The sequence below is a fragment of the Harpia harpyja genome, chromosome 1 (assembly GCF_026419915.1).
Source record: "Harpia harpyja isolate bHarHar1 chromosome 1, bHarHar1 primary haplotype, whole genome shotgun sequence".
NCBI lineage: Eukaryota > Metazoa > Chordata > Aves > Accipitriformes > Accipitridae > Harpia > Harpia harpyja.
The window spans coordinates 69,333,926-69,576,968 of record NC_068940.1 but is presented as its reverse complement, the minus strand read 5'-3'; the positions used below and the strand labels follow the sequence as shown (position 1 = coordinate 69,576,968).

General features: G+C 39.5%; 4 protein-coding genes across 15 annotated transcripts; 1 reads left to right on the top strand and 3 right to left on the bottom strand.

The window, feature by feature from the left end:
* Positions 1–2,803: 2,803 nt before the first annotated feature.
* Positions 2,804–6,983, bottom strand: DPH3 (diphthamide biosynthesis 3). The gene is made up of 3 exons (XM_052798878.1): positions 6,810–6,983; positions 6,590–6,664; positions 2,804–6,097 (listed from the first exon to the last, which is right to left on the bottom strand). Exons 1-3 carry the CDS (start codon positions 6,915–6,917, stop codon positions 6,032–6,034), a joined length of 249 nt encoding a protein of 82 aa, XP_052654838.1. The 5' UTR covers positions 6,918–6,983; the 3' UTR covers positions 2,804–6,031.
* A 28-nt stretch (positions 6,984–7,011) lies between these two features.
* Positions 7,012–27,706, top strand: OXNAD1 (oxidoreductase NAD binding domain containing 1). 10 transcript variants are annotated; one of them, XM_052798798.1, is made up of 9 exons: positions 7,013–7,047; positions 7,726–7,806; positions 11,360–11,522; positions 11,796–11,859; positions 15,911–16,017; positions 19,545–19,686; positions 22,921–23,163; positions 26,000–26,108; positions 27,335–27,706. In XM_052798798.1, exons 3-9 carry the CDS (start codon positions 11,392–11,394, stop codon positions 27,487–27,489), a joined length of 951 nt encoding a protein of 316 aa, XP_052654758.1. In that variant the 5' UTR covers positions 7,013–7,047; positions 7,726–7,806; positions 11,360–11,391; the 3' UTR covers positions 27,490–27,706. The 10 variants fall into 10 exon arrangements, with proteins under 10 accessions (XP_052654830.1, XP_052654758.1, XP_052654766.1 ...); XM_052798813.1 differs by having other exon boundaries at positions 7,030–7,073; XM_052798854.1 differs by lacking the exon at positions 7,013–7,047 and having other exon boundaries at positions 7,324–7,806; positions 22,921–22,957; positions 23,066–23,163.
* A 5,393-nt stretch (positions 27,707–33,099) lies between these two features.
* RFTN1 (raftlin, lipid raft linker 1) lies at positions 33,100–129,563 on the bottom strand. Of its 3 annotated transcripts, none has more exons than XM_052798722.1 (10): positions 129,546–129,563; positions 118,372–118,527; positions 90,062–90,248; positions 78,095–78,203; positions 64,757–65,180; positions 60,488–60,691; positions 51,308–51,423; positions 40,428–40,531; positions 38,926–39,007; positions 33,100–35,540 (listed from the first exon to the last, which is right to left on the bottom strand). In XM_052798722.1, the coding sequence occupies exons 2-10, from the start codon at positions 118,514–118,516 to the stop codon at positions 35,103–35,105; spliced, it is 1,809 nt and encodes a 602-aa protein (XP_052654682.1). In that variant the 5' UTR covers positions 118,517–118,527; positions 129,546–129,563; the 3' UTR covers positions 33,100–35,102. The 3 variants fall into 3 exon arrangements, with proteins under 3 accessions (XP_052654682.1, XP_052654698.1, XP_052654692.1); XM_052798738.1 differs by lacking the exon at positions 129,546–129,563 and adding an exon at positions 128,931–129,100; XM_052798732.1 differs by lacking the exon at positions 129,546–129,563 and adding an exon at positions 128,228–128,453.
* A 21,104-nt stretch (positions 129,564–150,667) lies between these two features.
* On the bottom strand, positions 150,668–168,686 carry DAZL (deleted in azoospermia like). The gene is made up of 11 exons (XM_052774762.1): positions 168,681–168,686; positions 163,664–163,798; positions 163,295–163,386; positions 161,876–161,927; positions 158,268–158,334; positions 157,830–157,963; positions 156,339–156,416; positions 154,819–154,869; positions 152,289–152,393; positions 151,472–151,570; positions 150,668–150,721 (listed from the first exon to the last, which is right to left on the bottom strand). Exons 1-11 carry the CDS (start codon positions 168,684–168,686, stop codon positions 150,668–150,670), a joined length of 873 nt encoding a protein of 290 aa, XP_052630722.1.
* Positions 168,687–243,043: the final 74,357 nt, after the last annotated feature.

The following is a 243,043-nucleotide window of genomic DNA, read 5'->3' as shown; positions in this document are numbered from 1 at the left end:
TAATTAAATGAAGCTTTAATCTTAAAATCTGTCACAAGCTACAAAATCAGTTCTAATCTCTTTTATGGAGTGATGCAAATTGATAAATTTATGCCACAGTATACAAAACTCAGTTGGAGCTCACCAGCCTCGCTATTGTCTGAAAGATAAAATAAATACCAGAAGCTGTTTGCATTGGCTTTGCACAGGTACATAGTTTCCACAGAAAGAAGCAACAGGCCTACAATCAGAGATATGCAGAAACGAGAACTGTTAAGCAGTATCTATTTCAATGTATTTTAAAAAAAAACCCAAAACAAACCACCTCCCTTGAAAAACTTAATTTTTTCCTAGGGAGTGTGAAATAGTTATATTCTTCCTAAGATTATACCAGAAACTTGTATTTTGTGTAAACACCGTCGGACTATGCAAAAAAGATCATGCTCAGAAACATTGCAGCTATTTAGTGTTCTGGTAGACTGGAATAACTTTTACTTGAAATAATGAACGTGTCAAAAAAGCTGTTTTCTGACTTGTCCAGAAGGACTACAACTGAGACCAAAGTAAAAACATTCGCCACAGAGCAGAAAGAGCCTGAAAAGGGCACTGAAGGAGTGACTTATGGGTCATTGTATTGCCAGCTCCTGTTGATTTTACCCTGAGTCTTGTGATAGTTAGATCTTTCCCTATAACAACAGCTTTGGCACTCAAACAACACGATAAGGGTCTTAGCTTTCACTTAAAAATAAAAAATGACCACCACACAACAAAAAAGTAAATCTTGGTAGCAAAATGAAAACATGATACCCAAAAGCTTCAATATGAAAGAATGAATTTAAAATACTGTTTTAATACTACAATTTTAAGACAAACTTAGGATCTTCAGGGGCCCAACTCATAAATTTTGAAACCTTGGTTTCAGCAACATCAATGAGCTGACTGAAAATCTGTCAGGGAAGTGACTCTGAGAAGAAAATGGGATGCTCAAACTTACACTGTAATTATCACACAACTGAAAATATGGAAAAAGAGTAAAAAGAAAAGATGCTTAGTTAACACTATATATATATGGGGCAAATACTCATCAATTAATTACTACTTTGTGAATGCAAATTAAATTACTTTTCCACTAGAAGGAAGAGAGCAGGCATAAGATGTAATACTCATGAGTTAGTCTATTTGCTTCTTTTGGAAATGTTTCACAACAATGACCTGTTACTTGGGGGTCCCAAAAGTTTCCTTCTCAATTACACAGCTGCCAACACCAATATCACATATTTTGAATTATTCCCTTAGATCACCATATACTGGCAGAGCTCCTCCCTCCTCTATGGAGAGGAAAGACAATGCCAAGAATGAGGGTGGACGTTGAAAGCAAAGACCGAGGGCTCATGGTGCTATTCCGGCCTCAAGAGCACATTGGTGGACACTGGGATCAAACTTTTGGCTCAAAAAAAAAATCATCCACACAGGTAGAGCTCTAAAGAACTCTCTCAGAGCCCCACTTCCTGCTTCACCTGGTTAAAGGGCTAGATTTGCACATTGCAGCACATAACCTAATGCAGAAAATACCAATTTGTCGTTCAGCTGGTTGTTTGAGAGAGAGAATTCTTACAGTAGCTATGGTGACTGCCTGCCCAGCTGGGCGATGGCACTGCCGGATAGGGCAGCTCTGCTGCTGACCTTCGCACACCACCTAGCCTTTGGAGCAAGCTCCTCTTGGCTGGCTGTGCTCAGTGGTGAGGTAAATGGCATGGCAATGATCTTCCACAACACGATGGGAAGCCTGTGCTGGACTGGTGAGCTGCCAAGAATTTTGGAGAGGTGGCCTGGTATGCAAACAGATCAAAAACAGTGACAGCAAGGGGTGGGAAGGAGTGATGACAGGTTGCTTAAGCTTTTACCCTTTTGGTTAGTCCCTTCTGACCCACTTCCTCCCTGACCGCAGGTGACACTGTGACAGCTGTTTTCCAGCTTGGCACAGCTTCTGTCAGTTGTTGCCTCTGTAACTCAAAAAGTCTGACCAGTTTCAGGGCTGATGAGCCCAGCATCCACAGTTACACAGGATCCTCTGGATCCTCCCCATCTCCTCCATGCCACGGCTACTATGGAGAGACATTAAGATATTAGCATTTTAGGTTACCATGAAGCAGAATCAAAGCTATATCTGAAAGCAATCCACAAGGAACTGTGCTAGGAGAAAATCATGGCAAACATTCATTACTATGCTAAATATCTCGATAAATCCTATTTGTAAAAACATTTCAAGAAGTTTTCACTGTAACGAATACTTATCGCTACAGTTAGCCTGATCTGAATGTTAAACTGGAATAGAGGAGAGAGAGAAATGGGGCATGCAGAAACTGTTTTTCTTAGTGACAATACATAGTTGTCAGTTCACTTTCTTAACTGAAATTTTGACAGTTTATTTGAAATTAATCGGTATCTACTTCTTGGTAGATTGCCTTGGTAATCTATGTAATGATCTTTATTAAACCGATGTTCTGCAAAGGAAGTCTTTTTTTTTGACTGGTGCTGAGAATCAAAATTAAAAATCATGACGGAAGGAAGAAATGTCAAGGTATTTACATAAGGGTCCTTTAGGACATTACCATTTCCCCAATATACAGACAAATGGAACAAATGCAACAGCTGAAATTGGTGGCCTAATGACCTCAGCTCTTGGAGGTCCAGGGTCTCCGTCATGGACTTCTAGAGCAACTATTCAAGACTAATCGTGTATGCCACTGATATACAGGCACAATGAGCCAAAAGTACATGACCTTCTCAGCAAGTTTCTTTGAAATGCAAACAAGAATCTGACTGCTCAGAGAAGCTAAGCCTCTTTAGTTTAATGAAGAGCAAATTATCTTCCATTTCTTCCCATAAAATTATGGCAACAGACCGTATTGCCTGTTTTCAATATCATACAGTTTAGTGGTGTTTAACAGCGTTAGCAATTTCAGAGCTTGAATATCTGACATTGATCATAAATTGTTCCACCCTCTCTAATCTCTAGTGATTATGACTTATTCTATTAACGTTCACATGATGCTGTTTTCATCACACTGGACTCCTCTGTGCAGTCAAGGACCTAATCAAACACATAATCAGTCAATCTGCTTGTCAGATACAAACAGCAAGGAAAAGACTTCGTGTCCTACACAATTGCCTTTTTAGAAGACAAGTGAACCATTGGTTTCTAAGAACATGTAATACACAAGTAATGCATAAGGAGCCTGCATGCTGCACAAGAGCCTGTGATGCTCTGAAGAAACCTCGTGACTGAATTCCTGAAGAGGAACATTTCTGATGGGTTACTCAGATTGCCCTGACTGGTGTTTTGGAATTACACAGTATGGAAGAATTTTAGAAAAGCTGACTGCAATCACTGGAGTCAAAAGCTTCTTAGAAGTTAACAAAACACAAAAGTGGGCAGCTCTTTGCCGTTAGCATCACTGAGCTTTCATGAAGGATGAACTCCGTTGCTACAGAACTCCACTCCTCTCTGCACAGCAGAAGGAAAAGCAACAAAACAGCTCAACAGTTTTTAAACATCTCTTTCAGATTCCCAAAAGGCAACAGAAAAAGAGATACATGACATCCATCCTTGTTTTGCCTCCTTTTTTGGGGGACAGCAATTACAGTCTTGAGATCCTCAAGACACTGCAATGAGACTGAGTTGAGAGCAAGTAGGCAAATGTGGCCACATCCTTTTCTGACGAAGTCAGCCACAACAATTTACTGTTGTTATGCTGTAAAAAATCTCCAGAAAAGTAAACATAATGCATACTTCATTAAAGCTTTGATATATGCTATGTAACCAAATAATTTTAACATGCATATAAATTGCATTATACAACTTGGATCCTATTCATACTTGGTAAGAATATGCTTATCATGAAACCTTAAACACTGACAGTCGCAACTGATGTAATGAAGTAATTAATTTTGCTAAAATTACTGTTAAAAAAGCCATTACCTGTATTTTAGATGAGTGGGGAACACTACAGAGAATCACTTCAAAGCTTCTATCAGCACATGCCAAGTAAAATTCAACGGATAAACACTTTTTACAACCATGTAGGAATTCAACCACATGGAGTATAAATAATTCTCTACATAAGCCTCATAGAAGTCTTTATGACAGTACCTCATCTTTATTATAAAATGACATCTGGTCAAATTACTTCTGTAAAATCTAGGCACCTTTAGAGATGCTACACCTGGCAATTTACTTTGATGTAATTACATCAGAGTATACATTCCCTGGTGCGCCATTTGAAACTTCCTCTACTTAGTTTTATGTAGACTACTTGTGGAAAAATCCTTAAGATTTTTATGCACTAGAAATTTGAATAGGAACTTAAACAGGGTTCCTGTAAATTTGCTTTATAGCATCTATTGATAGACTGAAACGCTTTTTATGAACTAACCTGAAGAAATTCCAGTATCATTACCACAGCAGCAGCAACTCAACATATCTGGAAATCGTTGTGGCTGGTGCACAAACAGAATAAGCAATGGCCCATTATAACCACTGGTGGAGTCTTAAATATCTTTATTTAAATAGTCAAAATAAATATTCGGTAAGATTTAGCTAACCAAAGTACCACAGCTTTTTTTTTTTTTTGAAGCACAGATATCAAAGTAACATGAGTGCCACCTTCTGGTTTAGACATGAAAACACTTTGGGTTGTACATACTGCATTCAAAATTTCTAACTGAAGGGTGTAGTTTTCCTTTTTCTTTTCTTTTTTGTTTTTAAATAATTAGAATGTTCATCTTCAACATTCACAGAATGTTGTAAGAACAAAAATAGTTAAACACAAGAATCCAGTAAGACTTGCCTATCTTCAGTGCCTGGAGCAAAATATCTATATAAATGCTACACAAGTATTTTTGCCCCAGTTTAACTTCACAGACATCAAATTCTACTAAAACACATGAATGACTATATTTTAAAGTAAGTATTTAAATGCAGTGGCTTGTAATACAAGAAGTAGTCCTGGAATCAATGTACTTTGGAGCATATTCTTCCAACTCTTTTCTACCCTAAAAAATCCCTTGTTATTGAGAGAGATGTGTGCATCCCCTATCCAGGAAGTGACAGAATCTAACAAAGGAAGGCTGAGAAATTCAGCAAACGTACTACTACAAGTGGCACAAAGAACTGCAGCCCATTTTATATTTGCTGCAACAGTCAAATCACAAAGTTTTTGAGAAAATATGGGTAAATTACAATCCATTTCGAGTTCAAGTCCATTTGCATATTACTAGCTTTGCGGGGATAAAAAAAGTTTGACTCTGTTTGTTTCATTTCACACAACACCCACAAAAGTATATCACTATTATGTCAGAGTCATTTGATAACAGCTACCAAAGCTGTTTCAAAGCAACTGCAATTTAAGAAACAAATTTGCGCCAACACAGGTGTTGTCCCCAGTGCAGATATAAATACAACTGCACCTTCTTTGTGCTTACAGTAGTAAAAACAATTTACCAACAGCATTGGTTCTGGGTCTTATATTTCCCCATATTCAGTATGGGCTGGAAGTACACAAGCCCACATCCTAGGTGATACCACGCTGTGTCAAAACTGTAATTCTGTATGGCATCGTGTCCTATGGACTTCTAAATTTTGACTCCCAACATTTCAGCTCTCTATGCCATTTCACACTGCTATATGCCCACACGAAGCCTGCTTTTCTCCACAGGCTAAGAAGCCACTGCTAGATAAGTGGTGTAATTTCACAACTTCGCACAGTTCTTCTGTATATTGACTTGCTGTCAGTTAGGCTCATAATTCTCAAAACTTCTGAAATACATATGGCAACTTATATATTTTTCTAAAATGCATAACCCTTTTGAACAAAAGCCATTCATGTGTTTGATGTCTCAGCAAATTCTCATTCAAATTATGAAGGCAGCCAGTAATCGTACTTGTATCTCACAGCAGCGAGCACTTCCAGGAGGAGGACCATGTCTCTTTCCGCAGGTGCCATCCCCATACTTTCTTATTCTAAAGCAGCAACAGTTCATGAGGTATTCATCAGCACTTAATCAATTCCTTGTTTGTCAAAGGTTCTGCAATGACTTCATCACGCATGAACTGCTCCTGAAGACAACAAGTAGAGTTGATTTTCATTAATTTGGGATCTCCCTCAAAAACCACCACATAACCATTTTGTTTTCTAGCCTGGGGTATAACGGGTATGAATCTGTCTCCCGAAACGTGAAAGCCATAACATGCCTACTAGATAAGAAAAACTACTAGGCTAGCTGACAGGGCCACTAGAGTCATAGATAGATCTTAACACCAGTGAGATTGCTTTGTCTGTGTTCCACCCCACGCTCACCAAGCCGGCATGTTTTAAACCCCAAACACGGAAAGAGAAGGAGACCAGAAAAACGAGAGTTGAGGCAGGAGCCGTAGTCACAAGCAAAAGGACCGCTAGCCCACACAAGCCTACCCACGATAACCAGGGGCTTTTAAAAGCTGCCACCGCGCCCTCCTCAGGGGATGGCGAACGGGAACTCGACTTGGCCGACCCGGCGCGGGGGGAAGCAGGCCGCAACCGTGTCCGACAGCCCCTTCCCCCCCACCCACCTGGTCGTAAATGACGCGCAGGATCAGGGAGCAGCTGGGGCAGGTGGCCACGTCCTCGCCGTTCTCCAGGTCCTCCTGCAAAAGCCCCGGGAAAGCAGTCACCGATCCGCCGCCTGCCCGACCCACAGACACCCGCGGCCGGCGGAGGCGGGACCGCGGCCTAACGCTGTTCCCCCACCTCCCCGCCACCGCCGCCTCGCCCCAGCCCGCCTGCCGTTACCCGCGTGATGAGGAAGCGGTCCCCGCAGGGGCACGGGTAGCTGTAGGTCTCGGTCTCCTCGTCGTACTCGAAGTCCTCGATCTCCACCTCGTCGTGGAAGACAGACATGGCGGCGGGGGCAGAAACGGGACGAGGCGGAAAGGACGCAGAGGCGCACGCGCGGCGGCCGCGCGCGCGCACCCCCTGTCGCGTGACGGGGCGGGCCGCGGGCGTCTGTCGTCACGTGATGCGGCGCCGGGTAAGGGTGACGCGGCGGGGACCGAGGTGGGTGGGTGGAGAGTGGGGCGCGCGCCTCGGGGGCCGTTGGATAGCGGCGGGTGACGGCCGGCGCGTGAGAAGGTGTGGGGCCGCGGTCCGCCTCCCCCGTCCTCCTCACAGGGTTGCCCCGCACGTCGGTGGGACGCGGTGGCCCGGGCCCCCGCGCCGGCCGCTGCTCTCCGCTCCTCGGCCCTGCCGGTTCCCCGTCCTGGCCGCCCTCCTGCCTGGCCGGCGGCGCGGAGCAGTGGTCCCTAGTGGCTGAGGGGGGGGACGGCAGGGCACTGCCGCGACCTTGTCCATCCCCTCCCGCCGGGCCCAGGCGGGCAGGGGCGGCAGCAGTCCAGCCTCCTTAATGCTGCCCCGATTCGGCCAGGCGTAGGCTTCTCCCGTGCTTCACGCAGGCACCCGCACACACACCGTGTGCTCCTTAGCCCTAGGTCAAGGGGAAAAGCGTTTTTCGGTGGTGACTTTTGCAGGAGGGACGGTTTGTCTAGAGGGGTATCTCTTACCCATCTGTACGCATGCTTTTGGTACAAGATTTCCTGTCCTGCTCGCTTAAGTATCCTGCTTCCCCCTCAAGACTCTCTTGCATTAACTTACATAGTAAATTGCTCTTCAGTGTGGTACAGGTTAACTAAAAGTAACTGTCTCCCTTCAGCTACTGATGTAGGACCGAGGTAAAGAAGAGATGCCGTCATAGATCTCAAGCAATATTAACCCAGGGCTGGTGGGTCGGAGGGTAAGGAGAATGAATGAATCACTTGATTTTAATTTTAAGTGCAGAGAGGAAGGAGTCGTATACAAAAGTAGCACTCGTTTCTCTCCGTGGAGCAAAGGAAGAAAGGGAGTATTTGGAGTGGCTATTTCTGTAAGGGCTTGGGTAAGAAGAGAGAAAAAATAAAGGGAGAACATCCCACCAGACAGGAGCTTGGGAGGCTGAAGCACTGCACTTCTTGGAGGGCAGGGAATTGCCAAAGAGCTGGATGAGCCAAGAAAGTCACAGAGATGACAGACGGGGGAGAGGCTGTTCACAGGTTTGTAAAGTCATGACTCAGACTTGTATATGGTAGAGGAGAACCAGGACTCATTAAAAGAGATTTGGGAATTTATTAGTTACAGGGTAAAAATTACAACTGATTTTTATTGTGATTTTCAGATTGGAAAGTGATTGATGACAGTGTAAATGGAACAAATATCTTGAACTACCATTCAAGAGTTATTTTTAGTTTAGGGAAGAGTCTCGCTCTGAAAATAGTCTGTGTCAATAGGATCTTTCAGTTCTGACTTCAAAGTTGTAGCTGCTACAATAAAATAAGGCTGACATTTATTTTGTTTTCAGTATTATGTATTGATACTGAACTTTCGGTTGGTTGGTTGGTTTTTTACATTTTCATATGTAGAACTGAACGTATTTGCTTCCTAAAGTGGTAGCAGTGAAAATGAGAATGAGGCCGGCTTTAAGTGACTGTCAACCTTAGCAGCAGAATTAAACCAAATACATAAAATAAACAATCGAGAATCTTCCTATTGAATTTTAAAGTTAGGCCACATATTATACCAGCAGATCTTGCTGTGTTTAGTAGCAATTAATTGCAGAAAGGGTTTTGAAGGATATGAGGTGATTTAAAAACCATACAAAACCCCAATAATTAAGTCTTTATTCTCAGTTCTTGGCCTCTGAAGCAAAGTGTTGGACTTTATGTGGTTCATTTTGATGTTGTGGTGATTTAATTAAAGTCACAGATGTTGGCATAAACAGCTTACATAAGAATGTCCACTTTCAAACATCCTTTGTTTTTACTTTGAATTGGTTAATGCGGTAGAGTGAAAAGCTTGAAAACATGAATCAAAAAGCAAGAAGCCTAAAAAAAGGAGATGTAGATGGATATAACCAAGATATGCTATCTAAAGGACTCCAGATCATAAAATGATCTCATGAATTTGAGTAACTCAGTGATTTTTGAGCACTCTGGTTTCACAGACAGGTAGAGGAATGTCACTTCTTCATTAGATGTGTACTTTGTCTTGCTAAAATATTTTAAGATTGTTAATACTTTTGTTATCAATAGCTTCTACACATTTGCATGTAGAAAGTGCTAAAGTATTTTGTTTAAATAGAGTATTCGGTATATGCTGTGGCAAAAAAAAAAGTGATTTTGCTCACTGGTGGTAGAAGAGTTTTAAATAATTCTGCTTTGAAAAGTTGCAAGCTGCTGTGGAATTAAATGCTAAAAAGTTATTAAAAATTATGGACAGTTAAAAGCTGCAGGATGTATTTCTCATGCTTGAAAGTGGGCATTTTGAGTAGTTACAGTAAATGTATTTTGTTTCTGAGCAGCCAGATTTATGAAAGCTCTGCCTCCCATTTGTACAAGATTACAAACAGGACAAATTACGAAGTGACCAGCCAATGCAGCTGTTAGTGAAAGCCTAGAGAGTATAGGCCCATTTAGTTAAACAAGCTGGATCGTTGCCATTTCAAAGGATTCAAAATGAAAAACAAAACCATTTTGAAAATAAATTACATGCTTTAAAAGAATGCAGGAAAAGAGATTTAAATGGAAGTAAAAGATTAAGAAGGCTTTAAAGAAGCAATGGACTGCATCATAGAAATAATTAATTTGATAGGTGATGATAATTATGCTAATCCATTTTAGGAAAAACAAAGGCAGATTTACAAGCAATGAGAAATGTCTCTTGGCTCTCTATGAACCTGTTCCTACACTTGTATATGAAGGGTATTTCTGACTTACTTTTAATATTGTACATGTCAGTTTATCTTTCTCTGTCATAGCTCCATTTTGAGTATGCAGTTTTGAATCTTTACACCATGTTTCCACTGTAGTGCATATAAGTGTCTGCTACTTGCTTAACTGTTTAGAGATGTAAGTATTATTATGTAGGAAATATGGAAGTATAAGGGATTTACATGTTTTTAAATAAACCTATAAACAAACAGTTTATTTAGTGTTTATAAAATTTTCCAACCAGAATGCTGTCTTTATCAATAGAAAGGGAATGCATATTCAGTGTTTGATCTTCTTTCAAACATAAATATTGTTTGAGCATTTAGAATCACAGATACGTTGGCTGGAAGGGACTTCTGAGGGTCATCTAGTCAAAGCTCCTGCTCGGAACAGGACAGTTGCTAGCACTGGATTAAGCCAGTCCCGGGTATAGACCTTTGTACTTCAAGTTCACAAGGTTTCTGTTTTACAGTCCTGCAGTTTCTCAGTGTCCCTTTGAACTGAAGCTCTACCATTCAACATGTCAACCATCCCTCTAATTTAGTATCATCCGCAAGTTTGCTGATGGTACATTCTGTGTCATCATCCAAATTACTCATAAATTTACTGAACTATATCAGCCCCAGTATCAACCCCAGGGTACTCCTACTGTTACTAGCCAGCAACTGAAGCAATTTGAAGCCATCAAGTCTTCAACTGTCTGCCGAGCCAGTCTTCAACCACTCCCAACAGTCCATCTGGCCTTAGGTTCCTAATGTGTATGCTATGGCAGATGTTGTCAGAAGCCACAGGACAGTCAAGGTGTATTTTATCCGCTTCTGTCCCCTTAGCTGCATGACCAGACATTTCATCATAGTAGGTGTTCAGATTTATCAAACATAATTTGCCCTTGGCAAATCTGTGTTGAATCTCCCTGATTAGTTTCTTAGCTTTCACACAGCTAAGGGGACAAGCTCTGAGCATTCTTCCAGAGACTGGGTGGTGCTGACTGGACATAGGCACTGCTTCTTGCCTCTCTTAAAAATGACCACGCATTAGCTTTTTTTCCAGTCAATTGGAGACTTTCTCAGGTAACTGATTTTCATAGGTAATAAACAGTTGCCTCACAAGCATGTCAGCTGTGTCTCTTAGCAGCCTTGAGTGTAACCCATCTGGCTCTGTGCATTTGAATACATCCAGCTTCTCTAAGCAGTTGCTGGCCCCACTCCTTAGCCCTCTCCTTCCCAAACGCTACTGGTCCAAGCAGAGGTCTGGGTGCAGGCTTTGCCTCTGAAGACTGAGGGGAAAAAAACGTGTTGAGTACTTCAGCCTTTTCTATATCATCTGTGGCAAGGTTGTCTTTCCCTTGAATCGATGGATGCACATCTTCACTTAACTTCTTTATGATACTTCCATATTTTTAAAATTCCTTCTTGTTACCCTATATGTCTATTGCTAGTTTTAGCTCCAGTTGAGCCTTTGTGATTTAATGGAAATAAAGGGTGAAAACAAGCCATGTCAAATGATGAGTATTTTATTTAACAGATATTTATATGGATTTTTCAGGAGCTGGTGATTCTGAAGACTGCCAAGTCATCATGGCTCATGCTACTATTTATGTGGGGTTTACTGTTCCTCAGTTACTGAGAGGTGCTAGCAGAATTTTTCCCACTCATTCTGCATTGGTGGTGATGAGGCACTCTGTTTTTTGTTACTGCACAGTAAACAGGTAGGTTATCCACCTACAAAAATTTATTTATTTATGTATTTATTTTAAAGAGAATGTCATGGTAACACTTCACTGTGTCAAAATGAAGCTGACAAATTATTACAGACCTGTAAATACTTATTTAACTCCCAGTTGTATAATTATATTTAATTCGTATTTAGACTTAGTCTGGATTACACTGGTAAATTGTTATGTTAATAGAAATTCCCATCAGTAAGGGACAGTAGCACAGCTGTCAAAATGACTCTTATCTTTGTTCGCTTTTTGTTGCAGCACAATAAAATCAAAAAGGAAAATGGATCATCTGGAGAGAACAGCAAATAATTTTCGCCAGGAGGTTAGTGTTCTGTTCTTCAGGATATAAGTACTTTTTTGTGTGTGTGAAGAAACTGGATAATTGTATTTCATTCTTAGGCTTCATTTTGTCTTCTACTGGAGTCTGTTTTACTTCTTTTTCTCCTCATTTTTCATATTTGATATTGATATTTGATAAGTGTATTTTGTGGTCAATGTGTGAAATGTAATGAATGTCCTGGTTTTGGCTGGGATAGAGTTAATTTTCTTCCTAGTAGCTGGTATAGTGCTATGTTTTGAGTTCAGTATGAGAAGAATGTTGATAACACACTGATGTTTTCAGTTGTTGCTAAGTAGTGTTTAGTCTAAAGTCAAAGATTTTTCAGCTTCTCATGCCCAGCCAGCGAGAAAGCTGGAGGGGCACAAGAAGTTGGCACAGGACACAGCCAGGGCAGCTGACCCAAACTGGCCAAAGGGGTATTCCATACCATGTGACATCATGCCCAATATATAAACTGGGTGGAGTTGGCCTGGGGGGGATCGCTGCTCGGGACCTAACTGGACAGTGGTCAGCGAGTGGTGAGCAATTGCATTGTGCATCACTTGTTTTGTACATTCCAATCCTTTTATTATTATTATTGTCATATTATTATTATCATTATTAGTTTCTTCCTTTCTGTTCTATTAAACTGTTCTTATCTCAACCCATGAGTTTTACGTCCCCCCCCGATTTTCTCCCCCATCCCACTGGGGGGGGGGGGAATGAGTGAGCGGCTGCGTGGTGCTTAGTTGCTGGCTGGGGTTAAACCTTGACAATGAGTTATAAAAATTATTGATGACGTGATGCTGTTTACTTTATGTTGGACAAGAAATTTAATAGAATTCTGGTCAAGTATGGATTATGAGAAGTAATGAAAGCACACCGATACCTGTCATCTCTACACAGCCTTCTCAGAATTTTATGGATATCTACAGTTCTGGTTCAAATTTGATATAAAAAAAAAAGTGGAAAATGTCCTTTTATAACATGAGAGGTAAGATAAAGTGTAGACATTTTGAAGGGAGAGATGATAGGCAGTTGTAAAAAGGATCTTAGTTCGTATCTATTTTAATTCACAAGTACAAGGAAGATAGAGCATTGTTCTCCATCAAAATTCAGAAATGCTTATTCTGGATCTCAGTTTTGTGCAGTAAGCATTCTTTTTCATAATGTTCGGAAGTGAACATACTCTTGTATTTCATGTAGGTATTTTCTTTCTGCAATTAGCTAAAGTAGATGTTTTGAAATTTTTAAATACTGGCGGAATATGACTTCAATTCTCAAAAATGTTTCAGTAGTGAAACAATTCTGCATTTTTCTTAGACTTTTCAGGAGAAGTAGGGCACTTCTTTGACTGAAAAATCCCATCTTTAATTCCCAAGAGTTGGGAAATTATACCTGATTTTTCTCCATGTTTAGTTAGCTTCTCTCAGTCTTGAGTAGACATGCATGAAAGGCCAGTCTTGCACGTGTCACACAGCAGGACAAACTATATTCTCAGACACACTACACAGATGTTAATATGCATGTGCATACATAATTAAGTCCTTCTCTGCTAGGTTTTCCCCTCACTACAGTTGAGAATAAGTCACAGGCCAAGTGAATTCTTCTTGAAAGGAAGCTGGGTGGTGGGGATATATAGGTAACCCCAAAACTGAAGATTCAGCACTTAATGACATAGGCTGTAGACGGATGAGACAAATGCAGCCTCGTTCTGCCAAGGTGTGAGCCAGCTTTGGGAGCCATGTGTCTCAGAGTTGTGCCTCAGCTACTCACACCTAATGTCAGCTCTTACTTGCGTACACATTAGCATTGCTTGTGGACATACAGCTGCTTGGGTGGATCCAATTTATGCCAAATTAACTCAGTAGATGGAGAAAATGAGTGTAGAGGCAGGTAGGGTCAGATGTGCATTCTTGTTTGCTTCTGACATGGAAAAAATGATTGCACTTTTGAGTCTTGCAACCATTTTTTTATCTTGGATATTTCTGATTGCATGGCTTGCTTACTTATTCTGCTCAACATAAATGCTGGGTAGCTGGAAAATATGTGTAAAATGGATCCTTATGAGATGTTGGAGACTCTGAGGTGGTACAGGGAACTCTTCCTGAGGAAGAGACGGAATCTGTATAGCATAGGTGAAAGAGCAGGGCTCAGTTCTTGCTACCACAAATTCTCTGCATATCAGAGGATTATGCTGTTTCTTTTTTTAATGCTTGATTTATTCTTTGTTACTTTATTTCTGACCACTTTAAAATCAGTTTATTTTAAATCCTCTGCTTGGTTTTAAATTCCATGTAATCAGCAGTTGGCTTCCCTCAGTCTGTATTGCCTTATTTGGCCATTTCAGTCCTGTAGAAAGATGAAAGAATCATAGGTCTGTGTTGCATTAGGCTGCACGCCACACAATATCGCCTGTTGAAGAGTGGTAATGGGAAGGACCAGGGCAAGAAAAAGTGCCTAACACTTTCTTGAAATACAACAGCAAAGTCTGGAGTCCTGTGTCCTCCTCCCTCTCACTGCAGCCTTGTTCTGGGCCAGCTGGATACTCTTGTGATGGTTCAAAATACTGGGTGAATGTCTTTGATCACCCTGACTTAAATTCAGTTTTTGTAATAACTTTATACTGATTAAGAATTACATTTCCAGTGCTCTGTCAGATGTATCAGCCAAAGAATAAATTAGGGAGTGTACTGAAGAGTAAAGAAGGGAATGAAAAAGATCCAAACTTAATGTCCATTTCCTGGACTTAAGGTTTCTCCATCAGAACAACCATTTAAGTCATGTGTCTGACATTTCTCTTGTTAACTTAGAGTGATTGTGTTCCCCATTTAACACTGTCTGCTAAAGTGGAAAAGAAATGTATGCTACTTTATTTTAAATTGGCAAATGTCCTGCTGTTTAATGGGACAGTGGACGTGTTCAGATGTTGCTTTATGAATAAATTAATTTCCTGCCATGTGTTTTAAATTAGAGCATAGTTGGTTAAAGTTTAATTTTTTTTTTTTATCTGTTTGATCTTATACAAATGAGAAATGGTAGAGTTCTGGTGGCATTATTAGTATTTCCTAGTGTGGTAAATGACATCAGCATTTTTTAACAGAGTAAAATCTGTATATTTGCCTGTGTAGAAAAAATTTAGGACATTACTTTCTTTGTAGAGGAAAATGGTTAATAATTATAACTCAAAAATACCTGAAGAGGGAGGGGAGGGGAGGGGACAAAAATCCATGTTGTACTGATGGGCATCAAAGAGTTTAAGTGGGGAGCCCCTCCCCGATGCTCCTGATGCAAAATCTGCTTTTCATTTAGAAAAGCATTATTTTTCATATTTATTTTTTTTTAAATCTCTTTAAAGGCAGTATCAACTATGGCTCTTACATCCTCTTCCATCTGGTTGCCAAACAAAAACTCTTCTCTTAACTAGCAATGAATGCTTGTGTTGCAGTTTCCTTATGTTCGTAGATCACATACGTGGTCAAATGGGTATGTGTGTAAACGCAGTAAGACAAGGCTTATTGTTTTTCTTGCATTAATGCATTATGCATTTATGCATACTCTGCCAGTAATGCATTTAATTACTTAAATAAAACTAGATACAGATCCAGAATTCTCCTTGGGACTTCCGTAGCAGCTGATCTTTTAAGTTTCCTTTGTCAGTCTTTATAGCAGAGGTGTTTTTATTTTGTTGCTGGAAGATACAGGAATCTGCTTTGTAGATGTCAGAATCTGTGAAGTGGTAACTAGCAATCACTTCTCTTTATCGTTATGGTCTTTTCAAGTGAAATAAAATAAGTTTGTCTACAATCTTAGAATAACCCTGACAAAAGTGACAGACATGGTGGACTATCAGTAGAAAACTATTTCTCCATTCAGTAACTATGTAAGTGAATCCATTTTTGTTTCTCTACCCCAGTGAAAAAATATTGGTGCTTTAGATAATGAAATGCCACAGAAAACATGCGAAGTGATAGATATCTCACACACAGATTCTTGAGTACTTTTGCTGCAAATGATATCTACGTAACACAATGGCTTATTTTCCTTTTGTTAGGTAATTTCACAAGCAAAAGTGTGTGGAATCACCAATGAGTCGGAGACAGTCAAAAGGCTTCGTTTGGCTATTGCAAATAAAGATTTTACTTTCAAAGCAGGACAGTGGTAAGATCTTCTGATATTTGAGGGGAAAATTACTAGCAGAAGTCCACTATAACAAAATGTTAAAAGGCCCTTGATACTTGAGCCTTGGAAAAAATTGTTAATTTACGTAATACGATATTTTATTGTTGGGTGTTCTGTCAAATAGCTGATATTTGGCATAATTTTAAAATAGCCATTATTAAGTATGCTAATACTAATTTTAAAAGGACAAAAATGGATATTCTTTAAATGTTCAGTTTGATTATTTCAGTATTTTCCTCTGTTTTATGTATATTACATTGTTTCTTCAAGAGTGCTTTGAAGTACACTGCACTTTATTCTGCAAGCTGCCTTTACTGTCTTTATTTACTAGCTATTTTTACAGCAGAGCTGAGACTGCTGATTACTTAGTTTTGGTTTATAATTGAATCAGAAATGCCTGTTAGCTTTTATTTCTTCCCCTAGAAGTTTCCACTCTGAAAATTAAGCCTGTTAGATCAGATTAATATATAGATAGGCAAACTTCAAAATAAAAAAACTTGAATTATTAAGCCTTTGAAATTATTAGCTGTTTGTTTAAGCAACCTTACAGCTTTTTTCCCAAGGAAGTAGTGGATTTTCATGTTTGTCTTCCTTCCTCGTTAAAAATACTCCCACTCAATCGCTTTTTTTTTTCTCTTAGAAATTAATTTAAAACTATAAGTAGTTGCTTTTGGCATTGGACACTTAAATGTTCTTAAACTTTTTATTGGCTTAGGCCATCTGAAAGTGGTTTTGCTGGAATCAAAGTATAGCTGCTAGGATATTAACAGCATATGTTACTCATGTAGTGTTAATATGCTGGCTTTTAAATTTAGAACCAGAACACAAGATGTTGATTGCAATAATTTGTGGAGTAATTTGCTGCAGTTTTTGCACATGTGCAGTGACTCATTTTAAATTCTTGCTTGCCAGTACTTGGAAAGTACATTTACCCTCCAAAAATGTTTTAGAAATTATGCTGAAAACTGAAAGCTTTAATTATAATTACTCTTTTTCATTTTCTTCTTCCTTGAAAGTATTCTAATGCTATTGTGAGGTATACAACTTTTCTATCCTTGTAGCTATAAACTATGGTTGCATTTTTTGATGAGCAGTACAAAACACCAGGCCACAATTTCCTGAGTAGAAAAGGCTAACTTGTTAGAATTTGCTATAGTAAGATATTACAGCCAAAGATTGCCATTAAAATGTATATATTTTTTGAAAGTGTTCTAATTATCAAGTTTTTCAGAAGCAAAAGTGAATTTGTTTTGCAACCATGTTGGCAGATACTGGTCTTTATCTGACTTCAAGTAATAATGAAGAGACTTGTTGCTCTTACCCGTTTTGATTTACTAAAACATGCATTGAGGTATATGCATGTTATAAATACTTTGAAGAAGTAGCTTTATGGTTTTACTGTTTCTGATCTCTTCCTCCAGCAATTGCTAATTGTTTCTTAAAGATTGGGCTTAGGTAGCCTTTAAAAGGAGGGAGATGAAAAACCACTGTAAGATCTCTGTTTTACATCTTTTTGCTCCTCTCCTTGTTGTGGGTTTATATAGGTTTTGTTTTTTTCTTTTTTTCCTTACAACTACTCCTTTTGCTTAAGCTGTCACAGATAGCATTTCTTCAGGAGTCCTCTTATCCTTCCTACACACAGCTAAGATTAGACAACCCATTAGAAATACAAGCTAGTCCACTGTAATATAGTACACTATGCCCTGAAATATCTCATAATTATGTAATTGGAAAAGAAATACTAACATAGAAAGAAATGCACGCTTACATTAGTACATTAGAAGGGTGAAAACTACATTTGATTTAGGTTGTACAGCAACGTTTGGTTTTGTATGAATGTTTCCCCACCAGGTGCGAATAATATTTCCCTTGTATGTCAAGCAGAACATTTTGACTTGAATGGAAATTGTTACTTTACAACATAAATGTAATTTTTTTTTCGTTAACTTAAGTAGTAAGATTATTTTCCACCAGAGGGTGGTAAAGAGCTTTAGTAGCATCTTGAGGTTTTCTTTGCTACAATAAATGCTGCAATACAAGAGTTGTCCTTTCTAATCTCTTAGATCCTTACTGCCAGGAAAGCTGAGCCCCATGGTCAGTGGGGCTGCAGAAGATGAGGACAGCGAAATAAGCCTTCTCAACTTTTTTTGGTTGTTGACCTTTTATTTGCAGTCAGATACCTTTATACACCATCAAGTTTATTAGCATAAAGTTAAAACTTGTATCGCTATAGTATTGTATATATCACGCTTTGTGCATTCTTTGAGAGAAAGAGAGGATATTTTTCATCGAAGGTTGAAGCTTTGTGGGGAGTCAGCAGGCAAGATTTTTTCTTTAAAAAGTGGTGAACTATCCAAAGTGCTTCTCTCCTCCCTCAAGAATTTGTGATCTCTGTGAAGAATACAGCCTTGCTGTTTAAAGGAAGTATCTGTGCAGTGGAAGCCAGTCTGTATTTCTTGTTGCATTCTCATTTAACTAATACTGAGCCAGCCTAACTCAGGCTCGAATTGACTAATGATTCTCTAGTACTTGGCATTGCTTACCAGTGTGGTTGTTTCCTAAGAAGTGGAGCAGCACGATTAGTTTTAAACATTAGTTTTCTTTTGAAATATAGGGATTTTGTTATGTGTTGTAGAAAACTGAAATATTTAAAGATTTGTGCAACACAGAGGAGTTTAAATGTTAGATTATAAACCAGCTTCTAACCTTTTCTGATACTATTTGGAATATCAAAGCCTTACTTTTATGAAAATGAATTATAGCTCATGTGTAGTAATGGCTTGCTTTCCATACTCTCTAATTGCTGGTGTTGCAAAAGCTTAGGCATATGTTACCTTCTAATCTGTGGAAACGCATGTGTGGTTTACTTTAAAAAAAAATTGTAGTCATTTATTCCAGTTTCATTTCCTATCAACTAGAAAGAGATATCTGCCACGAGAGGGCACTGCAGTTCAAGAGGTAAAGCGATTCTGCTTCTAGTCACTGAGCTTTCACTGGAGAAATTTTTTACAGACTGTGGTTTTACTTCAGGTATTTCATCTTCCTAAGAAAAGAAAGCGTTTAATCGAAAATCATTTCCCTATAATTAGTTTCCCAATCTTCTTATGTTTGAAAATTGAAGACCCCATCAAAGGGACCAAAAAGAGTGGGATTTAAGCCACTCTATCAGACCATATTGTGGTTTTGGCTTAATACGCAAATGATTTATTTAAACACTTAGAATTCTAGTCTATTGTAATACGTGGCATCTAATGCTAAAAGCAGAATGGTTTAAAAACCTGATAGTTTAACAAAGGTGATGACATGTTTCTAGATGAAAATAATTTTAAGGAAGTGGCATTACTCAAGATTAAGTCCTTTTTTGGAAAAGTTATGTTAGGGAAATGAAGATGTCTTTGTAAAGGAAGGATAATTGAAACAAAGGCAGCCACTTTGTTTTGGTTATTGTTTTCCATGTTTGGGGTTGTTGGCTTTTTTTTAAACTTTTGTTTCTGCTCTATTTTTAGGGTTGATTTCTTTATTCCCGGGGTATCTGTAGTTGGGGGATTCTCAATATGCTCAAGCCCTGGCCTGTTGGAACGAGAAGGAGTATTAGAGCTGGCAGTAAAGCACACTGTTCATCCTCCTGCTCACTGGATTCACACTGAGGTAAATGAGATTAACTGTGAGATTTGGCTTTTTATTTTTCCTCCTTTTTTTTTTTTTTTTTGGAGGGGGTGATGTGTGTGATTTCAGACTACTTTTTGCTATTGAGTGCAAAACTACTGTTGACTTGTTCAACCATTTTTAATGCAATGTAAATCTTTAAAACCTTTTGTTCAGTAAGGGTTAGAAATTGGATGTTTATGTGGTAATATGGTTATTGTGATCTTTTCACTCCACTTGTGCTTGGTGGACTTACAATGATGTTGTACTTGGTGCATATAAGGGTTCTCACGCCTTTGGAATTAATGAACTGAAAAATGTTGAAAAACCTCTGTTCTAACTTGTGTCCCTGAGAACAGGTTGTGTTACATGTTACAAAGTTACATCTGATAATTTGCCATCATTCTTGGCCATTTCTGCAAACAGAAACTGGGAAGCATTGTCAGATAAATATAAATTATTAAGGGGTAGCAAAGGGAGATATTTAGCTCAGTTATTCTGAAATGATAAAACAACAGAATACTTTAGAATTTTGATAGTATTCTTTTAAATATGCAATATTTTTGTAATATTGACATAACCCAAGGCTTGGGTTTTGCTATGTTAAAAGTAAAGTCTGACACTTTGGCCTCTTGCAGTGTTTTGTTCTTCCATTTACCCCATTTAGTTATAGTCAGAAAAGTCCTGTTTCTGCTGCTGATCATATTTCATAGATGATCTGTCCTATCAACTTCTGTTCTTTTCACACCCCTCTGTGATCTGTCCTATTTACTGTTCTCTGCCTGCATTTGTATTTCCTAAATGTGGCTGTGAAGTTTAAATTGACGGATTCTTCTGGGTTTACAAATACTGCAGTTTTGTTCAATGGCCAATGAGTTACAGTAAAGATTGATGCAAATATACTAGAATTGAGAATATGCAAAGTGCTGGTAATCTAGTAGTTAGCATGTGACGATCCACAGTATTTTAACTGGTGTCATATCAAGTTATCTCCACTGGAACATAAACAAAATAACCTTTTTGAAATGTTGTGTAGAACTTGTAGTGCACGTGCCAGCAGACTGCATAATGCCTAAGAGGATCTGTTTTTTGGTATTGCTCTTTAAAGAATATGAAGACCTAACTTCATAATTCCCAGTCTCTGGAGACTCTTTTAGGATTTTGGATGTCATAAATCAGTTTGCTGTTGCTGAGTTTTCTGGCTGAATTTATAGGAAAATCTTTAGTTAGTGGGTAAGCTAGGTCAAACTTGATGCTGTGGAGGAACCTCCAGGGTGTATATGGACTCTTTTAGCTAAACAAAAGTGCATGCTTTTCCTTAGGAAAGAAGAAGAAAAAAATAGCAACCTAGAATTTGAAAAGGTGGTATATATGGTGAAAAAAATCTGGTACTTAATTGTTTAAAAGTTACTTCTAAGGGAAGTTGATATCTCGGGGTAAAAGATGTTATGGGAATAGTTAGTACTAATTTACTCACTGTATCTGGGTTTTTTTAGAGGTTTTTTTTCTAATGTTATTATATATAAAATCATAATTTTAGCAGAGTACCTTATAGCTTTAGGAAAATACAGCCTTGTCTTTAGAAAAATGTACATGTAATGTATTGATTGCTTCACTTTTCTGCCTAAGCTGTTTCAATGCCATATTTACAAACTAGGTTAAAGGACAACACTTTCTCACCGTATTACTCCAGAATTTTACTGGTTTTTTGTGAATACTGGCTTACTGTTACCATTGGCATGACTAAAGTACTGAAACGTGGGTGACTGCTGGTTAAGAGAGATTTTTCCTGTGTCCTATGTCCAATCTTGATGAGATATAGCTGGTTAAGGAGGCAGATTAGACAATAATGAGATTATTTCTCCCTAAAAATGCTTATTTCCACAAAGGGTACCGTAATCTTTTGTCCTCCTTCTGCCACATGAATCTGGAACACTTCTGGATTCATGCATCTCTAAAACAGAGCAAATCATGATGGGAAAGTCTGGCAGTGCACATTGAAGAAGGAGAGAGAAGTTAGTTTCAGATAAGGAATGCTGATTGTCTTACACTATAATTGAGAGATAATACTTTATGCAATAATTAAGAAAGGCAAGAAACTTTTTTTTTTAATGGTCATGCTCACTAATTTAGGAACCTCTGTGTTCTGTGCAGTACCTGCATCCAAGGGCTTCCTTCTTCCTCCTGGTGGAATTGTTATGTGTTTAGACCTTTGTTTACTATACAGTTGTCATTAATGGAAATCCTTTTGTTTTGATTACTGTTTCCTGATATCAAGGAGGAAGTGTTTTTATTCTGTGACTAACTGCTAATTTTTCAGCAGTTCTTGTAGCTTTCCTTTTTTTTTTCTCCTCCTTTCCCACCTTACTTGGTTTCCCTATGCTCTTTTGTTTTATTTTTTAAACCCTCTATATGGCCTGAAATGAGTTCTGTTTTCTGTTCCTGTTTGTTCTGTTAGCTTGCAGTGATGTGGAAGAACTCACCTGACTTCTCTGTACTGCAGTTTCATCCTTCATACTGGGATGCAGTGCTGGTTTACCAAGAAGATACTGACCCAAATGTTTTTTTTTGTTGTAGCTTTAGTTTTCCATGTATCAAAAAAAACATGCTTTGGCAAATTTCGCTAAGAAATAATTTCTTACGTACAAGTGGAGAGGAAGAGAGGTTTTCCCCTGATTTTTCTTCTTCTACAACTCTGAAGTTGCAAATGCAGAAGTGGTTCTGCAAGAAATATTCTTGTGGATACTTGCTTCACTTCTGGGTGTTTTTTATTTTTTAGGAATGGGGATGGAAAAACCTTCTGCGTCTGTGCAACTCATTCTGACTTCCTTCTGTGACCTCATAGCAAGGCCTTTTTTGACATGAGACTGGGTTTGGGTAAAAGTGTGATCTCGCATGTTAACCTCAGGTTTTCACAACCACATACTGCTGTTGAAAAACTCTTGCATGAATCATCCCTCTTCAACTCTTATGGGGGTGGGAAGGGGGAGTCACCATCCTGCCTTATCAGAAGACTGAAACTTCTGAAAGTAGAAGTAGATCCCTAGAGACACTGAAATAGATTACGTCAGATAGCTGGAAACTGTGTGTTTATTTTAAAGTACTTCAGTTTTCCCTCACTGGTCAATAAAAATAAAAAATCACAGCCCAGCAAGTCTTGTGACTGTGGTGCAAGAATAATAATATTTCAACTTTTGCTTTCAGTTTTGAAATTAAGTATCTTCTTTTCCATCCTAGTGTACTCTTGACTCAGAAGTGGCTCTGCGAGTGGGAGGTGATTTCTTCTTTGATCCTCAGCCTGGTGACTCCCCTGTAAAACTAGTGCTGATAGCAGGGGGTGTTGGAATTAACCCATTGTTTTCTATACTGCTGCATATAGTAGACCTTCATGGATACCAAGAGGGTAAAGGAAACGGATACAAAATGGGAACAGTGAAGCTGTACTACAGTGCAAAAAATACAAGTGAACTCTTATTTAAGGTAAATAAAAAGTTTTTTAAAAAAATAGATCTCAGATATTCAGCTCTCAGTGTGTGTATCATTCTGTTGCCAAATTCCAGAGAGTCCCTCTGTGTAAGATGCTGTACAGAGACAAAAGTAACTTCCTGCTTCAAATCCATGTGTGTTTTGTTAATTACTTATGCCAGTGTACAAATTAAGGTTGTTACTGGACATACCTGGTCTCATTGACTTCACTGATAAGTCAATTAGCCCTAAATGTCTACATTTTACTATAATTTCATAAGAGCATCATAGTACACTAAAGATTATATATACTATAATACGTATGTGTATGTACACACCAATATTATGCATAATGCTATATGCTATAATATAATTGTAACCACACAGTCTCAGTATAGATTGTATTAAATTTAAAGACTAGCAAGAGCAATTATATCCAAAGGAAACTTTCTAAAAACAATAGGGGAGCTTTATTGGTAATGCATTAGTTATTATTGGGTACTAGTATATGAATGAAGTATTTATAGCCACTTGAAAAATTGTTTGTATAGTACTTCATCAACATTTACTTACCAGTTAAAGATCGGTTGTCACACTCAGCCATTAAGGGTCACTGATAAGATTTTAGGGTCAAATTAGTGCAGCTTCTGTAAAGAAGCATCCCTAATGATTTAGGTTTCTTTGAAATATTGAAAGCTTTTGATTGTAAGATAAAAGTGAAAATCTATCATGATTCCAGCAATTGTGTATAGGATCCATCACTAGTTTTAATTCTGTACTTCTACCATATTTCTAGATACGAAGAGGTTTGCTTTCTTTGAGAAGTCTTTTGTTTGTTGCTAGCAGCGGAATAATAAACTGGAACCTATCTACTCTTCCATTTGGCCAACTACTAATCTCCCAGTCTGTTCTAAGCATACTCAGTTTTTTTCAGTGCAGGAGCTAGCATTTCCCAAGTTTCACTTCAGCAGTGTTACAACAGCAGAGATTTTGCATTACAGCTTCTGGGACAGAAGAGAACACAATGAAATGTCACAGCGCTTAAAATATATCCTTCCCTTCATTCTTCATATGTCCCTCAAATCCAGAACACATATATGAAAATTCTTTACTTCTGTGCAGAGGATTGAGGAAATAGGATCACTAGAGTCTTCATGCTGTTTTGAGATACATCTGTACAAATCTCCATGAGGAACTGCTAGGTTGTCGCTAATGGTCTGGAGGACCTGTTTCCTGAAGAAGCAGCTGTGTATAGGCTGACAGGGATGAAGGGTGACGCTAATGTAATTGTTCTAATACTCATGTTGGATGTGCTTTCATTTCATAGGCAGATGCACTACTTTTGAAAGTCTTGGTATTTAAAATAGTAGAAGCATACAGTGTTAGAATTACAAAAGCTGCTGTACTAACTTTGCTACTTCAAGATGTCAGTTAGCTGGGTTTTCCTGATTTCATGAGGAGTGAATGTGACGCTTATTTCCTTATCGTGGCTGGGACACTGGGGATAGGTCTTTTCCCTTAGGTCTATATTGCTCATCTGTCTGTTTCATTTTGCACACTAACTCACTAAGCTGCAAAGAGCCTGCTGAGCTGTTAAAATTCTCCTTCATTCAGTTAAAAAGAGCCTGTCTCTTGCGTTAGGGTACTAGAAAACAGTACTTTGGTGGTCGATGTCACATGTGTGATATTTGCTACTTTCTGTCCATGTCACTGAATTACAGCATGATAGGTTACAAGTAGGTGTTGTGAATGACTGCAGGATTATTTAAGCTGGAGAAGTCCTACCTTAGGCATGCCTTCTGGCTTGGTCCTAGGACTTCAACTCAACAGGACATGATTAGTTTCAAAAGTGCTATCAAATTGTATGTGGTTCCACATAAAGGGGACAGAAGTTTAGAGTCACACCCAGAACAGTGAAAGCAGGCCAACATTAGAGGTGCTAGTGGAACAGTGTACAGCAGTGTCTGTCTGTGCTGCTCTTTGTCCATGTCTTTTTAGGGAATTGGAAACAGATTTGTCTATAAAGTAGAATCTATCTGGTGTTTTTTGTTAAGCAACCCATGGCAGACTGTTCAGTGTAGTAACTAGTTAGTAAGCAAACACATAACAAAACAAGCTAATTTACCTATTCACAGAGTAGAAATTATTTTTATTTCAGAATATTTTAAGAAAGAATTTCCAGTGTCCGTTCCAGCAGTGAAAATCCCAAATAGTGCAGAATCTAGACAGTAACTAATTTAGTTTCAGAACTAACTACAGCATCTGACTGACAGATTTGGGGGTTTTTTTACTATGATTTGAACTGAACCGCTGGGGTTTTGGTGGTAACTATCACAGCTGTGACTTAGGGAACTGAAAATTACAGAATTTCTACTCTGGTAAAAATAGCATTAGTGTTACACTGTAGTTGGTTTCACTTGGAGAACATGAGAGAGTAAAGGGTCTAGTAATCTTACCAGATAAAGCAGATGAGACTCAAAAAGTTCCTAACAAATGGTAAATGCATACTGCAGGGGTTTTTTTTAAATGGAAAACCACTATGGAAGTGGAAGGAGGAAATCAGGAAAGGACGTAACTGGTTCTTAGGTCCAAATCTTACAACTTGCAACCTATTGTAAAAAAGGAGAAAAAAAGCACTAACAACATTGCTGGTAGTGTACTCACATTCCAGATTCGGAAACTGTGTTTACGTGTGCAGGTCAGCCCTGTGAAATCAAGCCCATCAAGTTCTCAGTGCTGAAATGCAAGAGTCTTGGTACTCGGTAGTAATCTCTGGTGTTGCGGGACTGTATGCATACATCTGTTTTGACTTAATGGCCTGTGGTATAAGCAAGTGTGTTTAACATTACAGAAAAATATTCTCGGTTTGATGAATGCATTTCCTGGAAAGATCACATGTCATTTCCATGTTACCCAACAGAGTTCACAGATCTGTAAAGAACTTCAGCCACATGTTACAGGTAAATATAATGGCAATGTACAGAGATGATATCTAAAGTTTAAGTTCAATTACATCCTAGAGGATGAAGTTATATGCATAATTTAGTATTTTTACATTTAAAGATTCAAAATGAGATGTGAGTTAAACCTAAATTATTTCACTGTACATATTACACTTTGGAGAAAAATTTTCCCTTTGTAGCTTTTGTTTTTGTTTCCAGTAAACCTCCTCTGTTAATTCTAAACTTTATACTGGTATTTCCCACTGCAAACTTTATTCCAGAACCTATTAAGCAAAGTAGTTACTTTTCTTAAGGTGGGATTGATGCCTGTAGGAGATAATTCATCATGTTTCCATTTCTCTTGTATTTGTATTTGTCGTGGTTTAACCCCAGCCAGCAGCTAAACACCACGCAGCCGCTCACTCACTCCCCCCTACCCACTGGGATGGGGGAGAAAATTGGGAAAAGAAGCAAAACCCGTGGGTTGAGATAAGAACGGTTTAATAGAACAGAAAAGAAGAAACTAATAATGATAATGATAACAATAAAATGACAACAGTAATAATGAAAGGATTGGAATGTACAAATGATGCGCAGTGCAATTGCTCACCACCCGCCGACCAACACCCAGCCAGTCCCTCAGCGGCGATTCCCCGCCCCCACTTCCCCGTTCCTATACTAGATGGGACGTCACATGGTATGGAATACACCGTTGGCCAGTTTGGGTCAGGTGCCCTGGCTGTGTCCTGTGCCAACTTCTTGTGCCCCTCCAGCTTTCTCACTGGCTGGGCATGAGAAGCTGAAAAATCCTTGACTTTAGTCTAAACACTACTGAGCAACAACTGAAAACATCAGTGTTCCTGACATTCTTTGCATACTGAACTCAAAACATAGCACTGTACCAGCTACTAGGAAGACAATTAACTCTACCCCAGCTGAAACCAGGACAGTATTAGAGATACTTACCTATTTTTTTCATCTGAATGTGGGATTTTTAGTTGTACGTAAGCCATGGTCCTCTTCAGTGACTAACATCCTGTGCATTCCAACTGGAAGTACTGATCTAAATCCCCAGCAGAACAAATGGTTTTGCAAGCCTCAAATCTTGATACTTACTATCCTTAAACAGGCCTGGCATTTTTGAGAAATGAGTGCTTGAAATACCTTTTAACCAGTCATTCTTTTTTAGATTAGTTCATGATTAATATTTCTGTTCTCATTTCTTACTTTTTTTTCTTTGTCAGAGGGAAGAATATCTGAAAAGGATCTAGAAAAACATGTATCTAAGGATACTTTATGGTACATCTGTGGTCCACCTCCAATGATAGAATCTATATCCAAACTACTGTCTAACATTGGTGTTCCCAGAAACTGTGTTTTCTTTGAGAAATGGTGGTAGTGACACCCGCTGAACAGAAAATGTATTACTTGTTTCCAGTATATTTTGATAAGCTAAAATGTACAGAAATGGACTATGAATTATTTGGAAGATTTTATTTCATACATGAAGATGTCCTCAATCATGATAGTGTTCCTTTAACTATAATACACCTGTAATACGGTGCTGCTGCTTTTGGGGAAAAAAAGTGATTTTTATATTAAAGACATTAACTTTTCTGTTTTTTTGATGGTTTGCCTACTTCTTATGGGTAGCAGTATATTTTCATTTTATACACTTGTTTTGTTAGTCAGCTTTTGAAAGACTTTCAGTGCCTGATTCAGCAGTTGTAGAGAATTAGTTGTGCAGCAATGCCAGGTCAGTTTATAATAAATAATAATTCAGGCCACAACTTCTGAATCTGCTCCAAATTATTGTGCTAATGAGTCAACACACTGCCTTCCCCAGTTCTGTATAATAAATTAATATTTTTATAGAAGTAGAGTTGCTGTGAGGTGACTTCCTTCTCTTGCAACTTCTTGTTAAAAGAAAAAAAAACTTTTATGTGGTTTAAGTCAACTGTGTTGACAGTAAAAGACATTTTTTCATAATCATATTTAGACCTGAGTTAAAAGTATCGAGTGTAAAAGTGTTTAGAATCTGTCAGCCTCTGACAGAGCTGTACAGAGCTATTCACATGAACCTGTATCCCTTGCTGGTGCTGAGATAGTCCACCCAGCTTGTGCTTGCACGTGCCACGTCCTCCAAAGCAGCACTGGCCAGCAATAGCTGAGCCAGGAAATTGCCGTGATCCTGCTGCAGTTCAGAGTTTAGAAGGCTCCAGGATGCACCAGTTCTGCTTGGTTTGAAAAAAATCTCTGGAAAGTTTGCTCTTTTAAGGTATGCGGGTAGCTCTAGGTGTAATGGCTGACACCTAAGCTCTTCTTGAATGAAGCTTCTTCCCCCAACTTGTAGAAAAACTCATCACAGAAATGATGAGACTAACAAAAAGCCATTATGAGTTCATTAATTATCTATATAGACAGTTCAAGTCCTTAGGTGGTGGAGATTCCCATTGTACATTTGAAGACCTCAGTAAGGAACATTTAAATCACTAAAAATACTAAATTATTTTTGAATTATTAAAAAAGTTAAACACATAAGACCTCCTCTTTGTTAGTGGTTCTTTTCCTTAACTGTTTCAGACAATAGTCAAACAGGTAATGCAGCAAGTTTCTTGCCATCAGCATCCATCTGCTCTGCCTTAAACAGAGGTTACAAAGATACCGATCCCATCACCCAATTTCCAGCCTGCAGCAGTACTGTTGGTGTGAAGCACTTCATTTTTCAAGCATAACTTCCCAGTGCTTGGCCAAAAAGGCCTCCAGCCCAGCTGTAGTGCTCTCCCAAGAAATCATTTCAGCTTCAGTATGCCGAGTTTAGCCTCCAGTTGTAACCTTTGTATCAGAGTCTCTGATGTATTTTACAGCTTGTAGGATACCTGCTGCCGCATCCACGTTCACCTCATCTTACAAAAACCAGTGAGACAGCCTAACTAGGAAACTACAAGCCCTTGCTTGTGCCCAGCACAAGAATCCTGCTGTAATTGTTGGAGAAGTTGACTGAACAACTGAAACTATCCTAGTGCTTTCTGAGCATCAAAGAGAAAGATCCATGCTTACTGCTGCTCAGAACAAACAGAACTTAAGGAAACAGGCTGTATTTTCTGTCAGGAAGATGTGACTCTGAGTGATGGACCTTAAAGAGTTGCCTTTTAGGGAAAGTACTGTGAGGAGGGTTTGCCCGTAAGTTTTCATCTTCTGGTGCCTGCAGCCTCATCCACTTAGGTTTGTGCTTCTGTACCGTGCACAGGCTAACATTACTTGCCTCCTCAGCAGTCACTGCAGACCCAGAGGGGATGTCTCATCAAATTCCCTCCTACTCAAATGAGAGGAAGATTCTTTCTGAGTACCCCTATTTCAGGAATGGTTCCTCGTTTGTTCACTCTAGAATGTAAATAGGACAGCATGCTTGTCACAGAAAATAAAACCAAGGGGGTTTTGTGTTCACAAAGATCGCAATTGACATGTCGGAGCTTGATGCTTGAAGGAAGCAGGGTGGTTTTTTTCCTAGAAACGTGCAATACATTGCTATCAGGAAGTACCGGTGCCCTAAAATAAAAACCACGCACTAGGCTCGTGTATGTTTTAACAGTGTAATGATAAAAAGATTCTGAAAAGCTTTTAAATGTTGTTTTTCTTGTGACTTTTAAATCATTAAGTGGATTATAAACTGGTTTACCCTTTTTTCCCTTTAATGCACAGGCTTTCTTCAGCCCACATGACATCTCTTTCACAAACCACTCCTCAGACTTGCACCAAAATGTCCATTTTAACAAAAGGCATTTCAAAACCCTTTGCTTCTGTAATCATCCTCTTTTCTCTCTAACCTCTTTCTGTCATTCCCTGTTACACTCAGATTGAGTGCTATAGGGCAAGGACACATCTCTCTTAATTGTATGGGCTCACCCGCCTTGAAGAGTAGTAGTAAACACACATGCACACACACCACACACCCCCACCCACATACACTCTGCACCAAAAGATAGAGGAGAAAAAAATTTCATACCTCCCCACCCCCAAATACCAGTAGCCTCAGTTACTGTTAACAAGAAGTTCTTTCTTACCTTGAGCTGTTATCCTGCCAAAGGGCAGAGAACACCTTCATTCCATAATGCAGGTAATAGTCATAAATGCCATTTCTGAGCCAAGAAGCCAGGGAAGTTGCTAGCATCCCCGTCCTCCATAGCCTTTTCCTGTTGACACTTAAGAATCTTTTGGAAGTCTCTTCTTTCTAGAGTTTAGCGGTCTTGTTGTGAAACATCAGTTTCACCTTAAAGTCTGTTACTGAATCTGACTCCACCATACATGAAGAGAAAAAAAAAATCCCAGGAAAATTAACCTATATAAACATGCTCTACAAATAAATAAATGCGCTATTAGCCTACACTGGTGGGAACAGAGAGCAACTCCTGCTGTTCAGCAGCTACAGCGTTGGAGAAATATTCTCATCACATTGTCAAATCATAACATGTAATCTTAGAAAATGTTTACTCCTCTTAGACTTGTGTCATCAGCTAAGGAGCAGCTTAAGGAGAAAAAGTTGACTGATACTTTTTTTTTTTGCACAACAGAATATGAGGAGTGAGATACAAGTCCATCTATACATTTATATTTAAACTTAGTGAGATGGTTTTTGTGAGTTACCTGATGTTACAGCCTTATTGGACTGAGTCGTCTTCTTCCTGTGACATTTATTTTACCAGTTTGCTGTGTGCTCATCTGGTACAATGAATATGAAGGATTCCTATAGGCTTTGCATTAATTAACTGAAAAAAAGAGTGGCTATTCAGTTATTACATCATTTTAGTTAGTAGGGTGCTTTTAGAGTGAATAACAGAAGGCACTTCTTAAATTGACAAGCCTTCCCCCCCCCCTTCAGCGTATAGGTGAGGTACTGATTAGAGTCGACTGCCACATTCAGCACCACCAGGCATCGTTGTGATGGAGGCTGATGGAGGCTTTGGCAAGGATCGCCTTTTAAAGCCAGAAGCAGATCTCCACCAACAGCCTTGGAGACATATGAATTGCATCTACAACTCTTAATTCATAGGTGCGTTGGTATTGTTAGCCAGCATTCCTCATACTTTTGAGACGCATTTATCAGCAAGAAATTAGTGTCTGCTGTTCTTATACTCCTCAGTTCTGGGAGGATGAAATTCCTGCATGAAAAGCTGATTGTGCTTTATTTCTGCCCTATAATTGGCTCCCTGAGGCAAATGTACAGAGTCACAGCAACTACAAAGAAAAAGCAGGGTATCCCAATGCAAAGCCCTTCCCCTGCTCACCTCAGAAACTGAGGCTGATAGAGAAGCCAAATTAGGGAAAAAAAAGTATATTGTTTTGTTCTTAGCTTCATTTCCATGCATATGTTAAAGCTACTTTGAGCTATTTCAGTTACACCATTTTCAAGTGCACAGATCCAATAATCAAAGAAATTATGCAAGATGAAGTGCCAGTCAAATCGTTTGTGCATTTAACCCCTCCTAAACTCTGCATAAACTTATTTTTATGATGCTTCAACATTTTGGACTTCCCACCCATCTTAGTTCTACCCTTCTGCCCCTGCCCCCCACTGTTCATTTCAATATAAAACCCCTTTTCCATCCTTCATTTAATTCAGCTACTCCTCTTTGCCACCTTCATTCAGCCTTTGACATGTCTTCACTTGTCTGAGCTGGATTTTCTCCTTTGAACTCATTCCATTTAACAATTGTCACCTTGTTCAGGTGACCACTTCCTCTAAACACCAGCATGTGTTAACTCCTCCTGACAGAGTAGCTCGCGTCTTCCTCCCTCAAAGGCAGGCAGCTCTCAGGGCTGGTCCACACACGTGAGTTTTGTTGGTCTATCAAGGAGGTGTTCATGTTAAAATACACCAAAGTGCCACTTGCGTGTGCTGTCGTGCTTCACTGTGCCCAGCCAGCATCGGTAACACGTGGCAGTGCAACCCGTCAACTCCTTCCCTAGGCATGCCGGCAATACTCACTGGTGTCTCCTTCCCTTACAAGAGAGGCATGGTAAGATCAGTTTGCATCCTTACTGGGAGAGTCTGCCTAGTTTGGGGGGAAAAAAATAGGTTGGGCTTAAGATGGTGGCTCTCTGTGGGAAAGGAAAGGGCCTGGCTTCTCTCTCCGCCTTCTGCTGGGGGTGACAAACCCTGCTATGGAGCTGGGGCTTCTCTGGGTGAGAAGTCAGTATGGAGTCCTGCCCCTCCCTGCCCCCCTGCCGAGCTGAAGATGGAGGCTGTAGCTCTGCAGCCAACCTCCCCTTTCAGCTTCTCCCACATACGATCTCTCCACTGTTGGCATATTTCCCTGCATTGGTCAGGTTTTCAGATGCAGGAGTTAAGCTCTGGCCTAGCCCTTTCTCATCTCCATTCAGGCTTCAAATAAGGTGATGACTGCTTGCTTTTACTTCCTTGGCCTCTCTGGTGGTCTTGCTTTTTCAAGCCCCAAATGGCAAAAAGGCAGCTGAGATAAAACACACGTTAACAGCTGCGGAGCCTTGCTGCTGTGCCCCAAGCCTGCCTTCCCCAGCCCTCATGCCATCTGTAACATCCACCTACGAGGTGATGTAAGCTCTCTCGGTTTACTTGAGACAGGGACACGGTGAAAGCACACGCACGACTCCAGACAGCTGAACTAACTCAGAGTAATTCAAAGTCACAAGTTGGAACTGATTATGTGACTACAAACCCAAAACCATTTGTCCCTTTTAAACTGAAAACCCATGAAAGTTCTCTTCAAATCTTCCCAACCCTAAGCCACTCAGGCACTTACTGGAACAAAGTTTTAAATCAAGCTTTCACTTAAACACGTGCAACTTCCTCATAGACCCCTACATGCTCCGTCAGACTGGTGACGTAAAACCAAGTAGCCAGTTCTCTAGCACTAGTAACTACTGCTAATTCAGTAGTAAGGTGCTTCCCTTCATCACCACTTAAGAGACCCTGAGTTCCTCCTTTTGGGGACAAATTATTGGCAGTTGTGCAAGTACCACAAATAAGAAATCTCCTCATGACCTTTATTTTTCTTTAGTTTTGTAAGCAGTTGGGATCCAGTAAACAAGGTCAAATTGCAATCCAATAAACACTTTCTATTCCAAAGTATCATCTGGACAGTTCTTTCTACTGCAACACTTTCTACTAGTAAAATGTTCATTAAATACAGTATATTTTTAAACAAGATTAATACAAAGCTAGTCCTTGAAATAGAAACCGTCAGAAGGATCTTATGCTAATAAAATCTGCAAACAGGTACTTAAAACTGTACAGAGCAGAGACCTTGTAATTAAATAGAACAACTGAAACAACCTAATTTTGACGCTATTGGAACTTCAGTCTAATTTCAAGAAACAGAATGAAATAATTGAAAAATACCACCAGAAACTGAAGTTACTTATATGCCTGTGGTTAAACCACTGAATTAAAAATAAAAACTCTTTAATCAATGAAAAAAATACCACCGTGCTTTGTATGTGTGAAATCGAATGGTTTAAACTTGAGTGCTGTTGCCCCAATTAGATGAATATTCAAAGTGGTATGATTTTTCCCTTCTCTGCAATGTTCTGCCAACTGTGTAATTTTTAGGCATGGAAGATGCTTTTGAACCACTCTAGGTGCACATTCGATACAGACCATAGTTCTTTGTACAGCATTTTGATTTAAAGACTAAGGAAAATTATCAGGCACAAATCAGTCAAGGGAAAAACCAGCAAATCACTTACAGAGCTCTTGCTTTAGAAAAACAAAAAGCAGGGGAATTTAGAATGTATTTCTCATCTTGTTCCCACATTACCTGACCACTTCTAAATAGGGATGATGGTGGTTAAGAAGAGAGAAACAACTACTTCCTACATTTTTAAGAACACTGAAGTACTTGGAGAACATTGGCACAGAAACTATATTACACATGTACATTCACTTGTAAATATTTTAATGTAGCTCCAAACATAAAAATGTTGGTAATTTTATAGAACTCCATTAGGTATCAGTCCCAAAATATGGTTACTTGTATAAAAAAAACCCCTCTGTTAAGGTATCTGCATTTTGTAAGGTCATTTAGTGACATTTGTTGGCCACCAACCCCTGCTATTTGTGTACAATTTCACTTCTTCCCCACAACATATTTTGTAACAGTGAGGAAGTGGTGCAAAATCACCTGCAAGGGTCAGGAGGTAACATCTAATTCCAATTTTAGTGAAGATAGCCACTGAAAGACGTACATTTTACCTGCCTTTTTTTCCCCTGTTTTTCTATCTTCTGAACCCCCCACAACTACTGAGAAACTGTTGTTGGCAAAGAGAACGTAAACACAGGTGAATAGGAAGTTGCATTTGATATTGGAATCATCTGCCTCACAGAAATTTACCATGGGGTTTGTTTACCCAGTGTGCCTAAAGTAGGCAAACAATTTGCTTATTGCTTAAAGATCTGCAAGAGTTAATAAAATTCAGAAGACAGTATCATCAGTAAGTATGCAATTTGAGATAAATACAGATAACAGCCATCTTACCTAAGCTTTCCAATTTCAGCCTGTTTAAGCCCAAATACCATTTTCGTGACACTAAAGCGTAATGACAAAATAACATATGGCACAATAACTTCTCCAGCAAAGTTAGGTGGATAAGAAAGTATTATAGAGTAAAATCTGACCACATGGAATGTTTGCCCTGACCTAGATATAAACCTAGCTTGCTAAGGTTGGTCACAGAAAAACCTGAGTGTGTTTTCTGTCCCTACTTTTAAATTTAAAGTGTAGCTCCAGGAGATAGCATAGGGCATTTCCCACTCTGTAAAGTAGACAGAATTCTGCAATTAACTTCTGTGGGTTAAGAAGCCCGGGCCCTGTAGTTACTTAAAATATCAAGATACCAGTGTGCTAGGAAGCAAAGTAAGTACAATGCCAAAGAAATGCTGAATTGAGCAATGGAGTTAGCGATGATGATTAGCAAAATCTGTTCTTTTGTCTTGGCAAAGTATAGGCAACTCACAGGATTCTTGAAAGGTAGGTCTTATTCACAGGAGCAGTCCATATCCAGCCCTGCCCCATTGCTGCCATTGCAGTCGTCCGATACTGGAGCACAGTCTCCCCCCTCTGTTACCTGATCCACACAGCAGCCAGACGTACTCTGGCTGAGGCAGACCTGCATGTCGTTGTCATCAGTATTGTAACTGGCAGGACATGTTTCTTCTGACGCCCCGTCGTGATGGGTACCTCTGTCGTTGGTCCCTGCTACCTCATCTCCCAAGTCTATGACATCATCCAGCTGCTCTTCTGGATCAGGCTTGGCTACTGTTGAGATCTGTGCTTCTAAGTTCCTTGTGTTCTCTGTGACTTCGAATTCCTGCTTCTCCTCTGCCATTTGCTTCTCCCTAGTACTTAATTTAGTCTTCATGGATTTCTTCATATGTTTGTTGTGCATGTCTTCTTTGGAGAACCTCCAGTGAAACTACAAGTAAGAGATCCAAATGTTAAAGACCATTAGAGACAATCTCACATGGACAGTTGCTTTCCTGAGTAGAAATGTTTTTATTATTTAGTTTTAATTCAAAGACTAGTTTGACCAAAAAGACCTAAGATTAAAAAAATGGCATAACTAAATCAGAAGACTTAAGATCATTTGAGCCTACACGTACGTATCTGTTAGACAGAGAGGAGACTGTGGTGCATTGTACTTCTGCTGTTTCACGTCTAGTGGGTTCCTCTCCGCATGCTGTGTCACTGTTGAGGCCTATAGCAACCTGGCAGACAACCTGCACTGTGTGTGAAGCAAGAACATGCAAAGCTGCACAAGTGCAGACAGATGAAGCAATCCTATGGCATTATTCCAATGTTTTTCACCAGGTTAGCAGCAGAACTAACACTATACCCAAGACTATACCCAAACAGTGAAATAGTCTGAACCATTTGTATGAATGTTTTTTGATGAGAAAGCATGAGGCTGCCTCTTGCAGCACTCACCAAAAGACTTACCACAGCCACCATTTCAGAAGAACTGTTTTAACTACTATTAAAAAAAAAAAAAAAAAAAAGGAACTAGCAGTACCTTGAAATACTGACTCGACAGGTATAACATATATAAAGGCTGACAAATATGCCACTAATGTATCTGCTTCATTTGTCAAAAAATAAATGGACCTTCCCAAGGAAAGCCAGACCATGTTCCATGGCACTGCTGAGCCATCCTACACGTTTGCTAAGTACATGTAAATGTACGCAACCATTTTGTCAGCAGTGCCCATGCTGATAGAAACTCAGGGATGGGTTAGGAGGCAATGCTTGATGGCACAAATAATCTCACTGGGACAATTCAGCGGATTCAGCTGTGGTCCATAAGCCATTCTCTCCAGTGCAACCAGGTCTGTGCTGAGGTTGGTCAAAAGAAGGACTCATATTCATAAATTTTTGATCTAGCTATGTATTCCTTAATCAAAAAGCCATTCAAAACCTATTAAGTTTATTAGATTACAAAGATGGAGTAATGCTCTTTCCTTCTGCTAGCCAGAACTTAATGTAAAAAGAAAAGGAAAACAAAAAAAAGAAACTGGCCTTCACAAGATTCTTCTTGGGTTTACTTAGAGGAAGCTATCTTTCACTTAAACATCATTACAGTTTAGAGAAAGAGGAAAGATAACATCTCAGTTCTAGAGCTCAACTGTTTAAAATTCAGAGACACCTGAATTTTTTTTTTTTGATTTGCCGAAGTGCTGGGCACCCACAGCTCCCCTTTAACTCACAGCTCTCTTTGACAGAAGGTAAGATCAGGGCCCTAAATGTGATAAAGATCAAACTGTAGAAGGCTCTGTGTGTACGTGCAAATGTATGTATACTTAGTCAGGTATTTATATTGTATTTCACAAAAATGCATACAGCACTTTTGTATAAAGTGAATGAACACCATTACCTCATCGCTGACTGAATATTGCACTAATAAGAGTACTTCTGTCTTACTGAAGAGAAAAATAAGTTGTACTCCTCCTTGCATGTTTCCTTTTCTGTTCCTCTGGCTAAACTGAACAGCCGTTGGTTGCTGCGCCTAGGTAGGATCGATCAGTTTCCAACACTGCAATGTCCTTTTTTCATCTTATCAGCCTACTTCCCTCCTCCAAGAGTTTATCTGTAAATATTTTAGACATGCCATATCACAAGTTAGCAAAACGCTGAGAGCCTGTGACATTGTATGTGCAGAATATTCAGCAACTCAATCAAATGCTAGGTTTGGCATCTTTGATGTGACTCACAACAATAACTTACAGACGTTGAACCAGTCTTACATTTCTTTATATAACTATAATCAATGTACCCCATTTTTCCTTGACCTTTGGTATGAAAATGTGCTGCAGTGATATTTGCCCTCAAATATGTCTGTATATTTAATGCTGCCAACAACTAAATCCTTTGTTTTGTCAACCAGACACTGTTAAATAAGTTTTTATATTCCCAAATGAAAAAATTTAAACAAAGTTTTGAGTCATCTGGATGGTATGCATTTGTTATTATAATAGAAGAAATCAGTATCATACTAATTTCTCTATTTGAAGACACACAATTGCTTCTAGGTTCCCATCCTTTCCATTAAAACCACACAAAGTGGTAGGAAAAGAATGACCAAATACAGGCACTCCAACCCTCATCCCAAGATCCCTTTAATCACCTGAAAACAAAAAGGAAAAACAAGAAAGATGGGCTTTGTAACACATTCACAGAACACTCTGGGCTCCAGCTTCACTAATGAGAGAGGGTAAATCCTAAATCATGCTCCCAGCGGTTCTTTCCTAACTTCAGTCAGTTCAAACATTCTCCTGATCTCCACTGTATCTAAAAGATGACTTTCACAGAACCTGGCTCCAAACCAGTGAGGGCTTTATAGATGAAAACTATCTGTAGTTACCCAAAATGTTGGGTAAAATGCTCCTAGTGCTCAGCTGTGCTTAGCATTTCCGATCTCCTACTCCAGCTCAGTTTCTGCAGGCCCTCAAGCGCACCACTCCTTCAGGTGACATTTGGCTAGCCAGCACTCACATAAGTGCACAGAGCTAGAATAAAAACAAGCCTGTATTAATCCGCAACTTTCTCATCATGTGGTTTCAGAGATCCTTTCCCTACTTCACCTGGCTTTTCTGATCCCTCTGCATACTGCAAGGGCAAGGCAAATTCAAGTACTATAGGAAGGTCAGCACTTCCCCAGTTTCCAGTTTAAACCAGTCCTTTTATTTCCCTCTCAGCTGTATGGCATGACAGGTTTGGGCAGGGGTTCCCACAGCTACACGTTTAAAAAATGGAAATGGCAATACATACATGTATCCACATACATGCATCATTAGCTGTCAGCTACGTTCTTGGACAATTTAGCTGGATTTGGGGGGCTTTCTTTGTTAAATTCTAGCAGAATTCATTAACAGTCACACAATAGAAACACTAGCCAGGATCAGGCCTGTGCCATGCTAGGCTCCATCAATACACGTAGCAAGAAAGAGACCAATTTAAATAGAAAAGACATGCAGTAGGTGAGAGAAAATTGTACTGGTTCCACCTTGCAGGCAGTGAACGTGAGCAGAGAATTCTAGGTCACGTATGGAGGTTTATGGCCCAGCTGTAAAGAGAAATCTACATCTCTTCTGCTGCCCTGAGTTCAACAGAGAATGAAATATAAGAGCTTTCACATCATTTAAGCATTTTTTGTTTCTCTCATTTGAATAGTTCAGTTCCTTGTGTCTTGCTACAGTAGCACAGAAACACTGAACAGGCCATTTTTACTTCTATGGGAAATCAATTACAATATTAAAATACCTCCAACAAAAAACAAAAAACCCCAGGAACTCAAGGTTATTTACCTTAGATTCTTTCTTCTTTGCTTTCTGGGGCAAAGAAGGTCTCTGAAGAAATACAATTTGCTTTGTAGATAAATTCCCCTCCCTGAAAAGAAACAAATGCACACTCCTGAGAATGAATTAAATTCACATCCAGCATCATTCAAAGTGAAAATCCATCTCAGTCACTTACTTCTGCAGGTCAAAACAACAAACTGAAGAATGACCTAAACATTGCCTGTCCCCTGTGTCTTTGAGCAGCCTGGTATTTTGGGGGAAAAAAGCGCAACTGTTCAGCCTGATAGAGCCTGTCAGCCTGTGACATACTTTTGCTGAATGTTTTAGCATTAGTGTGTAAACACAGAATAAATTGTTTGGAGCAAAAAGCAAGAAACCCGAGCCCCATGATGCCTGTGTGTAGCACCATCTCAGCAACACCGGAGTGCTCTCTCCCTCCTTCCCTCCCTCCTGGGGCACCCATCTGGAATGGGGCTGGGTGCTCCGCACAGGTCTGTAGCACAGTAGGAGGCACAAGCAAATGCCACCAGTGGTTACATTGGGTGGGTGCCCTCCTGCACTGTCAACGTGACTGGTGTTACTGAAGTTATAAATGGGATACAGAAAGCTAGAAGAGAAAGAAAACCATGTATACCTTTAAGAGACAGGGCTTACAAATCATAATTGTGATTTTCTATTCATTCCTATATTTATACATGAAAAACTTAAATATCGTTTTTCTCCCAGCACAGATGGCCTTTACTTTTTAGGTTTTTATGTGTAGGAGTAGTCTTCATCTGGATCTCATAAAGAACTGGGTGTATTTTCACTCTTTTAAGATAAAAAATCACGACTGATTATATTGGTGTATATATATAAATATATTCCTCACCAGTGAAAATTCAGAAAGTGCCATCTTCATGATTAACAAGTGGGATGATTGTTTTTCACCACAGTTATGAAGAGTATTTTTAAGTGACTTGCATTTATAGTTAAAAACTCAGACTATTAATAATAGCAAAGTAGACCGCAGAATGATTATACATGCAAACAAGGCTACTAGAGTAATGATACACCAATCTCACATGGTTCTTCTCAGCTAGACTGTGTGTATCAGCAGCATTAGACAGACATCGATTAAGAATCGATGCTTTTCTTCAGGCAGGCAACATGTCACTCCAAACGTTATCACAGGTTTTGTCTCTGCTCTAAGAGTTGCTACTAGGAAATCCAGAGTGGGACTTTTACAGTCAAGGAGTTTACAGATAGGCAGAGACAATACCCAGAAAATTCATGCAGAAACCGCACTGCCACCTTGCAGTATTTTTCCCACCAGACACATGCTTCCTGCCCCATGTGGCTTGTGATGCTCAGAAAACCCAGAGAACAGCTGCAGCAGGGCTTGCAAGGGCAGCTACTGCGCGCATGCAAGGAAAACCACGCTAACTGCAAGGAGAATTGCTTGTATGGACTGCAGTGCTCGTACAGCAACTTCCCTGGCCAAAAGGCAGCACCCACCTCCTACCTACCTATTTGTCTTTACAATCGGAGTAGGAAGCACGCATGTCAGCTGCCAGCCGTACACGGCAAGGGAATTCAGCAGCGGAACGTAATCCGTCTGCACTTCAACTCCCTAGGAAAGAACAATCAACAGTTAGCATTATCAACTGGAGTGTGACATTCAGTCTGACAAAAAAAAAACCCCAAAACAACAAGAAAAAATACATGTGTGGGTGCTCTGGGAGGGAGAATGGGTTTTTGTACCGAAGCAGGTCATTTTGTATGTTCAGCTAGGCAGGAAGGAAAATGTTAGAAAATATGAGACACAGGACCTATCATCCTGTACATCACAAACTGTTAAATGAGTGTTTAAAATGGTAGACATATGTGATCTTGTTTTTACACTGCCTGAGTCATCCATGTAGCTTTAGATGATTCCAGATCTGAACAGGACAAATTAATTGTATTTTACCAATTATCTCCTCCCAAGCAAAAAGATATATTCAAGTAGTTGAAAAATGACAACATTGCTTTGCCTGGATTCTGCACTTGTCTAGGCTTGAGTAAATCCTGAAGATTTGTACTGAAATCAGTCAGGTTACTCTGCCATGATGGATCAAGAGCAATATAGCCAACAACGACATAAATAGAATATAAGTACAGATCTATTCCTTTTATCACCCCCAAATACGCATTGCTTCCTTGTTATTTTGAATCAGGAAATCTGTGGGCGAGACCAAAAGCATTGCCTTTCAGTGCAGAAGTCTGGCTCCAGCTGCAGATCTACCCAGCAGAGCCTTGCTAATTCTCTTTCTACCAAATGGTAGACCCTGTAATTCACACAGAAAGAACCACTGGTGATTTCAACAAAGATTGCTCCAGTGAGGTGTCTAATTGCCAAGACTTCCAGTAATTTAACAAATAGATGCTAAAGCATATTTACTAGTTTTTAATTTTAATAAACACAAAGCAGGCAAATGGTAACTACTAGTCTCTACAAATATAACTACATTCAATTGGAATAACAATTAAATTTGCCAAAAAGCTCAGGCACTTACACTGATTTCATGTGCACGCAAGGAGTTTTAACTGCCAATTCTCAACACTGGGTAAGGCACAATAGTTTTGCAGCTCAAAAAAATCCATTTATTCCACCGTAATAAAATAGTCATTTGATCAGAACTAATCCAAATCCTGCTGTAGTTATTTCAAGGTATTTTAGTGAATTCCAATCTCAGCTATTCCTTTCTTCTAAAGAATGTAATTTAGGTCACTTGATATCTTCATAACTCAATGACTGCCTGACTATACCTATTAAAAACCTGATCATGACCACAAATGCAAATAGCTGAAGAAGCTGTATCACTCCTGCTTAAAAAGGAGAATGTTTAAAAACTCTACTCCAGAAGGTGCATGCAAGAGAACACTCTACTAATGTTACTTCTGATTTCTGTACAGAGGCTTTCAGGGACTTACAGAGATACTGCTACTTTACAACATCACCATGTACGGACCAGAATTGCTAACTCCAGGAGAGGAATGAGTTGCCCTGCAAGAGGGAAGCAATACCACATGGCCTTTGACTCATGTCCTCTGAAGGGATCAGGACTTACCCTACATCTGTGATCGTGGTAGATTCAGAGTCTCCTCAGACTCCCATTTCCCTCTAAGATGGGTATTTCCACCCTCTTTCCAGTTTTTAAAATCAAAGGTAATGCAAAAATTATGAGGTATCTAGATGCCTTTAAGAGCTAATGTCTCAAGAAAACACATTAATAACACATTGAGATTTATGAGATTGGTCAACAAAGCCTTCCAAAACTAAAGACAAAAATATGCAACATAAGCATTAAGAATAAGGTCAGAGCATCCACCATGGCAAGCCCGCAATGAGGTGCCTGGAAGAACACATAAAAGGATGACCAAAACATTCCCTCCATCAAACAGCATTTGTAGAAGAAAAAACAGAAGGAGCTCACTCATTTAGAGGGTGGAAGACTAGCAGGTCAGGAAAGACTGGCACAGCAGACCTTGTTTGTGCCCCAAGCAACATCTTACATTTCAAGGAGGATTTCTATTTTGAATTCATTGCCTAAGGTTGGCGATTAGCAAGGAGAACCTTCTCCTTGCATCAGGATGTGCAGCAAACGTCAAAAATCAGAGGGAGATTATGGCAATGAGGAAGGACATCAATACCATGCAGAGCTCATTTGGCTGCTGCAGAAGCCAAATTGCTTCAGGGATGCGCCGTCAATCCTGCCACAGCCCACTGTCCCTGCAGGCTCTGAGTGGCAAAACAAGGCCGGCTTTGGACCTGTCTGACTTGTCAGGATTAAGCAACATCTGCAGCAGATGATGTTGTATTTCACAATACCAATAGTGCAGAAAGGAAAAGAGCAGGTAAGCACATGTAAAAGTGTAAAGTTACCGGAAAATAAATTTAAGATTAATTTAAAGTCAGTTAGGTTTAAATAATTTTTTTTTTTTTAAATCTGGAAATGTAAAAAACTCTGTTGAAAGACTGCTGTACAACTATTACAAAAAGGTAACCTCTTATTTTTCATATGTGCTGGTACCTGACACCACAATCTGCATGTTAGGCTGTTTGGAGGAAGGAAGCATATACATTATACAGAGGTGCACACTTCCTCTGAGCTCCACATGCTCTTTAAGAAGCTCTCTCCAACTCTGCAGGATGCCTTGCTGGAGTCAGACACCGCACCTCTTCCCCAGGTCCGTGGGGGAATAAACTACTACTAATAATTGGCTGCGTTTGAAGATGATAGACAAGAGAAAGGAGTCACTCCTGAATAAACAGGTGTAATTCATATGGGCTTCAAGCTCCTTACTTGCAAATACAGATAATTGAAGCTTTCTTTAAGACCACAAGAAATTATTTCTCCCTCCCCCCTCCTGAATCATCAGTTGTAATCCTATCCCACGACTGGAATTTGTGTGCCAGCAGGAGTCATGGTTATACGGGCCTTTAATTGGTGTCATATTAAATGCTTTCCAAAGCAAAAATGCTTCTAAACAAAGAATACACTGGGGTACGGGTGCAGAGGAAAAGAGTCATCTTGTATTCATTTTATATTTAATACAATAATTAAATTATTTTATCTACTATTATTTGAGACAATGGAAATTAAATTTCAAACATACATAAGATGAAATTGCAATGCTCTTTCTAGCTAGCAAATATTGGATTTGAACACCAGCAGAAGTAGAAAGTGTGTGCCAGAGCTCTTCTGAAAAAGAAGTGTTCAAATAATGTGTCTCAAACTGGAAGACATTTCATTCAGTGAAAGGGTGGAAAATTTTAATTAACTTGCTTCCCACTCTCCTGTGGATGATAAGTAATCTCTGATCACACCTTGAGTGTCAAGAAGCCAGAGCATATTAAGCTAGGTTTTTTCCCTTGACTTGCATCACATGAAAAGAATTCATTTTATTTATAGTTGTACTGTTTGTTTTCAGCATTTTCTCCTTTCACAGTTGCTTCTGCTCATTAGAAGAAAAAAAATGATTAAAAAATGATAATGATAATATCTAGGGCAAGCCACACAAACAACTGCATTAACAATTTTTCTTTTGCCCCCCTACTGCGGCAATTTTAACCACAGCAAGATAATAAACAAGACAACTATTAAGCTCCTGTGAGACAGAAAGAAGTTCTTTAGAAATCATTCTTTCCTGGGTTAAGTGAATGTGATTTAGTCACAAGGCAGCTATAGATTGTGACTATTTAATATTTTTTTCCAACATGGATTAAAGAGTGGAAGATTGAAAATCCCATTAAATAAATCTTAATAAAAGCTTTATCGGCAAATCTTAACAGACTGCATACTAAGATCTACAGACAGATGGCGAAGAGGATGGGAAGTAAAAAACACGAGTCGCTTTGAAAGTGTAACCTACTGTTTGTTGGGGAAAACTGGCAGTGCATTCAAACCCAGCTCCTTACAAAAAATAGAGGGGAGAGCCCACGAGGAAAGCAACGTGCACCCCCAGCCAGGGATGGTTACCAGTCCCCACCACTGCCAAAGCCAGAGCTTTCTCTCCTAGGGCACTGAAGGGAGGAAGTGGTGATGGCAGAACTCGCACCTTAGTGGAAAAGAAGGAAAATAAAACGAGATAAATTGAATATATGGGCTGTGCAAGAATGACCCGATAAAAGTGTGCAGCAAGTGTTTTATGTTTGCAGTAACACAGCCAACAAGGAGACTAAATCCAAGCTATAAATTTGTGAATTATTTGCCTTTTTCCTTTTCAGACTTCTTCCAAAAGGTAATTTCTGCTAACAATATAACATTATCGATCCATTAAAAACATTTATTGGAAGCAAAAGGGAACTTTCACAAGTGTTGCAGCAATAAAAGTTGGACTATGCTCTTCTAGTATTGAGCTGCTCCTAAATTTCCATGTGCAATACACCACAGCACCTTGCTAGCAGACACTTGCTACACATCCGTTAGCTGTATAGCAGAGGGGTGTGCGACAGCTCCTGTGCTCTTAGAAACCACCAGTGGCTTTTGGCAGCAGATGGGTCCCTGACCAGCACAGACTAGCTGCCGAAGTGGGACTTCAGCAGAAAGTTAATAGAAAAAAAAGTAATAACTAAATCCAGAGACAGGCTTTTTGCTCACTATTCTGGGCATATGTAATTTAGAGTTATTTATGATTACTTAATATATGTGAATTCATGCACTGTGAAATATTTTTGAGACTATAAGGCTCTAACACTATATGGGGTAGCATCCTGCTAAGACAGTTTTTTCTGCGATTCAGATGTATCCAGTCACAATTTCAATACACACATAGGCTGCTGAGTAGCATTCACATCTGTCTCCATGTCTAGGGTGAAACGAAAACCAACCAAAAAACACTCCAGTGCCTGCAAAGCCCACTTCTCTCAGTGACTTCTGCAGATGCAAATCCTGCTTTCTAGCATGTGTATAAGCTAACAAAAATGTTTGAGTGCTCCTGATATTGCCTGCACCTGTAACACAGAAGCACATTTGCATAGCAACACAATTTTGCATTTATAGAAGCACAGGATAGGTAGCAAAAGGTCCACAAGGTGAACGTGTTGACACAGAGGGTTATCCGCAAAGGAAGCACAGAAGCACCTTATGAAATGTGTTAAACTTACCATTGCACAGGCAATGTACACATGATTGGGCAACTCCATGTAATTGGCCACTGAGCACAAGAAATAAATGTGATCTAGCAATCCATCCAAGTACGTTTTCTTAAATAACTCTGGCATTTTTAGTTTTGCAATTCCTGCAAGACATGTGTGCTGTACCTTAAGGTGAGCACTGATTTTACTGTTTGTCCATCAACTGGTTTTGGGAAAAAACCCAACATAGAAAAACACTACCTGAGAAATTGTATACTCCAGGGTGCCTTAGCACACACAGCTTAATCATCTCCATGCAGCTTCCCCAACATAAGTTCCTTTGGTTATAATTTATTCTCAAACAAAATTTGGCTTTTGCAAAAAGGCTTTGTGCACCACTCCACCATTACGGAACTAGTATCTATTTCCACGCGAGAAACACAGCTGAAGCACAGACCCTCTACTACCACCGGTTCAGATGGCAGGAAAGCAAATGTTGGCACTGCCCTTCACTTACATGCAGGCTGTGTATGCGATTTATGGGGTCCCAACACCTGCTTCTCGTGCTCCTCAAAATGATGAGGCCCCTCCCAAACCTGCCAGACAGGAGCATAGGGTCAAAGAGGTGCATTAGCCAGGGCCCTACTGCCTGGCTAAAGGTGACCTGCTGGGGAAAAGAAACGTGACTTGTGCCCTGTGTGTTTTCTTAGACAATATAAGAGGACTGAAATACTTTTTCTCAGCTTGTTCTTAAGTGGAAAGTTCAGATCTGGCATGCTCACGTTTTCCTGAAAGATTTGACAGGTGAGCAGAGAACTAATTCTTATCACTGATCTTGTCACAAACCTGTGACAGATAGGAAGCGTTTTTTTTTTTATTCATACTGTTTTAAATCCTGTGCTTTTCTGCCTGTTTACTTCAAGTGCCCTTTACTCATGTGGAAGAACTGTTTGCCATGTTAAGATGTTCAATACTGCCAGCGCCACAAGAATGTATCAGGGAAGTTCCAAGTTTGTATTGCTAGATTTCATTACTAAATTTATCAACAAAACCAAAGAAAGATTAGCCTGTGGATTTTAATCCTGTATTGAGCATATGTCTACTGAGTTCAGTAGACAAATATATACGTATATATGCTGCTTTCATATCTCACATAAAAAAATGAAACAAGAATTATAAAACCTTTTGAAGATAACAGGCTCCTGAAGGTTTTTGTTCAGCTTTTCTTAAAAAGCAACAAAGGGCAAATGCTGAAATATTATGCCCAAACAACATATATGTCCTCTGGGTGGTAAAGAGGGTCACGCACACAACTGCTTTTCATGGTCATCACCATCAGCTCCTTTGCTGACCTGGTCATGCATTTCTCCCATGGCCAGAGACAGCAGAACATAGCTTAACTGACATAGGACCTAAATCAGATTTACAGACAAATCAAATCCTCATTTCCAGAGAATTTGTTTCAAGGCTTACATTAAGGCAACTTGCAACCTAGGCTCAGCAGAGATAATTTTTTTAATCTTTTGGTATGTCGCAGTTTAAAAGGTTTACCATGTCTACAGCAGACAGTGACCCCATTTGATTCTGCCAGGGAAATGGCAACGCCATGATGTATTTGAGATTTTAATTCATGTCAGTACACCAAAGATATGGTATAGCAAAAAATATAAAGTGATGAATCACCAGCTGAAGATTTTTAATGAGAAAATACCTGTAAATTAAGAACAATATTTTCAAAATGAACAAGGCTTCAGAAGCAGAACAATGCAGATATCTAAAATAAATTTTAAAGACAGTATTAGCTATTTTGTTTTGGGTAATGGGGAAGAGAAGGTGACAGATTAGAGTTGGGGAGAGGGAAATCATGCAGGCTGTGATTAATCAGAACTGTCTACCCACATTTGCCTACACAAGCAGAATTAAAACCATCAAACAAGTTTTAGGGCTAGATCTCAGAGGCTGTGGTGGAAATAATATGTGCTGACATTTTCAGAGTTAAAGTGATAAGGATGAGACCAGCATTTTGTCATTAGAAGTCCTGTGGTCATTTGCAGAGAATGCCACAGCTCTACTTTGAGAAGAAAGAGTTAAATTACTCAGAGCTATTACATCCTGTCTGCTGCTTGGCTGGGACCACATACTGTGACAGCTGCAAGCTTTACATCCTCTATAAACTGACATTTTACACACACACAGAGTGCATCACGCTGTTCAACTTGTTTTCTCTATTAGCCTTAGCAATTAAAAAGGCAGCACTTTCTCTGCTAAGCGGTATGCCAAACCCTCTCTTTTGCCTTTATGGTTAAACAGCAAAACTTTACCATTTCATTTAGAAAGGTTCTTTTTTCATTACTAAGGGCATTGATACATGCTACATGTCTTCCTTTTTAAAACAGCTTTCTTTTGTTGTGGCTGGGATTCCTTTGTTTGTTTCTTCTTCTTAATTAGGATACAGCACAATAAATTTACATTCAGTTAAGACCACATCTGAACTCATAGCTCACCCAGATAATCGAATCTGATACAAATTTAAAATAAGGATCCATTATACTCATTTATGTCATGCTGCCCATCAGGGCTTCTTCCACAGCCTTGGTACAAATGAAAACAACAAATGGAAAATGTTAATCTAGATCAGAGCTGAACCTATACAAAAAAAATAAGAAAGTCTACATTATTGAGTCATTCCACTGCTCCATAATTATCTCTGTGATAATTTCACTTTGAAGTACTCATAACAGAAACAAAGCCTTTACTGACTTTCGGACATCATCTGTCACTACTGAATTCCATCTCCTTCCCTCTACATCCCCCATTTTACAGTCCCTTCCTCTGCCACTGCATTATTCCACACTTATGGTAAATAAAGCTGAATTCAAACAGGGTTTAATGAAGAGGCAACTTAGTCTTCTGGGTACAACACTGGGCAAGTGCCTACAGATCCTCCGGCTTCCAGTCTTTCTTTCATTCACTTGATGACTTTACCTACCTATGCCTATTATGTCTCAGAAAGCATGAGACATGAAATATCCAGGCAGTTATTTAACTGTCAGGAGAAGAAAACAGATGTGGTCAGCTCTGCTCTTCTTCTAAATGGGTAAGACCCATGGCTTAAGAGTTCCCCAACGCCTCAACCTCCTTTCTTCAGCAGGCTATTTCTTCTCCATATTCTTCCACTTTCACATTGGTGGGTAACACATTCTTAATGTCCCCAAAAGAGGGGCACTTGATCTCAGAAGAGCAAAATTGCCAGGGAACACCCAGCAGCCAATTTTTAAATTACAGCAGAGAATAATCTGATCACACCGACAAGCTGCGTATATGCTATCAGTCGGTTTCTGAAATTGGACATACCAAATCTTATGTCTGGAACAAGAGATTCTCCACATTAGCCCTCACACAGACATGGTGTGCAGCAGTACAGCATCTCTTGACACACCAGATGGTATTGGGAGGTTGATTCCTTAAACTGTTGACCAGCTGTGTCTCCAGCATGGAATTGCTAGAATTGCAGGCAAATGATACTCCACCTACCAGGGCTCTAATGCTTCAAGGGGCCCTGCTAGAAGATACTCTCCTGCTGTGTCCTAGTGTTTTGGTCACCACTCTGCCATCACAGGATCCCCATTATCAGATGCTGTCCTTGTCATGTAGCTTGAGATAAACTTCCTTGTGTCCTCACAGAGCAAACTAAGAGGTGCGTAGGGGCCATTATGCATAACTTTGTTGCAGCATCCTAGTGACAGAGAGAACCTTTCACTGCTTGTCTAAGAGCCGAAGTGGTTCAGACCAAGAATCCATTTAACTCAGAAAGCTGTCTCTAACATAGCTATAAGTGACAGCTAAGGAAGAATAATATATATTCAGGGCAAGCATGTAGGATACCTGCCCCAAATATTTTGTGTACTTCCTCTCAGCATGTCTGGTTTAGTTTCTACTGAAAGGAATTGAGTTTGTCCAATATGAGACCATTCTGTGATGTGAGGTGAGGCATATTAAGTGGGGAGGATCAAGGGGTTCACTTCAAAAACACACTCCTGATCTGAATTAAAATGCTTGTATAAACACAGAGATAGATAAGTTAGAGGAAAAAACAACATTGCTTTCACCCAAACCCATCTAAGCTTCTTGAATGCACAGCATTCTCCAGAAAGGAGTTCCACAGATCTGCTGCCTGCTGCATAAAGAATTACCTGAACTATCTCCTTTTTGTTTGCTTTGCACCTGGCCCCAACTAGTGCCATTTGACAGTCCTTAGTTCTTAAACTGGAAGAGGTGGCAAACAATCAATCCCTAATTACATGCCTCCCGTGATTTAGGAGACCTCTACCTACACCATTCCCTACAACTCTTCTCTGTTCCAGGCTGAAAGGACACACCATGTAAGGTCTTCCTAACATGGAAGCTGTCTGTATCATTGATCATCCTCACTGCTCTTCTCTGAACAATTACAGTGATAACATAACCTTCTGAAATAAGGTGCTGTCAAACCACGGCTTATACAGTAGTATGTAGTAGTACATGCTTGCTGTTTCACCCTCTATTCCTTTCCTAACAGTTTGTAACATATGGTTAACATTAATGCTTCTTAACATTTGCCTTCTTGATCAGCACTGACCTAATGCACTCATGGAACCATCTGTCATTATACCAAAACCTTGCTCCTGAGTGGCAACACCACAATTTGACCCTAAAAATGAACAAGAACTTACAGTCAAGTTGTAATAACTGGAATAACATTAAATGTAATATAGGAATTGTTTGTTCAGATGCATATTAGCACAAGAAAAACTGCCATTAACGCATTACTCTGTTCTTCAAGAAGTTTCTAGCCATTATTATATGGCCATTTCTTGCTACACTACAAAGTCATCATTTAATAACCAAACTCTTAATCCTAGTCTGGAATTTTATACCTTTGGTCTAGCATCTGTCCCTTTTTCCCTTAATCCATCCTTTTGGCATGTGTGTGCCTTGCTTGTCTTTCTTAGGATTTTACACCATTTACAATATATTCCAAGTGAAAAGATCAGGTATTGCCTTTATAGATACATAACGTCTTCTGGCAGACAAGTAATCAAATAAAAAAACCCCAAACCTTCCAAGAGTTACACAACGGTATCTTCTTTTCCCCCATGATCTTTCTGCTTCAAGTCACAAAGAATTTTAAGCCCAGCTTTTCAAATACCTACCTGTGTATCAAATTTGCTGTGGAAGATCAGTACCAACTGATCTGATCTAAACAGTGTTTCTACTGATGTGAGTGTGCACTTAGATCAGTAAAAAGCCAATCTATAACACACGTGGTTTGTTTATAGGGACCTATCCAGAATATACAGTTCTTTCAGCATATGAAGGACTTCAGACAGAAGCAAATGCAGTTATCTGCATTCCTACTGCAGCTAGGCCTACCTAAAGGGCCGCCGCCTTTAGAATTGCGATGCTACAGTGACTTGTGTGATCATGTTGCCCTGACAACCAATGGAGATCCTCTTTACAGTTAATCTAGCAGACATCTGTATTTTTGGGACAGACAGCCCTGAGTTTCACTGCTCATCATCATTCACATTTCCTATCCCCCCAGTAAAGCACAGAGATTATAAAAATCAAAAGTGCATCATACAAACCTAGAGTGTGGTTAACTGGCATTACTGTTATGTTGCATTCCTTTACCTCAGTTGCCTGTCTGGTACTGTTGAAGCACAGATCAGTACGTGAGAGTCTGCCTCACAGTCTTGGAGTATTTTGATTTACAAAAAAATCAAAGAAGAAAAACTGCACACATACCTTCAGGACAGTCCACTGCTCTACAACAATTGCATCATAGCCCTGCACGGTTTTACTGTCTTCCACAGCAACATCTTCAAAGAGAAAAACTCCATACATTGTCCCATGCAAAGAATCTGTGAAAACACAGGGTTACCTGTAAGCTTTATGGAAGATACCCCATGTGTAGTGAGGCATTTGAATTTATTAATAACAAATTCTTCCAAGGATGTTAATAAAAAAGTGCATAGACCTTCCTCTGATAGTCCAGCTCTATTAAATGAATGAGACTAATATCTCTAGCAGTTTTTAAGAGCAATCCTACTCTCTAATAGCAAACCTTAGTGTCCACTCTGTTATTCCAGAGTTTGTCCTCAAAAACCACAGCTCTCCCATTCTGAGCAGGCAAAATCAATTCAGTCCTTAGTTCAGCAGTACTGCTCATTTACTTGAAGTTATACACACACTTTTGGGGCTAAAGACTACGTATTATGTCAACTTTTCAAGGGCTTTTGAAGGTACACTGACATTAATGACTATACCCATTCATTCACACAAGTCAGAACCCTACGTATGGATCATCCATTGCAGTTACAGTGATCTACGTGGACTAACGATGATCTGGCATATCTGAACGGTGTGAAAGAAAAGATACATTCATAACTATTTAATCAATTTATGAAGGCATTTTGACCATCTGGCTTAGTGGCTCGCTATTCTCATTTGTATTCCCAGCATGTTCAGCCTTTTTTCAGACAACACATACTATTAAAGTCACTTGAGCAGCACTTTCTCCTTCAACTTAGCCGTATGCTCCATAATCAGCAATCACTCTCACATGCAAGAACTCAAGTTTTGTCAGCTCCGTGACAGAACAGAATCAGAATAACTGAAAAAAAATTACTCACCTTTCTTCGCTAAAATAAGCTAAATGATGAAGCGATAGAATTATATTTTGAAAAACTGTAAATAAGCGGTACTGTACTCTTTACGAACACAGAAAACTCCTCTCACATTGTCACAAAGCGTGTTTTTCAGCCTTTCTAGTTTAAATAATACATTTACCCCGTGTGACTGATTATAAAGACCTTGCTCAGTCCCTCCCCAAGTGTTGTGTTTTGCATGATAGTTTCTTAACATTTTTAGGAAAGCTATGTTCATTGCACTGGTATGATTTATGTTTTTAAAATGCAACCACACATGCCAAACCAACAGATTCCTGAACTGACAGGAGAGTCTTCTGGATAAGTCTGCTTAGCTGTTTCATCAGGTCCTCCTGCTTTCCCTGGTTGATGTTATGAGGTCAAGCAATGCCAGTGGGAAGGCATCGCTGCCTCCAAGGGAAAAGGTGTATCAAACTCAGAACCAACTTTCACAAAGGAGGCAGTGAAGAAGATTAAGAGGCTTCTCCCCTCTTGCAGACACACTCTCGGTCAACAGCTTCCGATGTCATTATATGATCTAAATTCAATTTATTATCTGGAAATAATAAATTTGTTGTGGGCTTTGCCAACAACAAACCGGACTCCTACAGCTGGAGGCTTATGTCTGCAAACACTGTAGCAAGACTGTTGCTGAAGGTGTCAAGCATTTGCATACCCCCTTTCTTCTATTTGCACAGTCCACTACTCTCTCTTGCTGCAGTTTCCATCAAGTCATTAAGTTGTAAGTGAGCAGATGCAAATACTTGTATCTAAACTAACACAGTGTGGTTTTTTTTTTAGTTTGGTTGTGACGGAAGAAAGTTGTAAACCACTTACTAGGGACTCTCCTTGGGATTCTGTTGGGAGACTCGAAGTAGAAAAATACACTATCTACTTTCACACTGACTGTCTCCCCAGGCATGTTTCCTGTAAATCCATTCAGAACAAGAGAGAAGATGACTCCTCACCACTACAGCAAGCCAGTAGTACACATTGCTCCAGGATGACCTGGACTACAAAGCAGTAACTCCTGTCATCTAGATAGATTTCTCATCCAAGTGAGAACAGACATTTTTGTTGTGAAATAACAGGCCAGATCACTAAGTAGCTGGGTTATAGGTTAGAAAACATAGGGAGAACAAGCTTGCCACATACAAATGGGTACAAGACTTAATTATCATATTTCATTCAGAAATGGCACTTTGTTAGACCCTACATTTCAAAGCAGGAATCAACTCAACTTCTGTGCAATACATCACGTTCCAACACCCAAACCCATATGAAAATCTATTTTAGGATGCACAATGTACAAATAACCCTTTAATTTTCCAAAGCAAGGATGACAGGACAGCACCTAAGGCTGAAAGCAGAAACCCATAGATCCCTACTAGACACAGACATCCAGATCTTGCCAGGAAGCTTTATACAGTGTCGGTGTACTGCTCCTGTACTGTGAATTCTCTTAATAAAATTCAGTGTCACACTGTTGGCACAACTGCAGCTTCTGCTCGCCCCACGCATTTGCCAGCTAATTAATAAGCGATCAAAACACAATCAGCATGCGTGTGTTTACACTCACTCATAAATCATCCTTTATGTTTCACTCTGCTGTGCATTCCACTCACGCAGTTCACAGCTTCCACGTATGTGAACATTATGGCACATATGTAATGTTTTAGAAACTAATAGCTGAGCTTGTGAGACCCTACAGGCAGCAGATAAACTTGGCAGTGTTAGATTTACGGTTGGACTTGATGATCTTAAAGGTCTTTTCCAACCTAAATGATTCTATGATTCTGTGACTTCGCTTCCTGTTGGATGTACAATAATTACTGTTGAATGCTACATCCAGTCAATCCTAAGATCCATTAATTTTTTGGCCAGGAGAGAAACCTATAGAAAATGAGAAAACTGGAAGGGGAAAAATTATGAGGGAGAGACAGCTGCTGCATACTGGTGTCTGTTCAACAAAGTGATGCTGGTGAAAAACTCTGTAAGAGAAACTGGTTGATGACGCTTATTAAGATTTTCCCTCTTAACCATAACCAACCTCCTCTCTACCTGTCATGCCACAACATTTAAACTTTCATGCCATGAACGCATGTCTGCCAATTCTCGCACCGTGGCCATACATCTTCCCTTTTACAGGTCATTTACTACTCTTCCAGCAAAAAGGGAGAGGTAAAGGAAAGAATAACTGGATCATTAATTCCTTCACATGTGAAGCATTTGGGATGCTGAGAATAATTGTAGGAAAGGAGAAAGCAGCAAAAAGAGAGTTAACGGGTCATATTTTGGAGAAAAGGCACACGTAACCCATGCTATGGTGTCAGGATCAGCAAGAATTTCAGGGAAACTCTTACACACGTGTGGAAGGACAAGGAGATGGACAGATGCTCTGAGTCTACCTGCAATAACTTTAGCACACAGATGCTCTAGCTCTAAGAGCAACTTAATTCTCCAGTCACATGTTCTACAGCTGGCCCACTAGGTGAGATTCACATAATCTAACATTAGATATTTATGATATAGAGGTCTACAGCTGAGTTAGTCATCCAAGGCTCTCTTTACAATTGATGGAGAGAAATAACCATTATTTCATTCAGGACCCAGTTTCATAGAAACATAGAATAATTCAGGTGGATGGGGACCTGAGGAGGTCTCCAGTCCAATCTCCTGCTCAAAGAAGCTTCAATACAAGTGCAGACAAAATTGTTCCGGGCTTTATCTAGTTGCATCTTGAAAATCTCCAAGGATGGAGACTGCACAACTTCCTGGGCAGCCTCTTCCACAGTGTAACTGTTTTCATGATGAAAAAGTTTTTCTTTATATCCAGCCAGGACCTCTCTTGTTTTAGTTTATGTACATTTTTTCTCATCCTCCTACCATACACCTCAGTCAAAAGCCTGGATCCATCTTCTTGATAGTCTCCTCCTAGGCATTGCCAGGCACTGTTAGGTCCTCCAAAGCTGTCCCTTCTCCAGGCTGAACCAACCTAGCTCCTTCAGCCTTTCCTCACAGGGTAAGTGCTCCAGCCACTAACTATTTTGTTGGCCCTCTGCTAAACTAGCTGCAGTTTGTCAACATCTTCCTTGCCCCCTTTGGGGGAGGGCCCAAAACTGGACACAGTATGTGGTCTAGATGCAATCTAATGAGCACCAGTTAGAGGAAGATAATCACTGTCTTTCATCTACTGGCTATATTCTTGTCATTACAACCTGCTATGCTGTTGCCTTCTCTACTGCCAGGGCATACTGCTGGTTCATATTCAGCTTGCTGCCTACTAATATCCCCCAGGACCTTTTCAACAGAGCTGCTACCCAGCCAGGCAGTCCTCTGCCTGGATTAGTGAAAAGGCCTCTCCATTCCCAGAGGCAGGGGATTTGTCCTCATGGAATTTCAAAAAGCGCCTGCTGGTATGTTCTTCCAGCCTGCCCAGGTCCCTCTGGACAGCAGCCCAGTTCTGAAGCACATCAACGGCACCCCTGAGTATGGTATCAACTGCAAATTTGACAAAAGCAAGCCCCGTTGCCTCCTCTGCATCATTGATAAAGTTGTTAAACACAACAGGTCCCAGGATAGATCTCTGTGGTACTCCACTTCGTTACTCCAGGTAAAGTGTGACCTATTAACCATGACCCTCTGAGCCTAGCCATGCAACCAGTTTTTTACCTGTCTAGTTGTCATCCAATCTATCCATCTAACTTGGATACAAAAATATTGTGGGAGCCACTGTCAAACTTCCTTGATGAATTCACCTAAAATGACATCTACTGCTTTCTCTTCATCTACAGTCATTTCATCACAGAAGACAATCAGTTTTGTGAAGTATGATTTACTCTTGTTAAATCCATGCTGACTGTTCCCAATCACTTTCTTCTCCTTCATGTGTCCAGAAATGTGTTCCAAGAAGACTAACTCAATGATTTACCTGGGAATGAAGTGACGCTGGCCACCCTGTATGTCCCTGGATTGTCCTTTTGGCCTTTTTTTAAAGATGGGTACAACCTTTGCCTTTCTCATGTGTTGGAAACCTCCTCTGACCTTTCAAAGATGACTAAGAGTGGCCTTGTTATGACATTAACCAGCTCTCTCAGCACCCTTAGATGTATACCATTTGGTCTTAGGAACTGAAGCAATCCCTGTCTTGATCTTCACCCACTGCTGCTAGTCCTGCACCTCATTGAACCTTGCCTCTAAGCTCAGAGGCCTGGAAGACTGTGTCAGTGAAGACTAAGGCAAAGGAGGCACTGAGTATCTCAGTCTTATCTAGTTCCACTGTCACTAAATCACCCACGCCAGTCTATCTTAATCTTTTACGTATCTGATGTAGGATGAGGTGGATCACAACACAAATCCTACTGACCATATTGGTCTAGGCCTAGATCTCCATTGATCATAATGGCACTTTTGAGTGACAACTCATCTGCAGATACCTGCAGGGCAGATGCCTACATTTATTCAGCTGAATCTTACCTAACTTGTCTACAAAGATCAGCCATCTAAAGCTTTAGATGGTGAGTTGGTCTTTCCAGTTTCCACTGTTTCTCATGCAAGGTATTTCCTGATTCTGATGCAGTTGTATTCTCTTTTGGTAATCTCTTGTTTAATAAGATTTAGCTCCTGGAACTTAGCCTACATTAAAAATGTCTTTAATAATTCCAAATGTTAGTTCATTTGCAATAGGGCAGTAAGGAATGCCAATAAAACAAACCATTTTGACTTTGCTGTTTGTGGTATCATTTCCCAATCTCTACTCTTGAACTGACATAACTTCGCTCTTTCTTAAAGAAAAGGCTCCGAGCGTAAAGGTTACAATCACTATCCTTCCTCTGAAAATCTTCCATTACCAGTGCATTTTTTATTAAGGTATCCTACTGTGCACAAAAAGCTATTTTCACAGGGTTGTATAAATATTTGATGTAGCTCAGTTGACAAAAAGCTATTTTGATGTTCTTGCTTCTGATTTACAAGAAGTATATCGGAAAAGATTTCTTACTTTACCATGACAGCTTTCCTAGTGGGCAACAATCTTCCCCTCATTGTCTTTGAACTACAAATGCCCCTTATCTAGGAAACTAACCTTTAGGCTGCTGTTGCTCTCAATGAGGAAAACTAGCTATCTGTGGCTTTATGTGGCATGTGACTTGAATTTTGGCCTTTGCTTCATATTTATATTCCTCCCTTCTCCTGACTCTTTTCACCTTCAGTACACACAGAGAAAATAATTCCATATGGATGATAAAAATCCCAGCCACTGCAGTGGATAAGGTGACTGTAATTGGCCAAATCTGGTTCATCTTTGTCAGAGGCAGTGTGAATATAACACAGACAATCAATCTGACCCTCTAAAAACCTGCCTACTTTCCTCTTCCAAGCAACTCACATTTTGTTTCATTTGCCTTGTCTTTAAGTATTGCCAATGTTTTCTGGTTGGTTGGCTGGCTTTTTCTAAGTTTGAAAGGCAGGAAATCCACAGACAGAATGGTGAAACAAATACAAGAATGCCAGGCATTTAAAGACCTGCAGTTCAAAACAGCTAATGACAGCAGGCTTGTGATTACTCTCCTAAGGCATCAAAATATAATCTTAGCTTTGACTCTTCCTCCCTTCTCACTCTCACCTTCTCACACTGCTGATTGGAGACTTGCTGTTATAGGAAAGGAGGAGACCCCACCTGTTACATCCTTCCCATTTGCAATGGTATTAATCTGTAGCTTGCTGCTACAGGCTCCACTTCTCACTAGAAGAGGGCAAGGGTGAAGTCCTATGATCACTTTAGATCACTAGGCAGGATCAGTTTACACCTGGGACTACAGGCACAATTAGCAATGACATGAGTTGGATGAAAAATACCAGCAAGTAACCGAACCCCAAATTCACATAACTGTTGTTTGTCAACATCAGAACATTTAAGGACCAAGCAAGCTGCTGTTTCTAACTTACTAGCAAAATCTGAACACATTTAATATATGGTGTAACGCTGCGTGGTGTACATATGGTAATTTGCAATTGAGTTATATTTCTGTTTATAATTATCTGGTACAAAAAAGCAAAAAGAAACAATTGTTATCAGTGAACTCTAAAACTCTTTTAAAGACCAATTATTAAACTGTTGGCAGAAGGAAGGAACAGATTTATGACTACTGACAATCTGGAAATCTTCACTTCATTGGGCATTCCAAGGACAAGGGGGAAAAGAAGATGACAATGACCCTGCTTTTAAGTCTAATAAGCAAAATAATGAATTTGTACTTTAAGCAAAAGAGAAAAACAGCCCCCAGAACAAAGAAATGTGATATAACCAATTAAAGAAAGTATGCTAATATTACCTTAATTTGGAAGAGGATTAATCAGTGAATAAGGAGACCAGCTATGAAGAGCTGGACAGGCTGCCATAAAAGGCTAGAAAAAAGTAAGGAGCTGAGAAGCCCTCCACCCCCTCTTTCCTCCCTCCTCCCTACCCTGGGTTGTTTCATACTGGCTGGCATATGAGTGAAAAAGCTGTTCCATTTCTCTGCAGCATAGGAAAATTTTAGGATCTAAATCATAAACACTTAACTGCAACTGATAGCAACTTACAGATGTTCTTAGCAAATGTTCTTCTAATAGCATGGGCATGTTCATAGTGTTTTAATGTAACTGTTCTAATTAATGTACTTTTAGAAACCTTAACTCTGTGCTTTTGACCTCTAAACCTGTTCTTCCTGTAACTGTAAAATGTTAATAAAAATGTTTATTAACTGTTCATCTTCAATCTCTAATCTAACTTAATCCTGAATCTGTCCACTTTTACATAATTTGTTGTCCTCTTTGCATTGAAACTTTACTGTCATCATTCAAACCTACTTTATCTATGTCTGCAGGCAGTTATCCAGTACTCCTCACTCTGGTATTCAAGTACATGAACTTCCCCCAGGCCTCTGTTATGTAAATGAACTTCAGAAGTTTAAATAACAGAAAAAATGCTGGTTTTAAAGCATTTTATAGTGCACTGATAAGCAGTTTTTATTAAAAAAAACACTGAGTCTGACAGAGCCAATTAGGTTTGCCTCTATGAATTCCAATTTATACACATAAAGTAAATGACCATTTGTTTTTAAGCAAGTTAACTAGCAATTACAAGGCTTTCCAGGAGGTTGTGTGAAAGCATTCCATCAGCTGAACTTTAGACCTTCCTTTTTTGCTACTTTCTTGCAAAATGAAAAATTAGGATTGCCTGTTAATTTCCTGATTGACTTTTACCAGAACCAACTCGTATTACTGTGTTTTATCATGGGTCCTGGAACTCTGAACAGCAGCAAAATGGGAAGAAGATGCTCTGGAAGCAGTTCCCCTATAATTTTGAGGCACAAACCCACTAATCTCAGTAGCAGTGCCCAATCTATGGGTTACCGCATTACTTTTGAAGAATGCAAAACAAACCAAAATTAGATGAAAGATTCAGCCATAAGCACTTTAACCATAAAGTATACTAGTCACATAATTTTCCAGTAAAATTAATCTGGCTGTAACTTCAACATTTTTATGTTCAAGTACTTCCCTTGGATTGTTCTCATGATCCCTTGGTTATATCTCTCAGACCCCTACTATGCACCAAAGCCTTTATTCGTACAGCAGGCTTGTCTTCAAAGCCATGGTGGCCATGGCTGTAGTACAGACTGACTACAGTTATTATCAGTGCCACATTTTCACAACATGCAAAAATCTGGGGTTTATTCTTCTCAATTTAAGACCAACATTTATCCATCACTTGTATGAACACACTAGCTAGGATAGAACAAACACAGAAGACCATTTTGTACAACATTGTGCCATCAAGGTGGAAAGGGTCTCTGCAAGAACTGGGAGTAACTGACTACGTGTTGGCCAGATGAAACTGGAGGGTCCTTACACTGATCTGCAATCAGACCCAGATGCAATTTGTGTCCGGACAGCTAAGAAGAAAGCCACTCTTCCATTTATGTCATCTGCTTTACAATCTTAATAGTTTAATTCATTTTACTTGGTACTGTTTATTAACTCTGCATATTTCTGCAATTACAGGATCATCTCTAGTATGTTTATAAAATACAATACATAATCTGTTTTCCTTATTCAAATGCCAAAATATTTCCTGTGCTTTCATTCCATTTCACTGAAATAGGCTGATCTAAACGAAATCTGCCCTAAGCGTATATTAAAGCACCTCCCAAATGTCTTCTTTTCAAAGATAATGACTTCTATTAGAGGAGAAAGGAAAATAATCACAGCATAATGCTTTCTGTAATTTCCATACCATTTACCATTCCAGGGCCGAAGATGGCATTTACCAATGAGCCTCCTTTCCTGAAGTGATCTGTCATGTGCTCCAGCCAATTTGCTTCTAAGCTGCTGACAGTCTGCCCATTCCTGGAGATCCTCATAGGGATAGTCACTGTATAATACCGGCTGCATCTTTGTGGGGTTTTTGGCTTGTTGAAGAGAGCGAAGATCTCTGCTTCTACCAAAAAGTAAAAAAATGGAGTAATGCAACAACCATTTCATGATATTTCAGCTAAAACAATGTATAACCCACTGTTTGCCCTTGCCTGATTTCACTGTGCAACTGCAAAATATACTTTGGGATGTGGTTATCTCTTTAATACATTTCTGCAGTGTCCAACACAGTAGGGTCCCAAAACCCAATACAATATTTTGATTGCTGTTATGGTATTTGTTACTAATTGTGGATTGACTGTTAATAATAAAACATTTAAAGACAGTAATACCTGAGTACTAATGGACAACCCCCTTGCTGGAGTTAACAGTGTAAACTACGATAGGAAAACACGCTCCACAAACTGCTTTAAGTACTGTAGCAGTCAAAAAATCACTAAAAATTAATGCACAGAGTACCTTTATTTTTCTACTGAATGAATTGTTTAAAGAACTGTGACACTGAGGACAGTGCAAATACAAAATCTGACTGCAAATTTAGGAGAAACTGCATTCCGTAGACAATGGCCATTAAACTAAAGTATTAAATAACTTGGTTTTGATAATACAATGGCATAGAACCAGCCAAGTACTAGTCTCATCTGAAGAAAATGCAATGAAGCATTACTGTAGAGACTATGCTAGTTGGTTAGTTGATTTACTCTGGGTCTGAGCCAAGGTGAGACATGTGAGACAACACAACAGTACATGAATTTTAAATGTGGAATTGTGAAGGGTCTTACATATGAGAACATTTTCTAGACTCTGCTCCATATCTCCTCTACTATATCATAGGAGCAGTTAATGTAGGCTTACCATCGCAAGAAAGTAATTGTTGACAGCAAAGCTGAGCTTTCACAGCCCTAAAACTGGAAGCAAGTTTAAGTGCAGATAGACCTTCCAAATTCTCAGAAGGGTACAACCATCAATAGAATTACCAATAAAAAATGTTTGGACATTAATACTTTACTTATTAATGGACAGGGAAATCAATGGTAAAATTTCTATTGACCTCCAAATGCCAAAAATTCTCCCCCCAAAAATTAATATAAAAGGTAAAGACATTATATGAAATTCATTCATTCAATAAGCTCCTCTTGATTCCAAGTTATTATATTCCAATCTCAAGTATTAAAGTAAAGAAGGAGATGCCACGAGAAATGTTAAGGTTGCTCTCTAACAAACGTTACTGAGCAAGAAGTAGTGTGTAAATTGAAAAAAATATTAGAAGGGAGATGCTCAGAGACAGGCTGGCAGCACTTGGAGAGCAGGAAGCTCATGATACAACCAAACATGAAAAAGAGACCTAATGATCTCAAGACATGAACCATGATTCAAATAGAGTAGAAAAGAATAAACTGTTAACCTGAATCCTCTTGCTGTTTACCACTTGTTTAGAAAGAATAGAAGTATGATAATCCTAACTCAGAAGAGCATACACAGAAAACTTCTATGATCGTTTTGATTCTGACCCCCAAAATAGACTCATGTTGGAAACTGAGATCTTTTTGGTGTATATGATGACATTATATTAATTAACAATAGCAAATCATGGAACTGGAAAACCATAGGGAGATGATAATTTGGATTTGACACTGGGCTGTTGACAACATGCATTTAAAGTGTGTGGGAGTCTTTCAGTGGTTGACTTGGTTTGTCACCATTATTGAGTGTATAGTACACCATTCCTAACCACTGTTCAAGTCACTGTTGACAATAGTTTTCATGAGCAATCCTGACCGCTCAAGCATGGACAAAGACACCTTCAGTTTGGTTCTAGGTAACACAGCACTTTCGGATGTACCATTGGAATACCTTTGCCTTGTTCACAGGCAAATCATTTTCAACACTGCTTTGAAGAGCCCTTTAATAAAAGGGAAGGGGAATGAGCACTACAAAATATTCAGAAAAAAAATGAAGAAGCATAAAAATAACACTTGAATAGTATAAAACCTAAAATAAAGAACAAAATTAAGATTCCACAAATAGTAAGAAATATTACATAGTTTTTTCCTGAAGTTTTATATAAGGAAGAAGGAGTTCAAGAGTGGTACCTTCCTATGGAATAAGTAGGCTAACTGGAAAAAAAAAACCACCTGATGCTTTCTGTCTTCATGTTCCAAGGAAGGATGGAGAACTGGTGCCAAAGACTGAAATACATTTTCCGTAGGAGGAAAAAGGAGTGCTGTAATAACAAAAATTCATACAAGAGTAATAAAGAAATCAGCAATGTTGTACAGACAATAGATTTGGGAAAAATCCTACTATAGGTGAACTGTCACATAAAACTGCCTTCTCAGACCTTCAGTCTTGGAAAGTATTTGCATAACTCACCAATTAAAAAAAACTGTAAGAAATAGAAAAAGCCAAAAAGCATTCAGAGAACGAAAGATAAATAAGGAAACTAAAGGCTTTTTTAAAATAAAACCTCTTATCTGGCAAATCAGCAGCTGTAATAAAATCCTGGGGTGTTACAGATGGAAGTTGGGAAGACTGGAGGTGATCAGCTTCACATTATGCAGAAATACCAAGAACATGGTTACTTGTAGCAAAAGATTTCCACTGTTCAGTATGGAGAAGAATAGCATGAAAAAGATGATAAAACTTGCTAGGTTAACTCTCTTAAAGACAGTGTATATGAAAAGAGAAAGAACTGGTCTGATTAGACTTGGAGATAACTAATCTAGAACTGCAAAACTGAGAGGTTTTATAATGTGTAAGATTCTAGTGTAAACCAGAACAAACTATTCAAATAATAGCTATGCTTTGACCAAATCTGGCTGCCTCTTTGCCCAACAAAAACTGAAGAAAGTATGGTGAAAGGTTGCTAGAGTGTGATCCAAATCTGATGGCAAAAAGCTAATTACACCAAAATGCAATGGAAACCAAGACAATAGTCCAAAGATGGTACAATGCAAAGTCATTTTCAGTCCTCCGTACAAAATCCCCAAAGGGGTAGGATTGTTTGACTGAATCTATGTAAGACAAAGAATAAGGATAAATTAAAGTCAAGGACAGTACCAGGTGAAAGGAATGTAGACGGAATTTCCTTACATAGATTTGTAGCTTGTAAGGAAAGTAAGCAAAGTGGTAAGAAAAATGAGTGTAAACACTGTTTTCTAGGATTTAAGCAAATATAGGAAAGAAAAATATTTTGGGGTTTAAACTGGAAATGGGGTAAGAATATTTTTTTCTGATGATTTTTCCTTTTCTAAATTACTCTGGTCTACATCCTATTTCGAATTACAATTCCTACTACTGAAGTTACCTCTGAGCAACAAACACCGTAAGGAGGGTATTTTGAGACCTCATCTGAGACTTGTGTTTTATGATGGCATAAAATGACATTTAGAAGTGGAAAGCACACCTGAGGAGAAATATGTCAAAGAAATGAAAGAAAGAAAATTGGCGTATGAAGAATAATCTTACAAAAATATGAGAATTGGAAGGCAAATTATTAGGAGCATCATTACCAAGAGGACCTGAGCCATTAACAAAATAACTGCTGCTTTCCAGTAATTACAACTCTGACTGTACCATTGACCCCAGCCTGACTACAGGATACTAGGAGACTTCAGAGTCCAGATCACATATATTCTTGCTGTTCCTGATGTGGTTTAATTTCAGCTATCTGTTCACCTGCTACAAAGGGGCTAACTGTGATAAGGCTTTGTGACTTATTCCTTCTATTGCTGCAAAACCTTGTCAGGCAGATTAGCAGGCTTTTTATTCAAATGGACAAAATAGATACAAAGATCAAGAGCTCTCAGGGTATCACAACAAATACAGAAAAGAACCAATTCAGCTGAACAGCAGACAAAAATAAGTCTTTACACTCAAGCATACAAATGGGCCATAACAAAATTGCACCTGCTTATATCATCTCTTCATTTGACATCTGATTTAGCTTAGTCATTGTGAACTGTGTAACCATGTTGAAATCAGGTTAAGTGGCTCATTTGGTGCACCTTTTCTTCACTATTACAGTGGTAAGGTCCTCCCTGCATCCCCACCCCTCAAAGAAGCTGGGAACATAATTGAGGCAATTTTAACTTGGCTTTTATGTATGAGAGGTCACTACAATACTTACTGCCAGTAAGTGGTTTTAAGCATTGTGCTGGTGTTTCATTCTCTGCAAGTCCATTTGGCTTGTCTGCTGCTTCTCTTACACTTGGGTTCGCATGTTGAAACTGTTCTTCATTTCCCTTCGCAGACTTGAGGTTCAGCTCTTCAGTAGCCTGTCCTTCACCTCTCCAGCCCTCCCTGGATGTGGCACATTGGTCAGCACTTTCTTCACTCGGTGCTGGAGTATTACATCCATTAATGCCATCTATTTTTTCGCCATCCAGTGAAGCATGATCCTCAGGGTAATTTGAAACATTTTTATTATCTCTTGACTGCACAGAGTTGTTACTGGCGGGTGTCAGGGAGGCGTTGACAAGACAGTTCTTTTGGGAATGGTACTGAGGTATAATTCCAACAAATTTCAAGCCTTGACTTGCAGCATCTTGAATCTACAAGTTGAAGAAGATTAGATTTTTAACTGTCAAGCTGTCTTAGCTAAATAGAAATGCAGAAAATAACACCCTTCAAGGCAGCTAGCATGTCATTTTGCTACTTTTGTCCACTACCACAAGAAATTGTCGTGTTACATTTACATAAAAAGTTACATTCTAGAGAAGCAGGATGGAAAGTTCCCTAAATTGTCTGAAATAATGTGAGAGTGCAGAAAAAAAAGAAAAAAGGAAAAAAAAGAGAGAGAGAAAATGCTTACATATTTCTTCACAAGGGATAAAGAATCTGTTTGAAAAGTTTATTTATGCTAAATTACCAGAAGTGGTATTACTCACAAAAGCTTATAGTATCAACCTTATGAATCCAGGGACTTAGTATTACATCTTCTGCTGTATTACATGTGTGTTTATGACACTTATGCAAGGAAAAGGTTATTAATTCTCTGTTATATGCACCATTATAACAACAGTTGTTGTTTGTCTTATTTTGGATTGAGACACAAATGGCAAACTTTCACATCATAAAAAAGCTATTTTAATACATCACTTTTGGGAAGGTACAGAACTTGGAATAGAAAAAGGCATTGTGAGATGAGCTAAGAAGAAGAAAAATGGAAACAAAGGGGCACTATTATTTTTAGGTAAAGGAGGAAAATGAAGGAATCAAATCACAAAAGATTGTAAGAAAAAAGCATTGGGCTGGTATTAATGACAATTAGATAAAGCCAGAATTAAATAAGGAAGGATTGAGACAAATCAAAAAGAGAAATCTCTTTTAGGCAGACTCAGCACTACGGATGCACCATCCATTCGAGTCACCAGCCTCATACCCCTCAAACCCAGGAGAAGCTGCAGTGAGAGCCAGACTTCTATGAAAACATACGAGTGTCTGCTGATTCATTTATCAAAATCACCCACTGAAAGAATGTATACTCTTCATATAATATAAACTCTAAACACACATAAATATTTCAAAACGAAATTCCTTGAGAATGGAGAAATAATTTCACTTTCTCTGCATACCATGTAATTCCAGAGAGTTAAAGTGTCTGAATAACGCTCCGAGGCTCAATTTAGTATGAACTTACATGAAACAGTTCAGGCTTTTTTTTTTTTTTTAATTTAAGAGGAAGCTCACTTCTGCATCTTTCCTACCCAGAATTTATTTTTCTTTAAATGAATCATCTACTTCCTGGTAACATGTTACTATTCTGAACACACAAACCTACAGATGATACCTGATCAACAACAAGAACTTCCTCTTTCAAACCACTATTATATTTTCCATGTTAAATTAACTCTTGATTTGTGATCACAGGAACTTAAACAGAGGTCTCCAGGAAACAAAGCAATGGTCTTCACAGGTGTTTAGCCTGGCAAACATGGGATGCTGACTTAACTAAAGATCATTGCTAAAGAGGACAACAACCTCCAAATAAAAATACTACTAGCAGTATCCTGATCAAATGAGTACCTCTCTACAAAGAAAGTTAGCATGTAATTAGCTTGCTCAGAAAGGTTTAAGTGAATGTCAATGATAGATGCATTCATATTATGCTTAATGGTCCTGACCCCGTTTTAACTTTACAAATATTTTTTTATACAGTCAACGACAGAGTTACAAATTCAGTTCATCTCTTATCACTAAGCTACAGACACACCACTATATTTGTTTAGTAGGTTGCAGGGCAGCTAATTATAGAAATTTAACTAGTATGCAATTGTTAAAGAGTTTGAGGATAGTACAGACGTGGTCCTGGTCAATAGAGACTGCTTGTCAATCTATACCAGACTCTCCCACACCGTGATTTGGATGAGGACAGCTTTCACAGCTAATGTAGCTATGTTTTACAGTCTTGGCTCACTCAGAAAAAACGTGTTTGTTCTAAGGAATACCTGATCCTGAGGTTTTTGTTCTGAGGCTCTTGTTCTCAGAATGGAAAGAGGAGGAACTAAGGACTGAAAGATAGTCTAAGCCATGTTAGCCTAACAGTTTAGCAGAAAGACTGGAAAAAGAGACTGTATCTTCAAGGCCCTTTCCCAACAAGTTAATCGGTAGTATACAGCATAAAAAATCTTATTTAAACCTGTATTTCAAATTTTCCCAATTACATAAAGGAGAACCAAGCATCTCATTATTTTCAGTAAAGCCAATTTAGCAGGAAATGTTACATTAACAGTGCAATGTAAGCTGCAGAACGGCGAAGTGATATATCAGCAGACGCAAACAAGTCTTTCCTTCCAACTTTTCACAAAACCATGAAGAGGCTAGCTCTCATCATAAATAAAGTATGAACATCTTCAAACTACAAAACAAAAGCAATTTGATTTTTCAGCATCCTGTTGAGAGCTTACATAGTAGAAAATTTTAGTTGCCTTCACATCCAGAATGAATTATGCCATCCAATATACATTCACATTTCCTGTTTGCTGTATTTGAAATATTGAATATTTGAATTATAAAGAGAAAACCCCAGACTTAAACAAGCCCAAACCTTGGTACCTAGACAGGTTGTGCCCAGGAGCTACACAGGATAGAAGGGCTGTTTCTACTAGCCACCTGTGGTTTTTGGACCCTTCGAGGCATCCTGCGCTGGTATACACAGACGGATGTGTCTGTTCCAGCCTTTTGGAAAAATATCTTAGCAGATGAGGTATTGGGAATCAGTAAGAGGGCAACACATGGGAGAAAGCAGGGGTAAAGCTGAACTGAATAGGAAGAACATGATGCTACTCTGACAGGGTCACCCAGAACATATTCCAGATCAGATAAATACTACAATTACTTGTCTTTATGTGTCAGTTTAGAGTACTAATAAAGAGTACTAACAAAGGTCCTTGTCATACTACGTTATATGACTAAATGAGAGGAAAAAGCATAAAAAGCAGAACAACTGTATCTCCACCACTTACCACATCAGAAAAAAAGCTAGATTAAAAATGCCCTTACATTAGGTGATCCATAATAATTTCAGTTGTTTTACTGACCTTTTTTGTATTTTAAATATGCTACATACCTCCTCTTTACATCTTACAAAATTTTTAAAAGGGAAATTCCAACAAAATTTAAAATAAAAAAAAATTCTTTGGTTCTTTTCCCAGCTAGGAACAGAAACATTTTTATTGCCTCATAAAGTGCTCCTTGGATAATATTAACCACAAATACAAGAACAGGTCTCCATCACAGAAGATGTTATTGTTCAACAACAGAAGCAGAACTTAACTCATTTCTTTCAATCTGGACAACCCCCCAAGTGGGTACATCCAAATACATTTATAACTGGCTTGCAACAAATTGGATTTACACCAGTTTAAAAATAGAACCTGCTTAAAGAAGGGCTGAAATTTCATGTGTACAGAGGGCCAAGGCAGTTAAAGAATTCAATGTCATTCCTATAATTTGCCTGATTAGAAACCTGGCATTTTCCCTTAGGGGAAAAAATGACAGATTTAGCCTTTGCTATCTGTGAAATAAATATCAAGTCTCCCACTAACTCTAGCAGAAATAGGAACAAGCACCATGTCCAGCACCAATGTCATTACCTCAATTGAATTTTAGCTGGGGCACTTAATATTCTTATCATTTGTGAAGTGTTATTGTTTATTTCAGAACCGACCAACCGCTATTTTTATACTGCATTTGGAAAAAAGGAACCATCAGCAGCACAAAGCAGTGTCACTAAACATTATGTTGATGTAGCAAATTTATGTCCCATCTTTTTAAATACTCTGGTTCTCTTGAAGGCTCCCTACCTAATTAGGAAATGGCTGACAGTCTAATTTAAAGATCTGTAAAACCACACCTGGCAACAGTATGGCTGAACGATGAAATCCTCTTTTCTAGAAGCTCCTTGTTTTTAAACTATAGGCCCCACAGCCATGAAAGAAGTGCAGAGATTCCAGGTTGAAAGCTCATTTTGAACAGCCACATACAGGTTTTCTTTTCAAATCTATTTAGAATAAAGACACTTGGCAAGTTCATTGTACAGTACACATATTGTTTGTGATTCTGCACTTCTTGTTGCATTATCAGCTCTGTAATAATCTCCTATTCATAGCGAGCATGATGGTACTACTTATAAATACAGAAGCTCAGGGATATAGATCCCATGCTGAACAGAATCATATATTTTTGTCAGCTTCAGTAATTGCTTACAGGTAGATTCTGTACATTTCTCCCTTGGGATGGCACACACCAAATCAAACACTTCCCACAAGCTGAGGATAGTATTCCACCCACATCAATAAACGTGGGAAATAATGCACAATTTAATAAAGCAATTTAATAAAGAGGATCTCTCTCTTGGTTAAGGATTTTCAAACAAATGATTTAATAAGACAAGCGTTAGTAATTTGTCTTAACTCTTAAAAACCAGGAGCTGGACATTTTTGGGATGCGTCCAGAGGAAAAGCAGTTTTACTAATGTCATCAGGGCACTCCAGTTTATAGCAGTCCTAAATGGTCTCAAGGCTTACACTTCCGGATGATCTAGAAAAAAACACCTTCAAAACCTAGGCATTAGGACTGAACATTTCATTAACAGGTTTGCTATATGGCTCATGATATAACAATGTACTGAAAGACTGTCATAGCAACCCAGTAAAGGGTACTGCTGCTAATATAAAAACAGACAACAGAAACAATTTACAAAGAGCACACATAGCAAAAATGTGCTTGGAGAAAGGACAACATTCTCTAGGAGCAATGAACTGATTTTCCGATGGTCAGATGCATTTAGTTAGCTCTGCAGTGAACTAAGGGAAAGACTGCTACTTAATCCTACTGATGGCCAAACAGATGGCCTTTGAAACAATAGCTGGTTAATTTTGCTCAGAGCTATCTATTTAAACCAAGCATAAACTGTCTTAGCCAAGAAAAGAAATGCTTGTCTGTCTGTCTGTTTATTTGGTTGTTTTTAAAAAAACAATGTTAGAGGCATTAGATCTCATAATGTGCACCAGAAACAAGATCACTGTATTTTTCTACCTTCTTTTTAGGATTCAAGCAAATCTCCTTGGACAACAGGCATAGCACCAGGGATCTTCATGCAAAGAACATGATCTTGTGGTTTGAGGAGAACGCTATGTACTGCATGCCAGGAGTTGGAACTGGAAAAGGATGTTCAAGACTACATTCCTCCAACTATGTCCTCCTTTATTAATATTTAGTAGTACATGTTTCATCACAAATACTGCATATCCCACTTCTAATTTGTTCATTTCTGAAAACAGATGTTTAAAATTAAGACAGGCTTTTAATTTGCCTCTGATACTTTCTGTAGGTCTCACATGCTCCTTCCTGAGAAGACAGCAACAGTCATCCAGAGTTTACTGCTTATTTTAAAACCAACTAAGCTTAGCTAATGTTCTGAAGGAGGGGCTTAGTTCTTTCTAAACAACTCAAAACTTTTGCGACTTTGGCATTTTTGCCCCTCTAATACTACGTTACAGAAAAAGATAATTCTACTAATCCAACAGCAAAGCAGCAACTGCTAATCATTTCTCTGTCCTGTCACTCTGAAACTCTGTTTCATTACTTGCAGATTTCCAAACCATGCAACCTTTCTGACTAGGATGCTCTGTCAATTAAGCTTGTGCTTCCCATGCATTTTTAAGCTTTTCCAGTTTACACTCACCAATTCTGAATCTGAGATAGATAGTTCATGTTCATATAAACATAAGTAAATATAAACACAGCTTTTAGAAAGTCAAATCCCAGTCTGCATTCAGGCTTTCAAATTACCAAGTATTTTCATTGTCAATTACATCAAAATAGGTCATCAGGGATAAAACACTGGAGGGATGCCTTGAAAAATGTTACCATAATCCCAAACCAAAGAGTCATCCTTTAAACAGTGTTGTTGGCAGTGTTTATATTGATACTTGCAATGAAAACCTCGACCAGAGTTTTACCGTTCAGGAGCTTTAAATAAGACTATTAGAATGAAGTTGACAGATCCAAGAGAAGATAATAGAGTCCAAAAACAAACCTAAAAGCTAAAAACTAACCAGTTTCTTGAAGAAATAAGATGTATGCTGCCTTTCCAACTTTGCAGTAAACAGCCCATTCAACAGAACCATTGACTCGACACTTTAAGCTCTCGTTGCATTTGCGGTAGAGCATAACAAGGTACTGAACAGGGAAAAGAAAGCAAGCTTTGCAGTTTTACAACATGCTGATTGGTAGTAGCCTCTGCCAAAGGGAACTGAAAGCTACAAACAGAACAGGGAGAAATGTAGTGAAGCAAGTAGCTACTGCAACTTAAGCGCTATGCTGAATAAAACAGAAGATAGGCTATTAAGACAGTGCTGCCAAGAGATACTAAGTTACAGCAAGATGTATGTCTCCTGCTATTGGAGCCAAGGCAGGGATGAGAGTAACAACTTGAAATTCCTCTTCAGCTTGTGTTAGCTGTACATTCATTGCTGAGAACAATATAACCATACTAAACATTTGCTCCTTTCAGCATATCTCTCTAGATGACGGTTCTTGAAACCACACTGTCTCATCCTCTGTGGTCTTGAGTGCTAGGATTCTGCTCAAATTATTATTTTAGCATCTGTTCCTTCACAGAGCTGGTAAAGGGTGAACGTCGTTGGACGTAGGCCACACAGGTTCAGTGATTGCGGTACCTGCTCAAAAGCCATGTAATGTAACTGCATCCTCCCATCCTTGCCCTAAACACTGAAAAGAAATCCTGAATTTAACTACATCATTTTACTCCCTAAAAATTGTTTTAGACCTGCTACGGAGCAGCCCGTTATGCTCACTCAACCCAAATACTTGATATACACTGTCAAAAAGAAGGCTGTAGAAACTCTGTCCCAAGTGCTTGCTCTAGAGAAGAGGCATTTTCAAAATGCAGACCATGTCTTGTGCATGAATCTTTTGAGAGAAACTCCTACACTAATGGGTGAACATAAGTAAGGGGAAAATAAAGATTTATAGAGATGGATGGTTGAGTATTGTATCTAACATCCATTTTAGCTGGATGAACACAATTCAGTGTTCTTCGCAGAACATGAGAAAACAGTCACTTTTTTGTGATCAACTAGCCCTAATGTGATTCAAAACTGGGACACTGGATTAGTCCATCTCTGTCCTAAGCAATGAAAACAAAAACCCAAAAGGTTCAGGGCAACAGGAATATTTTAATAATTAAGAATTCAGTCTCAAACTTACAGACTTTACATTTAATTTGCAGGGAACACTTTCTTTTATCTTTATATAAACCAAAGAGTGTTTCTTTAAAATCACATTGTTTCATCAAGCCATCTATTACTTGTAGCCAAAATTACAATTTGAACAATTTGCCCATATTTTATTTTAGCACAGTATAAAAAATTATCGTATTTAGTGTTATTAAAAAAAAGTTATTTTTCCCACCAGACAGAAGTGGGATCATTAAAAACATCAACTACATACTTTATAACATCTATTTTTATCTTGGTCAAGAGGATGACTCTGAAAGCTGCTGGGGGCAAAGGATTATAAAAGCACAACCAGGCTCCTGGGAGAGTCCTGAAAATAGTTTTGCAATGTTCATGGAAGATATATATCAACACCACTCTTACAGGGCTTAGTCAAAAGAACACAAGTTGAAAGAAGCTTAACCAGGAACAGATGTTTCCCTTCACACCAGGCTGTTTAAAACATAGTATATGCTCTTTTTACCATCTCTTGTTATATATACACTTACAAAACGTTAACAAAATGCACTTTAATAAATATTATCACAGCAGATTACAAACAGCTGAACCATTGATGTTGAGTTTCAACTTCTGCTTCACAACCATATCTACTTTTAAGATCCAAATACTTAAAAATAAAACAGGGGCTCTGTTTGCACTAAAACCATGCAGAAAACAAAGCAGTCAGCTAAGTGCCCAGCAACGGTTTTCATTACAATGTGCTAAAGAAATAAATGTTGTATTGTTCTTTTGTAAATACCCTGGAGGGTGAAGGTTTTGGGGTGGGATTTTTTGGGTTTGTTTTAAGGATGGAAATGGTTTTAGAAGAGGTTGAGATCACATCTACATAAGTAATCCTAGGTAATAAACAGTACTCTAGAGGGGTCATTTTCTAGCCACAGAAGTAAATTTGAACTGCTTATGCATTTGAAGAACAATCCTCTGAGCAATATTAAAGATTCAATTTTTCCCCTCTTCTATCCTTTACTGCTACCTGCTCTGACTGTATACCCTGCAGGAAATTTCTGAGCAGGCCAGCTAAAACATATCTAAAGTAAAGAATAATGCTTAGGATTACAATAACCATCTAAGGAACCCTGGCACCAACAGAGCAATCAAGAGACTTCACAGAAGAGATCCTTGTAAGACTGCAGCAACAGAGTCAAGAAATCCACCGTGGGCATGCAGCAGTTTCTTACCCAACCACTCAGCCAGTCTCCTGCCTGCCACTCCCTCCAAAGGAGCGAGGGCAGATAACAGGCAGGAGGATTGAACCCCTCCAGGACATGTCTTGCCTTTCAGGAATACACTAAGTTCAACTACAGTTTAAACTAGTTGGTAGTAATGTGTATTACCTTCCAGTGCATAAACTAACACTTGAAACATACTAATTCCTCATGCCAGTTCTATTCCTGATAACATTTTCTTTTTTAAAAGACATTTAGAAAAATTCCAGTAAATACCACTTGATACCATATATTCCATAAAACTGGCAAAAGGGCTCAAATATGGTAGATCCTTTCAGCAATGTAGGATGTGAGTTCTTCATGCAAGTGTTAGTATTGTATGGCCTTTCTTTCAAAATAGTCCAATTCCCCACACAACTTGCTTTTGTACCAGTGAGAACTGGTGGTCACTGTTTCACATGCCAACTCTAGAACAAGTACGTGGGTGGCAGAGTCCTTGCAATGTGTTTTGTTGGCATATTGCTCCCTGGGGTCCTGCTCACTTAAGTCTGAGAGGTACCATCATTTCCTTGGCCCAGCAATGCTATTACTAGAAAATAAATGTCAACAAACTTACGGGCAAAGTCACTACATCCGCAGGAGTCAAGATTATTTCTAGGGTACTTTGGACTACCGAAGTTGTTCAGAGGACCACTTAAGGCAGTGACATGTTACTGGCAGCTTTTGAGCTAGTGCTGGCAATGGCATTTGTATGCTTACTGAACTTCACCAAGACTATGAACAGAGGGAATGAGCAGACTTGACAAACATTGTCTCATACATCAGGTTTCATCGCAAGATAAGCATTACATAGGTGTTTCAAGATGGCAGTAGTGTTCCAAGCTGAACTGGTCCACTTCTGAAAATGCAAACCCAATTATTCATCTGTATGGCCTTAGGTATGTTGGAAGAAATTAGACTCATTTCTGAGTCAAGTAAGGACAGACCAGCAGGGAAGGGTCCTTGTCTAGTCAAAAACACAAAAGGAAGAGGCCTGCATTTGGATTTCAGTTAAGCCGCAGCATTTTTAAACCACACTTTTCCATGCTTATTATGCTTCCCCAGGGAAGGATAATCAGTCTGCAGGGACAAGAAATATGAAACTTGCAATGGGGTCAAACTGAAAAAAACTTAGCATGCAAGAATTTCCTTCTGACAGGACATTATTAAGCAGGCAACCAAGGATACAAAGATGTGCTTCCTAAATTTTAAAAAGTCAGAACTGGGAAGAAATGGTACAGAAATTATCCTCCATTTCCTGATCTTTTACCAGCACTGCAAAGATGTGAATATAGGAGTAAAACCTTCTGCCTGTTACAGTTCTTCTAGAGCATGTAACTCTGATGTGGAAAACAAAGGTCATGAGAAACATATTTGGCATTCATATATGACTGCGTATCCAAAATAACTCTTTTCTTGGGATGTCAGCCTAGCTTCTCCTTCCCTTACTTGTCTCACCAGATTCAGGAGAACACTCTCAGATGAAAAAAACGGTAACAGGATACACAGAAATAACGAGCAAGTAAGGAAGTAATTAAAGGCTACCCTATTTTACATGAGACACAAGTCAAAGTGTTACAAAACCCAGTATCTTAGAAGTAACATCTCTTGACTTGCAACAACTTCAGAATGATCTGAGCCACAGTGATCAGAAGTTCAGAAGTTAGCTTTGCTCATTAAAAAGCAGGTGAGCAAATCTTTAATCTCTGTTTTGCCTGAGAGTTAAAGACAGGAGTGCTAATACCAATACAGCAGTAAAGTACATACACAACAGTTAAGTTACTTCTTTCATTGCCCAGGAATTACATGACAAAGACACCAGGGGACTCTTTGAGCTCTTTAGGACAGGTTGAGCCGCACTAGATCCACATTGATATGAAAGAACAAACAGAACATGGTGATTTTAAGGTACGGGAAGAGTGTATCCTATGCAATGTTATGTCCCCAATACTTAAGTGTCTCCTGCCTTCCATGGCTCTTACTGTGGTCAGAAACCGCAGTAGTGGCAAAAACATACAGAAGAGAGGGGAGAATTGGGACAGAGTCCTGAAGTGCAGAAGGATCTCAGCAACAGAACACAGGTTTGACCAGAGAGTCTTCTTTGGCATTTCTTAAATGTTTTATAGTCAACATTGTACTGAGGCACTTTGTTTCAGCGAGCCAGAAGCATTCTCCAGGTGAAATAACATCATTGTTTCTACTTCATTACTCTTAAACATTTATATGGCATTATAGAAGAAGAAAAAATATATTATCTATGCTGTATGCCATTGCAAAATTGTTTTCTGTTTGCCAGGAGCAAGCAGTTAATATTCTATATGGCATACATTTTCAATGCAACAAGAAGTCAATTGAGAAAAGAAGTTACTAAAATTGCATCCTTCTTCAAACTCCATGTAAACAATGCTTGCTCAGCAGTGCATAATAAAATTAATAAAATTTTCTTAGGGTAGAGGAATTTTTTCTAGTAAATTCAAAGTTAGATAAAATTTTGACTTGTTATTTTGTTTTGAAAGTATGTCTGCTCTATTTGGTATCTTTTTTTTTTAATATAGTAATTTGCAATGCAGTAAGATGGTAAACCTGTGCTACAAGCCTCTGCTATGAAAAACTCTGTGATCAAGGATCTGCCTGTTCAATTACAACACACTATTAACTTCAATTGTATTCCACAGTTTGAGAAGAATTATAGGGTTGGGTTTTTTTGAAAGTAAGCAACTGCTGTCTCTAGTGCTTTTTGTTACTACTTTCTTTGAAGAATGTCCTTTATTTTTCATTTATTTTGTCTGTAAACGTCTGTTTTATATGCCCTTAAAAGCAATGGACATTTTTGTTGCTCAGACAAATTAGTTAATATGACTATTAATTCCTACTCCCAAACAAGTCCTGTTTCCTGAGCTAGATTTACATAAAAGTGTTGAGACTTTCACAATGTGTTTAATCAGATATAGACAGTGACACAGCACACATTTGACAGCAACAGCTTCAAAGAACTTCAAATTTCTCTACATCAAATAACATCTGAGGATGAGCGACATACTCAGCCTACAGAGAAACAGTAAATATACATTTTAGCTATTAAAATTTAAATTATTATCTTTCAAAAGGCATCTTCGTAACCTCATAATCAAATGGCTTCTACCAACAGAAACATTTCCATGTCTAGAAAAGCATTCTAAAGAGTCTCAGAATTGGATATTTATGGAAATAAGATGACTCCTGGATTGTCATTTTGTTTTCATGTTAGCCATACTCTTTCTGAAGTTACAAATGCAAAGATATTTTCTGTTGCAATGATGTAAAATTTTGCTACCAGTTGTGACAGATAAGCCTATATTTCTACTCTGACTCAAAGAACTGAAGAACAAAATCAAACATGTTGAAACTGATACATAATAACTACACCAGTTTTGCCTAAGTGTGAATATATTGAAATAATCCAAGATAGCGTCAGAATGGTAGTGCAATAGCACAATAAAACCTAAAGAAAAATTCGGACTCAAACTTTTGAATATTATTAAGCGTTCAGAAAACTTCAGTTTGTTCTGATATCAAAATCTATATATCTCTGAATATGATGACGATGATCAGATAGTCATAGCTGCATTATGTTTAACCCAGTTTTTACAGTTCATAGCAAAAAGGAGATTGAATATGAGTGTAGCCTGTCAAGCTGAGTCCTGATCAAGCTCATACAGCCTGTGCTGAAATTTGTTCTACAAAATTTTCTTAACTATTACCACTGCAATATCCATTAAAGCTAGGGGAGTATGCCTACTCAAACTATTCTTACACCATGTGGCTAAGTAAATATAGTATTTAATGCTAGTTTTTACAACATGCAATAGGACATAACAGATGCTGCAAAATCTGAAACATGTACAATGAATCTATCTTCACTAAAATGGACATAAACTCGTAATTTCCAGTCTGGCAGAATATTGTAGCATCAAAATAATTTTAAAAAGAAGTCAACAAATAAAGAATTGCACGGGTCTCTTCAAATTCCCCAGTACATACAAAAGTTTACTGAAAGCAACACTATTCCGGATGACAAAGGGATTTAGGTTACCAGTACCTTCTCTAACTGCTAACATCATGTGATACTGAAACAAAACTTAAATAATCTGGGGGGATTCCAGCCTTTTAGCTACAGTACTATCCAACAGGGTATTTTGACAAAAAAATGGAAATTACACGTATTGTTTCAACTTAAAACGTTTACACCATTATATGACTGTCTTCTACAGTGGTAACTTGGTATCATCTGTGAGAGGGCACATTTTTCATAATAATATGATGAAACTTGTTTCTCTCAATAAGTATAATTGCCCTTCAGATACTTAAAATTACAAAACACCAAATTCTAATGCAGGGTTTCAACAGCACAAAATATTCCTATTGTCAGACTGACACAACTAGAAGCAGTAATTGTGTCAAATTGTGCAAATAAAAGCATATTGTGTTTTGGTTTTTCCCCCTTTTTTTTTTACTCACTTTCTTAATAAAATCAGGTATCTCCTTTTTGTCTGAAAGTTGGTTTACAGAGGAACAGCACTCTACCTCCAAGACATATCCTTCACCGTGGACGTCACCTTTTGGAGACCTAAAGAGGCAGACAGAAAAAAAGAATCAGTTTCTGTTGTTAACATTGGATATCCAGACATCCTCTTTATGAATATTTCCCATGCAGAGCTAACCTTCGGACAAAACTTCGGTTCCAATACACTCACTCCATTGAGCTCGACACAGTTCCAATACATTCACTCCATTGCGCTTGACACAGTTCTGACAAGCAGCAGCTACAGCATCTCACCTATTTGCTACGGAAGGAAATCACACCAATGACTGTGGATGGTGGAATGCCTCAGGGACTTCCAAATTTCTTTATCTGTCCAAGAAACACTTTGTCAGCCTGGCATCTATGGCCAACGCCAAGGAGATGCACAGGTGATGTAACTCAGAATACAGAGAAAGCAGGTGCCAGTGCAATGGGCTGACAGATGCTCTGGGCCCCACAGGGCAGCCTGATGTAGGGTGTGTTTCATGGACAGTAGTTAAAGGAATCCCTTCTCTTATCTACCACCATTCTAAGTCAACATTTAAAAATCAGGGGCTAATCAAAGTAGTCTATCTTTCAGTCTTACCCTATGCACTGCTGTTGAGAAACGTAAAGGTATGTGTGAAATCCCTGCTCGTTCAGAAGACACTAACTCCTGAAATAATTCAAAGCGTACGGCATCTGCCATATACATAATATCTAAATCAGTGAATGATGAATAAATCAGTGCTGTGGAAACATGATATTGGTCAAAATATGCCAAGGGAAAGTTTGGAAGTTATCCTGAATGATCTTGAGAAACAGCCTGTAGGCGTGCACTGCAAAGCAGTGCTACTGAAGGCAGTTTTCATCTCCTCCGGACTCCCATGAGAGGAAACTGATATACCTGATCAACAGAGGGAATCTAGAGAATCATTTGTTTTATCAGTTCTTTAGGAGAACACATGGAGCAATGTACAAAAATAAAAGCTAGCCTATAATTCTTGGGATTAGTAACAAAGTAATTATCTTAACAACCCCATACGGTGAATCAAAAGATCTAGTTTGAAGTAAAGAACTAACCCTGGCCAGCAGTCGCTTGACCTACAGGACAGGAAGAAAGGTGCAGAAGTTTGAACCGAGAGTGCTGAGGAAGCAGCGAAAAAACAAAACAAGGGCTTTGCAGGCTTGCCATGCTTGCCAAAGCAAGTCTGTGTAAAAGCCCTGTTGTGGGGACTGAGATTGTATGACACGTAAAACACGCTTCAGCTACAGATGGTCCCAGGGGCTTTCTCGAGATGCTAACTGTTGCTCAGAGCCATGAGATGCGTAGGCTGCTGACTGCAAACTGGCAGTGTGTTTCCTAGGCAATACTGCAGAGATTTTCTGAAGTATCACATGACATAATATTTTGTATTTGATCCCCCCACTTTCACACAGGCTATACTTTCATTTCATTTCTCTTATCTCATTTATACATGGGACAGGCAGTACCAGATTGTGAATTGTTTGGCAACACTTTAAGTCCATTCCCTTGTTGCTTTTCTCCTTCTTCCTAGGTTCTTCTCCTAACTTGTGGTCCCATTCTGTTCTGATTCTGGACAAAAATTTTAACATGGGTGTCCATGGCAACTGTCCAAACATCTTTAAAGGATTTACAGAAATCATTATTGGGGAACTAAAAATGTTCCACCACTACTCCTCTGAAACAGGCATTACATGTCCCCCCATTTTTGGGGGACAACGTTAAGCCTCTACAAATGTGAGGAGCAAACGTCTCCACCAGTTCCCTCGCTGGGACAACCCACTGCACTCATCACAGCCCCCTTCCAGCCTGGCTGAGGAAGCCATACTCCCAGCCCACAGACTTTGAAATAATACAGCTCAAATTCAAAGTTAAGATATCAAATCCCAGAAATTAAGTATGTGCCATGCTATTTTTGTGCCCACTCTTTCACCAAGGCCTGTTCCTTAGACAGTGATCAGATCCCCATGCAAAGTGCTGCTGTAAATACTTGCTGTGACAAACATAAAAACTTACTATTCTAATTGCTCTGAAAGAACGAGAAAGACTGTATTTTCATGTTTAAACCCACCGGCTACCTGTAAAAACAAATTCTTTTCAAATTGTATTGATAAGGTTTATACACAGGTATAAGGAAGAGGGAAGTTTGCCCTTGAATCACTTTCTCCTAATCTCTCTCCTCACCCTCAACAGCTCCATGGACTCTGATTTTGTGCAGTTTTTGGAGGACCTACTTGCAACTTCTTTGAAAGGAGTACAAGTTATCTGAGATACAGATTATATCCATAAAAATATAGTGATTCTTACTGCAACTGCTTAAAATGATCCGTTTATTTTTCCTCCTTTAACAAGGACTTACTTTGAAATACACTTGCTGCTTGTAAATATTTAAGTGAACAGGAGACAGTGAATTCTTGCTCTAAAAGTCTGGGGGCTACCTCTGCACTAGGGCTCATGAAAGAAATTGCATCAAATACCATTGCACTCTGTTAGGAACATTATTTTACAGAACACGTGTAACAGATCCTGCTAAAGGCCATAAAACCTTTACTTAAAATCTTCTAACAGAAGTACTCTATATTACCAAAAAGTATTTTCCTATGCCTTCAAGTAAAATATGTCCATGTATGTTACAGGCAAGCCTTTGTCTATACTGGTAGTTTTCACCTTTTTAGGAAACATTTAAGAGCCCATTATTCTGTCAAAAACAAACAAACAAAACAAAAGCCGTAGCTTTTCACATGAAAATAATAAACAGCTGTGGATTTCACAGACCACAAAAATAATTTTCTGAGCGAATCCAGGTGGGCAAGAAATTATTTCCAGCCTCTGTACAATAAATAATGAATTTCATAGATGAATCACAAAGTATTTCATAAATATCATTAAAGTCTCTCATTAAACTCTTTGAGAATTATTAGTATAGAGAAGTAGCTAAATATAGGTACAGGTAAATTCTATACTGAACAGAAATTATTATATTTTTGGTTTTATTCATTTAATGGGACTACTTTTAGAACCACTTTCATTAGAGACTATGAATTAGGACCCCCAAAATACACCCGTCTATCAAGATCACAGAAGTCAGAGCAAAAGTCAAAAGCAGAGCTCAAGTCGCCTAACTTCAGTCTTGTCCCTGCACTTCCATCCCCCTGTTCTCCTCTGAAGAAGGACTGATGTCAATCATTTGAGAAATAACCCAATAACCATTACTCTGGAGTCTCTTACCAGTTTTATAGCAAAGGAAGTTACTGGGAGTCCATTCGTAAACTATTTCTCAACAGAAAGCAAAAGAGAAAGAGAAATGCTGAGATCAGTTTAGTCAAAAAAAATGTGTAAGCCCCAACAGTTTGAAAGATCTTCCTTTTCTTCTGGATGTACAGTCAGCAATTTCTTCTTCTCTCTTCCTCTTCCTCCTCTTCCTCCTAGGTTGGAAAACTGAATCTTCTTCCCTTCATTGTCTTCAACCATTCAAGGGGTTTTTTATTACTTTTGTTCCTCTAATAAAAAATCCCTGGGTTAATTAAAAATGGCCCAGCCCTGAAAGAAGCACACCTGGATACAGTAAGGCTGTACTCTTCTCGGAGATAAACCAGAGAAGTTGGTACACTCCAACTCCTTATAACGCCCTGTACTCACTATAACGCATTTTGTGATACCTGAGAGGGAACAGAAGCGACAGTGTGAACAATGCCACCACTTCGCCTGCAGTGGGGAAGGGCAGTGTCCTGCCCAACACCCCAGGAGAGGGTAACCACTGATTAATCATGGAGACTGGCAGAAAATTTCACTGTATTTCATACACCCTGGGCTTTCATTTGTTTTCCTGCCTTTGCTTTATATCTCATTGTTTATCTTTACCGATTTTCCTGAGGAAGGATTTTTCTGTCACTGTAGGTACTCTCAGTGACCACCATGGACAACCTTAACCAGGAGGTGGCAAATAGCTGAGAGGGAATTTCAGTCTACCTGGCGCTGTGCAGAGGGAAGGCATTTGCAGGCACGTCGGGGCTGGAAGTAGAAGGTACCCTCAAGTGTTACTGATACAGAAACGGCTGAGGACCACGGTCTTAAAAAGAGTGGTGTATTAAATCCTAAATAGGACCTCTAGTGCCACTAAAGAAAAAGAAAATATATAGAATAAATAAGATTTTCACTTATAATTGGAAGTTCACTGGCCAAAAATATTTTACGATGGTTGTTTCAGTAGGCTGTCATTTCCTGTACAGCTGTTTGCAGTTAAGCGCCATTTCATGGTAGATAAACCATTACCAGCTGTAGAATACCACTAACTTACGCAGTAACTATTAAAGCTGACAACTCGGTGTCTGTTACAAACTGAATTTCCAATCCTTTTCAGATACAAGAAGGAAATGAGGGAGCCAACATTTGGTCCTAATCTTCCTGAAGTTCTCCATGCCCATGAATTCAGAAAGCTGAAAGCACTCTTGTAAGCTGTGCAGACACTCTAAAAATATTTGATTAAGATGATGCTAGGAATATAAGTGCAGTTTTGAGATTTTGCCGTACATAGGAATAGCTCTACAGTTCAAAATATAACTGTACATTTATAACAAATTGATCTACATTACAAAAAAATAAAATCACATCAAGGTGATTAATATGAGGAGTTGGTATCTGTACAATTCCAGGTTAAAAATCTAGCAAAACTAGAGTATCTGAAAACCAAGAAGGCACCAATTAAAAACCCATAGGTTTTATAATGCCCACCCAACAAACACACCACTTTTTTATAAAAATAAAAGCAGGTATATTGTATCATAACAACTTCAACTCTAACCCACGTGACACTGTTTTAACTTTATTATCTAAACATTTTCTTTACTAGGAATTTTCTTATACAGGAAACCTTATCACTGGAATATATATTACTTGTTAGTAAAATTTATAAACTTATTTTAATGACAGCATATAGAGTTTCTTGAGAAAATTTCAGGCATGTATGGATACATAGGCATCTTTAACACGCAGTGTTTATTATTTTGAGAACACAGATGAAAGAACATTTATTTTGGGTCAATGTTAAAAGTTGCTGTGAGGAAATATGTATTTCTTTGAACCTGAAACAAATAACAAGCTTTAAAAACTCAAGCCATTGTCCCTTGAGCTAAAGGAAGATAACTGTTGACTCTTGGGTGTGGAATAAATATTATTTTTTCAGCCAGCTGAAATCAGACTGCTGAGAGCAACAACACACACTGCATTTGCGCACAAAACGTGTCTGATCCTAAAGCTCATGAAGACGAAGTCAGACATTTGCCATCTTCAGGTCTAAAACCTACATGAAAACCAAACTGATACATACACACACACACGTGCATTTACATTTAAATTAAAAATATATTGTACCAATGCAAAATTATCTACTTTCACCAATTCAAGCAAGGACAGAAGCACTAGAAGAGATCACTGATACTTTTTGTCAGACTGTATCATTGTGAAACACCTTCAACTGGAGTTCCTGTATTTCTGCAGAGATCCTTTGTAGCACATTTCAGGGCCTATGAAGGAGTAGAGGCTTGGGAATAGTCACTGTGGATGTAGCAAGGGTAAATCATAGTTGACTATCCTAATTGCCTCTGATGTTAAAATGAGTGGATTTGTGGACAAGTGGAAGGAGGGCAGTGGCTGTCATTGATGGCAATTTTAGCAAGAGGTTTGGCACTGACTCCCACACTGTTCTTGTATGCAAGTTAGGGTACTCCAGTCTGGAAAACTAGATGAGTAAAAACCAGTTCCATGGTTAACAGTGATGTCCTGTCTGGAGGCCAGTGACTAGCTGAGTCCCCACCCAGGGGTCTGCAGCCTGGGATCTGTCATGTTTAACATCTTCATCGATGACATGGAGGAGTGGACAAGGTATGCTATTGTCAAGTTTGCAAATGACATCAGAGCGGGGGATGCAGCTGATGTAGCAGAGTGCGTGCTCCATGAAAGCTCCAGACCACTGTGCGTGTTTTATACAGTGATGTGCGACTGAAGGTCAACTGTGGCATGAAAAATTTTCACATGGAAAATGAAGAAACATCCACAGAAACTCAAAGACAGGCTTTCCAGTCAGAGGCACTAGTCATGGCTCAAGGCTCTATCCACTGAATTCTACACAAAGTCAGAAAAAGAATTCCCTGTTTCATGTGCCTATCAAAAAAGCTTGAGAAGAAGAAAAGCTTTTTAGGGCTAGAAGGTGTCTCAAACAGCTAAGAATCAGAAATTTGATTAATTGTCTGGATGTTTTTAGAAACATCCTCCTTTGCCTTCGGAAGGCAAATGTGCAAATCTAAATGCCAGAGGACCAAACCAAGACTTCACAAAGCACAACGCTTCCAGAAGGATCCCACGCCGAAGCAGTTGGATGGCCCCCAAGATGGCCGTGACTCCATGCGAAAGCCCGCACTGGAGCAGCCTTTTCCTGAAGGACTGCAGCCCGTGGAAGGGACCCACGCTGGAGCAGTTTGTGAAGGACTGCAGCCCGTGGGAAGGACTCACGCCGGAGAAGTTCGTGGAGAGCTGTCTCCCATGGCAGGGACCCCACGCTGGAGCAGGGGAAGAGTGAGGAGTCCTACCCCTGAGGAGGAAGGAGCGGCAGAGACAATGTGTGCAGGTGGGCATCTGCTCCCCCGCTCACCTCCATGGGCTGCAGGGGGGACAGCCTGCCATCTCACCATGGACTGCAGGGGCATCCCCTCCTCCCCCGCTCCTCCTCCCCTCCTTCTTCACTGACCTTGGTATCTGCATAGGTGTTCCTCTCACATCCCACTCCCCTCTCCGATGCAGGTTTTCCCTCCTTAAATATATTTTCCCAGAGGCACTACCACCATCGCTGGTGGGCTCGGCCTTGGCCAGAGGCGGGTCCGACTTGGAGCCAGGGAAACTTTGAACAGGTTCTCAGGGGAGACACCCCTGCAGCCTCTCCCCCACTACCAAACCCCCTCCCCAAACCCAATACAAAATGACACAGAGGACACAAAAATTTAGCTTTATCTCAGAATATACCATTAATTGAATCACTTGGAATTAACGTTGCATACCAGCAAAAAAAAAAGAAACTGTAAAAATCCTGGTTTACTATTAAACTCTTGAACTCAGTCTGTCAAATTCCTTTGCAGATAAATAGAATTATTTTTGGCCAAGTGATGAAAGTTTGCATTTCATCAGGATTAATGGATATAGGGAAATCATAGAAATAGAATCAAAACTGTCTCATCAAGTGAATCACTGGAACACCTGACACCTCATTATTTTACAGAAAGGGAAAACAGCTGCAAAATTGTTTGAGGTAAACATAGAAGTCTAGTCTAAAAAAAATTATTCTTAAATTATACTACTTAGTCTACTTCTGCACAGCAATGTTTCCCTGCTGACTGCTTTATTGATTGGAGGCAAAACCTGTAGAAGGGTATGTCCTAAGACATAGATGGAACAATGGAGAGAAAGACCTCTCTGGAATTCAATTTACATCCCCTGCTTCACTCTACTGTGGTGAAATGGAGCATCTGCAAACACGTCAAAACTACTGTAAGCAGACAGTTTATGAGCCCAGACCATGTATCTTTCCTAATGGAAGAGAATGGAGCTTGATTTCTCGTGCACGGTATTTAGAAAGGGAAATTAAAACATTTTAATTGATATTGAATTTTGAAACTTTAAGATACCAGATAGGGTGTGACATTACAGGGAGCTTAGAATAAATTAAAGCAGCTCTGTGCTATGGGTTTGTTACAATTTTGTTCAGGGTCTGACTGCGATTTCTTTGCAGGGAACAGGTTATCTGCAACAACCACAAGCTGTCCAAAATATAGTAACATACACAAATCACCTAAAGAGAGATTGTTATATTAAAAACTTGTGAGTATGGAAATAAATAGGCAAAGAGAGAAAGGTTATTACACACACTAGGAACTAACAATCTCTGTTCCTCGAGGGAATGTAAGCAATATACATGCTACTCTCCTTATCTCAGTTAGACAGAACCTCACAAATGCATGGACCTTCCCCGTCCCTTTCACCAGGAGAGATAGGCTGTCACACGTTCGCACTTTCCAGGGTACCACCATATATCCCTTTTCCTGAGATTCTTGTCTTCAAGTGTAAATCAGCGTGAATCAACTTTTCCCAAGTGTGAATCAATGCGAACGAGCAGGCCAGGGGCTATACTTCACACCTGGAGCATTCCCTACATTCAGCAAAAAAACCTGTAAAAACCTGGGCTTGAAGATTTTTCTTTGCGTATTTTTTTACAAGATGCCTTCTCCGAGAAACCCAAGTATCTCAGAACTCAGCACAGACAGTAAAACAGTCAATTGCTTTTTAATTAAGAAGTCCACTGAAATTTAGAGGGAGAACGAGAGAGAAAGTATTCACAGGTGTATTGAAGTTACTATTCCTTAGCCAACTCTATTCTATTCAACTTCCAAACCACTTCCAGTCACCTTGTTAGCGTGCACAATGCAATTAGGTGCCACAGAAATATTTAAATGTGTTATATTAAGTTTAATGAGAGCAATAGCAGAGTCCTTCAGCTGCTTGGTAGACTACCTTCATGTCCAGTGCCTCTAAAGAATTAAACACTCCTATATTTACTTAATTTACTTTAATTGCACATGACATTTTTTGCAGTGCAAACAATTCTATTGTCGATTTTAAAAAAAATAAATCCGTCCTCTACTTTCATATTCTCCCTAACATTTTCAAGGGACAAACCTTGCTTTTCAACATTTACAGCTTCCATATATGTTAGGAATGCGTTTCCTCAAATGTCCTGGAGCAGCAATGACTCCTACTTCCTTATTTACCAGAAATTATTAGATAGCTAAGATAACAAAGCCACAGAGATACCAGTACAGATTAAACACAAAACTATCATAGTGACCTTAAAAGTCACCTTAAATGTACAATGACATTGCAAATTCACACTGAGTATTTTAAAACTCCAGGACAATGGCAAAATAGGAGGAATAACACTAATAGGTACTTTTTCCATGAGTTTTAATGCATATCATGTCTAAGCACTACCTTTTCCATTTTATTCTTGAACAAATTAAGGCACTGCAAATCCCAGCGATAGCAGCAGCATGTAGTTCCTGACACACATCATCTGCTGCAGCTAGTATAGCCTCTTCCTACCTTTGGACTGGCAGTGCTACAAAACTAAGCCCTCAAAATGTGAGTCAACAGTATTCATTTTAAAACATAAAACTGAAATATAAAAGTGCAACACTGATTAAAGACTAATTCAGGTGTTCAGTTCTGTCTCTGTATACACAGAATTGACATTACCAAAAAGGTACTAATACAACAATTTCATTTCTGTTCCATTCAGGCAACAAAAATAGCAAGGTGAAAAACCGCACCTGGTATCTGCCAGATAACTGTCAGATGAAGCATATAGCATTGAAACCATCCGTGAAACACCTGCAGTTAAGAAAGGAGCTACAGCCTCAGGTGTTTTGCAGAAAGTGCCCAGGAAGCCCAAGGGTGGGCCCCACACCAAGGTACAGAGCTTTTTATGACTCCTTGGCTCCCCATGAATGCCTGGCACCACCGTTACAGAAAACAGCAGGAGACCCCTTTGTACTTAGAGTATAAATGATGTTACTAGTGATCCTACAACTGTAGCTGGACTACTTATACTCCTAAAATCTTATGACAGAAATAAACGCTCATCTGATCAACAAATATCCTAAGCAGACCTTAACTTATACCCAAGAGTTCAACTGCTTTATACAGAGACAGCCTACAGATGCCAGAGACCTGATAGTCCTCAGTGAAAAAAGTATCATTTATTCTTTATCAGCAGCATAATGAGAAAGGTTAATTAAAAAAATGAACAGTATGTCCTTTTTTTCCCCTACTGTCATGTATTTCTTCCCCCCAGCTGTTGGTGGAATGGGATAAACTCATGGTTCAAATACAGCTGGTCTCTATGCAGGCCATAATCATCTGAAATCTGTGCAACACCCACCTCTCTTCATTGCACTTGGCAATGCAAACATTCGTTGCACCCACACACTATGGAAGCAGCTTCTCGCGTACTCTCGGCCAAACTCGGGAACATTTAAACTACATGAAACACCAAACTGATGTCATTTCCCTTTCTGGTACTTGCCTGTTTTTTCCCACTGCACCAAGTCTCTTCCACTTCCCTAGGCAGTCAGAAATTACAGATAAGGGAATGCAAAGAAATGGAGTGTGAACGTAAGAGGAAATATAATTGGTTCAAGGCTCTCTACTGTCTTCAATTTTGTACAGTCATTTACAGCTGTCTAAAGCGTGTGAAACACTGGCACCCAAGTGAGTGAGTAGGCAATTAAGATTTTGTCCTCTTTCACAATCATTCTGCACAGATGTAAACTAGTGGATACGTTACGAGACAGCAGTGACACACTGAGCGCTCTGGCTTGAAGACCGTACCGGTCTGCTGAGAAGGATGCTGTTTTTCTGTGACGTGTCTTCACAGCTCAGTCCTGGAAGATGCTGAACCCTTGGACCCCAATCCCGCAGAAGTGCTTAAGAGCTTACTTAACATTGCAAACTTATGCCTGTAAATACTTTCATTATTTGCAGCAGGGTATTTTGTAGGCAGGGAAAGCAAGGCCCCAAAACCAGGCAAGCTCAGCCCAATTTTACTCAAAAAGTCCACTGTTCAGCCAAACATTTTATGTTTTCACCATAAAACCGGAAAGTCTTTAAACAATAGTATCAGGCAAGCCAGCATGAAGTTCTGTATTAATAAAACTAAAATCAAGTCAAGAAAAATTGAGAGTTATTTTAGAAGCTAAAACTGCCTGCAACATCTAATGCCTACATAGATTTGCTAATGAAATGCAAAACTTTTTCCTTAGGTCACAGACTGAACTTCGACCCTGTCCGTAATTGCTACCGATTGATTACCAGGTGGTTTTACTTTAGTTTTAAAGAAGTGTCTAAAACAGTTACCTCCTTTCCTTCAAGCATCAGCATGAAGAGAAGGACTAGGATTGACAAATGGAGGTTTAATTATCCCCCAGCCTTCAATGTAGGTCACTATAAGAAGGGGTGGACTGGGGAATGCAACTAATGTAGGAAAACTGTATGGAATGGCTACAACAAACATAGGTAGCTGCAGAGTTGTGGGTGGTCAGATAACGTTAAATTATGTTTTAAATCATTACCTAAAAATCATAAATATATGTTTATAAATATTCATATTTTAATTTTCTTCTAGGCTATTTAGCAGCACATTCTATTGATTTTTTTTAAATCAGATTAAAACATAAAAGAACAGCATTCCTGTTTGTTTATTCATCTTCAGACTTTGATTATTTAAAATATTCTTAATATGTTTTAAGAGACTGAACAAAGCAGGAGAGTCATCTTTCTATTTAAGGAGTTTGCACTGACTGAAAAATTAAAAGAACTTGTATTGTTTAGAGGAAAGAAGGGCCTAAAGTCTACACATAAATTTAAGAAGTATGCATTAGTACTGCAGTTCTCAAATTAATTGCATTAACTGTAACAGTCTAAACACAAAGTATGCCTTTTCTAAGCAAACATTTCTTCTGTCTTAATTTAATCTAATAAATTCTTAAAGGGTACCAACAGGTCCATCCTCACAAATTGTCAGGCATAGGGCTTGTTTGTTTGCCTCTCATGACAACACATCCCAAAATACAGAGCATATTTCAACTTGTTATTCTCCGAGTCGTCTGCCAAACTGCAGATGAATTGTAAACATGAAGAACATGTTAAGCCTATTCAAGCCCACCAGAAAAAAAAATAAAAAAAAAAAAAAAAATCAAGTCTTGCACAGTAAACTCTGCTATAATTTCCTGATGTAGGTCAAAACTCAGCAGGAAATCACATTGTCTATTTTTATCCCAGTTCACTGGAAGTGCTTTACCTTTCTGTTTTCTTGATAAGCACAGCCCTGAAGATTTGTTCCTGGGGAGTTTTCTCTTTTTCATCAGTTGGTTGCACGAAAGGGTGGACAGCAGCCAAGACAAAGCCCTGCTGGTACAATTCTTGCAGCTGAGCTGGAAGATCACGCAAGGAGGAGAGCTTGATTGCAGATGATCCTGGCAACTCAGCTGGAAACAAAAAGAAATTGGTCAATAATCCTACACCGGACTATCATGTTTTTTTAAATCCAGTCTCTTCAGAGTCAAGCAAGCTTCACACTGATCTACAGTATTAACACAAAAAGTGACCTTTCCTGAAGACCATTTTGTATTTCAGCTTTTAAGCAGGCTGTCTAGGCGAAGGACTTGTATCACATAAGAGACTGGTGCAATTAAACAAGAAGTCAGACACATTAAAATGCCAAATTCACTACATAGTCTGGCAGAGATGAAGTGGAGGATTTAATAAAAACAAGGCAGTTGGTCAAAAGATATTCTAAGTTTTAGTAGTCACCACAGTAATACAAGTTGAGGAGAGAGAGACATGAGTCAAAAATATAAAACAAGAGAAAGGGGATAGTCAATGAAGGTAGAACATGTCAAATTCAAAAGCAATAAACAGAAGCATCCATCTACACAAAAGCTGGATTATCAGACTAAGAGATCACTGATGCAAAATGCTGTTGAGACGAAATATCTACCAATATGTCTAAAGAGTACTCTGTAGGTATACTGATAACAAGAACGCTAAGAAGAGCAATGCATACCTGTAGTGATGAGAAACCTTTTAGAATAGATACTAAACCTTATACGTCATGGTTTAAGCAAACCTATACACATTAGAGATGAGGATGAGACCTAGTGCATAAAAATAATCCTTCCCCAATCTGCTTACTGTGGGGTTTTATGCCTTCCTGTGAAGCATTTGGTGCTGACTCCTGTCAGACACTCAACATACACACAGATACTGCAGTCAGTACAGCAATCATCCTTATATTTCGTTGGAGTCTTGTGGGCTTCAAAAGAAAATCCCATAAATCACCTAAAACAACATTCCATTCTCTTTCTCTCTCTGTCAGTAATTTTTCATATGTTTTTCATATCTTATGTGAAAAGACATCTTTCTTTCCTGACCTTTGCCTCTTCATTTCCATCTCTCTTGGGGGATATTTATTATTTCATCCCTAACCATGCCAGAGTGTATAGGGTGGTGAAGTGCTAGATGGTTCCCCCTCCCACTAAAACCAATAGGGACGGGATGTTGTAAGAAACACGGCGGAGGTTCACAGCACCTTGTGGTCCTTCTTTAAAAAAAAGCACTGGAGAACAGTTTGTATGAAAGATGCCAGCTATGCAAAATAAGGTTTCATTGCACTGCTTTTTTCATCAAACTGTGTGGCTACCCTTTATGAATAATGAAAGAGGTTATCAAAAAACTAATAAATATTCAAAACCAATAATACAGAGGAATAATTTAAATAATAATAATAGAATAGCTGTGCTTGGTATGCTTTTTCTTCATATAAGACCATGTTCCAGAAGAGGATAATGGAACTTTTTGACCAAGAACTGTAAGATGCATAATTTTTATTATTTTTGCAAATAAAATGAGAAATCCAAGGAACGTGTACATTGACAGACAATAAGGCTTTACCTTCTACAACAGCATACAGATCACTTCAGAGTCATAAAAAGAGATGGCACAATGAATAATAAAACCGACTGTTACTTACTGGACCCTACTGGGGATCAAAATGGGGAAATCCAGGTTTTAGAACTACTTTTTCCCTCTTGTGGCTCAGAGACTCAAAAAATTTTAGACTACGCTGCAAATAATTTAATTAATTAAAAGATTATGAAAACTGAAATACCTTTTTAAATGAGGGGTTTACTTGAATACAATGGAATGACTAAACACTATTCAGTAATGTTAATTCTGGCAATGGTGCTCCAGTTTTTAACAATCATCTATGAATACTGATGCTTGCCTTGCATACGTACCTAGTATATGGATCCTTCCAAGGATGCCTTGGTAAAACTAGTAGAAAGTCTAGTCATTAACATGGGAGAGTGATTCCTTCCTCCTAAAAGCTTAACATGAGGGGAAAGTGTGAAAACACATGTAACTGGAGCCTTGGGATGTACACTTGATGGCTAAAAAAGAAAGGTAATAGAAAACAGAGCTGGGAGGGATCATCCAGCTAGTCTACCCTATTACCTAGAAGCAGGATCAGTTCTAGTTTAGCTATTTCTCACAGTATTTCTCATTTATTTTTAAAAACCTTTACTATTGGAGATTTCACAAGACCCCTAAGTCATGTATCAGTACTTCTCTATTCTTACCTTTCAAAACCTTTTCCTAGCACCTGGTCTAAATTTCCCCCTCTGAAATTCAAGATTGCTACCTCCTCACTAGAATATTTCTTTCCTGCATCAGCATTTTACAATTCCTAATACCTGTCACGCCTTTATGTTACCTTCTTTAGGCTGCATAAACTTAGTTCTTTCAGTGTTACCTGTTCCCTTGTGTTTTCTAGATTTCTAAATAATTTTTGATGGTTCTCTCCTGATTATCTTCAATTGCTCCACATCTTTCTTCAAGTATAGTACCTAAGCCTCACCACAGTGATCCAGCACAAGCCTCATCACTGCTCTGCAGAATGGAAAAGCTCTTTCACGCTTATAATGCATCCCATGTCAGTGTCCTGATTTCAGCTGGGATAGAGTTAATTGTCTTCCTAGTAGCTGGTATAGTGTTATGTTTTGAATTCAGTATGAGAAGAATGTTGATAAGACACTGATGTTTTCAGCTGTTGCTGAGTAGTGTTTAGACTAAGTCAAGGATTTTTCAGCTGCTGATGCCCAGCCAGCAAGAAGGCTGGAGGGGCTCAAGAAGTTGGGAGGGGACACAGCCAGGGCACCTGACCCAAAGTGGCCAGCGGGGTATTCCATACCATGTGACATCATGCCCAGTATATAAACTGGGGGGAGTGGGGCTGGGGGGAATTGCTGCTCGAGGACTAGCTGGGCGTCGGTCAGCTGGTGGTGAGCAATTGCACTGTGCATCATTTGTATATTCCAATCCTTTTATTTTTATTATTGTCATTTTATTATTGTTATTATTATCATTATTAGTTTCTTCTTTTCTGTTCTATTGAACTGTTCTTATCTCAACCCACGAGTTTTACTTTTTTTTTTCCCAGTTCTCTCCCCCATCCCACTGGGTGGGGGGGGGGCAGTGAGTGAGCAGCTGCATGGTGCTTAGTTGCTGGCTGGGGTTAAACCATGACAGTCAGTTTAGATCATTTGAGGAACAAAAAAGGAAATTCTTTTCCCCACAACTAACAGTGGCCAAATGACCCTGCCCTTAGTGAATTGTAGAATGTTTTTCTTTAAGTTTTCAAGAGTTATTCTGGATTCTGACCCCCATAGCGCAAATGGCACTTCTCAGATCTGTAAACCTCAATAAATATACTCAGCAGTCTATTGTTGGAATAGTTAATGAAAATGGTGAACTTTAACAGACTCTGGACAGAAGCATTTTAAGTCTTACGGTTAATACATCTTTTCAGTCTGATGATGAACTACTGCTAATTTCTCCTGGGACTAGAGATCCTTCAAAACGAAAAACCAGTTCCTGTTACACAGCTGATGCCCACAAGGTCTCCACGAGTTTCCTGGGTCTACAGACCTGTGCTGTGCATTCTTATTACCCTCCCACAGACAGACTGGTTTGTGTGATGCAGATTCCTCCCCAGAAATCCCTGCTACTCATCATCCTCTGGATATTTTATAAGTTATTTGTTCCAGTATCTTTCTGGGCATTAAGTTAGGCTAACAATACAGTTCACTTTAAAAGCAGGTTGAAAAAGGACATCACCTTTTCCTGGAGAGTCACATGCATCCTTCAACAGTCTTCAAATTTAAGATTTCAATTATTTCTTCAGCTAATTCCTCTAAGGCGCATACCTGTAGGTTCAACCTACTTGAAAACACCTAATTTATGAAACCAGCTGTCGATCTAGTCTTTCCTTACTTTACCTTAGAAAAATGCTAACCTTTTCAGAAAACCTTACAGAATAAAATCCATTAAAACTTTTTGGTTTAGTTGTTAAAGAGAATTCTAATCATGCCACTTTCAAAAGAAAAAGGAAGACCAAAATTGTGTACAACAGGGACTTGTCTCAGGTAAAAGAGCAAATGAAAAACCAAATAAAATCTTGTGTAATTCCAGTGTTTATTATAGGCCTCTATTTTGCCAAAAGATAAAGCTGAATTCTTTTAGCAGCCTCCATGTTGCTCTTGAAATGCATTTAGCTCTAAGTTTTATATTCTACTCCATGTTTCCTTATTTATTGTTGCACTTCACAACTTGACCTCAAAAGATTCCTTTGTTTATTCTGTCTACATCTAGACGAGTGTGTATGAAACTTGTAAATGACAGATGCTGTGTTCTTCAATTTTGCTAAGGCTGAAAGTGGAAATAGAAGCGCTGGCTGCTTTTAGAATGGATTACCAGCCAAATTAGTTTGTTGCCTGACTGATAATTGAAGGTGAAAACACTTCCAGTAATGCTCAGATACATACAGAAAACTACAGCTTAGAGATCCTTCAAAAAGAAAAGAAAGTTTGCGTTACACAACTGATACCCATAAGGTGACTTTCCTGGGTCTAGGGCCTTGTGTATTCTTTGCTGCTAAGGGAAAAACCTGACCAAACACTCACACTGTCCCCATCTTGCCACAGAAAAATCAATAAAAGGATTGAGTTGACATAAAAATCTACAGGTTGAGTCATGTATATTTGAAAGGAGTCACCTCTGCAGCTCCAAAAAACAGTTTATGGGAAACAGATGAAGGTGGTGCAGTCTGCCACAGGGATCCTGAGGGAATGAGAGCAGGGTAAGAAATATGGTTGGGGACACAGGTACTGAGGAGAACTGATTCCTCCTTCTGTGTTAAGGAGCTCCTCTTTCCTGCCCGATGGATCATCCAGGGCTGCTACCACAGAGATCAAGGAGCCACTGATCAGCTTGAAACCAAAGCATCTCATATGACCTCTGACAATTGCGCCATGGTCCATGCTAAAGAGGTAGATGTATCCTGATCAAATATTAAGAGAAAAGACAGTTACAGCAACTGTCTACGAGTAGGCTAATTTTTCTATATTAAAACAATAGATTTGAGTACCTTTGAGATGCTATAATCCAACACTTTCAAATAAGAAAGGTATATTATGCTTTATAAAATAAAGAATGGATTCATCTATTAGCCTGTGCTTAATAACGACAATCAACTACACTACATCTTTATATAATATATATACTCAACAGAATCAGATGCTTTTAACTCTATTCTATTTGATAAGCAGCACTTTTTACTTCCTGCTAGTTATGTTTATGACAAAGCTAAAACAAACTTTATTGGTTTTTAATTTCTTTCTACTTGAATGATAGCTATGCTCCAGGAAAAATAAAAAGTTAAATGCCAAAATGGCATTTATTTAATTTCTCTTTACTGCAATGGTCAAATTCAGGGTCAAATTTAGGTCTTAGTTTCTCGGTGCTTATCCTTAATAGTTTATTTAAAAGGACAAGCAAGTTCTACTCTAAATTTCTACTCTCAATTTCTATTATCCTGTGTTAGATGTTTGCTTACTCCAACAAAACAAATTAAATGTTGGTATTTTTCAGTCTTCATTTTAACACGTTTTCCTGATTAAGCTTTTATGCTCTTATTCCAGTCACAGCTGTTAAAGACTGATGGAGGCCTTAATGGCAGTTCACATTACACATGAAAATGTTCCACAAAAATATTGGACTCCTTTTAACTAGGTTCCGTTTCCTTTTAGAGTTTTTACATTCACCTGCATTTTCAAAGTAATGTTCAAAGCCTTTTGCATTAAACCAATCAAAGATCAAATTGGTGTGTACATAGATCGTACACACTCTCTGTCTATACTGGTGTCGTGGTTTCAGCCCAGCCGGTAACAAAGGACCACGCAGCCACTCGCTCACTCCTCCCGCCCCCCCTCCGGTGGGATAGGGAGGAGACGGAGGAGAGAAAAGAAAAAAAAAACCTGGAACCTCGAGGGTTGAGATAAGGGCAGTTTACTGGGACAACACAAAAAAAGGTTACAACAACAACAACGGTACTAATGAAAGAATATACAAAAAAACGAGTGATGCACAGTGCAACTGCTCACCACCCGGAACCCGACGCTCCGCCACCGAAAGTCGAGAGAGCTCCCCCCGGCCCGCTCCCCATTTATATACTGAGCGTGGTGTCACATGGTATGGAATAGCTCCTTGGCTAGTTCAGGTCGGCTGCCCCGGCTATGCCCCCCCACCTCCCAGGTTCCTGTAAAAATTAACTCTATCCCAGCTGAACCCAGGACAACTGGGTACAGAATAAAGCACTTTGCACCAGTACATGCCCAAAATGTGGTGTATAACGGGGTCTGAAACAAAAAAAAGGAAGACTGGCAAACCAACAGACCCACACTATTAATTGATGCAGCAACTCAGTTCCCTGGTAGCTGCAAACACAACACTATTTCATAGAATCATAGAATAGTTTGGGCTGGAAGGGACCTTTAAAGGTCATCTAGTCCAACCCCCCTGCAGTGAGCAGGGACATCTTCAACTAGATCGGGTTGCTCAGAGCCCTGTCCAACCTGACCTTGAATGTTTCCAGGCATGGGGCATCCACCACCTCTCTGGTCAACCTGTTCCACTGTTTCACCACCCTCATTACAAAAAATTTCTTCCTTACATCTAGTCTAAATCTGCCCTCTTTTAGTTTAAAACCATTACCCCTTGTCCTATTGCTACAGGCCCTGCTAAAAAGTTTGTCCCCATCTTTCTTACAAGCCCCCTTTAAGTGCTGAAAAGCCCCAATAAGCTCTCCCCAGAGCCTTCTCTTCTCCAGGCTGAACAATGCCAATTCTCTCAGCCTTTCCTCACAGGAGAGGCATTCCATCCCTCTCATCATTTTTGTGGCCCTCCTCTGGACCCGCTCCAACAGGTCCATGTCTTTCCTGTGCTGAGGGCTCCACAGCTGGACACAGTACTGCAGGTGGGGTCTCACCAGAGCAGAGGGGCAGGACCACCTCCCTCGACCTGCTGGCCACGCTGCTTTTGATGCAGCCCAGGATATGGTTGGCCTTCTGGGCTCGTGAGTGCACACTGCTGGCTCATGTCCAGCTTTTCATCCACCAGTACCCCCAAGTCCTTCTCAGCAGAGCTGCTCTCAATCCCTTCATCCCCCAGCCTGTATTGATACTGGGGGTTGCCCTGACCCAGGTGCAGGACCTCACACTTGGCCTCGTTGAACCTCATGAAGTTCACATGGGCCCACTTCTTGATCTTGTCCAGGTCCTTCTGGATGGTATCCCATCCCTCAGGCATGTCAACTGCCCCACTCAGCTTGGTGTTGTCTGCAAACTTGCTGAGGGTGCACTCAATCCCACTATGTCATTTGATCAGGCTTAACACACATCAGCAGGCTCAGACCCTTCAAGAAATACAACTGTAACTGTTTTCTTTTCCAAAGTGCAGGATGAGGCCATTCCCCAGACCATGGTTGTTCCTGTGAGCCATTCCCATTTGAGGTACCCAGAGCCAGTGAGCTACTCATGCTCCTCCTCATGCCTCCTCCTTCCAGCACCGCAAACCTTGCAGGCCCTTCTGCAAAGCTACAGCTGCTCCAGGTGACTCATGGAAAGGATGATGTCCTCGCATCTCCTACCCAGGGGAGCTCAGGGCTTATGGAGCCCTCCTCAGAAGAGGGAGATGGCTGACAGAAGGGCTGCAAGGGCAACCACAGCACAGCTCTCCCTCTCCCCACTGCTGGCTCAAAGGCAGGCAGTCGCCCCTGCACAGGGTTGCGCCCGTGAGCTAGAAAGGAGCAAACATTCAGGCACGCTACGCACTTTGTCACTCCTACTTGCCACTTCCACACAGCTCCCTACCCAGCATGAATTTTTTGCTGCTGCCTTTCTAAAGCACCCAGATCTCCCTCCTGCACTCTGCAGAGCATGTAGAAGACCACCTGAAAGAATATGAATAGTGGCCAGGCGTTAGCGTCTACAGTCCTTAACAGATCTAGCAACGAGCATGTCAGATGAAAACAAGGTACAAGCAAAATTATGGTCATATGGTAATACAGTCATTACCCCAACACCATCCACTGACATCCTGCAGGGCTTTATAATAGAACTGGCTATTTACCTCCTGCCTTTAGTGACCACCTCGTGGAAAATGGCATTAGCTTGCTCTGTTGTGCCTCACACATCCCACCAAGGTGGTTGTAATTGCATGTCTGCTGGCAGGAAACTAAATAGCAACAACAAATGGAGACAATAATGTGGGAAGAAAGTATATCACCGAGCACGTGTGTGAACAAACGCATAAATCTGGCCCAAGTCCACAAAATTTCCCATGCTTTCACACAGGGCACTTCCCAAGCATGTTTATGATTGTTTATAACAGTTCTGATCATTTTGCAGAATACCAAAGTAAGCACACTTCCTGTATTTAGTATGAAGATTGCTGTTTCTTAATTTAATTCCTTTCCAGCAACTTTAATTTAATTTGAAGAAATCAAATCTACAGCAGACTAAGTTCTAGTAGAGCAAAACATTGCCTTTGCATTAGGGCCAGTCAAAAAATTTAACTAGAAAATTTACCATCAGAAGATGCAGTCTCACCTACATTAAAATATTTCGTAGGAACATGTCAAACGCAACAAAGTTTTTCATTTGGATAATGTTCAGATGGTTAAATAAAAGTAATGCATTAATGTTTTATGTGATCAAAGTGGTTAAACAAGCAGCATATTTTCAGTGGTTCTTTGAATTTCCATTCCTGTTGAAACTTCTGAATTACCTGTATTACTGGAATTGTGATTTCTTGTTGGAAGGCATAACTGCAGTGACAGAAGGCAAGCACTCACAACAATTAGGATACACAAACCAACCAGTGCCGCTCCAAGCAGATAGTTTCTGCAAGCTGAACTCTCACTGCTAAATGAAGAACCGTCCTGTCAGGTCTCTTTCTGATTTGCCAAAGTCCTCCAGTTTACCTGTGCAGGCCCCTTCAAAAAGTTCCAAATTATGCAAATTTATTCATTTTATGGTATACTTTGCTAGATGAGAAAAATCGCCTCTGAAATGGGATTTGTAGCATTTCTAAGCTTTCCAAATCACTATATCCTATTGTCAATAAAAAGCTGCATGTGCTGACTCTTCAAGGAGTTAAAAAGCAGAAATAGCAATCTACATATTTCTATCCAAACCAACTGAGAACAACCTTGAGATTACTGGTTTTATTCTTAATCAAGAACAGATGAACAAAGTAGGTTGCATGCATCATATTAGGAATTTTTTTCTATATTCACGAGATAGTTAATAAGTATAAATCTGATAGAAGCCTAGTTTCCAAACTGAAAAATGTCAAGAGGATTTCAAAACTTTTAAGGAAAAGGGAGGAGAAAGAAGTCAACAGTAGTAACTGTGGCTGAATACATGCACCATGATCTCATGTACGTTTTTCATGATACACTGAAAACTGTGATTAAAATCAAAGACTTGGTGCGACTCAGACAAACAAGAAGATAAAACTGCCATTGAAGTATTACAATAAAGGTGGGGTTTTTCCCCAATTCACAAGATAATTGCTGTAAGTGCATATCAAAAGTGCATATCAGCCCAGGAGAAATAACTGGAAATTAGAGAGAATGTTTAAACGTTTGCATTTTATAAATTCAGCCTTCAACACAAAGATCTAAATTCACTAACATATCCAATAACCTCAGGAAGAAAGGTTTGGATTTGTCAAGATGGCTCTTACTCCCCAAGCCAACCTGTGCAACAGAGAACTGATAGTCTCCAGGGAAACCAAAATCCTCTTGGCAGGTCATGCCTGTGTATATTTTATACATAACACTTTGTATTATATATACAGAAAAGGACAGATAGCTTTATAAATGCTTGAAGGCTGTACTCAAATGTTACCTGCTGGTTTCTGTTTCTTTTCACTTTAAATCTCCAGTGTTTCACATGCATTTTCCCCTTCTGTTGTAATAGGTGTTATCACTGTTTCTTGTAAAATCTTATTTAGGATGATACTGTGTGCCAAGTTAGTTTGATTTTTTTAAAAGCTAGAAATAGATTTTTTTCCAATCCTGTCACTAAAGTCCATATATTACCCTATTTCAAATGTTCTCATTTCCTGACTGCATCAACCAATAACATTCCCTTTCTTCACAAGGCAGTGGTCCATACTAAACACTTAATATTTTAAATTAGAATAAGTAAAGTATCATAGTGACTTTCATCTTTTTATCTTTTTCCTGGCTTGAAATATTTTATTTTTCAGATAGAGAGAAGACATTTTCAAATTATGCGTGTTTTTCATTTGGAAGATAAAAGTGTAACTTTTCAGTGTTCTTTTGGTGCTCCTTTAAATCAAATTCCCCTATTTGGGAAACCCTGTAATTTTTCATAAATGTCTGTTAAATTGTTTTCAGCTTTACTGGCAAAACTAAATAAACATTAAAGCAGCCAAAAATATAACATGCATTGTATAACTAAGCAAGCAGTGTTACTTCAAGGTATATTCTCAATTAGATTTTGGCCCCAGGTTTGATTATGTTTGGAAAAAGGAATTTGGGTAGGAGAATGCTACATGATTAAATTCAATATAAAGAGGAGATATTCAGGGGCAGGTAAATTAAATTCAGAGGAAAGGAAGATCTAATGCATTTGCATTTTTTTTAAACACATTACCCTGTAGTGATCCTAAGACAAACACTTCCATGGGCACCTATACAAGACCCAGAACACAAAACAGCTGTTAGATTACAAACAGAAACAAAACCGATCCACCTAACTCCATCGAACTTTCCAGGAAAACTCCAAATTTTAAAAAGGAACAAAAAGGAAACTAGATCTGTCTTCATTTCCAATCCTTAGGCCTGCTTGGAGAACTCCAATGAAAAACCAAATGCAGAACATTCTCCAGGAAGTATTTACCATTCCTCTCAGCTCTCCTCCCCCACACTTCTACTTTTTGTTCAACTGCATTGATAATGGCAACATATTCCCATCACTGCAAACTGTAAGAATACCTCTGTTAGGGTATGTGCATTTCATGTGAAGAGTCTGTGTCTGTACACAAGCAGGATTTAAATTTTACCGTCACAGCAGACCTCATATCACCCTCACACGTTTTGCGCTCAGTGCCACCATTGAGCTGTACTTGGGAGATCTCAGCTACCCCATAGCATCGAAGGGAGCAACCCAGTTGTAACTAAAGGTTTTCTGATATTAGCAGCAAAACAGGCTTGAAGAGGAAGATCTTGTGATCCAAATCCTCACTGTTTAAAATTATCACAGGAAACCCTCTCTCCGATGACATACTTAACGTGCGAAGATTTGTGTGGGAATGTATGAAAATACAGGGTGGCAGTAATCCCTATCAAGCAATTTCCCCAATGGTTTAATTTGGCGTGTGGAAGAGCCATGTATTACCCCACCTATGATTTTTAGAATGACCACATAAACTGATTCTGGAAGATATAAAGCTAGAACCGCCAAATGGATCAGCTACTTTGCAACGAATTAGGCAATTGCATCCTTCAGAAATGAGGTAACGGAGAGTTACAGCTATACCAAAGAGGACCTACTTTGCAATCAATACGTTATTGGATTTGCCAGCTCTATTGGTACACAAAGGCGGCTAAAGATCTGATTAAACTCAGTACTAGATAAAACACTTTTGGCTGACTTTTTGCTACCTGTATCACTATATATAGTGCTATTATACAAACTCCTACGCAAGTTTTTTTCCATTAGCATAGGTAATGAAGAGTAATTCCCACTGATGAGGCTTTTGTTCTCCAACCTCACTGCTCCTATTCTCAAATTTCCCTTCTCTTTTCTTCCCACCCCTTGGATTCCTCAAATTGATGAGAAACAGCGATTCTGTGGCTATGTTGGAGCGATGCACTGGTTCGCTGGCCAGCGAGCTGTCACCGAGAGTGTGCATGGCTTGGTTCTCCTCACCTTTTTCCCTGATCAATACAGGTCTCTGTCTTCTACCCAACTGCCAGCTTCCACAAAATTAGGAGCAGCCCAATTGTCTTTAAAATTTTCTAGAAAATTGGTTTGAAATTGTGCAGTTATAATTATTTGGAGGAATGAGACAGGCAGACTGTGAGCCTTTTTTAACTCTCGTTTCCCTAGGAAACCGGTTCAGAAACAAAACAGAAAAACCCAGCGCACTACCACCTTCAAACCCTCTGAAAAAAAAATCCTTCAAAAATAAGGACCTGAAAAGAAAATCCTGCAAAAGGTATTACGGGATATTGCCTTCTGTAACACCTCTAACAGCATATTTAACAGCAATAAGGCTTTCACAGAATATTGAAAACTACTAGCAAGCAATAGTTCACCACTGGCACCTAAAAGAAGTATGTCACTGCCAAATACACCACATCACTTCAACTTGGCAAGAACACTTGATAGAAAGCCAAAGAGTAGTGGAAAAGGCTGTTAAAAGTTAACAAAGCACTTCCCAAAAGTACTGTTTTGTTTTTTTAAGCAAGTCTGCTAGCGCATGGGTGATGGATTTACTAAAGAAAAAAGTTTTTCTTGGCAAAAAAACCCTGCTTTTTTTGCTTAGAGCAAATTTTCCTGTCACTCTCCAGAATTTGAACTCTTACTCTCTCGTTTCAGAAAAATGTGGCCAGTTTCTGTTTTCAAGTGAAGAATTCCCACACAGTAATATTGATAGCATGCAAATCTATTGTTTAATATGGGTCATGGGAAAATGGCCACAAATTCATGCATCATTAGAATGGAATGACCAAAGCTAAATTATAACAATTCTTTTTATTATTTTGCAATAAAATGTTTGTTGTTGCTATTTTGTTTGCAAAGAGTAGCAGAGTATTTCTCCATATGTTTATGAGAAGGCATCATTTTACCTTTATTTCTCAGTGTAGTTCCGTCAGAGAAAGTGCTGCATCTAAAACATTTATTGGAAATGAAAAGGCAGAAGAAGCAGAGACACCTTACCTTCAAAGCTGCCAAAGAATGAGTTAATGAAGTTATTATAATCTAATCCCAAAGTAGTAAGTATATGCAATAAGGATGTAACAGATGTCCTGTCCAACAGGGACAGAATTCTTTCATGGTATGAAGGTGGTAATTAAAAAGCATTATGCAGACAATCTTAAGATCTAAGACCTTCCTTACCCCCTGGATAGGATCCCTTTTGGGTTAGTGACATCAAAAAATTAGTTTCATAAATGCACATTCTTACTGATTAAATAATAAAATACAGAAGCAAATAAGCAGGTCAATTTTTCAGTTCCCTTTACACAGAATACAAAATAAACTTTATAGGTGGCACACTGGTCTATGACGATGCATGTTCACAGCCAGCGCACAACAACAGAACTGTTCACTATTACTCTTGTCAGCCACTGGTAGCACAGGCAATACCTCAGGAGCAAACATGTGAAAGCATGCAAAGCACTGTGCCTCTATGCCTTGGCTAATACTGTTTTCTCACTGTTCCTAATAAGGCAACCCAAAGAGAGGTCACAAGCAGCCTCACATGGCTCTAACTTGTAATCATATGACAGCCCACGTTCAAGACGCTTTCACTTCTCTCCATCCCTAAGTGTATTCTGCAAAACAGAGAATCATTTCTAAGTCCTTTTAGGTCAAGAAGGGTCAGACCTACTACTGGCTAATAATGAAATATCACTGATAAAATAGTCTGAGTTTTCACCAATGGTTCTGCAAGGGTTCCCTGGAAGTATCTGTTGATGAGCAGACCAATTTTTCCCCAAAATATACAATAATAAAAAAACTAAACAAACAACAAAGCCGACAAGTAGTGCAAGAGTGCAGCTTGAAAACAAAAAAACTTGTTCATATATTCAGTGAACATGTGGTGAAGAACAATGAAAATAATCCCACAGAATATGTACAATTTTATCTATTTGATCATTTGAAAGGCTTCATCAAGGCATTCAACCCAGCTGGAAAAATCGGGTAGAAGAAGGACTGCAGAGAAAGACAGATGCTGCATCTCAGCTGAGCATTCCTAAGTAAATAAACAACAAAACCAAACCAAAACAAAAAAGCGATTCTGACACAGTTCCAAACTTTATGAGACAATAACTTAACAAAAGACCATTTATTCTGTCACTCTCTTTTTGTTCCTTTGTTTTGTGATTTGAGATAAAAGTAGATGCTAATTTTTTTTGCTTACTAATAATCTGTACAATAATTGCTAGTGAATTAAGCCATGCAATTTGGCACTATTTGTCAATTCTTATACCAGTTGTTATTAAGAAATTCAGGAAACAATTGTTCAAATAAAAGAACACCAATAGAGGGCTTAGCAACCGAGGAACTACAGTAGTGGACTGCTGTTTATATATATTTCACCAGTAACCATGTCTTAGCTTATCTCTAACTTTCTCAAAATTCCATCTATTTATTTGTAAACCTCATACTCCATTCTCTTTCAGATTTAAGGCCTTTTATCAATTCATTTGGAAACGCATGGCATCTTTAGGACTTCTCACATCCTTGGTGTCTTTAATTTTTTATGTGCCACATAGTACACAAAAGCCTCTGTATTCTCAGACTGAGATGAACTCTTTCAACTGATGACTGTTAAACAGAGACAGGCAATATTTTTGCAGTTCTTAACTCACCTGATGACTGTCAAGCTTGTCTTTCGTGTGTTGATCAAGAGCTGCAGCTCACAGCAAAGGCTTAATGAGATTCTCTTCCCCTTGAAAGGACTATTTCTTTCAAGAAGAATCTGTAGCTAATCACTGCAAGTCTCAAGTTGAGAGGATGATTATTTGGGGGGAGAAGGAAAGGAAGGAAGCTGAGAGTTCTTTATGATTTCAGCTCCATTTATATGAAATAAGCAGGTTTTGCAAAAACCAATTGGCTGGAAAGCCTTAAACTTGCCATTCCTGTACAAGACCTTATCACAATGCATGCGTTACTATTTACCAGTAAGAGTCATACCACTTAGCTACAGCAGCTGAGTAAGCATCGGACTCAGCTGAAATTTCTCATATGCCACCTCATATCTGGGAAACCCCCGACACTGCTGCTGATCCTAAGTTTATCATATAGCACAGTGTGTCAAAAGTAACAAATCATCTGCAAAAGCATGACTGCACACAAACCAAGAGTTTGCTGGGTGTGCAAGTTATATCACAGAAAGCAAGCTGCAATTTCATGCAGTAATTATGTCACCTGGACTCCTCATAAGTCCAGGATATCACATATTTGTATGACTGCAGTAAGATGAAACCAAGTCACTGAGACTTGTGTTTAGTGTTTAAGATACAGGGCAAAAATATACAACACATGCCAGTGTTTTGCCAGGATACCTGAAGAAGTGCCAAAGGAGCTAGCTTGGGAACTGGAAGCAAGACTAGCAATGCAGCACTAAACTGAGGCCTAATGCAAAAAGGTGCATTATGTCAGGTGCAATTTCAGATGTTTGCTTGGCAGTACATTTACATGTTGTACAGACAGAACACTTATTAGGCTACCTATCACCTGTGCACATACACACAAGCACTGAAAAACAAAACAGAAACAAAGGTCTCATGAAGATGATGCACTATCACAGACGTAGGATCAATGCCTCTATACGAAGTAAAGTTAAAGAAAATGCAGGTCAGACATTCGTACACAAAACCCATGCAAATGCCATAGGGTGACTAACCTGAAGAACAGTTAACATTTGAGACACAACCATTAAGGTTTGCAAACTACATTATTTTGTTGAGTACAACATTCATAACCTTAATTTAAATTGCAGTCACAATTATGCTTGTTGCTAAAGAAACAATTCTACCTATTTACAGAACTGGGCAAAGAAAATGAGAAATCCTGCAGTTTCCATGCACAATAGACATGATAGATTTAAACTACCTAAATGTTCTCAGGTTATTCTTCAGACAAAATTTAAATCAAATGCTGACCTTTCCTAGAAATGATAGCATTTTAAGGTTTAAAGTAACCTTTCCCTGTTCAGTAATGAAATAAGTCTAACATACTCAGGGGAAGTTTTTCATGTCACTTTCAGATTGAAAAAACAAAACAAGTTGTCATGAAAGACCCAAAATGGATCTGAATCCAGAAATCTAAGTTGTCTTCTTCAGTACAAGACCATGTGCCTGCCCGTGCACAATACCATGGGTGTTATTCAGGCAGAACTCGATAGCAAATCTTGTCAGAATGACAGCTGCAGTCCCTGCCGGGCTTCATTGATATCAACACAACAAAAAGGCATCCCTCTGGCAATGGAAAGCTCCCAAAACACTGAAAACTCATGCAATGCCACGTCTTCTCTTCCTGCTTAACAAGTCAAATGATATCTGTCCCTCCATTTTTACTATCACCCATCACCCTCAAGGTTTTTCAGTTTGTGTGTTCAGCTCCTCCTTTCCCTATTTTATCTGCTCTACTTTCTGTTGATGCCCCTTCCTTTCTGAAGACCTTGTCTCCTCTTCCCATCGTGCATGAGTGCCCACATCTATCCTGGCAACAAAGTGAGCAGAGCATATGAAGTGTCACACTAACACAGCCCTCTTAGGCTTCCAGACACAGAGAGATGCTGCTATGAAGCCCCTTCCCTGTCCAAACACAGGGGAAGACAGCAGCTAACATCACAACAATGGCACTACACACAATGTTTGGAGTCTCCATGCTCATGACCTACAACAGCACAGGTCCAGGCCAGGGTGGTTCTGCCTCTCTGGAAGACATAGAAATAGGTGGCAGAGACTGTCGGGGCAATCCCCTTCCCTTCCCTTCTGCACTCATGAAAAGTCACCTGGTCACATACTCCCTTAGGGGAGCGGCAGCAGCAACATGGTCCTGCTCCTGGAACTCCTCTCAGCTGTGTGTGTGATCCTCTGCAGAGAGCCCACAGCATGGATGAGTCACTTTGTATTGGGGGTGGGGTGGGGGTGGGGTGGGGTGTGTGCCTGCACGTGCATGCGTATGTTAGTTATTCAATGGAAGGATGTTGGGTACAGACTTGCTTTTATTGCCCATTTTAGCATGGAGCCTGCAGACAGGGTGCATACCTCTCATGCTCTCCCCATGACTGTAGGTGCAGCGCCAGATGCCCAAGCTGGGTTCTGCTGTCTAGTTTTTCCTCCAGTTAATCCTCTGGACATGTTGGTCCACTGGGGAATGTTTCTGGTGTAGGCCATATCAGCACCCCATCATCCTTTTTACCTATCTTTGTCCCTGCTCCAGAAGTTCCAGATCCCACTTTCCCTCCTTTGCTTTTCACTTCCTTATAACTTTTGGGCCATGTTGGTCTTCTCTGAGAATAAAGCGGGCAAAGGTGTTGCTTGAACTCTTTTTTTGATCCACTGCTCTTTAGCTGCAGCTGTGCCTTCCACTCCACTTTTTCAGAGGAGAAGCCTAAAGCACCCACATTTTCTGGGGTGCAGCAACAGGAAAGCTATGGCAGGGAGCCTGGGCTAGGGATGTTATAGCTCATCACAAGGCTGACAGACATCTTGATTGCTGCATTTTTTGTGGGAAAGAACGTGGAGGCAGTTTCTAGGATTGAAGGATTCTGGCTATGAAGACCCTTTGGAGCTTCATATGAGCTGACATGTCAGCTGAGTGCTGACAGCCTATCAAGCAGCTGACAGGGCATGGTCCTGCTCTAAACAGGGTGCTTCAGCCAAAAGCCTAGGAAAAGGACTGGCAGGCCATTTCCTCTGCAAGCTGAAAGGAAAGCAGGGAAGGAACAGATGCTTCCCAGGGAGAGATGCATGTTTCATTGTTGAGAATAGGGGAGAGCTGATTTCCATACTGCAGGACTCAATCAGCCTGTACTACTCCCCTTCCTTGTCCTTAAAAGTCTCTCCTCTCCAAGCCAGGGGAGCAGGAAGACAGACTTTATCACTCTTCCCTTTGTCAGTTCTCCATCCTTTGTCACTTCTCGGAAGAGCAGGGCCCAAGATTTACCCTCACCTCTCCTTTTTCCTGCATGGTGTGCTGCTGCTACTTTTCAGCTCTGCTTTTCCTTAGCGAACAACTCAGTCCTAAGTCTGTTAGGTTTCCTGAGGGCCATTGAGCCAGCAGCCAAAGGCATCTGCCGAGAGGAAGATAAAGTCAAAATGGGCATCGAGAGACAGGGAAGAGACAAAGTAACTATGCCCACCTAAAAGGGATAAATGGTCAAATGCCACCAGGTAAATAGTGATCTCCTCACTTCTAGACACTCAGCTTTGCTGTGCCTCTCTGCAAGGGCAGTGTTTGGAACAGTGTTTGGAGGGTGGCATTGCAGACCTCGATCATGACTTTACCCACTGCAGATTTGCCCTCCCTCCCCAAACCAGTTAGCCACTGACCAATAGGTACTGCAATCATGGGACTCCATAGGGCAACAGCTACACCTGTGAGAGCAGGTTTGGACTCCCAAAATTTCATCCAGTGATGGCAAAGTCATGGCAGTAGCTTGTAACAGCAGCAAGTTCCAATCCACCACACCATCCTCAGTGCAGAGAGGCAACCACCAGCCCTACCAGTCCAACCTTGTGTCCCACACCCACAGTACCCTCCAGTGGATGTTAGGGCACTGCACACAGAAGAGTGAAAACTCAGGGAAGTAAAGCACAGTCCACACCTTCCTCCTCAGACAAAAGTAGGGAGGGAACAGGAGGGAGTCAGCTGGTCTGGAGCGTGCTCAACACAGTAGCTGCCACAGCTGCAGGAGGACGCTCGTGGTTTTTGCCAGTGGCAAAAAAGTCAGGAGAAGTTGTGAGACAGTAGGTACAATGGTAGCATGTATGAAAAAACAGGAACAGAAAACAAATCTGGAACAGAAGTAGAGCAGAAATTAGAATTGTTTCTGCATGTGAAATCTCTTTACAAGTGTCACTGGCAAAGGCAATGACAAGCTACAGTCATCTGCATGAGACAGACATTGGGACAAAATGGCACCTCCTAGAGTGGCCCCCAGAAGGGCTTGCAAGCCAAAAAGCAAACACTTTTCAGATACCTTTCCTTCAGGCTGCTTTGAAACAAATGCAGTGGGACGTTCAGTACACAGGAGGACATGAATTTTGCATCCAAAGTAAAACCCTCAAAATGCATTTAATGCAGTGTAAACTCAGCAGAAGCAACTGCTCCAACCTGACTGTCTACTCCTCTTGCACCCCACTACTGGCTTAAGATAAGCACAGCCTGATACCAGCCAGTGCTGAGCTACACAGACCCTTGGGTCTGACCCACCAAGACACTGCTATGGGTTATGTGAAATAGCTAAATGTCCATGCTGTTTCCATCACAATAGAGACTCTTTATTCTTCATGTAGGAAGACAGAAAAAGAAATGCAAACAGAAAAAATCCCGCACAATCAAGGTACATCTACTCAGCGTTTTCTTTTCAGCATGATCAAGAAAAGTGACTTCTCACAGTCAAGAGCAGCTCACACCAACAATTCCTGTTGTCTCTCAGAGGGGCTATCCTCCACTCAGGATTAACCATTTCTAAACCTTTCATTTGCATGAGATTTTAGCCAAACACCACCACTTCTGCATAAATTATTAAGAACTCCATTAAAATATTGCATAGATTTTGTATATCATCTTTTATCTGGCTGATGTTAAGGAATTTGTAGTAACAAGTCATAAAAAGACTAAACAGATTACTACAGAGATAACTCCCATAATAAAACCATGAAGCATTTATTATTCAAAGTTACAAGCCTTATACAAAGTTACAAGATTTATTATTCAAAGTTCCAGTTAAGCACAGGGGAAGTTTTGTTTCTGAGAAAACAGGATTGGGCCCCTGTGGCTCAAAGAATTTCACCATTCCCTCAGAAATGCCTGTCTACCAGCCTTGCAGACTGCCAAGTCCAGCTCCTTGGCTCTTGAACAGCATCAGGAGGATGAAAACCACATACAGATTAGAAAAATGTGCAAAGCCAGAGGCAAAGAAAAAGACAGGGCCACTCAGAAAGATCATCTCCAATTCCTGAGTTGCTGATAGAAAGAAAAAGTTTCTTGGAAGTTCAGAGCTCTTTTTAGACAGATCTGTAACTATTTTTCCATGATGCGAGTGAATTACAACATTCGTGTATGTGTGATGTACGGTATGCATCTCTTGCAAGAATTCAATAACTACATTAATAAGAATCTTCAGCTAACACAGTAGATATAATCAATGACTGCATGCTAAGAATGGAGTATTACAGCTACCCATTCTTCAGTCTAAGAATGGGTGCAGACTAGGAAAGTTAGCACAAACATGACTATTGCAGCACCTGTATTTTTTCACAGTGTGGAACATGCATAAATAGAAAACATCCTGCAGATGTTCCTTCCCTCCCTAGTCCATTTTTCATTGGCACACACCCATTGCCCAACTACATATGCAAAATCCATGTAGAAAAAGTGGCTATTACATTGCTAGATGTATCTGGGGTGAGATTCCATAAAAGCATCTAAAAGAATACTATGTTCTCAGCCACAAGTTGAAAATACAGTTCCAAAACACATAATACGTGTGCTCTTTAACATATTTGAGACTTCTAATACACATACCATATTGTATCTAAGCTTTCACCTAGCCTATAATGTATCATTCTAACACAACATAGCAGTGCCACAGTTCAGTTGGATCTTGAGAAGACAGGCAATACCAGCATTTTTTTTTTTCCATTTGAAAGTACATGAAAGGTACAGATTTTTTGCAGGTATGTAACTGTTAAGATATGGGTTAGGAAATTTAATTCATAATATTAACCAGCTTCTTGCTTTAGATTCAGTGAGAAGGGTGCTTTGAAGGCCATGATCTAGGTGCCGGAGCACTGGACTGCCCAGGTCTTATTCCCATTTCTGTCAGAGTCATCACAGGACTTTAGATAAAACTCTTTGTACTTTCTGTTGTAGTACAATTAAGTGTAGCCATAAAGCAAAATGTAAAAGACTGAATGTTCATATCCTCATGAGTTACCCCTCTCAATAATATAAATGCATATAGAATACATACGTGTATGTATTACACACATTATTGATGTACAGATACAGATATGCTTAAACATATAGAAGAAAGAATGTGTCCATACAGTCTACCATAACAAGGAACTAGATACAATAATTATGGAAAGCAAAGCTTCTATTTAGAAACCAGAATATGTCTCACAGATTTTACTGGAGTTATTCACCCTTATTAAAAAGGCAACCATGGTAAAGAGGTTCAAATTATTCCTAACAATTCTTTAAAGCAATTACATTTATGATGTAATTTATTGCATTTATTAAACTACTAACATATGGAATGCTCCTTCTATGTCAAATCGCAAGTTTCCTAAGACACCCAAGTAAGTTTTATAAACTACTACCACATGAACGTTTCATTTTGCTGCGACTTACAGTGGCAAGTCCTGAAGGGTTACATATTACTACAGACTGTAATTCACTTGAAAGAGAATACCAAGAGAAGCCAAAAAATTTCATTTCTTCACATTTGCATTAATGGAGAGGACTGAAGCCCAGATCCAGCAAACCCCTTATTTCAATTCTTTTTATCATGTGCATATAATCAAACTAAGTTGAATGGGATATGCACATGGACAAAGCTTAAACGAAGGGGAAGCATTAGCAGAATCTCGGCTACACAGAAGTAATCCATTGGCCTCTTCTGCTCATCATCAGTGCTCTGAACCTGTTACATATTAATCTCCCCTGAAGAAATGTTTTAGTCTGTTGTAGACCATCTATACACAGTCTGGTTCAAGCTATCACATCACATTAATAACCTAACAATATTTTGCCATGCTAATTTTATTTCATCACTCCTGAGGACAAAATGGTGGTAACAGATCTGGTCAACTTCAAGTACAAAACTCGAATGCTAACTTCATTTATGTTGTATTGCTTACAGAAATGAAAACAGGAAATTAAATAACTTCACCAATGGGGAAACAATTGCTTTTACTAGTCTTAAATCAAATAATAACACCTGCAAATGCAGGGTTGCAGGGTTTGTTCTTTTTTCAGGTGTACAGCCACTTGCTCAGAGAAGGGGGGGGTGGGGGAGTGTTTGGTTTCGATGTTTGGGGTTTTTTTTCTTTTAGCGAATGGTGAAGAGAAACAGAAAGCAGAAGCCAGTCACAAATAACTGCTTAATGTAATATACAAATTACCAATAGGAAGAGATGGTAAGCACCAAAGTCAACAACAAGTATTACATTCTGTAGCAAACAGAATTTCCTGGTAAAAAATGCATACATATTCTATAGGAAAAATGCCTTCTCTACCCTCAACCTGCACACTTTCCAGTGCATGACACTTCCAAGTTCCAATTAGACTTCCTCTTTCCCCCCCTCTGAGGGGAAAACTGAGGGGGTTTTATTAATTTAAGGCTATACACAATGGAAATTTAATCCCAAATTAAGAATATGTCCATACTGAAATGTTTCTTTAACTATTGATTGTAATATAATAACTATGTCTTTTATAAAGGTTCATTAACACATTATTTGTGTCTTGTATTAGAAAAAAAGCAATAAAAATTAATCGAAAGCCCAGCCATAGCAGTTTTAATAAGACTGCAATAAATGTTTTTTGAGCAGCATAACTGGTTCCAAAACATTATCGTATAGTATCCAGAAGCTTGTCAGAACTTGAAAGATAGATACACTTTCAAATTTTACATATATATATATACATACATATAAATATACATACACATACATATAAAAAATGCCTCAAATCAGAAGGTTTTATGTGTGTAGTAACTTTGTTATATTAGGAGTATTGTCAAGTAAAATACATTGTCCTTAAACAGCAACACTTATAATACTCAAGAAAAAAATACGGTGGAAATGCTGGAATGTAACTAATAACTTTTAATTTTTAAATAATTTTCTTCATTTTGAATTTTTTTGCTAAAGAGACAAATTCTTGACCGCAAGGATAAAAACCATATGCGCTTGTATTCACTTTATAACTTATGAACTTCTTTGGGACATGTGAAGTATTGCTATTTTTCATTCCGTCAGTCAAAACATCTGGATTTTAGTGGTTTTATGGCACAAACGGCTTGTTCAGAGTATAGCCTTTCCCCATTTAAAAAAATTTATACCCCCATTTCTTTCTCATCACATGGCTAGCATATGTTTCATGCCAACTTTATTCAAGGCCAAAACCTGTCGTAACTCATCAGGCCAATGAATTACTATAGGAATGTAAAGCAAGCAAAAAAAGATCCAATCAAGTCAGTAAAAAAAAAAAAATCCCCTAAATACCAAAAAACTCTACACTATTCTGAGAAGGGAAGAGGTAAATAACTATCAGATTCTCGGTTTCTCTCAGAAGGTCATCATAACTGAAGAGGTAGAAGGAGGACGAAGAGGGAGGGCTCAGTTTCTGTAAAACCTGCCATTTCAAGTGAAGTTTTCCAAAATAAGTAGATCAGATAAGAGCAGGGAAGGAATGCAGATTATTGAAATATTTCTCTTTCAAATGAAATAACAAAACAAAACAAACCAGCTTGCCCCATGGAGTCACTGTTGAAAACATGGTTGCTTTAAATTAAGGCTATTCCATTTATCAGCACATGTCCTCCTTGGGTTCACTCACCGTTTACCTCTTATTTCCAATAAAACTTGGAGATAAGAGAGATACAAGATGATCATTATTCAGCTCTTTTTATTTATATGGAGAAGGATGCAAATAAACAACAATTTTTTACTTTTGGGCAGGTGATACAATCTTTTCAGGTTTTTTTCCAGTAAAGGCCTGAAATACATACACATAGACCCTAATTTGTCTCTTCCAGCTTTGTAGCAAAAGGTTTGCTGCAACACTAATCTAATGCTACTGCCTTTTACTATCCTCAAATTTTTTATTGTTATAAAATTCAATCATTGCCACTTAGCATTAGTATTGTCTCAAAGTCAGTGAGAAGGCAACCAACTGAGCAACTCTGAAGTGAGGATTAGCCAGCAGAGGGCTAGAAGAACATTCGAACTGCAGATAAAGCTATTGAGAGTAAGTTGTTAAAGTGTACACCCTCTCCAAGGCATTACCTGCACCCATTGCATGCCACCATTGGTAGTGGCAGGTCTCTGAGACAGAATCACTTGGGGCAACAGCAGAAGAAACGACCAGGGGTAGAAACTTGTCAGAAGAAACCAGATGAAGATGGAGATGACACAGGACTGGACTGTACAGTGACAGATGAGCCTGACTCAGTGAAGGAATGAGCCTTACAAGATGACAGTGAGGTGGGTAGAGTTCAGGAGCTGGATGAGCACACCAGGAATGAAGCTACATGTTATAGTTGGGGCAACCTAGTAGCTCACTGCTGCTGACAGGGGGAAGATCCTGCTCTTCCTCTGCACCTCCTCTGGCACCTTGCTGACCCAGCAATGAGCCATCCAATTTACAAACCTATTAATGTCTTCTTGACAAGTATGTGATGATTTTATCAATTTAATTTGGGTGAAATCTGGTGTGATTTCACCTGAGGGAGTGCAGCAGCCCACAAGCTTTGGATAGTACAGATGACTAAAGAACAGAACAAAAGATGACACTGTCAAGGGACAACACTGAAGACAGACTGTGATTTCTTGGAAGAGGCCACCTTAGCAGAAACAAGAAAGGTAAGGCTAAATAAGCAGACATTATAGAGCCAACAAGTCAAAATGAGCATATCCACCTCAAGGTTTTCAAATGCCTTAGCAAAGTGCTCCTTATTCCTCAAGTGCCAATCTACACTAGATGATAACCCTTCACTACTATCAATTATCACACTTGCTCAAGAAGTAAAGGACAGTGGTAAATCTAACCGTTTTAATTCTGAAGAACCATGCAGATTACCAGTGTTGTGGCACACAATGGAAACTGATGGGTTCTTCATAGCCTGCTTTCCTTGAAAGCGTGGGAAATCTTTGTCTAGACACTTTACTTCCAAGGACATCAACCCTGTAACATTGGGAAATGTCAGAATGAAGTTTACACTTGCAACCTTAATCCTGTCTTTTGCATCTATGCATTATTTATACAGTACTTAAATAAGTGATCAAACACTATTTTCCATTGGACATCTGCATCAGTGCAGAGCAAGGCTCAAGTTCAGGAATGAGTAAAAATGTGTAATAAAGGAGCGTATTTCCTTACATTCCTTCAGCTGCCTATGTCAGAAGGTAAACAGTAACCAAAGACAGCAAGCAAGCAAGGTAAGTTTCTGGCTAACATAGCAGAGAAATGACCAGCAGGACAGTATTTTATCCCTGTTTTCAACAGAGTGATGCTAAGGGAATGAGTTCATAACAGTGTGAGCTGATTTAAAGAAGGTCCTATTTCTTTTCCTGACTGCATACTCCCACCACATCTACCAGCTCCAGCATCTTCAGACCCTTCCACAAGACACTGATCTGGCAGAGGATAACCAAACAAAAAGACTGCATAGTGTTCTGCCAGATCCGTGAGTTAAATCAATTCACAGAGCTGACAGAAGGTCAGAGAGGGGAGCAATATCTCCCCACACATACCTGCAGAAAACTTAGGCCCACCTAGCTGCCTGTGATACTGCAGTTAAAACGTAGACCACATTCTGGAAGTGATCTCTGATTATCTGGATATCAGATTTGAGAATACATGCAGTTCCAAACTGCAAATACGACCAGCATCCACCTTTACGTCTAAAGTCAACAAGAGCTGCTTTTGGAACACATGAAGTAATGCTAAGGACTTGGAAAACTTCTGGCAGTAATCTGTGTATTAGCTCCCACTTGCAACATGGAGATAATCACATCCTTCTTACCATTAAGATTAAATGCTCATGAGAGATACAGTTACCAGAGCAGCAAACATTATAGAAAAGCCCCAGAGAAAAATGAGTACCTGTCTCCAGAGCAAGGCTCACTAATGTTGTAAATGAGGCCTAGAATAAGGATACAATAAAGCACTCTGCAACCACTCATAATTTAGCATGGTTTATTCTAAAAAACTAATGAAGCAGAAAACCTGTGAAAACAATGTCAGGATGTATATACACACTGAAAGGGCTAAAGTAGATTCACAGAAGACAGACTTCAAATCCAAATGTTCTTTTTACACGGCTGTGAGCATTTAATTTTTAGAAGCCTCTGAATCCACACAGGCATAGCTGAAACATTCATCATTAACTCTGGTTCCTGCAGAGGTTATTTCTGAGCAAAAATATAAATGAACCAGTGATGCTGTCACCATTGAGAAAAACCTGGAATGTCGTAACACTAGGTAATGCAATGTGAGCCTTCATACAGCCAATGACATGAATAGGGAGGGAGCTGCATAACCACAAGCTGTTGCCCTGCCAATCCTCAGAGCACATATTTGTGAGTGATACTAAGGAAAAAGAGCAGGAAGAACAGCTCCATCCCCTCCTCATTTGCCTATCCACTGGCATCTTCAGAGACTGGAGTGATGGGGATACAACATGCCAAAGCAGACCTCAATGGGAGCTGGACAGCTTACACTCTTTTGGCGAGCCAAAGAATTTGATAAAAGTACTTCAATTACAGTCTCTTTAAAACCACGCCTCCTAAAATCATAATAAAGCAGCCTATGAGTAAGAAAAACGTACAAGTATGCTTTACAACAAACCCATCCATTTAATCAGACTTGGAAAGTCTGGGTTTAATTTTTTGCTCTGTGCCAGACATCCTATGTGCCTGAGGCAAGTCACATTGCTATCGCATGTACTGATTCTTCCTCCATACAGTGACAAAGATGAGACTCATGAGGTATCGTGAGAATGCACACGCTAAAGCTTGTGAGGCAGTCAGACAAAACAGTGATGAGCATCCCAGAAAAGCCCACAGAAGTGTGTCCTCAATATTAATTCATTTTCGCTAATGACACAATGTGCAGCACATCTCAGTAAAAGCTGTCAAACTATCAAACGACATAAACAGTTCACTTCAAAATAAAAATACATAAACGTAGAAACAACTGCAATACATAAACATGAAAAAAATTCCTCTCATTTGTTTGGTGCTCTCAATAACTGCAGTGCATCCCAGTTAGTGTAACGAAAACCATAAGAATCCATCAGTGCGGGAGATAGGCACTAAGAAAAGTCTGTGAAGACAAAACTTCTTAGCTCCCACATTGCATACAAAAGCGCACTCCTGTCCAACCGCCTATTCCAATCCTCCACCTTTTTCCAAATTCAAGTTCACTTGCAGCAAATTTTAAAAAACAACAAATTCATATTACTCTGGGATGAACATACTGAACTGCACTAGAGGTGTCACATCAAGCGACGTACCAGCAGCTCTTTGTCTCACACAGTGAGAGACATACCGCTTTGGCTTTTCCTTTGACCTGACTTGCAAAACAAGAGAAGCAGCAGCACACCACAGGGCAAAAGCATAGAGGCTCTAGCTGGCATCCTGCCAACTAGCTGTAACAGATTTTGGTACTGTGTTGTTTTATATATAGCAAGAAGCAGGTCCCAGCCTTCTGCTCAAGCTTCAGATTTCCAAATGGTGTGAGGAGTAATTGCTTGGAGAACAGGCTAATTTTGAAGTGAAAGAGGGCACAGGCGATGGTGTGAGCAATACTGGCAGAGATGCTTGATGTCAATCAGGAAGGAAAGAAATGGAATATCTGTGGATTGTCATGTGAATTAAAAGCAAGACTATTTCAAACAGCAGAAAACAACAAAGGTAAAAATTGCATGAGACTAGACCTTTACCCCTTTGATGCATTAGGTCTTCAGTGTCTCCCACTACCCTGTTTCCACCCACATGAGTGCACCTGTAAGTATTTGTAACCACGTAGGAGTTACGTAAGCTACGTTAGCAAAACTGAAAACACTAACTTCAACCTCTGAAAATACTCCTGAGGGAGCACAGGGAGCAGAAGGGGAGTAAGAAAAAAGAGCAGTAAAGTATATAACCTGGCAGACCCAAATTGCTTTACCATACGAAACTTGGATAAAATGCAAATTAAGGAAACAATCATCCATATTAAAGTAGCACACAAAAAAAAAAAAGTAGGGGGGTAAAGGAACCTAAAATCTGATAGCCTATAACCAGCTCTAAGGTTAAAAATTTACAGAAAATTCTCAATCAGATCTCTGCACATAAGCATTATGACTGAAGGCATTTACTTAAAGAAACCAAAGACATTTTAAAAACTAAACTGCTATTCAAAAAACATTATGGAGCAATTAACATGTTAATTTGAATAGAAAAAAAATCTAAAAAAAACATTGTGTACTTACTATCATTTAGTGTCGTGAAGTCCAGGAATTGATATTCATAGCAAACATCTATCTTGGTTTCTACCTGTGGCCTCTTCAAAGTTGAATAGATATTACCAGGTCGTTTTTCATCATGCTTCTCTAGTTTGTTCAATCCACAACCCATTTCAGCAGCTCCTGATACAAAGAGGGAGGGAAAGGGAAAAGGGAAAATGTATCAACACCTTTCCTTTTGTTTTTTTCTTTCTGGTTTCATGCACCACACTACTGCATTATGGTGATTTTTAGTTTTTAAATACAAGCTGCCTACAAACTATATGAAATAGTGTAATTAAATAAATGCTCAGATAGTAACTGAAGTATACACTACACATATCAACCCTCAGGCATGCTATTATTTTATTGGAAAATTGACAGTTTAATGCATGTATTTTGCATCTTTCAAATGTATTCAATAGTATACTCTGGAAGACACATTTTCCATTATAAAAAGGGGCTGAAAATGCAAAATAACTTGCTAATATAAGGGTTGACAACTTAATAACAATTTCTATACATGCAGTTACTATGAGAGCAGATAGTATTATCTTTTACACAGATCTCTGTAACACTCAAATTAATATCTAGACTTGTAATTCAATAGAAAAAGCAGGTTTGCAGAGAACTACCAGCATTTAGAAGACTACCTCACTTCCTTCCACCTCATTTTTTCAGGTAAACCACAGGAAATAGTGGCACTTTATAGAAGCCATCTTCAAATCAGAAGAGGCACATGGCCACAGAACTGGACTAGATAAATCTAATTCTCTTTAATAATCTGCCAGCCCACAACATTTTAAAGGATTACTCCTTACAACCATTTCTGCTACACAGTAAATGTTTCTCAATATCCTGCACATTATGGCTCATCTGAGTATGAAAGGATAGAAGAATTGCTCCGTGAAAATACGCAGATGATCCAAATCCTCTCGTTCCTCTTCAACAATGCTGGTCGGACTGAGGCAAATTGTTTCAACCAGCAGTGAGTATGAAAAGATAAAGACACACCAGCTAGGCACCTCAGGTTTTTCATTACAGCCCACCCAATATTCTCTTCCGCAGAGAAACTCATGCTTTGGGGATGGGGAGGGAAATGCAGAATAAACACTCAGTGACGAAGAGGAGCTCCCACAGGCCACCCCAGACACTTTGAGGCATGGGATCCTTCAGTGTAAACGTGCTGCATGAAGCATCACAAAGATCAGTGTTTCAGCCTCCCTGCAACCTCTGACAGATAGCAACAAGCACCTGAAAAACTTCAGTCACAGACTAGGGCCGCCTTTACCTTGACAGTTAATAAATATAAAGTGGAGAATGAAAAACCAGTTCAGGCTCCCTATCTCCAAAGAGATGCTTGTACGCTTATGCCACAGCTCCATCCCCCAAATGGCTAGAAAGCCGGTCAAATTTCCAGTCCCAATGTATTTGGAATCTGCTTGTAGAAATTTATTTATACTTACATTGTGCTTTAACTTTTATTTTTGTCCCTCCTTTGTATTTCCTTGTGAAATCATTTTTATGATTAGTTACCAAATCCCTTCCCATATTTTGCTACGACAAATGTGCTCAAGTCCTTTCCAGCCACTTAGAAGACAGGATCTCTGCTCCCTTCATCACCTCACTCACTCTCATATGCATCACTCCTGTTTTCATTTTTCTATGTGAACACAGGTGACCATATGCTCAAAATGAGATATTAACAAGGCCTATTAAAATAACATTGATGCTTCCCTGTCTCTACTACAAATAACATGCTTACTGCACCCAAATCATCATTGACAGATAAATCACATTCACAGTTTACCACCAGCTTCCTAGTAGACAAAGAACCCATTTCTCTTTATTTTTATCCAACACAGCTAATTGAGGAGTTTCCAACTCATCCCCTATAACTTTGCTCTATTCCTTTGCATTTCTACTACTCAGTAATAAAATCATCCCATTCTCCTGCACCCCTGAAGAGCTGGAAGTCTTTCCATGCTCAGCAATGCTGCCCACCTTCACACCATTTGCAGACTCCGTAAGCGCACACCTACATCTTATTGCAAAGTCACTAATAAATACATCAAAATAGGACTGACCAACACATCAAACCTTAAAAAAATACCACAGTAAGTATTTGATCACACAGGAACTGGAAGCAGAAAAAACATTTGCTAGAAAGACCTGCAACATCAAGAAAAATGGATGATGTGTCATACATGTTCCTGAACTTTAAATATTTGGTGGATTCATCCAACAGAAAACAACCTTCCCTGCTTATTTTGAGAGAAAATTAAAAACTACTTTATTTTAACAATTTCTATAAATGAAAGCTAGGTTTGGGGATTTTTTTTTTTTCTTTTGGCATTTAAGGTTAAAAATCCTCAGGATCTTTTTCTCTTCCCAAAGTGATACTTTCTACTTTTTTTTTTTTTTTGTAATGACAACTACTACCATTAAGTAAAGAAAAGGATTATTCTTTCATATATACAGCTGCTTCTTTCTTTTGCCTGTGCAATACGATTAGCTTAAGTCTAAAATGTTATTTATTTTAACATACAAATGTATATTGTATATCAATGTGCATAACAAGATACTATATGTATTTCCACAGACTGTAATGAAACACATCTAGCAGCATAGTTGTGCTTTAATATTGTAGAGTGAGGAATTAAGATAGCAATAAGTGTTAGCAAGTGTATCAAATTTCCTGTTTCAGCAATGGCCCAGTAATTCTTACACATCATAAGTATACAGTACAGCATTTTGCAAGGAAAAAAATTCCATTTCAGAGGTCATTAAGCCGCAGTGCCTGCAACCCTTAGTTACAAAAAGAGTCTGAAATCCACAGGACTCTTCAGACAGTGATGGCTGCAGAAGGAGGCCTTGGGGACCCAGTATTTCACATCACAGAGACTTTTGCATTCTTTCCTAAATTGGGGTGAAAGTGCTAGAAAATACAAGCCTGCTCCTCCAGCAGCAGCCACACTCTCCTGTGCTTCTCTAGCAAACATTTCCTCAGCCCTTTTGAGAAAACCAGTCCATCCTCATCGCCCATGCAAGTAGTGATCTCTGCAAACTGCCAACCCACAAGTCATTCAGCACAGAGATACCTGCCCACTTGGGACTCGACTGAAAACATACATTTTTTGTATTAATTCACTGAGTTTCTGCTTACCAGAAGACTGATTTTCACCTTCCTGCTGCTTAGCTAAAACTTCAGTTAGTATCCTTGAGGATAAATACTTCCCCATATTTTGTTAAGCATAGACAACTATATTTATGTTACTAAAGCACACATACAGAAAAGGATGTTTTCACTTGAATAAAAATGAGGTATCTGTAGAAAAAATAAGTTTCACAACATCTCAATCTTTTCCACAGTAATTAGGATGCAAGTGCTGCAGCAGTAGAAAATAAATCTTAAGAAATAAAGTTCCTACTTTAATACAAGAATCTAAGTATTAAAAAAATTCCAGAGTTGTATTAATTCTTAAAGTTTTCTCAAAGATACTGATGATGTGTGTATGACAAGTAATCACTGAATCACCAAATTCTGCTCAATGTTATCCCACAAACTTCCTATTGGGACAGCTTGCTTTATAACCTTCCAAAGACTTTTAACGTTAGTTATTACCCTCTTCCTTCCTTTCCTTTGCAGCAGAGTTAGTGCTGTTCAGTCTTTCCACCCTTGTCTGAAAACATCTCCTTGCTTTTCAGTTACAAATCTAGTTGTCAACAGGACATTATACACCTTCTTAATTTTCTACATTGAAGTTCTCAGACAGTGCTGTAAGAAATGTTCATCACTGATGCATTCAAAGTAATCTAAACCCACTTCAATCCCCTTTTTCAGCAGGTATATTGTTTTGCTATAAAGGATGCTTAAGGCTACTGTACTACATACATTTATCCTGGCTTTCTATATCCGCATGTGAATTCCACTTTTTCTTATTCAGTATTAAAACAAAATATTATCATTAATATTCACTTTTTAGTAAATTAAAAACAATTCTTCAAAAACACTGCCAAATTTTGAAATATTTTTTGCTTTACAGTAGGTTCTAAGACAAACTTTTTCATTAATGTAAAAATTATCAACTCGCTAGTTCCTCCATACTTACAAGAAATACGTTGAGTGAGAGAAAAAGTAACATCTAACACCTAATGAAGAATATTAACCACTAAAATTAAGATTTAGCTATGGGCTCTTACAGCTAGACATGCTGGAAAAACTAACTCTGTCCACAAACTCACTTAGATTGAGAATTAATCTTACATGTGCCCTATGATCTTGATAATCTCTAAAATTGTTCTTGTGTTCAGCCACATGATGATAAAACTAGAACTGAAACCCAGATCTAACAACAGATTGCGTTTTTTTTAGTCTGTATCTCATTTTAATTTTGCGAAACATCAAAAATGGAAGCTGTGATGAGTTGCAGAACAACAGGAAAGCCTACAGTCAATTAATTCCTAAGTTCGTCTTGTGAATGACAGCAAAGGCCCCCATTGGTTAAGAAACAAGCAGCTTGCTTCTTTAAACTGAGTTCAAAAATTTAATCCAGGATTTGTACGTCCCAAGCAAATGCCCAACTTGCAAGCCACAGAATAAGCTTCTTGCTGCCACCTCCTCTTCCCCATTACTGTCCTTCATCATGTATTTTTGGAGAGCGTCTGGAGGAATGGGACAGAAACCCACCCCAGCATGGCAAATGACCTGCCCCTGAACACTCCTTCCCAATGCAAGTTTTATTGAAACTGGTACCATTCTTTGCCATGAGAAAAAAAATCTACAATGAATTGTACTCAGCAAGAGAAAAAAAACAGTATTTCCACTTTTAAGCACCTCTGTGATCCATGAAAACAACTGTACCTTGAATAAAACATAGTAATTTTTATAGCTCTCAGAGATCTGCCAAGTTTTCAACTCATCATCTCTGAACCTAAGCTTTGTTAAAACACCCTCGCCAGCTTGGGTTTGCTTTCTCATTTTACCAGCTTGTGTTCAAAATAGATGAAATACAACAAGTTCAGAATTAGCAAAGAAGAACAAGAAGCATAAAATAATATCATGTAGCTAACAACTTATTTTTGTCAATAGTGGTTGAGGCCCCAGGATTCCTTTTCAGCAGGAAAAGAGCACAAAGAAGAGAAGAAAAAAACCCTTGCCTTCTATCTGATTTTCTGTTTGGGGTTTTGGGGGGAACAAATGGAGGTAATTTTCTGATGCATCGCCCCCTCCTTTCATAGAACTCCATAACAATTTATCTCCAAGGAATAATAATGAAAATTACACTGAAACATAGCAGAGCCACATGGCTACTGGAAGCTTGAATAGATAACCAGACTAAGTAATTTAAGGGATGTTTATCAACTAAGTATATATTGGCTAAACAGTTTATTTCAACTATATCAATATTACAGAAAGCATTACATCAATGACTACCTACAGGGATGATTTGAAAAGAATCGCTAAACAATTCTTTTAAACACTTATAATATTGGAGTCAACTTCTAAGTATATACCATTAGACTGAATATTCTAATACACATGTAAGTGCACTACACTGCCACCTGAAAGAGAAACAAGGTAATTTTAATACTTACAATGGCATCCAAAGAAAACGTACAGGCAAATTATGCTACTGCCAGCTTGTTTTTAAGTGCAATTACTGAGAACATGCTTGCTTCCATTATCACATTTAAAATATTTATTGTCCAGAACTAGTGACCTCATTTTTTAAGTTTTATCATGAATTAATTTATTTTTTAAAATACGTATCGTAAGTTACTGCTAAAGTTCCTTTCACAAAATTATGGAATACAGTGTTCTTACTGATGAGTGCAGCAGCTGGGAAACAAGATAACTGCAATGTATTAATAGCTTTTCTCTCTTGATTTTGGTTAAGTCCTTTCATCCTGGTTCTTCCTTCCATGGGTAATACTTAGCTACCTCACAGGGATGCTAGAAGGCTTTTACAAATAATTACAGGACTTCACATTTGTTGTGCAGTAATGAGACATGCTTATTTTCTTAAACGCTGACTCCTGCAATCCTGACCTTTCCTTTTTCAAAATAATAAGCACTTCATGCTCAGCTCAGTTCACTTGCTGGCATGTGGTCACTTAATTCTTGCATCCTTCCCAGTCTACAAAACACCAGTGTTTAGCCCCCCATTCAGCTCTAAACAAACCCTGAGAGAGTGTGCAAATTATGGTTGAGTCCCCTTCCTAGCATAGGTAAAGCAATGAAGCAGAAGAGGAGTAACAAGGCAAAAAAACATCAGGCAGGGAAGCATAACTGAAGCAGAGGATTAAAAACACCAGACCTGACAAACTGCGTATACAGGTAAACAAAGAAAGGAGACTAGTACGCTAGGATGACCCTTTATACGTTCCCAGAATAGAGCCACACTCCTGACATATCCCCATTTTTCCCTCTCTGGCTTACCACTGTTTAGGTTTTTTGTGAGATTACACTCATTAAGAGGAAAATTCTGTACCAAGAGATACCTGCTTGGTCCTTTTTGAAGAGTATTACCATACAGGTAACTATGTAAACATATATTCAGTAAACACTGCAATAATTTTTATTTGTGGGGAAGACCAGTTGTTTAAGTAACTAACGTTTATCAAGTAATTTAAAAGATTCTCAAAGACTTATTTTGCAAATACAAAGAACAATTACCATAAATCAGTCCTATCTATTGCTGTATGTCACAACTGACCAATTTTTTCACCATATACTTACCAATTTGACTAGCACTATCAGGATTTTAGACTTGCAGCTGATAACTAAATCTCTGCTTATAGAAAGGCTGGTGAAAGAATAATCCCAGATTTATTCTTGATGATTGATTTTATTTAAATTAAACAGTAGAGACACCAAAGTAAATCTGCAGTTAAAGGTTTTCAGTTTCAAAAGGGAAATCTCAAAAACTAGGGGAACTCATTAGTGAGATGAACAGGAATGAAAATTTGGAGGACCTGAGCATAGGGGAGGTCTGGAACATGTTTAAACTACAATATGAATATCTGCAGAATTTGTAACCCAAGGAAGTGACAAGAGAATTCATAAGAAGGTTTCCAGACCCAGTGAGATGAATTACCTAATAAAGAAGGAAAGGTAGAATAAGCAGAGACCTTTCAAAGGACAGGAAAAAAAGCTCAGCAGAGGAAACTACAGTCTCGGAACAAGAAACACCAGCATCAAGTGAAATGTGCCAGAAGTCAAGCCCAGCTAGAGGCCAAAGATACTACAACTAAACGGAAGCAGAGTGCAAATCAGGAGAACTAATGTGGGCTCATACCAAGAACTCAGCAAGACCTGTCATGATGAACTGCACATCCAATTGCTCGAATTAAAAAACAAACTATTGCACCAGCTTTGGTACCATCTCCCTGGGAGACAAGAAAATGTATTGCCTACATGAAAAAAAGGAGGAAAACATAAAATTTGTCCAATTAAGACAATTGCTAGTCTAGCCTGAAGAGTTTGCTAAGCTTTAGGAAGCTTTAATAAGAAAACAAAATAATACACAGATAAATATGATACGGATTTAGCAAAGTCAGAACAGACTGATAGGGCTTAATCACAAGTCATGGAGGAAGCACAGCCCTACTATGCAGCACATCAAATAACACACCACCATGATAACGTGATTTCAGCAAAGTATTATTAGATGCTATTATTTTTATTACAGTGCACACAACACTAATCTCTGGCTCAACTCTGCTGCCCTGCATAACACACACTTACTTTCCTCTGCACTGTCCCTGGGTCTGCAGGTCATCCGGCTACCTCTGCAGGCTCCCTGCCCATAACCAGGGGCTGCCACCAGCTGCGCTTAACCCTCTCTAGGGAAACAAAGCTGTTTTGTGTGTGTGTGCATGTGGACGAGAGGGTGGGAGGATGAAAAGCAAACAGGATCAGAGAGAACTAGTGGAGGAGTAAGGCAAGTGTTGTGCTGGTGTTGGGGAGCAATCTGAGGAACAGGTTGGTAGGATACCCTTGCTTCTTACCCCACCCACATCACCCTATAACGCTCATCCAAAAGATTTATTGCTGAGTGATACCATGATGCTGTCTTTCAGTACAGCAAAAGATTCAGATGGTACCACATATTTCTGCAAACTACTTTTAGGCAGGGTATTTCTGGTGGAGATAACAAAGTGTTAATGTCACTGGACAAAGCACAGGTAAAATTTCTCCTGAAATACCGTGGCTGCAAATGTTCAAGCAAGATGCCTCCACGTGAAGACAGGAGACTACCGAGATGCTAAGAAGGACTAGAGAACTACTCTCAAGAACTTAAGGGGAAACTATAGCAGCTAACATTTATTGTCTAGCAAATTAAAGACTGAATGGACCTGAAAAAAGCATGCATAGGAATGCTATATATGAATCTATGAATCCAACTTTCCTTTAAAGTTAAGCCCACACCACTCTGAACCCAAAGAAAACAGGCGTGAAAAACAGACGCATATTGCAATGTATGCACAGTAGCTTCAAGGACAGCCAGTAAAACCATGGCAAAACACAAAGCTAGACAGAGTTGTCAGTCCTATGCTTACTGTCTTTTGCTACTTTGCCATGGAGTAAAACCCTGGCCAACTGATTTGGGGTAAAAGTAAAGTGGACCACTGGAGCCAGGCGTGAAGCTGTGGGATCTCACATGAAGTTGGGGGATGGAATAGTAGTTAAGTGATTTTTTTTCTTTATTTATTTATTTAAAATACAGACTTCATCGATCTTTATTTTCATTCTTCAAAAGGCTGTGGCTCCAGCTTTTCAGCTTTTTCACCACAGATTCTAAGGCCACTTCATTATACCCAATACGGTATCTGCATTTCCCAATACCACAGCTCAGAACTCCCCTAGGTATTTAATCACAGCTGTATATACTCATTTCGTGCTACATTCTTGCTCTCAGACCAGGGGAATGCCAGTGTTCAAGCTGTGGAAAGCCCCTTGCCTAATGTAACTAACTTGAGGTTAAGTTAGATTCCTAAAATAACCCTTCATTCTGAGACTTTTTTTTTTCACAGAAAAAACAGAAATTAAATACACAAATGTGACCACTCGTATTGTGAAAAAGAGGGTTATTGCCAGTAACTTGTTATTCAACACCAGAGGCTGAAATGGTTTGGATTCATTAAAAATAAAACATAAAAGCAGATGTACAAAAAGATTTCCCCTTATAAAGTAGAGATCAGCTATCACTTGACAATGTTAGTTATTCTCCTACTAAAAAAAAAAACCCACCCAAACCATAATCTGTTTTTTACAGGAATAAAAACAGAAGTGGTATACAATCATACCATAGCTTCCAAACTTTGCCTGAAAACATTAAAGAACGTTTTGTCAGGTGTAGTTAAATTTTTATTATTGTACATCCAACAGTCACCTCAGCACAACCGCCAGCCCTACCAGGACCCTAAGACGACTCCAGCACTGCTCCCTGTCCTGCCACACAGCAGCCTCTGGTTCAGCTTGTGCCCCCGGTCCGAGCTGGCAGCGCTCTGGGTGCAAAGCACGCTCAATCGTAACGGAGAACAAATGTCTCCCATTAGTTACCTGACCGAGTTGGAAGTATCACGGAAGAGCTGTAAAAGTCCACCCAACTAAATTCCCCGTTTCCAGAAATACACAGGCTGCGAGAATTAGCTGCTCTGACAAGAATTTCGATAAACCAGAGAGGAGACATATTTCACACTCAGATACACAACTGCTGATCCATCGTCACACTACCTCTCCTTATGTTGTAGTAAAAATGTGCTGAAACAGTATCGCGGACTTAAAAAGACAAGATCCAGCCCAGCCTTTGAAAATAACAACTGTAAAGTCACAAACCCCAGCTAGCCACACGATGGCACGTCGCGGTACCGCCGCTTCCAGGTGCCCGGCATGTGACGAGCGGCGCGCCGCGGCGCCGCGCCGGGCCGGGCGGGCGGGCACCCGCCCCGGCTCCTCTCAGAGCTCTCCTCCTTTCCCGGCTCTGCCTCACCGCGGCGTCGGCTGGACGCGAAGAACCGCGCTGGCTGGAAGCGATTTTCAGCGAAGCCGCCTCCGGTCCCCGCAAGCGCCCCGGCCGCAGAAAGCCGCGGCGGAGCCCGTGGGGGTCTCCTCAGCGCCTGACAGGACGGCGCCGCCCGCCGGCCCCGCCGCCTTCCCGGGCCTAACGGCCAGCGCGGGCGAGCTCCGCACCGGCCCCTCGGCAAACGGCAGGACCGAAGCGGGCGGCACCCTTCGGAGCAGCGGTTTACCAGCGCTGCACAAACCGAAATCCGCTCGGGGAGAGGGCGGGAGGGAGGGAGGGGGTGCCTCCCCCGGCGCCAGCCTCGAGCAGCCCCTCCGAAGCCGGGCACGCCGGCCAGCCCGGGCCCCGCTCCGAACTTCAGGGGCCAGAGGATCAAGACGAGTCAGAGACCCGGAGCCGCTCTCCCCGCTCTGCCGCGCCGACCCTGCCCAGCGGCAACCCCCGATCGGCCCCGGACACCCCCTCCCGCCCCCTCGCCAAGTTTGCTCGCCGGGCCGGGCGGCTGCGCGGCGGTACCTGGGACAGGCGGCGGGCGAAGCGCAGCCCGGCGGTGCTGAAGGATGCCCGGCGGGCGGAGACGGCCGGCCCCACTGACAGCGCTTCCTCCTCCTCCTCCGGCTGCCGCCCGTGCCCGCCCGCCGCGCTCGGGGGCCGCTCCCCTCCCCGGCTCCGCGACAGGGAGGTGCCGGGGCAGCGCCGCGCCGCCACACGGCCCCGCCGCCCGGCAGAAAGTTTGTGCCGCGCAGCCCGGGGGCGTCGGCCCGGCGCGGGAGGCGCCTCCGCGGGGCCGCGCCGGGCAGCTCCGCTCCGCGCCGCGCCGAGCCCCGCCGCCCTGGGGCCGCGGCCACTTCCTCTTCCTCCGAGCTGCCGGGCCGAGCCCCGCGCCCAGCGAGAGCCGCGCCGAGGCAGGCAGAAGGGCAGCGGCGCTTCCCGCCGGCTCCACCGACGCGGCCCGAAGGTGGACTGCTCCGCCCGCCGGCCAGGGCTGGAAGTCCCTCACGCACCGCCCGCCTCACCCCCCACCCGCGGCCCCAGCGGGACCCTGTGCCGGGGCTTTGCTCCCTTCCCCTCCGCCCCAGGCCCGGGCGGACCCTGCCCCGGTGGTTTCGGTCCCACACCGTCGAGTCAGACCTGGGCTCGCCGCAGTAGAACCGCTCTCCTTACACCCAGAGCATGAACATCTCCTTTCGGTGTGCCTGTTCTCTCATCCTCCCTCAGATGGTGGCGAGCCCTCCCTTCTCCAGGTCACACAAGTTCAGCTCCCTCAGCCTCTCCTTGCAGGACGTGTGCTCCAGCCCTGGCCTTCGTGGCCCTCCACTGAGCCTGTCCCAGCTTTTTAACAACTTCCTTGTTGCAGGATTGGGAGGGGGGGAATGACACACCTGGACACAGTATGTGGTCTAGAAGAGCCCTAATGAGTGCCAAATAGAAGAGGATAATCATTTTTTCCAAGCTACTGGCATGCTGCTGTTATCTTTGTTGGCTATGGTCAGCTTGCTGCCTACTAACATGCCCACAGCCTTTGCAACAGAGCTGCTACCCAGGCGGGCAGTCACCAACCTGGATCTGTGCAAGGTGCCATCCCTTCCCAGAGGCAGAACGTTTGTCCTTGTTAAATTTCAAAAAGTTCATATTGGCCTGTTCTTGAGCCTGCCCAGGTCCTTCTGGACAGCAGCCCAGCCCTGAAGCTTGTCAATGGCACCCCCAGTATGCGGTCACGTGCAAACATGGCAACAGTGGATCCTGTCATCTCCTCCAGGTCCTTGAAAAAGATATTAAAATACAACAGGCCTCTGCTTGCTACTGCCCTCCAGGCAAAGTGCAACCCATTAAACTGCAACTGTCCGAGCCCAACCACCCAAGGAGCTTTTTACCCACCTAGCTGTCCACCCACCTAGACTACAGAATCCTAAGCACATACAAAAATAGCACGGGAGCCAGTGCCAAGCACCTTACTAAAGTTGCCATGGCATCCACTACCATTCCCATGCCTACAAATGCAGCCATTTTATCATAGAATGCAAACGGTGAGGCATGGTGGCACCCTTTCCAGACACATGAAACACACAAAAGCAAGTCTGTTCCAAGGGGACTCCATGATTTTCCCAGGGACTGGTTTTCTCACGGTTCCCCAAATTGTCCTTCTGGCCTTTTCTGATAATGGGTGCAACATTTGCCTCGCTTTAGTTGTTGTGCACCCTCTTACCCCACTCTAAAAAGTACATAGGGCAGCTGCTCTCAAGGCATCAGCCGGCTCTTCCCAGCACCCTCAGACACAGCCCAGCTGGTCTCAACTTTGTTCAGGTCAAGTTCTCAGAAGAGTCCCTGTCTTGATCCTCATCCGTTGCTGGTAGTTCTTCACTTGCTCAAACCTTGCCTCCAAGCACACAGGTCAGGAAGATTGAGGCAAAGGCAGCTCTGACTACATCGGCCTTACCTGTGCTCACATTCAACAGGCAGCCTACATGTTCCTTATTCAGCCTCCTACTGTTAACATAGTTTTTTTGAGAGCAATGTGAGATTCCACAAGCCCTTGTGTGCGTCAACACCATCCCTACGTGCCTCGGCAACATTTCTAACAACTTTCACCACAACCTGTTCTTGCTTCCACCATGATAGTTTTGCAAGGAAGTTCAGTCAGATGTTCCCTGTTTAGCCTAGCTGGTGTCCCAATTCATCAATTTGTTTTCCTATTTGGATATGCCACTCTTGCATAGGGAAAAGGTTCCCCTAAAAACCCACCAGCTTTCCTATGCTCCCTTCACCTTTCAGAGCTGCCTCCCATGGCATCCTATTTACCAGTTGCCCAAGTTTGCTCTCTGACATCCAAGGACTTGCCTTCCTCACTCCCTTCAGGATCCTGAGATCCACTGTATGATCATGACTACAGCCAGGGTTGCTATTACCACATTCCTAAACAATTCTTCCTTGTTAGTGGACATCCATTTGTGCAACACCCCTGGTTGGCCCATTCAGTATATCTACCAAGAAAGCTTCCTGAAATATGCTGGATTGCTTTCATTCCACCATGTTACCCTTCCAGCTGTCAGGGAGATTAACTCCTCTCCAAGAATCAGGATCTGTGACCCATAGATGTCGTTGAGTTGCTAATTTAATCAACCTTCACCATGAGTAGCTGGTCTGTAATCCACGAACACGTCACCCTCAGTAGCCTCTCCTTTGATGCTTAGCGTTCTCAACCAGCCTGTTATCCATCCAAGAGCTCCATACATTCGAGCTGCTCTTTTTACAGAGAGGGCAACCCTCCACCCTCATCTTCCTTGTCTCTCCAGAAAAACGTGTATCCATCCCAAATGTCATGCTTGTGGACCAAGTCTGGAACTTTGCTTGCCACCTTCATTGTACTTCCCCTTACTAGGCCAGAAACCTGTTCAGCAGCTCCTAAAACACCTTGATAAATACTGAAACTGCTTGAAGCCCTTGCGCCCAGCAGACACAATAACATTTGCTACACTTTGTCCACTTCAGAATCTCTCTCCCTACTGTGTAGGCGCATAAGCCAAATTAAATTATGTAAAAATATATAAGCAAACACTACATTAGCACCTCAATTCCTTCCTAGCTGCAGAGTATTTCTGTATTTAAGGCTGGTATTGTGATGGATGAAATCTATTTGAAAGTAGTCCCTCCACTTTTCCCTCAAGTGCCATCATGGAACAAGAAAATTTCCCCGAAGTGGCCTCTGTCCACATTCAAGTCCTCTTAAAGTGCAACTATCAGCATTAACTAGTAGTCGGTAGCCAAAAGCATAACATCAAAACATTGGAAGTGGGGAAATGAAGTTACTTCTTTACCATTGCTGAACTATGAAGCAAACACTAGCAATGAATTCTGTGTGGGAACTTTACTCATCTCTTTCTATTTCCTTCTGTGTGTTTTGGTTTTTTCCTCTCCATTTCTTTTAATTATTTACACAGTCTTTCCTCTTTCCTTGTCCTTCATCATTTTTCCTCCACTCATTAGTTTCTCTGGCTTTCTGACTGTGTGAGAAAGCAGCATGCAGTCACATCAGGGTGCCATGTAATTGAACTGTTTTTCTGATACTACTGTTAAAGCATATGGGGAAGGATTGTTAAGTGTGTAGGAAGAAGTAGAAGTTCAGCTTTCCCTGTATTATAGACACATCAGGTCATAGATGGCTCCAGAAGGAGCATCCTGGGCACCAGACCTTGCAGGCACCGTAGGATTTGCAGATCTACACCTCAGGGGTTGAATTGAAAGGATGTCTGACAACATTAAAGACTTTTGCTGGTGTAAAGTCTTCTCGGATACAGAAAGGGACATCAACACTACGGAAACAGCATTCCTAGATGACCATAGAGTGCTATGAAGTAGCAGTCCTGTACAGATGGAAAGTGTTTCAAATTAATGTTTACAGTGGGTCACATAGCACAGACCCAGGCACTAAAAGCCATCTTTCCACTACCCACTTCACAGTCAGTAACTATCAGACATGGCTGCACACTTAGAGCTCTCAGATATGAGGTGTTTCAATGCACCAATTTCAACCTGGAATTCCTCTACTCCAGTGTTAAATATACGACCCATTAAGACATTTCTGCACTTTTTAATAGAGAGAAATTTGAATTAAATTTTTGTTCTGTAGCATTTTTGACACAAAGGTGTTTTTCTCTGAGTACAAAAGTATATTACAGAAACAGCAGATTAATTAGCAGGATAGGATACCTCTACTATCACCTATTTAGGTGTGTCTACATTGAAATTCAAGAAAACAAAGATGATTCAAGTGCCTGGTATCAAGGAATGTAAGCTGAAGCACAGCATACAATCTAAATTGATGCTGTACATCTAAACTATTGTTTCTAGACTACCACTGTAAGAATTTCAGAATTCCACTCTGGCTCACTAATCTTCATATATTCTTTAAAAAAAAAAAAATTATGCACTGTTCCCATATTTTGAGATTATTTGCCTCTTTCAGAACCATTTTGGTACAGATTTGATTGATAAGATAGGATCTAGAACTTCTGACTGTAACAGGTATTTCATGTGGTACTCTAAGAAGAGGCAATATTCTTCCCATGAGAAATCTGATGAACTTGAAAAAACCTACACGAGCATCCTAGACATTCCAGAGTTGTTTGTTTATATATATATATATATATAAAAATGCGTGTGTATACACCCCACCACCCCCCCCAGAACAATAAACTACTGCAAAACACAAGGGACTTGGTAATTAAATAGTAAAATACTGCTCTAACAACCATTTAACTATAAACAACTGAAGGACCTTATTGCTTTAATCAACAGTAAGATGTTGCCCCTTGTCACTCCATTAGGGAGTATTAGTTTACCTTAGGAGTTAAAAAGTGCTTTGATACATTTTATTTCTGTTTCTAGCCAGGGTAATCTCTCTTGTAAATCCACACATTTAGAAGTGCACACCTCTACAACCTCTTGTATCACAAGCAGGAGTGATCACGTTTTCCATTTGCACTTTGTAGTGCTGGGCGCAGCTGTGGAGGGAAGTTCAATGTAGGTGTAAATTGCTGCTGGTAGGGCACTGAAGAATTCTGCTTTGCCAAATATCTGTACTTATTTTGGCACAGGCAGAGAAGATTATACATTGTGAAAATCAGTGAGAAATCACATGCACAGCATTTCTCTCTCATGCGAGGTGTTTCTAGTTATGCCACTAGATAACCCCTTGCTTGGTTATTCCTAGCATTATTTGAACAACTAATTGGAAAGATCCATGTAAATGTAAGCCATTTATTTTTTTGCATGAAACTCAGTGTAATGCCAATTCCTGTTATTTTCACTACAAAGTTAGACTCCAGCATTCAGGTTAACCACATCCCATTTTTCTAGTTTTCACAGTAGTATGAAAAATATTTACAGCTAATTTCGAACAAAATTTGTTTCCTCTGTCAAAAAGCAAGACCCTTGCAACATCACATTGAACAGGATTCAGCAAAACTTAAGTTACTTCTGATTAACTTAAGTTAATCAGAAACAGATACAAAAATATGAGTAAAGGAAATTAGTTTTGTTATTTACCTACCACTGTGCAAAAGCATGGTTAGTATCTACTGAGATTTTTATTAACAAGACAAAATATGAAAGAAAAGCCAAAATGAGAAAAACTAGACTCCATGTGAGGTAGACAAGTCATTTAGCATATTTTCCTCATTTATTGTTACCTTTAATTTCAGATCACCAGTGCAAACTGCTATGAAACATCTGAATTACTCTTCAAGGATCAGACTTTTTTCTTATTTGTTGATAAACCACCTTTTTGATTTCTAGTTTGTATTTTGCACACTGTAGTAGAAAGCACCCTTGTCTTACCAATGCCAAATATATCATTCCCCGTGTACTCACTTCTGTTTCCACTTCAATTGGTATGAATTGGTATGATTGCTAGGGAAAACCATTCCTTTAGTTTTGCACAATTTCTTAGTGCCAAGCAATCTGCCACCATGGTAGCTCCAAGAAAGGATCTGTAGATGTCTGACCAGTTTCTGGTTCTGGCTTGTTTTTCCAAGGCTCTTGCACTCTCAAGATCTTGAATGTCTTGTAGTTTTCAACGGGTTTGAGTCATCAACAGGCTGAAGCACTCAAGACACAGAGGTGATGATAAGCTCAAGTGGCAATTAAAAGTGTTAAATTTTGATGAACTGTTTTCTTATTGCAAAGAAATTATTTCATCAGGTGTTATTCAGAACTAAGCCATAGGTTCTCAGAAATACCAGGAAAACTGCCTCCAAATCACAGAAGGAACCAAGACAGAATAGAAAGCTATGGAGAAGTCAGGTCTATACTGCTGCTGAAGACAGAATCAGACCAGTCCCCTATCGCTGGTCATGGTATCACCCTTTGTGCCACAGCAGCAGCACACAGTCTGACCTTTGCTCAGAAGCAGCAGCTACTTTTGCCTTTCCAGTGTTCCAGATTAGGGAAGCAGCCTATGCACACTTACGTACTCAGACTGGGTCACAATTTTAGCCCAATTGGTTATTAAAAATAGCTCGCATTTTATTTCCAAAGAAGAGTAACTTAAACATGAGTCCTACCACTACAGCATTTTAATGGCACAAGACAATTTTTTATTTATTTTTTATTATTTAAGTGCTCCTATTGCTCATCTGTAGGCAACTACTAGGGAGCTGCAGAGGCTAGCTATAATTAAGGATCAATTTTCTGTCTTGGAAGCTCTTTCTGAAAGCTGGTTTCTATAGTCTTGAAACTTAAAATACACTTATGGCCATAGATTTCTGAAGACTACACATAGTTATATAATATTATGTGCGTGTAATTTTGACTTGATCAGTATCTGATAGGATAAGCCTCTGCAGGAGTAAGAGGCAAGCTGTGGCTACATTTGAGAATTACTGACTATTTAATTCATCCCTATTTATTTTACCTTTCTTGAATGTTTCAGTACACATCTGACAGAAATACAGATTTCACATTCTCGTTTCATTAATAATTTTGTTTAAATCCAAGCTGTAGAAGAACCTTCAGAAACAGGTGAGATATGCCCCAAAATGGCTGCATATAAAAGACTGTTGGCCAGAGAGCGAGATTTATTGCTGTATCAAGTTGGCACTAAAGCAGCTCTTGCTCCAGGTGATCAAAACAGTGGCCAAATTTTCCCTGTCAGAAGGGCCAATTTAAACCAAGCATTTGAGAAGCTATGACCTGTTTCAGATTACATCACACAAGTTGTTTCTCTTGCATCTCTGTTCTCAGAAGTAAAAAATGGAGAGTTACATTAATTTCTGTAAGGTGCTTCAAAAACCTGCAAGTGAAAACCCTATATAAAGGGTCAGCTAGTAATAAGCCAGTGCAGAGGGCTGAGTAAGACTTAATGTTAACAGGAAACACTAAATTACTGAAGGAGCTGGAATATCTGCTTTTTCCTTTGTTTGGACATCCAGACTAAACACTACTCAGTACCATCAGTAAGGAGTTAGATATCTACTTATACATAGTTCTGTTTCTTGAACATTCCAGTAGTTTAATACAGCACTATAACCAATCAATGCATTTTTCAATTTCTCCATTGCATTAAGCTAATTCACGTATAAGGGAAAGTAATTCTCAGAACTTTTGATGTTTTAGATTTCCACCTACCAGATACCTGGTGCCCAACTGTACTAATAAGGTCAACTGAGATTATCATTGCAATAAATTTCACTAACATGAAAAAGGACTAGACAACTAGGCACTTTAAATAATGCAAAAAGATTAATGAAATTTTTAGTAAGTGTTAAACAGTCTATTACCTTTACAGTAGAGGGATAGGTAGGATACACCCCAGAAAAAAACTATTCCACAAATTTGCAGCAGCCCAAACAAGGCACAAACACTGACTAGACCAGGCTAAAGACTAGAATGGGTCACTATCTTAAGGTTATGAGCACTTGATTCTAGCCCTATTGGTAGTAACTTGTGGAAAGAGTTTGCTTCATTTCCATCTGAATAAAAACTACATAGATACAGTCCCAGGAAATTCAGTACTTAATGCAATGATCTGCAAATTGGTACACTTAGTAAGTACAGTTTCCCAACCCACAGAAAAAAAATGTTTCTGGGTAGTGGAAGGAGAGAAACAACAGCAGCTTGGTATAGGAACTTGTAATAGAATCCATATCATCCAAGTAGATCCAGTTCATTAAGTTAAAAGCAGTATCACAGTCTAAGACTTTCTAGTCGAGGAACACTTGCCCAATTCAAAAGTCACTTTACTAGTTTAACAGGAAAAAGCGTTAAGACCCTTGAAAAAAACAGATCCCATGGCAGCTGTGATCCTTTACATGGCCCTCAGGCCTCAGTCTGAGCTCTGGTAAAGGAAGATGACATAAAATTCTAAGCAATTTCACATTTGTTTGGTATCAGGGACTTTTCTGCAAGTTAACTGAAGACACTTCAGGCTTCTTAGTCACAAATAGATCAGATCTGTAGCAGTTTCAATGGATGCAGAGGACCAAGATCCAACTCTAGTTCCCAGGGAACAGTATTACAAGAAAATTAAAAACACCACATGACAAGACACTGCGGTATGTAGAGTATGGCTTACACTAGAATTAGTATCTCAGAAATGCAGTATTGCTTTAATGAAGTCCCAAACTTAGGAAAGAGGTTGTACAGCTGCACAGACACCCAATGCATTCAGTACAAGGTACATAATGTCACACCAAGTGATAATGAGTAGGGCAAAGTGCCTTGAGTCTAGGTGGTCTGTGAACACACCCTAATACTCAGCACCCTTGGAAGTATCTGCACAGGTAGTGCAATCAGGATGAAAGGCTGAAGAGTCTCAAGCAACTATTAATCAATTTGTGGCAAGAGAATCTAAAGATAAATACAGAAACTTTGGAAATCCTCCTTTAAAGATCTTTATCAGCAAACATGAGGAAAAATTTTATACATGCTGCAACATTAAAAATGCACAACCTATCCTCCAAAAATTAGAAATTCACCTGCTCAGCAGAAATAATATGTTCAGATTCCTGATCTGCAGGTGAAAACTAACTTACCTCTACCACACCTAAGGAAATCACTGCTGAATATAGCAAACTAAACTTGTACATACACAGTACATGCATCTCCAAGCTAGCTTGAAAACAAACAAACGAACAAACAAAAATCACTGAAGTGGCACAACGCTTACTGAATGAGAAAGTTGTAATGAATTAATCCTTTCCCCAAACTTAGGATCTCACACAAGTTGTACATGAACTGTGTATTCTGAGTGCATTAATAGGTTTTACACACCAGAAGTATCACCTTGGCCTGAACTACCCTACCTCTAAGTTTTCTTTAAACTACTCAGACCTAAAAGTCATCAAATGGTGCTTTACCCTCCACAGTAAAATGTGCAAGACTCTTCTCAGATATCTTCGTTGTGTAACTGGAACAGGTATAGCTAATAAGGTAAAGCTTGGCAAGAAAGAATATGAACACGGACCATGATCTAACCCAGACTCCTAAGAAGCAGTATAAAGAATGAGTATCAAAAAGCACTTTCTGTACTAGACCTAACCAGAAGTAACAGTTCAGGAACTAGCCTTCTCCAAAGAGACTCAGTTATCAAGAGAAAAGCATGAATGGAGGACCTATGCATTAGTTTCAGGTTTTGAAAACCATAAAACTATACTGATCTAGGCAGTTTCATTATTAAAGTGATTTCAGCACGCAGAACTTTATAATCTCTGACACCAGAGACAGAAAACCAATGGTGTTGAAGAGAAGCTGCTTGAACACATGACAAATTAACAAAGTGACTAGCATTAGAACAAGGTAAATGTGGACTCTACTCATTAGCATTTCCATACAGATACAATAAAACCTAAGCTTGTCTGATGTTATCTGTACACTTACACTAATAAACAAAGATTTTAGTTGACTAACTTACTGTAACAGCAAAAGCTGGTATTTTCTGCACTGTTTTAGTTTTCTAGGATGGTAAGATACAAAACCTGCTCCAAGTCTTTAGTCTTATTCTGCTATGCAATGCACTTGGGGAACAGTATTTGAAAAATAAAAACATTAAGTTTCATCCTTGACCTTACAGTTAAATATGTATATTTAAAGTATATTTTTATTGTCATAGGTAACAAACATAGTAAGAAAACACTAGTGGCATTTGTGACTAGTCACAGCAACTTCATTTTCCCTGCTAGCTCCGCCTTCTCTTTATCACTAGGTATGAAGTGCAGCATGCTGGATGAAAGAGCAGGTACTAAGACTCTTAAAATTAAGTATCACAGAAATTAAGTTTTCAAACTTAAGTTTCCTAACAGGTCAAAGAGACTGAAGTTTAACTCTCCATGTTATTTAATTCAGACCAAAGTAAAATGAACTTTGCTCTTGAATAAGGCAAGACAAAAATTACGTCTGTTTCCCACAGTGCCTTGCAAGGGGCACAACAGACATTTCAGCCAATCCTCTTAACCGCTCCTATGCTTAAACGAAGACAAAATTCTGTTTCCAATTAGGTTTGAGATTTCTGCTTTCCAAGTTGAAAAGCATTCTTTCCCAAATAATTAACAGTACTATAATACAATTCTGTTTCACCCTTAGCTTGTAAGTATGTGAGGGAACAGACACAGAAACATGAATTTTATAGTTTCTGAAGCTGCATGTTACAAGCCAAACAGGCTGGCTTGAGATAATACATCATCTGCTGCCAAAACACAGACCCCTGCCACTTGGATTGAGAGACCACTCTAGTAGCTGTAACAGGATCTGCCACCAAGAACTCAAAGCTTCAGGACTCAGTCAGACCCATCATTAGTTATGTATGTCCCCTACATTTGTTACAAGAATCTTATTCAGACAATACTTCATCATATACACTAGAACTTCCCTGATCTAGCTTGTCTGGACACAACCTATGGCCTCAGGAGCTGCTCTGTTTCTGCATACAGGATATTTTTGGCTGGTTAGGGAGCATGTATACAGCACTTGAAACTACCATATTCACAACAAATACCGAGTACTTCCAGAGAGCTCTAGGTATAAATACATAGTATTATCTACTACGGCCTTCTTTTTAGGCAGTTCAGTCACAGGGTTGGGGTTTTTTTATACAGAAATTATTTTCAGAACACTGAGTATGGCAGAAAATCTGTTAAAGAATCCCAATGGTCTATGAAGGAAGTTTACTTCATGGTCTGATTTTTTTTTTTTTTTTAAAGTAACAGCTTCGTTGCAAGTTAATGGATTGTTATTTAGGTTAAATCATTACTAAGTCCATAAAGGCAAGGATGAAGACATACTGGACTCATATGGCAAATATAATTCCTTTTATTTATAACTGTATTCTATGACATTGTGGCAAAATACTCTAGTACAGCCTGCCTTGCTACTCCATTCAATATATATCAAAAGGAAGGATCAAAGACAAGCTCAGAAATCTTGAGGCACAAGCTGCTAGAACCTGAGCATGTTCTTGAGGATGTATTTTCTTGCATTTTTACTTTTCCATTTACAGACAGGTTTCCAAAAGTGACCTACAATACTGAACTAGACAAACCTTGATCTGGACAAGTATAGTACTTCTTAACCAAGATTGTTTAAGGGTGACCACCAAATGTAGGAACTCAGCAAAATAACACTATTATTTTTCGCTCCTTCAGTGGTGCTTCTATAATAACAAGATAAGAAAATATGTAAGTGAACCCTAAGTCTTTTTTTTTTTTTTGTCTTTTCACTGTTGGCTTCATAATACCCTGTCATAAAGTGTCATTTATATTGGAAAATGTCACCCAAGAAAGCAAACATTTCAGAGAGCTCATAATTCCCTCGGGGAAGCAGATACAGCAACCGAAAATTAAGTCATCCACAATTTCTGCTAGATAACCTCATCCCCTCCTCCGACCAACCTAGAGGGATGTAGTCCTAGGAACCACTGAAAGCAGGTAACATTAAGCACTGGTAGCAAAGGTACACCACACAGCTGAGTTCCTGTCCATTGCCAATTACCATGTTCCATTTACAGGAACAGAGAGACCCTGAATGAGTATGCAAGTTTAAAGAAGTCGTCCATGTTCTTACTCATTTCAACCCTACCTCTGTAAAAAAGGGAACAGAGATGATGGCTAAAGGAGTACATTCAGAATATACTACAGGCTTTTCTTTTTACTATTTTGTATTTCTCAAATTCTTGGGACTGTAGAAGAAACTAGACGTACCTGAAAGCAGAAAGGAGGACCAAAGCCTTTTCTGACTTATACCCCTTTGAAATACTGTCAAGTTCATTTAAGGATTTGATTTGTAAGCACTGTACAAATGAAGAGAGGAACTGAAAAGAGTTATGAATAAGCTGACAGGAATTTTTCAGCTACAGAATATATCAGTGGTTTAAACTTCCCTGTCCTGCTTCCCTATGGAGTGCGCAGCTCTGTCCTGACAATATACTCAGAACCAGTGTCAAACCTGCTAACAAACCCTGCCTTTCTGCCAAAGCCATCTTGCATTGTAACACAACCTTCGGTGCTCTACAAAGCGTTTTCATTGCATTTCTTACAGCTGTATTTTTTAATGCAGAAGTTAATTAGCCCACAATAAAAACGGCTACATTCTGCGATGGACAGCTTTTATTGTAAAAAAGACAGACTGTAGTGTTCCACAAGAGAAACGTTTTTTAAATTACAGTATTTGGTAGGTTTTTGTTAGCTTAATGCCCCACCTGCTGGCTGATGACTAAATTACATTGTGACAGTTATCAAAGAAGTCACATGCCTATTATTCTGTCACCAGTAGGTAGCTATACGCTGTCATGGCAACTGGTACAATTCTATGTAGAACATGGACTGCACAGCTGGGTCCACCACAGTGTGAAGATTAACATACAGAAATAGAACGTAGATGGTTATAAAACAGATATTAGTCTAAGATTTTTAATATCCATCCAGATGGATCACGCTCAAGTATTACGAAGCACAATGTGAATAAGAAATACTACAAAACCAGTCAACTCCTCATGTGTCTTTGGTCTGTAAGAATTGCTACACCTTCAGCTGTGCCCAGCTCAGTCACCATACTGGGTTATGTTATATTCAGGTATAGTTTCTCAAAAATGGATCAAAGTGTCTAGGAAAAGAGACAGAAGTCAAGGCTTATAACGTAAAAATATTTCAGTCCCATTTATTTGAGAATGCCATTTGAAAGAAGAGTTTTAAAGTTTAGCTTATTTTAAAGAATGAGTACAGTCTACTGCTTACTTAGTAACCAAGCCTCACTTGGTTGAAAGAGCTCTGCTTGCAGTTAGTGCTGGCCCAAGTTTAGGACCTGCTTAATAATGTGAAAAAGCACGAGTAAGTGATCTTTTGGAAGCAGAGGTGCCTGTCTGTCATGTCCATCCCTCCAAGCTCAGGGAAACAGAGTCAGTAGACACCTGCTCAGCTATGCCGAGACATGAAATGTTTCTGCAGAGGCCCTGAATTTACACAGGAACCTAGAAAATGTTCTTTCCCTGGATGCACAAGGATCTGCTAAAGTGTCAATTCCAGGATTATCTTCTATTTCAATCCACTGACTCCCCAGCTCCAGACAGCCTAAAAGACTGTTATTAAAAGCTTAACAAATACAACCAAGTTACATGTAGCAAAAGAAGTAAAAAATCCATATTCAGGCTTCCTTCACTCCAGCAGACATGTCTAGTACTGTCTCAGTGTTAGAAAGCACGCTTCAGTGAGCACGGTCACGCAGCACAGCAGCTCGTCATCGTCTAGTAGCCTAGCATTCTTAAGTGCTGTGCACCTGACCAAGTCCCCAGAAACCATGGCAAAACAAAGCTAAGAAGCCCAGACTTCACAATTTACTGACAGGCAACACAGCACTATAATACCGTTTCTGAAACTCCACCGCTATTGATCCCTATCTTACTTTGAAAAATCCGGTTTTAAAACCTTTTAACAGAATTGCACTTTTAATTAATGAAACTACCACAGACCACCTAAGAAAACAAATAGTTTCTGAGTCTGACTGTCTCCTAAGTCAGGGAATAACGACTGCATCAGTGAGATAAGCACAACTGACAAGTTTTAGGAAAGCTATTGTAACATTCAAATAGAAAGACCACACAGACCTATTTCCCTGTCAAAAATAGATAAGTCCAGCATTTACAGGAAGTGTCTTATCAATAAAGATCTGTTGTTGAAACATTTTTCCTTTGAAGAGATTCAGCAAATAAGTTGCTTAACTGTGTATAACGATCTCTATGCTAGTGAAAGTAGAATCACGAGCACTCAGCAGGGAACCTCAATTAGCATTCCTAACATTTAGTGCTGTATCGGTAACTTTTATCTGCACAAGTTAAACATCTAAAAAAAAAAAGGAAAAGACCTACTTCTTTTCCCTCTTAAGAAAAATTTTACTCTGGTATTGTAAGCAAATTAATTCTGCATATTTGCTCAAAATAAAGGTAATTAACAGCCTTAAGGGACAATAAGGGAAATCTTATTCACAATGTAAGGTTTTGTCCATATGCTATATATACATACCTTGACCAACGATGTTTTCAGCTTAATTGCTGTTTGACATTTCCTAACTACAGTATGGTCTTTTTCTGTAGCGCTGAACGTGAGAGCCCTCTAATGGCTATAGTTAAACCATCATCTGCAGCAGACCTGAAACCTACCTGCGAATCACAGGGCAGCTGCTCAGTGCAATGGGGTATTGTCCTACAAATCCTGGCAAGTCTGAAGAGAATTTTCTCCCAGTAATTAAAGATACTACCTTCAGAGATTTCCACCCTAGTAGGTGTGTTAGAGAAAGGAAGATACTTTAAGGGCATGTCACAAAGCTTTGCAGGGAAAAAATTAGAAGGGCCAAAGCCCAACTAGAACTTAATCTGGTTACTGCTGTAAAAGACAATAAAAAATGTTTCTATAAATACATTAGCATCAAAAGGAGGGCTATGGAGAATCTCCATCCTTTATCAGATGTGAGAGGGAAACATAGTGACAAAAGCTGAGGAAAAAGCTGAGGTACTTAATGCTGCCTTTGCCTCAGTCTTTAACAGCAAGACCAGTTGTTCTGCAGGTACCCAGCCCCCTGAGCTGGAAGACGGGGATGGGGAGCAGAATGAAGCCCCCATAATCCCAGGGGAAATGGTTAGCGACCTGCTACACCACTTAGACACACACAAGTCTATGGGGCCAGATGGGATCCACCCAAGGGTACTGAGGGAGCTGGCGGAGGTGCTCACCAAGCCACTTTCCATCATTTATCAGCAGTCCTGGCTAACTGGGGAGGTCCCAGTTGACTGGAGGTTAGCAAATGTGACACCCATCTACAAGAAGGGCCAGAAGGAGGATCTGGGGAACTACAGGCCTGTCAGTCTGACCTCGGTGCCAGGGAACGTTATGGAGCAGATCATCCTGAGTGCCATCATGCGGCACATACAGGACAACCAGGTGAGGAGGCCCAGTCAGCATGGACTTATGAAAGGCAGGTCCTGCTTGCCTAACCTGATCTTCTATGACAAGGTGAACTGCTTAGTGGATGAGGAGAAAGGCTGTAGATGTTGTCTGCTTGGACTTTAGTAAAGCCTTTGACACCATTTCCAGCAGCATTCTCCTGGAGAAACTGGCTGCTCATGGCTTGGACAGGTGTACTCTTTGCTGGGTAAAAAACTGTCTGGATGGCTGGGCCCAAAGAGTTGTGATGAACGGAGTTAAAGCCAGCTGCCAGCCAGTCACAAGTGGTGTTCCCCAGGGCTCAGTACTGGGGCCAGTTCTGGTCAATATCTTTATCAATGACTTGGATGAGGGGATTGAGTGCACCCTCAGCAAGTTTGCAGATGACACCAAGCTGGGCAGAGTGTTAATCTGCTCGAGGGTAGCCAGGATCTACAGAGGGACCTGGGCAGGCTGGATCGATGGGCTGAGGCCAGTTGTATGAGGTTCAACAAGGCCAAGTGCCAGGTCCTGCACTTGGGTCACAACAACCCCATGCAATGCTACAGGCTTGGGGAAGATGGCTGGTAAGCTGCCTGGTGGAAAAGGACCTGGGGGTGTTGGTCAACAGCTGACTGAGTATGAGCCAGCAGTGTGCCCAGGTGGCCAAGAAGGCCAATAGCATCCTGGCTTGTATCAGAAATAGCATGGCCAGCAGGACTAGGGAAGCGATTGTCCTCCTGTACTCGGCACTGGTGAGGACACACCTCAAATACTTTGTTCAGTTTTGGGCCCATCACTACAAGAAAGACATGGAGGTGGTGGAGCGTGTCCAGAGAAGGGCAACAAAGATGGTGAAGGGTCTAGAGAACAAGTCCTGTGAGGAGCAGCTGAATGAACTGGGGTTGTTTAGCCTGGAGAAAAGGAGGCTGAGGGGAGACCTTATCGCTCTCTACAACTACCTGAAAGGAGGTTGTAGCGAGGTGGGTGCTGGTCTCTTCTCCCAAGTAACAAGCAATAAGACAAGAGGAAACAGCCTCAAGTTGCACCAAGGGAGATTTAGATTGGATATTAGGAAAAATTTCTTCACCAAAAAGGTTGTCAAGCATTGGAACTGGCTGCCCAGGGAAGTGGTCGAGACACCATCCCTGAGGGTATTTAAAAGACGTGAAGATGTGGTGTTCAGGGACATGGTTTAGTGGTGGACTTGGCAGTACCAGGTTTACAGCTAGACTCAATCTTACAAGGTCTTTCCCAACCTAAATGATTCAGTATATGGCCTCTGACCAATGCATATTCTATCACCTGCCTTAATATCCTCCTAAAAGCCAGATGTGGAAGCATGTGCCCATCCCAATTACAAACACATTCCTAAAAGATTACCCCACCATGTGCATACAGGACCCCTCTGCATGTTTTAAGAAAGGCATTATCTATCTTGCTTGTTATGATGCACAGGGACCATTAATCCTGTTTTATCATTTAACTGCTTTCTACATTCAGTTTAAAGCCATGTGGCAAGAACTTGATGCCTGCACAGCTAAGCTTCAGATGACCCTATGAACCACTACAGGCCAAAACATTTTTTTTTTTTTTTTTTTTTTCAAGGGAGGTGGCCCTGCCCCTCTACTCTGCTCTGGTGAGACCCCACCTGGAATACTGCATCCAGCTCTGGAGCCCTCAGCACAGGAAAGACATGGACCTGTTGGAGCGGGTCCAGAGGAGGGTCACAAAAGCAATCAGCGGGATAGAACACCTCTCCTACAAGGAAAGGCTGAGAGAGTTGGCATTGTTCAGCCTGGAGAAGAGAAGGCTCTGGGGAGAGCTTATTGGGGCTTTTCAGCACTTAAAGGGGGCTTATAAGACGGGGACAAACTTTTTAGCAGGGCCTGTAGCAATAGGACAAGGGGTAATGGTTTTAAACTAAAAGAGGGCAGATTCAGACTAGATATAAGGAAGACTTTAAAAAAAAAAAAAAAAAAAGAGCAGTGGAACAGTGGAACAGGTTGACCAGAGAGGTGGCAGATGCCCCATGCCTGGAAACATTCAAGGTCAGGTTGGACGGGGCTCTGAGCAACCTGATCTAGTTGAAGATGTCCTTGCTTACTGCAGGGGGGTTGGACTAGATGACCTTTAAAGGTCCCTTCCAACCCAAACTATTCTATGATTCTATGGATTTTACAGTTCTAAGCACCGATTTGTCCCAGGGAAACAAGTGAATGACCTCTCTTAACTGGTGGTTCCAATCCTAAATTGTTCTATGAAGACTTTACAAGAAGTTTAAGAATTCCTTGAACACTCATAGCATACTAAAGGAGCCAGCACAAAATAAAGGGGAAAAACACCCAGTTAAGTTTGTTCTAACCAAAAAAAGGCAACAGTCAGCAAAATACTAATTCTTTAAGTTTAAGGCAGAAAGCATATAGAGCATAAGGCCAGACTTATCTTGAATGGTGTAGGGGAAAAGGAAAGCAGCCCCCTTGATAGTTCAAACAATTCACTGAAATTTGAACACCTGACTTACAGAAGTACCAACAGGAACAGGTTAACAGCTAGAATCTTAGAGGGCACAATTACAAACACATACCCCAAGAAGAGTAGAGGAGTGTTGCAGATCCATAGTAGAGGTCTTAGAAGCTGTACCTCTAATATTCCACTATATCAGAAGTATATTGACTGCAGCATGCATCCTTACTGGACTACATATTCAGAGGTTTTGAGAGTTTGTGTTTTTAATTATGCTACTAGTCCTAAAACAGTTACTGTATGGATAAAGATACTACCTTACTTTCAGCTCTGACATTGTATTTTACAGTAACGTATTTTTTAAATGTAAAACCTGTCCTCCTCATTACTATACTTACTAGAGCCTCCCAACCTTAAGCTAGAAGAATGAACAACCCTTTTTCATGTTTTTCTTGAGCACCAGAAGTTCACACCACTGGAAAAAACCCTTTTAATTTATTCACAGGACCTAAAGCCAGAACAGTCACTGGGGCAATACAAAGCCCCCTGTAAACTCAGCTGCTGTCTTCTTCCTAGAAGTTACAGTGAAAGTATGTTTTTTCCCCTCCCCCTACTGCTTGAAGAAAGTTTAAGGTGAAGTTCACCTCAAACTTTAGAGTAGGAATGAAAGAGTATGAAATAAGAATCCATCAATGTTACAAAGCTACTTAAGCTTTTTCTTGAGATGCCTGGATAATTTATTTTTTTTTAAACTTTCTCAACTACATTGAAAGTGGCAAACATTAAAGCTTTTAAGTTATACAACATGTATCCTAAAATACTGGTCTACCAAGTCATTCTTGCAAGGAATGTAGACTGTATACCTGTTAGAGGACTTTAAAAAAATCTGTTCCATTAAGATGTGCAAAAGAAAACCCTGTGAAATACAATTAAGGGAAAATCCTTTTGTTTCTTTGTAGCATTCAAGGATCAGATCACCTTCATGTAAGACAGAATTTAGCATCTTTGTTTAGCACACAAATACCTAGAAGGAAAAAAATATTTCCACTTTGACAGGGAATTAGTGTCTGTGCCAAACAATCATTCTAATGGAGATTCAAGAATACCATCTGGCTGGCTGTCTCATTCCAAGACTAATTCTGTCAGGTGGCAAAGCTTGTAAAAAGAGTATGAAAAGGCCACAGCACCAAGCAGCTCACTGGGACACTTCAGGCAAGAACCATAAAACAAACAAGTGTCATAGCTCTCTAATACCAAGTATTTTTCTATCTTGTCTAAACAATCATTTCTTCTGACAAAAAGCTCTCTTACTATTTAAAGGGGACTTACATGCTTCTGGGTCCCACAGAGAATGTGTGTACTCTGTGCAAAGGCAGATCCACAAGAACTCACTACTGCCTGCTAGTTCACAATTAACACGGTCCACTTGATTTGACAATACAAGAGGTACAAATTTGCAAGAAGCTCCAATTGTGCACCTATTTTGGAAATGCCTTCAGCTACAGCCATATTAAACAGATGTTTCAACTTTCTGAACGCAACACAGAAGAGATCTACCTACTGTTTTTGTGTTATGCTTATAGGGTACTTCAAAAGAACATTAAAAATGCATGTTCTTAGTTATAACTTGTTACTTTTACTGGCATATGCCACAAAATGTACAATTCCCAGATGGGAATAAAAAAATTAGTTTCCTACTGGTGAGAAATGGCTAACAAAACCAGCAGAACATGATCTAATGGAAGAGAAAATAAATGGCACTCATAAGGCCTGGGCTATGCATTTCACTGTGATAAGCCTTCTCAGCATGCTTGTAAGAACAGTTCATATCTAGCACCACCATTTCAAACATACTGAACAATCAACTCACTCACCAGATGGTCCTATGGGTAACACTTGGTCAAATAAACATAAAATATGCACTCCATGTAGATATCTTCTGTTTTATCTCTTCTTTTGGTGTTGAGACTCTTCAATGAGAGCTACACATAGGCACTTTGTGTTTTCTTATAGCTACAGCATAAAGTCTCAAATACATCCCAGGGCAATCAAGCCAACTAGAACATTAAGCCAAAATGAAATCTGCATTTGCAAAGGAACAATTACCTTTATCAATAAACTGACATCACAGCTGTAACAGCCCAAGTAGGCTGTTTTGGTACTTAAAGTTGCAAAGGAAAGGGTCCCAATATTCAGAAAACTCCAGGGGTTTTGGGATGGGGTTTTTTGTTTGTTTTTAAATATTGAGTTTAACTGTGTAAGATTAAAAAAAAAAAACATCAAAAAACTTAAAGAAGCTGGTAACACAGAAGTTAAGTATAATCAAGCTACTATCTTTAAAATAGTACTCTGAGAAAAACATGGCAAATTGATATATGGGAACACTGAACACTATCTTTAGTGACAGGGAACAGTCTGAGCAGAGAAAAGGTTAACAGCTTTGCTCCTTCAGGCCAATTTATGCTATCAGCACATTGGTAAAATTCCGCATAAAGTGGCTCATTTCTATTCCCTCCCCCCTTTCTTAATAAAATTCCATCCAGAACACTCCTGAGAAGCAGTCCTTGGACATTTTTCATGTTGCAGCCATATTCCCTTAAATGTACAGGACTGTAGCAACTCAGTTCCCTTGTATACGTTTCACTAACATCTACTTCAGGGTAAGTCTTTTCCTAACCATTACTACTTCTAAACTTTCTGGAAACTTGAAGCAGAACATGCAGTCCTATTCAAACTTGTGTATACATCCTCAACAAGAGAGGTGTAATTTCCTTCTTTGTCTGGAGAGATTGAGGTGTTGGGAGTAGGAGGAGAAAAGCAGACTACGACCCAACATGCATAACAAGACTGAATACAGTTCTCAGTCCTACTCTTTCAAAACTGCAGCTAGTAACTACTACAAAATGAAGTTTATTACTACGAATTTGTATTAACTGGAATTCTCATATAGGGTAATATAATAAATCTTCAACAGCTTCAACAAATCTTTATTGTGCTGTATGTCTTTCTCAAGGTACCTTAAAATTAACTGTATTATATTAGCATGTCACTAGAAGTTTGGGAAGCCAAGTCAAAATAAAAATTTATTTTAATTGTTTCAAAATACATGACTAAAATCTACATAATTATTAAAATAGGCTTACAGATACTCTTTGATTAACAGCTTGCATCACATAAAGGCATATTTTAAATGCAATATTTTTGCACAATTTTAACATACAAGTATTGCTAAAATTTTTCAAGTAAAAAGCGTACTCTGAGTAAGCAATACAGCTAATTACATTCTTGCATCTTAAGTTACATATAGGAATTTCAGGATTCTCTTCATTACTTTCCCAAAACTAATAGTGATGCTCAAGACTTCAGGTACATAAACTGTCATTAATGAACATAACCACATTGATTAGGTAGTCTAAAGACAACCAGGACTTAAAGGGCTTCAGCTGAGTTACAACTTGACATCTTCTGTTCCACTGATTAAGAGCTCAGTTTTAAAATACAACCTCTTGGACAAATAACTACTTCCATTTCTGAACTGCAAGAGGTAACTGGTCAGTATCAGTCACTTAAATTGTGGTTTAAGAAAAACAAAGTATAACATGCAAACTGTACCTTAAACCTCAGAAGAAAATCCACATGCAACAAACAAACCAAGAGTGGTTTTCCCATATAAACTCTTTAACATTCCATTGGGGAAGCATGCAAACAATAAAACCTGGAAGTTTGTCAACTCTTACAACTTCAAACTACTCAAGCAAAAACAACTGTATTGAAACAGAACAGGAACACAAACTTCAACAAGCAACTTTTTGAAAAAAGTTATAACTGCATATATTGCTAAACTGAACTGTAGTAACATCAAGTTGATGAATTTAGATACTTTGTTGATCAAACACTTTTGAGTACTGCTCTTCCTTTTCTGAAGTGATGCGCCTTCCTCTCCTGGAATGGGATAGGAGAAAAAACAGGAAAAAAATTTTCTAGATAATCAGAATAAAGCAACTGAAGTTTCATGAAAAGGATCTCAAGACATTCTGTACTCTAGTCACCCCCCTCCAAAACTGGTAACTACAGCTTCTGTATTTCTGCGTCAGAGTGCATGTGCCTAGTTCATGTTTCCTTTTAAAAAAAGTAAATGAAGTCTTAAATATAACATTAACAAACAATAGAAATTAAAAACCACTTGGAATTTCATCAGAAACTGCAATTCTACAAAGACTGAACACATACAGCAAAAATATGATGACCAGCTGCCAACCTGGACTACAGTTTATTGGTTAAAGCATAAACATTTTATGCAAAGTATAAAGAGCCGCCATCCACAGTGGGTACTTAACTGGTGTAAAGACTATCAAGGCTCAAACCCACCATCCTCTATCCCAACTAGGGAGTAACCCACTGCCCTTTCAATTTGTCATTGAGAAATGATTAGCCAGCCTTATGCTTTAAGTGTCCATGAGCTGACTGTTCAGCAATTTTTATGTAGTTTCGATTAAATCCACTGACTCCAATTTCAGCACTTGTTTCCAGCATTAAGCAACTGAAAACCAAACCCATACATCTCAGCATGTACAAGAAAAAAATTCAAGTGGCATTCCAGATATGAATCGCTTCATCTTTATGGTATCCTGTAGGCAAACAAATTGAAGGTCAGCTCTGTTTTAGGGGTTTAATTTTGCTTTCACTACATACCTTAAAGTAGTCTTCTTGTGATACAAAGGTATTCCTCAGACGGTTCTCAGGATTAAACAGACAGGATACTACTGTTTGTATGCTCCTGTCCACAGACTTCTGAAATACAGTTAAAGGTGCATCTATTAACAATACTGATTTTCTTAGTTAGCCCACTACTAGCAATGTGGATGTCACACAGTTTAGTTTGCATTCAGAATTCTTCTCAACTGCCTTATGTTTCCTGAGCCCTTTGTCTTTTTTTTTTCCCCCCAGTCTTTTAATTTTGGTAAGTCATTATCACCCTTAGATGTTACAAGGTAACTGTTCCAACCAGTGACATGCCAGCTCAGTTGTGGAACAGGCTGACAGCTGAAAAATGAAGTCTCCTTTAGAAAATTTAATTCAGAGCCAACTGTTGGCCAAACTGGGGTCACCTTCCACCAAAAACAGTGAAGAAGGGAGTAAAACATTACTGATTCAGACGTTTGAAGCTTAAAATAAATCTCTAAGATAGCAGGCAGTGCTACCTAACCTGCTTTTTTAGTACCTGCAATTTCCCCTGTAATTCTCAGCAGATTTAAGTAAAGCCTTGTCACTTAAAAACATTATTGTACTTAATGAAGTAGAACACAGATTCTATATGGCCCTCAGAAGCACTACTAGTTTCAAGGGAACATGTAAGGCTTCTGAAGTTGTACATAAATCAGATACAGTGGATTGAGCAACTGGCTAAAGTGGCAACTATAACCTTAATTTCTAGGATAGTGGTCAGAGGCACTCTTCACCAAGCCACATAACTCTCGCATGCAATTAAAAGTTTTGAGAAAGCACTTACCTTTTGCGGACTGTTAGTAGACAATTGTGTGGGCTCTGGAACAGCACATTCTGTCTGTATAAATTCTGGATCCTCAGTGCAGTGATAGCTTACTGAAGTATAAACCTGTATAGTTTTTTAATATTGCAGTGTTTCAGTAACACTGGGAAAACATGCGCAGCTGTGTTGTCATTGGTCCTCACCTATCCATAAGCTATGCCAACTTTATCTTCACACTTCTGATAAAGTTTCATGAGTGGGGGAAATACTGTATCCTGAGATCTTTTATTAAGACAGTTCTACTTCCCTCTAAAAAGGATATATTCTAACACGTCTTTGTCCCCACCGTAATCATTCTTGAGCTAGGTCCTCAATCTACTTCCTCCATGTATGGGTTTTGCCATCAAGCATATTGAGCAATGAAGGCATTCACTGAGAATGAGACAACCAGCAGGCAATTTCAAGAGATTAAGCACTAAAAACAAATGAAAGAAGGGGAAGCAAAACATCTATTACCACTTCCCTTCCAAGAAGTTGCTTTTCTCTATACAGTTCCTTTGTTGTCTGAAGTTTCCTTCACGCTAATATAACTACATTTTTTTCAAGATGTAAAAAGGTCTAGAAAAGCACAAGCCATTTTACAGCTTTAAAACTCTCCCTGCTTCCCTCTGCTTACAGTGCAGTGTTGCAATTGGCAACCCAGTGCAGAGTTTGATTACAATAGCCAAGAGGCTGATAAAGCCATTATTCTTCATGGAAACATCCTTCCAGATGCTTCCAGAGAGGACTGGCAGCTTTTACAGCCAATTTTACCAGGATGTCAAGGGCAGGGTTGAACATTCTCTTTTCAGGGCAAAACAGGTTTTTTTGGTTTTATTTGGGTGGGGGTTTTTTTTTGTTTTTTTGTTTTGTTTTGTTTTCATTTGTTTTTTTTTTTTTCCTCCTCAAAGTAGTCAGATTTACTCAGATTTGACAGTAGTTTTCAGTTTCTTGCAACATCATTGTTAAGGATGTTATTTGTGATTATACACAGCAACCACAAGTGTACCACCTGACACTCCCAAAAGCCCTTCAACACCAAAACTGTAATTTCAAACTGATGATATTGAGAGATATGGAAACCTACAGTGTTAGCAGACTATTCCATTCTGAGCATCATCCTTAACCACCGGAAGGGGAATCATACCTGACCTCATCACAACTGGGGCATTCCATTTATGAATGGAAATTGTGATTATCCAAACAAATTGGTAGGTATAAAGCAGTAGACTGAAGGATGAAGTTTCCTATCTCCTTATGTGCCTGTCCTCTTTTGAGTCTGTGTAAAGAATGATACTTGAAGTTGCTTAACTGATATAGTTCTACAAAAGCTGTCTGCTCATATAATCAAGCTTAAAATGCCTAATGAAAACCACCACGCACACCTCCTCTAAAAACTCTTCGGCTTGCTACCCTTTAATATACTGTGGCTGTATCATGTTCATGGATGTTAATCAACAAAAGTTATTTCAAGCCAACAGGGTAATCAGTATTTCAGTGACTTCTGAACTCTTCGAGTCTGTTTCTGCCCCTATTAAAGCAAAGATAATTCTCACTAACAGAAATGCAGACTTTCCATGAAAAGAAAAAGGCTGCTTCTCTGCTGAGAAGCTGAAAGCAAAGCTTAGTACACATGATTGCAAGTGAACAGGAATAAAGTATTCTAATATGATCAGAGACAGAACTGTCAGATGCATTCAGGCAGCAATATATATGCACAAATTTCCATTTTCTTCATTTTTCCCCATTTACCTTCCACACATTCTACTGACATCTGCTGGGAATTAGCTTGAAAGAATACTGTTCAGAAGAAAATTAAGTATTACAGCTTTTAAACACTTAACAGAAACTGTACTCAATAAATACAAAATTATACCCGAAGAACACAAAAATGCCTAAGATGCAAGTTTAAGTTCCAACACTGTTAAAGAAATACACAGTATTTTTCACTCTCTTGTGGATGTCACATGTAAAGTCACAGAAAGCAAGTAATTTCTTTAGAAGCCATCAGCACCATCTACAGTCTGTAGCAGTCTGACAAATCATTTTAAAAAGCTGTTGAAGGGAGCCAAAAAATATCAGTATTTGCAAAGCAGAATATTTTGAGGCTTTTAAAATGTTAAAAAAAATTTCAAACAATAAGCAGTAATACTATACAGATCTTGTAAGTCAGGACTGTGCATTAGGTCACCACTTATTTTTCCTTCAATTTTTCGTGGAAAACCAATTCTGTTCATGCTGAATTCCAGAATTCTGCAAGTATAGAGTAACACCATAAAACAGGTAGTTCTGTTCTGCCAGGCAGCTCCTAAAACAGCACCACGTCAGTAGGAAATCCTACACAATTACCTACTCTGTCAGCAGCTACATATTTGTATAGACCAGATTACATACAGATCCAGTGAACAAACAAGAGTTTGATTTTTTTTTTTTTCCCCCCAAGTATCAAGCTGTCAAAACAGTGTGCTAACTGAGAAGACAAAGTTCCAGAAGTTTAACTCTGTAGACTTACCGGAGGCATAACATAATTTCTTTGCTCTCCAGCAAGCCATTGTGGTTGAACCTTAAAACAAGAATTGAACAAGAACCAGCTTTTATTCATTCATTTCCAACACTGGCAAGTAACTACTCTTTAATAGCCACCATTTGTAACATTTCACATCTGGATTTTCTGTTAAACAGTAGTTTACAGCCTTCTGTCCTGCAAGAAAGCTTTTTCACATGTACCTCATGTACTGTTTAGCACAAGGCCATCCTTACCACAAATTTAACTACCTCCTTCCTCTTCTCATTCCAAATTTAAAAAAAAAAAAATTAAAAAATGACATTTCTAAAGATTAGGAAAATAGGGGAATCACAGCAGCCACACTGAAAACATCTCAAACCTCTAGTTACTTCCAGTTACTAAACCACTTCTATTTTAGTTTCAGTAACAGGACTTACCCACACATTTCACTTTTGAGTTCAAAAATCACTATCAGCTAAGTGCCTGTCCTGGTTTCAGCTGGGATAGACTTAGTTTTCCTCCTAGTAGCTGGTATAGTGTTATGTTTTGGATTTAGCATAAGAATAATGTTGATAAACACACTGATGTTTTCAGTTGTTGCTAAGTAGTGTTTAGACCCAGTCAAGGATTTTTCAGCTTCTGATGCCCAGCCAGCAAGAAGACTGGAGGGGCACAAGTTGGGAGGGGACACAGCCAGGACAGCTGACCCAAACTGGCCAATGGGGTATACCATACCATGTGATATCATGCCTAGTATATAACTGAAGGGAGTTGGCCAGGAGGGCAGATCACTGCTTGGGAACTAACTGGGCATCAGTCAGCAAGTGGTGAGCAATTGCATTGTGCATCACTTGTCTGTCTTGGGTTATATTTCACTGTCTTTTTGTTATCTTCCTTTCATTACTATTATTATATTTTATTTCAATTATTAAACTGTTCTTACCTCAACCCATGAGTTTTATTTGTTCTCAATTCTCCTCCCCATCCCAGCGGGTGGAGGTGTGGGGGGGTGAGCAAGTAGCTGCATGGTACTTAGTTGGTGGCTGGGGTTAAGCCACACCAGTGCCTTTCCAGACATTTTTAGAGCTCAAGAGCACATCCCCTCTCTATATACATCCCACATTTATATAGTCTGGCAAGACTCAGTGATTCTGTTTTAAGTAACTAACAACAATTACCCGCACTATACAGCACGTACAAATGCAAAGCTCCTTCCCATGAGAAAAAGTACTAATGATCCATGTACTTTTTGCTAATTTGGAAGTTGTTTCATCATTGCATATGTAAGAAAAAAATAAACTAAAAAAGAGAGTATGCTAAGTTATTCAACAGTTTTCATTGCATTAGAATACCAATATCACTAATTTTATTTTTCCTTTTGATTTCTGTGAAGCAGGAGCTGAAGGAAAATAGAATTCACAGAAAGAGAAACACAGAAAGATCAGACTCCAGTTAAAACTTGAATGGAATGAACAGTGTTGTCAGGTATCAAACAGCCTTTCTGCTGACACTAAAGAATTACATACCTGATAGTTGTAGGCTGGCTGATATCCTACAGGAACTTGCTGCTGTATCAATAAAGCTGGTGAACTGTATGGATATGTCTGCAAATAAAGCTATTTCTTAAAATGCAACTCTGAAGCAAGATAAAAATATGATATTTGTAAAGGTATTTATAAAGCCAGAAGCACATTTTTAGAAGTATGTAGTCACATTGTTACTTCAATTCCTGTTTCAGACTAGCTTCATTATTTAAAAGCTACCCTTACACATTTCCCATAGGGCTCCAGCACTTCAGGCACTAAAAAATCTCTAGAAAGTGGGATTCTGAAGTGTATTACATATCTAAAAATCCCACATCTGCTTGTAGCTGATCTTTTAAGTCATTTCAGAAGTACAACTCTTCCATAAACTTTCTAAAGCAGACCTGAAACAGACCAACTACCATGAAATAATGGACTACAGCCTGAAGATCAGTTTCTTGGAGCCAAAGGCAAGCCAAGTATTACAATTCAGACAACTTCCCAGCATTTCTTCACTGCAAGTATTTTGACACAATGTTAACCTGGAACCTTCTCAGCTTCTTCAGGGAATAGTTAAAGGCACCTTCCAACATTTAAGAGAATTAGCTCCTCCTACACTATTTCACTCTCCCAATAAACAGAGAATCAGCAAGAGTACTACTATCAAGCTCTCTGCCTTAGAAAAAATTATTTCTGCGAGTCACTGCAGTTTGCTCATCTTCATTTGCTTAAGAAAACGCACAAAACAGAATCAGTTTGCAATTAATATTGGCCTGTTGTACTGCCACATCATATAGGGTTAATACAGGAAGAGACCATAATCTGGAAAGCCTTCTATTCACAGTACAGGACTCATAAGACAATAAGTACTCTGCCTACACTTCAGTAAGAACGCTTATCTGAAGTACCAATGAAGTAATGTCCTGTAGGCACACTGTACTGGTCACAGCTGTTAACAGCAGATGCTATAACAGTGTTCTTACAAAGACACAACAGCAGTTCCAAAACAAGAATTTGTTCAGCTGGGGGCATGGGGGTGGGGAAGCACCACAGCCAACTTCTGGTTCCATACTTGTTTAAGAAAAATTTTATTTTAAATTTTGTAGTTTACTCTGAGGCAGGGCAACAGTACCTTAAATATCCGGATGCATTTGATTTGTGAAGTGCATCTGTGACAGGTAAAAAGATCACTTAAGAACTGTTATATAATTAAATCTTAGCTCCACCTTCAACAGCTTGCTTATTCTCAAAATAAAAAGTATCTCCCTGTCTTTTGTTTTATAAAGAGATCACATCACTGAATAAATTTTTCAAGGTTGTTGGCATTCTTTTAAAGTGGCTTGAAGTTAGATCCTTCTTATTGGGGAAGATAATATGAAAACAAGCAGGTAAGATATGATTGGAATCTCAATACATATTCCTGAACTTGTACGTCCTTGCACCTTCAAAAGTATTTCATTATGATTCAAAAATCAGTGGCATGAACAGCCTTACCTGAACATACTGTGTTACTGGGCTCATTACAGCTGGAGGCTGCACATACGTCTCTGCATTTTGATTACTCCATACACTATGGAACTGTGGTGCAGGAGGATTGAAGACTAATGGTCTGGCATGCACATAAGAACCTTGTTTTAAAGCAAAGAAAAATGAAGTATTAAGACGTTTTCACATGTATTTAATTTGTAATCTGAATTCAAGCTGCAAAAAAACTTAAGTGTTTTGACTCTTAAATTTAACTCAACATTAACTGTATTGTATTGTGCTACCAACCTCAGTTTTATTATCAAAAAACTGTACATCACACAAGTAGTGAGGTCATAAAATTCAGAACTGAAGTTTAATTGTAATATACATATTACATCAGATAAAAGGGATTTGCAAGGATGTTATATACTTGTAATATGAAAAAATTTGTTTACATATACTCACACAGGTTTTGTTGCTTTCTTATCGCTGGCCCCAGTTTCAGCTTTTTGCCATGGAAGTTGATTTGTGACTGAAAGACAGGTTATTCTGTAAGCTGGGTGGCTTGTTTGATTTTATAGAGGCTGTACTCTGCTTCTACACCACAGTATCATCAACTTGCATAACAACTCAACAGCCTCCATTCTCCTCTTCCACCTCAACACCTTATGCCTTTTACCTTTAATTTCCATCAGTGCTCTCAGCACACCCATTTGCCTACTCAGACTCTCCAAACCTATTATGTATCGCTTGCCTTAACAGCAACATGCACTACTAGTATTTTGCAACTACATATTAGTGACTGCCAGCCTTCTGGTTTTATACACACAGATTCGAACTATTCTTGCCTCAGTAAGGATATTAATGTAAAGTGACCATAGTCTAGGTTCCCTTGAAACCCTATTTACATCACCACTTACCTTCCTTCCCACAAACTTCCTAACAGGCTTCGCGTAACATGTTAGAAGCTGTCCACCTAATATTAAAGGAAATGGAAGGCTATCTAAGCACTACTGTTTACCTGCATGTTACTGTATTCTCTCTAGAGAAATTTTCACATGTGTTCCTTCAGAACATTCAACAAACATGCTGTTATTTCACAACTTTGTTGGCCAAAGCATCTACACAGTGCACAGACTAATCAAGAAAGAGTAAAACTGAAATATGTTTCACATGTTCCTCAAATACCCAAACCCAGGAATACAAGCATCTGAAAGACTTGCAGAACAGGACTGGAAGCACTACTCAGTAGTCAGCAAAGGCCTGAGACACAGAACTTCTCTTTCTGCCCAAATGCTAGTTCACACAGAAGGCAGGATAACACACTTTCAATGATTGATTACTGCTTTGCCAGCACAGTATCTGGGGCCATAACAAAAAGCACAGGAAGAATGTCAAGCACCCACCCTCCCTCCCTGCAGAAGCCAAATTTTGTGTTCTTCAGTGAAACTACTTAGTGTGAAAATAAGGAGGATGTAGGCTGAAATGGCACCACAACATCCTTAAACTTCGAGGTCTGTTTGGACTGACTGTAGAAGAGGGCCTGTAAGATTTTGTTCTCTACAAGACTACAGTTTAAGTCTGGAGTATATAAACTTGCTTTAATACTTGGATTTAAGCAGATTAATGTTTATTCAGGTACGCGGGAACTTCTGCACAAGAATTCACCTTTGGGTCTGATCTCACACCCTCTGCCAAGATGGTGACAAGAAACATGTTCACCTACCTATGAAGATGTGCACAGCACACATGACGCTACCTGAAATAGGTACTCTTGGTACAGTTCAGAGGGCTACACTGAGGTTTACAAATGCTTTACACATCAGAAGTGAAAGATTTTTGGTTTACCCAAATCAACACGAATTTAGTACCAAGTATTAAAATCAGTATTAGATGCAGATACATAGTCTATATAGACTCTCTATCTCATGCAACACTAAGGACTTGCCTGCTTCAGAAGAAAATATGCAGTTTGCAATTTTAACAGACATCTCGCTGAGCTTTTTCTCCCATTTCTGCTAAGAAAGTGCTTTCAAAAGACAACAGCAACTTTATTGTTGATTGTAAAAATAAGCAAAATTGTCATATTAAAGTCTTATTTGATCATCTTCTCATACTGATAAAAATAGAATAAAGTACAATGTGGGTGGAAAAAAAAGGTGAAATACCCTGACCAGTTTGACAGGTTGTTGGTTTGGGGTTTTTTTTTAATTGATCCTGCAATCCTGTTGTGCCCAGAACCATGCTACCACCTTTTCCACTGAGCAATGAGAACTCCTGGAAGAGAGGCCTCCCTCAAAGCAGAAGGTAGCTTTCTGTTCTTAACTGCAAGCAGTTTCACTCTGGACCGAAGTGCAGTTACAAATGGAATCAGACCCAAATCAGAAGAAAGGTACTTTCAGGTTGCATGAAGCTACAGATCTAGGCAGATAAACACAGGCACCTACAGCAACTCTAACCATGGAGAGGCTCTATCTTGTTCATTTACATAAAACATTGTGACCACTCAGTCCAGGTAATGTCTGAAATGGTTTAGTGAGGTGATCTCAGCTTATGACTTGAGCTCTAAAATGCAGACGTTCATTCTTTCCCTTTTTCCATCCCCTCCAGAAGCCAACAGCTTCTTAAGTTGATTTCTACCTGGACATGCTTCTTCCTGATAAGGCAATAATTTGTACTGCCTGTACACCTGAAATTTGCACTAAAAAGGAAGTCTGCCATATATCTCCGTGTTCAAAGACCTCTGGTATACAAAGTCACATCAGTGAGTACTGTATTAAGAGATACACTGAGGGCTTTTAGTTTTGAAGAAATGCACACAGAAAATCAGCAATGTACAGGGCTCAGATGACAATGCCATTCAATAGGTCTTTACAGAGATTGCTGCCTCAGAGCAAGCATTCCACACTGATCTAGTACAATAAATGTAACCCATGGTAAAGAAAAAAAGAAAAGGTATTCTCAGATAAAAGTCTGCTGCTCAATACAGCAGTATTTTTGTCAGCATACCATGACAGTTAAAGAATAGCAAGCTTTTGAAGTCTTTTAGAGTCTTTTGGTGAGAATCAAGAATCTCCTGCTGCAGTTTCACTGCTCTCCACTTTGTTCAAACATGTTCTCTTCCCTGTAAAGGAGCTGGACAGCCAGTTAACGCACCTGAACATATCACAGAAGACTAAATTTGTGCCTGGCACATTTATCTGTATTTGTCTTTCAGATCTACTTCCCTATCCAAGAGCTTCAGAAGCAACTGAGAGATTGTTCATCCTCCAAAGACATGAGAGTTTTCTGAGGCAAAGACTTCAGAGAGGGAAATATTTCAATACATGTTATTTTCAGTTATTGCACTCAGTTTTGGGAGAAAGAGGGAAAACAAAAAGCTTTGTCAGTAGTTTGTGACCTGCTGAAGTCTATCAGAACCAAATAACAGATTTGGTTGTATGCGCTGACATTTAAAACTTCTCTGATACTGAACTCTAAGAGCAGAAGAGCTGTAACAGTTCTACCCCCCTTTATCTCCTGCGTGAACTACAGGAAAACCATATGACATGTGAACAGTTGCATCTTATAGCCAAAGAGGCTTAAAAAATACTTGCCCTCCAGGTAACATCCAAATGCACAAATACTGCAAGACAGAAACACGTACTTCAACTGCTGAGACTTAAGAAAAAACTAATGCTGTTTTCTATGCTACTGTTATTCCCGATAATAATGCTGACAGGTCTATGTAACTGCCATAAGCACAAGCGTTCTATTATAATCATCCAACACAGAAAGCAAGCAGCCATAAAACACATGTGAGGATTTCAAGCACATAAATTAATAAGAACAACCAGAAATACAATGACATGAGATGTTCAAGCACACCAAGGTTAAAACTAATTTTGTTTCTTTCTTACATAAATATACAAAGATTCTACCACCAGTAGAGATTTTATCAAGTTTACTTTTTGGGCAGCCCTAGACTTTCCTTGTCCTAATTTACTCCACAAGGTACATAACTTGGTTTCCCCTGAACATGTCTCCAGCCTTCATACATCAACTTCTTCAGTTAATTTAGACAAAGAGCTTACTTCTACTATTTTTTGAACATCCACATTGTCCAGGAAAGATACAAATCCATACCTGAAAAGAAAAAACAGGTTATTCAATAACCAGATTTTGATTCGTTAGCTCATTTGTTTTGAACAAGACCAGTTAACAGCATATATGTCAGGTACATTATACTGCATGCCAAAAGTATCAAGTACAACATTAGTTTATAGTTCAGCATGAAAATGTATTTACTGCTAACTAGCAGCATATACTACTGGGCCAGATGAAAGGAATTGAATGCCAGATTCTAGAATAATACAAAGTAGATGTAAGGGCTATTCTTCCATTTCAGCTACTCAAAATAAGCATTATTGTTGATATTACTAACTCAGAAAGCCAAAAAAAGCCCTATAAGTATTAAGATCTGAATTATTATCAAATTTTATATTTACTTCAGAGGTTTAGATGAAAGCAGGCATTACAGGAACAGCAACACCAGTGAGGGAAGTGATCCTTGAAGAGGTTTCAATTTATTTCACTGCCCCCCTAGTTTATCTAATCCATAAAATGAAGACAATTTCAGAGCATTATAGGAACAGTTGTGTCAATCAATGGAGTATGCCAATTCATTATCAATACTCAGAATATACATTGGCACATCAGAATTCACCATGAAGACTAGCAAGTGATATGAGGAAATAAAACAGATTTCCAGCTCATGCACTACTACATATGCCTAAAAAACCCCATGACCTTTTTACAATCTGCTCACAGAATCTTAGAAAAAATTGGGCTGGAAGGAACCTCCAGAGGATGAAGCCTCCTCCTCAAAGCAGGGATAACTTCAAAACTGGGAGAGCTTCCCCAGAACTCAACAGGCTAAGTAAGGTCCTACACATCCTTATTTAAGTGTTTCACCAGAGACAATTCAGAATTTTTCTATACATTCAATGGGAATCTCCCTTGCATCAATTTTGTTCACTTATTTAGTTTCACTCTCCACCCAAGCAAGTTTGTTTTCTCTATAATTTACCCAAGTGTCAGAAGAGTGCAGTCCCATTGTCCTGAATAAACCATCTACCCCTTCTCTTAACCATCCTGAACTCTCTCCAGATTGTTAACTAGTCTAGCCATCAGAAGAGTCATACGAAAGAGCTCTCTGCATAAGCATCACAAAAGTTTCAAGCTCTGTTTCCACTGGTTAAGTGACAATAACCCTCTTTTCCCTTAACAGATAGACTGAAGTCAGAAAAAAAATCAGGCTATTCTTTGTAAGATTATAAAGACTTAGGGGCATTCTAGATTTACAGGTTTCAGTGTTTATTCCCCAAAACAGAAAACCTCAGCTAGCGTTAAGGCTTAAGCATGTCAATTGTGTTGCCAAGTAGCTGCTCATACCATCTATGACAGAATTACATCCACATAAGCAGCAACTTAACTATTCATGTTCTACTCACCCTTTGGAAACACCAGTTCTGTCAGTGATTATTTTCACCTCTTTCACAGTACCGTATCGTTCAAAGAAACTCCGAATTTCTGCTTCACTCATCTAAAAGAAACAAAGTCTTAAACTTCTTCCAGCACATTCAACTGTTTAGAACTGATTTAAAGCAGCCAGCACCATTTTTTTAAACCCATCTTCTACTACTATAAGAATTCAAGTTACTCACCTGTTCCAAAATTCTCTCATGACACTGCAATACCTTAAGATTGGTAAAGGCACACATGGGAAAAAAAAAAAACCCAACCCCCAGGAGTTAAATTCCCATATCCTTCCCACTGAAGTGCCCCATATCTATCTTAAACAATTAGAAGTATATAAATACCCTTATATCAATTCCACCAACAAAGACGGTGTTTGGCATGATTTTTCCCTCTGGTAAAACATATCCTTGACTGGTTGTTGACACACGGGTATTATCCTCCGAGGCACCTGCACACTGGGCCTCCACATTTGCAGACTGAAAAATTTAAACAGAAATACATATTTCAGTCAAATTATTATAGTACACTTTCAGATACTAGAATGCCTGCATCTTCCTATAGATATAGCATGGGACAATGAATTTCAATAGCACCTTTCCAATTACTTCAAGGAAGTACTTTGTGCAAATAGACCATTCATTGGAAAAAAGTTCAAGTAATTATTCTAAGCAGCTTTAAAAATTTAAATCTAGACCTAACCTAGGCTACTTTAAGTAGCCCTCTCTGACTACATGAAGCTTCATGACCAGTGTTGCTAGTACCAGACACACAGTGAGAACACCAATGTAATTAATTTCAGAACTTCATCAAATTCCTTTCAGATGTAAACAAGAAATTAAATTCTTTAAAGATACAATTTACTGTAAATCGATTATTCAACAGAACAAATTCCATCATCTTCCTGGTCAAAAGCGTTAAATACTTGAGATGTGAGTAACCTTACAAACTGCCTTAGAGCACAGGTAACAGGGTTATACTACAAGTTAGCTGTAAGAAGGGAAATCAGACCTTGATGGAATATTCACACTACTCATTTTCTCAGAAAAAAGATTGTCAATTTAACTACAACAGGAATGCAAATGACTAAAAACTTGTTTCTGAGTTGTCTGCACCAAAGCAGGATCTTAAGCATGCATTGCATATACAGAAGAACTGCAGAGAATGTTAACATCAATAGAGCAACTACAGTCATCATGTGCTTTGCACGCCCAGGCTTCAGATCCACCCTTTCGGTCCTAAAGCATTTTGTCACAACCTAGGAGTTACAGATTCATTCAGTGCAGAGGAAGATACAATGCTCCCTAAACAGTAATTCAGGATCTTGTTCAGATGAACAGACCACATGCAATTCCGTTTCTTGTTACTGATGCTAGCAAAGATGTGTTCCATACTCTGCATAAGGTTTGAAGTGTGTTTTACAAAGGTATTTACAAGAACTAAAATACAACATAAGCACCATAGGCACCACAAACTCTAGCCCCTCTTGTCTTGTGCTCTCCTGAATGAATGATTCTAGCTATCTGCCATGCTTCGCCTGGCTGGTGAGAACATAAATTACTCTGACCAGTTCAGTGTTACTCACCCCTCTATATTAATCCACTTTGAAACATTAATAAGCTTTTCCTTACAATTCAACTGGTGTGGCATTATCCCTACTTCAGATATTCCAAACTTTGATTTAGTCAGTTATCCGGCTTTTTGAAACCTAATAATTTGCAATAGGTAGCACCCAATTTTTCAATGTAACAACTTTCATGTTTAATGCACATTTAAACTGCAACTGAGAGTGACAAGTACTTATTCAAACTTGACACCCAGTAAGGGAATGGGAAAATTATGAGAACCAAACTAAACACGTGGCACATGATCTGCCCAGCAATTAAACAAAGCCATAACTACAATTCAGCCCTCCACACGATTTCAGTGTGACTGAACCAAATTAACAACACACCATTACTAAAAGCCACAGAAAGTTTGCCCCATCTCTTTCCCTGGTTCAAGTTCTAACATTCATCAGTTCAAATTATGCTCGCTCAACAAAATTTGGCTGTAAGGTTAACATAAAGTAAGCTGTTTTCACCCAATTAGTATCCTGCTATTGCTGAGAATTCAGTCAGCTCACTAAGTTATCAGACAAGCACCAGATCCACCTCAGAATCAGCCGATGCAGAAGAGGAAATGGAGATGGAGGCAGCTTAGCCGTTTCTTCTGAGAAGCACTAAGCCATCAATTCAGTTCAAAACCATTTCATGAAGCTATACCTTAGAATCTGGTTCTATCACACCAGATACTGTTGCCTACGCTCAATTTACTCACCGACTATGCTTCCTACTGCAAATTATCAATAGAAGTTACAAGTGAATCCTCTCCCTTCATCCTCCAAGAACTCCCTCTAGCCTCCATTGAAGGTGAAGACAGTAACTTCCACTGTTCCACGGTAATAAAGACTGTTTATTAGAACACTTCTGCTGTAAACAGAAAAAGGGTCGTTCTCCTCCCTCCCTCCTATTATACCACAACAGCTCTATACATCACTGTGCAAGGAAATCAATCCTACATTTCACAGGAGAAAAATTTTGTAGTACTTTTCAGACACATCAGCTTCTGATCCAAGCTTATTCTGCAGTTACGTAAACACTTGTGCTAGCATAAGAACACAAGGGTAAAAATAAAGCAAGAGGTGAGGAAGAAACCACTTCCTTGGCTGCACCCCCACCTAAAGGGCATTTGAACTGAAATCTGAGACTGCAACTCCACAGCAACCTTCAGCTGACCCAACTGTTGGCTTCTACTTCTTTCTTTCTGGATCTGTTTCAGCGATCAAGGCTAAAAGAGAAGTATTCACTTTGCTGTGCAAACTCTCTGGCAACCTAGAACAGGAAACAGCTCACAGCAGAGGCACCCAACAAATGCCAGAACCAGCACAAGAAAGCAGGTAGGCATACAGATACTGCTGGTACACAAGTCGCAGATGGCCTTGGCTGCCATGGAAGTGTAGAATTCATTTCTCACACTAACGATGCAGAACACAATTTTCAATGAAAATACACTTACTTAGTGCTTTTACACATTAAATATCTAAAAGAGTGAACAGGCTACTTAGGCATTCTGACAAATCGGTCAACATCAAAAATAAGCATTAAGATCTGTTAATACATGTATTTTAAAACTTGAAGAGGAGCTGTTTTTGAAAAATGCACAGTGGTGTCTTACAGTACGAAAACAGGAAACAACATTTCCTTTCAAAGTTACTTTTCAAGTCTTCAGTACTACAAAGCAAAACTTTCGCCAATTCAAACAAGGTATTGCCCTATCTAAAACCAAGTTTTTTACCAGTGCAACGTGTCATTGTTATTTTACTACCTAATGTAGCATTAAGTAAACAACTGTACTTCCACATAGGGTATGGGCAGGGCAAAGAACTCACACTGATGCTGAATCAGTGTCCAAAGGCTAAGCCACCTAAAGTTTTCAATATCTTGAAAATCCTGAAGTTGACGAATTGGCTACCCTGAAACTATAGCATCAGCTGAAGTGACCCAACCCTTCAAAAATACCCTAAGTTGGGTTGATTTGTCTATCCATCTCATGCAGTATTCTTTGAAATCAAATTTCAGGAAACTCAGGGCTTATTCAAAGTTTTTCAGTTTACTGAAATTAACAGGTTTTTTTCCTTTCTCTCATCACAATATAAATTTAATCAGCTTACTCTCTGCATTATTCCAGAAAGCATCAAGTTTAAGTTGATGCCAAGAAACTAGATTAACGTTTTGATTACAGTAGTCATGAGGCTAGTTAGACCTTTGACAAAAAAAAAAAAAAAAAAAAGGTGGGAAACGACTACTGTTAGGGCCATGTGGTGGAAATACCTAGCTACTCAAGTGAGTTACAAACATCACTCAGTCTTATGCACATCTAGGGGAGAAAACCTTCACTCTTCTTTCGGCCACAGAAGTACATGTCCCTGATTTCTCAGGCTTCTCTCCGTCTTTCCCTGGCCTCACACACTCTTTGTTTAAAATAAGTATTAAACATTTTCTTTTTTAATTTAACCAATTAAAACTCCTGATATACGTCCTGCTGTGCAGACTTTCTGTGCACAGGAATCGGTTACCATGACAGCACACTACCTAAAGAAAGAACATGGCTCCGGGTACAGGGAGAACGATGTCGTCTTTCCACTAGGCAGCAGGTGGAGCTATCAGTCAAGTACTGCAATACTCTCGCACGCTAACGGCTGCGACTTACAAGGCTTAAATTTTTTAGAAAATACCCTACTTCTGTCGAAGCGTCTGGGTTACAGTCGCAAACTCAATTTTTCAAATAAAAAATGCCTGAAGAAGAAACAGCAACTTGGGTCTCGAAGGAGCAACGTGCGAGTTCAGGCAGTAACTCCCACATGGAGTCCACCCCGCACTACGCGAAGCCCGTTTTTTTCTGGCAGGTAAAAAAAAAAAACAAAACAAACCGCCCAAAACCAAAAAAACCCAAACCCGAACGGGGAAGCTCAGGCGAGCGCATTACGGAGCCGGCGGGTGCCGCCGCCCGGCAGCCGCCCACGCCCTGCGGGCTTCGCACCTCGCCTAAGGGCCTCGTTACCAGGCGAGAGGCGCGGGGGAAGGGGGTTTCGGGCTCCTCAGGTGATTGGGGAACGAGGGGAGGGCGAAAGGGGAGGCGCCCCTCTGAGGACAATGGAGGCTTGTTTGAAAGCCCCCGACACCCGGGGCGAGGGTTCCCGCCTGACCCTAGCGGCAAGCGGGGTTGGGTATGCAAGCTGGGGACGAAGCCTGCGTGGCCTCGGCCCGCCGCGGCAGGCGGAGGAGCGCCCGGTCAGGCCACGCACAGAGCAGAAAGGGCCCGCCGCTACGGGACAGCGCCATGCGGCGGGGCCGCCACAAAATGGCCGCTCATGGTGTGAAGCGTCTGCTGTCGCGAAGTCCTCACCAGACTGTGGCGCCGACGGCTCCGAGCCCTGGCACTTTCCCCCACACAAGCCCCAGGCTTTTCACTTCCAGTACTCCCTCCCTGACCTTAATCCCTCACCTCCTCTTGAGACTTTAAAACCCTCAAGATATTAAAAATGACAGTAACCCTCAGGTTCAGCCCAGGCAGCTGCGCACCCCTCACTGCGTTACAAGGCGACGCTACCGCGGCATCCCCGTCCCTCCCCCTAAGAACAAGCAAAAAAAGTTAATGCTCAGGTCTCACCTCCGCTCCCCGCGGGAGGTCCCGAGCAAGCCACTACAGCCCCCAGCAAAAAGCCGCCCCACAGCTTAGCGTTCAAACGCACCCCGTTCAGCCCACCTCCCACCGTGCCGACAACCATGGCTCCCTTTTCGTCCCTCCTCCTCCACTCACCATCATTCACCGAAGCTGAGGATGCGCCCCCACACTTAAAAATAAACAAGGCCTTTGAAACAAAAACAATACGAACTTTTCTGAGAAAACAAACACCGGACAGTCCTTTTTTTTTTTTTTTTTCCTTGCTTTTTTTTTTAAGGTAGAGAAAGGCAGCTCCTGTTGGTTACCGCTCTACTCCTTAAGTAGCCCCAAGTGGGAAGGGGCGGGGAAAGGCCACACCCGCCCTCGCCGCCCTCTCACAGCCGGCACCGGCGTGGTCGGAGGGGCTCTCTGGGGGCTCGCCCCCTCCCGCCTTTCACGGGTCAGCTCTTGTGTTGTCTGTGTTTTAGGAGAGTGTCTGTAGACAAAGGGTGAAGGGTACCGTGGTTTTTCTCTTTGTTAGGAGATTAGGTGGGATTATTATTTGTGGCCTTGTTGTTGAGCGCGTGTGGTAGCAGCATGCCCTTGTCATTTTTACAAGAACTAGCACTTACTTGGTTTGTTGAGGTTTGAGAGTAGTGTGTTGTTGAAGAGGCTTGCACTTCCTTGGAGACAAAAGCTGAAGCTTTTTCATCAATGTTTTCATGGACCAGTGTTACATAGCTGTTCTAGAGCAAGCTGTTTCCATCACATCTCTTACTGCCTGTACTGAAAACCAGCGCACTGTCTGTTCATCAGTTGCTCAAGACCTTTCTAGAAGGAAACCTCTCTGGGAGCCCTTCTGGTCCTACAGTAATAAGATGCTTCTACTGGGTTTTGGAAATTGGTTTTAAATAGTTGTTTGCGACTGGTATCAAATGTTTAGAACAGACATTGATTTTAGAAAGTTTCAGGGAGAGGGAAAACTTACAGATGTCTTACCAAAATAAACCCAGCCTCTGACTGGTCTAGTTTACTAAGTTTTTTTATGTGCGTTTTTTTTTTTTTTTAATGGCAAAGGCCTAAGAATGATACTTGTTTAGGATGAAAAATGAAAGTACAAAGCTAAACTGATAAACTGAAGTGTATATAACAAGTAAGGTATTTTTTCCTATGAGATTTTATTTCTTCTAATGCATAGGTCTTTTTTTTAACAATGTACCAAGTGTTCACGTTTTTCAGATGCTGATACTACTAATAAAAAGTAAATTACTGCACTAGATATACCTGGATCTAGAGTTGGTTTAGGTAATAGCTATAGCAAAGCCCTGATCACAAAAGATGTATTTATGTTAACTATAGAAGGGATTTTGTTAAAGCTTATGGGGTTGCTGTGTTATCTAAAGGTAAGTGTATGCATGGGCTTTCATGCAGCTAATGCCTGTTTACTTAAATAAAAGAGGTGGTCTACAATACTGTATCAGATCTTTTCAATTTTTATTTGAAATGACTGAGACCTGAAAATGTGGCCCAACAATGAAGGGAAAATATTACATAATACTTACGTCAATAAAATGGATTCATATTTGGCCTTAAGAGTGGCAATAGGTTAGTACCACTATTTCTTAGGTGCAAAAAGCGTAATTCTCCCTTTAATAACTCTTGAAACTAAAACTAGTCTTAATTGTCCAAAGTAGAGCAGGAGCAAGATTGGGGTTTTTACCTTCTTTACTCCTCTTTCATGGCCCTAATTAGAAGTATTCTGAAGGATGTCCTGTTTGCTATTAAGTGGAAGATAACTGTCCTGGAAGTGATAATACAAATGCTGTTCCAAGAAAAAGAATTCTTTATCCTTTGTCATGGAAATGGTGAGTATTGTCCTCTTCTAGCAAAACTAGTATGATTCCAATGCAAAAGCAGAGTGGTGTAGTTGCTATAAAAAAGTAACCCTTACCAAGGCATTATAGATTCTAGTTCTGTGAGGCTATCCTTCTGAGCTTCTGTGGATGGGGTTTGGGTCAGGATTGTGTCCTGTTTTTCCTTAACTCAGTATTACCTTCTAAAATTGGAGAACATCTGTTGCTTAAAACAAAGGAGAGAGTAATTTAATTTCTGCTGCCAATACACAGATCTGAAAAGGGGTGGAGGGAGTAGAGTAGGAAATTATTATCTTGGTTTGTTTTATTAATATTGCTACTGGAAGGGTTATTGCTCAATAGCTTTATATGTTAAATGCACTAAGAAGCAGAAGAAGAAACAAATTTTACAGTACTTTTCACTTTAATACACATTTAAAATAAAAAACTGAGTATCTTAGCCAAATTGTCTTCTCCTGGAATCTTAAGTAATCTAGGAGTCCACCTAATGTTACCATAAAGATGAATCAGTGCTTGGCTTTCTGTCTTTAGGTTGTTTGCCCCCCTTTTTTTTTTTTAATTAGTGTTACTGGTGAATCAAAATATTTCAGGAGTGCCTCTGGTTTGGGGTCTGATAGGCTGCAATAGGTGAGGATTCTACAAAAAAATCTGGTGAAAAATTATCAATCTGATTACAAATAGTAGTGGTTACATCTTACAGTTTAATAGTCAGAAGTACATACTTTAAAGATGAGGTTAGATTTAGTCTTCCTAGATGTAGAACTAAAACTGGATAGCAAGAGTATCATACAGCATTTGAATTTTAATAGCATTTCTTGGAACTCTTCTGCAATTTTGTGACCTTTTCTTGAGAATCAAGTTGAGTCTTTCTGTAAAGCTAAAGCAGCTAACTGCTCTTAGGAAATAATGTGAACAGGAAAAGAAGGACATAAAAGAGATATTCAAGCTATTAGGTTAAGAACAATAGAAGAACGTTCCAATTTTTAGACAGCTAAAAAAGTTGTTTGTAAAGAATCTCCCCTTGCTGTCCTATGTTTCCATAAATCAACTTTGTTAAGAGGTGAGAAGCCACTGAGCTGACTGAAACTGAGGGGGTAGGTAAGGGCTGCTCTGAATTGTAACAAATTGTACCCGTTTCCTCTAGTTTCTAGGAAGAGTTTTTTCATTGCAAGGGGAGTTTGAATTATCTGTCTGCTTTTTTCATTAGTTTCTTGGGTGTGCTGCAGATTCTTCTACCTTTTCTCTAACCCAACAGACTCTGAAAACTTTTCTTCCCTGAGCATGGTAAGGAATGAGAGTTGCTTGCAATGAGAGGAGCTGTGTCCATTCAGGGAGTTTCACCTTAGTGCCTCTTGTGTTAAAGGAACAGAATGTAGAAGCTAGAACAGACAAATAGGACAAATACTGTCTGTCACACAGGTTTGACTGTATGATGGCATTACTAAGTCAGCTTGTCACTTCCTTGCAGAGCATCACCCTTCTGTCTGCTATAGAAGAGGAGGAGGAAAAGCACCATCCTGTAATGGTTTTCTATATACTGTAGAGTGGAATGTGAGCCTTTATGGAAATATATGCCCATGGCTCAAAGAACCTTCTCAACTCTCTGCCTTGGCCCTGATTTAACACATCTTTTGCCCAGCTGTTGGCTCCTGAAAGATTTCAGTGTTCTTCTGAGCCTAATGGGTGCTTAAGTGGTACCCTACATACTGTGGGTAGTTCTTTCTGGAGAATCACTAAGAATCCCCCTGCAGCTCAGTAATATTGAGGACTAAAATATTTATGCTCTTATGCCTCCAAGTGCAAAGATACCTTTATGCTTATACCATTTGGACCCATTCTTTATTGCTTAAATTTCAACCAAGACCTCAGCAAAGCAACTTCCACGGAGTCTGCATTTTTTATTTGATAAAATAAACCAAACAATTTGGTTTTTATCATTTTTCATTTTTATAAAAAATATCTACTGAAAAGGATAGAACTGAGGGAGGGGTAATGGTACTTTTAAACCTTCTCTTATACAAAATTGTAATTCAAAATGCTATTTACAGTATATGTTATAAATGCTGAGAGCTTCTTAAGATTACTTCTGACCACAGATTAAAAATCACACAGGCATTTGACATGATTGAAATAGTGGGCTGCAATCTTACATGCATATCCAGACTCTTGTACACTATAGAATTGGGAAACCCTAAAGGAAAACTTAGTACATTGAATCTGCAGACGTCTGCTCATATTTTGAATCTGGGACAAATCTTTCTGATTTTGGGCTGTTTTCATCTATGCCTTGAAGTCCACAGGCTTCTTCTGTGTCTTGTGATTTCTTAGATCTCTTCATCCTCATTTCTAGTTGAAGGTTTTGACTTCCTATTGCACTGAACTCAGCCTACTGGGTTTATTATTCTCTTAAATTCAAGCAAATGGCATTCTACCTTCCCTGAAAGTTTCTATCCTATGTGCTGATGCTATGAATAAGATAGAAAAATAGCAGCAGATCTTTGCCATTTTTGCTTATGTAAGGAAAACTACTTCTTGATACAAATACCTAGCACGGAGTTCCTCACATCAATGCTGACTGCCGCATTTGCAGACAGCAAGTGAGAACCCACACTCCGGTTTCGGAAGCAAAATAGCTGATCCATACTTAGGGTAAAAGGGCTTATAACACTGGTTTGAACTCTTTCTGCTGCTCCATCAGCTTATTACAGGACGCTCCCTCCCTGCTGGAACAGGGGTTAAGGTGTCTCTCTTGCTTAGGGAGATGTCCCACCCGTCATGTAACGAGTCACCCGAAACTTTTACCTAGTCACCAAACAGCAGCATTTGGTATGGTATGAGGCTGCCTGAGTTTGTTTATGGATGCCATTAGGCTGACATCTTCCTAACTGAAGTGAGAAGGAAGAGGACAATGAATGATATTTATCACCTGCTAAGCTCAGTATCAGAATGAAATATTTAAACACTACATTTCTGGCTTGTGTTCTCCTTTCTTACACAAAGAGTTAAAACAGTCAACAGTAGGATATTTGAGTTGTCGTTGGTTATTTGAGAGTTAAGAGCAGATTGAGTGAGCTTTTTAACAGCTATTAGACCAGTAACTACAGACCTTTTACAGATGCAGTACTGAATAGTTGAGGATTATTTGCATATGACTGTCTACAATTGAAAGGTTTGCTGGTAAACCTACCCTTGTACTGGTCATATCAACAAAGTCTAATGATGTAAACACAATTCATGTCTACATGACAAATGGGTAGATGGGCCCATTTGCTGAAATAGGCTGTATGTTCCACTAGAGGAGAAATAAGGTATATTATTCAAGTTACTTCTTTAGTATAACTGCATTTGCAGTAGAACTTGCAGCTGAGATGTATATACTGCCCCCCCCAAGTTGCATTCACTCTGTATAGCAAGCATAATATGCCAAAAAATTCTTGTTGTGTAAGTAAATCCTACAAAATCTTTTGCAAACTTCATGCCTAAGCCTGTTTTCTAAAGCGGCTAGAATTCTTTAGGAAGGACAATAGCTTCCTAAACATGCTTTTGCCAAAGGGAGCCAACAAATATGTTAAGATAGTTTCTGGTATTATACCACTTTTTGTCTGTTGCAGTGTTGGTACTCGCTAAGCCAGAAGTCATTAACTCCCTGCAAAGTGCACTTGGTTTTAGAGAGATACAATTTTCCAAATCCTTCGCAATCCTCTATGTACCAGGGGAAAATCATATATTCAAGTCACGAATAAGAAATATATAGGGTATTGACAACATAAGTGTTATCACTGTGGTGTATCTCTCACAAAGCTGATGTGTCTATTGCTATAAACACCAAAATGCACTTTAAATTCCTTTTTTTTTTCTCCACAGGATCACAATATCATTTGGTGATCAGTCATCTGAACAGGCAGCCAAAATCATTACTTTTCAAGCATTCAAAAATCTTTGAATCAAAGGAAACAAAGAGGAGGAATGGCAAGTACTGAGAATAGGCTATGTACAAGTCTTACAAATGTATTATCAGTCTAGACATATGTTTGCCAAAAATATTAGGTGGTGATACTATTGCATTATCCACAATACTAGTCTTGTGGCCTGAGCTCTCTGACACCCTTCCTGGAAAACTTCTGTATGGGCATTTTCTTCTTCTTGCTTTCCTCTTCAACTCCAACACCAGTGCTAAGGCACCCCATTCCATCCTTTGTGCCAGGAAAAAGCCAAGGTGATATGCACGTATGACAAACAGTCGGATGGGGCTGTTGCTCTGGCATACAAATTCCCCAATTGCACAAGACAGAGAAGGAGAGAGGTTCCGGTCCTGTGTGGCATCTTCTGATGTAATCTTTGTCATGCAGTTATTGTGGGCTATGAAACAGTCCTGACCCTCAAATAAGATCAGATTGTTTATGAAGTGAGAGGAGAGAGACAACTACAAGGCCTGAAACCGAAAAGCCCTTCTTCAGAAACTTAAGACTTGTGTGTCTTTTCACTACAGTGTATTTCCTTTTATTTTTTTTCTATACCTATTGAAAAAGGTCAAAATATTACTCATTACTAATTAATATTTTTGATCAGATATTTAATTTAAGACACTCTTACAAGGAGATCCCTACAGATAGACTCTAGGCTAGCACAAAACTTCTTGTGAATTAAAGCCTACTGTTTTTTTTTTAAATCCTATTTGGTCACAAGTAATTAAAATAGTCTACAAATGATTCTGATTAATTCCATGTATGGGCAACTCTCATTCCTGAACAAACCAGTTTGTTTTAACTAAAATGGAATGAGGCACTTCTGTAGTAAGAATGGCCCCATATGGAATTAATCAGGAACAATTCCATGTGTAGAAAAGCCTTAATTAACTTTTGAATGAGTTTCATTTGCAGTGTCTTTGCTGGAACATATATTTGGATCTGGATGTATATATAGGATACTAAACGACTTGCAAATTGGGCACTAAATCTTTGGTTTAGAGTTTCTGCCAGAAGTCTTAATGATGAATTTTTTTTCCTTTCAAAAATCTTATTATATATTGGTGGGAAAATAAAATCAGAACAAGAATCTTTTTAAGTTTTTAGTCAGTATGTTATGGTTTCTGATTTTACATTACATGAGTAGCACTTTCCCTTTTTAAGTTTATGTTCTTGATTTTACTCAAAAAATAAATAGCGTAAACCTCTTACGTGCTCTAGTTACCAAAATTAAGTAATATTGAATGTTCTGGAGTAAACTTTCACACTGTCAACTTTCATTGCCAAAATGATTGGAAATTTCTTTATTGAGGTAAATTTGTAGATTAGTATGTTAATAGATGTTTATGTTTATAGATACAATTGGTGTCCTTCCTGAGCTGTTTGATTTAGGACAAAAAGATAACATCATAGTCTAATGTTTTGGTTTATACTGGTAATTAAAGTCTCCTCAGTTTGAAATAAAGTCCATCCATTTTGATATAATAGTATAATAAATCCCACTGTTGTATCTGTGAACATTAATTCTACCAGTGAAATAATATCAATTACAGAATAAAGAAGGATGTCTGAGACTAAAAAATGTATTTTTGTCTTTTAATTGTTTCTTTTGAGTATTCACTAGCAGTAATTTAGCTAGATCTTTGAGAATTTCCATTAATCTTTTCTCTTTTTGTTTTCCTTGAATATTAATGGTTTTTCAGTCCTGTTAGATTTTAGTCTTAGTGTTGATAGACATTTCTTTGTATTCATTTAAAATCATAATTTTGTATATATAAATCATTTTCTCATTAGATACATAGTTTTTTTTAATGGTGTCTAGAAAACCACTAGTCAGGTCTGATTTATCACAATAACTTGTATATATTAAGAGAGGATGGAGTGTTGGAGAACAAAGCAGATTCCCAATACTTCTGAGTGCCTTTGTATATAAAATATATCCACAATTTCATTAATTATTTTTGTCTAAAGAAAAAAATCTCCATTTTATTCTCAGCTTTTAATATTTTCTTTCCTTCCTGAATAGGACTGATGTTAAGGATATGTCAAGCCATATGACTGGTGTCCCCTGTTGGTGTGGCACTGGACTTAAGAAAAGTTAAGAAATGCTTTTTGTCAGGGGAAAAAAGGAGCAAAGCCCTCAAACTCTTGTTTCCAAAATGAACCATTTATTTCCTTACTTAGTGGAAGCATCAGCTACCTGCTCAGAAAACCCTTGCCTAACTGAATTGTCTGAATTAAAGTTTACACTGTTTCTTTTGTGTCCTCCATTGCACAGGCATTCCTTGACTTGTTAATCAGAATTATGTGAGGTATCTGCTTGAAATTAGAAACTTTCTGTAAGAATCTGAGTGTTCATAACTTTGTTGTGCCTACAGTTTTTCAAAAGATGGATACCCCCCACAGTTGCCACAATAGACTGGAAAAGAATTATACAGAACAGAGTAAGTAGAGGTGACCATAGCCACAGATGGCAGTGGTGCTCAGAAATAATGAGGCATTGAAAAGTGGACTTGCATACTGGGGTGGTGGTACCAGGCTAAGCTAACTCAAGTGGTTAGGCCTGATACCAGTCATTCAGTATAATTAAACAGGATCTACTGTGTTTGAGACCTTTTTTATAATAGTAGCATTAGAGTTGCACATAAAATGAAGATTGAGCTACAAAAGCATACTCTGGAAACTCTGTCCAGGGCTGTGAGAAAAACTAACATTCCAACCCAAAAGGTGCTGGAAAGCCACCAAATCAGGAATTTGGTATTAAATCAAGTAAGAATGTTGGAATTTTACTCAGGGCTATCCACAAAAGATCATGTAGCCCTGAGATATCTTGGAAACTTTTTTGAACAATGGTTTGTTCAAGAAAATGCTCTATGTTAAAACTTAGCATGAAATTTAAAAAAAAAGGGGGGTGGGGGTGGGAGAGGGATTTAAAGAAGAACTCCATACAGGTGGAATTGTCACCTGTATTCCTTCCTTACCTTTGGAAGGAGGAAAACAATGAAATTTTAACTGGCATTTAACTTGCCATTGTATGCTGTAGAGCTGATAGGCAGAAGCATGTGAATTTGGGCTATATAGTTGCCTCATCAGCCTTTGGAAAGCTCGTCCGGTTCTTTACATACCTGAATTGTAGACTTTCAGAATTGACTTATAATGGCAGGTGCTGAAAAAATGTTATTTACGGATCTTAATCTTAGCTTCAGGTATTTGCTGCTATGAATGTAGATTACTGCAGATTCACACTTCAGCAGAGTAATGAGAAAATGATCTACTCTGAGAGAAAATAAATTGTGTACTGTGCTATTGTTAACATCACTGGAATCTTCCCTTGATTGCCCATACATGCTGTTGTCCATCCTCCCAAATCTTCTGTTTATCTCTCTGAAAATAGATTCTGACCTGCTTCAATTTTCTTATTAATGAGGTGGTTTCTCAGTCTTGGTTAAAGGAAGGTAGGAAAGGAAGTTATATGTAGCGGTTCATTTTGGAATCAAGATTTTGAGAGGTTTGCTTTTTATTTCCCCTTTTCATTCACTTAGTCACAGTGGAATCTTTTCTGTCAATTGTGAATTACTCTTCGATGGCTATTTTTATAGAAACTTGTAACAGTCCTAAAGACAGTATCTGGCCCTTCTATTGAACACTCTTTGAATATTTGATCCAGCTTAGTTTTACTCTGCATGACTATGTGTCACAGCGTAGTGTTGTATAGAGATAGCTGAGTTCACTCAAATCATGTTATTTGCAAGAGCAGAAATGACCTAACCAAGTTGATGCAGAGCTTTGGATAATTACTGCTGTACTTGGAAGACACAAATGGTGAAGTAAGGACTCCGTTGAAGGGTGACTGTTCAAAGAAGGCTGAACCCCATATTAAAACTCAAGTTCTTTTAGAAAAGGATAAAGTTTAGTGATTTGGCAATACTGACAGCCCTTTGGTATTTCCCGCTGCCTTGCAAGGCTGTAAATGAGCCTGTAGAAGTGAGGACTCTGACATTCCATGCATCCTGCACAGCAGTCATTGTTCTGACAGCCCCAGTAAATGTTGCATACATATCATTTCAACACATATAAATAGTTACTTGTTGCTGAAGCTAAATTGCCTCTAGTAGCAAGCCAAGCTGCTTACAGTTAGCTTGGTCACTTCCATCATACTACAGGATCTGCAATAAGTATCGTGATAGATGTCACATGCATTTAGTGCTGGATACTGACTTCTTGTCATCTGGATAGTTCTGTCACTCTGATCCTTACATATGACTGGGCCTTGGAAGAAATCTTGATATCTTACTAGTGATCCTATCTCACATTTTTATAATATTGACATCTCAAGCATTCAAAAATAATAGTTTAGGTCACAAGTAATCATTATATGGCTTAAAAATGAGAAGCTTGAGAAAGACACACATTTCTGGGGTTTCTTTGTCTGCTTTCTTGTCTTCCAGTGCTTTGGATTTGCATTTTCAAGCTTTTTTTAGCAACCAAAAATTAGAAAAGTTTTGTGCCAAAACCAAGTGTTCAAAATAATATATTAGGCCTCCAAAAATAATTGATTTTAGAAGTATGACATTTTATAAAAATACTTTGGCATGGATTTCTGGGTGAGTGTCAAGCTTTTGCTGTGCATGTACTTTATATTTTGGGGGCCTAAATGGCTAATAGTGAGACTGGAAAGTTGTGTGGGTTTTTTTGTTAACTGAGAAATTTAGCATTCACATGGTTCTGTTAGTTTGAAGAACAGTAAATGTACCACTTGTGACAAAAACTGCATCTGTTGCTTACTTTACTGCATTATCTTGATGCATCTACTTAATATGTCTTATCCGCTTTGCAGTAGAGTAAGGGGATCTGAAAATGCCCATACAAAACCCTAGTGAGATGAAATTACTTAGGTTCTGAGAATAAAAATGAGGTTTGCAAAGTGAATTATGTCCTTTATGTACATTAAAATACTACTTCTGTTGCAGAAACTAAGATCTATCTCCTAAGATCTAACTAAGATCTATCAACTCCAGGAGAAGAGGGGGATCAGGCCCAGTCAGCATGGGTTTACGAAAGTCAGGTCCTGCTTGACCAACCTGATCTCCTTCTATGACCAGGTGACCCACCTAGTGGATGAGGGAAAGGCTGTGGATGTTATTTTCCGTGACTTCAGCAAGGCCTTTGACACTGTGTCTCATGGCATACTCCTTGAGAAGCTGGCGTCTCATGGCTTAGACAAGTGTACTCTTCACTGGGTGAAAAACTGGCTGGATGGCCGAGCCCAGAGGGTAGTGGTGAATGGGGTGAAATCCAGTTGGCGGCGGGTCACAAGTGGTGTTCCCCAGGGCTCAGTATTGGGCCCTGTTATGTTTAATATCTTTATCAATGATTTGGATGAGGGGATTGAGTGCACCCTCAGCAAGTTTGCAGATGACACCAAGTTGGGAGGCAGGGTTGATCTGCTTGAGGGTAGGGAGGCTCTACAGAGAGATCTGGACAGGCTGGATCGATGGGCTGAGGCCAATCGTATGAAGTTCAACAAGGCCAAGTGCCGGGTCCTGCACTTGGGTCACGGCAACCCCATGCAGCGCTACAGGCTTGGGGAAGAGTGGCTGGAAAGCTGCCCGGCAGAGAAAGACCTGGGGGTGCTGGTTGACAGCCGGCTGAATATGAGCCAGCAGTGTGCCCAGGTGGCCAAGAAGGCCGACGGCATCCTGGCCTGTATCAGGAATAGTGTGGCCAGCAGGAGCAGGGAAGTGGTTGTTCCCCTGTACTTGGCACTGGTGAGGCCACACCTCAAGTACTGTGTTCAGTTTTGGGCCCCTCGCTACAGGAAAGACATTGAGGTGCTGGAGCGTGTTCAGAGACAGGCACCCAAGTTGGTGAGGGGCCTGGAGCACAAGACTTATGAGGAGCGGCTGAGGGATCTGGGGTTGTTCAGTCTGGAAAAGAGGAGGCTGAGGGGAGACCTTATCGCTCTCTACAACTACCTGAAAGGGGGTTGTAGTGAGGTGGGTGCTGGTCTCTTCTGTCAGGTGGCTGGAGATAGGACAAGAGGAAATGGCCTCAAGTTGAGGCAAGGGAGATTTAGGTTATACATTAGGAAAATTTTTTTTACTGAGAGGGTTGTCAAACATTGGAATGGGCTGCCCAGGGAAGTGGTTGGGTCACCATCCCTGGAGATATTCAAAAAGCGAGTGGACGGGGTACTTCAGAACATGGTTTAGGGGGCATGGTTAACGGTTGGACTCGATGATCTTGAAGGTCTTTTCCAACCGAAATGATTCTATGATTCTATGATTCTATGATCTACATCTAGTTACTATACTTACTATGATGACGAATGTTCTGGAGATGCCTAAAATAAAGATATAAACAGTTACACTTGATTTTAATGTTCATGACCAGAAAGCAAAGGAATAGCTGGCAGATGCTTGGTACTAAATATTGTTGACCCATGTGGCATTTTACTTTGACCTTGTGTAGTCTGCACTAAAGCATTGTAAAGGTAGCTCTTTAACAGCTAATTATGTAAGTCAGTGACAGAAGAGACTTAGTAAGTCAGGGTGCTCCTAGTTAGGAAAAGGAAATAGAAAAGCATAAAACATATAAAGAATTATATAATAAAAGTCTTGGAACATGATTTAAAACTAGTAGCTCTCGTGTTTTCAGCCCTAAGTCTGTATGAGCTATTCACTGAGAGCGCTAACATTTCTATAATAATTTCATCAGGCACTGACCTTGGATAGCTTGCCACACTCGCAGTCCAGCATTAAATTGAGCTGAGATCCTTGACTATAATGTTGAAATAACACCGGTGGAAGTGATGCTACTCAGGCAATTACTAATCAACTTTTGCCTAAAAAAAAAAAAAAGAAAAAAAAATTACTTTAGTAGTTCAGTTAATGTGACTACTGTTCTGCATTTCCCATTCATTATAAACCCATATTTTCTTAATTATAAAAATTCCGTTATTTGTATAGGAGTACTTGGGTCGCAGCAAGTCTTAGCTGCACGTGCCTAGCATTGACAAGGTTCAGCTGCATGCGTGGAAACAGAACTTTGGGTCTCTTCAAGAAATGCATTTGTGAAACGTAGGGTTTGAAATACATATGGAGTTTGGTAGGTGTCTGGCAAATTCTGCATCTAAATTTTGCCAAGACCCTTGCCAAATCTCTCTGTAGGTCGAAGTGGGTATTTAAGTAAAATATAAGTTTTGCTGAAGGTATTGTAGTGTGGCTCAAGTGTCCACATGAGTAACTAGAGTCCCAGGTGGGCTTATATGACACACGTTGAAATACATTCTCTTGCAGTGCTCTTGGTATGCCAGCTTGTTAGGTCTTAGGCAGTACAGGTCCATTTGCACCTTTCACATGACATTTGACCCTTTTATTGTAGTGTTGTGGAGTGGGACTACAAATGGAGCATCAGTATGGAAAAGTTACATATTCCATATTAGGTATTCTAAATTATAGTCCTTATGCAGGGAAGCAATAGAAAGTTAGCTTGTTACCCAATATTCTTTATTTCTATTTAAAAAAAAAGAAAAAGCATTTGCCTGAAAAACTTGAAGTGGAAAGCTATGACATTATCTCAATCTTTCTTCCTTTACAGTACCATAGATACCAGATAGCAATGTGAAGGTGAACTGTGATAAATGGTGATGACTAAATGTATTAGTAATGTGGTAGTTTTACGATGTGACACTGATTGTAAAGGGATGCCCTGATCTGCACAGCCTGTTTGGGCAGTTGTGGCTCAGTCTTTACCATCTTCCTCCCAAGTCTGTCTCCCAAAGATTTGGACGGGTAGTTGTTGGCCTCTTCGCTCTGCCATCGAGAAGGTGGAGAGACAAAAGTTAGGCTATACTGTCACTTGCTTCTCAATTGATAGGGCTTTCCTTTCGTATAATAGACAGAACAACTGTGTCAGACACATGAATTTGAAAGAGCTGTGTCCCAGCAGGAGAGTAGGTAAATGAAGTGGTGCTTTTGAAAAAAAAGCATGTCAAGGAAGACATCAGTGGGATCCCAACATCAGCATGCTGCAGCCTCCATCATAGGATGATGCCAGGCAAGTCCTGCCTTCCCAGACAGATCCTGACTCCTGACAAGATCACATTGATGAGGAAGTAATGAGAGAGAGAAAGAGACACCCTTATACCTAGTCCTTGTTAAAAGGTTTGAATATCATGATACTTGGCAATATGATTTTATGTTTTGATAGCAATATTGTGAAGGATGCAAACAATATTGCCTCCAGCAGCTGTGGAGCATGTTAAAAAATGCGACAGTAAATAAGAAACATTCTGCATCAGTTTTTAAGAGGGGGAAAAACTGAAAAAAAACCCCCAAACCCGAGAAAATAAGAAAACAAAGAAATGTTGGAGTGTCTCATTCATTCAGGCAGAACTGATGCAGTTTTGAATACCAAATCAGTATTGTAATGGGTAAATAAGATAGTCTCACACATTTTAATTTTGTTGCTCTTACCTTGCAGTTCACCTCAAAATTCTTCAAATGTCCATAATTAAGCTGCTAAAGCCCTTCTAGTGACAGTATTTACAGTGAATTTTTTTTGTGGCAATGTCTGCTTTTTTAAAAAATTCTGTTTATATAAATTATACCTAGTGAACACGGCACATAAGAGGCCACAGACTCTACTTCAGTATGAAGACCAACAAGCATCCCTTCCCCATAAACTGTGGGTTGGTTTTCAGCTGAAGCCAAAAAGTATCAACTTGGTTTTGAACTCTCTAATGCTAGGAACTGGATTTTTGAAAAAAGCACAGTTCTCTTCTAAAGACTGGACATTTTGTATGACAACCCTTGTGAAAAGCCAGTCTTAATCACATGTCTAATTGATGGTTGAGCTTTAATGAATATCTGATTCAAAATGTTGCTGCTGATAACTGGGGCCACTTCACAAAAAATATCCTGTCTCCCATGATATCAGCCACTGCTAGTTGAGTTTGTAGGAAAAAACAAATAAGCAAATTATTTGAAGACATGAAGAAAGCATTGAAGTGCATGTATTTCACCTCTATAGCTGTCACGTTAAAAAATAGCCATAAGGCATCCAGGATTTGGAAACTGTGTGGGGAGGGTTGATGTGTCTGTTTTTAATGAGTCTCAAGAGTCACTTTGGTTTGGGTAGCAAAGATATGGGTTTGAGATCAAAACTGGATTTTGAATTGAAAGACAACCTGTATACTGTTGTATTGAACAATAATGTGAAAATAATCATAGAATACTAGGTTGGAAGGGATCTCAAGGATCATCTGGTCCAACCTTTCATGGCAAAAGCACAGTCTAGACAAGATGGTCCAGCACTGTGTCCAGGCGAATCTTAAAAGTGTCCAATCCCCCAAATCCCCCCAAAGTTGGGGAATCCACAACTTCCCTGGGGGAATTATTCCAATGGCTGATTGTTCTCATTGTGAAAAATGTGTCCAGTCGGAATCTCCCTAGAAGTAACTTGTACCCATTACCCCTCATCTTATCCATGTGACTCCTTGTAAAAAGGGGGGTCTCCATCTTTTCTGTAGCCACCCTTTAAATACTGGAACATGGTGATACGGTCTCCCCTAAGCCTTCTTTTCTCAAGGCTGAACGAACCCAGTTCTCTCAGCCTTTCCTCATATGGCAGGCTTCCCAGTCCTTTGATCATCTTTGTGGCCCTTCTCTGGACCCTCTCCAGCCTGTCCACAGCTTTTTGGTGTAGTGGGGACCAAAACTGAACACAGTATTCCAGGTGTCGCCTGACAAGTGCTGAGTAGGATTGGCGACAGGATTGTCATGCTACTGCAGTGCTTCATAAACTACAAGTATTTATACCCACTATGAAGTGTGTGTTTATAACCCGTGCTTAAGTAGTCCATGGAAAAATTAAGTTTCTTCAGCCTTAATTAAAGTAGAACTACCAGAATTTCACTTACAGTAGTCAAGGACTTCTCACTATTTGCAATTTACTTAAACAGAATGAATTTTTATTCCTACTTGTTATCTTTTATACATACTGAGCTGACCTTAAACTACTAGATGTGTTTTACCACTGTTTTTAAACGATTAAGCTGGAGCACCTCATTTTTAGAAAAGGTGTCTACACTCAAGGTTTCTGTCATAACATGTGTCCCTCATTTAGAAAAAGCTGTGTTCCTACTATTACGTTCCTTCTAGGAATGATAGTTTTACTGCAGTGGTACAAACCTAGTGTGTCTATGCTGGAAGTGCTGTGATTTCATTGATTGATACTCTAATACTGATGAACTGTAGATAGAATAGTTATTCCACTTTGAATTAATTTCCTGTCTAGAATAGTTCGTATTTAAACCCTAAAACCTGAGTAAATTTGTTCATCTTCATTAAATTAAAAGTGTGTTTTTAACCTGCATGATCTAAGTAGAGGACGAACTATTTTTCAGAACTCCAGTCTACATGGCTAACAAGTTGAAAAATGTCAGGGAGTCTCATTTCTGCTTTGCTAGTTCATATGAGAAAAGTGAATTCTGTGTCTTCAGTAGAACTTGAGCTCATCTTAATTACCATGCCAGTTCTATACTACTAAGGTTTACTGGCACAATGTTTTGACAACCCCTAAATATACAGTTATGCCAACACAAAAACTCTGATAGTTTGTCAGTGGTGTTTATGCGGGTGGTGTCCAGAAAGAAAGTGCTAGTGTCCTGCATTGTCACAAGGAGTGCAGCTATGCCAAATTACTGGAGTGGTGGAAATTCTTCTGGTACGGGATAGGTCTTAGCCAAATTAATTTAAGAATGTGAGGAAAAGACAAATGCCGAATTGCATTTGGAACAAGCCTTCCAGTTGCAACTAAATCCATACTATTCCAGTTTATTTGAAATTGAAATATTAAAATCAGTAACATAAATGGTTTATCTAAAGCAATACCTATTAAAACACGAAGAAAAATTGTGCTAATTACAAAATTTAATGTTGACTTTAACCAGCATTTGTGATTTTTAATTTAAATTGAGGCTTGTTAAAATATATGTGATACTAATAGTTCTGATATTGATATTATGGTTACTGAATAATCACAGCCTTACTGAAATAAGAGGAAATGGATTTTTGTCTCAGTTGTATATTTGGCTTTGCTGGGTATTTTCCATGGTGGGTTTTGTGAAACTGGAACATTACATATAGAATCTGAGTTGGACTGCAACAATCCTCTGTTGCACAGATGCCATGACTGCTTTTTATTATCCATAGTTAAGGAGGAAAAAAAAATTAAGTGACAATGGTTTTATCTTAGTGTTTTCAGACATGGTTTATTTGTTTAATTGTAGTTTTTGTTAGCTTTCCCAGAAGTATTGAAGCTGTCTTTCCACACATTTCCAGCTGACTTAAATCCATTCACTGCTGTAACAAGCTACTTTCATAACTATGTGAAATAAACTCTTCTGCAAATCAGTGACAAATGAGTGCTACTTAAATCAGAAGCAGAAGAATCCTATTTTCTGAAACTATTCAAGAAGAAGAAAAATTGATGGTCAAGGTTTAATTTTAAGGTAGCTCCATTTTACATATGGAAGACAAGCTCAGGGCTTGTTTACTTATGATGTAGTGTCTGGTAAGAACACAGGAATGAGAGTGTGTTTGAGTGAAAGTATGAACAACTCTTGTCTACAGCTAAATTAACTTGCAGAGTAGTCTGCTCAAAAAAATACAGAAAAACCTACACAAGCACTATGTTTTATAGTCTTCCAGCTAAGATTTTTTCTGTTCTATTTCTGTGCTTAGAGCAGAAGTCAGGAAAGAGAACAAAAGCAGCCTTGGTGCCCGTTCTTAGCTGTGTCAAGGAATGGACACACCAGTGTAGTCTCATCTTGCCCTTTATTTCTTTAACATCCTCAAGGAGGGAAAAATGGCAGTATTGTTGCAGTACCAACACAAGAGCCCTGTGCTGCCCAAAGAGATCTCTAGGGGAGGTATTAAAGCCTTTATCCTTCATATAAGATTACTTGAATAGCACAAAATCTGAACTTTCACCTTTTCTCTGGCATCATGATTATGGGCCTGATTTTCTACACTTTAGCCAGGTTATTTTTTCACTGAATTTAAGGGGAGAGTTACCCAAGTTAGAAGTTATACAACTGGATACTGGAGTTACTCCTTCTGTCAGTAATTCAAGACTTAAACCATTACAATTTTGCTGACTTCAGTGAAAGTGCCTTACGCTGGCCAGTAATAGTGTAGCTGAGAAAAGGATTGGTATCTGCATGTTTTCTACCATGTGATACTACAGGAATCAAACCAAAAGAACATTGAATAAAAAATCCACCTTTTTGTGTTCCTTAAGTTTTTTAACATATTACTTGAACACGAAGGGGTGAGAAGTATTATGCAGTATAATCATTGAAGCATTTATATTTTTTTAGCTCATGTGTATACCTTATGGGAGAGATGAAGACTTCTAATCTGTTGTACCACTTACTCAATTTTTATGTTCTTTCAACTGTTACAGTGTTAAGTTGTATTTTCATTTGGAATCAAATTGTGCTTTAGCTAATTTATCGTTCTGTCTCATGAAATTCAAATCACTAGAAGTCACTGGATAGTTTTACGTGGGACTTTGCCTACAGAGGATAGTTTTATTCATGTTGATATCAATGGTTTTACATTGCAATGACCTTATCCACTCAAGAACTGTGAAAATATTCAAAAAGTTCTGGTGATTAAATATTTCAATAGTAGTATTTTCAGGCTTTTGCTAGAGCTCATCAAGGGAGTTCTGAACCCAAGATGTTATGCTGTGATTTCAGCCAGGACCTCATGACAGGTCAATAATAAGGCCATGAAATGCTTTCAAAAGAAAAAGAATCATCTAATTGTGATTCCTTGCTTATTGAGGAGCTGCCCACATCTTTGTTGTAAGCCATCACTTCTGCTAGCTGATGACTTGGAGACCAGTAAGGCTTTTGACATGACAACTTGTTAAAAGCCAAGAGCTTTTCTCAGGAAAAAAAGCCTATCTGAATTCCAAAAGACTAATAAATCGTGGATTTGAAATAAGTACTCAGCTTTACAATCTTGTCTTCAGTTGACTTCCTAGTACTGAGAATGCTCAACCTATTAACCTTGCAGGAGACACCACAATTGGTAAATATCTATTTTTGAATTATATTTGTCTTAATTACAAATAATTGCATGCTTACACCTACAGTTGGGTTGCTTTTGTCAGGTGCAACTTAACATGACTATGTTAAGTGGCTGTGAGTCAATAATCTTTCTGAATATGATTCCTGCATGGTGAAAATAGGCAGTGTTAGGGGCCCAGTTAAGAATTTATCACAATAGTAAGAGTTTAATAGTTTACTTCACTAACCCCAATCCTTGTAGCAGTCAGTCTGGTTCCTCTTCCTGCTGCCTCACTGTAACATTTGGTATACCTGATTTTTAAAAGTCACCATAGGAAAATATTTACAAAGTGCATTGCAAATCAAGAGCCAACCAGTACATGAAGTAAATGTCAAAGTGTTATCACAGAAAATATTAAAACATTAATCAAATGCAGTAGTTTTAGACATTTTCCAAGTATGAAGTAACCTATTTTCAATGCTACAATATTTAAAGTGGTATCTTTGCAAACCTGAGGCCTGTAAAAATGTATAGAGCAGACACAAATCTGTAATACTGAACCTACTGACAAATCATTGCAAGATGACATTTTATTTTACTATATTTCACTTCCCCTCAGCTCCCCAAGAGATTAAAATGTAATGTTATGTGCACAAATTCTTTAAAGTCTCTTGCAGACTGTTCTAATAATCCAAGTCAGAGATGCCTTATCATTTATTTTCAGAAGAAATAGCTATGACATTTCAGTCATTCAGAATATCAGGTGGGCAACATCAAAGCATATTTCCTGGATGTCTCTCAGCCTTCCTAAGAAGAACCTTCTCAACCTTCATTCACAGAGATCAGCATCACATTTTTCAGTGTAAAAGTATATGTATATTTGCAAATGCTACTACTATCTGCAAAATTAATGACTTTATGGCTTAATGACTTCATGACTTAGAAGCTCTGTAATCATCCTGTTGCAAGACTGCTTGCAAAAGACACAATTGCAGTTGTCCCTTATATCTCTGAAAGCTCTGACAAATAATTTACTACCACAATGCACAATAGTTGACAAATCATAATGGCTGAACTATTTGTTGGCTTCCAGAGTTAGACAAGTATCTAAGAAATGGTGCAAGCAATAGGTATAGAACTAAATGTAATAAACCATCCGTTCTGATTGTTGAAAGATCTTGCAGAGATTGAACAATTAATTTCTTATCTCTGTGACTGTGCCAATGGTGTCACAGCTGTTAATGCCAAAATTTAGTGTTGTTTGCCCATAACAAGGTACTTGAAGGCAGTCCACCCACTCAAACTCCACTGATACAGGATGTTTCTGAGCAGCCCTATGGTTTAAGTGCTGGCAGCAAATGCTCTAAAAACCACAATCTTTAGCAAATCTGGAGTCACATCAATGAAAACTGTCAGTCTGTGTGGATGACTATGCCTGAAGTAGCAAATAATCTTTGATTATATTATGATGGGGGATGAAAAAAAGTAAAGAATTTCTTCCAAAGTCTACTCTGCGATTCAGTTTTGTGGTGGGGCGGGGAGCTTGTTACTGGGGTAGTGAATGCAACTGTATGGCCATCAAGAATACAAGGAAAATATCAAAACCAGTAATAAAAACATAAATGGTGCTTTGTGATTTCATAATATTCTCCTAAACTGTAACCATTCTTGAACTTTTCAAGTTGGCTTAAGGACTAGGTATATGCAATCTTAGGTAGGTAGCAGCATATAAAGAAAAAATGACACAGAGAAAAAAGTACTTAGAGGAAGAGTGTTGAAGAGTAAACATGTGACATTTACCATGCCAGTGAGATGCTGTAATCATTAATTTTATTTCTTGGTTTTTTCCAGTTATTATATTAGACATTTGAATACATCAGTTTTAAAGACAGACGCTAGCCTGGAAATACCATCTCTGCAAAATAATTATTATGCTATACAGCATTTCTTTTAAGTGACTACATGTTTCAATTTCTAGGTCTTAACAGCAAGCCAAGTTCATGATGTTAAATCCACACATATATCCTATATTGATGCTACTGAGAGAAGGAAAGAGATCAATGCATTAGTGAATGCAATCAATAAAAAAGATCAAGCTATGAACACTAACAGGATGCCTACCAAGGTACTGGAAACCAAGAGATTGTGCTCAGGAGGTAAACACTAGGCCACATCTGGAATTGCATCTTTCAAATTAGAGAAGCTGAATGGAGTTATAATAGTTAATGTGTGTCCAAGTATTTTCAATAGGTAAGGTCACAGAAATAGGGACATGTTACCAAAAAGCAGAAAGGTAATGTAAAGCAGTGGAGCAAACAGGAGAGATATCTTCTCCTTGTCCCTGTTAAGGGTTGATAGAATACGTCTGTTTTGAGAGAATATTTAAATAGTTTTCTTTTCTAAAAAGTATCATAAAATTGACCATTTTCAAAACCAATGCGTATCTGGCATTGTCCTGGATCCTGTCCTCAGTTGTTAAAATTTGTGTCAGAATTCATCCTGAGCAGAGATTATTCTCCCTCTGTAGCATCTGCTACTGCAATTGTGAGAGACGGAGTTCGGGGATAACATGAACCATTGGCTGGACCCAGAAGGGCATTTCTTGGGCTCCTAATTACTAAATCCAACAGAATGGTGGGAGATCCTTTCCTGAGGCTAAGAGCAAAGGTAGGGGGAGAGAACAGTAACACAAGACGGGACATCTTCTGTCCTGGAAACCTATGTTTACATCACATTAGATACAATATGAGATCAAACCTTCAGTGCTACTATAGCACTGCTCGTTTGAGTTTGAATGATGTTAAAGCAATCTGATGGCTGCCAAAAAAAAGAGAAAATATTATGACCATGTATTGGAACAACTTTAGTGTTTTTACCCAGCACTGTAAAGGCAAACAAAGTGAACATCTGTTATATTTAAACGTTTGCTTTAAAAAAGAAAATTTCACACAAGCTCATACCATATACAAGTATATATGTAAGCGTAAACTTCGACTCATTTCACTGAAGTTAATTCACAAGGGATTTTAACTCATAACATGCTCATACCAAGACATAGAATAGCATCAGTGGATTTCAGGGTTTTGAGTATTGGAATATTTCTTTCTGTACACCAGAAGAAAAATATGGGTGAGATGCATGTTCTTTGTCTTGTATCTTTGAGAAATCCTTTGGAGCCTAGGAATTACACAAAATACTTTTTTCATAGGAGGTGGGAATATGCAGAACGCTTTTCACCTGGCCCTAAGTAAAAGAATGTCTAAGAAATTCCTGAAGGAAAAGATCATAGACTTCTCTCTGTTCTTTTTTATTATTTTTTAAGAGGGTAGGGGTGGTTTTAAAAGTAGACATGCCATTCACCTAAAAGATGTGTTTTGTAGTTGTGTAGTGTGTGGCTTTGGGTTTTTTAGGATATTCTGCTATTGTGTTGTTTGCATGTCACCTTTAATATAGTGATTCAGACATCAAAATATTTGTTTAAAAAGTATTGTTCATATCAATGGGCCCAAATTATTTTTAACAATCGTAGATCTGAGAGCACTAGCTGATCTCAGCATTGATATAAGCAGTTATGATGCAGATCTCCCCCTTTTAGCTCTACCACTTTATCACATCTCACAGCTTCTTATCTGCTCCAGTCCTAAAAAATGAAACATTTTTTTCTGGAATACCTTTAAATAGCAAACTTTTGTATATGCTCAAAATCAACCATATAATTTAGCAGCAAGGAGGAAAAGGAGGAGTGTTAAAACAGGACTTTTAATATCTTGAAAAAGAAGTGACTGTTCAAACCTTGATGCTGTAGGTTATTGCTTTTCCTTGTGTCTGCTACTTGTTCCTTGCTTTGTGTTCATCTGAAAGGGAGAAAAATAGGTGATAGGTATCATTGACTCATTTGATTTCTCTTGCTATTGAGATTAACACTAAACTATTAACATCTTCCTGCAGTGCATTATTAATTCATTTGTGAACAAATTATATTTGTCTATGTCATTTTGATATCAACATCTGGATATTTAAAACAAATACTAAAAACTGATCTAGCTGCTTTCTTTTCCACCTGCTTTTTAAAATTTAGCCTGAAGAGAGACAGAACAGGTTAAAGGAAATTTAGAGTGAGAGATGTTCAAACTTGGAGAATGTAATCAAATTTACTCTACACCAACAGTTCCCAACCATTATAGGCAGTTTTTGCAACTCCTCCCATCCTACCTTTTGCATTTGCAATGCCTTCTCTCTTCTCTAGATACAAGGGGCTGCAGATCTGGGCAACAGGGAATGAGGAAATAATAGGCAGAACTGGTAGGGTTATATAGCAGTGTTTCTCCTCCTTGGTCTCTGGGCATGCTTTACTACTGTCTGGAGGAGATAAGCAGTGCTTTGGGCCTTAGGGATGGGTGAAGAAGAGTCAGAGACACAGCACTGCCTGCCTGTTCTCAGCCTGTGAACCTACAGGATACTCTCTTATTAAGAGATGAAAATAAAAGAAGCATCAACAGCTACACTGTAAGGAAATAATTGGCTTCATGATGGAAGGGGTTGTGGGCAGTATGATATATTGCTGTTGTTAGAAACGGGTTTCACATTGTTCTATATGGCAAGCAAACAATAGAATAGAGTCTAGAGGCAGAGTGAAAAACAACTCTCAAAGATGAGTTCCCAGTGTTTTGCTTCAAACTGAGAGGGAGTTTTAAGTTAGGTTCCAGCAGAGTCTGTCCTAAGGTCATTTCTATTTATCTTATAATTAAGCACTTGGATAGTGGAAAGGAGAATGTGCTTACAAAATTTATGAGTAAGAGCAAGCTGGAAGAGAGGGCAAGTACTGTGAAGGGCAGAACTATCTTAACAATTTGGAATCATGGTCCACAATCAGCAGGATAAATTCACTTAATAGATCTGGAAAATCAACACGTAGAAAGCAGAAATCAGATACACAGAAACAAAGTGAGGAATGACCATGTGCCAGTTATACAGCAGAAGGAATCTAGAGCTTATTCTGGGTAGCAAGATAAATATAAGCTAATAACACAGTAGTGTCACAAAAGAGTCAAATAATGTAGTTTTGGGAAGATATTTGCAGGAAGGTCACAAATGACATAATGAAGCAAATTATTCTGGTATGCTTAGCACTGGTGAGACCTTGGCTGGAATGCGGTGTCTGGTTTTTGCACCACACTCTAAAAAGATGTAGATAAACTGTAGGAGGTGCAGGAGAGATCAACAGAAATGAGAGGTTCAGTCTGGATGGTTTCCCAAGGTCTCATCTAGCCCTACATTTCTGTGAAATAATTTTTGAAAGTTGTATCTTCTGTTTGCCGAATGTACTTTGCATATTGCACTTTTGTAGCTTTCCCATTTTCACCAAAATTACATGATTGTAAGAGCCAATTTTTCCATTGCAACTGTTTGAAACATGAAATCCTGGTTTAGTTGAAATCTGTGGGTTTTAATACTGACTTCACTGAGACCAGGATTTGGCCTGAAATGTTTATCAAAATGTAATATTTACTTCCCAGTTTTGTACTATATTTTTATTCTGAAGTTTACAGTAAACATTAGTTGTACATAAAAGTAATTATTGTTATCAGCATGAAGGAATTACTGGGTCTAGATGAATATATGTAGGGGTGAAATTTAGCAGATTCTATGTTTCTATCCTCAGTATGGTTGCCTTTTTGCTCTGACCATGTTCTCTATGCCTTGAATTTCATCTCTTGTGAAACAATAATTCATAGCTACTTTTTGAGGATTATTTCTTGTTTGTATGGATTTGAATAAGAATTCTGCTAAACATTTCTCTATGGTGATGTCATTTGTTACATTTTCTATAACCATTCTCTATTCTTTCAAATCCATTAGAAGGTGAAGAAAACTCATAATTAAGATTAGGTATGCACGCAGCTGTTCAACAACATTTGGTAGATTACAACTATCAATCACAATTACAGGAATTCTAATTTGGAGATTTACGTGGCTGGAGAAATGGTCTGACAGAAGCCTCATGAAGTTCAGCAAGGGGAACTGCAAAGTCCTGCACCTGGGGAGGAACAACCCCAGGCACCCCCAATATATGCTGGGGCTGCCTGGCTGGAAAGCAGCTTGACAGAAAGGTCCTGGGAGTCCTGGTGGACACCAAGTTGAACATAAGACAGCAGTGTGCGCTTGTGGCAAAGAAGGCCAACAGTATCCTGGACTGCATTAGGAGGAGTATTGCCAACAGGTTGAGGGAGGGGATTCTTGCCCTCTGCTCAGCACTGGTGAGGCCACATCTGGAGTACTGTGTCCAGTGCTGGGCTCTCCAGTACAAGAGAGATATGGACATACTGGAGAGAGTCCAACGAAGGGCCACTAAGATGATGAAGGGACTGGAGTGTGTCTCCTATGAGGAAGGGCTGAGAGAGCTGGGACTGTTCAGCTTGGAGAAAAGAAGGCTTCGGGGGGATCTCATCAATGTGTATAAATGCCTGAAGGGAGGGTGCCAAGAGGACAGAGCCAGGCTATTCCCAGTGGTGCCCACTGACAGAACTAGAGGCAATGGGCACAAACTGAAACACAGGAGGTTCCCTTTGAACATCAGGAAACACTTTTTTACTGTGAGGGTGACGGAGCACTGGCACAGGTTGCTCAGGGGTGTTGTAGAGTCTCCATCCTTGGAGACAGATATTCAAAAGCTGTCTGGACATGGTCATAGGCAACTGGCTCTAGGTGGCCCCGGTTGAGCAAGGGGGATGGACCAGATGACCTTCGGAGGCCCCTTCCAACCGCAGTTGTTCTGGGATTCTGTGATTCTATGAATACCTTGGAATTAGAAGTAACTTTCATCTAAATATTGCTTGAAAGAATAGGGCACTACAGAGACAAACAATGTAAAATATTAGCAAAAAGCATATGGTTAAAAGAAAAGCAAGTTAGTTTTTCTACTTCTGTGAACAAAGAACCCCGAGTGCAATTATTACCTTGTAAGAGTATTCATCCCATCAGTAATTTTGCTGAGAGATGTCTGGGAATATTTTCATCTCCTAGATGGCCGTTTACTGTCCTTGCTTCTTTTACACCTAACATCCAATTTAATCACTTGTCTTTTTCTTCTGAGCTTTCCTCTGAAATTTATTCTCTCCCTTCCTGAATATAATACCTTTGTTTTATATTTAATTTTAAATAAAAGAACTAATTGTGTCCTTTTCATAATAAGCCCTCATGTTGTACTATCTTTGAAAAGATTAAATATTTAGTTATCTCTCTCTATTTACTTTGCCAGTCTCCTTTAAAGAAGGTTTGTATTTACTTTGTATTAGGTTTCCTAAAAATAAGAGTATATATCCACCTTTGTAGTTTGTGTAGCAGAATAAGATGGGTTATAGATTTCTTTGTCATATATAGTGTTGACTATATGTCATGGTTTAAGCCTAGCCAGTAACTAAGCACCACACAGTTGCTCACTCACTCCCCCCTCACCCAGTGGGATGGGGGAGAGAATTGGGAAAAAAAAAAAGGTAAAACTCATGGGTTGAGGTAAGAACAGCTTAGTAGAACAGAAAGGAAGAAGCTAGTAATGATAATAGCGGCAATAATAAAATGACAATAATAATAATAATAATAAAAGGATTGGAATATACAAAACAAGTGATGCACAATGCGATTGCTCACCACTCGCCCACTGATGCCCAGTTAGTTTCCAAGCAGCGATCCCCCCGCAGGCCAACTCCCCCCAGTTTATATACTGGGCATGACGTCACATGGTATGGAATACCCCTTTGGCCAGTTTGGGTCAGCTGTCCTGGCTGTGTCCCCTCCCAACTTCTTGTGCCTCTCCAGCCTTCTTGCTGGCTGGGCATGAGAAGCTGAAAAATCCTTGACTTAGTATAAACAGTACTTAGCAACAACTGAAAACATCAGTGTGTTATCAACATTCTTCTCATACTGAACTCAAAACAGCACTATACCAGCTACTAGGAAGAAAATTAACTCTATCCCAGCTGAAACCAGGACACTATAAGACAGACTATTCATTCCATTAGACTATCTGCCCTCTTGTCATGGATCATTTAACATGTACCATAGGATTCTCAGTGATTTTTAAACATTATTATTATTTTTGAACAATTTAACCAATATCAGGTTTTTGTTAGGGAGGTGTCTAATTTACTTCATCTTCCTTCTGTTGCAGGCCTTTCTACATCCTTGTAAGGTTTCCTACTTAGAAATTCAAAGGTAGGCAATTCTCCAAGGCTTAAAACTGTTTTACCATGTGTTTTTCTGAATAGAAGTCCCAGTCCATAAATATAGTTGTCCCTGAGATTTTATTTTCCCTCTTCCACCACCTGAAGTTAACATTGTACACCAGGCTACACAGTGAGTATGTATTTTTAGCTCAGACTAAATGTCTCCTTTCTGTTTCCTTACAGACGCTTCTTTTCAAAGTTATCCTTAAGGGATTACTTAGTGAAGCTTTAACGTTACAAACTTTGTTCCAAGCAGAATTTACACACCTGAAAAGCAAACTCCAAATGTAAAAGTTCTGTTAAGTCTGCTGAATAACTTAAGAAGCTAGAACAAGTGAAGCATTTAGAACATGAACTACAAATTACCCTTTTACCATTTTCACTCATACTACTCACAAGTCCTTCTTGATCTTCTCAGGTACCTGCCTTAGAGACCCTTGGGGTTTTTTTGGAGACATATCTAGAGGTCATTGAAAGATGTGATTGCAGCAGATGTCAGCAACCCTAACCCAAATTAGTTGCCTATTGCAATACAGGTGTGCAGTGTGATAACTGGCCTGAGTAAATGTCCTCTGCTCCATGAGGGTGAAGTCTGTGCTGCTGCAACTTCACTGCTGTGGATATTCAAACCCTAAACTACCAGTAAGTATGACAATCGTATTCCTTGGCTACTGTGCAGACCTATCTTTTGTGTATGTAGAGTTAACCACACATAAATTACATCTCTCCATCTAGAAACAAGGAGGGGGGTTAAATGTTTATATATTTGGGATATGCAGCTATTTGTTAGCTTGCCATTTACTAAATAACTGCCCACAGCTAGGCAGGTCCATGATCTGAAGGATTTGTCTGTTAACTGGGCTGTCATAAACTGAGGAAGCGATAGAGTGAAGCTAGTTTATATATGATGTAAGAAGAACAGTAAAGTATGCATTTTAATATCTAGCATGATAAATGTTTCTTTTTCCATAGCTGATGGAGATATATTAGTGACATATACAGAATTTTAATGTTGAATTTGCAGTTCACTTCTTCAAATAAACGTAAAATCTTCTTATGGCAATGTTTCTTTGCTTATCCTTTATGTATGCAATTTGCTGCATTTTGAAACTCATATTTATCTTAGAATTGAAGAATACTAAAATAAAACAGAATGTATCTGCATTCATCCGTCACTGTGATATTATCTTGTGCAGCTCCCCACTTTCCTTTCTGCCTCCAGTGCCATAGGACCTTGCTTTACTATTTATTCACCCTTAGTATCTGGTCTTTGTCTCATAAATCATGTTGACAATGAGCTGAATCCAAAATACATTCTACCTTTAACATGATATTATGTTTTGCCTCTCAGGCCCAGTTAGAAAGTACATAAGAAAACAGAGATTTTAATTTCATAATTTTTCTTGTTTTCTTTTTAATACCCCTATGATCTTTCTCACTTTTACTTATTTTCGTATATTGGGTCTGCATGGCAAGGTTTTGGTAGTGGGGGGGCTACAGGGGTAGCTTCTGTGAGAAGCTGCTAGAAGCTTCCCCTATGTCCAACAGAGCCAATGCCAGCCGGCTCCAAGTCGGACCCGCCGCCGGCCAAGGCCGAGCCCATCGGCGATAGTGGTAGCACCTCTGGGATAATGTATTTAAGAAGTGAAAGAAAAAACCAAAACCTGCACAAGAGAAACTGCAGCCAAAAAGAGGAGTGAGATTATGTGAGAGAAACAACTCTGCAGACACCAAGGTCAGTGAAGAAGGAGGGGGAGGAGGTGCTCCAGGCGCCGGAGCAGAGATTCCCCTGCAGCCCGTGGGGAAGACCATGGTGAGGCAGGCTGTCCCCCCGCAGCCCTTGGAGGTCCACAGTGGAGCAGATATCCACCTGCAGCCCGTGGAGGAACCCACGCCAGAGCAGGTGGATGCACCCGAAGGAAACTGTGACCTCATGGGAAGCCTGCACTGGAGCAGGCTCCCAGCAGGACCTGTGGACTCGGGGAGAAAGGAGCCCACGCTGGAGCAGGTTTGCTGGCAGGACTTGTGACCCCACAGGGAACCTACGCTGGAGCAGTTCATGAGGAACTGCAGCTCGTGGGAAGTACTCACGTTGGAGAAGTTCGTGGAGGACTGTTTCCCGTGGGAGAGACCCCATGGTGGAGCAGGGGAAGAGTGTGAGGAGTCCTGCCCCTGAGGAGGAAGGAGCAGCAGAGACAATGTGTGATGAACTGACCGTAACCCCCATGCCCCGTCCGCCTGCGCTGCTGGGGCAGGGGGGAGGTAGAGAAATTGGGAGTGAAGTTGAGCCCGGGAAGAAAGGAGGCAGGGGGGAAGGTGTTTTAAGATTTAGTTTTATTTCTCATTACCCTGCTCTGATTGGATTGGTAATAAATTAAATTAATTTCCCCAAGTTGAGTCTGTTTTGCCCGTGACAGTAATTGCTGAGTGATCTCCCTGTCCTTATCTTGACACACGAGCCTTTCATTATATTTTCTCTCTCCTGTCCAGCTGAGGAGAGGGAGTGATAGACTGGCTGCGTGGTGCTCAGTTGCTGGCTGGGGTTAAACCGTGACATTTCCTAAATGGCTTATTCAAATATCACTTGATTGCCAGTTTTATTTCTTCAGTCTTCATCCACCCAACTCCTCTTAGCTTTCTACCTCTGTGCTAATTTTCTCTTGCTGCTTGGTTCTTTCAGCCCTTTCAATGCCTTTTCTGCCTATTCATACTGACACTTGTGTTTTGACTTCCTTAAATTTGTGGGTGTTAGTAATTCACTTGGTTTGGAAGAATGATACACATTTCTTCATTGGCTCACGTATTCTAAAACAAACTGCTTTTCTGTTGGCACCAACTCACATGTGGTTTGCTTAAAAATTGGTTTCAAAGCATAAATAAGAGGCTTCACAAAAAAGTTTTAAGCATAGCATATGTATAATTGCCATCTGAACAATTATTAATATAATGTTTTTCAACCCGTAGGGGTGAGGCCTCTCTCAAACAATTTATTTGACATATATTAAAATGGAAATTTAATTCTTATTACAGTAACGATTTACTGCAAAGACTCAAGCTGAGATTAAAAATGCTTCTGATGTTCTGAATGAATATAGATAATATACTCCTAAATAGAGCAGAATGTTCATATATATATATTCATGTTTACATTTTGCATATTATTTGGCGCAGCTGAGCTTCTGTACTTCTGATTGTAGTATTTGTTTGATTGCTGGGGCAAATTGCTTGCTTGCTCTTTCTCTCTACACTTGTAAAATGTGGGTATCATTTCTATTTGTAATACTACAAGAATTAATGTTAGTAAACCAAGAATAAATTATTATCCGTTGGCCTGATAACCATCTCATTTATATCAGTATAATTCCACTGAATATGATTAGTCCCAATATTTGCCAATTTTTCTTAATTTCCTTGGAAAAAACCTAACTTCTGTAATCCTTAGAAAATTCCACTGATAACTTGTTCATGAAGCTTTAGTAAGTGATTTAAAGTAAAAGTGATTTACTGTATTTCTCTTTTTCTGGTGATACCTATTAGTTTACTTATATTGTTGTAGTGTCAAGAAAGCAGCAGTGCTTTATAGTACAAATAGATAGTAAAAGTATGGTCCTTTCCAAAAAGAGATCAAAATCTCAGCATTGGTTCAGAGTTCCAGGTATGACTGACAAAGTATAAAAATTTTAAAATACAGTGTGAGAATAAATCTGTAGGCAGCTGGCTTAAAGTATACTATAATATCAGATAATATGGCCAAACTGCGGCGGACCTGAAAATGTAAATACTTGTTATAAATCTCCTGTAGTAAGTCCTGGTAATTGCTAATGTTGATCATACCATCAATAGACAGTCATTCACTACATCCCAACTAACTTGTTACTGGCTTCTGCTTTGGCAGTTGAAGATTGATCCCTGCTTTGTTCAAGGAAATGTGATTTGTATATTCTTGGCATAACTAGATAACCTTAAACTCTATCATCAGTTTCTGATCCTAATGGATATGTCCTGAAAGAAATTGAATTTTCTTCCTCTACTTCAGACTGAGATTATAACATAATTTTGTAATTCATTAGTACTTTTCATGTAAGCTAATAAAACACACTTGCAAATATTGTTGAAAGAAAATTATTGATATTGCAAAGTTAAGCACAAAAAATTACACAAAGCATTGCTCATGTTGTAATAGGGCAATTGCCTTTACCCATATGATATAGTTTTTAATTGCACAGTCATGCTGTTTCTTCACAAGGCTCATGCTGCATTGAGGAGAAAAAAGGGTGGTGCTTATTTGTGAAGAAGCATTTGATACTGCATTTCCTCCTAAGGGTTTGACACGCAGCCCCTATGTTATTGCTGAGTGTATGTCACAGTCAGTCAGCTTGCTTTTGAGTATCAGTTTGTTACCTACACATCTTTCACCTTGCAGAAGCCTAAGGTGTGTCACCCCATGTTTGCAACTTGAAACCTTCCAGATGCCAAGTGTCAAAGAAGAACAAGTATTTCTAAATGAGCCAGGACCCCCAGCCATGTGCAGTATGGCTGGTGCGATGATGACTGATGCACAGATTAACAGTGAAAAGGGAACCGGGAACAGCTTTTGAAACAACTCTCATCAGTGCAGCAGTATGTGATTTTACATCATGGGACTCTCCTTTCTCTTCTTGTAGTCTTCAGACTGATTAACCACGTAGTTTTCCATCTCTACAGCAAGCAAGAAAGGATGCTGCAGAAAACACGCTCAATTGCCACACTTACCATGTGCACTAAGCATTGTGGGGGTTATATGATCATTTAATTAGAGGCTATATTAATATAAATATGCACAGCAAGTGGAAATTAAGGCATCACAGGCAATTCTAATCCTGGCATTTCAAAACTTGTAAAAAAGCTTTATTATTTTGTATTAAAGACATTTTAATTTTTTTTTTAATGTGCCATTGCCTGTGGTTTTATCAATGCATGTTGAATAGAAAGAAGTGTCATTGCTGACATCTACAGAGGTCATCAGCAAAGCAGTAACTGCTATATTAACTGTAGAAACTCCTGCCAACTCAGGCTGACAAGCCAGCTCATATCAGCAGAGTGGTTGTCATCCTTTACATGGGCCTTTTCTAGCCTTGTTTCAAAGACAGTTGGTAACAGCAGAGTAACAGTGAGACCTCAGCGGTTTTGTCTCACCTCAAAATCCCCCTGATTTTCCTACTTGGATTGCCTTCCTCAGCCCCAACCCTCACTGCCTGTCTTCCTGCAGAGAGGGTGCAGGCTGGATAATCCCCATTCTGTTCTTCAACTGTTGGGCCTACTCAGCACCACAGCTGCTCGCCTGAAATCCAGTGAGTCATTTTCAGCATCACCATCTACTCCCTTTGCTTCTTTCAAATCTGCAGATACGTTTATGCTGTGCACTGCAATGCAGTGGATGCATAAATCACCTACTTATACACAGACAGGTACTGCAAGTATCCCAATAGCAGCAGCATGGAGCTCAGATAGATAGGTTAATTTTTCTTGCCAAGAATTCTTGTTTTACAAGCTGGTCTGCTTCTGCTGCCTGGTTATACACTTGGCGGCACCTGTTTAAAGTATCCTGAAAGAATATGCATATCCAGTGCTGTGATGACAACCACCATCAATGATTTTATACCTCACAGAGAGTCTTTGATCTAGAAAACAGTGTATTTGTAGTTGGCAGCCAATACATGTTTTAAAATCAAATGCTTGTTTAATGAAGGGGAACACTGTGTGTGTCTTTTGATATTCTGTATCGGGATTCATCACTGCTTACAGTACATGACAGGTTTTGAAAAACAAAGCTGCTATGGCTTTCCTTTCTGTACTACTGCCTACTGGGATTACAGATATAAAGTTATTCTTGGAGCAATTAGAGCAGTGGCAGTAAAGACAATATCTTTGAATCTCTGCTTTAAAACTATGCATGAATATAGTTATAGTCTATAATTTTATGTAAAAGAGAATATGTGGTTCCACTAAGCCACACTGACAGTGATGAATCTGAAAAGATATGAAGAATTTATGTGAAAATTTCTGAAGTCAGAAAATTTCTAAAGAGAGAAAATAAGAGCTCAGAGAAACCTTACCCTTCAATGGGAAAACTTTTAACTGAAGGTGGCATGTCCAGAAGGTAAGTAAATGAAAATGAAAAAAACACAAGACGAGTGTTAAGAAAATAGAAGCTTTAATAGCTCAGAGACAACTCAGTCTTCCACTTTAGAAGAAAATACATCACTGACATAAGCCAGACTTGCCAGAAAGATTTCCACTAAAATTAGCAGCAGTGAAATAATTAATAATGGTGATATCTGGATTTCCAAAGTCATGTTTCAGAACTTTTTACAGCACCCTTGTACCAGTCAGAGCTCCTGTTTCTCTGAGGCCATTGATATGAATGTAGGCCTGGCAAGGGCTTCCTGGGACAACTTTGCTACTCTCTCCCTAATGCGGGTCACCACATATATTATCCTTTCATTTACAAATTTATTAATCTTCATCTTGAAATCACTTAGGTTTTTTGTTACCATTACTCCCATTGAAAAGCTGTCCCAGAGCCTCAAAACTTTCTGTGGATTAAAAATATTTTTCTATTTCCTAGGTTAAATAATATAGTAATGATCCATTTATACCATTTTACATTTCTTATAAAAACCCCTGTCCTCTAGGTTGTATCTCTTTCTCCAAAGTGTCATTTACCATCTGATTTCTGTGTGGTCATTTTCCCTGGCAACCTTCATTTTTGCAGACTGAGTACACTGCACTCTTTCAGTCATATGTCAGAGAGGGGCTCTGTGCTCTCTTTATCACCTGAGTAGCCATGGTCTAGTGTGCATTCATCTTTCCTGAAGAGTATACAGAGTGTATTCAGCATTTGAGATGAAAATTCAGCAATTTTAAAAATAGTAATATTCAGGTATCTTTGCTGGAAACACCTCCCTTTTACATTCTTCATGATACTTGCCTTTTTCACAGCTATGCACATTTTGCCTCGTAGTTTGAGTGGCTGACAGTTTGCTGACAGTTTTCTGTGACTGTCTTAAGTGTTTCTTTTCTTCTGGTATTTCCAGCCTCCAGCTCATCACGAAGTTTCTTCTTGTTGCTCACCAGCAGCATGACAGAGCATTTACACTACCATGTTTCATTCCATTTTATTATTCTGTTCATTAAGGGCATCCAAATTTTCCCAGTCTATAGCCTGGTCTGTCTCTGGGTTGATGACCAACATATGTTGTTACTGCCAGAAAGCAGAACCAGAACCCTGGACCTGAACCAAAAAGTAGCTTGAATCTCTATTTTTTGAATCAGAACAGAACCCAAACCTTACTCAGAAGGCCTTAAATTGCAAGTGAGGTTTTTTGTTGTTAATGATTCAACTTCAATTTTTTGAACTTTTATTACTGCAGGACTTCAACCAGCACAAGCTCTGCTTTTGTACCACGGTGCTACCCTGTGCTGCTCAACAGGCACCAGCAGGACCTCTTCATCATGGTGATATCCAAGATGAACTCTAATTAAACTGTGCCTGGCAAGTGAGAGCTGGCCATTGCTATGAATTCTCCTCCGCCCCTAGTGCTAGCAGTGCTTTGCAGAAGCCTATTGGGCTCCATCAACCTGAAGGTCCCCAGCAATCCCACCTGCGTACTTCACTGGATAGCAGTGTGGGGGTTTCTATACCTCTTTGCAAATATACACTTGACATATGTGCATATGTATGTTAGTTCAGTACCCTATGTATGCAGGAGCAAATTCACAAGGGAAGGAACATCCATCTTTTCCTCCCCCTCCAGCACCTCACAGGCACCACTCATACATGCAGTTTAGTGCAGACTCGCAGGTTCCTTCTAGGTCCTCAACTGTATTTGCCAGGGTTGGGGGGGTGGTGGGGAGGCTGGTGTGCCTAAGCTCTGGCAGCAAGGAGACTTATCTTTGCTGGTTCTTTAGCTACAGTACACATTTTTACAAATTTGTGTCTTTCATATTAAAAAATATTCTTTCCACATTTTAGAAATTTCCTTTATAAGCATAAGGGTAGAATTACAATTCTGATTTATTTTTTTGGCTTCTACTCTGAAGACAAATTATGGAAAAGAAAATATATTTAATGGAAAATTTTTCATTCCTATAATTGTGGAAAACACAGGGATCTTTTCTTTATCTCCTGAGAAATCTGACGCTAACTGCATAATTAGGTGGCTGTAATAAAATGAAAAATCGCAGGTTCAAAAGAGATATACCTGGGTTTATACCTCATCCAAGTAAATATTCTTCTGGTCTAAAATTACACAGGATGTAGCAGTAAAGTATGATAGAAATTCAATCAGTGCTTGGGTTATGCATTTGTATGTCAGTGCATCTCTTATTGATACAAGCAGTGTATCTCTTATTACCTACAGATATGTTGAGAAATCTTGAATATATAAAGCCTGTAAAATTCTTTTGCTACGACCATGGCTGCCTTTCTGAATTATATGTGACATGAAGGTGAGGGTCAGCTCTTGTTTTCCATGGAGAAAATGGGAACCTGACATGACCTGGTCAATGAAAAATATTTAACTAATGTTCTCTAGGTTTATTCTGTCCCAAAAGCTGAACGATACTAAAGTTGATAAACCATTGACCAGATATTTCTTCTCCAAGCAGTCGTTATACAGCACTCAAGCAATTAATAAAAAAACTATGTTTAAAAGAGCCATCTCTTAGTTCACTAAACATTACCAAACACGTCATTTTAGCTTTATTTTCCTCTTTCACAGTAGTGAAGATCTGCATGCCCTGGTAGTTATTGCCGTGTTTATTGACAAAACATCTCAAAATAACATCTAAACATGATATAAACAACACATAGGGGAAGAAATTACAGTAATTGACACAACAGATGGATAGACAGCATTTTGATCCTCTAGTTACCTGCTGCCAAAGTCAATCCAAATAACATGGCTCTAAAACACTATGAGCCACAAGGGAGAGATAAAATAAGTTGATCTGTTAGTTGACCTAATGAAATCTCCTTTCCTGGTGATTTGTATTCCATATCCATGTGGTCGTCCAGCTTCCTCCTCCTCCATATCTCCTCTGACCTCTCCTCCATTCCCTCTCCTCTTTCCTTGCAGCCACCGAGCACGCAGGATGGCTGGTCGCGATCTAAACAGACTATGGACTCATGCTGAGTGGGAGCACTAATTAAGGTGCCCTTTCTATTAGGCTCTTCCATCCAGCTGCCTATTGTCAGAAAATTTGTAGGAGCTTACTATGTTTGAGAGCTTGGTCCATCTGTCAGATTTCTCTGAAATGGGCCAGTTGTTTCCACCATTATCAGGAGTCAGCAGAGATACAGGGTAGCCACAGAAGCCTTGTTTTCTTAGGATAGCCACTTAAAAAACCACCTGAAAAGGAAGTAGTTTAAATTAAAGGTTTTGTTTGTTTGTTTCAGTTAAATCAATACTGCAGGGATGGATGTGAACTGGGACAGACACTGTGTCCTTAAAACTTTGACAAAACCAATCCGAACAGCCTCCTCCTGGAGCAGATGATAGAAGCAATTCCTGGTCCTGGACTGCTCTAATGAAAGCTCGGAGTCTGAGACAATCCACCCAGAAAAAAACAGTAAACTTCTTGCATTTACTCGGCAAGGACAGCTCTTCAGAGAATTATGCAGTGAATAACATTCGTTGTATTCCTTATAACTCAGCTGCCTGCATTTCCACTGGAAAAATAGTTCTTTCCATCAATCCTATCCATTATAAATTGTCCTGCTTTTCCATGTAATATTCTGATTTTTTCTTTACACCTGTTGTCTTCATTAACATATGTAGAACAGTCTTCTATCCCGTCATGGAGTGGGATGGATCATGGTATTACTAATCTCACAGAAAAACACCAGTGCTGCAGTTTTCATTTGCAGAATCAAGAAACATCATCTGGGAAAATCAGTGTAGTGGTGCAATTTGGGTGCCGGACAGAAGAGGGTGCCCTTCAGACAGCCTAAGACAAAAAAAGACCTTGGCTATGGACCGTGAAAACAGCCAGAGGTGAGCAAACTCCCAGAGCAAAAGGAAAACTTTCCCAGGGCAGCGAGGCTGTACAAGCCCACGCAGCCTGTGCTGCCTGTCCCGGAGAAGGGCTCGCTCGCATGCTGCAAGCTGCTTGGACGCTTTAATAAAGACTGCCATAGACCTCCATGTGAACAGCAGGAGTACGAAATTACTAGTCCCTGGACTAGTGTTTCGATGTAGATAGAAATCCTGAGTACAGTGTGCTGGGAGCGAGCTATGCTGTTAATTTTTCTGCTGCATTCAGAAGGTGGCTGCAAGCTTTTAGATTTAATGTTGGATATGTGCACCGGAGTCTCCATACTGTTCAAATCAATGCTTTAGAAGGTTGTCACTTAATCAATCAAGACTGTATCTCATAAACCATCTAAGGAAACAAATCTTGTTTGTGCTTGGCTGCCTGCATGCAAATGTGATTTTTGACTCATACTGCTGGATTCCCTGACGTGTATACTCCTACAGGGGGTAAGTTTGTATTGGCTGCGTTGAACAAGCAAAAATGCTTCCACATTGTAAAACACTCCCATAACATTGATTCAAGTTTAATCAATTACACAAGGTAGTTCGGAGAGTAGTTATAGCTGTGCGAAGTGTTTTATTCAGAGTTAGAATTTGGCCTAGTGTGATAACCAGGCAATAAACTCTGAGTCAGCTGTCAATTTCTGTAGAAATGAGGCATCACCAGAGCTTAAAGATCTGCTGCGAACATTTCTATCAAATAAATAATATCTCCTGAGTGGATATTTCCACCGTTTTTGACAAGGAAGAAGGAAATACTGTCTTTGGGTAGATCTAGGGAAGCTAAATAAAGCTGTAATGATTGCAAGCCAACCGTGTCTACACATAGGATTAATGCAAGTGTTCAGGGTGCAAAGATGCTTTTAAATCTTGATTTGCACTCTGTGTTTTGCAAGTTAACAGAGTCCTCACAGCCCTCACATGATCTTCATCAGATCATTTTTGTGTTTAAAATATATGCCATATGTTTGAAACTGAATCTAATGTTTTTAAAGGAACTAATGATCAGTGTTTTCAGTAAGCAGCCTGGAATTCAGTGTTAGCTGATGAGTCATGAAACAAGGAGAAAAACATTTACAGGACATACTACAATGTATCAGCTTAGCAGAATTGAAATTTCACTTTTTCAAATGCCGCTTCAGATAGAATTGTCTTTTTAGGGGAACATACTTTCTCCACTGGAACTGAACCAGGTGCAGAATAAGCTGCTATAATTATGCAAGCCCCACCACTAGGAACATCACAAGTATTTTAATCTTCCTTAATTCTTACATTATGGTATGAAAACTTCATTCCAAACTATGTTTCCTCTGTAAAACTGTTTAAAGTGTGAAATCTAAAGTGTGTCCTGAACAAATGTAGCACAGCTTCATTTTGAATTGGTAAAAACCATAATTAAGAGTAACCAGAGTTTATAATGTTTTGCTACTTCATCTTTGCTGAATGAGGTAGGAATGCCTCAGGATAGTGTTTTGTAGCCACATTTACCCAAATAAATGACGTCAACCCTGAGAAGACCATTATGCAAGAACAGTTACAGAAGCCAAGGGAAAAGTATTCCAATCTTGGGGAAGAAATACTGGCTTGCACAGGAGTAATAGGAAAAGGGACACCCTGCCTTTCGGCCATAAATTCAGTGGATCATGTTCCTTTGCCCATTATTGTACAGCCAACACTGAAAAGACTCAGAGAAGTGCAAAGTAAAATTATTTTCTTTATATGTGACATAGAAAACAAATCAGGAGATGAAAATATGGTGTTTGACTGCTTGTTTTGCTGATCTTTGTCTTCCCCAAATACTCTGAATACTCGGAAGTACTGTCTTCTACTATGGAAGTAGTTGAACAAATCAGAAATGTCTTTGCTGCAGTTTCAGAAGAACAATATAAAGCTACTTGTTTAGTCTATCTTGTTGAGCAGAAATTACATGGCATCCTGACAGCAAAATAGACTAATAACCATAACAAATCTAACTAATCTCTGCTGTACTTGGAACTGAACTTTCTCTGCAAGACAGGGGAATAACTCATAAATGTATTATTCTCGAGGAATTAGAGGCAAAATCAATAGACTTTGCTCATGATGCACATCAGTGGATTGTCATAACAGTCATTATAAGTTCTCCACCAGTAGCCAGGGCTGGATGCTCAAGCTACTCTAAAAGTTTCTCTCACCTGACAAAACAAGCGTGAGTTGGTATAGGCCTACGCCACCCTATCTTTTTATTTGAGTGAGTGTAGGAAAAGCTGGCAATCGACACTACAGACCTTGTTGCTCATTTGCCATTGACTAATGCTATGGTGTCTTACAAAATGATTTCTTCAGTAAATGGCCAGAAGTAGCCTCTATCACAGGTCCCTCTGCTTCAGTCATGATTTTCCATTTAATCTTTTCAGCAGAGAAAGAAGCTCAGAAAACTAACATCTGCGAACAGATGACAATTCATATCTTTGCAACTTCACTATTTTTCCTGAGGAAAAGAGGAGTCATTGTACATAGACAACAACCAGCATTGTATCCTCCGGCTAATGAAGAACTGAATGCTACAATAAAATTTTGAGAGAAAGATAAGAGACCGCTGAACTGAAAGGAAAATGTGGAGAAACTTTCACTTCAAACGTCCTAAAATATGAATGGCCAGGTGAAATGCAGGAAAGCTGAGGGAGGTTTTCAAAGCAGAAGGTAAATGCTGTTCTGTTACAGGTACTTAGAGTAGAAACACCAATGTACTAGGATTCAAGAGAAACCATCCAATGGAAACAGGAAAAATGAAAAATGTTAATTGATTAGTTTTGTGCTACCAAGGATCTGCAATTTGCAAAGAATCTTTTCTTTAGATAAGGATGTTATCCCCCCCTGTTAGATGAGGGGATCAGAGTTTACATCTCAGTGATGTTTGAGAGAAAAAAGGGACCTATTATTACAGCTTATCTGATGCATAAATATGGAGAGTTTTTCACTGTGCATGTCTTACCTGTGGCAACATGGAGGTGTTTTGTCATGTCCCCCTGTAATCTGTGCTTTGTGTTAGTCTTTCCATTGTAAGATGCACAACAGGAGATGGAGGACCAACATCCTGCCAAACCCACTTAATCACCTCCATAAGATATAAACAGTGCTGTGCAAGTCCTGAAGGAGTCTTTCATGGGAATTATTTAGTTCTACATCAGTTTGTCAATTTGTTTCTTAGTTACTTGGCTACTTATTTCCTGGCTGCATAATTAGTGAATACTAATGGAATAAACTTCTGAAACTTCTCCTTCTTTCTACATGGCTAGATGATACGTAATCCTGTTTAAAACCTGAGAGATTAGTAGCACTCAAGCAGTGCTTTTTACCTCGTCTCTTACTGTTTGTATTGTTCTTTCCCCTCGATAGCTTTTGTGTCTATTGGCCAATGTAATTCAAATTTGGCAGAGGAGCAAAGGATTACAAAGATACGAAGTTCTTGTAAGCTTTGGGCAAACAGGTGCCCCCAGTGAGGGAAAGGCTGACGTGTGCGTGTAAGAGTTACCTGCTCTGGTTAATCTGCTGCTACCCCATCAGCACAGGTGACTAGTCAGCGCACTCGTAGGGCAGTCACATTGTACATGGTCTTACGTAGTCAGAGATTCAGAGGCATGGTGGAGGTAGGGAGGTAATGAGGGTTGGAAACTCAGGCTTTTAATACAAGTGAGGTCTTGTAGACACAGTGAGGGCAGCTGAGTGGAGGATGTGAGGGGTGGAGGGGAGGAATTGTAGTGTATGCAAATCCGTAATAGACCAGGATTCACTAATTCCACTGCTTGTTGAATGACAACAGTATGAAATTGCACAGAAACATCTGTAGCGATGGAACAGGTCTAAGGCCAAGCCGGGAAGTCAAATCAGCAAGGCAATCACGGGATTAGCAAAAGATATAGCCAGGCACAGGGATATCTGTAACACAGCTCAGGCAAGGGCTGATAGCAAGGGCCTGAGCTCAAATGCAGCTTCTGAGCCAAGGGGCAAAGGCCCCAGATAACACGTCTTGCAGCTCTTTCTCACACAACACTTTTCAAAGCAGTCTGATCCAAAGTTACACAACTCCACCACATCAAAGCTGACCTTGAAGAGTAGCAGCAAAACCCCTGGGTAGGGGGCAAAGGGGAAAGAGATTGTAGCTTGTGTTTGTGCACTTGGGGCCTGACAATACACGGTGAAGTAGCTTTAAGGATGGAGGGTTGCTGGTTTTGAGTTTTTAACGTTGGACTTGAGATCCTAAATCTGTTGTTTCTGGAAAAAAAATGCACAAAGGGCTGAATTCTGATTTATTTAAGAAACCAGTGATCCAGCTGTGGTTTCTCACATGCAGATAAAATTAGCTCCTATCCTAGTAAGACTTTCACCATCTCTAGTAATTACCCGCCATACCTAGCTTTGTGTCTGCAGCTTCCCAACTGGTGACCCGTTGTTTGTAAGACAAAGACCATCTGGTTATCAGAAAAACTAGCTACAGCCACAGCAGAAAAAGCAGAAGGTGGATGGGTTGCTTCTGACCGCCCTTATTCATAGAAAAGAAGCTATTGTGGGACACCTTGAAGGAGTTGTCTGAAGTAAATGTGCTGGCTGAACCATGTGGTACTTGGTGCAGATCCTTGGGCAGAAGCGGGGGTGTCTGAGTGCCCTTGTGTAGACAAGTTCTGAGTCATATATTCATAGAATAGAAGTGTTCATCATTGAACATTACTGGAAAGAAAGGTCATTTTGTGGAAAATTGGGGTTTAACACATGTAGGCTTCAAGCATTTTAATTAGTCAGAGAACTGGTTTGCTACCTAAGTATTTCTTTCTTGAGCTTTATGCTTTGATCCTGCAGTACTGTATGGAAGATCTTGGCAGTAGGGGACAGCTCATTCCGTTCAGTCCTTGATAAGGGGCTACTACTGCTCAAGTGAGCACTAGAAGACATATAAGGAGGTCTCAGGATTTGAATTGCTCTGGAAAAGGATTTGGTATTTGAAAGATATTGCAAAATTCTCATATTTTCTGACCTCTGCTAACCCAACCTAATTGAAAGCTTGTTTGAAGGTTGGAAAGAACTGTTATTTAAAAAAAAAAAAATATCAGCAACTTTACTTCAGCTCAGCAGCTATAAACCATAACACACTTTTTTTTTCCTGTTACTCTGAATATATTCAAGCTGCTGGAAAAAATTAAGAAGGTACAGGATAGTCATATTAAAGTCAACAGGAGTCTTCAGTTTCATTGTCGTTGCGATTTAAACTGTCAGTAAAACTGAACAGTTATATTGAATGTGAAGTGAGGTTTATGAGAATGTATGTCTGTGCCTTGTGTTATACTCACAAGTTCTCGTTTCTCTCATTGCATTAGGTTTCCCCCCCTGTGGATAACCAGTAATATGATTAGCATATCGGCAGAGGGAATTTTCAGAGAAAAACAGCGTGCCCCTTTTTTTGAATTGTGGTAGATCAGAATTTCTCTCAAACTCTGGAGGCATTCTTAACTTATTTAGTGTCGTATATACCTGATATTATTTTATAAAAGACAGATGCAAACCCATGTAGTTAAATAATTGGTTTTCAGGACTGTTTCTGTGATGGGTGTTTAACTCTGTTCTATCACAAACTGTTATACTGTGCCCATCACTACTGTGTTACTATTAGAAGGAGCTCAGTAATGTCAGACCAGATGCAGCTACAACGCATATATCATCTCCCATGAGTAACTAATTCTGCCATTACAGTGTTTATCTTGCTTTGCTTTGAATTTTTCCAGCTTCAGTTTGCATTAGTTTGCTGTCGTCTTCTGCTAGATGACAGACTGGATAGGACAATACCAATTTTTCATATGGATTGGGGGGTGGGGGGGCTACAATAGGGTACATCTGCCTTAGTTTTCTGGTTCATTCCTGCATCCGTGCCCAATTGTGCATACTGCATGCATGTTGCTTCGGTCCCAGCTTCTCTTTTGGATGAAAGCAGCTGGTTCCCCGTAGGAGAAAACCTGGGTATATCTGGAGGGTTTACCTCAGTTCCTGTTCCAGATGGCAGTGGAGATGAGACTGCGCTAAATTTGGCTCCTTGCTCCCTCCCCAGTCCTCCATCGCTGTCCCAACATCATCTCAACCCCTCCATGCCCCCATGGTGTGCAGCACATGCCCTCAGCATCATGTTACAATAACACTGCCCTCACTTTTTTTTTGGCACTTGGAATGGAAAAAAGACGGGGCGGGGGGAGTGATGCTTTAGGGTTGGAAGGGCAACAGGGGAGACTTGAAATCCGTGGTGGGCGCATGAGCACAGCCAGCACTGTTGTTGGTGCTGATCAGTCTGTACGCGAGTCGCCCCGCACCCCTGGGCTGGGAGGCTGCCTGGGGAGGACACGTTTGGAGGAGTGGATGTCGCGTTTGAATCAAATTCTCTTCCGTGACAACCAAACATTTCCACTGATGTAAATGGGCTGCTTTAAATGCATTTAGAGGTTGATGTGGCCACAGTGTAGTCAATGGAGGGAAGGGATTTTTGCGGTTACGCCACCACAGTGAGCTGGGACACGGGCAGGGATGTGACTGGCAGTAATGAGGGCTGGGCAGGTGAGGGCAGATCCTGCCCCGTCCTTCTTCCTGGTTGTCTTTGTATGACACTGTTCAGATCAGCAAAACTGAAGAGTTTTGCACTTTATATTTCATTTAGTTGTGGTTAGCGGTTAGCAAAGAATTTTTTAAAAAAAGAAAATTGCATTTTCCTATCTATTATTCCATCTCCCTCTTAATAAAAGGTATCCTTGAGTGAATAAAAGAGTGACAGGGACATACCCTGAGTGACAAATCTTGAGCTCTGGAGGCAGGATGGACAGTTCTATATTTCTAATTAATGGCATTCTTCTTCTTACAAGTTTTGAAGAGTGTCTTTAATAAACTTATTTTTTACAATTATGTTTAAATTTGTGAGCAACATCTCCACTGTTGAAAAATGATAGTTATGTCCATCCTCTGTAAGGCTGTTTACTAGAAAAGCATGCTACATCAGGTAGAGATGAATGCCATGATTACTTTTATAAGATAATGGAGCCCTGAGTTTTTCTAGCTCTGTTTGTGCATTAGCCTGAAATGAACTTTCTTGCTCAGTGGTTTCATTTGTATCATCATTTTCAGTCACTAAACCATAAAAAATACACACTCCAATTCCCCAATCAGTTTTGAGCACTTCCTGAATTAGAAAAAGATTTCATGACTGCTTCTCAACTATTATCTGTCTTCATTTAAAGTATTGGCTTAGTTTATGTATTAACTATTAAGACTTCAGTCAGTTACGATGCTTTTCACTATATTTTCAGTCTTTTCCTGCTTGACTGTTTTGCCTTTCTATGTTATCTGCAGGGACAGTCTCAGCCCTGGCAAATTGCTGCCCCTGTTAAGGCTTGATCAACACGTAGTTATACCAACGTGAGAAGAATGTGAGGTGGTAGGGTTGCGATTTCTTTTCCAGTAAAGCTACATTGCACAGTTCCTCGCATGCACCATTTACAGATGGACTCACCGCTATAGCTTATTCTGCTGTTCTATGAGAGAATAAACTATTACAAAGCAAGCACCTTTTAATTGAGGTACCAGAGATGACACAAGCTAATCATACTCTTCTGACTTCTGTAGAATAAACCGGTGTAATTTTGGTGTGTAAACTCGTTCTCCTAAGCCAAAAGCTTAAAACCTGATCCCTCGGGTCACTGTGTTTCTCCACTGCTTTGCTTCACCCCTATTTCAGGCCATGTATACAAAGTATGTAGATCACGGCATGCTGCGTATCGGGTGTCTCCGACAGCTGGCAACACACTTGCAGTACATGTATAGCACCAATATTTCCAAATGCAAGACGGAGCTGGAAGACTTCAAAGGTTTTATGAGGTTTGCTCATAACTTATGTTTTCTCCAGGTGGTATTTCCATGTGTTTTAAAGTTTGAAAAAAATATTTCTTGTTTTCAAACCAAATATATGATCAACACCGAAAAGCAGACAGCATACTGACCACATCCCAGCACTTTTTGAAGTCCTGAAGGGCACTCGGGGAACTATTGGGTTTCTTTGCCAACAGTTCTATAGTATGGTTTCTATTTTAATTTTATATACAATTTGTTGTGCTATCTATGCAGACTTTTTTTTTTTTTTTTTTTGTAAGGAAAATCTCTGTGAGAAGAGATAACTGAAGCCAAAGCAAGTAAACCTGACATGGTAAAATCTGGAAACTATGCACCAAAAGTACTTCCCATTCCTTTTCTTGAAAACAATGCCTGTGTTTCCTTATATTTTACTATTGTATTGTAGTATATTTCTTCATATTTCAAGTCATTTTTCAGTATTTTCAACTATTGTTTTGTGTACCTTTTTAAAGTGACATCATTTCGGCTATTTATATGATGATTTCTCTGATGGTAGTAAATGGAAACCCCAGCTGAGTTTCTGTCTTCGTTATGCTAATTACTAGACAAGCAGAGCAAAATCAAATGGTTGCATCTTGCAGCGTACTGTCTGTTTTAACTATTTAATGTTCTCCCTCTAAAAGTGATTATAACTTACAAAGCAAATTGTAGGTTGGTCTTGGGGGATTTGATGCAATATACAAATAAAATATATTCTTTTTCCTACCTTAATGCAGTGGAATAATTTCAAAAGTCACTTGCGTTAAGTGTAGCTGTCTGAAGTTTAGACTATTGAAAATAAAATTTAAATCAGATGACATAGAAAGTTTTGGATACAATTCAGATAATTTAGTTTCATTATTTAATCAGAGCATGACAAGCATATGCATTTATTGATGTAATACTGCTGACTGGAAGAGTCAATGCATACAGAAAGACCACTGGAAGCAGCAGCTGCCACTGTCAACAGATTAAAATCAAGGGAGAATTTTGTTTCTATTAATTGAATATGTAATCATTTTACTTAGAAGGATTTTAATTACACTTAGTCTCAGTGTCCTCATTACGCACTTACATGGACCATGATCCTGGAATAAATTATGGCTAGAGAGAAAAGAAAATGGGAGAATAGCACAAAAGACATTTAAAAGGAGTGATAAGTAACCTAAAGACACAATGTCCGTGTAATTCTCACAGCACAACTGTGAATGTGAAATAAGAGCAACTGGATTTTCACTGCAGGCTTTCTGGGAGGGTGTTTGGAGTTTTTTTTGTACAAAATAATAGAATATAAGCCAATATATACACAGAGGTCATCTAGATTTTAGTCAAGTATGCCACATCCAGAAGATCAAGCTAAGGTTGCCTGTCCAAACACAGTTCTGTTGCTCTATGGTCCATCTTCTGCTCTGGGTGAGAAAGTATTTGGCTATGCCTAGGTTACACAGTCAATTATCAGGCTTCCAGGTCTTAATTTTGAGCACTTGCACTTGCACCCTGGTGCTTGTCTTTTATTGAAGGCTAGAGTACTTTTGTAGATCATGTTCCTTGAGACAATTGTTTTCATTAATTTGGTTCAGGAAAAAAAAAAGTTAAAAATCAATTAAAAAAATCACACGCTGAGTGACACAGATTTGCGTTTTATTCCATGGCTTTGATTGAACTCTGGGACAGGAGAAAAAACATGTTAAGAAATGGCACCGAGTGGAAACAAAGCAGTATGAGAGAGAGCAACGCTTGCGATTGATCTGAGGCAGAAAAGCCATTTTGCAACTAGGGATGGAGGACATAGATCCTATTAAAAAAGCCCAGATTGTGACTGGGACACCACAGGGAGAGACTGCTTCCAGACACAGAAATAAATCTTGTAGGCAGCTTCAAACCATGCACAGTCTGGCCGGTGCGGCAGACAGCAACCCTTCCCAGAACTACTGGAGAGCATCTCAGCAGAAACCGAGCGGGCTGTCACTTTCCAAGCAAACAGAAAGTGCTTTGTTCATTTTAAGTAGGAGTCAAGCACACCAGTCGCTGCTGCAGCTGCAACGGCCGCCTTAGCTTGGGAAGAAAAGCCACAAGCGGCAGAAGGTAAATGGGCGAAACTTGAGTCTTATTCTTGAAAGCGCGAATATGTGAAGATGAAGAGGGGAAATGTTTGCCTCATCTCACTGCCGCCGTGGAAGGAAGCTGTCTTGCTGCAGAGGTGTGAAATCTGGAGTGCAGCACTTGAGCATCGTAGTCAATACTAAAAAGTGAAAGCCTGTAGGCACAGCAGGGTCGCAGGCTCTGGCAGACATCTGTAGGCAGAAAAAGCCTTTTGTCTTTGCATTTAAGAGGTTAGCATCAGGCAGATCCAGTCATAAGCTGTGCATGTCAAAAAGGCCTTGCCGAAAACCTCTGTAAGAATGCAGGGGACGTGTTTTCATCTACAAATACACGTTTACAAGCAGACCGCACCTCCAGAATAAACTTTAGTGGTGGTAGGCATGCTGTCTTCAGCATTGGATAGCCATTCAGTGGAATAAACTGCTTTATACATAAACTCGTTTATACATATATTGATCTGAAAAGAAAAAACAACCAAATAAAGCTGGCTGGACATAGATGAAATGTGGAGTCTGATTAACTAAACCATCTGTGAAGTCCTAAAGATTTGTCCTAAAGATGTTATCATAGAATGACCAGAACAGCATTACCCAGCTCTGACTTGGGAATTAAAGGGGCAGGTTTCAATTTTATCTGTGTTTTGAAGGAAAAAGGACAGAGATTCATGAAGTCTTACATTAAAATACATGGAAATGGATACATGAAGCAGAGACAAGTTGGTAGCAGGGAAATTGCTGGCCTCCTAAAGCAAAACAGGTATAGATTTGTTGAGACAGGCTGCAAAAATTATCTAGCTCCATTTTTGCACACCAGCAGCTGACTGCTGCCATTCAGCAGTCGGTCCAGATGATTAAAGGAAGATTTTCACTCCACTCACCAGCTGGTTTTTAAAAGGAAGAGGGCAAGGGAATCCCTTGTGATGCTTGATATTGATACTCCTCCGTAAGGATGAATAGCAGTTCCATCTCTCCACACCACTTCAAAGGAAAAGCAGAGATGGAGTGACTACTATGTCCCCTGAGGTGTGACTTAATTGTCAGCAGCTAAAGGCTACATCAGATTAACCCTCTGCCTACTCCAGATTAGAAAAGCTGTGGGTAAGTGAGATTTGATCAGATCTTACACATCTTAAGCACCTGGATTCTTCTGTTCCTTGCATCTTGGAGCCCTGTCTGGATGATATTAGGGCCAGGACCTTCTTTTCCATTTTCTCTTCTCCATTTCACGAGTGTCAGTCACTCTTTGCATCTGTCAGGGAAGGCTGTTCCTTGGGGATTGGGGCACCGGGAGCTGTGGGGTCTCCTCACGGGGCTGGCAGGGCAGGCGGGGGGGGCAGCTGGGGTCGGCACAGGGTCCCCATCGCCAGGCATATCCCTGCTGACATGCAGGGACAAGCTCGGTCCATGGGGTCAGGATTGGGGTCCAGATAACTGGGTCCTTGGCGGGGCGCAGGTGTAGCTGTGACACAGCTGCAGCACACCTCAGGCAGGAACTGAGGGCAAGAGCCTCAGCTGAAAAGCAGCTTCCTGGGAAGCAGGACAGCCCTTGCTGAGGTCTCTTCTCTTTCTGCCAAGGCCACCAGCTGTGCTGTCTCGAAGCTGGCCCTGAGCCCAGGAGGCTGAACGCCCAGGAGCTCCTCGGTACTCTGCAGAACTCGTTCCATCTGTTTGATCAAGGACTCCATCCCACCTGCCACTGACAGCTGACCCTAACTTTCATTCCCTCCTCCTTGTTGCGGTCTTCAGAACTGCCTCACCTACCCTATGCTATCACTAAATTGGGCTCAAGGCAAGTAACACTTCCTTCGCTGCAAGGTCAGCTTTCCCCCAGTCCTTCGCTTGCCAGCTTATGTGAGCAGGTGGTTCTTTGAGCCTCCAGTACTACATGAATAACCGTGCTTTCTGCTGGATCTATAAAGTGTATTTACAACTTAGATTGCTGATAAATCTTTGAGGAAATTCTGTCTACAAATTAAGTACATTCTGGTTTGCTGCAGGCTACAGTTTATTGGGCATGAATTTAAGTGGTTTGCAGAGGAGTACAGTTGAGATGTACAAAAATTGGTTACCCTGACTGTCAATCTTACAGGTTAGTGGGAATGTCAAAATAAGAAAGAAGCTATTAAAAATACATGAATTTAAACTCTGAATCGTATTTAGCATTACCCAGTTAGAGAACAGGACAAGCGAAACCTAGATTTTCAGTACTTAAAATTCATTCAACCTTTGGGTTCATAAACCCAATATGATCATATCACTGGAAACCAATATCAGAAATGCTGGGGACTCACAGAAAGATGAATAAACAGGTAGATAGATGGAGCAAACCACCAGTGTGATTTGGCTCTTGGAGAGTGCCATTTCCTTGTGAAAATGACACCCTGCACATATCTACTGTAGAAAATAATGTTTGAAAAAGCAGTGCTACCACAAGGAATAGCCAGTGGTTACATGATTGTTTTTCTTTTTACATCAGAAGGATGCAGATTATGGAGAAATAGTGCCTTATTTAAACACCAGGAAGGAGGGAGATAAGGGCATCGATTCAAGTGTTTTGTATGATAAAGTCTCAGGCAGTGAGTACAGTATGGAGCGGCCTTAACAGCAAGAGATAACTGCTCCTGCATACAGCAGCAGTGGATTTATTGCCACCTGACAGAGCTGGTGTTGATGCTTCAAGGCAGCACCTGTAGGCTCAGGCAGCATTTCAAAGCAATTCAAATACCATCAGCTAATATATCAACCAGCATGTGAAATTCTGAATGACGTTAATGTCTTTTAGCACCGCTGTGTTTGGGAAAGGAAGTTATGAGTTACTGTCTCCCAAAGGGGCTTTCCTATAAACCCCTTGGGTTTGCTATAAACCCCTTGGGAACAGATTTTATTCAGAATTTCATATGGAGGAATAGAACTTAAACTGTGAAAGAAACAGACCTCTTTCATTTTCTTATTCTTTAAAGCATCATAACTAAACAGATCCTGCACAAAGAAAAGTCTAGGCAAGGTGGGATTTAGAGTCTTACACTCCCTATGTAATTTAGATGCTTTTGAAAATCCTACTCACTGCAAAATGTATTTATTAATGGGTATCAGAAAGCTTGATAAAATGAACAGAGCTTAAACTAATGGCTTTGGGGAGTATCTTGGTAACTTCTGTTTTGCAGAATTGGAGGTGGTGTTTGTTGATTCAGAGAGAACAACACTGCTGAAGCTACAGCTTCTGGCAGGTGGAAGGTCACGTTCTTGTGTCTACCCTCTTCCACCACAGATAGACATGAACCTTCATAGAAGATCGATGTCTCAGTCTACTGGCTGAGAATAGGTACCTATTTCCAACTTTTTCCAGTAGTTTTTAAAATAGGCTTTCCTCCAGATAACTAGGCTACTACTCTGACTGTGCCATGTACACATTTTAATCAGTACTGTTTGTGACTGCAATTGGAAATACTGGCTTATTTGGAATTCCAGTGCTGTGCATGATGAGGGCTTAGATGTATAGGTGGTAGATGACACAGTGCTTTATGTGCATTAAAGATGACTTAGCCGTCATGTATTTTGCACTTTAAAAACACAAATGGAGGCAGATAAAACCATGATTAGTAATTACAAATAACATTTTCAAAATCAAATAACCCCCTTATCTGTTAAATCAATAAGCAGTGATTTGATTCATCTGATTCTGAGGATTAATTCTGTAAGCCAGCTTACTGTTCAGATCTGTAGAGAAAAAGGAAACTTGAATGCTATATTAAGATATGTTCCGCTCAGAACAATAAATGTGTTTTAGAACTTGAGTGCATCAGAAAATCAAGTTTGGCCTGAGCTTTTTAAAGCTTTTGGTCTATTAGGTTATACTGATGGCAAAAAATTAGTATTTAATTCAGGAAGCAAATGCTACAGATTCTAATAATACTTTAATTGAAATAAAAGTGAATACAAAATGCAAGCTTATTTGAGCAGCAGAAAAAGTAACCAAAAGTCTTCTTGGCACATGAGGGGAAACAACCTTGTTCAGTAAAGATCTTTCCTGTCAATTATGGGATAATATTTGCAATTATTACAAGATTTTTGGCCAGACATTTGTTTTCAAATAGGCTGTTTGTCCTTCTTAAACTGAGACGTGAGAGCAGCTCTGTTGTTGGGAAATATTCTCTGAATGAATGAGGTGAGTTATTCCAGCAGACAGAGAGCAGGTGTACTGCAGATGAAATCATTATCCTGCAGAATAACTAAGGAATGTTACATGGTACGTAACGCATTGTACTGGGACTTGTACAGTGTGAGTGGGCTCTTGCATAATGTCTAAGGGTCTGTCCACTCTGGATGCGGACATTGATGAATAGTTTCCCACTAGGAAGACTCACATGTAAAAAGTTTTAAGTGACTGAACATCTAACTTTGGATAAGCATTTATATTACTGAAATCAGGTATGTAAATATGTATCTACATATTCCAAAATCCATTTGTATATTGTTTTGGTCATAGTATTTAGAGGTGAAAATATAATGCAAATTCTGTATTCCTTTCAAATGCCTAGTGAGTCTTAGCTGCGAAGCATTATATTTTAGCAGTGACCTCTGCCCAGCGAAAGCTGTTTCCTATTGTCTTTCTGCCACCGTGATGGCTCTCCTATACGCTGCCAAGGCTTTGTGTTCAATGAAGATATCTGAGTCTTGATATTTTTCTCTTCAAAAAATAACTGTAGGTGAGTCAATAATAGGTTGATAAGCTTTCTCTGGAGATGTACCTTTTTAGTGTCTATTTATTGATTTCTTCTTCTAGCTACAGCACAATAAAATAAAATGACAGAAACAATATGCCTAATTTGGTGATTCCCACTTAAGCAGCATACAAAAGAGGAATTAATTTTTCCTATCGTCAAAATCAGATGGTACAAAAAGGATGTTAAAATTTTAGAATTACCCCTTATACCTATTCTGAAGTCTTTCACTTTCATTTGGTCATGTATTCATTTTATCACTGGGCAGCATAGGGAGGAAAAATCAATCAACTTAAAACCTTTTTTTCATACAGTCCCATTACTCCAGCTTCATCTTGCTGATTGTGCTTGCTGCTAGTTGTTGTATACAGACTCTCTATATTTCTCTCATTTTATTGTTGCCTAATTAAAAAGGAAAAAAACCCCAAAGTGAAACTCAAGCAAGAAGAGGTGCCTTGCATCTCATCCAGGCCTTTAGTTAGTCCACCAAGTAACTTCTTTGCCCATCAGCAGCTGAAAGACAGTTGGACTCCTTTGTGGCTTAGGCCGTGCTATGTGCCACCCTGCGAAATAGCAAACTAGCCCAGAGGTGAGTTTTTTTGTGCAGCCAGTCTGTCACACAGACAATATCCAGTTCTTGGCTGCAGGGGCCACCTACAAGAAATTGTGTTTTCCCCAGTCTTCTGATGGGAAGGTGCTTGTGGGCAAAACGGCGTGGGTACTGGTTGCCTGGGAGGAAGGCACGTGAGGCCTGGGAGCGCTTGCTGGGCTTCCCTTGTGTGTGTCCTTCCAGGTGATGCCTTCCTACCCCTCCGGCAGCAGTTGGACCTGTGGGAAGGCTTGCTGGGGAACATTGTGTGGGAAGTGTGGGGAGGAGAATGGGGAGAGCCTAACCCTGCTGAGCTGTGTCTTTACTGGCCCACCCTTGTCATTTCTGTTGTGTATTGTTGTGCTAATATATTCCTTTTTCCCTTTTCTTCCCAGCTTGATGGACTTTCAACAAGATACCTTCCCACCAAAGAAATTGTTTTCTCATCTTCCAACTGTTTTGCGTATATGAAGTCCTTTCTGAGCTCATCTAGGTTCACTTCACAGAAAGGGCATTAGTGTGCTATAAATGCTATCAAATGCTTCCTAGACAAGTGTTGGCATCTTATTTCTCCACTCTGTGTTAATTTTTTAACTTCTCTTTTTTCTCACTTTATGATGTAAAATGTGTTTGTGGCTTTTCCTTAGTCCCCAGAAATCCCAGAATTTACTTTCCTTTTCTCCTGATTGATGCAGCTTTTAGACTGGTATAGGACTTTTGGCTGAAGTTGACCCACTCCAGGTTTATTCCAGCATACGCAACATCAAAGTGAGACCATGCTGCTCACTTGCTCTGTGATCGTTATCCTTCTATTCCTGATTGTCTCTTACTGATTTTCTCTTCCTCCCCTTTGTTTTTATTATTTATAAGCAACAGTAGATTGAAGTTCTTTGAAGCAGAAAGCATTTCCTCATACGTATTTGTACAGTCTCCAACTTAACGCTACCCTGTCTTAAGGTCTCTGTGTAATGCTACAGTACTATGTAATGCACTGTAAAAACAATAAAAATACAATAAAAACAATAAAATACAAGCGGTGGTAAATACAACTGGGTACACTAAAGAGGAAAAGTTTTAATTTAATTTCTGAACAAGGTTTTGGGGAGTCTTGTTTTGATCTCCCTTCCCCTGACCTAGGTAAAGATACATGTTCAGCTTTAAAATTGGGTCAGCAGACCATGTATGCAGGCAGCCAGCAGAGCTACGGTTCTACCTGTCATGCCTACCTCATCCCATCTCTTTTGGCACTGAACATTTCTGAAGAGTCTTTCAGTGTCAACCACCCTCTACTTCTGTTCAGCATATATATATAAGCCCAGAAAACATTCCTCGCCTATTGTTTCCCCTCTTCTCTTGGAGCATTTCATGTAAAAGCTTGGCAGAGTCTTGCCCAAATTACCTGAAGTCATACAAAAGAAACAGTTGGAAGGCGGAGAAATATAAATCATGGTTTCAGTTTTCTTGCTCATTTATACTGACTGAACTGAATTGAGGGTAATTCTGTAGTAGATCAAGATGGGAATTTGATAGTAGGAATTGTAACTTCTGGTACACTGCTCAGAGTTTTACTTGGTCTTGTGGGTTTTGATTTTTTCCAAGTATAGTTTCAAAACTTTTAAAAAATTATTATTTTCTTCTGCCTTCCTCTGCCCGAGTTTAGCTTAGTTCATTTTTGTAGCACTACTGGTCCACATTAAAGTTTGGTTGTTGTGTTTTGCTTTGTTTTGTTTTTTTTAAAAAAAGCAAGCAAAAAGCTGGATATAGAGTTTTTCACAAAATAAGTGAAACTGATTTTTTTTTCTCTCAGACAATTTCTACCTATGCTAAACCAGATTTTCACCAGAATCAGAACATTAACCTGCTTTTATTTTTTCACAGACTTTACATTTCTGAGGACAAGGCATCGTGTCACACATGGGATGTCAAACAAGCCTTGTCCTTCTATTTGAAACGGATTAAATCTTTTCTTCTTTTGTCTGTGCCTGTGGCCTACAGTGAGCATGGCAGTCTGTGCACAGATCTGCTCGGTAAATAGCGATCTTCAAGATACATTGTCCATATGCACTTTCATCATTTACTCTCCTTCCTCTCTTTCAGGGTCTCTTTAATTTCTTGGGATTCTGCAAGTGAGCAGGCATAATGCATGCTATATACCTGTGCTTGGTGCAGAAGGAGAGAGGATATGTGTACATCCATCCTAAAGATACTGCTAACTGAAAAGTGTTTGATCTTGAATGTCTATGGAAATATGCTTGAGGACAGCACGTCTGGAAGAATTCCAGCTACCTTTTTCCTCTCTAATTGCACCACACAAATTTTACTCCTCAAAGCCTGCACCAGCTATGGATGTCAAATTTCAGCTATATTTTAACTTTTTTAGCAGATTCCCAGATGCAACACAATGCAACAAGCGGAATTTCAGAAACTTCGAACAACCACAAAACCATAATCTTCCCACTTATGCGGCCATTTCTCAGGCATTGAGAATACTTATAGACAAAATTGCTGCAAATATTAACCAAGAGCCATTTAACCCTGGAATGTGCTTCATCTCCAGCTGCTGGAAGAACCAGTGGTATTCCCTCCCTTGTAGTTTCAGATTACCATATTCCTCAAAATAGAACTATAAAACCCAAATTGTAACCAGAGTACCATCCAAGCTAGTAAAAATGGTTTTTAATTGAAAGGGCACTTTGAAATCCCTATCCTGAAAAGACTGAAATAATTTTTGGGTGTCTTGGAGGGCAGGGAAGGAGGAAATGTTTCCAAGAAGAGCAGGCTGTTCTTCCAATAATAAAATATAATAAAAACTACTGTTTAACATTTACAATTTACAAGCTGGCAGCAGCATGCTACATGTCATATAGACAGTAATGAAAATAATCGGTCACGCTCTTTAATGCAGTACAACCACTTTGTGCTATAAAATAATGGCAGTAGCTGGCCCTCTGACAGAGTAACTGGCACAGGGAGGATTACTTCGTTTGAAGTGCGTGCGTGCTGTGGAGACCATCTAGCAACGTTACTACTTCCCTCTCCCCGTGGTTGGTGTATCAAAGCAAAGGGAGAGGGCTGAAGGAAAGGAATTCTTTGACTAGGTTTATTTGGAGACCTTTTCGGGTTTTGTGACCTACAAGCAGCTTCCTCTAAGGTAAAGGGAGTAATCCTGAAGAACAAGGAGCAGCAGCGATCACGAGTACAAATGAAGGGCAGGTTTAATCTTCAGGCTTCCATCCTAACTGTAGAATTGGCAGCACTGAAAAATAACAGAAGATTCATCTGATTACTGTTAGAGACACATTTCTAAGAAGTTGAGATTAATATCTGTCCATAATGAAGGCAGTTTGGATAAGATCTCTTCAGTAATTGTTAGGGGAAAATGCAGAATTTGCCTTCACTGAGAAGTAAGATCTTCAACCTGAATATGCTAGATATGATGTGACTGGACTCTATAATCACTGTTTTTCTTTTTGATTTTTTTTTTTTTTAAGTTTTGTTTTAGCCTGCTTGCTGATCATGAATCATATCTTTGTTCCATGAGTAAGGAAAGATTCCAAACTTTTTGCTTTTCAGATACTTTTGCAGTGAGTTTCAGACTAAGAGCCCTCAGGACTGACTGGTGCTTACTGAATCTCATAAATACAGTCTCACTTTGAAGTCTAGACTAGAGGAGTTAACTGTAAGCCCAAGTGAAATGTTCTTTTTTTTTCCTTGAATACGAAAGGTTATACTATATCTAGGAATACAGCTATTTTATTGGAGAATTGAAGCAAACACTGCTGTAATTAATTCTTCCAAAGAAGCCGCAGACAGCTAGGCCACATATGACTTCTGACATCTCAAAAAAATCTAGCAGAGAATTAACCCTTAGAGCTGAATGTTAAGAATGTAACCTGTAAAGTGGGCATTCCTAGGAGGAGAAAAAAGAAGCTTGACCTTGGCTTTAGAGACCTGGGACTCTGGAAGGAAATGATGATCAAAATTATGTACAAGGCTCTAAGTAGAAGTGACCAAAAGAGCAGTTATCACCTAAAAGATCTTTGATATTTATAATAAGGAACAAGCATTGACAGATCAATGAGGAAATGGGGGAAAAACAAGATATTCAGAGAAAATAACTACTAGTTCTTTGAGGATTTTAACCTGGCCAACATTCTAATGAAATTCTCTATTGTTGGTTTAAACGCAAAATGCTGCAGAACACCAAACTCTGTTGAATGGGATTCACTAACCTTTGAGAGCTAATGACTTCCATATTGGGGGAAATGTCAATTCTTATTCTATAATGAAACTTGACCTGTAAATAATTTGTCTAGAAGGAGCTGTCTCTCAATAAATCCATACTCCAGGAGGAGTTTCAGGTAAGTTGGTCATCTACATTTGATATTGGATTAGTTATACATAAAAGAGGCAGATATACATTAAGGATAAATGATGCTGTGATACCTGAAACTCTAAATGGCAGAAAGCAAGGCAGAAATTTACAATCTGCTAGGACTGAGGAGAAAGGGGGGTTGAATATAAAGGACAGAGACATTTGATGGTGAAACAGTATCCAGGAAGTGAGATGATAGGAAATGGAGAATGTTTCCTTGCCCAGAAATATGAGAACTAGATCATTTTCTGGCAGCAAAAAGAGCCAGAGTATAGCGCAGAAACTGGATGGGCTTCAAGAGCTTGAATGAATAGCACGAGGGATAATAGGAGAAGATTGCAGGGTATGCACTGTGTACAGAAAGCATTCAGAGGAACAGGGGACAGGGAGAATCCCTGAGAAGGGAATTAAAGATGCAGGCAGACATTTATGATATTTCTGATACTGTATGGAGGTAGGGAATAGCAAACAGTACAGAAGGAATGATTTCATATAGGGTGATGGTAGACATGAAGATCCTGGATGTCAAAAGGAAGAATGAAGAAAACCAAAATAGTGTGAAAAGCTGGAGACTGGAGGGAAGGAGAGCACGGGGGCCAGGAAATGTGGGAAGCATTGAAAAATAAGGGAAGGAGTGGGAAAGACAGATAAGGACGGTAGGGAGAGGGGGAAGGAGAAATTTTACAATGGCCTGTAAGTATGAATCCACCGAAAAAAAGCAATTTGTCTAAAAAAATTATATCAAATACAGTATCAGTATACAATACAATATACAATTCATTACACCTTTTATCAGATACTCCCTAAGCTCTTTGCAAGGCTGCAATAAATAGGATTTGAATTCTCTGCATAATGTGCCTTAGAGAGGCAGTCAATAAATTAACCATTTAAACAATATTCCAAATCTATTAAGTCAAATCCCAGTTTGTGGAGTTTGTGTAATATGGTATTTAGTTAGTTCTAATATCTGTGCAGATAGACTCCACTGCAGTAAAATGCACCGCTTCTTTTTGTGGCCTGTGGTAATTTTAAAGTTATGCTACAAGTTATTACTGTATTTTAAAATTATGTAATAAAGGAAAAAGAAATCAAATACAATCTCTCAGCTGATGGACCCCACAGGCGAGGAAATGAGTCACACGGCTCCTATGTCTCCAGTGTTATGAATTATTTCAGCCCGCTGGAGAAGAAGAGAAGAGTAGGGAAAGAGCACTAAAACTAAAAAGTGAAGAGCAGGCATCTTTGTTGGGTATAACCCAAACAGAGTATATGGGCTTGATGCGTAGATGGTTGCGTTAGGTTCTCTGGCCTGTCATGCCTGCAGCCAGACTAGACAGTCCTACTTAACTGCTCTAATACCTTACATACTCTACCAACAGATTCAGTAGAAGATAACATGGAAAATAGAAAGAAGGTAACAATGAGAAATGGGATACAAGAAAGACAGTAACAAGGATGAGAAATTGGTATTAGTACTTACCCGTCAAAAAAGAGCTTTTCATTAATAGATTTGAAGTAACTTTTCCAATAAACTATTGAAAACTTTTGTTATTGCCATTACAAATGGGAAAACTATGCTGAATATTTCATTCTTTTATAAATTACTGGGTAATACTGTATCAGGTGATACCAGGGACATTCTTCAGCATCAGGATGTGTGCTGATGTTGCCATCTCACAGTTGCATTGCAAGTCCTAATACATGTAATGGCCCAGCGTTCACTATTCTCAGGGGGAAGATTCACCCTGACTTTTCCCATGTTACAGAATAATTTCCTGGTTGCAGGAGTGTTTTCTCTCTCAACTAAAATAAAAGGAATACTGTGGTTTCTATCTCGGTCTTATTCAAATCCAGACTTACTGGTGACATAGTAATTTTGCTGAATCATAGACAAACAAAATAGCTTTACCAACTTACAGAAGCACAAGACATTACTTAACTACCATCAGGGTAGATTTTGATAGCTAGATACTTTCCAGTCTTTTATGGTGACATCTCCAGCCGTGTGTTTGTTGGCTTCTTTATGTATTGATTACATCTATTGAGGACTAAAGCATTATTAACACATTTTCTTTAACTGATTATATTTGTTCTTGGCATCTGTTCGAATACTGGCTGGGATTGTTTCCTGGTTAGCTTTAGAGCACAAATTGCTCAGGGAGATAGAGGGTAAATGTCATTTCTCATGACTGTTTTGTCCTCAGAATACCTCAGAAAGCAAGAATTTCCAAACTGTCAGTCATAAATTTGTCTCTCTTCCTTTACCAGCAATGTTAATACATTTTGAAATAATAGAGGTTCAAAAGTTCACTAGGAATATATTGGTTTTCATTGCTCTTTGAAAAAGCTTTTATCTGTACATAACTGTAATTCAACATCATGTTAACATCATCAGGGTACATGACACAGTAAATGCTTACATGTTTTAACTAAAACTCCAGCTAATTCTAATCTAATTAGTAAAATACGTTGATGGTTTCTACAGCATTCTGCATCATGCTCTTGCTGGTTTGCTTGAGCTTTTTCAAGTCACTGTTGTTCGTTTTTCCTTGAAATACAGCTGTCCGGAGCGACTGTATTAGCTGACTATGACTGCTAAGGTTCTCAGTTTCTTGACAATGTAATTCCAAAAAATGCATCTGGAAATTTTCATGGTCCTGCAATCAAATAAAGAAGATTCTAAATAGGCTATTTTTAAAAAGGTTTGGGACAGACTACTGGAGTTTAGGCTTCTGATTGTGAAGTTGAGAGGGAGAATAATAACTTGCTGGAGTAATGGAAAGATCTGGCATACGTTTGTAAAGATCATATTAGATTTCTCTAATGTGAAAATGCAAATTCTGAGCAGGTTCCCTTCCTGCGTGGACACTGCCCCTTCCTAGTGCCTTCTGCTAAGCCCTGATTTTGCTCTCCAGTTGGAAATAATCCTTCCCTTGAATGTTGGTGTTATCCCCAAGCCTGGATTCTTTCTCTGTCTGCTCTGCTGTTCCACTGTCTCTGCTTCTTGTCCTGCCACAAAGAGCCAGCAGTTGCGACATTTAGGGAACCATAGGTCTTATATAGAGTATACTGCTCCATTCCTTCACACCCATTCCTGCTTCTCTCTAGTGTGGCAGTGTGTGGTGCCAGGCTCCCTAACCGATGCAAGGCATAGAATAATCCAGCCTAGACCTCTCCCTGCAGCTGCAGGGAATGGAAGCACCTCCCAAGTCAGCAGTATTGGCCTTGCTGTCCTTGGGGTGGTCTGGCTGTGGCTGGGACAGCCTTATCGTGGCCATGCCTGAAATGCACAGCCAGAGCTCCACAAGTGCTGTGGGCTCCCAGGAGTGCGCTCAAGCTGAACATGGAGGTTGTGAGAGGGTGGCAGCGGTCTGCTTTTGCCTAAAAATCCTAAAAATGGGGTTGGGGGGAAGGGAGGAAGAACACAGTACTTAGCTAGAAAGAAAGAGGTGGGTTTTTTTCCTTCCCTTCATCTCATCATTTTCTCTCAGTGCAATGCTCTGCAGTCCTCCTCCTGCTGCAGCCTTCCTGTCTCCCCGCTGTTTGCCTCCGGGGCTGTGGCTTCTCTGCTCAGCACCAGCAGCCCACAGCTGGGAAGAAGCCTTTGGGGAAGGCAGCAAGGCCCCCAGGGCTTTTGCGGGCAGTGATCATCCCCACAGGCTCTGCCAGCCTCCAGCTGGCAGCTGGGTGCTCACGGGAGCGTTCAGTGAAGCCACCAAAATACAGATGCTGCAGAGCTGTCGGGCAGGAAAATTCTCACAGGAGTTGACCATGCTGTTGCTCTTTTGCCCACCTAGGCAAGCCTGCCCAGTGTGTCTAAATTAGTCACTGTTGGGATCTTTGCATTTTCCCCAATATAGGAGAAATCTAGATTATCATAAAATCGTTTAGGTTGGAAAAGACCTTTAAGATCATTGAGTCCAACCATTAACATGACACTGCCAAGTCCACCACTAAACCATATCCCTAAGCACCACATCTACACATCTTTTAAATACCTACAGGGATCGTGACTCCACCACTTCCCTGGGCAGCCTGTTCCAATGCTTGACAACCCTTTTGGTGAAGAAATTTTTCCTAATATCCAATCTAAACCTCCCCTGGTGCAACTTGAGGCCGTTTCCTCTTGTCCTATTGCTTGTTACTTGGCAGAAGAGACTGACACCCACCTCACTACAACCCCCTTTCAGGTAGTTGTTGGGAGCTATAAGGTCTCCCCTCAGCCTCCTCTTCTCCAGACTAAACAGCCCCAGTTCCCTCAGCTGCTCCTCATAAGACTTGTGCTCCAGGCCCCTCACCAACTTGGTTGCCCTTCTCTGGACACGCTCCAGCACCTCAATGTCTTTCCTGTAGTGAGGGGCCCAAAACTGAACACGGTACTCGAGGCGCGGCCTCACCAGTGCCGAGTACTGGGGAACAATCACTTCCCTAGTCCTGCTGGCCACGCTGTTATAACCAGTAAACTGCCAATCTATTGGTGTGGCTGCAGTGCTCAAACCAACTCCTTTATTAATCTGCTAAGACAAGACATTAATCTACAAGAAAAGCTCTCAATGTTTTTAAGCTTTCATGGTGCCCCAGTCTCTGCTAAAATACCCTGTTTCTCCTTCTCCCTGGTGTTCAGGGCTATGGGCAGGAGTGAATGATACCTGAAGTTTCCTACCTGGACCTGAAAAAGGAGTGGAGAACCTATATAAGTGCAGGAGGAGAAGACATAGACAGTGGACAAGACAGGACAATGAAGCTGATTGATAGTTATATTACAGGCTACGGGTACTAAAGCTGGGAGAGACCAGTATGAACTGTAGAAGGACTGGTATGTATGGTTGGAGCTATCACCATAAGAGACAGTTTGAGTCCAAGATAAAATGTGTCAGTATGAATTGTGAGGCACTGTAATTAATGTCAGGCTGAAAGGGCCAGAATAATTTATGGAACTGAGAAGATACAGGGTTGAGAAGCATACAGTTAATTTATATTGAGATGGTAGGCTTGCAGGAACCTCTGACTGAGGATAAGGGATCCAGATTTAGCCATGTGGAATTTAGGGAAAAAATGAGTCTTTTGTGTGACCAAACAGAAGTCTGTGCAAGTATATGTAATTTATGTGAGTTATAGGATATTCGTCATTGTTGCAAAATGTTGCCTGTTTTGAAATGCTAAAGGCATCTTGCATCACTGGGCCAAATTCTGCTTCAGTTACACTGGTGCACTGATAAATTCACCAGACAAGAGAGTAAAATGTAAGCAATTGACTTTTTAATTTTTGGAGTCATGTTGCATAGCAGTCATTGACAGCATGTTAAAAACATCTACACTGCAGTTATTAAATCAGTGTTTTTTCTAAGCCACAGAAAACTTGTGAAAAATCCTAATGTCTGACTCTGAAATCACTTACACCCATTTCACAGTGATGTAGAACTAAAGACGTCCATAAAGTTACTGCAGAATTATATTGATAAAGGGGAACTATTCTCTATAGGATCATATTATGCAAAATAAAACACAAAGAGAATTTAGACTCCATTTAATAACCTGCAGGTAAATCAGAAGGATATCTGAATCCCTACTCCATGAATGTAAATGGAAAGAGGAACGATTTACAGTTGAAAAGAGATGCATCCATACTTCCCAAATGTCACAGCTAGTGCTGCCCATCGCGTTTAGGACCTTGTGGGGCAGCACATCTAGCGAGCCCTACTGCAGAAATAGGAAGTGCAGTGGTGCTGCATGGGGCAAGGGCAGCAGCGCTCCAAGGCCTGCTTCTGCTGCTCTCAAACATATCAGGGAGGATCTGTCTAGGACCTGTCTTCTAGGGCAGCATATGGTTTGCTAAACGTTTTTGCAACTGTAGGATGGCACGCATCCAGGCGGCTTTCACTCCCTGCCAGAATTTTAAAGAAATGTTAACAATGTTTACACTTTTCAGTTTTGACAGTCTCTAAAAATTACCTATTTAAACCTTCTCTCCCTCTCTGACAACACAAGATCCAGCTCCTCCTTCAGATGCAAAGTGCCACAGCACTTACTCAGTTCTCACCGCAGGACTCAGAGGAGAGAAATCCTGTTGGCAGTGCCGCTCTGCCACACCAGCGGAGCCTTGGTCAGTGCTGCAGCTCCTTGGGCTCGGGGCGTGCGAGTGCCTCTGCCCGTGCCACCTACAACAGAGAAATGGGAACTTCTCCGCACTCAACAAATTCAGCGCCTCAAATCTGTTTGGGGGAGCAGCAGTGGGATTTTAATAGCGGAGGAGCTTTTGTTTTGTTCAGCTTGTCGTTTTTTAAAAAAGGGGTGATTGCTTTTAGACAGAGATCCATCAATAATATAGGTGTGCAAGAGAAGCATGTTTGCTTGACCAGGGTGTGAGTCTTGATAGTCAACTCTCTTTAAAGATAAGGAACTGCCCCTCATTACCAGATCAGACACTTTCCTCTCATCCCCTTCCAAATAAACACATCTCTACTGTCAGCATGATGAAGTCTGATTTGTACGATGTCGGACAGACTAATGAAAGCCGGGGAAAGTACCTCCCTCACTACGTTTAGAAAAGGAAGATAACGAGACTTCTGGGAGATGCTGTTAGTGGAATACTACAGCACATCAGGGGATGTTTAAACTAAATGTAAAGACCAATATTTTTTGCAAGGTTAAGGACAGAGACAATAGCCAGAATGTTTTGTTTCCAAATAGACATCTGGCAAATATCGATCTACAATCGTATTTAGTGTGGAATGGAAAGTACAGGTTGTGACATGAGCAGTCAATTGTTTTTTAGACTATTGATCTTTACAGTGGCTATTGATTGGTTTTTAGGAGATAGCACAATCTATTTTTTCATTTAGCTTAGCTTAAAACAAGTGGATTGCAAGTTGTGTGCCTGTATATGTGGAAAGGGACTCAATATGCAAATATTGTTTCTCATCATTGGCAATGTATAAAAAATAAATACTAATTTTTAAGTGTTTTTTTCTCCCCTGTTATTTAGTAGGACTAAATCTACTCAAATATTATAACTTTAATAAGATAAAAAGTGAAGTTGGCTTCAGGGTAGTCCAGATGCCACCATCTCCCCTCTGCTGCCTGACTTGAACTTTTTGCTCAAAAGAATTCTACTCCTATGAATAAAGTCAACTGTTAGAAGGAACACATAAGGGATCTAGCTGATTTCTGTAGACACATCATCTTTTCACTCACTCTCATCCCATCTGATTTGTTTGCTTTATTCTGCAGAGAAAACATGCTGTTGCCTACTGCTTGGGGATTTTATATACAGTTTAGTAAGTACTCTTGAGTGTACTGGATTTTACGAATTGTAAAATAAGCTGATGATATTTTTTGTTCAGTTCAAAGAAGCTGTACATGGGGAAGGACTGGCATACAAGAAATGGCAGTAAACTACAAGCCAGGTCATGCCTTGAGGTGTTAGTTCTTGTGATTGCTATTTATATTTCAGTGCAGACTGGAGTCTTTCTTTTGACCAAGGCATAATATTCCCACTACAGGCAATAGCCAGCTAACGTTCCAGCCATTCTGTAAATAAGTTAATCCAGTGTTTGCATTTGGTCCCTCCTGCGAGAGCTAGAAACAGAACTGAGGTATTTATTGTACAGTCTCAATGCTCATCTATGCTGACTTTTGGAGTAAATAAAGTGTCAAATGTATGCATTGAGCGATGCTATTTATGTTATCTAGACAAGCTGAGAATGCATCATTATGCTGTACTGCGCTTTCCCAGATCCAAGAAAGCAAACCACAAACCTTTCTGCTGTTATCTAGCAAGTAGTTGTATACCACTTTCACATCAACAGCAGTAGGAAATGGAACAATTTTTTTCAGGTGTTATATATACCTTGATGCACTGTCTGTCCTGAAGGTCATGATTCAAATCATTCTGGGAACAGATTTTTATCTAGTCTGAAAACATTAATCAGTCACAGTTTTACATCTAAAATAAAGCAAAGGAAAAAGTCTAACAGAAGTGTAACAAAAATGAAAGCTACCCTTATAAATTTAAATTAAAAAAAAGTCTTATAAAATGTTGCAATTTGACCACTGCAGAATCAAAAAACAGGCTGTTGAGTATTCTGAGATTTCACCCTTGACATTGTTTTAAGACAAATTTGTGTAACACACCAGTGAGGGCTATTCACTGATGCTGCTGCATACCTTTTTAGTATTTAAGAATTAGGGATTAAGGATTCAGTACATCATTGAATACTTTGGTGGGATGACATGGGATATTTGTTTAGAATTAAAGATTTCTCTTTTGTTTTGGGAATGAAAAAAATGCAAATGCCTTCCATTTCTTATCTTAGTGTTGCATAAAGGTGAATTTGACCTACAGTGTGAAATCTGAAACTGAATCACGACTGCATAAAAGGACCTAGAGTTACTTTGGTCAAGACCTAGAATCAGACCTTTCTTGAATGCAACCTGGTTCCAGATGAAGGGCTGTAAACCATCCCTCCCTCTCAGTGGTGATTTGGGTTCAGAGAAGGTGTGTGGTTAGATTGGATCTGGGCCCATCTTTAATAACTGATATCAAAAGCAAAGATTTTTGGGCAAACGGCTGAACTTTCTTGACTTGTATTGACATCAAACCAGCAAACAGAACAGGAGAAAACCAGCTTTGTCATACAGACAGCGTTTTAGTCTTTAAGACACTGAAAAGTACTCTGACTTGATGTCTGTAGCTGCTTTATTAGTTTTGGCTTGATTGTAAGATAAGGGCTTATGCAAGTGGCTGTAGAACCTAAAAGGCTGTTAATTGTCTGAAATAACAACTGAAGCAGCTAGCTTCTGCAGCGTGGTCTATTTTAGCCTTATAAATTCACTTTGGATGGGAGTTTGTCTATGAGAGAAGGGGTATTTTTTTTTCAATTTCTGCATTTTTATGAAGAAAGAAATCAGCATTTTAAGCATTTAAGTGTCTTCTGGGCAGTAGCTATTTATCACACAAGACAGTATTTCAGGATATCTTTATTTTCTTTGAGAAACTCTGCAAAAATACAGTATAATGTCAGTTATTGCTGGATGTGCATGCAGAGCAATATTGTTCTGTTGCCTGGTAACCAGTGAGAGGGAGGCACTTTGGAAACACTGATAGAAAAAGAGAAAGAGAAAGCTCAACTGCACACACTTGAGCAGAAGACTTATAAAACTGGTATTTGTTCCAGGTAGGTGTCGTGGTTTAACCCCAGCCAGCAACTAAGCACCACGCAGCTGCTCACTCACTCCCCCCCCACCCAGTGGGATGGGGGAGAAAATCGGGAAAAGAAGCAAAACCCGTGGGTTAAGATAAGAACGGTTTAATAGAACAGAAAAGAAGAAACTAATAATGATAATGATAACACTAATAAAATGACAACAGTAATAATAAAAGGATTGGAATGTACAAATGATGCGCAGTGCAATTTCTCACCACCTGCCGACCGACACCCAGCCAGTCCCCGAGCAGCGATTCCCCGCCCCCACTTCCCCGTTCCTATACTAGATGGGACGTCACATGGTATAGAATACCCCTTTGGCCACTTTGGGTCAGGTGCCCTGGCTGTGTCCTGTGCCAACTTCTTGTGCCCCTCCAGCTTTCTTGCTGGCTGGGCATGAGAAGCTGAAAAAATCCTTGACTTTAGTCTAAACACTACTGAGCAACAACTGAAAACATCAGTGTTATCAACATTCTTCGCATACTGAACTGAAAACATAGCACTGTACCAGCTACTAGGAAGACAATTAACTCTATCCCAGCTGAAACCAGGACAGTAGGTTTGAAGAGGAGTTTGGGTCAAGGTTCTCATAGGGTTTTGTGAGCTTTTTTCCCATTAAAAAACCTAGCAGGTTAGTTTCTTGTGTTATAATTTAATGACTAGGCTTATTTTTTGAGCCATGTTTAAAATTTGCATACTTTGGAAAGAGGAACGTTGCTTTGTCTTAGTATACATTCTTGAATGCTTCTTGAAGGTGTGTTCTCCTTAGAATAGCACACTGATGGTGTTGTAACAAAACAAATATGCAGAAGTGTTTTGAACTGATATTCTTAACAACTCTGGATGATCATGCATGTATTTTCAAAGCCAAAATGCTCTGACAGTTCCTGGAACACTGAAGTGCTAGGTATTGTAATAAAAACAGTTAACAAACAATAGATTTGCTGCGTCAAACAAAGAAACATGAAAGAAAAACAGAAAATATTTTAGCTGGAATTCAGTCCAGCCATTGCTTCCTGGTTTACATGCAACAGAAAGTCAGCATAAAATCAAGGCAGAACAGATTAGTTCATAAGAACCAGTTTAACCTTTGGCCAAGCTCAGACAAAGTGCTCCTGAGGATTTTAACAGTCTGGGTTAACGTGTTGTTCTCTGACGCTTCCCTGACTTCCTGCTTCTGACCAGCGTCAGAGCCAGACGGTCTTTTTTGCGTGGTCTTTCTTACTGTAGAGCGAGCAGGAAGTGCTGAATGTCTGCGAGGCAGTTTATTGCTGCAAGATTTACAACATTGTTTTGGGAAGTTAAAAGGGTTGTGTAGCCCAAGTGCGATTTGAGATAGTCTTCAAATTTCAGGGTGTTAATTTGAATGGAACAGAATGCAACCTTTATTTTTTCTGGCAGCTAGTTAAACTTAGAAGCTTTGTAAACTTTGTTGGTTTTACCTGTGGAAGAATGTTTTACTTCATGCTGAATATTGGTATACTGTGAAGAAGGAGTGATGCATCTTTAGATGTTGATCACTCCACTGATTATTGTGTACCGGAAAAATTAAGGTCAGAGATCAACTCCTCCACAATAACCTTCTGTGGCATTCAGCTGGTGGCACATGTGCAGGATGAAGAATGCATGAAGAAGATGATACTCTTCAAATCAGTGTGTTAGCTTTTCACTTTTCCTCTTCCAGAACAACCTGAATAGTAAGTACACAAGCACTGGAAAATTCTTAATTAGGATCTCACTGATTAATATTTCTCATTTACTTATATAGGTAATATATACATATCGGGGCCAAGAAGGAATTTTGCTCTAATGGAAAGCCTTGGAATTTTTGCTAAAATAATTAATCTCAGTTATTTGATGAAAGTCTGAAGGAAGCTGAAGGATGAGCACTGTTGTTCTGACTCCATGATTGTGTTGCTTGTTAACAAATCAATTCCTCCTAGTAGAGTGGTTCACTGAGCTCTATGTGACATATGTCACAGCAGAAACAAGCAATATTGGAGAGGTCTGTAAGGGCCAGACATGGCTGGACTTTCCTATCAGGCCTCATAAAAGGTGTATCCTCTTTCCCTTCTGTGCTTGGTACCTCAAACAAAGAACTGGTAAGTGACCGCAAAACCTCATTTTTTGTGAATTTCTGTTAATGATGCTACACAGGAAAAATACACCACTAATGAGGGCAGACAGCCATTCAGTTACTGTAGAGGAAGAATAAAAACTAAGTCTGAGCTATGTCTCACATTGAATAATCGGCTTGCTGGATTCTAGGGCAAAGAACCAACATTCAGCTGCCATGCTGCAATACTAGCTTATGATTAGACAGGCAACATAATGCTGAGGTATCTTGATGTTCTTTTTCCATCAAAAATGCTAGCAAGTTTGGGATCTGGTCATTTGTCTTGTTTTAAAAAAAGCTCCCTCACAAAGATGCAGGAACTAGCATTGCTACAAATGTTTGCCAGAGAGCAAACTAGGGGTGACAGAGACTTAGATATGCCCTGTGGGGCAGGTTTGAGGTCACACTCAGACCCTAGTATGTCCTATCCTTTCAATCTCAACACCCCACAACACTGCCGAAACACAAGGACAATCAGGAATACCTTATACTTATTTGAAGTAATTGCATACCTTTTCCATAGGGTTGGACTGAAATCTGATGCAGTAACTGTTCACTGAATATAAACTTGCATATTTCAAATAATTTGGAAGGCAATTATTATTGCATAAAGCATTTGTGCAATAGTAATAATTGTGTATGATCTAATGATGGGTTCAATCATTCAAAGTGCTGAATAGTCTGCGCCCATCGAACAAAATATTTAAGGACTTTAAGCTAAGGTTTAGCTTTACACAAGTAAGTGGTCCAATTGACCTCACTAAGGCCACTCATCTACTTAAATGTCAACATGTATCTAAGTGCTTTCCTGGATTAGGGCCAGAACATTTTGTCTTTTCTGAGACAAGGCCCTAAGAAGACCTGTTGCAAATGGCTGTAGTCTGCAGAGTCCCAGAAAGGTGAAGCAAAATAAAAAAGGACAGTATCACATTATAAGATAGTTATTCATTTATTTAAGGAATGCTGTTTGTCATTAATGATTGGCATTACTGCAGAGAAAACTATTACTATATAAAGACAGCAATACTAGGGAATGGAAAGGGAACATCATTAGGTATTTGAAACATGGAATAGGCCTGGGAAGCAGAGGGACTTTGACTGAGATCATGATTATCTTGTTAGTGACTCAGTTATGGGGTTCTTTGGCGCTCGTTTTGCAGTGGGGGAATATTTTGTGCATTACTGCTTCTGGAGTCCCAGCAATGGAGGGGGGTCATATAAAAATGAATATAGCTTCAAAACTGGCTTGCCTGAAGCATGGAGTACACTCTTTCCCTCCTGATCCTTAGCTCTCTGAAGGGTCGGAAGTTCGTGAACTGCAGTTCATGAAGGTTCAGTGTAGCTGATTGCTCTTGGCCCTATTAAAAAATGGAAAAATCTAAACACAAGCAGTCCTCTCTCTATCTTAATCAAAGTGAATATAATGTGAGCCCAAGCATGTCACTATGAATGAAATAGAATTCCCTTCAGGGTAGCTAATGTAGCTGTGGTCCTGCAGGTCATACTATCAGTTGGTGTAGCCAACCTAACTTTATGCTCATGTTTGTAGCTAGAGAGTCTTTCATTTATGTGTTGAATTTCTCAACTGCTGTCTTTTTACATGAGGAAAAAATCCTGTTTGTAATTCTTTTTAGTTGAAAGCATGATAAAGAATACCCTGAGAGCCCTAGGTTACAGAAAAAAATACAGATATTCAGATAATTTCTGTAAGTTTTAATTAATTCAGAGCTTGCAAGATGTAAAATATGTAAAGTCAAGCTGCTGCCCAGCTCTTTTTGCTTCTCTGGGAATAACAGTTCTCCTCTTTGTATTATATGGACTTTCTGCCAGTCTGACAACCAAGGAACCCATATATTAACTTAGGTAGCACTACTCTTTTAGGCTTGGTAGAGCAGAAGGGACACTATAGCTAATTATAGTCTGCGTTTGAAAGAAAAGCAGCTCTACATGTAGAATAGTATGTTTTAATGCTTGGTGGATTTGTAATGTTCAAACTGTTTTATTAAAGTGTATAATCAAGATGGAAGCTTTGCTTTGCCTGGCAGGTATTTCAGAGAAATTTGTGCTAGTGAACTGAAAGGTCAGTCTTTAACTACAGGGAAAAGGAAGAATTACTATGTAGTTTGTATATCTTACATTATTCCTATTTATATTTAAAAATATACTAGACAGTTTCAGGAAAACTAGTTCACATATAATGAAACAATCTTAATGCCTTAGGGTAAAGATTTTGTTTGCTGAATTCATTTTGGATTCCCACTGGATTTGTAAGTCATTCATATATTAAAATCTTAAGTTGATTCCAAACCCCAGAAATTCAAATAAAGTACCTATTTATGGAACCTACTGTTTTTCTGGCCAATTTTTCTCTTTTTCTTGGGCAACTCATGTTTATGTTTATGACAAGTATTTGTGAGGTGTTTCCCATGCTTGGTACTGGGGAACAGTGCTGTGTATTGTTCTTTAGCTTTATTTGGTTCTTGCACATAGTTTGTCTTGCTCAAAACATCTATTTAATCTGCTTCATGTAACTTCATCTGTTTTTTTCCAGAGCACAGCTTTGTATTTTATTGGGAAAAACAAAGGATACTCACCACAGAATGTGGAAACAAAGGAAATAGTCATGAACATGTGTGTGTGTGCATACTCATCATCCAGAAACCATGCTGATAAACAATGTGAAACAAAGCATTATTAATAATTCAACAAGCCAGATAGATAGAAAAAAAAAGCCAAAGAAACTGATTTTTTTCCAGCTGAACAATATTTAAACATGTTAAGTGGTACCTCCTCAGTCAGAAGTAATGACTGAGATCAGCAGAATTGAAAGTTCTGAGAAAATTGGTCAGAAAAAAGAGCTGAACTTAGTTCTGAGGAGTTGGGGTAAACACACCTGCATTTCTAAATGCCCAGGGAGCCTTTGTGAGGCTTTAAAAGATACAAAGCTAAATAAATCAGTCCCTGAATTTCATTGCCTATCTTATCTTAAAAAGCTGCACTTAATGAAGATTAATCAAGATAATTTTCCTTTCATTGACACCATCACCCTTGGCACCTGGTGGAGAATCATTTATGTAAAATGGCTGGTATTATTATAGTGCCTCTTACTTGAGACTTCAAAGAAGATTAAAGCATATGAGGTACCTTAAAATAATTAAAACAAATGAAAATACAAAGATGCAGACTGGTAGAAATCAGTGAAGCCCGTTTATGTACACTGGCAGATCCTTCGGGCACACACAGTGCTTCAGTTCTTCACTGCTCTTTGTCCTAAATTCCTTCTAGCTACACACATATGCACCAGAAGACATTTTTCCAGAGAAGAAAGATGATCAAGTGCTTAGAAAAAGGGTCAGGAATTTTGGAAGTCCCAGATCCATTTTCAACTGTTAGACATTTCCTACATTACCCAGAGTATGTCTATGTGGTCTTTTGCGAGCAGATGCAAGATCACACTGTTTGCGTTCCAAGCTGGATGGCTAGGTGCCAGCTCTGAACTGGATGATGCCATATATTTATACAGTGTCAACGGCAGTGAGCCTTGATCTTGACTGGGGCCTTTAGTCTTCTCTGTAATGCAGATACAAGTATCATTAATTTAAAAAAGATTAAAATCAGTAATCTGATCTTATTCTTCATAGACATGCAAATTCGTGTTCTGTTTCTTGCTCAGCAAGAACTCAGGAACTTAAAGGGGGGAAAAAAGGAATTTTAAATGGAGCAAACCCCCAACATCCTCTTTCCCCCAAAAGCGGCTTTATTAAGTACTGAAATGACTGATGTCAAATAGTCAAGAAGCTTGCATTTAGGCCTCAGCTGCTTCTGCTGGAAAAAATGCATACGGAACATATCAATGTTAGCAATGTAGTCTGAAAGACAAAATCTTTTCTTCAGCCTATGACTGTTACTGCCTCATTGTATCTGAATGTAAGGAGCTCTTGCATTCAAAATCATTTCAAGATAGTTTTTTTCTTCCCCTGTACAGTCATAACCCTTGACAGCTAAGTAATTGCTTTGAATTTTATTGTAATATTGTATCTCAAGACATTCTTTGCAATAATGTATTTTTCTTCCATCTGATCAACCTTTTTTTATCTCCTTCTGTCCTCTTCTGTCTTCAATTCTGTTTTCCAATTCCAGTGGCTAACAGTTCTTATTCCCTTTCTCCTACCATGGCTTTCTCCCTCTCCAATTTTGACTTGCCCTTTACCTCACAGTTCACTCTCTTCTTTTTCCCCATCACTATATTAGTGCTATGGAATATGATAACAGCAATCCTGAAACTTGTTATAAGTAAATGTTAATAGTTTTTACCATCATGTCCTTTTGTCCTTCTCTGTTGCCCCTTTTCATTAATTTTCTTCATTCATCCTCTTCCCCTATATACTATTTTCCTAACTTTTCTGGGGTTTCTTCCTTCTGTCCTTGGGCAGCGACTTAGGAATGCTCAGAGGATTGAACTTGGTGTAGATTCTTATCTTAGGTGGAGGAGGAAGAAGCAATTTTTACAATGAGTTCAAGAAAAGTGAAACATATAGATCCATAACAGAAAGGAGGAGCTCGATGGGAGAATGAAGGATGGAAGGATTTTTTCTGTACAGAAAGGAGTTAGAGGAGTGCCAGCTGGAACAACTTTGTTTCCCAGCCTCCTGATACATTCAGGCAAAAAGGTGAGAGAACTAGAAATTCTTAAAGTACTGCTTAGTCCTACCATTGTCCCACTAGAGATTCCCCCTCCTGGCGACTCTTCTTCCAGGAGTACATTGCCATAGCAAAGAACAGAAGTGGGGAATTTCCCTTCTGTTTTCTGGCAGAAGAAAGCTGGTGCTTTCCCCTTACTTCAGCTGCTGTTTACTCAGAAAATGAAGTTCTCATATATTAACAGTGAGATTTTGTATATATACATTTATCCAAAAATCCAGAGAATATAGGAAAAGTTACATTAACAGTCAGGACCCCAATTTTAATGGATGGTTTATGCAAAATATAAATGTTTCAGAGAAATTACGAAGAGTATTTTCTGCCTACTGCACTCCTATCAGTTTGTGGTAAGGGTACAATAGATGCTTAGTTAAGGTCTTCTGACCAGATGTTTCAACCATAAAGCTATTTCTAGTAAAGACATTTTGAATATGCATGTGAAAGCATCTATAAATACTGTAACTTATTAGCATTTTTAGAGCTAAAAATAAAGAAAACAAATATGACTGTTGCCTTATGCTTCAGAAGTTGAAAGATTAGGTAACATTAAATGGTGGAACTGACATCTGTTAAGAGCTGTGCTGGTTAGTGCAACAAACCCAAGCCTACCATCCCTATGGAACAAGAGCTGTTGTTAATTTTACATTTGTGAGCAATACAAAAGAAACTAATGGGATTAAGGAACTGCATTACAAGCTTTAGTACAGGATACAATCTCACTGGCTGTTGTGATGCAGTCTACCAGTCTCCATGTCAAACAGCCTGAAAAACCTATCTTCCACCTTATGTTAGTAACCTTTTTAAAAACTGTTTCAAATAATTTGTGCTGTGTGATTTTTCTCAAATGGCTAAAAGGAAATGCTTTTGTGTCTTGGGGTATGACTAGTTTAATCAACTCCTGTTGTCCCTCCACCTCTTTTGTGGTATATACTAAGAATACCGCATGATTTCTTGCAATTCAGAAAAGTTACTAGGTTAATGTGAATAATGTGGATTTTGACTGCCATTCATTAAAAGAACTTCATTCCTCTTTTATACATACCTTCTCCTTTTTCTGTGGTATTGTGTCGTAAGCCTTCTAACAAGAGAAACTGACACCAGCATATAGTTAACTGTTTATCAGCAGAAGTGTGTATGTGTGAACTTTCCTATTATGTCTTCAAAGTGAAGACATAACACACTGCATTTCCTACTAAGCATGTGTAGACCCCGTGTTTACCTTCATGGACATGAAAAAACGCAGATGATTTTAGAAGGAACTTAGCTGACAAAAATCAACCTATTTTATTTACTTACTCTCCTATAATGGAAGAGATGCAATTTTCCTCAAAGCAGTGAAAGTGTTTAATATTCTGCTGTGAAGAGAATTCACAAAGCATATCATCCTGAAATTACAAATGAAAAGCTTTATTTATTTTTTTTTTTAATGTGAGAATTTAATGAAAGGTTTTGATCAGTATTAACACTTCAGTTAGTTTGCAAAAGAAAAGTTTAGGTTTGAAGAAGTTATAAAAGCTCATTGTGGGCTATTTTATTTGCATGCTCCTGCAATAATAGTCAGATGCCTCAAATTACAAAAATAGATGACTTG

Coding starts and splice junctions, on each gene's coding strand:
- OXNAD1 (XM_052798798.1), top strand. CDS start 11,392: ATGGCTCATGCTACTATTTATGTGGGGTTTACTGTTCCTCAGTTACTG. Junction 11,523..11,795: donor TGTTACTGCACAGTAAACAG/GTAGGTTATCCA, acceptor TTTTTGTTGCAG/CACAATAAAATCAAAAAGGA. Junction 19,687..22,920: donor CTCACTGGATTCACACTGAG/GTAAATGAGATT, acceptor TTTCCATCCTAG/TGTACTCTTGACTCAGAAGT.
- DPH3 (XM_052798878.1), bottom strand. CDS start 6,917: ATGTCTGTCTTCCACGACGAGGTGGAGATCGAGGACTTCGAGTACGAC. Junction 6,665..6,809: donor ACCGCTTCCTCATCACGCGG/GTAACGGCAGGC, acceptor GGGCTTTTGCAG/GAGGACCTGGAGAACGGCGA. Junction 6,098..6,589: donor TGCGCGTCATTTACGACCAG/GTGGGTGGGGGG, acceptor TGTTGTCTTCAG/GAGCAGTTCATGCGTGATGA.
- DAZL (XM_052774762.1), bottom strand. Junction 157,964..158,267: donor AAGAAAGCAACAAAACCTGT/GTGAGTATATGT, acceptor CTTTAAAACAAG/GTTCTTATGTGCATGCCAGA. Junction 152,394..154,818: donor GAAATTATGTTATGCCTCCG/GTAAGTCTACAG, acceptor AAAACTATACAG/GTTTATACTTCAGTAAGCTA.
- RFTN1 (XM_052798722.1), bottom strand. CDS start 118,516: ATGGGTTGTGGATTGAACAAACTAGAGAAGCATGATGAAAAACGACCT. Junction 65,181..78,094: donor TACCTGATTTTATTAAGAAA/GTGAGTAAAAAA, acceptor TTCAACTTGTAG/ATTCAAGATGCTGCAAGTCA. Junction 40,532..51,307: donor AGCAGTGGACTGTCCTGAAG/GTATGTGTGCAG, acceptor GTTCTTTCCTAG/GGAGTTGAAGTGCAGACGGA.